General features: G+C 32.1%; 4 protein-coding genes across 5 annotated transcripts; 2 read left to right on the top strand and 2 right to left on the bottom strand.

The window, feature by feature from the left end:
- Window positions 1–23,701: 23,701 nt before the first annotated feature.
- LOC129950470 (uncharacterized) lies at window positions 23,702–24,328 on the top strand. Its single transcript, XM_056062409.1, has one exon. The coding sequence runs from the start codon at window positions 23,702–23,704 to the stop codon at window positions 24,326–24,328; it is 627 nt and encodes a 208-aa protein (XP_055918384.1).
- A 102,629-nt stretch (window positions 24,329–126,957) lies between these two features.
- On the bottom strand, window positions 126,958–278,692 carry LOC129951932 (uncharacterized). Of its 2 annotated transcripts, none has more exons than XM_056064299.1 (8): window positions 278,129–278,692; window positions 271,441–271,653; window positions 267,000–267,175; window positions 230,632–230,704; window positions 225,055–225,782; window positions 193,724–194,309; window positions 132,066–132,233; window positions 126,958–127,105 (listed from the first exon to the last, which is right to left on the bottom strand). In XM_056064299.1, exons 2-7 carry the CDS (start codon window positions 271,514–271,516, stop codon window positions 132,067–132,069), a joined length of 1,806 nt encoding a protein of 601 aa, XP_055920274.1. In that variant the 5' UTR covers window positions 271,517–271,653; window positions 278,129–278,692; the 3' UTR covers window positions 126,958–127,105; window position 132,066. The 2 variants fall into 2 exon arrangements, with proteins under 2 accessions (XP_055920274.1, XP_055920275.1); XM_056064300.1 differs by having other exon boundaries at window positions 271,441–271,638.
- On the top strand, window positions 255,726–258,604 carry LOC129951933 (uncharacterized). The gene is made up of 2 exons (XM_056064301.1): window positions 255,726–257,880; window positions 258,040–258,604. Exons 1-2 carry the CDS (start codon window positions 257,307–257,309, stop codon window positions 258,246–258,248), a joined length of 783 nt encoding a protein of 260 aa, XP_055920276.1. The 5' UTR covers window positions 255,726–257,306; the 3' UTR covers window positions 258,249–258,604.
- Window positions 278,693–283,390: 4,698 nt separating the features above from the next.
- Window positions 283,391–286,155, bottom strand: LOC129951051 (thymidylate kinase). The gene is made up of 4 exons (XM_056063051.1): window positions 285,952–286,155; window positions 284,009–284,257; window positions 283,836–283,953; window positions 283,391–283,614 (listed from the first exon to the last, which is right to left on the bottom strand). Exons 1-4 carry the CDS (start codon window positions 286,106–286,108, stop codon window positions 283,425–283,427), a joined length of 714 nt encoding a protein of 237 aa, XP_055919026.1. The 5' UTR covers window positions 286,109–286,155; the 3' UTR covers window positions 283,391–283,424.
- Between the last annotated feature and the right edge of the window lie 2,203 nt (window positions 286,156–288,358).

Here is a 288,358-nt window from a genome sequence, read left to right as displayed (position 1 = left end):
TTTCGATTCAAATATCTTAAAATAATTTTATTTCACAGAAAATATTGTTTTCGATATTCAGTAATTTTTATATAAAAATCCAACAGTCCGTTTTTTCATAAAAAATAAAATCTACATAAAATAGTACGCAAATTTGGTAAAAATTGATACGAGTACATAAAGACAAACTTTTAATCAAGACAAATCGACAGACGGGATGTGAAGTTATCAGTGTGGGTCGCATCCCACCTCTTTTTTTAAAATATCCATTTGCTTCCTATACAAAAATAAAAAAAAGAAACATTCTTCTTTTAAAAGAAGACCTTCATTCAAGGTATTCAAGTATCTATTCATTCTCAACTACTTTTACGGGCTGATTCACAGAAAAAACGTAGCTTTAAACAAATTAAAATTATATATATGATGGCCCTGAAATAATTATATGAACTTTTATGTTTAAATAAATATAAAGAAAAAAGTTTTTCCATACCATAACTTGCACTTCCAGTTCTTGCTTTTACCATTTTCAAGTATGTGATTTCAAAAGAACAGAAAAGAGGCATTGAAATTGCTATGAAAGTCCGCTCTGAACATTTAAACTCGCAAACTATTGTCAATGAGAACTGGAGTTTTGAAGAAGGCTCAAAATGTTAGCAATTAGTATGCGTTAGTTTTTATGTTCTAGAGGTTATTTAGGACACACACAGCACAGTATAGACACTGTCACGTTAAAGCCTCTCTTTTTTTGGACTATAAGAGGGTTAGCCTCGCGTCCGGGTATAGTTATAGCCATTTTCTGCAGATAATTCACATGACTGACACTGCGCTGTCGTTAAATTTAAGTTAAAACTATGCTAGCTGGTTTTAATTAAAACTGTCTTTTCACAGAATGCACTATATAGTCGTACCTATACCTATGTACATAAACGGAGGAATAATGCCAGTGCCAGAGTATTCTTAATAAACTTGAACCTTTACGAATTCGTCCTACATAATGAAGTGTTTTTTTTAGCTCCAATTTTGAATTCCAGTTAAAAAAAAAAGAGGGTTTGTGTTCTTTTTGTCAGCCCTTACGACGAAGTGCAAGCTCCCACGTATCTATGATGTTCGTGCGGAAATGGCCCGTAATTTTTCAACATAACAATAAAGAACATACGTAGAGTAAGAGGGTGAGAATGATGGTTTGAAGTGTGGGAGGAATTTCTTTTCAAACATCCATATTGAAGGTGAAAACATGTTAATTTGATGTTTTTCGCAGTAAAGCTTTAAACTTAATGATGTGGGCGTTGTTGGGCTTGGCTGGGCTGGATTTTGTGTTTCCTTGCTTAAAATTAAATTTACCTTTAATTAAAAACAAAATAATCGTATATCTTCATCTGTTATGAATGTATGTTTGCGTGAGCTTTCAAAGGCATTATCGCAGATTACACTTTAGATCTGGACGAATTGAGGGATTTTAAAGTTTTTTTTTAATTTTTATATCCCTACTATAATTATACTGTAGGTATTTACCTACATATACATATTCGTATTTAATTGAAAGTCCTTTGAAGATAATAACCTAAGATGGTTGGTATATCTATATAATAATGTTTTTGTTTGCTTTGGGTAAATTGGATTGTGATGTGATGGAGATTTATATTTTGTCATTTTAAACTAAATTTGTGTTCGAGAGATTAGCAAATTGTATATCTACGTCCCATAAGTCGGTACTTATACCTAGTGCAAAATTCCTTTGTATACAATTAGATTAGTTGAATTAAGCTTTGAATGTTTGAAGCTTATATCAACCTAGTAGTTAAAATGTAAATTTAAACATTTTCTCCTTAGTCAAGATAGACTAAGTTGTTTTTTATAATTTGTGTATCGTTATAAAGGGTGATTTTTCAGCTTTTATCTTTTGACATTACTGTTTTAAACAGCTGACCCACTTTTTCACTGTCAAACATCTTCAGTTTGTTCTAGAAATTTAACCAAAATCGTCTTACAAACGAACAATGCTTGCAAATTATTGAATTTTATTATCAAAATGCATGCTCTGTTAAAAAAGTTCATCGCGAAAGCTGCTACGGGTTATTTACGTTGTTGGACATTAAACCACCAACATGCTTACATAGAGTGTGAACTGAAGAAAATATCGCAGCTGTATCGGCTAGTATTAATAATGACCATCAATTATCGATTCGTCGCCAATGTTCACAGCAATTGGGCTTCTGTTACTCAACAACGTGGACAACTTTGCGGACGGATTTAGGTGTCATGCCTTTCAAAATACAGCTGGTGCAATAATTGAAGCCGAACGACCTTTTTTACCGAAAAATTGTGTTCAGCGACGAAGCTCATTTTTTGCTCAATGGATACGTAAACAAGCAGAGCTGTTCATTTTGGAGTAAATATCAGCCAGAAGCATTGCAAGAGCTACTAATGCATCCAGAAAAAGTCCCAATTTGGCTATTTATGTGCTGGTGGCATCATTGGACCGTACTTTTTCAAAGTTGATGCGAATCTTAACGTTACTTTGAATGGTGAGCGCTACCGTGAGATGATAGCCAACTTTTTTTGTCCAAAATACAAGCACTTGACTTGCATGAAATGTGGTTTCAAGAAGATGGTGCATTGAAGCATTTGTTCGTGAGATACCGGCCCAAATGTTGGAGAAAGTATGCCAAAATTGGATTAAGCCGATAGACCATTTGAGGCGCAGTCAAGCTCAACATTTACATGAAATAATCTTCAAACATTAAATTATATGAAACGTACTATCGATTTAAATAAAGATTTCATGTATTTTCTAAATTTGATTTGTTTTTTTGAAGAACTTTCCTATAGCTTTTAAAAAATCACCCTTTATATGTTTGGAGTTTGAATTTTTAATATCAAAACAAAAAGGTACAATAAACTAGGTGTACCTTCTGTGCATACAATATTGTATTTTACCATGGTTAACTTAAGATATATATCTACATAATATACTTATGCTATACTACAACAAACGTTCAATCATAAAGTTAGCAATGATAGAATAATAATTGATTTATTTGAAGTATTTTTAAGTAAACAGGAACCATTTCGAATCTTCTAAATTCCACAAAATTCCTCCAAAATATTGCTCCAGAGTGTTCTTGATGTTTCCAGCATTGTTCGAAACTTTAAGACCTCAATGTTTTTCATATCAAGAAGTAATGACGCTTTTTATATTCTAAGTCTCACTTTTTATTATTTTGAGGACTCTTAATCACTGTTCCAAAAGCTTTAGGCTGTGAAATGTGTATTTTTGTATTTGATTTGTACTCATCTTAGGAACATTATTGATAATAAAGCTAGAAAAATGCATCAAGACTAGTAAACTTATCAATAACAGCTTGTTCCCATTTTAAAGACATGATAGAAACCGTTTTAATTTTTATTTGAATAAAATGTATATCCCATTGAGCAAGTTCAAAACTAAAACTAAAAAGAGAATGGGATGCGACCCACACTGATAACTTCCCATCCCGTCTGTCGATTTGTCTTGCTTAAAAGTTTGTCTATACGTACTCGTATGAATTTTTAACAAATTTGCTTACTATTTTATGTAGATTTTATTTTTTATGAAGAAACGGAGCGTTGGATTTTTATATAAAAATATGAATATCGAAAACAATATTTTCTGTGAAATAAAATAAGTTTCAAGCTAATATTTCAAATTTTTGAAAAGCTATTTGAGTCGAAAGTAAATTTTTACGAAGTTTTAGTATTGTTTTTTTTTTAGAGTTTTATTTTTTGTAAAAAAAACTGTCAATTCGATTTCTTAAAAATTTTACCAAATGTTGAAAACAATATTTCTTATGAGATAAAATTTATTTGAAGCCAATATTTAAAATTTTTAAAAAGATATTTGAGTCGAAAATCAATTTTTACCAACTTTTATAAATTTTTTTTAAGTTTTTATTTTTTGTAAAAAAACTGTCAATTCGATTTTTCTCAACATTTTGAAAACAATATTTCTTATAAGATAAAATAAGCTTGAAGCCTAAATTTCAAGTTTTTGAAAAGATATTTGAATTGATATTCAATTTTTACAAACTTTGAGTAATGTTTTTTTTAGATTTTTATTTTTTTATAAAAAAAACTGTCAATTAGATTTTTCTCAAAATTTTATCAGATGTCAAAAACATTATTCTTCGTTGCACAAAATTGTTTTAGAGATGAAATTATATTTCAGTCGTAAAATTTTGGAGGTGACAAATTTTTTTTTTCAGTTTTATTGATTTAAAAAAAAACCGTTATAGTAATTTTTTTCAAAAAAAATATACCTGTTTGGTATCATGTTACAAAATATTATATAAAATTTAATTCAAGTTTCTAGCGTTTTTGGTTCGTAAGATATTTAGGGTTAACCAAAATGTTCACCTTTTTTCAAACTGCTATGGTAAAAAAAACCACCCACGCAATTTTCTTGAGAGCCCTTTCTGCATCTTTCTGCCTTATTATCTGTATAACAAAATTTATTTGAAATCGATATCTCTCTGGTTCTTGAGCTATGGACGACGAAAAAAACGTCGCGAACGTACGGAAGTACGGACGTACAAACGTACGTACACACGCACGCACAGACATCTTTCTTTTATTTCGACTCTAGGGACCTTGAAACGATTACAATAACTTCCTATGGGAAGTTAAAAATTAGTTAACTCCAGTCGAGTACTTAATCTTACAGAAAACAGTATTCTTCAACAGCAGGAAATAAAAAGTCGGTTACCATATGACCATAACGCTCCGAACTAACGGTGTCGTTTAATAGTAATTTTCGAAGAAGTAAGGTCCTATCACACCTCCGGACCAAAAAGTGCTCAAAACCGTGACTTTTTGTGGATGTAATGGCCTCTCTTCAATTACTTAAGTGTTTTCAGAACCCCAAGTTTGACGATTCTGTTTATTAACTTACCCACCGAGTGCGAAATGTGCTTCGTCGCCGAAGAAATGTTCGAGGTATCTACGACGTTGTGAATGGTCAACTGGTTTCAGTTGTTGTATGAGCTGGACTTTTTATGGATCGAAGTGTAGATCCAAGTACAAAATACGCCGTTATGTGCCGTAACACAGACCTTATCCTTGAAAACGACGAGGAATCAACACATTGGGCTCTTCAGCAACACTATTTCTAGCGATATTTTCAGTGGTACGAGCAAAACATTACACTACATTTCACACTACTCAGCACATAAATGCACAGAATAGCGAACACAGCACCTTGAGCGACTAGACTATATGCAAGGTGATAACAACACCAGACATTAATACAAGACAGAGGGACAGAAAAGAAAGAACAACAGAAAGAAAGAACACATAAAAACAGCACACTGTAGGTTTTGAGACTGTCCTCCATCTGTCTACTAACCACGCTCACTGATGCTTGATTTCAGTGATCGATGTGAACCGAAGCTTTATCAGTGACTAGGCCGATGCCAATGATGCTTAGGCCTTACAATATCAGTAACCAATCCAGTCTCTTCAAATTTCTTCACAATTTTGCCAATTTCTTGCGTAGTTTTACGATTATGTAAACCATAATCTCCTCTTAAAGCACGATATGTGGCTATGGCAGAATCACCATTTTAATAGTAGGTTTTAATTTGTATGCGTAGTGCGATAGTTAAGCGATCCATTTTCGTAAATATCAGAGTTTCAACTGAGTTTTACAGATGTTGAATTCCATATTTTGAAACCACAGAATAAATAAGAGAGAGATATCCGGCCGACTAAAAAAAGCATCCCTTCGAAAGTCGAGAAATGTTGAAATTTTCAATTATACCAACCTGACCGATTACAATAATTTCAGATGTTAAGAACCATTTGCTTTCGTACTTCCGTCAAGAATTTGTCTTGGACCCACTTTTTAATCATCAGAAGATAAATAGCTAGGATTTTAAACTATATATACGACAGTTGTTGACAATATGTAGACCAAAATGTCAAAAAACCTCCTTTGACAATCTTCCGTAGCAAATAAAGATTTGGCACGTCAACAAAAAAATAAAAGTGCCAATGTTTGTTATATGGTTTCCCAACTCTATATACATATAATAAATCGATAAACGAATGTTCAAGACCCCAAATTTTTTTGTATTTAAAGCCGCTAAAGAGCGAAGGTCATTATTTCCAGAAAGAATCTATCAAGCCAAAAAATGTAGGAAGTTTTTTACCCTAAAAGTTGTATTCAATATGGGATAACTTACTCATTTGGTTTTTACTCAAACTAATGTAAGAGTCTGGTTCACAACTTCAAGAAATATTTTCAAGAAGGTTTCTTTATTCCTGATTTCGTAAAAGTATTTTTTTACTTGCGACATATAGGAACTATATGGCAAGTTTTGCATTCGTTCAAAATTTCGAACTCGAGATTTTAATTAAACATGATATTACGATGGTAGCGAAGTCGAAAAAAGTGGGTCCCGCAATTCTGACTGGTCTGTTTTGTCTGTCTGTCCACGCTCCTACAGCCTAAACCATTGGGTTGATTGAGTTCAAACTCGGAAGTTTAGGTTTTGAGCAGATTCGCGTTAGGCGTTTTTTTTCATATTTTTTAAGATCAAAACCAAACATTTTTTTAATAAGAAAAACTTATTTTTGTATTGCTCCGAAAAGGTACTGCTGATACAACCGTTATTTTGCTTTTTAATTTTCTCAGCAACTTATTAACTGATTTCAATCATTTTTTTTTGTGAATAAGCTCTTATATTGCCTCAATAATATTTGATTCTCAAAAATGCAATTTTTTATTGTTTCGATTTTTAAAAAATGTTAAATTTTTATTCTTCAAAATCTATATCTCAAAAACCGTTCAACATATATTTTACGAAATTCAAACGTTCTGCGTATATTTACAATCACTAAACTAAACTGCATACCAAAAATATCTTTAGAACAAAATTGAAAAAATTTATATATAAAAAATTAATTTAAAAAAAAACCGCTCTAACTATTTACAAAAAAAAAATTTGAAAAATCAGGTTTTTTTTTTAAATTTTTGAAAACAAACTTGTTTTTCGAATGAAATTTTGAATCTTAAAATAGTATAAAATGTATTTTCTATTGAAATCACTTTTTCAAAGTACGAATACACATTATACCTGTATAGGTGTTACGTACAACCTCTACAACTACTGCTTATGCGTCACTTCATAACCAAAATCCAAAACGTACAAGAGCCTGACTTTAACCAACACATGAATAGCAATTTCTTGTACTACAACAAAAAAAATAAACTGAACGTAATAACCCCATGTTTGCGCTAAGAACTTGTAGGAAAGAAGGAATGTGATTAGATTGTAGTAAATACCTTCTAACTTCTAATAACATTCCCTCATTATCATCATAAACATGGCAGAGCACACCAATGAACTATTCTTTTTTCGTTTAGACACCTGCCTAACTACACAACCAATAGGCGATCGCTATAAAATTTAAACATACATGTTCTTTCTCTTTCTTATCTTCAGATAATTTACTTTACATCCTGGTCCTTCTAATATGAAATTAAAAAAGCTTTGAACGAACTAGTTGAATACACAAACAATTGTTTTCTTTAAGTTTGCTTTCAAGTATTTTTTATTTCCGGGATGAAATGTCCTACGATAAGTTCTTGGGACAAATCACAAATTTTTTGACAAATCAAATGTCATTTATATATTTGTAGGGAAACTTATTTTACAGGTATATTTTTAAATCTTATATAGGTACTTTTTAAAACAGATTCTTTTTATACAGGAGCAAGTTCGTGCGACCTAATCGTGCATTTTATTTACTAATTTTCCCTGCGAAACGAAATGATTTTTTAACTTCTTCTTTAAAATTGTCTTCTTTACTATTAAGATGACTATGACCAAAAACAAAGAATTATCAACATCGGTTGACAGCATCTTAATTTTTGGATTGTTTCTTCAGTAAAAGAATTTTTTTGAAAAAGTCTCTCTTGGCTACAAAGATTTCACACTAAAATATCCTATTGGCCTGTGTTATATTAGTGTATAGTTTTAAAATTGGACATATACATTTTGACCCTTTTAGTAAAGTAGAACATACCCTGATTTTATTTCTTCACTATAAATCTCCCTATCTAGGAAAGGCTCCACTTCTCCATATTAAATTGAACATGTACAGCTTAATGTGAGAAAGTCACCTTTAAAAATTCAAAAATCAACCTTGAGACTGCAAGAAATTTCCTCTTTGGAAATTATTTTAAATTTGAAAAAACATAAACCACTCCAGACCGGATATTTTAAAATACACATAAGAGAATTTCTGCGGCAGTATGGAATGCATTTCAAAACCATTTAAGCGGATCCACTCTAGGATAAAAGAATACGCTTTTCATTTAAAGGTCATATGAATAGCTTCATACTCATAGTGGAATTCTGCTTTAGACATTCTTTACGAAGAAAAAATCGTCCAACTACCTTTGCGGAAATCTCTAAAATTGTTCATTTTAATCTTCGTCCTTCCCACAGAGCACAGCAAGGTGCTTTAATAACAGAGCCTTGGAGGTGAATAATGTTGTATTGATGTTTTTTCCTGATTTTGTGGCTGTGAATGGTGATATCGTTGACGAAAAAAGCTACTGACAGTTTGAAAACAATTAAGACGTCAATTTTGTGGCTCTAATATAGGTTTAAGTTGTTTCTGACTACTCTTGGTAATATAGTCATGAAATCAAATAATGTCTATCTGAATCAAGAATGCAAATATTGGCGTTGTTTTGTTCGACTCTTTATTCTGTCTTCCTTCTTCTATTTTAATTTATTATAGATTGTCCTCTGACTCTTAAAGGTATATACCTACCTACATTTTGCACGTTACGTATCAATGGCTTCCAACGGTGCTTGGACCGTTTTGGAATGGCGAGACGAGGTGCAGTGCAGGCAAATAGAGGAATTTCTAATAGAGGGAATACGGAAAAGAATATGGTGTTGATGGGGCCGATAGGGAATTTCTAATTTGATTGACACGTATTGAAAGGCAACAGAACCATTTATCTTTGTTAAGTTAAAATCCCAAGAGCCTTATATATGGGTAAATAAATAATTTATTGCATCACTCAGTTAGAATATAGTACCGACACTTTGGATTGAATCAGATTGCAAAAAAAATTTACAGAAAATGTAGGAAAGTGGTTAGTGGTATTAATTTGAATAAAAGAAGTTACAAAACTCTATATTCGATTTAGCCAAAAAAAAGTATTTTTGGGTCTGTCATTCAGAATGGAATTTTCCAAGGTTAAATATATCAATATACATTTGATTTAAAACCTTTAAAAAAGTTTGACGAATTCAAATATTTTTGGATACAGCAGTAATAGATAATTTTGTTAGGAGCATGCACCCACTTTTCTGTAAGATATGGTCGGAAGGAAGAATGCCCGATGAATGAAACCTTAGTATTGTTTGCTCGATTCTGAAAATAGGAAGCCCTCTAAGCTGCACCAACAATAGAGGCATCAGTCTACTTAACATCACTTACACAATCTTCCCTGCCGTAATATGTGAACGTCTAAAGCCCTTCGTCAACAACCTAGGCCCTTACCAGTGAGGTTTTAGACCAGGAAAGTCCAGAGTCGATCAAATATTCAAATTACGGTAGATCCTCAAAAGAACCCAAAACCATCAAATCGACACTCACTTCATATGATAAAATCATGTCTAGTTTTGATATTCCTGCTTAACTCGTTCGTTTGTGCAGGATGACAATGGAGAATTCACGCCGCTCTCCATTAAGGTTAGAAACAACTTAATAGAACCTTTCGATGTCAAAAAGGTTTAAGCAAAAATGGGTTTTACGGTTAATGAGGGCAAAACAAAGTACATGATGTCGTCAAGCAAGTACTTACAATACCGACCAGTGTGCAATTTTGCCAATCTCTTCATTCATTGGAACTTTTTTCATTGTGCGTTTAAATTGTTTTTATTTTTATAAAAACGATTATATATCTAATAATATGTTATTTGCACAATATTTTGCTAACCTGAGCTTAAAAAAAGTGTAACGTATACATTAAGAACGAATAATAAACTTGGTAAGATAGTGCACTCTACTTGTATTAAGTTTTAAAAGTCATTATTTAAACAATTAAAGTGATTTTTTAAATTTTATTGCATTCGTTTTAAAACATAGTAATATGAATGTACAGTTTATTCAATTTTTTTTTTATTTTAAAGACAGAATCTAATGAACAAAACGAATTTTAAAAGATTTCAAATATGTATAAAGACAGAATCTAATGAACAAAACGAATTTTAAAAGATTTCAAATATGTATAAAGACAGAATCTAATGAACAAAACGAATTTTAAAAGATTTCAAATATGTATAAAAGTTTCGTAATTTAATAATTTTTAATTTTAAATACATTTATAAGACTATTCATCTTCTCCATCTGAGCTTGATGTTTCCGAATCATCTATTTTTAGTAATGCAATACATTCTGGAGCTCGTAGACTTCTTTTTTTACTAAGCTTTATACTTCGGCTTGATAGGTAAGGATCAGAGGAAAGTCAAACTTTGTTTATTACATCACGGTTTGCCGTGAAGATTTTCGGCTAAAATGCTCTTGAAAACGCCTATATTCTTTATTACTTGCTTCTTGGGCTTCTTCAGACAACTGCTCAAGAGGTAAAATGCAAGCCTCAATAATATCCTTTGAGTTAATAATAACGTTTATTGTAGCTGAATTTATATAAATTTTTTTCGTATAACTAGATTGCACAATTTACAGAGAAATGGTATTTTCTACCTTACTACTGAAAAACTTATAACATTTATACAATAATAATATCACAGATACAAGAAGTTTTTAGAAGGAAAAGCTACATGAAAAACCTTCATTTAATTTAAAAATAAGTATATTTCCGTAAGAAGAGAGAAATGGGTTCGTGTGAATCACAAAAAAAAAAAAAAAGATGTTGTTTACATATCAGAAAAACAAAAAATAAAAACATAATTATGTTTATCACAGTTATGTATATAAATAATTTAAAATAATAAATAAATAAATAAATAAATGACAAAAATAATTATTTAAGCAAATAAATAAATAACAATAATAAATAATTAAACAAATAAAAAACTAAATAAATAAATAAATAAATAACAAAAAAATAAATAATTAAACAAATAAATAAATAACAATAATAAATAATTAAAAAAATAACAAAAATAAATAAATAGATAAACACGAAAAAAAGTAGATAAATAAATAAATAAATAAATAAATATATAAATAAATAAATAAATAAATAAATAAATAAATAAATAAATAAATAAATAAATGAATAAATAAATAAATAAATAAATAAAAAACATAAATAATAAACAAGCAAATAGAAAAATTACAACACCTTAATTAGATAAATTTAATATTAAGTTGTTGTCAGAACAACTGCACAATATTTTATATCGATCGTATAATTTTGAGATTCGAAATGCAACTTTTTCAATTTTTGCTTCTTGGTGCAGATCCTCCGTAGAATAATGCCAGGGATGATTGAGCATCATTTTTAAAATTTTATTTTGCATAATTTGCAGCCTTTTAATATGACTTTTAGCACATGTTCCCCATACAGGAGAACCATATAGCATTATACTTTGAAATATTACTTTGTATAATAACAATTTGTTTTCAACACTCAATTTGGATTTACGATTTATAAATGGATATAAAGTTTTTATCGCCATATTAAGTTTATTTAGTGTTTCTTGAATATGCAAACTAAATGTCAACGTTTTGTCCAGGTGCACCCCAAGATACTTAGCGCTCGATTTCCATTCAGTTTGAACCCCATTCAACTGAAGCCTATTGCTTGGAAGGAAACAGGCTTTCCTTTTTCTAGTGAAAAAGAGGGCCTGTGTCTTGGAAGCGTTTAATTTTATTTTCCAATCATTGCAATATGATTGCACTGAGAATAAAGCAGATTGCAGATTTGTTTCGATTAAGGAACCAATTGCATCTGTTGCATAAATGCAGGTATCATCCGCGAAAATTGCAGTTTTACAGTTATGGGGTTTCGGAAAATCATGTGTGTATATAATATACAATAAGGGCCCAAGAACGGATCCTTGAGGTACACCTGCAACAATTTCAATTACATCGGAATACCAATTATTAACGGAGACTTTGAAAGTGCGTTTTGTAAGGAAGGATAAAATCATTTTTACAAGATATATTGGAAAATTTAAAATAAGAAGTTTGTGAATGAGTCCCTCGTGCCAAACGGAGTCAAATGCTTTTTCGACATCAAGAAAGACCATTCCCGTACTTTTTCCTATAGTAAGGTTGTGTTTAATATCTTTCGTTATTCTGTCAACCTGTTGCACAGTACTATGATGTCTCCTAAAACCAAACTGTTCCTGTGGCAGGATATCAAACTGTTCCACATGTTGTAATAGTTTGCTTTTTATTAATTTTTCCAAGCACTTACTTAAAGAGCTTAATAAACTAATTGGCCTGTAGCTAGAAGGCAGGCAAGAATTTTTGCCCGGCTTAAAGATTGGGATTACTTTTGCCGTTTTCCAAGTATTTGGAAAGTATCCTATTTTATAACATGCATTGAAAAGCACAGTTAAAAATTGTATACCTTTTTTAGGAAGATTTTTTAGAAATAAATTTTTTAACCCATCAAATCCTGGTGATTTGGTATTTTTAAGACTTCGTAATATATCTTTTAAATCATCAGTGGATATAATATCATCGGTAAAATCAATAGTACTAGTATTAAGCCTTTGTATTGATTGCGAGACGTTGTTTTCAATATAACTGTTTATAGTTATATCGCTTGCAACTAAGTGGTTAGCACAGAATTCGGTTGCTAAAGCACCTGCTTTTTCTTCGTTTGAAAGCAATATTGTATTACCTATCTTAAAGGATGGAATGTGAAATTTTTTCTTCTTAACAACTTTTATAATATTCCAAAAGGGTTTACTCCCTTTATCTAAGCCTTGAAGCTTATGGTTCCAAGATTGATTTCGGAAATCGGCAAGCAATATTTTTATAATTTCGTTAAAGGTTTTCATTTCAGAGAAGTAAAATTGATCTCTTGACCTCATCCATAAAGTTCTATATTTATTTCTAATTTTTATGGTTTCTACTATTTGAGGTGGTAATGCGTTACCATTGTTCCGGAGATTAATTTTTTTTGGAACAGATTGCTCAAAGCTTTCAAGTACAGAGTTCGTGAAAGCACTCACAGACTCATCAATTTGAACAAAATGTATGTCATTAGAATTAATGACCGGTATATCTCTTAGTTTTTGTCGCAAAATGCTTTTAAATCTGTTCCAATTTGTGTTTTTAAAGTCATAGACAACATTACATGTCTCTACAGGGGTAGAATTAATTCCTATAAGAACTGGCAAGTGATTTGAACTAAGATCATTTACAACGTTGGGTTGGGTAAAAAGCTCGGGCGTGTTAGTTAGGAAAAAATCCAGAGTGGAGGGATTAGTTCGATTATTCGGGGGAATGCAGGTGGGGTGAGGTGGGTATAAAATGTTAAACGGATGCCTTGAATTTAAATCTGACAAAATATTGCCCCAAGCATTTGCCCTACTACAACCCCAATTCCTATGTCTACAGTTGAAATCTCCACCAATAAGAAAAATATCATTTATCGTTATAAATTTACGGAGATCATTTTTAAAATCATACTTTTTGCTTTGCGAAGAAGAGCGACCGGGAAAATAAATTGAATAAATTTTAATCGAACGTCCATTTTCAAATGGTACTTCAATTCCAATGTTTTCAATAAGTTTTGTTTTAATAACAGGTAACAATTTATGTTTTATAGTTCTTTTTACAACTACGGCAACACCGCCCCCATTTCTCTCTTCTCTGTCTAAACGATAACAAATATACTCTTTATTTGAAATATTAACATTGCTATCTAACCAAGTTTCACTGAGTAGACTAACGTCAATGTTATGTTTGCTTAGAAAAGCAAAATATTCAATTGTTTTAAATCGAATGCTTCTAGCATTCCAACAGTTTATATTAAAGTTTATACTCATCATTATTTACTAGAATAAAGATACTTAACAGCTAATTGTGCAATCGTGTTGAATTGCTCGGCCTTGGTATTGCATCGACCGAGTAAAAGTATCATTTCTGCAGTAAGAGAGTTAATCTCTTCCATGGAGAAGAGTACATTTGTCCCTGTACTCTCAGTAAAGACGGTTTTTGGAGAGTTTGACCAAGCATTATAACCTGTGTTGTTGGCGTTTGAAACATTTTCTACAGCTGCACCTTCAGTTGAGTTTGGCACCTTGGACCTCTTGTGTGGCGAAATTGCAGGAAAATCGTTCATGTCAGTTATAAACGATTGATGTTGCCGCTGCTGCGGCATTGTGTGCATTGTTCTTGCAAAAGTCGGCTTGTTGTTGTGATGTGCTTTATTACGCGATGATAGTTTGTCTCTGATTTTACAAAAACTTTGTCGGCTCATGCAGATAGGGTCATTGGCTTTATGCGTTTCGTTACAATTTGCACATTTGATAGATATAGAGTTACAATCATTAGTTGCGTGATTTTGAGAACAGTTGGCACAATGAGTCTTAACGTGGCAGTTTTTTTCACCATGACCAAACATTTGGCAATTATAACATTGCGTCATTTTGTTTCGTTGCCTTCGGGCGAAGTCCCATTTAACTTCGGTTCTAAATACTGAACGAAATTGTTTTTTTAGTTCATTTAATTTTATTGAACCACACTCAAGGTTGATAAGATAGAAAATATCAATGAAATTATCATAATTTTTTTTTAGCAATTTGATACTTAGACATTTAAGACCACGTGACACTAGTTCTTGTTGAAGTTCGTCGACTTTAACTTCATGTAAGCCATATAGCATAACTTTAAAAGATCTTACTGCTGGCAGATCGTGAGTAAAAAATTGCCAATTTTTTACTTTAAGTATAGCACACAGTTTAGCATGAGTATCAAGATCTTCGCAGTTAACTTTGATGCCAATCGACATTCTTTTTATACTGTATAGATCACTTTTTAGTTCACGAAACAAAGCATGGACATTTTCACTAGTTTGATGCAAGACACAGACCGAGGGAATTTTTGATTTTTTTTTAGATTCAGTTGGTGGAACAACAACTTCATCCACTTCGATGTCGATATCAGTATCGGGATGCGTTTGCAGAGGTATCCAACGGTTATGCTCTACAGAGCTTAGTTTTTGATTCTTTTTAAGCGAAGACATGGTGTCTTCACCATTTGGAGAATGAGATCTCTTGGAAATTTTGATTAAGTTTTTATATACCGCACAGAATGAACAAAAACGTGTGACGCTTTCAGGTAGCCGATTGGTACTCCATATCCTTTGAGTGCATAAGGATTTTATGTATAGAAGGTGGCATGTAATACCAGGAATAGTTTTGAAGATAGATATCGTTTGTTTCGTAAGCGTATAATCCAAACTGTTCAGCATCAATTCCACATTCCGACGATATCACTTCAAGCAAAACACGAAAGTGATTGATTGATCAAGATTCATTATTTTTGCTGTTAGTTCAGGATTTAAAAAAAAATTTCCTGGCAGTGTTTCCATCAATTTGCATCGGCATATCAATTAAAAGTCCCATCCGTGCCCGAAATTGGCACGGATGGGACTTTTAATGTCATTTGGCACTAAAATTTCCACTTATTTTTTAGAGGTGAACAGATTGAGCTGGAAGAGATAGATAGAACTTGCTTCGTTTACTGGTTCAGTTTAAACTTCGTGGGTATTATTGGTAAAATTGGTTCAATTTTGAAATGGATTATGGAGCGCTGCACAAACGTTGATGATTTTGATAGCTTTCGCAGGTGCATAGTGCAATTCCCTTGCACCAAAAAGACATCTCCATCTGTATTTAAGAACACCGTTGGTTCTTCCAATTGTGTTTCGGCAACGTAAGTGGACTTCGTCGTTAAATTTGTATTGAGGTGAACCACTCTATGGTGTTCTATACGCAGTCAAAAGCCAAGGCTCTAAGGGCTACCCGGCATTTCCTACAACAAATACAACTAATTGAGGTTTGTGTTCAAAAATAACTTTATATAATTACCCAGCAGCCAAACATTTTTGATATCCTGCAAATGGTCACCTTCTATCTTTGATCTCAGCTCACTCACATTCCAACCAAAGGAATCATGACAAGCTCCTGGATGGGTGCATCAACGAAACGAATTCTGAGAGCATTGTCACATATTCATTCTTTTTTTTAAATTATTATTTAAGAACATCATTACATAAATAAAACTTACGAGCAAAACATTTAAACTAAATGATCTTTTCCTGTTGTAAAACATATGTTTATTGACTGCCGGTGAAATGATGTTAACATGGATCAATACATCCAATGGGTGGCGTACGAATGGTCGACAAAAAAAAAGTCGACTGGCCAACTGAAAACTTTACAGACTCTTAAAATGTCGACTGAAGTTTGATCGACAAAAAAAAAAAGTTGCCCATTAAAATGTCGACTATAAAAAATGTCGACTGAAAAGTTGTCGGTTAAAATGTCGACTGTTGTAAAGAAAAAAACGAGAAACTCTCTCTTTAATGTGGAAACTCAATTTTATTTTTAATTCAATGATATACTATACACATCGGTTCATAAAAAAATACAAATTAATAATTTCTTTAAACAAAACTTTAAACATGCGGCGCCGCATGCATGTGAACATCATTCACTTTGTCACTGTCGACCTTTTACTAGTCGATATTTTCAAAATCGACATTATAAGAGTCGGCATTTTGTTCGGTCGGTATTTTTATCAATCGACTTTTCGACAATCGACATTATAATGGTCGACTTTTTTAAATCAACATTTTAAAAATCGGTAAATCGTACCCAACCCACATCCAATAACACCTGGTAGGTTGTGTTTTCCATAAAATGTTTGGGCAATTTCACGCCCTTCATCTATATTGAGAACTTCTGATAGTACCAGACTAAAAATGCTTTGCGATAACCCAATTTCATAGTCCTTACCGACTCTTTTTTGATAGCCAACTTCCGCAAAAAATCGCAAACAAGCGGCAAGCTTAACAATGGGTTGTATAGCAAATTTTTGTTCCGTTGTAAGCTTTGTTCTTGGTTAGTTCTCGCTACTCCGAAGGACTACTGTTGGAAAACTTGTTAAGTTTATACTTGCGATCAAAATCTCTAAGTAATCAAGTTTTGACTATTATGTATAAAGAAAATATTTTTCAATAAAATATTTCTTCTGTCATTTACTATCGTTATAATCAAGTCGTTTTAATATAACTCTGTTAAAAGGTTATGGGCCCAGGACAATAGCAAGATTCAAGGAATATATACATATACTGGAGAAAAATGTCTGTACAACAGAATTTGGGAATCCATCAAATGGAGAAGCTAACTGGTTCTGAAAATTGGTCAACATGGAGTTTTGCCATGAAAACCCAACTAGAACTTGAAGATTCATGGAAATGTATCGAGAATGTTCCTGGCGTTGAGTTGGATCTTTCTAAGGACAAGATTGCTCGTTGCAAAATGATTCTGGCTATCGACAAGAGTCTTTATGTCCATGTTAAGAATGCAACAACTTCCAAAGAAGTTTGGACTGCTTTGCAAAATCTTTTTCAAGACTCTGGTCTGGACAGGCGCATAGGTTTACTTCAAAAACTATGCTCAGTGGTCCTGGTAGAATGTTCCTCTATAGAAGATTACGTAAGCCAAATCGTTTCGACCGCACAGAAGTTGAATGAAATATGATTTCCAGTAAATGATGAATGGGTTTGTAGCTTATTATTGAAAGGTCTTCCTGATGAATATAGGCCGATGATCATGAGCATTGGTTGCAGTGGAAAAGTAATTTCAGCAGATTCCATCAAAATGAAATTGCTGCAAGGCGTTAAATATAATTCCAAATCATCCAATAGTGTTCTTTTGTCAAAAAGAGAAAGTTTTCCCAATTCACACAAGAAATGGAAGCCTAAATATGACAAGAAAGGGAAATATCGTTGCTTTAACTGTGGTGGGGTCGGACACTACGCTTCAGATTGTCTATCAAAGTTTAAAGGACAAGATTTGAAGTCAGAAAAAGGTGACTCAATGTTTGCAGCGTTCATGCAGAGTTCAAACAGCATGAATGGTCTTTTGATAGTGGTGCCAGCGATCACATGACATCTGATCCTGATTTTTTCAAGCAACTCAAGCCATTTCAAGGTCAAATTAAGACAGCAAATAACATGTTAATGAATGCTGTTAGTAAGGGCGGCATTTCGTTGACTGTTTTAACTTCTAAAGGAAGACGTGATGTTGTTGTTCATGATGCTCTTTATGTCCCGGAATTAAAAGTCAACTTACTATTCATAAAGAAGATTGTGGATCATGACAATGTTGTCAACTTCGACAAAGATGGATGTCGTGTCATGAGTTCTTCAAATAAAGTCATTGCAAATGGTAAATCTGAAAACGGTCTTTACAAGTTGGATACTGCTCCATATAAAAATGCAAATTTTGCAAGAAATAACCTGGACAATGTTTGGCATCGAAGGTTTGGTCACTTGGGACAAGAAAATTTGAAATTACTTGCTCGAGGCTTAGTTAATGGTATTGCTTTGAATCAAGATTCTCAGTCGACATGTTTGTCATGTGCAGAAGGCAAGCAGCATCGGACAAGTTTTCCATCAGAAGGGTCAAGGTCATCAAAAGTATTTCAGATAATCCATTCAGACGTGTGTGGTCCAATGGAGGCGAAATCTATAAAGGGAAGTATATATTTTGTTACTTTCATAGATGATTTCACTCGGAAGGTATTTGTTTACTTTATGAAGACGAAAGATGCTGTGTTGAACTGTTTTCGTGAATTCAAAGCCGAAGTCGAAAACCAACTAGAATCCAGAATTAAAATTTCACGAACGGACAATGGTACAGAATTCATAAACAAAGCTATGCAACTAGAGTTGAAGAAGTCTGGGATTGTTCATCAAACAACCGTTCCCTATGCTCCAGAACAGAACGGTTTGGCAGAAAGGATGAACAGAACTCTTATAGAGAAGGCTCGAGCTATGTTGTGTGATGCTAAAATGCCTAAATGTTTTTGGGCTGAAGCAGTTAATTGTGCAAGTTATATTGTCAACCGTTCACCGCATAGAAAGCTTAAAAAAACTCCAGAAGAGTTATGGAACAATCGCAAACCGGATGTTAGTTCTTTTCGAATTTTTGGTTGCACAGCGATGTCGGCACGAGTACGATAACTTTGGCGCCGAGATATAATAACGGTTTTTGGTAGAGGGGCTTAATACAAGCATTTTTTACTATGGGAGGGGGGGGGTCTATCTCCCCCCGTTTAGGCGGTAGGGGCAATTTAAAAAAACATGTACTTTAAATGGAAAAAAAATAATTAAAAAATAACGGTAATACTTACAATTAAGTATTATACCTTTTTTTAAAGCCAACACTTGTGTCTAGTAGCTTGTTTTTAAATCAAGTCAAAACTATGCATAGTTTGCGAAAAACACTGTTTTAAACTCAAAATTTGGTAAAAAAAAAAGTTAAAAATATGGTTTAGAGTGTAATATTTCAAAACTTTTAGATTATCTACAATTTTTTTTTTAGAATACATTGCCCTTATTTATTTTTGATCGAAAACTGAAAACTAGATGATTTTATGTCTTTTAGTTTTTGAGAAAATTGAAAATAACCACAACTACTATTTTAATTTAATTCTTTTTTTTTGCTTCAAAAATCTTATTTTGATAGTAACAATGGTAGATGCAAGTTTGGTTGTATGCAACAGTGGGATTTGGGGTGGGTGCAAGTTGGAGTGCGTGCAAAGTGAGGAGGGAGCAAGGTTCGGTGAGTGCAAGATGAGGTGCATTCAAAGTTTTTTTTGCATTTAAATAAGCTGAATTAAAAAATAATTGATATTATATACATAAACATATGTACAGTACATATATGTCATGTCCATTTCAATCTCTTTTTTTCTAAATATACCGTTAGGTACTTGACAAAAACTTTAACATTTAATATATTTGAGCATAAAAATGTATTGCATTATAAAAAAATTTGCATTACCTTTACAACAACACAACGGAAGCAAATTCTCGTAGTTTCTTAACATGCACATATGTTTATGTCATACATAAATATGCATATAACTATGTACACACATATAATGCAGCCATAGTAAAAAGTATGTACCTATATAGTTAGATCATAAATAACAAGAGGAAGCATTTGATGTTTAACCGTTTTTTTTAACAAGTTTGGTGCAGGTTATTGTTTACCAAAGCCATTCTCCATTTAACGTTTGAATAAGTCGGATTCAATTTTTAAAAATGGCGGCTAAACATCCACTTCTTCACCCAAAATTAAATAATTTTTCGATTTTTTGTTCGTTTGGGGATTTGGTATCAACAAACGAAAAAAGTTTCGCGTTTTTGGAAGAAATCGGGTTAATTCCCTCCAAAACGTCTACTCCACCTCTGTGTTGTTATATTTTAATGACCGTGGAAAATTCAAAAAGATCAAAGTTCGGTTGGTTTTGGCGATGTTCAAAAAAGGGCTCAAAAAGAAAAGGTGACAAAACTTGTAGAAATACAATCAACCCATCAATAGGAACATTTTTCCATGGCCCTCAATGTCGGCTAGAGATAAATGAAGTGCTTGCTATAATTATCTCTTTTGTGATTAAAATGCCTGTAAACATGGTTTTCCAGGTAATTAATTAAATCTTAAGCTACAATTTAAGGATTTTGTTTTAAATATTTTCGTAAATTCTCAAATTAGCAATTAATCGCTTGGCGAAATCACGACAGTAAAGATAAATTAAGTAAGTCTACCATCATAGATTACTATAATTATTGTCGGGAAATAGCCGAAATAATATCCTCCCATATTGATATTAATATTGGCGGTGAAGAAAAAACGGTTCAAATCGATGAAACATTTTTAACGAAAAGAAAATACCACAAAGGCCGTGTCACAGAACAGATGACAATTGCAGTGTTGGGGCTATATTGCAAAGAAGATAAAGTCGGACGTTTCTTTAAAGTCAATTCCAAATGTAGGAAAGATTTGTGGCCTTATATTCATAAATATGTTAACCCCAATACAAGTCGTATCTGTACCGACAGCGCACGCCAATACATAGGTGTTGAAAAATTATTCTCCAGTTCTACTAGTCATGGCGTAACAAACCACAGCAAAGGCGAACATGTCGACAAAGCCGATAAGACTAACACAATAAACGATCTAGAAAATCAAAATAAACTTCTGAAAAAAACAATTTTATGCCGCAAAACCACACTCCACATCCATCAATATATGGCACTTTTCTTTTATAGAAAATATTGCCTTGAAAAAAAATATAAAGACGATTTGGGATCCCAAATAATGGAATTCTTACTAGATATGAAAAAAGTATACCCATGTTTGGTTAATGGACAAGAAAGTGTAGGTCTGCAACTAAAGCACTTCGACCCTCCCGACGTTTGCAGTGAACACCTAGAAGATGTGTTACCGCCAAAACAACCACGGCTCTTGACCATCAATGACGAACTTAACGAACTCCACAGTGACACTAGTACGGACGATGAATTCATTGACGAGACTTACATACCTTCAACACATTGAAAATTAACGTGACTATTTTTCAATAACTCCTGACTTACTTAAAAACTAACTGACTGGGACGCGGAATGCAATGCAATTCTACCTCCTCGTGGTGCATTCTGGGTTATGCTAAATGAATTGCTTTACTTGACTCACAAAATGACCTAATCTTTAACAATTATCCTGAAAGTAAATACCAAAAAAACTCTTTAAAAAGTAGTTTTAAAAACCCCAAAACCAAAATAAAACAACAATCACATATGTAGGTATATACGAAATTTCTAATGCAAACAGTAAGATGCCTAACCCCCCTGCTTGGGCTCACTATAGGATTTGGGGTGGGTGCGAGTTAGGGTGGGTGCAAGGTGGAGAGGGTGAAAGGTTCCGTGAGTGCATGCAAAATTTCATATGCATCTAAATAAACTGGATATAAAAAAAGTAATTTAATTGAAATATTTTGTTTTGGTAATTTTCAATTTTCTCAAAAACTAGAAGACATAGAAACATCTAGTTTTCAGTTTTCGTTAAAAAATAAATAAGGGCAATGTATTCTAAAAAAAAAAATTGTAGATAATCTAAAAGTTTCGAAATATTACACTCTAAACCATATTTTTAACTTTTTTTTTGACCAAATTTTGAGTTTAAAACAGTGTTTTTCGCAAACTATGCATAGTTTTGACTTGATTTAAAAACAAGCTACTAGACACAAGTGTTGGCTTTAAAAAAAGGTATAATACTTAATTGTAAGTATTACCGTTATTTTTTAATTATTTTTTTCCATTTAAAGTACATGTTTTTTTAAATTGCCCCTACCGCCTAAACGGGGGGAGATAGACCCCCCCCCCCCTCCCATAGTAAAAAATGCTTGTATTAAGCCCCTCTACCAAAAACCGTTATTATATCTCGGCGCCAAAGTTATCGTACTCTCCCCGCGATGTCTCACATTCCCAAACAAAAACAACGAAAGCTGGATTCAAAATCCAAAAAATGCATTTTTGTGGGATATTCGAATACTTCCAAAGGTTTCCGTCTGTACAGCCTACAAAAGAAAGATGTTTTCATCAGCCGTGATGCTGTATTTCACGAGGATAACTTTCACTACAAAATTCAAAATGAAAACACCAATGAAGTTCCAAAGTATACAGCTGTAGTGGGGGTACATCTACTAGAGAAACAAGAAAATCTTGTCATAGAAAACGACTACGAGTCATGTTCATCAAATCCAGAATTTGAAGAGGGGGATAACGAAGAAGATCCATCAGTGGCAACGTCGTCATCAGAAACTCACGATCTTGTTTCAACGTTGAGCGTGCAATTTGATGTTGGTAGTCAGCAGATAGATGTAGATAATCCAAACCTACGAGAAGCTGGAAAATCTGCTCTCTCACGCCGAAGCGAAAGAATCTCAAAATTACCAAGAGTAGTTTACAATGCTGAGACTGTCAACATCTTGGAAGAACCCAAAGACATGGAAGATATGTTATCCAGAGATGAGAAAGAAAAATGGATAGAAGCGATGCAGAGTGAGATGAAATCATTTGGGGAAAATGATACCTGGAAATGTGTCGACAAGCCTGCTGGAGCCAACATTATCAAGACGAAATGGGTATTCAAGAAGAAGCTAGATGAGATGGATAATGTACAATACAAGGCTCGATTGGTGGTAAAAGGTTTTACACAGAAAAAAGGTATTGACTATGAAGAAACCTGTTGTGAGATACTCTTCTATCCGGCATTTAATAGCATTGTCAGTAAAGTATGATTTGCGAATTGAACAGATGGATGCTATTACTGCTTTTCTCCAAGGTGAGTTAACTGAAGATATCTATGTTGAGAAACCGAAGGGGTTTTTGATGGGAAGAGAAGGTCAAGTGATGAAACTGAACAAAGCTGTTTATGGACTTAAGCAATCAAGTTAAGTTTGGAACACCAAATTGGATCGAGTCCTACAAAAACTTGAATTAAAGCGTTCGCAAGTTGATCCTTGCATATACTTCCATAGAAAGGATAAGGCCATGACGTTTCTAGCAATCTATGTTGATGATATCCTAATTTTCACTAACGAAACATTATTTTATGAAAATCTGAAACTAAATTTGATGAAAGAGTTCAAAATGAAGTTTTTGGGAACCGCGAAGAATTGTTTAGGAATTCAGATTTCACGTGACAAAGATGGAATTTATCTAGATCAAGAAAAATATATATCTGAGATGCTGATGAAATTTAACATGGATGAGTCAAATCCTGTAGCAACTCCTATGGATATAAACATAAAACTGTCAAAAGAGATGTCACCTAAATCTTCAGAAGAAGAAAAAGAAATGGCTAAGATTCCTTATCAGCAAGCAATTGGAAGCTTATTATTCGCAGCACAGTGCACTGGACCGGATATTTGCTTTACAGTCAACAAATTAAGCAAATTCAACAACTGTCCTGGCAAAGAACATTGGACTGCTGTCAAGAGACTCTTTAGATATCTGAAAGGGACAAAATCGGCCAAACTGAAATTTTCAAGAAATGGAAATCCTGAATTTCAAATATATTCTGATTCAGATTGGGCAAGCGATTGTGACGATAGAAGATCTGTCATAGGATACGTATGTATCTTACAGGGAGGTGCCGTGTCTTGGGCGACAAAACATCAGCCAACTGTTGCATTATCCACAACAGAAGACGAATATATGGCACTTTCGGCCTCAACTCAAGAAGCAATGTGGATTCGCGGCCTCGAGTTGAACTGAACCATAATTTTAACAACTCGGTCATGAATATATATGGCGACAACAAAAGTGCAGTTCATCTGGCGTCGACAAGCAAGTACTTATCAAGATCCAAACACATTGATGTTAGACATCACTTTATTCGTGAGAAGAAGAACATGAACATTATCTCTTTCATTGGAATTGGAACTGAATCAATAGTTGCAGATTATTTTACTAAGCCAGTTTCTACCGAAAAACATAATTTCTGTTCTAATAACATGGGTTTACGTTTGAGGTAAATTTTGTTCGAATGGAGGTGTTGGAAAACTTGTTAAGTTTATACTTGCGAGCAAAATCTCTAAGTAATCAAGTTTTGACTATTATGTATAAAGAAAATATTTTTCAATAAAATATTTCTTCTGTCATTTACTATCGTTATAATCAAGTCGTTTTATTATAACTCTGTTAAAAATTACAATGATCCCTTTAATGCCTTCGAATGGCTTGTTCTTCCATCCTTTCTTCTTTCTCCAAAACCATTCGCAGTGTAATGCTTATCATTATTTTTTTCTTCTATATTCTCTTTTTATTGTAAATTATTAATTTTTTTATTAATCGTTGACGGTGTCAAAACAAAAATACACTTCACTAGGGTTGTTCGTTTTCTATACACGAATACTCACATACCAAAAAACGAACAAAGAAATTTTGAATAAATAGATCTGCGAAAATAGATTTTTAAGTGGCAAGAAATTGATTGGGGTGATTTTAAAAGTGTTTTGTCTTACGCAGAGTTCAGAAGTTTAACAGGAAACTGCGGCACTACATAAATTTGATTGCGTTTTTATGTTCAACAAGAAATTTAGGCTCAGACTTCATTCTCTGATTTAATCAAGGATGGGGAAATTAATTGCGAACTCAGTTTGCTGTACATTTTTCGAGTGAATAATTTTCCGGCCGAAACTCACAATAAGGCTGATTTTGTGCCTATTTTATCGACTTTATCTAGCCTTTTTGATGTTGGTGGCTCTTTGAGGAGAACCATTTCAAAGTTTTTTTTTAATAAATTAGCCGCATTCCTTTTACCAACTGACCTTATACTGATTTCGCCCGCAAGTGCGATTTTACTTGGAATTTTTGAGCTAACCAATTCTTGGACTTCACGTTTTTGCACTTTTAAAGTGCATTCTTCGAATGCATTCTTCGAATGGTTTTCAGGTCTTAATTTTTTCCAATTGATCTGGTTGAAGGAAAATTTTCAACGAATATTTCTGATAGCTTCGCTTCCTTATTCAACCATACCTCATTTGCATTTGCAAATGATTCAATATTACGCCCACTTCGATCCCACCTTTTCAGTATTTTTCTACTTAATGAGTTAACGTTTGTAGCACTCGGGTGATATTTTTGATTGCGATTCTCTTTTGTAGAGGCTCTCCATATATGAAATACTGCTGAATTCTTCATTTTGCTACATAGGTCAATGAAAAAAAAAATTGTATGGGGTCAGCAAACAGAAGCAACAAGAGTGAATGATTTCTAACACAGAATATAATAACGGACATTTTAAGCACAATAAATCGACAGATACATAAGGATACAATTTTAAAACCCTTCACAAAGTTAAGAAACACAAAAAAAATCACTTTTAAACCTATTTCTTACACGATTTTTATTTTTTTATTTGTTAGTGCACAAACGAATTTCTTACCCAGAAAATGTCTTACAATATCTACAAAATAAATAAAATAATTTAAAAAAGCACATTTAATAATTTACTTCACCACGCCTTTATCAACTTGACACGAGAAAAACAATAGACTTTAATTGTTTTTTTCGCTTGTGTATCTATTTTTTTTGCCAAGTTCAAGCTGGAGATTTTACCTTTCATACGATATCAATTTTGTTGCATTCGCAAGACTTTTATTTTTCCGCTAGATTGGCAAAATTACACTCTGTTTGAACCCTTGGTCATCGACAGACGTACAGCTTAAAAGAACAGTGAAACATGAAATTTGATGAAAATTTACAATGTCCCTATTAATTTGGCAACCCACTGTAACTTTGAGGTAGTCAAGGATTTAGTCCACCTAGGCTCCGCTACTAACGCAGAAAATAACACCAGCGCTGAGATCAAGCGAAGAATAACCCTTGCTAACCGCTGTTTCTTTGGGCTAAGAAAGCCCTCTCTCGAGGGGCCAAAATGTCGATATGTAATACCCTCATCATCCCCGTCCTGCTAAACGGTGCAGAAGCATGGACTATGACAAAAGCGGATGAAAGCACCTTGGGTTGTTTTGGAGAAAAGTTCTTCGTGTGATCTACGGTCCCGTATGCAAAAAAGGAGAGTGGAGGAGAATATGGAACGACGAGCTGTACAGCGACGTAGACTTAGCCCGAAGGGTAAAATTCCAACGACTAAGATGGCTGGGTCACGTAAAGCGCATGAAAACCAACGACGGATTGGAAAGTGACCTCAACCAACTTGGAGCGCGAAACTGAAGACATCGAGCTAGCGACCGAGCTGGAGAAGTTTGTTGGGTGAGGCCCGAGTTCACAAAGGATTGTAGCGCTATCTTAATTTAGTAAGTAAGCCATGATCATTTATGAATATAAAATGTATGAATACATTTGGTGATTTATTTAATTTAAATCTGTGATTGTGTTAAAGCTGAGTTCCAAATGTTTTAGAAATATTTATTATTCATATATAATTTTTTTTTAAATTAATCATTCATTTATATGTAGATCTTATCTGTATCTTTGACTCATTCAAAGAATAACATCAACAAATAAAAATCAATAGCCTTCATTCTTAAAAAGATTCAATAATTGTTTGTTGCATTCCAAATTTGCAATGAAAATGCTCATAACTTCCTTAACTTCGTTGTAATATTTAAGGACAATGATTGTTGTGAAAGCTCAAGTCCAAAATAAAGTAATTTTTAAATTATACACAGTTGAGATCTCGCTTTTAAGTTGAGGAAAAAAAGACCAATCTTTTATCAAAAGTTGCATCAATTTTAAGGTTACTTATATAAAGTAAAATATAAGAAAATAACTGCAAATTAATAGTGTGAACACATGATTTTTGTTAAAACAAAATTTAAAGTTAAAATTCGTCTAATGCATATTGCCATGTGAACAAGTCCTTACAGTAGCATTAACTCAATAACATTTAACGAGCTCCACTCGAAACTTTACGGTGTACTGTATATATGTATATGTATATCGATTATCGATCCCTCCATTTCTCCCACAAAAAAGAAGAAAGAAATCGCACATCACACTCAAACGGAAAAACGATTTGTTATCTTATCTCCCATTCTCCCAGCCCAGCTCATACCTGTAAGAAAGTCAACCGAGAGAGAGAGAGAGAGAGCGCGAAACAAGTGGATTAACTTTAAGCTATCAGCAGCTTAACAATTGGAGTGATCGAAACAGCTCGATTTGTTTTAACAAGATTAAACAAGTTTCATATCAGTATTCAGTCTCTCGTTAATTTGTATCGTGATCGGTTGGTTTGTACACAATTTTTTTTTAGTGTTAATTTTTAATAATTCGTACAAAATTAAATAAATAATTTAAAAAAAAAATTTCGTATAGTGTAAAAATTAATATTTTTCTAATAAACTATTTGATTTCAAGTGTAGTTTATAGTTTTGAAATTCTAGTGAGTGAAATCTAATTATTTAATTCTTAGAGCATCGCTGATCATCGTAGTGTCGGCATTATAGTGGGAAAAAAATCTACAGAAATTATCAGCATACTTTTTGGCGGTAAGATTTAAACAGTTATTTTTGAGAGGGTAGTTAGTAAGTTACTATGTATATTATCAATTAATTTGTGAATTCGAAATTCAAACGCAAATCGTAAATGTTTTTTTTTTCATTTCAGTTTTATAATCACTGGTCATAATTTAATTATTCAATTTGATGAAAAAGGTTCTTTAGAATGAGCAAACGAAATATTGCTTATCGAGTGCACGAACCATAGAGCACAAAGGTATGTACATATATATTTTAACTTTTTTGACGGGAATTTTGAAAATTACTTTCAGTATTTCGATTTAAAAAAAATTCAGTTAAATTTCAGTAAAACATATTTAAAGTTCAGTTCTAGGTAAGTTGAGTGATATCTTTTCCACACCAATTATATAATTTTTGTTTGATATTTGAATTTTAAATGCAGTTAATAATTTGTGTAAACTTGTCGTATTGTAATTAAAACTATTATTGTTACATATGTGCCATAAAATCTTGCACTATATTTTTATTGTTATTTGGTTTCGATTAGGTGGCTTAAGCTTAGTTTTATACAACATGCACCTAACTAAGGATAAAGCTAGGCTTGTCTTTTTTCTGTAAAATAACACAATAATATTATATTAAACGTTCAGTTCTAATTTCAATTTGTAATTTGTATTCTTCATCAAAAAACGACAATTTAAGGGCCTATTATGGATCACAACTCAACTTAGTTGAGTTGTAATCAAGACAACTCAATTTGAAGACAACTGCAAAAAAAAATCGTATTATGTAAGACAACTTTTTTCAGTTGAGTAGACCAAATACGTTGCCTACTTTTATGTGCTTGTTTTGTGTCAAAATCAGCTGTGTAAAGTAAAATACTTAGGAATTTTTAATTCAGTGCAAAATTTTATAAAAAAGACAAAATAATAGGAAATGAAGAGTTCTAATGATTTGTTTCTTGGAAATTCGGAAGAAGAAAATGCTCTAAATGTTGCGCTGATGAGAAAAAATATTCGAGATCACTCAAATTCTTTGACGAGTGTTGATTTTAATGTCTTCGTTTTGTTTCAGATTTATAAGTTATTTTAGACTCAACAAAGACGCATTTTTTTATGTGCTAAATGAAATCAAAGATCATTTGAAACAACCACAGCGTTCCTCCGCAATCCCAAAAATTCTCAAACTCTGCACTGCCCTACGTTTCACGGCAGAAGGAAGTTACCAAAAGTGCAGTGTTAATGATTTTAATTTAGGCCTTGCTCAGCCAACAGTTTCGGTAGTGTTAAAAAAGTGCTAGACGTAGTAGAAGAACGCATCTGTCCACAATGGATTAAGGCTCGTATGACAAATGATGAGATGAATTTATCAAAAATTCATTTTTACTAGAAAACCAGATTTCCTGGAGTAATAGGATGCATCGATGGAACTCATGTTCGAATCATAGCACCAAAAAATGGTGGTCTTGATGGTGGTCCAATGCTATTCAGTTGAACAGCTATATTTTCCCATTCTTCGTCTTGGGTTCTTTTTGTGGAACCGAATTGTCCCTTGCCTCTGGCCAGCTCAGGTTTCTGCTGCAGAACCTCAATCAACCTCTCGAATTCGGCAGGTTTAGTTATTTTTAATCTAAAAAATTATTTTCTTACAGATGTTTATATTACTATTTGTAAAACTTACATTTTTTTCTCCATTTTCTTAAAAAAATTGGTTTTCAATGAACTGTTGATGCCTACAGTTATTTTTTTGTACACACAAATGCACTACACAACTAGTAAATATCAGTTGCTGAATTTTGACAACAATCACAACTGAGAGACAACTCAACTGGCTTACATAATACCACAAACACACTTAAAAAGTCAACCATTTTTTAGTTGACTACTGGTTGACTTGTGACAGTCAACTAGTTGTGATCGGTAATAGCGATTGCCAGATTACAACTCAACTTTGTTCTTAGTTGTCTTACATAATAGGTCCCTTAATCTAATTCTTCAACAACTGCTGGAGGACATAATTTTTCCGAGCATATAATGATTTTACGTTTCAGGGTCAGTCTATAGGGCGGCTTAAAGATCTAATTTTTGTCCCTCCTTGATTTAAATGAGGCTCTTAAGCGCACAATTTCTGGTCTAAGTTTATCACTTTTAGAAATTGAGTATTTGAAGTATCGTATCAGAGAAGGAAAGTTTTATAATTCAATCGATAATTTTTGGGTAGAATCTGGCACTTATTGATTTAGTTACAGTTCAAAGTATTATTTTAAGGGGTACAAAGATCGATCGATCTGGAGTAAACTATTATCAGCCTCCTATAAATCAGCCTTTACATTAAATAAACAAATTTAAAATTATGTAGTCTTTGCATTGATTAAAAAAGACACTGACGAGAACTAACTAACATATGTACAAATGGACATATACACAAAAAAAGACATAATTAATAAGTACATTGTAATAATTCTATAAATCAAATCATATATTCGACTGATAATAAGGCCACATTTTTTAAAGTTCCCTGAATTTAAATCATTGCTGGACAATCGCCTACTGTGCTCATAGTCCCTGCATCCTTCTTACGAAGCATCCTACACTCCCTGTGCTCAGCGCCTTTGATCTCAATGTTCCCTAAATTCAAAGCTATCTCTTTTCGTACAAATTTTATCAATTTTTATACTAAAAGACACTTTTTTAAGTATTTGTCTTGCAATTTCTCATGGGGTTTTTTCCTCTGTTTTGATAAAATTATTATTGACAAAACTAACTAACTGTAAAACATTGAATGATAATTTGTAAATGCATAATTAGGCTTTCAACTTATTTTACTTCTCTATCTACTATCTGCGCTAGTATAATGAAGGCAAGGATAAGCTCGTTAACAAATTAAAAGAATTCGTTAAGGATTCTTCAGAAATTCGTTACAAAATATACAAACTCGTTCAATGTTTCGATAAAAGGGGAACAGAAATTCATTATGAACTTTCTGATATTTGTACGAGCCTGCCACGAAGACAACAATTTTGAAGAAGCTATAAGAAGCAAAATATAAACTCGTTTATAAATAAAAAAAAAGCATTCGTTAAGAATCCTGCTATAATAAAAAAAAAGAGGCTGGGATGCGACCCACACTGATAACTTCCCATCCCGTCTGTCGATGTCTTGCTTAAAAGTTTGTCTTTATGTACTCGTATCAATTTTTACCAAATTTGCGTACTCTTTTTGTAGATTTTATTTTTTATATGAAAAAACGGACTGTTGGATTTTTATATTAAAATTACTGAATATCGAAAACAATATTTTTTGTGAAATAAAATAAGTTTCAAGCCAATATTTTTAAGTTTTGAAAAGCTATTTGAGCCGAAAGTAAATTTTTACCAAGTTTTAGTATTGTTTTTATTTTAGAGTTTTATTTTTTGTAAAAAAAAACTGTCAATTCGATTTTTTAAAAATTTTACCAACAATATTTCTTGTGAGATAAAATTACTTTTAAGCCAATACTAAAAATTTTTAAAGAGATATTTGAGTCGAAAATAAATTTTTACCAACTTTTATACATTTTTTTTAGGTTTTTATTTTTTGTAAAAAAACTGTCAATTCGATTTTTTCAAACTTTAATTGAATGTTGACAGCAAGATTTTTTGAAAGATAAAAGTAAATTAAAGCCAATATCTCAAAGTTTTGAAAAGATATTTGAGTCGAAAATCAATTTTTACCAACTTTTATAAATTATTTTTTTTAGGTTTTTATTTTTTGTAAAAAAACTATCAATTCGATTTTTTTCAAACTTTAATTGTATGTTGACAACAAGATTTTTTGAAAGATAAAAGATAATTAAAGCCAATATCTCAAAGTTTTGAAAAGATATTTGAGTCGAAAATCAATTTTTACCAACTTTTATAAATTTTTTGTTTAGGTTTTTATTTTTTTGTAAAAAAAACTGTCAATTCGATTTTTCTCAAAATTTTTCAGAATGTTGAAAACAATATTTCTTATAAGATAAAATAAAATTGAAGCCTTAATTTCAAGTTTTTGAAAAGATATTTAAATCGATATTCAATTTTTACGAACTTTGAGTAATGTTTTTTTTTAGATTTTTATTTTTTATAAAAAAACTGTCAATTAGATTTTTCTCAAAATTTCATCAGATGTCAAAAACATTATTTTTCGTTGCACAAAATTGTTTTAGAGATAAAATCATATTTCAGTCGTAAAATTTTGGAGGTGACAAATTTTTTTTTTCAGTTTTATTGATTAAAAAAAAAAACCGTTATATTGATTTTTTTCAAAAAATATACCTGTTTGGTATTACGTTACAATCTATTATATAAAATTTAATTCAAGTCTCTAGCGTTTTTGGTTCGTAAGATATTTAGGGTTAACCAAAATTTTCACCATTTTTTCAAACTGCTATAGTAAAAAAACCACCCACGCAATTTTCTTGAGAGCCCTTTCTTCATCTTTCTGCCTTATTATCTGTATAACAAAATTTATTTGAAGTCGATATCTCTCCTGGTTCTTGAGCTATGGACAACGAAAAAAACGTCGCGAACGTACGGACGTACGGACGTACGGACGTACGGACGTACAAACGTACGTACACACGCACGCACAGACATCTTTCTAAAAATCTTTTATTTCGACTCTAGGGACCTTGAAACGTCGAGAAATGTCAAAATTTTCAATTTGACAAATCGGACCCATTACAATAACTTCCTATGGGAAGTTAAAAAGAGGCTGGGATGCGACCCACACTGATAACTTCCCATCCCGTCTGTCGATTTGTCTTGCTTAAAAGTTTGTCTATATGTGCTAGTATCGATTTTACCAAATTTGCATACTATTTTTTATAGATTTTATTTTTTATGAAAAAACGGACAGTTGGGTTTTTATATAAAAATCACTGAATATTGAAAACAAAATTTTCTGTTAAATTAAAATAAGTTTGAAGCCATTATTTTGAATTTTTGAAAAGCTATTTGAGTCGAAAGTAAATGTTTACCAAGTTTTAGTATTGTTTTTTTTTAGAGTTTTATTTTTTGTAAAAAACCGTATATTCGATTTTCTTCAAAATTCTATCGAATGTTGAAAACAATATTTTCTATAAGATAAAATTAGTTTGAAGCCAATATTTTATAGATTTGAAAAGATATTTGAGTCGAAAATCAATTTTTACCAACTTTTGTTAATTTTTTTTTAGGTATTTAATTTTTTGTACAAAAACTATCAATTCGATTTTTTTCAAAATTTTACTAAATGTTAACAACAATATTTTTTGAAAGATAAAAGTAGTTAAAAGCCAATATCTACAATTTTTGAAAAGATATTTGAGTCGAAAATCAATTTTTACCACCTTTAAAAATTTTTTTTAAGGTTTTTATTTTTTGTTAAAAAAACTGTCAATTCGATAGGTCTCAACATCTTTCAGAATGCTTAAAACAATATTTCTTATAAGATAAAATAAGTTTGAAGTCTAACTTTCAAGTTTTTGAAAAGATATTTTAATCCCTATTCAATTTTTACCAACTTTTGTTAATTTTTGTTCGGTTTTTAATTTTTTATAAAAAAAACTGTCAATTCGATTTTGTTCAAAATTTTACTGAATGTTGACAACAATATTTTTTGAAAGATAAAAGTAAATTTAAGCCAATATCTCAAAGTTTTGAAAAGATATTTGAGTCGAAAATCAATTTTTACCAACTTTTATTAATTTTTTTTAGGTTTTTATTTTTTTTAAAAAAAACTGTAAATTCGATTTTTCTCAAAATTTTACTGAATGTTGAAAACAATATTTCTTATAAGATAAAATAAGCTTGAAGCCTTTATTTTAAATTTTTGAAAAGATATTTGAATCGATATTTAATTTTTACGAACTTTGAGTAATGTTTTTTTTAGATTTTTATTTTTTTTAAAAAAAACTGTCAATTCCATTTTTCTCAAAATTTTATCACATTTTTAAAACATTATTCTCCGTTGCTCAAAATTTTTTTGGAGATGACACCATATGTTGGTCGTTAAATTTAGGAGGTGACAAATTTTTTTTTTCAGTTTTTTTGATTTAGAAAAAAAAACCGTTAGATAGATTTTTTTCAAAAAATATATTTCTTTGAGATCACGTTACAGTCTATTATATAAAATTTAATTCAAGTCTCTAGCGTTTTTGGTTCATAAGATATTAAGGGTTAACCAAAATTTTCACCTTTTTTTTAAACTGCTATGGTAAAAAAACCACCCACGCAATTTTTTTGAGAGCCCTTTCTGCATCTTTCTGCCTTATTATCTGTATAACAAAATTTATTTGAAGTCGTTATCTCTTCTGGTTCTTGAGCTATGGACGACGAAAAAAACGTCGCGAACGTACGGACGTACGGACGTACGGACGTACAGACGTACGGACGTACGGACGTACGGACGTACGAACGTACGTACACACGCACGCACAGACATCTTTCTAAAAATCTTTTATTTCGACTCTAGGGACCTTGAAACGTCGAGAAATGTCAAAATTTTCAATTTGACAAATCGGAACCATTACAATAACTTCCTATGGGAAGTTAATAAAAATAAAAACAAATTGTGCGAAGTAAATTTGTTGAAAGTTAATTTATGTTAAGCAATACATCATTCCAATAAACCCGTTTCCTTCAAAGGCCATTTATAATTTTCTGATTTTTATATTTACTACACTTTTTCTGAAAATCAAGATAAAATAACAACAAAATCTACCTTTTTTCAAGGACTTTCCTTAATTAATATTCCCTACTAAGAGAAGTTTTCAAAGTTAAGCCACATTCAATTTGTTTCACACATTCATTGAAAACTACCTTTTTGACAAGAAACTGTACGGTTTACCGACAGAATAATCAAACCAATATTGCAAAGGTTGCAACTTTTTAAAATAACTTAAATTTAGAAGAAAAAAAACAATACTGTGCAAAGCCATATAGACATTACTGCATTCTAGAGGCTTCCTCAAGGAAATTGATGTAGTTATTGCATTAACTTGAAAAAAAAAATCACTCACGAGTACGAACTACTGACTTTTGAGTTTATGTACAGAAAAAAGACACTTTTTTCAATAACATCTACTGATTTTATAAATCAAATCACATATTTCACTGATAATAAGGCCACATTTTTTAAAGTTCCCTGAATTTAAATCATTGCTGGACAATCGCCTACTGTGCTCATAGTCCCTGCATCCTTCTTACGAAGCATCCTACACTCCCTGTACTCAGCGCCTTTGATCCCAATGTTCCCTAAATTCAAAGCTATCTCATTTCGTACAAATTTTATCAATTTTTATATAAGAAGGCACTTTTTCAAGTATTTGTCTAGCAATTTCACAAGAGGTTCTTTTCTCTGTTTTGATAAAATTATTACAGACAAAACTAACTAACTGTAAAGCATTGAATGATAAATTGTTAATGCATAACTTGGCTTTCAACTTAGTTTACTACTATAAATCTCGTATTATTAATCTTCGTATTATCAAGGGAAGGATAACCATTAAAAAGGGAAATAAGCTCATTAACAAATTAAAAGAATTCGTTTACAATTCTTCAGAAATTCGTTGCACAACATACAAACTCGTTCAGAGTTTCGATAAAAGGGACACAGAAATCCGTTAAGAATTTTATAATATTTATACAGGCAAAATATAAGCTCGTTTCAAAATTACAAAAAGCATTCGTTAAGAATCCTGCTATGGTATGCTACACATGACAAACTCGTTCAGAGTTTCAAGTTATTCGGGACAAATAAAAGTATGGGTAGTAATTTTGTTGAAAGTTATTTAATGTTAAGCAATGCATCATTCCAATAACCCCGTTTCCTTCAAAGGCCATTTATAATTTTCTGGTTTTAATATTTGATACACCTTTTCTAAAATCCAAGATAAAATAACGACCAAATCTACCTTTTTTCAGGACTTTCCCTAATTAATATTCCCTACTAAGAGAAGTTTTAAAAATGGATTCACATTCAATTTGCTTCACACATTCGTTGATAACTGACTTTTTGACAAAAAAAACTATACAGTTTACCGAACGGAGCAAACAAACTAATAGTGCAAAAGTTACACTATCTACATATCTTTCTATCCTCTTTGATCCAATACATCCAAGTATTTCCATATCAAAGTGTAAGTTATTTAACTAATCAAAAAAATTGTACACAAAAAGTTAAAATACATAATTGAAATCATCAGTGAAATTAATATTGTTAATATTGGGGTACCTTAAGGTTATATACTGGGTCCAATTCTCTCTTCGGTCTATATCAACTCGCTATTTAGATTGAATTTTAAATAAGGTAGATGATGTAGGGTGTCCCTAATGAGCGGAAAGTGCTTTAGACCTAATGAGTGATTTTTATTGAGATCTTAACCTAGTGGAAAGGTGGTTTGCAGAACACTATTTGATTATAATTTCAAAAACAAAATTTATGATCTTGAGGTCATCCTATAATTTTTCCAATACTAAATTTTACCCAACGTTTTAAACTTCAAAATTGTAACTATACTGTAGGTTGCCTTCTTGATACTTTTTCTATAGTAGTTTTATTATCTGTGATATTTTTTTTTTTGGTCGAGTGTATTAATGAATTCAAACATTTTGGGCTCGGGAGAGATTTGAGGATGAGTTTTTATTTTCACTCTGAAAGTTTGAACAAGTGTTTTCGGGGTGCTGTTAGACACTTATTTTATTTGCGATCGATTTGTTCTTATTTTCTCCTGAAAAAAATTTACTGTGGAATTTTTTAGTCTAAGCTTCAATATGGTATTGCTTGTTGAGGTGGTCACATCTTGTAGTATTTTAAATAAACTTTCACAGTAAATAAGGTCATTAAAAAATACTTTAATATTTATTTAACAAGTAAAAGTTTGGCTTTTTACCCTAAATTATGAAAGTTTAGAATCTCTACTCTATGGCATTTTGATTTGAATTTGCTTGATTTTTTTACTACTTTTTTCCTTAATTTTCTTTTTCAATTTTGTCTGTTCAAATATGTATTTTAATTTTTTATAATGTGATAATAATTCTTCTTCATCTTAATTTCGACATCTGTGAATTATAATGGGTTTATTTATAATTTTGTATTTGGGTCACCCCATCCACTTATTATTATTATTGTTTATATCATACATTTGAAATGAAATTTGACATACAAAATGTCTTTAAATTTGTCTATAATAATTTAAGTTATCAAACTATTCTTTGAATCTGAATTTTATAAGAAATAAAAATGTATCTATTTAAAAAATCTAAAACTAGGTTTTCCGCAAAACCCAACCTATCAATAGCTTAAATAAATGTTATCAAGTAAATTCTCTAATGACGTACTTTCTCCCAAGCTAATTTCACTCAACACTTCACTTTACGCCAATTAGTTCTTTATTTTTTTGTTACAAAAAAAAAACAAAATCATCTAAAATATTCCCCAATTCCCATTGCTAGTGTCGGAATTAAAAGCCCATTTTATTTCTTCAGACACAAGATTATGATTGTTTGACAGGAAAAGTAATATCATGTAAAGTAACATACCTACGGTTCCAACCGATTTTATACCAAAATAGCTTGTAGGAACATAAATAAAAATATATATAAAAATAACGTTGCCATAGATGGCGAACGGGCGGGTTATTAAATAACCTAATGGGAATGCCGAAGAGTGATGACTTCAATTCTTCTTCCTTTCACGTTAGCGATGTCGTTGTCGGTATACTCAGTTGTTGTCTTTTCTTACGACATACCAACGACGAAGACGAGCGACGACAACGACGATATGAAAATGAACATGGAGTTTTTACTTGGATTTGTTTTTTTTCTTCCGTATAATGCATGTCTCAGTACCCAGCCATCATCCAAGGACATAACGGATAAGGGATTCTTTGGTGTTTCCTTTTTTTTTTCTTTATATCACGTCATATGGCGATAAATTTCTTGGGAGATGCGGTAGCTTATTTTGTATAAATGACATACACATATAGTAAGATACTTTTCGTTAAGCCAACAGGTTGGAAATAAAACTAAAATAACAGAAAACATTTTATGAGCTTTTTTTGACATATTTAGACCATGAACGTGCTCATCATACAAGCGTATACAAAAATATGGTTACTTGCTTTTCATGAAATTGATTGGGTTCCGTATCCGTATACTACACTCGTTATATATGTATCCTTACATAAAAGATTTATTCCTTTACTGCCTTTTATGTAAAACGGTAGAAAAGATTGTGGCATATTATAAAAACATAAATGCTTAAGAAATTATTTTTGAATGGTCTTAAAATAATTCAGAAAGGTTTTCAGCATATAAAACAGTTTATCTCCTTCCAAATTATTGGAATCCCAACCCGTAAAACTCCTTTGTTGAGAAAAAAGGTCCACTTAGATTAAAAAAACTCTAATAACATCTTAAATCATGGTCTTTTGTAATTTAAACTTCGGCGCAGGGATTAAAGGACAACCTTTGCCGAATAATGTGCGTGTATCAAAATATAGTGGCTATAGAATAAGTGGATTCCAAACATTACCTATGGGGTAGCTCCTATATACATATATTTAAGTATGGAAAGGATGAAGTATCTAGACTCTTGTCTGCTTTAAATGTAACTTTTTTAATAAATTGAAAAATATTATTAAACCTATTTACAAATTTCAAAAAACTTTCAAAAATTTGACTACCACAAAAGCTTTAATTTCCTCAAAATGTATCATCAACTTTATGAGTTTTTATCGTTTTTAGTCACATTTCAGTACCTAACTTACTAAAGCTTAAGGTGACGCTACAGTCTCGTGTGAACTAGGACCTCACCCAACAAACTTTTCGAATCCTAGCTAGATGTCTCCTGTTCACACTCAAAGTTGGGTGAAATCACTTTCCACTTGTGCACGCCACCTGATCCGTTATTGATCCGTTACATCGCTGTACAGCGCGTATAGATCGTCTCGTTATCTTCTTCTCCACTCATCTTCAATGCAAACGGGACCGTAGATCACTCGAAAACTTTTTTTCTTGAAACGACCGAAGGTGCTTTCATCCTATTTTGTCATAGTTCAAGCTTTTGCACCTTAAAGCACGACGACGGCACTTTAGTTGCTCCAGAGAGGGTTTTTCTACAAAAAAGTTTCAATAGAGACGTCGGTCGTCGGTGTTGTAACCCAATTTCCGCCTCTCTTGCTTGGGCAGACTTTGACACCTCTCGTGTTGACGCGGAGCTCTGCACTATTCTTTAAATCACATGGCAGCGCATCACCTTGTCATAAGACTTTTCTGACATACAAATGTTCGGTTATGTTTTTTCCAATCTTGATGTAGGAGCTTGAATTCTTTATGGTCCTCCTGCATAGATGGCCAAGTTTTTCAGGGATGCCAAATCTAGACACAGCTCTACACAGTTCATCCCTGAAGATGTCATAAGCGGCCTTGAAATCTATGAGAAGATTGTCCTAGGTTGTTTTTCCAGGATCTGTCTTGATGTGAAGATTTAATTGACTGTGGACTTTCCTGCTAAAAAGCCACTATGCGATGTTAAGAAGACTTATTCCTCTATAGTTGGTGCAATTTAAAGGGTCTCCTTTTTTCAGTATCAAGCAAGCAATGCTGAGGTTCCATTCATCAGACATGCTTTCTTCCGACCATATCTTACAGATGAGTTGGTACATGCTCCTAACCAAATTATCTCCAGCTGTTTTGAATATCTTAGCATTCAATCTATCTGCTTCAGTGGCTTTGTAAGTTAATATATAGCTGTTTCATTGATCTTTACTTCGTCTAAGTCGGGAATAAGGGATTGTTGGCTAAATGGATCATCTTGCCTGATTGTGAAAATCGGTTCGTCGTCGCCGCTATACAGTCTGCAGAAGTGTTCCTTCCATATCCTCAGCATTGACTTTGATTCCACTTTTGTCTTTACAGCCTTCTATTCTAGGTTTATGGACTTCAAAATTCATTTCTGTTCCTGAACTTCTAAACATCTTCGACTTACGTTCTGAGAAGTCAGTGTTTCTGTCTCCTCTTCTCCACATAGAGCTCGTGAGCAGGTCTCGTCCTTGTATGCAGAGTCGCTTTCATTTCAATAATAATATACATTTTAATAACTTCCCTAAGGAAATTATTATAATCGAATTGATTTTGGAACTGAACATTTTGATAAATCTTAAAGTTTAAGCAGAACGTGTCCTTAACATTTATAAACACAAAACTATCAAACCTCAAGCAGAGTTACTGAAAAACTCAAATTTTTAAAAATTAATGGTGCTCGTATTTTACAGTGACACATGAATGTGTAAAATTTTATGTAAATGGTCTTAAATTTTTGTTTTAATTCTTGGGATAGTTGACAATACATTTATTTGTAAATCTTGCTAAAAAAAAAACACAACAACAAGGAGATGCAAAGTTTAAAGAGGCTTCTTAGAAAAGCATGTTCTTTGATCATTTATAATTACAAACATAACTTCTAAAACTCAATTTTAGACCCTCAATTTAAAATTAAAAAAAAAAAACAAGCAATATCCTTGCGACAAAGGATCAAAAATGTTAATTAGTGTAAAAGAAAAATTGTCCTAATGGCTATTCCAACCACAAATTGTTTCTTTTTTCCTTCAGTTTTGTTAGGCTGCTAGATAGTATACATATCTTTTAATTTCAATGAAAAATCAAAAGGTTTTATTCAAAAGGCCGAAAATTCATCGCATCATAAGATTTTACTTTTTAGTTGTCAAAAGTTTATCTTGCGACACGAAAGAGAAAAAGACTAAGTGTTAAATTAAATTACTCTCTGACACATTAAACTTTGTGCGAAAGGTTAAAGAATGGTGTTTTCTATAATGTTTTCTTTTTTTTTTTGTTCATTCAATCTTCATCTGCAATGTCAGCATAGTCAAATTCAACAAAAAACATTTTTACTATATAGGAAATGAGAAACTAACTTTGTTAACTCACCACCCATCTCCCCACCTTTGGCACCATCACCATCCATAGGACCATCATCCACTTTTCATGCCCAAAGCCCAAAATCAACCATTCAAAGGACTCTTATGTACAGAGACGATATTAATTCCTCGAACAACTTTTAGTTAAATTAGTAAAGTAGTTGGAAAAGTGATTTTGATGACCTTTTACTTTAAGGACTTTGAGCTAGCTACATCTATACGTTAATAATGGCTTTAGTTCGGCATGACACTTTTGTACCTTTTTTCATTTTTGAAATGTTTCAAAGAATCTTATAGTTGAGAGCTTTGCTTTTGGGCTCAGGTGATTGATTGATATCTTTTATGATTTATGAATGATGAAAAGGCTATAAGTTTGAATGTCTTCATTGCTGTTTTATAAGGATATCTTTTATTATTGCTTTGATATGTATATTGTATATAGAAGAAAATTGGTCTGGTAAAGTGATTTATGCCTCGAATTTCTATTAAACAAGCTTACTTGGCAGGTGTTATGTTGCTTTATCATTGGTCAATCAATAAGGGAAGATGAGTTTACCTTCCATGCAATCTTCGAAATTAATATGACGTTTTATTCCTAACTTTTGTACATGATAGAGTCGCTTTTTGTTTTAATACTTTCCTCATCGTTGGTATACAATTTCGTTCTAAAAATAAATTCATACAAGTAAAACAAAGCAGTTAGAAATGTAATAACTTTTAAACAATAATATCACACCAAGTGGACACCAACTTCTGGATGAAAATATGTTTTTATGTCCGGTGCTTAAAGACCGGATGTTATTAGTCTGCTGAAAAATTACGTACTAGCTGACCCGGCACACGTTGTTTTGTCATATAAATAATTCCTAGAGAATAATTTGCTAAAAATAAATATCTTATTGTAAGTGTATAAGCATGTGCTATATAAGTGGGAGAGGTATAGAGCACTGTAAACGGTGACAAAATATTAAAATAACAAATAATCAAACACATTTTTTTCATTTGTTAAAATTAATTCTTTAAAATTGTATACAATACTACAAAAAAAAAAATATCAGTCCCTTACTGCAACAAAGTGTAGAATTTTTTTTGTGATCCCAACTTTTCTCAATACAAAATTGCCGGAAATCCAACCTTCAATTGTAAATTATGCGGTGGCATGCCTGGTAAATCCAAAGATTTCAAAAAACTCAGTTGGATAATTTACAGCTTCGGTAGCATCGCAAACTGTATCAATAGATTTCTATATGACACCAAGTCTTCCGGTAGTAAATGTATCTTGGGATTAAATTCGTTCTCATCGAAATATTTTGCTGCTAAAATTGTTCTTTCTGTCGGCCACTCATGATTTGTATATTGTTTGTGTACAGCGTTAATCTGTTATTAGACACCCACTTTCCAGGTAGTTCTAACATACTCAACAACTTAACATCAGAGTCTCAAGCTTCTACAAGCGATTTAGTTGATCTAATAACGCGGGAAAAACTGCAATGAGCCATAGACAGCTTTGATCCATATAAATCTCCAGGGCCAGATGGAATCATTCCGGCCGAACTACAAAAATGCTCAGACATGATTATTCCACCATTGGAAATCATTCTGACAAGCTGTGTAAGGTTGAGATATATTCCCAAAGCCTGGAGAATGGCAAAAGTAGTCTTCATTCCCAAAGCAGGGAAACCCTCACACGTTAACCCTAAAGATCTACGACCAATCAGCCTATCATCCTTCCTTCTTAAAACCTTGGAAAGATTGATTAAAATTTATATCAGACATAATTTAAAACCATGTCTCATTTCCACAGCTCAACACGCTTACTCTAAGGGAAAATTAGTAGAATCAGCACTTCACTCGCTGGTACGTACTATTGAACATTCCCTCGAATACAAAGAATATAACCTGGTAGCGTTCCAAGATATTGAAGGAGCTTTCAATAACGTCAGTTAACAGGCGATCACAACAGCAATGGATAAGCTGAAATTAGAGAAGTCACTCATAGATCTTATAAGTCTCATGCTCAAAAGCAGGACAATAATTTCTAACATGAGAAGTTTTACTACCACCAGATCGGTGAATCGAGGCACTCCCCAAGGTGGAGTCCTTTCGCCTCTTTTATGGAACATGGTAGTAAACGACTTACTTACAGCATTGGAAACAGAGGGTTTCAAGGTGATTGACTACGCTGACGACGTTGCGATATCCGTATCTGGGAAGCACCCCCAAGTTCTCTCGGAACTCCTACAAAATGCCCTAAACAGGCTAAATAAATGGGCTAAGCAATGTGGATTGGACATCAACCCACACAAAACAGAATTAATACTCTTTTCGAGAAGATATAAAATTCCTCAGATTAGCCCACCCAAGATTAAAGGAATACCATTAAGCTTTTCCGACCAAGCTAAATATTTGGCCTCATTTTAGACAAAAAACTAAGTTGGAAGGCAAATATTGATGAAAGAGTCAAAAAGGCTACTGTAGCGCTTTTTACTTGTAAAAAGGCCATAGGATAAAAATGGGGCTTCTCCCCAAAAATAACCCACTGGCTATACACTCCGGTAATCAGGCCGATACTCATTTATGGAGCCGTCGTATGGTGGACCGCACTGGACAAGATGGTAAATCTACATAAACTCATTAAAGTCCAGCGGTCAGCAGGTATGTGCAACACAGGAGCACTTCGCACAACACCAACCGCAGCACTGGAAGTGCTTTTAAACCTAACACCACTTGACATCTTCTCTAAAAAGGTGGCTGCCAACTCATGTGTAAGGCTTAGAGCCACCTCTCAATGGACCAGTAACAATACTGGACATACAACTATTGTAGACAATTTCAGATCAATCCCAGATCGCTTAGACTATACCACCCCAAAAATGGTATTTGGTAAAAGATTCCATGTGTCCATCCCTTCAAGATCCTCCTGGGAAGAAGAGGGACCCCTGGAAGACGATGCGGTACACTTCTATACTGACGGTTCAAAGACCGATCACGGAGTTGGAAGTGGTATCTTTTCAGAACAACTGAATCTCAGTCTATCCTATAGACTTCCCAATCAATGTAGTGTATTCCAGGCAGAAGTAATGGCGATTAAAGAAGCACTATCCTGGCTCAAAGAAAACGTTATATCTTGTAAGGGTATATGAATCTCGGACAGCCAAGCCGCTCTTAAATCTCTCGCGTCTGTCTCCACAAACTCTCGAACAGTCCACGATTGTCTATCATCTCTGAAGGAGATGACGGAACAGTTTAACATTCACCTCATTTGGGTGCCGGGCCACAGAGACATTCCGGGAAATTGCAAAGCCGATGAGCTCGCCAAAAACGGAACACTTCTGCCTTATGTTAGACAAAAACATAACATAGGAACACCACTTGCTACATGCAAATATCTTCTCAAGCAATATGCTCTAGAAACAACAAATGCTAGATGGTCACAAAGTACCACCTGCCTAGCAACCAAGCAAATATGGCCAAGTATTGACTTAAAACGGTCAAAAGGCTTGATATCACTGAGCAGACAAAGTATAAGCTCTACAACTGGAGTAATAACGGGACACTGCCTCATAGGTAGACATGCTCTGAGCCTGGGGGCTACACAAATGACTTCTGTAGAAGCTGCATGGACGAGGAGGAAGAGGAAACAGTCCCACACCTTCTATGTACATGTCCAGCACTCTCCATTAGAAGGAATTACTTTCTCGGTAATCCCCTCTTCGATAATACCAGTGAACCGGCAACGATTGACACAAAACGTCTCTCTAACTTTATTAAAAGTACAAAATGGTTTGTTTAAATTCATTACTCTCCCATGAGTAACCTCATTAGTGGTATCACAATAGACCCTTGAGGTCTACGTGTGTCAATGATATCTGGACAGCCACTCCAACCTAACCTAACCTTGTGTACAGCGGGAAATATTTGGTGAATAAGGACATCTTGTGAATCAATAATCTTGCAGAAATCGACCGGTAATTTTATGCATCCAGTTTCATCTGTAGTATCTTTTCCGTCGCCTATATCTAACAGTTGTTTTGTGAATGTTTCAGCAGATGGATCTTGAAGCATTTCAACACTCATATTTACTTTCAGTTGTACTTTTTCAACATTATGTCACAGTGGCAAACATTTTAAGGAGGGGAGTCTTTGTCTGAAATCATCTGAAAGCAGTAACAGAGTGCCGCCAAATAGTCTTTCAATGTCCTGTCCAACGCCTCAATCGAATGTTTGTGTGTGCCATAGTGCATTCGTCCCAGATGATAATTTTACACTGTTTCACTGAATGAGCTGTTCTTCTTCCATCCAATAAAGTTGCCGCAATGCCAGAAGATGCAACAGCCAGTGCGATATCATTACTTGATCGCATTTTAGCAAGAATTGGCGAAATAAGGAATGTTTTGCCAGTACCACCTGGTGCATCAAAAAAAAATCACCTTGTCCCGCCGCAACTGCTAGCATGACGTGGTCATAAATGTTTCTTTGTTCTTCATTCATTAGTTACACATTGCGAGCAACAATCGCTGCCCTTTCTACAATATTGTATTGCATTTTAGTTTACGATTCAATTCAGTGGCTATTAAATCAGATGCATTTGGATTTGGTGAATGCATACCGAAATGACTGAGAGGTAAGTTGGCAACGATAACGCAAAGATCCTCAATAGCAATCAATTCTTCATTGTACACAGCGTCACTAAATATTATCTTAAGATCGTTGCACCTTGTTGATGCAATTAAACCATAGCACTTAGGAATACAAAAAAAAAGATAAAAACCTATTCTCAGATCTACCGAATTTATATGCAAAATTTCATTGAAATTGGTTAAGCCATTTCGGAGGAGTATGGCAACTAACACTGTGACAGGAACATTTTATATATTAGATTTTAATGCTTTATCTGAATCACCACTTCCATTGGACAAATGTTTATTTTTATACTAATGAATTTTGTATTAAGTGATAATAAAATTTCTAAATTTTTTAATTTACTATACATAAAAGGATTTAAAATTTGTTTAATTCGGATATCGATAAAATCATTCTAAGTAATTTTTTTTCGAGATGTAGAAATCTTAACTGTTTTAAAGCTGGACGCAGATAAAATAAAATGCAGATGAAGTAAAATATGTCTTCCCTCATGTAGGGAGATTTCCTCACAGCTTAAATCATCGCCAAAGTAATTTTTAGATGAAAGGATGTGAATGTTTAATGATGTAAGAATCTGCTTTAGTAGGTTTGATGTTTTAAAAATTACATTAAAAATTTACTCCGTAGATTATAACATTTGCCATTTTTGTATTTTATTTGACAGTCTTGAAGCTATGCTGCAGGTTATTTTTTTTAGTAAACTACTTTTCAAAATGCCTTCTCTTTGCCAAATTCATCTATTCCCCAGACTTGGACAATACCTATAGCTCAACACTTTCAAACATTTTGTACTTGACTGATATTGTGACATTTGCATTGCTTAAAATCTTGCCCCACGTCATGTTGCTTAAGTTTTGTGATATCCAGGTATTTCTCTTGAAGTGAAAAATAGAATTTATTTTAACTCCCAGGAAACTTGAATTCTTTAACAACGTCGTTAGCAGTGAGGAAGATTTAATCGTCTGCTGCTATCATTGATGAACTGTAGCATACTATTCCACAATAGTCAATAAACTTTTCTATTTCACTATGCCTAACTGCAAGCATTTGTTATTTACTTATGTCAATGTACATAGAAATCTTTGTTTAAAATTATGATTGGGCCTTATGATCGAATGATTGAACCGAAAGTTATTCTTTTTTAGTTCTCGTTATCGATGTAAAGCTTTGTCAGATTATTAAATAAATATCCTTCAAGCGAAACAAGTCGTTCTTTATTAATTCGTCTTACAAAATCCCCTACAGAACTATTATGGAAAATCATAATTTTCGAATTCACAATAATCGGAAAGTCGGTTTATCGTTAGTTGCATGCTTTCAGGTGATGTAGCTGTTGTCTATTAACATTCGATCAGCGATTTGAATGATACTGGTTTGAAAGAACCTATATCATTTATGAATAATGGACATAGCAGTACACTTAGCAGACATACCGACTTTACTCCAGAGTCGGCGGTTAACCATTTCAAGTAGTATCATTTATGAATAATGGACATAGCAGTACACTTAGCAGACATACCGACTTTACTCCAGAGTCGGCGTTTAACCATTTCAAAGTCTGATCCATCCCAAACTAATACTTTTGTATCCTTTGTACAATTCTTCCAAAAGCTGAATAATGAATAATGAAGAACAAGTACACCTTTCTTTCTTAACTAGAAAACCTTAATTATTGTTAGAATTCTATTCTATTCCACCAATTTTTTCAGTCAACTTAGAAGAACGCAACAGAAAATGTTTGCTATCGTATTCACAAAAGATATTCAAGGTAATTTTCGAAATTTTTCGAGTCACTTTCCTGTAAATTGGGAATAGAACTAATTTTTAAGAAAAATCAAACGAATCAGGAACTGAAGCTGTTATAAGTATGTCATCAAAAAGTTAAGTTAAAGACGGTCTTTTTTGAGGAACTCTTATGGTACTCCATCTTCACCAGGTGTTTTTTCATATTTGGCTTTGTTGATGACAACTTGTATTTCATGTAAGGCTATCTTAGAATCTATTGTTGAGTCGATGCAGCTTATGAAAATTACAGGCTTGATTTGTTCAGAAGCAACTCTTTGAAAAGTTAAGATAGATCGTCTGCAGAGATATTAGCACCTATTATAAATTTGGAACCATTTAATTCGGTAGCCATTTTCCGAAATCCTTTTATGTTTTTGGTTAATCCTAGAAAGTAAGCTTACGTTTTGTTTAAAAATTTTGTAAATTTTAAAGTTTGGGTAATTTTCAAAATACTCGTAACTTGAAGAACTTTAATCAGATTAGGAAACACCAACTGTCATACATTTAATTTGAACACCAACAATACCGCTTTCTCTGGTAGTGGTACTATTTTGTATGGGTATCCATCACTTCGAGAGCTACCAATTGTTAACACAGTTGTTAAGCTAAATCGTAAAGAGTAGCATCATAACTTCGGAAAACTTTCTGAAATCATGCCTGGCCTTATTATTTCTTAAGTCTCTCAATATTGATGAGCTCTGAAACTTCTTCAGAAGTATCGTTCTTAGATTTGTCAGTATTTAAGTCTTTATTGTACAGGAATAGAAAGTTGTCATTATACTTTTATTTATCGTAGGTGCTAACCACTAGAAATTAAATTTGAACCACATTATAGCCAGTTTATCATTTTCCAGAAAGTACACAATTTTGTACCAAATCGAATCTATACACATGAACAAAAAAGCAATAAAATAATAACTCTGATCAGACCAGAGTCTATTATCCCTTCCAACTGTGAAAGTGATTGAAAATCACTCGCCAAATGGCATCCATTTAATATATAAAGAACCGTTATTTTATCCTAATGGTCCACAGATAATAACCCACTACCACACACCAACATAAAACCAAATCGAAATGCAACTTAAATCGAATGAGTTTTTCTCACGTTCAAGCAATTTGAAGTTTGATATATATTTTTATAATTGAAGAAAGCTTTTCAAATTGTCGGTTGGTCGGTTGCTCAACGAGTGTTCGGCATCGGCCATGCTATTGGCATTTTCTTCTCCTTTAGTCTCAGTCAGGACCATATTATACCTCCAAGATATAAATACATACATACATATCCATCTCAAATCTTAAGATCATATATGTCTAAAATGAACCTAAGAAGGAACTGCTGACAGAAAAGAAACTTTCAGCAAAAACTTCATCTTAAAATCCAATTATTTTCCAGCAGCTTTCATTGCCAGCGGATTTTCCTTTTCCTTTCCCATGCTACATTACATCAAACTTAAGTATGTGCCAAAGAAATCCAAACACACACTCCAAAAAAACAAGACTTAACTAATTCAATTCACGTTACATGCACCAAGCATCGTAAATCCAGACGACGACGACGAGAGTGAGGTTGAGGCTAAGGCTGTGGATAGGTGTGGGTGTTTGTAAGGGTGAGGGTGAGTTACCCCGGAAAACTCATCTCCTTTCTTCATTACAACTTGTTGCGGATAGGTACGAGAATGGCCTTTAGCGTTTTTGTTGCCCCGATAAAGCTGCTAAAGTTTTAAACGAAAAAAACACCTTTGCTTGATTTCGAGACAGAAATAAATACAATGAACAAACAAGGATATTTTTGAAAGTTGAAGACATTTCGTATAAGAATCACGTAAAACAACAAGACAAAAAAAAAAAACAATAAGTCCCTCTCGCAGTCTTTCAGTATGGATTTCGATGTCAAGTTTCAATTCCTTTTTTATTTTTAGCTTTGTCGTCTTTTTAACTTATATTTAATACACATTGAGGTCGATAAATTTAAAGAGGATTATCTTGTTTTGTATCTTATCTTAGGATAGGACAAGAGAAGATTTGTATGGTACTGTACATACTCCATATAATAGAACTTTTGTGTCCCTTTTGTTTGAGTCATCTTTTAGTTAGTTGAACGTGTCGATAGTTACTTTATGGTAGTATTGCCAAAGGCACTTTTTATCCTTTTTCCTGCTTGTTCCTTTGAAAGCATTTCAATTTCAAGTCATTTATGTTGTTGTCCTTAAACACACCATACATACAGTTAAGTTAGAAGTGTACTACGAGTTGAGTATATTGCCTAATTTTAAAAGGTTTCTTTTTTGTTAAAACGAAAAAGCATTTTGGCTTAAAGGAAATGGTGTTATATGTATATCTTTTTTGTGTCTTTTACTTTGTTTGTATTGTGAAACTTGTTAACCAAGCTAAGCGACAACGTTCAAAGAAGTGCAACAAAGAAAAAGTGCACTTTTGTAAGCATTGGGTTGGGATGGAAAGTAAGTTTATTATTTGAAAATTCTTAGCCGAATGTTGGTGGTACCCAGAACTTGAGTTGAGTATGTCTGACAAGAAAGTCTTTGGTTTTAAGGGACATTTTGTCTTGCACATTACATGTTTTAATTATTTCGATGTATTTTAGATGGCACAATAAGTTCTATCATATTTATATGCACATTTTAGGTAGATAGATGTTCATCTGTACTTAGTCTTATGGTTACACCTTTTAGGCAAATTTCTTAAAAAATGAGAACATTTAAATTGAATGTTTCTTTCTATCAGTAAACACACTGCGAGTATAAGAAGCTTGTGATTATTAAAAAGAAATACCGATGAACTTTGGTTTTGATTGGAAAACATTGACACATTCGCATAATGGGACTTAAAAAAGGATCTATGTGCTTAACAGTTCGTCTAAAATTGGGATAAGCATTTTTAGAAAAATGTATACTACTACCTAATAGTAATTTTTTTTAGGATTAGAAACGTTTTTCTTTGTATTTCCGTCAATGGTCAACCTGATATTATGACAAACAAAATTGAAGTGCAAACCTTGGGTTTTCCAATAACAAGTTTCATTTTGATACTTAGAATCGAGTAATTTTTTAAAGATATCACAAATCGACCGTTTTGCCTACGGTTAAAGTACAATATCCATATTAACATATATCCATTCTGTACATCACTGACTTGTCCGTCACAAAAACTCAAAATTCCCTATCATTTTCAGTGGTTATCCATTTTGCGGTTTCAAGAGTACACATAAATAAAACACGTATAAAATATTTTTTTCATGATATTTCTTTTTATCATGAATCTTGAACGTAGATATTATGCTTAAAGTAGTACATCATTTGAATGACCACCCCGCGAATTTTGCAAGCATAGATTCTTTTGAGGCAGTTTTCGACCACTTTTTGACACATATTGGGCGGTTTTTAAGTGCTCAACAGTTAAGCGTCAATTTGCATAAACACGGTCTTTCGCATGGCAAAGTCTTGTTGAAAGCATATAATCTCCAAGTCTTTCTTCAATAACAGGGAAAAAAGTCTGTTATCACATGATCAAAACGATCCGAATTGACGGTGACAGTCGTTCCATCTTCATTTTCGAAGAAGTAAGGTCCAATCACAACTCCATACCAAACAGTGACTTTTGTTGATGTAATGTCCTCTCTTCAATTGCTTGAGGATTCTCAGAACTCAAAATACCACCGAGTGAAAAATGAGCTTAAAATAATTAAATTTTGTTCGGCAACAGTTCGTTAAGAACTAGGGCCTAGTGACTTACGCTCTCAACCATTCATGTGTGCAAGCACTGTTGTCAGGGATGGAGAGAACCTACAGTTTTAAGCCAAATCCTGAAATTATTTTTAGATGGCACAGGCATGGATCGAACCCAAGACCTCTGGCATGACAGTCCAACGCACTAACCATCATGCTAGGGGTACTAATATAATGATAAATGTGCTTGGTCGCTGAAAAAAATATTGTTCGAAAAATCGCCGTCCACCGGTTGTTCAAGCATTCATTCGACGTTTATCCACGGCGTTGTGAGCTGTACTTATACGGATCTAGGTGTAGATCCAAATGCAAAATATGTCATATTTGCCGTAATACAGTCCTTATTCCTGAGAAGTAGAACATCGAGGAATCGACACATTCGGGTCTTTGACAACACTTTCACTTACAGCAGCGATATTTTCAGTGAAACGATCAAGACGATGATGCACAGGCCTTACAATATCTGTAACCAATACAGCCTCTTAAAATGTCTTCACAATTGCTTGCGGAGTTGGACGATTATGTAAACCAAAATCTCCTCTTTAAGTACCATTTTTGTTGCAGGCCTTTACAACTTGTATGTGTTGTGCGATATTTAAGCGATCCACTTTTATAAATGTCAGACTTTCATCTGGATAAAAATTTAGTATGAAAGATGTCGAATTCCAGCCCTATACTTTTGAAACTGAAAATGGATAACCCGTTACTTAAGGTTTACGAAATGTAACCAAAAATTTAAAATGGGAATTTTATCAATTTAAATTTTTGAAGAAAATAGCATGAGAAACAAATTTCAATATTTGAAAGGTTATTCAGGTTAGGTTAGGTTATAGTGGCTGTCCAAGATGGAAACGGACACACTAAGGCCAGTTTAATGGCCCATTGTGATACCACATGAATCTTGAGTCTTCCTCCTAAGCTCAATGGAACCAGCAGTCCCTTTCGAAACGTGAGAGGCTGATTATAACGATATAATTTAGATCGTTAAAGAAAAATTCTCCTATGTAATTCTTGCGTTTTCGAGTTAGAGCAGGGCATGTGCAGAGAAGATGAAGAACCGTTTCTTCCTCTTCATCGTCCAAACAGCTTCTGCAAAAGTCATTTAAGAATTCTAGTAGTCTCGTGGCGTGCTTTCCTATTAGACAGTGTCCGGTTATGACACCTATTATCGAGCTTATATGCGATCTGCTTAGAGAGAGAGAGCAAGCACCTTGAACGTTTTAAATCCAATGTTGGCCAGATGCTTTTTGTGGCTTGACATGTGGTGATGGTGTTCCACCTGGTACTTGCCCTCCTCACAGCGTCTTGCATTAGCAGTAGTTTACAAGTAGCGATTGGTATGTCAGGACTTGCCAAATGTGGTAGGATGGGCTGTACTGTACCGTTCCTGGCGAGCTCATCTGCTTTACAATTACCTGGAATGTCTCTATGGCCCGGCACCCAGCAAAGTGAATATTAAAATGCTGCACCATCTCCATTAGAGATGATCGACAGTTATGGACTGTTATAGGGTTTGTAGAGACAGAGTCTAGAGATTTGATAGCGGCCTGGCTATCGGGTAAAATACGGATATCAGATGTTGATATCACGTTTTTTTTTTGAGCCAAGACAAGACTTCTTTTATCGCCAAAAGTTCCGCCTGGAACACGCTACAATGATTGGGAAGGCGGAATGAGAGACTTAATTTCAGTCGTTCAGAGTACACACCTCCACCAACCCCTTCTTTGGTTTTTTACCCATCTGTGTAAAAATGGATTGACTCATCCTCCAAGAATGTCCTATCCTCATAAACAGATCTGGGAACTTAGTGTGACGCCATTATCCTTATCCTTAATTTAATGAAAAAGTGATAGTTGTTTTTTTATTAAAAAACTTACAAATCTTGTAAAACGAACTAAATTTTTCGAGTCGAAAAACAATTTTAACCAACCAAACGAAAACCCGTACTTCGGTTTTTCTCAAAACTTTGCCAGATGTCAAAAACGTTGATCTTTGTTGCATACAATTATTTTAAAGTCAAAACATTTTTTTTTTTTTCGTAAAATATTTGGTGGCAAAATTTTTTATTTCAGTTTTTGATTTATAAAAAAACACCGTTTATTGATTTTTTTAAGTTATACTTATATAGTTTCTTGTCACATTGTATAATATTAATTTTTATTGAAGTCATATTGGTTCGTTTAACATTTTGGGTCAACTAAAATGTTTACATTTTCTTTTAGTTTTAAAAATCAACACTAACTCAATTTTTGTTGCGATATATAGGAACTACATAATGTATATAGCATGTTTTGGATTCGTAAAAAATTTGTAACTCGAGATTTTAATCAAAAATGACATTTCAATGGTAGAGAAGCCGAAAAAACTAGGTCCTCCGATTCCTTCCTTCTGTCTGTTTGCATGGCCCATACAGTCTTGATTGACTTCTAATTTAGAAAATAATGGTTTGAGCAGATTCGCAATAGAAGTTTTTTCTAATTTTTTGTTCATGACTAAAAATAACAGTAGTCCCTATACAAATATTTATTGTCAAAAATCAAAAATTCTGTTTTACTGTTTAATACTATTTATTTCATGATCAAAAATGTCCTTATTTTTATTTTTGATTTAAAAAAAATATCCTTTTTTTTGGAAATTTGATACTTTGAAAATGTGTCAGAATTTAGATTAACAAATTTAAATGTAAAACGTATATTATTAAGCTCTAAATAACTGCATACCAAAAATACTTGTTGATTGATTGAAAAAGTGTATATACAGGGTGTCCCATAAGTAATCGTCCAAACTGTATATGATGAATGGTCAAGTCATTAACTACCAGAATTTGGTAACTTGTTTATACCGGTAACGGTTGTTTTAATGAAGTTTTCAAAAACACCTACTTTCAGTCGGTTTTTCAACTACCCTGTCCGCAAATGATATCTGTTTTTACTACATGTGATTATTTTACAATTCTGAATAAACATTCAATACTTGTGCATTTAAAAATTAAAATTTTCGGCACTATTTCGTAAAATATTGACAGTTAAAATCATCATTTTATCAAACTTAATTTTTTACATCGAACTTTAAAATAGTTTTATTAAAAAAAAATGATATTACACAATAATGGTTCATGTTCTTAAAAACTTGCTTAATTTAAGTTATAAGCATTTCAATTTAATAAGTCATGATTTAAAAAACGAACATCAAAAGAAAAAAATGTGTTTCTGTTAAAATTTGTTATTAGAGACATCTTTTTTCTAATTTATTGGATAATATGCACAATTTTCACAATTGGCAAGAAGAAAATCCACATTTAATACGAGAAGGAAGATCTCACTACAAATTTAAATTAATTTGGGTTGTGGAATTTTAAATGAGCAAATCAAATAGGACCCTTTGAATTGCCCGACACACTAAATAGTGAAAATTATTTAGAATTTTTGGAAAACAGAATCTGTTTATTATTAGATGGTATTCCTCTCACCTTTCTCCAGATCATGTGGTTTTAGCAAGATGGATGTCCAACCCATTATGGAAGAAATGTCAGAAGTTTTTTTGACAGAACTTTCTCCGAGCGATGGATCGGTCGTGTTGGAACAATAACATGGCCCCCTAGGTCACCGGACTTGAATCGAATAGATATTCTCATAGGGGTTGCCTAAAAGAGAAAGTTTTTGCCCAGCCCATACGCAGTGTCACTGAACTTTGGCAGAAAATTGAAACTGCGGCTGAGGTAATAAGACGCTTAGGACATGCCAGACGTTTAAAACGTCAGTTTTTAAAACGTTGTCGGTTATATTTAAATGCAGAAGGAGGGCATTTCGAACAATTGCTTTAAGAAAAATATGCGTAGAGATATACCTTTTTTTAACTTCCGAATAAAATTAAACACATTCCTAGCTTTAATGATCATGCTATTCCAAAATTCTGGCTTCTTACAAAATTCAAATCCTGTTTTCAAAATGAAACAAATAGTTTCCTAAATTGCATTCAAAACATTTCTGTGTACGAATAATGTTGTCAGGAATGGAGGCAACCTTCGGTTTTAAGCCGAATTCGAACATCTAGTTTGAAAAAGCACTTTTCATGTCTAGAATTACACTTTGAGGATGATTTGTTAATTCCCCGCGAAAGCGAAAGGAAGTTACCGTGAATAAAAATAGGTGACTTAGGTAAGGGATTGAACCCAGACCACGGGTACTACAAAAGTTCATTGCAAAAGTGATGTTTATAAATTGTTGGGTGATCCCTATAAGAAAGCACTTGGCTAAAAAAACACTTTGCAAATACCAAATAGAAATACGAATCTTTTACATACATTTTTAGTTATTTTCTTAAATTATATCTTCTTTATGATATACTTACATAAAGTACAGTAGAACAAACAGCCATAGTATTTCTGTTTCAAATAATAAAAGCGTTAGTACAAGAATTATACGTAGTAGTAGTCGTTAAGAAGCGCTGCTCGATAAGGAAAAAGATCGCGATTGTTGCTTGTACTAAACTAAACAAAAAAATTAGTTTGGAGGTACTCTACTAATGTAATACAAAACTCTAACAGAAACCCATCTTTTCCTTTTTATATTTGTTTGTTTTTTTTTTTTTTTTAAATCGTCAATTATTAAATTAAAATGCTTATAACTTTTGAACCAAAGCTAGCTTTGTAATGTTTTATATTTTTATGAAAAGCTAAAAAATCAAGCAAGCTTTTGAAAACAATAACCAGTATTATGTAATATGAGTTTTTTAATAAAACTTATTTAAAGTTCGATGTAAAAGCTTAAGTTTGATAAAAATGTGATTTCAACTATTGAAATTTTACAAACTAGTGCCGAAAATTAAAATTTTTAAATGCACAAATTTTGAATTTTTATTCAGAATTGTAACATATTAACGTTAAGTAAAAACAAACACTATATGGGACAGGGTGATTGAAAAAATGACTAAAAGTAGGTGTTTTTGAAAATTTCATTAAAACAACCGTAGAGACAAAGCAAATCGCGGGTACAAAATTTTTGAAAACAAACTTTTTTTTACAGTAAATTTTTAATTCTTAAAATACAGGAAATATTTTTAAAAAGCCTGTTTGGATACATGAGCCTGTTCCTACGACCTAGTCCTGCATTTTATTTTGATAATGCTTTCTGTATTTTTCTGTATTATTATCTGCATAAAAGTTTTTTTTTTTTTTGTAACAGCTTTAAACTTCTACTAGTCCTCGGACCCTATGTAATATAGTTTTCATATTTCCAAGCTCCACTTGAAAAAGTATCTACAATATCCTACCTTAATTCAAAAAAACGCCACAAAGGTATTAAAAAGGAATAACAGAATTTTAATTGCTTAAAAGGCATTCTAAAATATTTAAGGGCTTTTTTTTCAAAACCCGCGCACTATGGTTTAGTTTCCCACAATTCATACTAGAAAGAATACCAGATACCTTTCTTGGTGTACATGCTGTTTAATTGTCCATTACTTGAGCAGCGTACGTATACTATATGCAATTGTTTCCTCTCCCAGGGGCCATTAAATGTTTTTTTTTTTTAAATTCGAATGGCAAAAAGTTTATCCCGGCATCTCTAAAAAACCTGATGCGTATAGAATAACCCCTGCATCTACATATATCTAGATACCTAAACAAAAAGATACACCAGCAAAAATGTGCATCTATTCTATATAACTGCGCTTAGGCATTAAGAGATATATACCTTCATACATACCTATAGCTTTACCCGGACCCATCAGGACTTAAAGACTCTTAGATACGTTTGGAAATGGCCTTGGTACTGCAACCACGGATGTTGTTGTTATCCTTGCTGTTGATGTCTGTTGTAATGAATTTTTTTTTCTCCCTCGCCGCTCGCCTTCAGCCGCCAAATTGTTTATTTTTTTTTTTCTTTTTCGTTTTCACTGCGAGTTTAATATTGGCTTCTCATGGTGCTGGCTCGACCATTCTAAAGTGCTGATGATGCATCGTCATAGTCCGCTTTTTCAGCATCATGATATAACTGGTCTAGTTGTAGCTAGCGAGCTGGTGGCAACATACTAAGGCTAGCCATACAGTTAAAAAATGTTTGGATTTCGGATTTCTTCCTTCGCCAAAATAAAAACAAGCTTTAATTAAATATCAAGACATTTTTGACTTCAGTGCTCAATGCAATTCATAAAACAAGATTTATCTGTCTTTTAGATATGTGTTTCTGCGTTTGGTATTTATAAGTATGATGCCACTAACTCCTTATTATCCTCTTTGATGTGCTTTTAAACGTTCGACTTCCATTAGCATTGCTGGTGCAACTGCAACAGCTCCTGATGCTTCGCGTTCCCTATTGAGGATGTTGGTGGTTTTTCGTCATTTTCATGGTGAAACTCGTGATGTTGATCTTAACTCTTCGCATCCAGTTGGCACGGTACCTAAAGTACCTATAGTCTAGTCCCAGAGATATAGAATCTTCCGGAAGGCTAGCATTTCCTATATTTACTCGTAGGAAAAGTTGTTGGCTGGTTGCGTAGTTTTGTTTTTTTTTTCGTTGGCAAATGTTTTGCTTTCAACTAGAGTAGGTACTTTTATAGCTTTGATTAGAGTCACCATCATCGCATAGTGGGATACAGAACAATAAAACTTGGAATCAAAGATATGCTTAAAATGAAAAACGTTTGTTTTAAAATTTAGGAATGTTTCAATATTTAACTAGTTGAACACAAATAATACGAGTGCGTAACAGCGACTGTAGGTGTTACTACAATAGGTTCAAAAATGTTGGAATACGTTCAAATTCGCAATGTTAATACATGTTGGCAAACTTTAAACTTTTGGAAGTAACATTTTAACATTTCGGTATTTAAATACATATTTCCCTGATGAAAATAAGTTTCTAGATCTTTCCAAAAAATTGATTAAGTGTAGTCGAAGTATTTCACTCAAAATAGACATAAAATTCACTAAACTTAAGAACAATACGCATTTGAATTAAAATTAATACAGACACTGAGGATATTTTTAGATCATGAGATGTATTACAAAATAAAAATCGTAATTTAATTGTACTACGAGAAAGTATTTTCAAGTCATGGCAAATGTAGAAAATACCTTTGATTACTTTTTTAATTTACATATTTCTTGAAAATTCTTAAAAATGCGGCCAATTCGTTTAAGAAGTTCTAAGATAACTTAACAACTCAATCGAGTAATTCTTGGTTTACCCTTGGAACTAAATTTTAAATATATTTTGACCTTGAGCATTTCTACACATCTTATCATATCTGTATAGTACTCGGTTTAAAACCATTTTTAAGTTCTAGGAATTTTGGATTTCAGATGATTGGAAGTAAATTCTAACGTGTTTTTCGCTATTTTTGTAAAACCACGTAGCTAGTTCTGACTCAAAATTCTGACGTTATAATAACTAAATTTAAAACATTTCTCAGTTTTCGTTGCAGGCGGCATTTATAAACTTCCCTTACTTTACTTTCGACTCAAAAAGCTATTCAAAAATTAAAAGTATTGTCTTCAAACTTTTCTTATTTCACATAAAATATTGTTTTAGATATTCTACTTACTTAAGGTGGCGCTACAGTCCGGGCGGACCTGGGCCTCAACCAACATGCGTCTCCAGCCAGCTTGGTCCCTAGCTAGCTGTCTCCAGTTTCGCACGGCGCCAAGTTGGTTGAGGTCCTCTCCCACCTGGGTGCGCCACTTGAGTCGCGGTATTCCTCTACTGCGCCGTCCCTCGGGATTGGATTCGAAGGCCTTCCGGGCTGGAGCGTTGATGTCCACTAGGTCAGTGTCGCTGTACAGCCCGTACAGTTCGTCGTTATATCTTCTCCTCCATTCTCCATCTATGCGTACGGGACCAAAAATCACCCGAAAAATTTTTCTCTCGAAGCATCCTAAGACGCTCTCATCTTTCTTTGACAGGGTCCAGGCCTCAGCGCCATAAATGAGAACCGGGATGATGAGTGTCTTATAGATGGTGATTTTACATGCTCGAGAGAGGACTTTACTTCTCAATTGCCTTCTAAGTCCAAAGAAGCAGCGATTTGCAAGAGTTATTCTTCGTTTGATTTCAGCGCTGGTGTCGTTGTCTGCATTAATAGCGGTGCCTGGGTAGACAAAGTTCTTAACTACCTCAAAGTTATAGCTGTCCATAGTGACGTTTTGTCCAAGACGTCGTCGTTCAGTGTTCTTTTTTGATGACTTATACTTGGTTTTGCCCTCATTGACCACTAAACCCATCTTCTTCGCTTCCGTCGCAATGCTCAAAAACGCTCCACTGACATCACGCTTTGATCTTCCAATTATGTCAATATCATCTGCGTATCCGAGTAATTGGATGGACCTTTGGAAGATTGTGCCTCTAGTGTTGACGGTTGAGTTTTGCACAATTCTTTCCAGAACGATGTTGAAGAAGTCGCATGACAGTGCATCGCCCTATCTAAAACCATTTTTGACATCAAATGCATCGGTAAGATTTTTTCCGACCTTGATAGAGCAGCGTGCATTCTCTATCGTCATTCTGCACAAACGGATAAGTTTGACAGGGATGCCAAAACTAGACATTGCTCGGTAGAGCTCTTCCCTATAGATGCTGTGATACGCGGCTTTAAAATCGATAAAGAGATGGTGGGTATCGGTTTGAAGCTCCTGGGTTTTTTCCAAGATCTGCCGTAGTGTGAATATTTGGTCGGTAGTGGACTTTCCTGGTCTGAAGCCACACTGATAAGGACCAATCAGGTTGTTGACGAATGGCTTCAGACGTTCACATAATACGGCAGAGAGGATCTTATGCGCAATGTTATTACGGAGACTGATGCCTCTGTAGTTGGCGCAGTTTAAAGGGTCTTCTTTCTTATGTATCGGGCACACTATGCTGAGATTCCACTCATCGGGCATGCTTTCTTCCGACTAAATTTTGCAGATGAGTTGGTGCATGATCCCTACCAAGTCATCGCCTGCTGCTTTGAATAGTTCGTCAGCGATGCCTTCAGCTCCAGCAGCTTTGTTTGACTTAACTTTAGATATAGCTATCTTCACTTCGTCAAAGACGGGTAGGCGGAATTATTGATCTGCATCGCCGAGGTTGAGTGGTTCTATCTCCCTTACAGCGGAATTCTGTTCGTCAACGCCGTTATATAATTTGGAGAAGTGATCTTTCCATATTCTCATCATCGCGTCAACTGCGGTTCTACTACGATGTTCCCCTGATCGTCTTTACAGGCTTCGGTTCGTGGCTGGTACCCTTGGGAGGTTTTTTTTACCTTTTGGTAAAATTTACGAACCTCATTCCTGTTGTGACATCCCTCTATCTCCTCGATCGCACGCTACTCAAGCTCTCTTTTTTTCCGTCTAAGAAGCCGGTGTTCCTCTCTCCTCTTCTGCTTGTAGAGCTCGCGAGCAGTGAAACCTAGCACTTCAGATGCGGCATCTCTGATGGGTACTAGGCAGTGTTGCCACTGGTTTTCAATGATTAATGCAGGAAGCATAGGACTCTTTAAGAGGTTATTAGAGACTCGATCGGAAAAGGACATGGCAGTCTCTTGCGATTGTAGCCGTCTAACGTCGAATCTTCTCAGAGTATTTCCTTGTTTTGGCTTGGATCGGGATATCCGTAGCCGTACCTTGGCTACAACGAGGTAGTGGTCCGAGTCAATGTTGGCCTCTCGGAATGTTCGGATATCCTGGATACTGGAGAAGTGTCGTGCGTCGATCGCAATGTGGTCAATCTGGTTGACGGTTGGTTGATCAGGAGATTTCCATGTCCCCTTGTGGATATTAAGATGCGTGAACTGCGTACAAGCTACCAGAACATCTCGCCCCGCAGTGAAATCGACCAGCCTGAATCCGTTGTCGGAGGTAGTGTCGTGCAGGCTGTATCTCCCGATTATGCCACCAAAGATGTCTTCTCTTCCTAGCTTGGCATTAAAATCGATATAATCTGTTTTCGATATTCAGTTATTTAAAAAAAAAATCCAACAGGCCGTTTTTTTTTTCATAAAAAAAATAAATTCTTCAAAAAATACATAACGCAAATTTGGTAAAAATTGATGTTCGGTTCTTGATATCTCTTAAATTAATTTCATTCATCGAATTTGTAAAAATTTAATGCTATTAAAATTCTAATGTTACTTAAATTGGTAAAAATTTCGACTAAAAATCTAACAAAACTAGATTTTCAAACTAAACTATTTCTTTATGTGAAAAATATTGTTAATAATTTCAAAGTTTTTAAGAATAATTCAACTGACAACTGTTTTAAACCCTACATGAAAACCCTCAAACTTTTAGGCAAGACAAATTAACAGACGGGATGGGAAGCTATCAGTGTTGGTCGCATCCCAGCCTCTTTTATATCTATGGATCCAAATTATTTTCCAGAATTTTTTGTTTACTAGCCCACTATGAATAGCATCGAAGTATAGTAGGTCTAGGTAGTATACGATAAGTCCATACTTAGCTATCTAGCAACCTAGCTACTATGCTGAAGCCGATTGTTATGGGGTTTTTTGTTTGCCAACTTCACTTTTCCAATTTAAATTTGCATCATCACCTACAGATATAAGATCGCCTGTATAAAAAGTAGGAAAGTAGTTTCGTATAGAGGAGACGCAGCGCAGCTTTGGTATAGCTTTTGGGCATAGGTTCTATAAAACTAATATACAATTATTTAGATCTCAGGTACACCAAGAGAAATTTTCGTTTTTGATCAAAGATTTGCATTTTGTATTTGCTTCACTTAAAAACATTTTGTGTGCAGCTAGAACTGAATTTTATAATGGATATAATTTTGTGTGCAAAAATAGTTTGGTGCCAGTAAATAGGTCAGGTTATATTTTATTGTTTTTATATATTCTGCAAGAATTACAAAAAAAAAATTCAATTCGAATGGTGTACTAGAATAAGATTATATTTTATAACCCATCATAAGTAATATATTTTTTACAGTTTTTTTCTCAGAACAAATTTTAGCTTGTGGAAAGTTTGCCTATGGACATATTTATTACACAATCGCAAAATGGTGGAGAGAAAGTAAAAAGGTATCCTAAATGGATGAATTGGTGTTGACGGTTCAATAATGTCTGAGAATCGTCTATGTCTTAAGGACAATTAAGCAATTTTAAAGGGTTGTTAAAACGCTTCAACCGTTCCATTAAAAGTCTTGTCTTTAAATTTCGAAAAATTACAGCTTCAAGAGTGAGTCGAATTTCTCTTCTACGTGATCCAAATTATCGCTTCTCTTTTCGGGTATCAGGCGAACATCTTAAGAATTGTGAGCAATACACAGCTATCACAAATTGTTGTTAGATTAAACCAACCAAGAATACCCCAATACATCAAGTACCTACATAAGGTGCTAAAATGGAACCAACATAAGCCATTGTTGAGCAAGTGACCCCAGCGCTGAGTGACTATTGGAAGTTTTGAATAATTATAAAGTGTATAAAGTGACAAACCGCAGGGTAGTAAAATCATTTTATCATTCCTAATAAAACATTCAATCAATTTGGGTTATCACTTTGAACACAAATAGCCAAAAGACCTGAACTAGCACAAAATTATCTACCTGAGTAACAAGTATAAATGCTAGACGTCTTATTGTGGCATTTTATGTAAGGCAAAATTAGTTTTTTCAATGGATCTTCTGCAGCTAAAGCAAGAGAGGGTCATCCTTCCTATTGGCGGTAACCGTTTCAGGACCACTTTTAATTTGATAGTCACAAACTTTATAACATACGGTTTTGTATGATTCGAGCGATTTTGTGATATTAGCCGACGAAGAGATTCTGAGATTATATAGAAATTTAAAATTAATAAGAAGCTTGGAATATTTAACGTCATTACTAGTCTTCTGCGTTGTTAAACTAGAGAAGCTACAACCGCTAGAATAATTATACGAATATAGAACAGGATGCTAAGATATCAATGCACACATAAGATCTCTTATTAACGCCAATGTTCTTTGAAGAAATGAACAAGCTTACAAGTATGCAAGCTGAAGATGCAAGCCCAGACCAAAACGTCCACCCATAAAAATTGAATAAAATGGTGTAATGACTATGACGAAAATTACTGATTCGAACATAAAACTTACCTTGCATCCGTATGTATGAAGAAATTAAAAAATTTAAACATACTTCCCGTCACTGCATGTCTGCCGATTTTTCTAAAACTTGAGCCAATTATTAATAATAATATATTGTATGAAATAAGAAAGTTTTAATATTCTTCTAATACTTGAGTAGAAAACATTTCTTATTTCGTGTTTTTTTTTGCAACCGAATTTGCAGATAATAATATAAGTCTGATTTCAAAACCTGTTTCTGTTAACGAAATTTTTAGTGGAGACAACATTTTTACCAATTTTTGTACCATTGCTTGAAATTCTTTATTTCTTGTATTATTAATTTCATATTGGATTTTTCTAATACCATTATCTTCTGTCAACAACAGTAAAGTTTAGGAATGCAGTCATTTTTAAGTCAATACCTTCATTAATTCACGAGATATCAAGAATCGAATAGGAATGTTTTCTATTTTTTTTCCTATTTTTTTATCAGATTCTAATTTGTACGAAAAAACTGACCGTTGAATTTTTATAAATAAAAATTATACAGTAAAAAACACCCACTTGTAATTGGATACATTTCAATGAAGAAGATTGGGTTTCTTTCTTTAAATATTAATATTTTATTTTATTTTATTTAAATTCTTTATTCGCACAGAAAATACTAAAACTTCTTATAACCTCTCTTCAACGGTCGAATCTAGAATGCGTTCAATCCTTCTTTTTTCTTCTTTTTCTTATTCCCTCTTTTCGCGGTCAAGCTTCTTTTCTTTTTTCAATGTTGGCCGCCCTCCGAAGTAAAGGTGAAGTCGGTTGATCTTGTGTAACCTGGAGTTAAGGTCCATCTCACACTTCGATATATTACAACTATTACAACTCGGCCAATCTGACAAAGTGATTGTCCGCAATCACATTTTGGCATAATTTTAAATTTACACTGGAGTGTGCTCATTGTCGTCAGAGGCCACATCCCCCGACTTCCCCACTGGTGTTACCTATTTTTTCAATCGCACAGCCTCGACGACACCGTCATATGGTAACTGGGTCAATTGACACTTGTCAATATCTCTTATCACATACCGATCATGTGGTAAGACTTTATGTATGACGTATGGTCCCCGATATTTTTGAATAAATTTCTTATTTGTTCCTACAGTAGTGTCAATATGCCTCATAACTACGAAATCGCCCACATTATGTCTTAGCCAGTACACTGTGCTTCAGAAATTGCTTTTCATTATGTTCTTGTGACCTCTTAATAGAATCTGATGCCTGACTTCGAATTATCTCCAAATCACGTTTGACCTCATTCCGTGGATTGTCATTTAGGTATTCCGTAAGTTCATATACTATCTTACCACGTTGTTCTACCCCAAAAAGTAGCATACTAGGAGATTCTTTAGTCGAGCCATGAGTAGTATTGTTGATTGCATATTCAATTTCAGATAGTTTGTTTGACCAGTCAGCATGATTTACAGGTTCACTTACTTTACTCAACATAGCTTTAATCAGACGGTTTACGCGTTCTACTTGACCGTTAGCCTAAGGAGAAGCTTCAGCCACCTTTACATGATCGATATTATTTTTCAACAAGTAACTTGAGAAATCTAGAGAGGTAAACAAGGACCTCGATCTGTAATAGTGCGCCGCACAGTGGTGCGAGAGCGGAAAAAAGTCTTTTTAAGAAGTTATATTTATCCTTTTAAATTTTATGTTTAAGTACTCTTATATAACCCGAGCGTATGATTTAAAAGTATTTTTCAACATATATATTGTATGTTCTGATTTACAAGCCCTCAAAGTTGAAAAATAATTTTACTCAAATCGCGAACCGTATTTTCAACAAATTTTGAGATGTTTTTTTCCGAAGTTCCTTTAAATAAATTCTCTAGCTTCTTAAATAATTTAATTGGTCTATTTTCGATTATCTAAAATAAAAAAAAAATGATTATTTATAAAAGATACCTTCTATAAGTAGTCTGAAGCTTAAGTACTAGGAAAAAATGTGTTTTTTTTAAACTTTTTGATTTCAAAAAAAAGCTCCAAAAGACTCCAAGAAAGTAAGTATGCCAGCATATGCTCCATGCATTTATGTAAAAGCACAGAAAAAATCAGCTGCAGATACTTGCAGATGTGGAAGTTATGATCAAAAATGTTTCACTGAATCGGATTTCAAAAAACTGCGTTTTGACGGTGGTGTTTACCAAAAAGTTTGATTTCTTCGTTATTAATTGTCAGAATGAACTGGTTAAGCCCATTATTTTAAGAAAAATGTCAAACTTTATTTTAAAAATAAAACAAAATTAATACATTGACACAGGTCTGAGAATTTCGATTTTTGCGAAACCATTTATTTCTGCCCGGAAAATTTTTTCAACTTTGAACTCAATTTTCTTGGAAAGAACACACGAAAAGCAATATAGTTTTATGATATTTTAAATTATATGATAGAGCTTAAAAATAAAATAAAATAAAGAAAAGGATTAGGGATAATCCTTTATTTTTTTAGTTTTTTGCTAAAAGTAGGGCAGGTAGAAATAAAAAAGGTGTTATTTTTAAAGCTTTATTGCTTTGTTTTTATTGTGTATTGCGTAATTTTGTATTACCTGTCTTATTAGAATAAAATCTCTTACTTAAATCTATATATATAAAGGATTAAATTAAAAAAAGTCAGTATTGAGTTATTGACCATTTGTGCAAGGTGTTTAAGAAAAATGTTTACTCTGATCAATCAATAAGTGAAAGTGAAGTGAAATATAATAACAAATATACATATAGTGAATAGTGAATTCAATACATTAAAATGCATTCAATCGAAATTCCTTATTCGGTGTTGTGTAGTGAACTTATCACTAATGGACATGATGTTCAAAATCTTCTACCATATTTTGAAAGGGAATACCCCAACTTAATTTCTGAGCAAATAGAAACTGTGCTGTCAGAATTAAATAAACGTTTTGTGCCTCATTTTTTGAGTCGATGGAACGCAGTTCATAGAAAAAAAGTCATTTTGAAAAAAAATACACTCATTGGCTCGAAGGAGTTTTCGAAGTAGAACTAACCCAAAGTGTATTGGCCGAAACGTCAACTAATATGGGAAGACCACGAAAGAGTTTTAACGAATGCTGTGATCGAGCTAAAAGGTATAAGAGGGACGAAATTAGAAATATATTTCCTCAAGAAGAGATAAACTATGCAGCAACATCAGAGAGCTTTTCCTGCTCACAATTTGATGCGGATAAGGCTCTTGCATTATTTATACAAGCAGAATTGTCGAGGAAGCCCAAGAATGCCGAAATAAGGATTATAAAGCCTACCGCAGGTTTCATTCGAGAAAATGCAGCCGAATTGCGACGAATGAAGATGTGATGCATCACATACTCATATCCTCAGATCCAATAATAACAGGTTTAAGGCCACAGGCAAAAAAGAAAATACTTCCAATCAGCGCAGACGCTAAAAATCTCATTTTAGCGTCATAAAATTACTACTTCATAATTGTTTTTTATTTATTTTTTGTATGTATTTATCTATTTATTTATTTAATTTTATAATATACATAGTTAGTAATAATATTTTGTTCAAAATAAAAAGTTAAGATTTTACTAAAAAAAAACTTTTATTTAAATATAACATCAAAAGCCTCAAATTTTAGAAAAATGTCAATAACTTTTTTTCTAATAATTTTTTCTTGACCAAATTTTGACCAAGCATGTATAAGACTAATCTTAAAATGATTTAAAAATTTCATTAAAATTCGTTTAATAGTTCAGATTTTACAAAAATTTTTCCGCTCTCCCATACAAAAATCAAAAACCCTCAAATTTTAGAAAAATGTCAATAACTTTTTTTCTAATAATTTTTCTCGACGAAATTTTGACCAAGCATGTATAAGACTAATCTTAACATGTGTTTAAAATTTCATTAAAATTCGTTTAGAAGTTCAGATTTTACAGACTTTTTTCCGCTCTCCCATACAAAAATCAAAAACCCTCAAATTTTAGAAAAATGCCAATAACTTTTTTTCTAATAATTTTTTCTTGACCACATTTTGACCAAGCATGTATAAGACTAATCTTAAAATGATTTAAAAATTTCATTAAAATTCGTTAAATAGTTCAGATTTTACAAAAATTTTTCCGCTCTCCCATACAAAAATCAAAAACCCTCAAATTTTAGAAAAATTCCAATAACTTTGTTTATAATTTTTTTTTTCAACCAAATTTTGACCAAATATGTTTAAGACTAATCTTAACATGTATGCTAAATTTTATTTAAATCCGTTGAACCGTTCAGATTTTACAGACTTTTTTCCGCTCTCCCATACAAACCGAACCACTGTGCGCCGCGCCGTGGTCATCTATAATAGGTGAAATACCTATCTAATGATGCACACTTCCCTCGTGCTGGTGGAGTTGACGGGGTACAAACGTACAAACTTTGTAAAAGCATCGATGACAACTAAAATAAGTTTTCATTTGGAAATCAGAGAAGGCAATAGTCCAAAATGATCCAAATAAATGGTGTCATACGGAACGGGGTTCTTGGGAATTCTATACAGATTATGATCATTAGTCCGAGCGGGTGCAGAATACATTATACACTTGATGCAATTTTTTTTTAAATTTGTCAATTTTATTTCTCATACCCGGGAACCAATAATTTTTTCTTATCTGATTATAGCATTTATCTACTCCCAAGTGCCCAATTTTTTCTTGGATCATTCTTATGACATTATCTTCCATTTCACTTTGCACATAAAGCATCAGGCCATTATCCGAGTGCGACTTGCGAAAAACAAGACCATCTTGCAATTCGTATTTCCCTAATTTTCAAATCTCGATTTTGAGCCACTTGGATATAAAAATCTACCTCGTCTCCATCTATAGCTGCGACAACATGACACCGACTCAGCGCGTCTACGTGGCCCATTGATGTACCACTCCTATGTTGAATGAAGTAATTGTAATTCTCAAGCTCAAGAGCGCATCTAGCAATTCTCGGATTTACATGATTTTTGTTTAAAGTGGGTGTCAGAGAATTGCAATCTGTTACAATTTTGAAGGGAATTCCTTCTAAATACACCCGGAACCTTCGAAACGAATATATAATCGCAAGCGTCTCAAGCTCAAAACTATGAAATTTTGAATCGGAGTCTGTTGTCGTTTTCGAAAAATATGCCACTGGATGAAACTTCCCATCTAATTGGCGCTGCATAAGAGCTGAACCAAAACCGTGACTACTACTACTCGGTTTTTTTCTTTGGGTTATATATTGCTAATACTGGAGCGGACCTTAATTTACTTCGTAACTCTTCAAACGCATGTAAGCATTCATCAGTGAACTCATATCTAACGTCTTTACGCAATAGTGTTAATAGTGGTTTCGCTATTCTGGAAAAGGAGGGTACAAACTATTTCATCATATCCAAATTTACACTCACTTAAGTGTAGGCTCGAGACCTCTTTCATAGAGCCTTCTTAAAACTTCTCTAACTATTTCAATGTGTGAGTTGAAATCAGATGTGGCAATAGCAATATCATCTAAATATATAACTATTTTCCTTGCTTCAATTAGATCTTGAAATATCTGATGTACAAATCGCTGAAAATTAGCAGGAGCATTTTTTAATCCAAATGGCATCTGCAAGTACTCATATTGACCATCTGGTGGTACGAAAGATGTATATTGTACTGAGTCCTCTTCCATAGCAACCTGATTGAATCCATCTTTCAAGTCAATTTAAGTGAACCACTCTTGCCTTCCATATGCTCAACACAATTTTCGATTAATGGGAGGGAAAATTATACCTAATAGTCTTTTTATTTAATGGCCGATTTTTCTTAGTTAAAACAACCGCGGACGCATAAGGTGACTGACTGTAGCGAATTATATTTCTTTTTTCTAACATATCTTGAATTTTCTTACGTACTTCAGAACGCTCATACACTGACAATGGTCTAGGTGAACAATGAAATGGAGTGTCATCAGTTAGACGAATCTTCATTTTGTAATTATGACACTTGCGTTCTATGTCAGAAGGATTTTAATAAACACTATCAATAACTGCTTTAAGAGCATCAACCGCGGACAAATATCTATATCTGATTCCGAGGGATCAATATCGATTGCCAACATATGCATGGCAAAATCATCATCACAGCGCTCCAGGCACAACATCACTCATCAAACTCTTTATTCACCGTGTCATCGAAGGCTGGACTCTTAACAACCACTGAAGTCATCGGATCACTGCTGCCACTAACTACTTTATTCAAATCGATCAAATCAATAGCACCAGAACATGAATGTTTATCAAATGAGTTTTTATTTATTTCAAAGTTGTTATCGTTACTGTTCTTAAATTCTATCTTAACTTGTCTTAATTGAATATTAAATATTTTCAGAAAATCGCGTCCGAGAATTAAAGGCAACATCATTAGTTTGTCTGGAAGAACAAAAACAGGGGTGGAATCGGCTAAGGTGATTTTTGATTGTCACCTTTGTGATCATAAAAAGTGATCAAACTAATTTTTGCGTCTGTGTAAGGTGATCACCAAATTTTGTTTAGAATTTGGTATCACTTTAAAAGAAATTCACTGAATTTTGTTACAATTTCAAAGGTAATATTCAAAAACCGATCTGAAGCTATCCGGATTATTATGTAATTATAAGTTTTGATGTAGCAAGTAGCCACGATGATGTTCTGCCTGCACAATAGTCAGCATTTAACTTTCCTGAATGAGCACTCTGTCTCCATACAAAGCTGTCGTGAGCACTCCCGCCATATTTTGCATTTATTGCCAGAATTTTTCTGTTCTCGTTACAGATCTAGGCAACAAAAATTAATGAAACAAAAAATTGACTTACGTTCATAGCGTTTACCCTATGTCTTCCTTTTCTATTGAAATACATATGCTCATTTTCCGAAGGTCGGAGAACCATAATATGACTCCCATCAATGCAGCCGATTACTAGGAAACAAATAATAATATAAAAACAAAATCCTGACTATAGGAATTTGATATTTTTCGTAGAAGAACATTTTTGTTGCTTCTGAAGCTCTTTCATTAAATTTGATTGTAAGTGGGCACAATATCCTCTCCATTTGTTTTAAGGTCAAAGAAATAACCTCACAAACAGTACTTTGGCTGAACAGCTGAACAGTCAGCGCCAACTTGCCTTTGGTAGCCACCACCTCCAAGAAAATTTAAAGTCACGGCTAATCGAAGAATAGGGGGAATGTGTGTTGACCGCATTCCAGCTGACAAATCCAGAAGCGGTAGGATATCTACAAATGTTTCCTGGCTGGGGTGTTATGCCACCCCTGTTGTGGTGTATGTATATTTTAAATGTGTTGTGGTCGGAAGGTTAACCCTAGAAAGATAATCATATTTTTTAGTGCGTGAAAGATAGTCATACGTCTTAGAGACTTATGGCACTTATTAAGCGCGTTTAAAGATGACAATTGATTTTTCATCATTATTTCGTATTTTAATTCATTTTATTTGGGGTATTTTAAGTAAAATGAATCAATAATTAAGTACAAAAGAAGTAAAATTTGTGCAAAATTTATAAAAAATCTGAACCACCTTTGAAAACAGAACGAACAAAATTCTTTATTTTTTAAAGAAACCTTTGAGTTGACTTTGAGTCTTAATATTTAGTAAATTAGTTCATTGAGGGGTAAGCTAACTATAAAAAATAGTTTTAGTAATTTTTGAGAAAAAAAGTTTTTTCCCCATATGTTTTTGTTCAGTGCACAAAAGTTTCATAAAAGATAATCATACGTCTCCCAGACGTATAACATAGTCATTACTGGCCCTAATGCATCTTCAGCGTGAATTTTAGGATGCACCATGCAAGCTCTGACTTAGTCCTGAGCAAATATAAAAAACTAATGTAATACGGTTTGTAATTCAAAAGATATAACAATTTTTCCCCGCGCCATACGTCCCGCAGACGTAGATTATCTTTCTAGGGTTAAGAATCTATTTAATTCAGAATATTAATTATAAATTAAAAAATAAAAACAAGTTATAATAAATAGGTATTTATATGTGAACAAATATATAGCACATATGCGTACTTACTTTGGACTTGGAAGATCAAGAATGTTTATTTTATTGCGGAGGTTAATCCTCAAGAGCCGGACATTTCTATTATGATTAATATTTTCATTTTCAGCATTTTCAGAATGTAAAATCAAAGGCACAAACACATTCATATTGTCTTGAAATTTCAGCAACTAAAAATAAAAATCAATTTCGAATGAAAGTGACAACTAAAGAGCTATCACCAGAAAAAGTCACCAAATCGTGATTGTCACCGGTGACTATCACCTTACACAGACCGAATTTGTTGATTGTGACTGTCACCTATCACAAATCACCTTACCCGATTCCACCCCAGGTATCTTGATATGTCTGTTCCGAAATTTATTATATATTTGTATAATACCATAAGAACAAATTTTTGAACTTCCGATTCCAAAATACTTTGTTGGTTTTGGTTTGTCAAACACTTTAATATTGCTCGGAATGATAGAACGTCGTATCAGGCTAATTGCGCTACCGGTATCAAATAGAGAAAAAACATTCATGAATTTAGTGCACCGATTTTGATCTCTAGAAAAGGCAACACTCACCATCTGTTTAACGTCTATGGAACCAGACACTTCATTCCCACTATTGGGGCCGGCCAACATTCGGGAGACAGCGGCGACAATCCTCTGGTGTTGTCGTTGGGCCTTAGGGCAAGTGTATTGCATGTGGCCAACCTCGTTGCAGTTAAAACATGCATTGGCTGGTCTCGGTGGGTTGGGGCAATTGCTTTTGTAGTGCCCAAACTTGCTGCAGTTAACACCTGACATAGGAAAGGGTTGCTGGCCTTGCAACAGCTGCTGCAGTCTGAGACTTTGGTCTGTTGCGGCCAGAATCAGTTGTTGTGACTGCGGATAATTTTGTCTGCGGCTTAATTGAACGCTTGTGTTCGTATCGGTCCAATCTAGACAGCAGCTCACCATATGACTTACAATCGTTTATGAGCGTTATGTTGGTGCTGCTATCGTTAAATCCATCGATGATAAACGCCTTCGCAGCGATGGATTTCATTGCTATGACGAACTCTAGGCAGGACTCTTCCTGTTGGATTTTTCGACATTCCAGCTGCCGATTAACATCGCGATAGGAAATTTGTCGTCCAAACGTCTCGATCAGCGCTGCTTTCAATTCGCCGTAGTTGACGACACCCAGAGTGTTCAGGAAATCCCTCGCGGTCTCCTTCAGCAGCCGGCCGGCGCACCCCCGGACATCTCATCGGAAGTGAACGAACGTGTTGTAGTATATTGCTCATATTCATTAAACCACTTACGTATGTTATAATTATTTTTGCCAGTGAAGGGGTTCAGCACATGTTCCAACTGGTCAATATTCACACGAGGGCTGGAGGTGTTGGCGTTTGAACACGATCTCATCGCGTCTATTTGTTGTTGTAAGGATGCTATTTCGTGTTCCAATCTCAGCACCCTAATTTTTACCTCCAATCGCCGTATATGCTCGTCGTCACATGGTGTCACGGCATCTGCATCCTCGTCTGGTCGCTGCACATCATCAGCGGGTTCATCGACTTCGAGAGTGAGACTCTCCTGACCAGCCAAATCTTGATACAGCGCCCGTAACTGCGCAAGTGAAGCGGTTGGTGGAAATTCCACATTTGCTGCACTCAGGGCAGCCATTATGGCTTGTCTGGTGGGTTTCTGCTGCGGCATTACTATTCCCCTGATAACCCCACACCTGGGATGTAATTGGATATATTTCAATGAAGAAGATTGGGTTTCCTTCTTAAAATATTAATATTTTATTTTATTTAAATTCTTTATTCGCACAGAAAATACTAAAACTTCTTATAACCTCTCTTCAACGGTCGTATCTAGAATGCGTCCAATCCTTCTTTTTTCTTCTTTTTCTTATTCCCTCTTTTCGCGGTCAAGCTTCTTTTCTTTTTTCAATGTTGGCCGCCCTCCGAAGTAAAGGTGAAGTCGGTTGATCTTGTGTAACCTGGAGTTAAGGTCCATCTCACACTTCGATATATTACAACTATTACACACGCAATATTTTTGAAAGTCCTTTCTGCATCTTTTACCTGTATAGCAAAACTCGATATCTCAACTGAGCTATGGACGAGGAAAAAAACTTCCCAAACGGAGACATCTCTCTAAAAATCTTGAATTTAAACTCAATTTTTCAATTAGACAAACATAGGTTTTCTCCGACGATGCAAGAAGTTTGTTTACCCTTCTGATCTGGCTATAATTTATAGAGCTTTCATTCGTCGAAAACTTACGTACTTGAGTCTTCTGAATAGAATTGAAAAACGAGCTCTTAAAATGATTGGAGATTGTTCTCTTACCAAGATATTTGCTTCTCTTGAACACGGCCGCAAGGTCTCATGCCTATCATTGTTTTATCGTTATTTTTATAAACAATGTTCTATTGAAATAGCCAGTTGCATTTCTCCCCTTAAACAATTCAACCGAAATACCCGTACTGCTAGAAATGCTTATCAGTTTACTGTTGAGCCCAATTTCGGACGTACTGTTAAGTACAGGAGTTCTTTCTTTACCCGCACAACACGAATGGTGAATGCTTTACGAGGCTAAATATTTTTCATTTATTAGTGCGCGCACAATATACAAAAATAAATTCGGACTTTCTATAATCAATTCAAAATGCTAAAAAAAAGAAAGGTGTAAGCACTTAGTGGGAACACTTTAACTTTTAAGTAAAAACAAAGAAATCTGTTATAGTATCAGTCTGTATTTTTTTGTGAGTTTTGAGTTCAATTTTTAACTGATTTAATGTGTATTATGAACTAATTTGTAATGAACTAAATATATGATTTCTTGTAAGACACCGAATTTCATAATCCAAAAAAAAGATTTGAATCCTTTTTCCAAAAACCGAAATGACCCATCAATTTCCAATAAACTGCTTTTACCTTCACTTACATTTAACAAGGATGCTTTCCTTCCTAATAACTTTCTTTTTAACCATACCTACATCATTTAAAAGATGTGCCAGTTTCAGGTTGTGTTTTGTTCGCCGTAATTTTACATTTTTGTCCTTTTCAATTCTCAACTAATGACGACAATGTGAAATATGAAGTACGTTATTGTAGTACTGTTTCTGTGTCTTGAGAGCGGAAAAAAGAACATTATCTTGTGCATTTTTTACGCCCGCTTTTGCCAGATCCAGACTTCCTTATCTATTATATGCCGATTCTTCTGTCTGTCTGTCTGTCTATCTGTCTGGCTGTGTTTGTGTTTGTTTTTGTTTTATTTTTTTTTACAACTACTCTAATATTCTTTGTTTGTACTCAACTCACTATATGTATTTATATACTCATATGTTTTGAGACTCTTGGCAGCCCTTGTAATCCAGTTTTGATCCAATTTCTCGTTATTTTTCAATTTTGTTTTTTTACTAAAAGCTTTGCCAAAAGGATATAACAAAGAGATATTTTACTATATACTTACTCAATGTGAATGTAGCACTGCACTATACTTTAGGATAGCTGAGCTGTATACTCTTCGCAATGAAAGTCGCATCTGCTTTGTGAAAATGAATCTCAAACTTGGGAAAAAAGGAGTAGTTTGAAGTGGAAATGGGTATCTTTTTGTGTGTAGTTACACAGTACATCCTAGATTTTCATTTTATTTTTGTTCTTCTTAGTTTGTGAACATTTGGCATGATGTCATCATTTCCTGGAAAAGGATACACTGTCTTGGTTTAGTTTTTTTTTTGTAATTATATTCTACTATTTCCAGTGTAAGGTTTTATATTTTTCATGTTCTTGAATTTTTCATTTTGTCTTCTGGATGTTTTTTTTTTCGTATTTCACTTTTAATTCACACAACTGAAAACTTTTAGTCTAGTATCGTGTGTTTAATAAATAATTTCACTGGAAGGAAAATCAGATACTTTACTTATGTTTAACTTATAGTTAAATTAGTAAAGGAATCTAAACAAAGTTTCAAAATGATTTTTATAGTTGTTTCTTAAATTAAATTATTTATAGTTTTCCCTTAAGCCGAGTTTTTAGTCTAAAATTTTGTAAAGAAATTTCGCATTAAATCCGAACTGAATTTTAAAAATGTTTGCATAATTTTAATTTATCGTTTCTTATTTTCAATTCAAGCTTATAGGAATCTAAACACATTGTTCCTTGAGAAATTTTTGAGTGTTCGTGTGTATATTTTTACCTTCCGCTGTCCACATCTCAGAATGAAAATACCTACATCGAATCTAAGGTCCAACAAAGCTTCTGATGCTAAAAGCATCGTTGAAGAATTATTTAGCAGGCGCCAACTCATCTGCAAAATATGGTCGTAAGAAAGCATGCCTGCGGAGTGGAATTTCAGCAAAAGGTTGTAGACAAGGTTCTGGACAGAATTTTGCAAAAAACAATCGTCTAGGGACAATGTTCCAAAGGTCCGTCCACTTACTTGAATACACCGATGATATGGACATAATTGGAAGATCAAAGGGTGGTATTCTTATTTATGGCGATAAGGTATTGACCTTGTCAAGGCAAGGTTAGAACGTTTTTGGATTCTTTAATTTTTTATCCGATTTTTGGTCCCACTTGCATAGATGGAGAGTTGAGAAGAAGATACAACGATGAACTGTACGGGTAGAAAAGAATAAAAGTCCTATGACTTAGATGGATGAGTCATGTAGATCGAATAGACATTAACGCTCCAGCCCAGTTGGTTTTTGAATCCAATACAGAGGAATCTGGTAGTAAAAAAAGACCGCGATTCAGGTGGCGAACGCAGGTGGTACAGGACCTTAACAGCCAACTTGGCGAGTAAACTAGAGACAGCTAGCTAGTGACCGAGCTGGCTGGAGACGCATGTTGGTTAAGGCCCAGGTCTGTCGTGTTTTTTAATCTGGAAATTGTTTTTTCGAAGTTGGTCCTTTTGACAGCTGTCACTTCATTTATGCTCAGTTTGTTTGAAATTTTTAACTAAAATATACTTACTCCAAATTAATGGGGAACTACTTTATTCAAATAAAGTCAAAACTTATTATTAACTTCAAATAGAAAGTTATTGTAATGGGTCCGATATGTCAAATTGAAAATTTTCACATTTCTTGACGTTTCAAGGTCCATAAAGTCGAAATAAGAGATTTTTAATAAGATATCTGCATGTGCACATACGTATTACGTACGTAATAGATTCTAACTAAGTTTTACTTATAAGAAATATTGTTTTCAACATTAAGACTAATTTTGAGAAAAATCAAATTAACAGTTTTCTTACAAAAAATAAAAACCTAAAAAAATGTATAAAAGTTGGTAAAAATTGATTTTTGACTCAAATATCTTTTCAAAATTTGTAGATATTGGCTTCAAACCACTTTTATCTTTCAAAAAATATTGTTGTTAACATTCGGTAAAATTTGGAAAAAAATCGAATTGACAGTTTTTGTACAACAAATTCAAAACCTAAAAAAATTTAACAAAAGTTGGTAAAAATTGATTTCGATTAAAATATCTTTTTAAAAATTTAAAATATTGGCTTCAAACTAATTTTATCTTATAACAAATATTGTTTTTAACATTCGCTAAAATTTTGAAAAAAATCGAATTGACAGTTTTCTTACAAAAAATTAAAAACCGACAAAAAATTAACAAAAGTTTTTAAAAAATGATTTTCGACTCAAATAACTTTTCAAAAATTTGAGATAATAGCTTCTTTCTAATTTTGCTTAAAAAAATTTTTGTTTTCACCATTCGGGCACATTTTGAGAAAAATTGAATTCGCAGTTTTTTTACAAAAAATAGAAACCCAACAAAAATGTATAAAAGTTGGTAAAAATTGATTTTTGACTCAAATATCTTTTCAAAAATTGTAGATATTGGCTTCAAACTACTTTTATCTTTCAAAAAATATTATTATTAACATTAAGAAAAATTTTGAAAAAAATCGAACTGACAGTTTTTGTAAAACAAATTAAAAACCTAAAAAAATTTAACAAAAGTTAGTAAAAATTGATTTTCGATTAAAATATCTTTTTAAAAATTTAAAATATTGGCTTCAAACTAATTTTATCTTATAAGAAATATTGTTTTTAACATTCGATAAAACTTTGAAAAAAATCGAATTGACAGTTTTTTTATAAAAATAAAAAACTAAAAAAAAAATAAAAGTTGGTAAAAGTTGATTTTCGACTCAAATATCTTTTCACAACTTTGAGATTAGGCTTTAATTTACTTTAATCCTTCAAAACATATTGCTGTCAACATTCAGTAAAATTTTGAAAATAATCGAATTGACAGTTTTTCTTACAAAAAATTAAAAACCGAAAAAAAATTAACAAAAGTTGGTATAAAATTATTTTTGACTCAAATATCTTTTCAAAAATTTGAGATATAAGCTTCAACCCAATTTAAACTTATAAAAAATATTGTTTTTAACATTAGGACAAATTTTGAGAAAAATCGAATTGACAGTTTTTTTGCAAAAAATAAAAAACCAAAAAAAAATGTATAAAAGTTGGTAAGAATTGATTTTCGACTCAAATATCTTTTAAAAACTTTAAGATATTGGCTTTAATTTACTTTTATCTTTCAAAAAATATTGCTGTCAACATTCAGTAAAATTTTGAAAAAAAATCGAATTGACAGTTTTTGTACAACAAATTAAAAACCAACTTTTCAAAAATTTGAGATAATAGGATCTTTCTAATTTTTCTTATAAGAAATATTGTTTTCAACATTCGGGCACATTTTGAGAAAAATTGAATTCACTGTTTTTTTACAAAAAATAAAAACCTAAAAAAATGTATAAAAGTTGGTAAAAATTGATTTTTGACTCAAATATCTTTTCAAAAATTGTAGATATTGGCTTTAAACAACTTGTATCTTTCAAAAAATATTGTTGTCAACATTCAGTAAAATGTTGAGAAAAATCGAATTTACAGTTTTTTTACAAAAAATAAAACTCTAAAAAAAAGCAATACTAAAATTTACTTTCGGCTCAAATAGCTTTTCAAAAATTAAAAATATTGGCTTCAAACTTATTTTATTTCACAGAAAATATTGTTTTCGATATTCAGTAATTTTTATATAAAAATCCAACAGTCCGGTTTTTTACAAAAAATAGTACGCAAATTTGGTAAAAATTGATACGAGTACATATAGACAAACTTTTAAGCAAGACAAATCGACAGACGGGATTGGAAGTTATCAGTGTGGGTCGCATCCCAGCCTCTTTTTTACTTTTAATTTCAAGTTTAAATAAATTGCAATTTTAATTAATACTTACAATATAATTGTGTTATAATTTAACTTTCTTAACTGTTTCCTTTGGAACAAAAATTTATTTTCCATTATATTCTTAAATTGATTAAAGTCTAGCCTTTTAGTAATAATCGCAGAGGTCAACTTAACCGTAAATGCAATGGCCAAATTTCATTGCGGGGAAACCGCCTTGGTGATGACAGTAAGGCCTACATCAGGTTATTATGAAAAAGGTAGGCTTTAAATTAATTAACTCCTGTCGATCTAATTATATAACGGTATTAAAAATATATAAAAAGAATGCGTTATACTTTTCAAATTTGTTTCCTTTTCGTTTTGAGAAGATTTAAGCCTGCATTAAAATGTTATCTGCTTTTACATAATGCACATTTTAGAAGTTACATACAACAAAAATGTTATTATATGACTTCTATGTCCTATAACTTCCAAATTGTTCAAGACAAAACTATATTACTTGGTCTTTTTAGTGAGTGAGTGAAGTAAGAACCTTGACTTTTTTCACTTCTAGCATGTATGAAACAATCCACTGTGCGACATAACAAAACGTATGGAAGGAAACTATTGGTGAGCGATAAAAAATGTTTCAGTTCTTCCAATAATAAGGATAATTTTCGTCAACAGTCAATAAAAGCTTTAAATGCTATTAATTAAGTGGCTTTGAGCTAAAAATATTTGTAAATATTGACTTGCTCTTGCAGTCCTTGTTCACAATGCCCTTGGCTTACATATGTGTTTAAATTTTTATTTTAACAGCATTATTGTTTCTAAAAACAGAAAATATCTTAGTATCATCATAACCTCGTTTTTGAAAGTTTAATTTTTTGACAAACTGATTTTGAGTTAAATTTTAATGTATCGCACCCATACTACGTTCTCGACATCATTTAAATTTTTAAAACCATTTCATTAAACATGTCAAGTAGTTGTGTAACATGATATCCATGTACAAAACATAACATCTCCTCTAATTACTCTGTTCACTTAATGTTTGCTTAGGTACTTGTCTTATATTTCTCCCATTTTCCACACATATTCCACCATTCACCATTATAACCCAGACGAAAAACCCAACTCAACTTAACTCAACCCATCATCATCAACGCATATCGCTTGAATTTGAATCCTCCCGGGGATAACGGAAATATTATGTTGGCACAAAAAAAAATAAAAGAGCGGAAAAATTAAAATTTTCCATTAGTACGAACGAAGAAAATTTAACCACGAAGTGAGACAGTTATGTTCAAACTTAAGATGCGACATTCCCTAATGATTTATTTTCTTCACTTTAACAAGGAGTTTCCTAAACTCCCCCATCAGTAAGTACTTGGAAAAGTTTTTTTCTTTTATTTTTTTGATAGAGTTGCCTTGTTTTTAATGGTAAATGGCGCATATAAGCACATGGAAAAGTATTTATACTCAAGTGAATATAAAACTGTCAAAAATTGTATTTTTTTGCATGCATAAACTCTACTAGCTAATGAAAAACTTTAAGAAGGTTCGCGTCTGTTAAAAATTAAACCTTATGCCTAAAATGTAAGACTGTGAGATGAAGAAGAAGAACAATTTATTCAGTGTCGTCAGTCTTAATGCTGTTATTTGAAAATGAAGGTTTTAAGGCCAAATCGATTTGTGTTCTTTCATTTCAACAAAAAATCTCTCAAGGCTTCTGAGAGTTTTTCAAAGTATTCTAATAGTTTGGTCTAGAAAATAGAGATGGTTAACGCCTTAATGGCGTTAGCTATGACATATAATTTTAATTAATTTTCCTTATAATTTTAAATGTCTGTGTATTGGAATTAATTAATTCTCTTGCTTGATTTTTTATCATTTCTGCACTCCACAAAAGTGACATTTTTCATCATTCATGTCTTTACAAAAAGTCCACGGAAAGAAATGAGTGGCCTTTAAGTTTGACACTTTAAGAAATATTAAAGCATATTTTGTTAACTACCTAAAAAGATGTGAGACTTTTATGCTAATGGACGTCTTACGCTGCCTGCAGACGAAAATCTGACTACTGTAGCCGAAAGATTGAGACTCTATTCGCAAATATTAACTTGCCATCGATTTTAAAAGCTCAACATTTCACGTTCTTGCTTGAGGAGATTTCTGTACAAATATGTTGGATTATTTGTTTCAATAAAAGGTATCCATTGAATTTTCTCTTCCTAGTTTAAACCTTAGAGAAGTCGAAATGAAAAACAGTTTTCGGACAAAAATCGTCTTTTCTGACGTGGTGCATTTTTATATAGGCGGCTACGACAACAAACAAAATTGGTGAATCTGGAGCTCGGAAAAAGCATTACAATGAAAAGAAAGCGTATCGGGCAATAATGGGCTATTCAAATCAATGTCAACCGACTCTACAGTTACTAATTAATTTAACTCCACGTTCTTTTCTTTATATGTTTTAAAAACGTTAACAAGTCGTTTGTGTGCTTAATTAATTTAGTAAAGCCTTTGACAAGTTGTGTCACATTAAATTAATTATAAATCTAAATAATCAAGGTTTTAAAAACAACTTCTGAATTTGGATTTCATCGTATTTAAAAAATAGAATTTAGAATGTTGTATTTCTTAATGAGTATTTTTATTAATTTGTTGTAAATTCTGGCGTCCCTCAGAGAAGCCATTTAGGTCCAATTTTATTTAAATGGTTTCGATCATGCAAAACTCTACCGTCCTTATTTATGCTGATGACGTTGAGCTTAAGTATTAAATCAACTTCTGACTGTTTACTTTTGCAAGAAGACTTGATAATATTTAGGGAGCGATGCAGTAAAAATTTTCAAGTTTTAAATGTTTAAAAGTGTAAAACTATACCCTTGATACAATTTTAGTAAAATCTCTGTGTTCTCTGGTTTAGGGGTTGTTCTTGATCCCAAGTTAACTTTAAATGAGCATTTAAACTACACAATTGAGAAAGCTAATAGGATCATGTGATATATAAAGAGTATCGGTGGTGACTTAGGTGGCCCACGCATACTTAAGTTTTTCTTTGCTTCTTTTGTAATATATATACTTCAATAAAATTGTGTTGTAGGGTCATCATACGTCCACTGACTCTCAAAGACTCGCTTAAATAAATTTAAAATGAATAAACCCTCTAACACTCATAACTTACTATGATTTTATCAATTCAATTGATTTCAATATTTAAAAAGAGGCTGGAATGCGACCCACACTGATAACTTCCCATCCCGTCTGTCGATTTGTCTTGCTTAAAAGTTTGACTAAATGTACTCGTATCAATTTTTACCAAATTTGCGTATTATTTTTTGTAGAATTTTTTTTATGAAAAACGGACTGTTGGATATTTATATAAAAATTACTGATTATCGAAAACAGTATTTTCTGTGAAATAAAATAAGTTTGAAGCCAATATTTTTAATTTTTGAAAAGCTATTTAAATCGAAAGTACATTTTTACCAAGTATTTGAATTGTTTTTTTAGAGTTTTATTTTTTGTAAAAAAAACTGTCAAATCGATTTTTTTCAAAATTTTACCGAATATTGAAAACAATATTTCTTATAAGAAAAAATTATTTTGAAGCCAATATATATATATATATATATTTCAAATATTTGAAAAGATATTTGAGTCAAAAATCAATTTTCACCAACTTATGGTAAATTTTTTTTAGGTTTTTAATTTTTTGTACAAAAACTATCAACTCTTTTTTTTTCAAAATTTTACTGAATGTTGACAACAATATTTGTTGAAAGATAAAAGTTGTTAAAAGCCAATATCTACAATTTTTGGAAAGACATTTGAGTCGAAAATCAATTTTTACCAACTTTTATACATTGATATTGATATTGAATTTGATATTTCTCAAAATTTGGAATAATGTTGAAAACAATTTCTTATAAGTAAAAATTAATTAGAAGCTATTATCTCAAAGTTTTGAAAAGATATTTGAGTCGAAAATCAATTTTTACCAACTTTTATAAATTTTTTTTTTAGGTTTTTATTTTTTCTTAAAAAACTGTAAATTCGATCTTTTCAAACTTTAACTGAATGTTGAAAATAATATTTTTTGAAAGATTAAAGCAAATCAAAGCCAATATCTCAAAGTTTTGAAAAGATATTTGAGTCGAAAATCAATTTTTGAGAACTTTTATAATTTTTTTTTCAGGTTTTTATTTTTTGTAAAAAAAACTGTCAAATCGATTTTTCTCAAAATTTATCAAAATGTTGAAAACAATATTCCTAATAAGATAAAATAAGTTTAAAGCCTAAATTACAAGTGTTTGAAAAGATATTTGAATCGATATTCAATTTTTACCAACTTTGAGTAATGTTTTTTTAGATTTTTATTTTTTATAAAAAAAACTGTCAATTAGATTTTTCTCAAAATTTTATCAGATATCAAAAACATTATTTTTTGTTGCACAAAATTGTTTTGGAGATGAAATCATGTTTCAGTCTTAAAATTTTGGAGGTGACAAACTTTTGTTTTCAGTTTTATTGATTTATAAAAAAACTGTTATATTGATTTTTTCAAAAAATATACCTGTTTTGTATCAAGTTACACTATATTTATAAAATTTAATTCAAGTCTGTAGCGTTTTTGGTTCGTAAGATATTTAGGGTTAACCAAAATTTTCACCTTTTTTTCAAACTGCTATGGTAAAAAAAACACCCACGCAATTTTGTTGAGAGCCCATTTTACATCTTTCTGCCTTATTATCTGTATAACAAAATTTATTTGAAGTCGATATCTCTTATGGTTCTTGAGCTATGGAGGACGAAAAAAACGTCGCGAACGTACGGACGTACGAACGTACGTACACACGCACACACAGACATCTTTCTAAAAATCTTTTTTTTCGATTTTAGGGACCTTGAAACGTCGAGAAATGTCAAAATTTTTAATTTGACAAATCGGACCCATTACAATAACTTCCTATGGGAAGTTAATAAATTTAACTTTTGTATATAAAGTCTGCAAATAACCTAAAATGCATTAAATTTAAAACTGTAATTAATAATGATGTTGAGTATTACGTAAAGAATTGAAATAGATTAATAATTGCCATAATCGATCTTCTACACCGCAAATTGTGTTATCATTAGTTTTGACCATGTAATTTTTCAACCTAAGGCCTGTGATTTCATCTATTTCTGCTTATTTGTGGAAAACCTAAAAAAAAAGGGGGCAATGGCAACAATTCCAAAACAAATCAAGAACTTAGCCCAATCCGTTTCAATAAATACAAAAAATACCCAAAACCTAGCTAGAAAAATCGTAATATTAAAGTAATACAAAAGAGGCGTCGCTATTAATTTGCATATAACAATTTTTAGAAAACAGGGGCAGTTAAATTTGCCCTAGAGTATATACATGTATGAGTTCCATAAAGCGTTCGATGAACTCCCTTAGTCGAGGGAAATATATTTTAAGGAATATTTAGCTGATATCTGCATGTATGTATATTGTATAGGTTTTTATATGTTTTTATATATTTTTCAACATAACTTCCATAGCTCGGTATGAATCACAAATTGCAATGCAAGTCAATAACGGTATATATGACATGGCTGGTGGTTACGTTACGAGACGGATACCATGAAGCTTCAACAAAAACACAAGTTGACTACTTAAAATTGAAACTGAAAATAATGATGGATATTTTTATATTTTAAAAAAAAAAGGATATCATTACCACAAGGATATTTGTGCATAGTTTGAAAAATTTCGTTTCTACGATATATGTATAGTTTTTTTTTTTTTTTTAAAGGAGGGTCTGTTATGGGAATATTATAAAATTGGAAATAATTTAAAACTAAATTTTATACTGTGTTGGGGGTTCTTATCAAGTCTAAACTGACTAAAATTCAGCCAAATAAAGTTGGTCAGTAAAAAACAGAAACATAAACACATAATATTGAGGTACTTTAGTTTGTGCTATATCTGACATGACTTGGTGGATTATAATAAGTTCCTTTATATGATACTCTGGGTTAAGATTATACACTTCGTTGAGGATTAAGAAGGAGAGACAAAAACCTTTTTGGTTAAATTCCATTAAGGAAGATGCAATTACGAGAGTATATACCGACTAAAGGTTGAATAAAGAACTGTACATATATGCGGACTCCTGAAGATAAAAGCTTCGGTCTTGAACATCATACACCCGATTCGGTATATCAAATAGAAAGTGCTTCGTTGCAAAAAGAAAAAAACGAACATTGTTGTTTTTTTGGATTCCTTCTTTGGTTGTGGGTCGGAGGAAATTTGCGCGCCCTTTAACTGAAGTAGACTTATATTTCCTACCTACATAGTTCTACATCTGTATGAACATTGAACAACCCCAAACTAATAGTAAAAGCCAAAAAGTTTAAGTGCAAGTTAAAAAGATACACATTAAAGACAATGTAGGGCATATCGCCGCAGAAAAAAGAAACATAAAACAGGAAACAAAACTAAGACTAGGACAAAAAATCCTCATAAATTTAAATATGTTCTTCTTCTGGTGGTAAAAGTTTAAATTCATGTTATAGGAGAAGTTTTGAAATAGTTTTTAATATCAAACTGCACTTTTTACAGTATGATATAAACTATCTCTATCTACCATCAAAATTCAGAGCATCCCTTAGTGTTGTAAGGGAATGTTGAAGCATATTGAATTCTACAAAAAATGACAATATTTAGGGAAATTTTGAATAAGGATAGCAGCTATCACTGTGTCGTTCGTTGATGATGAAAATGTGGAGAATGGAGAACTTTGGGCGGATAATTAAAATTTCGTTGGTAAAGGTAATTTTATGAATATGGTTAGAAATATTTTGATTTAATTATGTAGATTACTTTGTATAGAGTATATTTTCATATTTTAATAAATTTCAAAACTAGAAAATATGAGTATATTCAAAAAGAGCAATAATAAGCATAGATAAACACACAAATGAGACGAATTTAAATAACGTAGTGGATTGAAATAAAGGTGGTTATTAGTTAAATTAGTTTTAAACTCAATTTATATACTGAAAAAAATGAACAGTGTAAACATAATTTATTAAAGTATCTAATTGAATTTTGGTTAGCCTTGGGTCAGGTTAATGTTTGAATAATAATTGTACAAATTATTTGCAATAAGCACAAAAAATAACGGATTTCCTTGGAAAGTTTTTATTGTGAATTTGACATTTTCCTAAAAAACTCATCTTTTATTGAATTTTTAGTTCATATACTCAATATTTCATAGTTTTGTAATATTGATTCTCTTCATATTTTTTGAGGATTATTTTTTAATAAGCACATTTTTAGTACCACAATTAACCATGAATAAAAAATTTCTTCCTCAGATTTATGTGGCTTTTTATGGAATTTTAATTATAAATTAATAAAGCCCATTTAAATTGAAACTGAAACATGTTGTATAAGCAAAAATAGTACGCATACGCCTGAGTGTCTATTTTATTTATTTTCTTTTAAAACTACTTTAAAAAAGATCGTAATATCAAAATAAATATGAGAAATGTTTACTTGCTTTTCATATGTATTGTATATCTATACATAAACCTATGTACAATTTCAAGAAACATTAAATTATTATTAGTTTTAATGTCCACGTGATTTATTCCAGAGAGCCCCACAAAGAGATAAGTTTTGTCACACTAAATTTTAGGGAGTCATAAATGTATCCCTTAGAATGGTCATCAGACCATCATTAAAGAAATCATATCCCTTCGATCATTAAAAAGTTAAGACTGGACAATTTCATTTTACAAAAATGTTGCAACAAATTATATTTATGGCATATCTAACTAATGGGGCAACGACACCAATAAACACTTTACATCACTAATAAAAGTAACAGTAAACAGAATAATAAAATTACATAATACGTATAACAATTCACTCCTGATGACCTTTTTAAGTTTTATGACTTTGAACTCGTTTGGTTTTATGATGCTATGTAGGTATTATTTTGTTATAAGTAAAGAAATCTTGAATACACACTCATGATTTGTATTCCTATGTACATAATTTTGAAATAAAATGTTGAGATAATGCGTGGTTTATGTTTTTAAACTACAATATCAATAAACGGGTGTGTTAGAAAGTTAATTTACGTATGTATGATATAGTTCATACAACCACTAAAAATAACGAAATATAAAAAAAAAATTAATGAAACTTTAATTTTTCAAGTTTTATGTTTGAAAATCGTTAGAACAGTTTTTTTAATCAAAAACATTGCATTGTTTATCATCAAATATTATTAAAACAATAACAATAAAAGATTGTGTAGAAAAAAAATTATTGAAATCGGTTCTGTAGTTCTTAAAAACAAAATAACGGTTCTATGGTTTTATATTTTTGTATTGCTACAGAAGGGTACCAGTACAAAAATATAATTTTGTTCCGAAAAAGCCAAGTTAAGTTTGAATTCCTCAATACTACAATGAATAGGAAAGAAGGAGGTAGTAAAGTATTTCACATTCACGTAGTTCGGCTGAAAACGAATGTCTGTATTTGACAATACGTTTGAATGACATAAATGATCCAATGATAGAATTATAACCAATAAATCTAACTGCTATACGCTCAATTCTGTCTTAGACGCCAAAGTAAGTTAAAGGAGCAATAGGCCAGAGATGCCAGTTACACTCAAGCTTCGGACATATATAAGTCTTGTAGATAACAGCTAGATCAGAAGGGGGGATAAACTTCTTACATCACTTTAGAAAATATAAACATCTTACTGCATTTTTGGCTAATCATGAATACGTCTCCTTGATGCATGTGGTATTCATGGATAGTGGAATGGAGGATATATCTCGCTTTCATAAACCAACCCAGCATTGGGTTTTCGAAGCATTAATTTTCTCCCGTTTTTGAATTGAAGAATGGTGTTTAGATCGGAATTTAATGAGTTTATAATACTTTGTCATTGCAATCCAAATATTCTGAAAACGAATATGAAAATCTAAGAGTATACTATCCTCAGCGAATTAGATTAAAGGTTACAAACATCATTAATGAAAACAATAAAAAGCGCTGTAGATAATACAGAGCCCTGGGTCACACCAGCAATTATGATGCGGTTTTCAAACTTGATGCATGAAAACCAAAAGCAAATTTTCGATAAGAGAGCCTGTTGCCATACATTATCAAATGCTTCTGAAATATCAAGTTGTAACACACCAACATGATCACCACACACTATTTATACCAATGTAATGTTCTTGCCTTCTGCTAAACAAAATATAACAAAATAACACACACAAGTGGCAACTGGAAACCAATACAATTTTACCATGGCACTATACTGAATTTTGAACTTTAGTTCACTTTCAGTATCGTGCAGCAATGTTATAGGTAGTTGCCAAAATTAGTACATTCCACTCTCATGATTAATAGCATTGTTATTACATATTATATTGAAGTTGAGCTAGTCCAGCATCATATAATTATCGCCTATTCAAACAAGAGTTCGAATACTTTTTTCAAAAAATTCTGCTTTTACTCTTATTTTTTGATTCATAGGGGCGAACGGTCGATTCCCCACTGTCCCTTAGACTTTTATAAGGTCACACAATGCGATCGCGGATTGAATTTAAATTGCCATTCCTTATACTTGCTATTGTTTGTTTGCACTTGCCATTTTTGGTTTGACTGATTGTTCCACAACAACCCACCGATGACAAGAGCACCGTCATAAAGTGCAATAATCTTTCTTTCCCCAAAACGATGCAAAAATTTGATCCACTGTTCGATGAGATGAAGCATGAGATCAGCATTGGACCTATTGCTGCAAAAGCCGTTCTGTCCGTTATTATGAAGCTTTCGGTCTTCGAGGTATTTCTTAAACTAATAATCAATCAACGTTTACTTGGCCTTAAAAAGAAGGGACGTAAATGCCTTTATTGGCGATGGGCTAGGAAAATGCTGTTTTCCATACGCTCGGAACGAGACCTGAATATGACAGATTAAAGTTTGCTCAGTGGTTTTCCAGTGTTAAAAAACACCTCTTCAGAACAATAGCAAAGATAATATCTGGACTAGCGGCTTTATGTGTCTCTAAGACCTTTTGCCACAGTTCGTGTGCGAAAAAAATATGGTCCCGTAGAATCACTAACTCGCTTAAATACTTACTCGCAACGTTAAATTGGTGGCGAACTGCTTAGCAAAGAGATTGGCTTTCTCTTAAGAGCTAACAAATGGAGTGCCATTGACATTGGTCGATGCTAATGCTCCACAGTTGATTCAAGACTTTAAAGTTGGCATTGATTTTTTTGTTATTTTAAATACTTTTTTCTTAGGGAGATATATGTTTACTAACGTTTGTAAATTCGAACATCCGCATAACCGTATACTGTAGTCAAAACTAGTTCATTTTTTCTAGGAAAATAAATAACGAAAAAATAGGAACAATATTTTGCATATAATAAAATATGTTACATTTTAATATCTGTTTTTGTTCCCGAAATCTTATATTGAATGAAAGTATCGACTTCAGAATTAATATATTCTATTTAAAATTTTGTTGTTAAAGTAAGATAATTTTCTTAAAAAAACTCCAATAAAAACCATCACCAATTGCTCTTTGTTCAAATTTATTTTATGACATCTTCTTGACGTTGTATTAAAAATCTGTCCATATCTAATTTAATAAAGGAACTTACAGTAGAAACATCTATAACACATTACGAATATTTTACTCTTTATCTTTAGCAACTTATCCCTAGTATGTATTAGGAGACTTTCACTATTAAGTCTCGATGTGAATTTCTCCCATTTTTATTTTGCTTTATTTGCTAGAACATTGTTAATGAAAAAAAAGCGATAAAGTATTGACAGACACGAAACCTTATGACGGTGATCAAGAGATACAAAAGTTTTAGTTAAACAACGATCACCTATCATTTAAAGAGCTGCTTTTGAATTATGTCCAAATGACTCAAATGAGTTATTGAAACACACCTGTCTAAATATGGGAATTGTACTCGAGCTTCCGACGCATATAGGCTTTATAAATTAAAGCCAGATCAGAAGGGGTAACAAACTTATTTCATCGACGGAAGAACCAAAACACTTTGCAAGATTTTTTGAGACTTTTAAAAGACTATATTAATAAATTTTATTCCAGATGATACCTCTATCTAATTTATGATTGATTGACTAATTCAGATTATTCAACGATTTTGTGTGCGCCTGAAGTTAAATTTTACTTAAGGAAAACGAAATAAATATAAGATCTAATATTAAACCGTTAAATTTTCCCAAATATAATCTACAATACTTAAATAACATAATTATGCCCATTTCTGTTTTCAACGGAAACATCAGCAAAAAATATCTCTTTTTTAAGCTTTGTAAATTTCCTTAAATAAATTTTACAAACCAAATTGACTTTCTCACTTTTCATGTTTCTTTGTATTTAAAAAAGGCCGTTAAATTATAATAACCTTCTATAAAAATGAACAATAAAATACCGCAAAGGAGAATAAAAATGTCTTTTATAATTAAAAATCCACATTAATGACATTACAAAATTAATTCAAAGCACTCTCCTTTGGAAGAATATAAACTTATTAAATATACAAATATATAAACATTGCAGACATAAGGGTGGATTTTAATAATGGATAAAACTAATTTAACATTATGTGGATATTTTTTATCTCAAGCAATCCGTATACGCTATAGCCAAAGTCAAAACAACATCATTAAAAGTTTATATCAATTATAAAAGTCACACCAAATTATTAAGATAATAGAAATAAGTTTGTTTTATGTATATCCTCGTTCTTTCCTACAAATTGTAATTTGATCAGACTTTTTCTTGTCAAAAAACACATCGTAAAAAACAAAATCTCTATTCTGGGGTGTGATTTACGACTTTCAACAGGCATATTGCATTTTATAGGGTCATTAAACCTGAAAAAACGCAGGAAGTAGCTTACCTCATTTTGAGTGCTTCAAATACAGGTCGAAATAAACCAAGGAAAGAGGCTGGGATGCAACCCACACTGATAACTTCCCATCCGGTCTGTCTGATTCTCTTGCTTAAAAGGTTTGTAGGATTTCTATTTTGTTTAAAAAAGAAGTCAGCTGAATTATTGTAACAAGTGTTTATTTTAACAACAATATTTTCCATATGATGAAATAGTTGGATTTCAAAATCTACTTTTGTTAACGAGATTATCAGCCGAAAATATTTTTTTTTTTGCATTTTTAGTAGCGTTTCTTAATCTGACTGTTGGATTTTTATAAAAAGAAAGAGGCTGGGATGCGACCCACACTGATAACTTTTCATCCCGTCTGTCGATTTGTCTTGCTTAAAAGTTTGTCTATATGTACTAGTATCAATTTTTACCAATTTGCGTACTATTTTTTGTAGATTTTATTTTTTCTGACAAAACGGACTGTTGGATTTTTATATAAAAATTACTGAATATCGAAAACAATATTTTTTGTGAAATAAGATAAGTTTGAAGCCAATATTTTTAATTTTTGAAAAGCTATTTGAGTCCAAAGTAAATTTTTACCAAGTTTTAGGTGTTTCAAAATCTCATCGTCACCTCCTCGTGGTGCCCGCTGGATAACCAACTAACGAAGAGCGTTGGATCCATTGATTCCATGAGCTGAGTCACCTAAGTTATCTTTTCAGGAACTAGGAGCAAAAGAACAGAAATACCCCTCTGAATGCATCAGCTCACTATTAAATCCAAGAGCGTCTGACACATATTGTGCGGCACACTGGTCAGCGTCTGTACCCTGTGGGGCGGCTGAATGCAAACTATGGATAAAAGTAACTGACCTATTTATAGTACGAACACTGAGTTAACAAAATTATGGCAATGAACAAAACGAAGATTAAATACCCCAGGTGGCACACCAGTGAAACTGTTAAATCCACTCTTTTACGAGGTTGGTCCTATGGATTTTGGGGAGGACCAATTATTGCTTACAAATATTGAGAGACGGAGTTCAAAGATGCAAAGAACTCCCCCAAACAAATTTACTTCAGGGGTTATATCATCGACAACCTCAAACAATACTATAGATGTTAAAAACATCAGCGAAAAAGAAACCAAGATCAATGAAGAGATCGACATCACTGATTAACAGAGTTCCAACAATGTCAAAGAGAAAAACCAATCAAACTCAAAGAACTATTTTGAAGAATGGCAAATTGCAATAGCGGCAAGAAAACAACTTGAAGTTCTAGTTCAAAGTCTTCAGCTGCAAGTGAAAAAACTCGAAGAGAAAGTTTCCTTGCTTGACAAGAAAGATTCAGAGTCCACGATTCAAAATATATTGAACCTGAATATCAAACTGATAAGAAGAGCTCTTGTTTGAAACTGAGAAAAAGAAAAATAAGCATACCACAAAGAAACGTAAACGTAGTCCCGAGACTAGTTCAAGAAATCAGAAAAGCTCTAAGACCGAAAATAAAAAACAGTTGATTACAGGAACTTAAGTGGTAGCTGTTGCTTAATCAATATCTCACGCTAAAGGCAGCAAACAAATTACACCAACACCAATTATGATCTCAGGATTTGGAATTTTTGGAGATCTTAAGAAAATAATAGAAAAATGTACTAAAAAAGCTTGCAAATACACATCGTACAACAAAGACAACTGGAAAGTCACAGTCGAAGAAGCTGACGAGTATAGATCTGTCACTGAAGAACTGAACAAACACCAAATACAATGGCACTCATATGAGAACAAAGCTACAAGGTAAATAAAAGTAGTAGCCAGAGGTCTTCATTCCTCGTGCTCTCCCGGGGAAGTAGTAAAAGATCTTGTACAAAAAGGCTTCCAAGCCCTTGATGCAGTCAATCTATTTAAGAATGAGACAATTAAAAACTCCTCTGGAGAATCAATGACAAGTAAGAGGTTGCTGCCTTTATTCATGCTTACTTTTGACTGCAAACAAAGTCTCGAGGAGATTTATAAAATAAGATCAAAATTGAACCACTCCGAAAATCTAAAGTTGTTCCAGTGCAAACGTTGCCAAGCTTTTGGTCATACCCAAAAATACTGCAACCGAGAGTTTGCTTGTGTAAAGTGCGAAGGAAAACATGCAACTAAAAATTATCCTAAGAGCAAAGATCAGAAAGCAAAATGTGTGAACTGCAAGGGTAATCACCCGGCAAGCTATAGAGGCTGCCCAGTTTCCAAAAAATTCCAAGAGTTAGGAAGCAAAAGTACATCTGCTAGAGACATACCCAGAAACACAGTAAATAACGATTTAACTGCTGAAAACAATACTAAGAAGGAACCGCCTAAAAAGGATGTTCAAAGTAAAAGCGATGAAAAGAAAGCCTATTCTCAGATTGTTAAAAATGTGCGGAGGAATGAAGAGACTTCCATAAAAGAAATGCTACAACTTATTCTTAAAAGAATTGATAAACAGGATTTGAATATTAAACTGCTAAGCGAAAAAGTCGCTCTTAAAAAAAAATGATGGACAGCACACTTAAAATCGCTACATGGAATGCAAACGGTCTTATACAACGTTCATCCAAATTAAAAATATATTTTTAGATCTAGAACATATTGATATTTGCCTGGTGTCCGAAACTCATTTCTCCAATGGGGCAAGAGGTGGATCGGCGATTCTTATAAAAGAAAGCTTAAAACATTATGAAGTAGCCAAGTTTACTATAGTGGAAATATGCAAGTAACAACTATTAGTATTGGTATGAAAAAGAAAGAGTTTAAGATAGCAGCTATATATTGCCCACCAAGGCGCTCCCCGACAGAAGATGACTATACAGATCTATTTAATCTTCTTGGGCATAACTGTCTTGTTGGCGGAGACTTCAATGCGAAACACACCCATTGGGGTTCAAGGCTTATATCAACAAAAGGCAAAAGACTTTTCCAAGCAGACCGTAAATACAATTGCGAATTCTATTCCTCCAGGTCGCCAACTTACTGCCCTTCCGATACTTACAAAATACCAGACCTTATTGACTTTTTCATAGCTAAAGGAATCAAACGAAATCACATTAGTGTCGAAGGTAATTATGACCTGTCATCAGATCATACTCCAGTGATTCTATCTTTAAGTGAATCGGAAGTACTAGAAAATAGTAATCCAAAGCTTGTAAATAAGAAAACAAACTGGAATGATTTTAGAGAAAGGCTTTTAAGTTTTATAAATTTAAGATCTCCCTTGGATACAATCGAGCAAATTGACCATGAAGTGAAACAATTTATTGCTGATGTGCAACAGGCCGCTGAAGAAAGTACTCCAACATTTTTTAATAGAAGACAAAATGAAATAAAATATCCTTTAGAGATAAGAGAGTTGATAATAGAGAAAAGAAGAGCTCGAAGAAAATGGCAAAATAGTAGATTTCCAGATGATAAAACTACGTTTAACCGTATAAGCAACAATCTTAAAAAAACAAATTTACAAATTCAAAAATGATTCACTCAGTACATTCCTAAGGAATTTAACGACTGATGCTTCAACCGATTTTTCGCTATGGAAAGCAGCCAAGCGCCTGAAAAGACCGCAGTTACAAAACTCGCCCTTGAAATCTCAAGATGGGAAATGGATCGGTAACCCGAAAGAAAAAGCTAACCTTTTCGCTGCACATCTTGCGAATGTTTTTAAGCCATACTCATCGAACGCGGCTGAAAATAACTTACAGTTTGTTGATAAGATAGATGAAAGTGAAATACCAATTTTAAGACTTAAAGAAATAAAAAGTATGTGTTTACATCAACTACCAAATAAAAAATCACCAAGTTACGATCTAATTACTGCTCAGGTTATGAAAGAAATGCCATTGAAAGCCTTCATAAAACTCCAATATATAATAAATGCATGCCTTAAGCACCGGTATGTCCCGCACCATTGGAAAATTGCTGAAGTAATTGTCATACCAAAGCAAGGTAAACCACCTACAGAAGTGACGGCTTACAGACCAATATCTCTTATACCAATTATGGCAAAAGTTTTTGAAAAACTGCTTTTGAAGAGATTTGGCAAAATCATAGAAGAAAGAAGGTTAATCCCAAACCATCAGTTTGGCTTTAGAAATAAACATTCCACGATAGACCAAGTTCATAGAATATCGGATGTAATAGAAAAAGCAATAGAAGAAAAACAAGTATGTTCAGCAATTTTCTTAGATGTTGCTCAAGCTTTTGACAAGGTTTGGCATGAGGGACTTGAGTACAAACTGCAAAGGGATCTTCCCAGGCAGTACTTTGAAATATTAAAATCGTACATCTCAGACCGATTGTTTTGAGGAAGGTAAGATGAAGAATACTCGGAATTGAAGAAAATAGAAGCCAGTATACCACAAGGAAGTGTCCTAGGTCCTACCCTGTATTTACTAAACACAAGGGATATTCCAGTTGGTAATCACACCATAATGGCTACTTTTGCAGATAATACCGCAATTTTGGTAACCGACAAATGTGTCTCTAAGGCAGCAGTAAAACTACAAAATGCCGTCGACACACTGAGAGCTTGGACCGCAAAATTGCGTATCAAACTCAATGAAACAAAATCTTCACATATAAACTTTACAAATAAAAAGATAAACAATATTCCAATAATCATTATAATAATCAAGCTGTACCTTACGCCAATACGGCCAAATGGAATGACTTTGGATGCAAAGCTTAAGTGGAAAGAGCACATCTAAAACAAAAGAGAAGAACTAAACTTGAAATATAGAAAAATGTACTGGTTGCTTGGTAAAAACTCTGATTTATCAATCCAAAACAAAATAATGCTGTATAATCAAGTACTAAAGCCTGTTTGGACCTATGGAATCCAATTATGGGGCTGTACAAAGAAAGCAAATACCGAAATCATCCAAAAATTCCAAAACAAAGTCCTTCGTGGAATAGTTAATGCACCTTGGTACATAAGAAATACCGATCTACATCGTGACTTACAAATAGAAATGGTTACAAAAGTTGTTGAAAAATACGCTGTATCGCACAACCAGAGACTGCAAAGTCATACTAATTCTGAAATATAGTCCGTCTTGAATATAAGAAACCATGTTCGGAAATTAAGAAGAACCAAGCCTCATGAGCTTATGGTCTAAAAAAACATGGGAAAGTATTTAAAGTTTAAACTTCCCCCAAAGTGATTGTACAAAATTAAGAAAGAAAAATCGGAAGTCGATCATTCAAGATTGGTCCTGATGAAGAGGTGGTCTTAGTGGTTAAAAGTCCCACACTACTTGGTGTCGAATACTGCCAAGTGTCTTTTGAAGATTTCCTCCTATCAAAAAAAAACAAGTTTTAGTATTAATTATTATATAATATTTTTTGTAAGATAAAAGTAAATCCAAGCCAATGTCTCAAAGTTTTGAAAAGATATTTGAGTCGAAAATCAATTTGTAACATCTTTTATTCATTTTTTTTTAGGTTTTTATTTAAAAAAAAAAAAACTATCAATTTGATTTTTCTCAAAATTTCGTATTTTAGTCGTAAATTTTGGAGGTGACAAATCTTTTTTTTTTCAGTTTTTTGATTTATAAAAAAAAACGTTAAATATTGTTAATTGAATTCAAGTCTCTAGGGTTTTTGGTTCGTAAGATATTTAGGGTTAACCAAAATCTTCATCTTGTTTTGAAACTGCTATGGTAAAAAACCCACCCACGCAATTTTCTTGAAAGCTTTTTCTGCATGTTTCTGCCTTATTATCTGTATAAAGAAATTAATTTGAAGTCGATATCTTTTCTGGTTCTTGAGCTATGGACAACGAAAAAAACGTCACGGACTTACGAACGTACGTACACACGCACGCACAGACATCTTTCTAAAAATCTTTTATTTCGACTCTAGGGACCTTAAAACGTCGAGATATGTCAAAATTTTCAATTTGACAAATCGGACCCATTACAATAACTTCCTATGGGAAGTTAATAAAGCTAACCAAAGAAAAAAGCTTTGAACAAACTAGTTGAATACACAAACAATTGTTTTCGTTAAATATGCTTACAAGTATTTTTCAATTCCGGAATGAGTTTTCCTAGGATGAGTTGTGTCTTGGAATGAATCACACGTGTTTAGACAAATAAATGGCATTTATATCTTTGAAGACAAACTTATGTAACAGGTATATTTTTAAACCTTATATGGGTACTTTTTTAAACAGACTCTTTGCATATAGGAGCAAGTTCGTGCGACCCAGTCCCATTTTATTTAAATTGCTATGGTAAAAAAACACCTGCTCATTAGATAGCTTACGCATTAAAAAATTTATTTGAAGATATCTCAACTGGTTCTGGAGCTATGGATGACGAAAAAACGTAGCGAACACGTACACACGCACGCACAGACATCTTTTTAAAAATCTTTTATTTAAAATCTAGGGACCTTGAAAAGTGGATAAATGTCAACATTTTTAATTTAACAAATTGTACCGAATAACTTTCTATGGGAATTTAAAAAGTCCAAAAGTGTTAAGGAAATCTGATTTAAAGCAATTGCGATTGTTGGTTAACTTGGTTAACTTTTGTTAAAACCTTTATAATTGACAGATCAAGCCTACAACAACTTTCATAATTAGCAAAACATATTTTTTTATCTTTGCTAATAGGCCGACTAAAACACATCAGTCAAGGACTTCATGCTGTGCAAAAGTATTGATCTACTAAAACAAATGAGTTGAGTAATCTAGCTTAGCAATTTCAACAAACAGTACCCAAAATGTTATATCTCCCATTTACCCAAAAATCCCACGTAGTTATCTGTTCTATCAATTATATATTCGTTTTTTTTTTTTCTAAAATATTGGTCTCATCTCAAGCAACAATTTTGAACTTACAAACAATTTACAAAACCATTTTAGACTAATAGGCATCGCAGTTAAAAATGTTTGTATAATTAATTTTATTTGGGTTGCGATTGTTGTCAAATTTCAACCCGACAATATAACAAATTATAAATTGTTGAAGGCGGACGACTTACATAGGTTGTTTGGAAATTTGCCCAAAGGGTTCTTCAGTAATCGTGTCACGGTGTTCATTTGTATATATGTGTATGTATAACCGGCCAACCGATATAATACAAATCCCTATAAATTCTGTCAACCCATATCAGATTAGATATATTTTCTTATCCTAAACCTCGGCAATCATCTTGGTGTTCCTTCAAAAATATTTTTGCATTTTTATTCTTTGTATTTGTCCTTGAAAGTCTTTTCGTCCTTATTATGGTTGATTTTATACACCCAAACAAATGTCAGATTTCCTTACAACACAACTCAAAAAAAGAAAAGAAAACAAGAAATAAAGGAACACTGAACTTCCGAAGAAGGGGGAATCATTTAGAAAATGTTCGGCGTGCCTTAGACAGAATAAAGCAGAAGCAAAGAAAAAAGAAGAGGTTTTATGCTTTATAGTTTTTTGATGCGTTGTTGTTTAGTAGGTTGTGGTTACCACTTTGGAAAGTTGGCTTTATTTAGAATTAAGTGGTCATTAATTTCAGTATTTATTTAGACATAAATTTACAAATTTAGTTTTGATTGCAATGTTTTATTTTATTCCGCCGACTTTATAAACTATGTCTGGCTTACTCGGAATTCTGTTTAGACTTGGAATTCTATAAGAATTGGAAACGGATTTTAAAACTTCCATTCAATGGCAATGCACACGGGTTTTGAGTAAAAAAAAACTGATGATTATTCTTATAAACGTAGAGTAAATGGAATATACACACTAGACGTTGTCTTACTCGCGCTGGCAATTTGTATCGATTATTATTAAATTCGTGAATGTAAAAACCAAATTTTTGCGTAAAATAAAACAATAAGTGCACTTTAATAGAAATTTATTTATTTCTTTTTGAAATTTAACTTATTTTTGGTGAAATACGAAAAACTAAAACTTTTTATAAATTGGCGCAAATCTCTCATCTGGTTTTTGCTCTTTTTTTCTTATATACATCGTACACTTGTAATTTGACATTATTTACATAAACAACACCGATATGTCTCCGAAAGCGAAACGAAACTCTTTCTCCTCGCGTACACCTGCTACTCCAAACAACTCAAAAAATGAACAATACCGCTCTCCCGTTCGCAAAATCGCTCAAACACAACTCAATGACAACGATTCAATGTGGGAAAAAATGGAAAAATGCCTTAAAAAACAGAGTGAGTCCATTACCGATTTTCTTTCGGGAAAAATTGTAGAATCCGAGCAAAATATAAAAGATCAGCTTACACGCGACTTAAACGAGCTTAAAGAAAATATAAATGCACTAAGCAATCGAGTGACTTCTCTCGAATCGTCGCAGATAAACAATTCCTCTGAATTCGCCGCGATAAAAACGGATATAAACTCACTCAAATCATCTCTCTCACAAATAAAAACAAACTCAGCTCATACACCAGAAATAATTTCAATACGCAACGAATTACTTTCTACTAAAGATGAATTAAATGCTGTTAATCACTTATTGAATCAACAAGAAAACCATATGATCGCCTGTGATGCTTTTTTATTCGGAGTTCCGTACGTTGTCGATGAAAATTTAAGAAATATTTTCAATTTATTATGCCACTCTATTGATATTAAACCTCCCTCACTTCGTAATATTTATCGTACACGCACAAAAAACAATACACCTAACTCAGCAATAATGATCAAATTTAATACACCGTATGACAAAAATTTTGTGCTGCGAACTATCGCTAATTATAAAAAATCTAATAACAAGCAACTTTCCCTGGATAACATTGGATTGTCCACTTATCGCGATGAGGGAAGAAATCAAATTTATCTACGTGAGAGCTTAACAAAATACAACAAAAACTTATTGGAGCAGGCTCTATGCTTAAAGAAAAACAAATCCATTGCTTCAGCGTATACATTGCGTGGTATTGTTTATATTAAATGTAAGCTCAGTGATGCTGCTGTTCCAGTTGATTCTATGATGACATTAGAAAAAATTGCCAGACCAAAAGATGTCGAAAATAACATTGCTCAATAAATCAATTATAAATATATTATTATTATCATTATTATTTTTATTTTTATTACTATTATTATTCATCTTTATTTGCATACCTACATTCTCTTTTGTTGTTCGTTTGTAATATTATACACATTCGAGTACATTTATACAAAATATATAAACAATTGATATTGACAAGTATCTACTGTTGATTTCTATAATACTTTATTGTATTATTTGCTTTGCTTTCATCACTTGAAATTAAATTGAATAAGAATTTTACTATGCATGATATTGGTGGAATGCGTTCAATGGTAAGGGTTTTGTGTAACCAAAAGGAAGGGCTAAGGGTGTGTCATATAAATGCACAAAGCCTATTGCCTAAGATTGATGAGTTTCGAGATGTTTTTGAGGGTTCTGGTGTCGAGGTAGTTTGTGTCTCAGAAACTTGGCTATCTGAAAGCATAAATGATAATATGTGCTCATTGAAAGGCTATCAAAAGCCGTTTAGATATGACAGAGCTAACCGCGGAGGGGGTGTTGCAATATTTGTTCGTTGTGACATACAATGTAAACTCCGTTGCAGCTCAGAACAAGGAAGTGAAATTGAATATCTGTTTATAGAAATTGCAGGCGCTCAAAGTAAAATTCTGGTTGGGTCGGTTTATAGACCAAACAATAATATAAATTTTCTGCCGCTTATGACATTACTCGAAGTTCTGACTCTATCATGTCCTGATATATTAATATGTGGCGACTTTAATAGTAATTTGCTAACCCAAAACGATCTGCTGGATAGCTTACACACCTTCAGTTTACACCCCGTTAACTCTATCCTACCTACTCATTTTTCTAATACAAGTTCTACTCTTTTAGACCTATTCTGGGTGAGTGATTTAAGAAAGGTTATACATTACGATCAATTATTTGCCCCAGCCTTTTCTAGACATGATTTAATCTACTTAACTTATGACTTTGACTTACAGGTCGTTACTCAAAGTTTCCAATTTAGGGATTTTCGAAATATTGATATTGAAGCGTTAGAGGTAAATGCTAGAAACATAAATTGGGATACCATCTTTAACCTGCCCTCGTCAGATCTTCAAGTCGATTTTCTCAACAAAAATGTTAAGAGGTTATATGATAACTTTGTTCAGGTACGATCAAAAGTCGTAGAAGCGGCAAATCAACCTTGGTTAACGTTGTATATCCGTTCCCTTATGATAAAGCGCGATCTTGCATATAAGGTTTGGGTACGATATCGACTATTAGAACTAAGGCGCACTTACTGCTCGCTACGTAACAAGGTGGTAACCGAAATAAGAAATGCCAAAAGGCGTAGTTTTTCAAATTACCTAAGCCATTCACAAGGAGGTCGAAAATTATGGGCAAGTCTGCGAAACTTTGGTTTATGCAAGAGTAAATTGTGCCTCAGCTCTGAAATAGATAAAAATATGCTGAACGAAAGATTTGTTAGTTCTTCTGTTGAAACCTCAAGTGCTTCAAATTCTCATTACCATGAAGTTGCTGGGCCTGCGTCAATAGAACCAATTGCCATCTCTGGTTTCGGTTTTTCCTCCGTCGAATCTGCCGATGTTGTTGAATCAATTCTCTCAATTAAATCAAAAGCCGTTGGCATTGACGATATACATCCATCATTTCTCAAAATTTTACTGCCTATTCTTCTACCATACTTAACCCATATTTTTAACTTCATCATCATGTCTGGTCACTATCCTATGCAATGGAAGCTAGCAAAAATCTTACCTATACCAAAGAATTCCAAAGGGATAGAGTTCAGGCCAATTGCTATTTTGTCCTTTTTGTCTAAAGTCTTTGAAAGACTCATTCAAAAACAATTAAATAATTTTCTTAATGCCAACAATCTAATTACTCCTATGCAATCTGGTTTCCGGAAGAAACATAGTTGTATCACTGCCCTAATCAATGTTATTGAAGACTTGAGGATGTCAATGGATAAAGATCATGTGTCATTTTTAGTCCTCTTAGACTTTTCGAAAGCTTTCGATTCAGTTGACCACACATTATTACGCAGTAAACTTATTAATGAATTTAATTTTTCTTCTGCGGCAGCAAACTTAATTTTTTCATACCTTACAGGTAGATCACAAGCTGTGGAAATAAATGGATCGCTATCAAATTTCCTTCCGAATTTAAATGGTGTTCCGCAAGGCTCCATTCTTGGTCCATTGTTGTTTTCAATGTACATTAATTCAATTCCAAACTCAATGAAATTTTGTTCCTTAGCTTTGTACGCCGATGATGTGCAGCTTTACTTAAATTGTCCTCTCGGTTTAATTGAACACTACATTGAATGCTTAAATGAGGATCTTGAAAGGATTCAGAATTGGTCCACAGCAAATAGGCTTCAACTTAATCCTTTAAAGACTAAATGTATAGTTATTTCCCGAACACCTCTTGATCTGTCTTATTTTCCTCGTATTGTCATGAACCATATCCCGATAGAATTCGTTGAGACGGCCAAAAATTTAGGAATAATATTTAATCGTTTTTTAACATGGGACAACCACATTAACACCATAGTTGGTAAGACTTATGGAGCCCTGCGTCCATTGTTTGCGGCCCAGCATTATACTCCCATAAAAACGCGTCTTTTACTTGCCAAAACCTTAATAATACCAATTCTTACTTATGGATGCGAAATTTTTTCTTCTTGTAGTTACCAAAGTAAACGAAAACTTACAGTTGCATTCAACAATACTGCCCGCTATATTTTTGGACTTCGAAGATATGATCACATCTCAGAAATTTCAAATCATATTCTAAACATGTCATTTGAAAACATGCTCAATTTTCGGACATTGACCTTGCTTGCTGATATCCTACTTTCACAGACATCTCGCTATCTCTTCGACAGAATACGACGAACTTCATCTGTCAGATCATTACAACTTATCAACCCACGTTACTCTTCTCTTACTTCTGAACGTCAATTTTATGTTAATAGCATTCGGCTTTGGAATGCCTTGCCAAGATCAATAAGGGAAATACGTGATGCTGTCAAGGCAAAACTCGAAATCAAAAAATATTTGTCAAGATCGTAATTTTATACATACATATATCTAATTAGTTGAAATGAAAAGAACAACAAATGAATCATTTAACTCAAATTTGTAAATATGTATGTACATACATATATGTATATAATTTTGTGTACTATTTTATAACGATTAAAAACTATTGTTTCAATTAAAATTTAATACTTTCAATTCAAATTTAATACTTTTGTAAAAAGCCCTCTGCAATGTAGTACCTTTTATACATAGTTCCATATTTTTGTTTAATACTACACTTATCACTAGCTTATAAGATATCTTATCTTAATGTGTATAAGTTTTCGAAATTGAAATAAATAAATAAATAAATAAATAAATAAGAAAGTCAAAATAACTAAGTCTGATTAGCTTGCTGCCTCTAAATCGTTTTGATTTGAAAGACAAGGAAAGAAAATATAGTAAACGATAAAGAAACTCGGTTTCATGCTGAGTTTTTTGATGTTAACATAATCGTTAAAGGGTTGCTTAAACGTAAGTTACGAAAGCAATCTACAAGCAATAGACATGTGCATTCAAGAGAACAACAAGCGTCCACAGGTTTTTCTCAAAACCCACCTCTGTCTATCAACTCCTACTCTCACCTCCTTGCGGTGAACATCGGGTGCCTAGTACCTCAACTGGAGATTGGGTTCCAACCCCAGTGGAAAGTTGTTGGGGGCAGCAAACGAGAGAGGGGGGGGAGAGCTGTTTCCACTAAGGCACCTCTCCTTATCCAGGCAGCAGCGGACGAATTCTCGAGATAGAATCAACGGTGGCGTCTACAGTTCCAGTAAGGTTGAACTACTTAGTGAACAACTTATAGGGCTTCTTCGACATATTCGGAGCCCAGGCCTGTAAGGAGCGGTTTATCCGGCTCCCCTTCCTTGGAGTTATACTAAGGATCTGGCCCTCCAGGTTGGGGGTTGTGCCGTCGGGGTGACTTCCTGGCCACGTAAAAACATCATAGTTTCGAAGCACTTACAAGCCTCGGATACGGACGGATTCACTGTTGACAACCCACGCAAACGAAATAAGGACAACGAACTTCGGATATGTACGTGGAATGTTAGGTCTCTTAACAGACCACGTGCAGCCGAACAATAAGCGGAAGCCCTAAACTGCTGCAAGGCAGATATTACAGCCATTCAAGAAGTGCGATGGGATAGACCTGCAAACGAAAACTAAAAGACTGCGATATCTACTACGGCGACTGCTACCGAGAACAAAGACAGTGCTCTGGCTATGACATTAAAATTTTCTTAGGAGATTTGAATGCCAAGCTAGGAAGAGAACACATCTTTGGTGGGATAATCGGGAGATACAGTCTGCATGACACCACCTCCGACAACGGATTCAGGCTGGTCGATTTCGCTGCGGGGCGAGACGTTCTGGTAGCTTGTACGCAGTTCACGCATCTTAATATTCACAAGGGGACATGGAAATCTCCTGATCAATCAACCGTCAACCAGATTGACCACATTGCGATCAACGCACGACACTTCACCAGTATCCAGGATATCCGAACATTCCGAGAGCCCAACATTGATTCGGACCACTACCTCGTTGTAGCCAAGGTAAGGCTACGGATATCCCGATCCAAGTCAAAACAAGGAAGTACTGTGAGAAGATTCGACGTTAGACGGCTACAATCGCAAGAGACTGCCATGTCTTTTTCCGATCGAGTCTCTAATAACCTCTTAAGGAGTCCTATGCGTCCTGCATTAAGCATTGAAAACCAGTGGCAACACAGCCTAGTACCCATCAGAAATGCCGCATCTAAAGTGCTGGGTTTTACTGCTCGCGAGCTCTACGAGCAGAAAAGAAGAGAGGAACACCGGCTTCTTAGACGGAAAAAAAGAGAGCTTGAGTAGCGCGCTATCGAGGAGATAGAGGGATGTCACAACAGGAATGAGGTTCGTAAATTTTACCAAAAGGTAAAAAAAACCTCCCAACGGTACCAGCTACGAACCGAAGCCTGTAAAGACGATCAGGGGAACATCGTAGTAGAACCGCAGTCGATGCTGAGAATATGGAAAGATCACTTCTCCAAATTATATAACGGCGATGACGAACCGAATTCCGCTGTAAGGGAGATAGAACCACTCAACCTCGGCGACGCAGATCAACAATTCCGCCTTCCCGACCTTGACAAAGTGAAGATAGCTATATCTAAAGTTAAGTCAAACAAAGCTGCTGGAGCTGAAGGCATCGCTGCCGAACTATTCAAAGCAGCAGGCGATGACTTGGTACGGAGCATGCACCAACTCATCTGCAAAATATGGTCGGAAGAAAGCATGCCCGATGAGTGGAATCTCAGCATAGTGTGCCCGATACATAAGAAAGGATACCCTCTAAACAGCGCCAACTACAGAGGCATCAGTCTCCTTAACATTGCGGATAAGATCCTCTCTGCCGTATTATGTGAACATCTAAAGCCATTCGTCAACAACCTGATTGGTCCTTATCAGTGTGGCTGCAGACCAGGAAAGTCGACTACCGACCAAATATTCACACTACGGCAGATCTTGGAAAAAACCCAGGAGCTTCAAATCGATACCCACCATCTCTTTATCGATTTTAAAGCCGCGTATGACAGCATCTACAGGGAAGAGCTCTACCGAGCAATGTCTAGTTTTGGTATCCCTGTCAAACATATCCGTTTGTGCACAATGACGATGGAGAATGCACGCTGCTCTATCAAGGTCGGAAAAGATCTTACAGATGCATTTGATCTCAAAAAAGGTTTCAGACAAGGCGATGCACTGCCATGCGACTTCTTCAACATCGTTCTGGAAAGAATTGTGCAAAACTCAACCGTCAACACTAGAGGTACAATCTTAAAAAGGTCCATCCAATTACTCGGACACGCAGATGATATTGACATAATTGGAAGATCAAAGCGTGATGTTAATGGAGCGTTTTTGAGCATTGCGACGGAAGCGAAGAAGATGGGTTTAGTGGTCAATGAGGGCAAGACCAAGCATATGCTGTCATCAAAAAAGGACACTGAACAACGACGTCTTGGACAAAACGTCACAATTTACAGCTATAACTTTGAGGTAGTTAAGGAATTTGTCTACCTAGGCACCGCTATTAATGCAGACAACGACACCAGTGCTCAAATCAAACGAAGAGTAACTCTTGCAAATCGCTGCTTCTTTGGACTTAAAAGGCAATTAAGAAGTATAGTCCTCTCTCGAGCATGTAAAATCACCATCTATAAGACACTCATCATCCCGGTTCTCATCTATGGCGCTGATGCCTGGACCCCGTCAAAGAAAGATGAGAACGTCTTAGGATGCTTCGAGAGGAAAATTCTTCGGGCGATTTTTGGTCCCGTACGCATAGATGGAGAATGGAGGAGAAGATATAACGACGAATTGTTCGGGCTATACAGCGACACTGACCTAGTCAGCGGAATTAAAGTCCAACGGCTTAGATGGCTAGGTCATGTAGAGGGGATGGACATCAACGCTCCAGCCCAGAAGGTCTTCGAATCCAATCCCGAGGGACGGCGCAGTAGAGGAAGACCGCGACTCAGGTGGTGCACCCAGGTGGGAGAGGACCTCAACCAACTTGGCGTGCGAAACTGGAGAGAGCTAGCTAGGGACCGAGCTAGCTGGAGACGCTTGTTGGTTGAGGCCCAGATCCGCCTCGGACTAGATAGATGTAAAAGATTCTTTTGACCTTGCTTAACTAAATTTTTAGAATGTTCAGAAGATTCTTAGTAAGATCATTTGAGGTTTGTAAAAGAGAACAAGATGCAAGGAAGAAATCTGATGTTAATGAGGATTGCGGATGAGTTGGGCTAAAAGGGAGATATAAAATCAAGTCGGAGATATGGACCATTATTATACCAATTTTATACAATGTTGTCATTTGAATTTCTTACTTTGTCTTCCCTGGCGACTGAGCCTTAACCTAATCTCTCACGCGGCCCCAAAGAAATAAAATGAAAGACAGGGTCACATGCAAAGAGCCTGTTTAAAAAAAACACCTGTGAAAGATTTAAAATTATACCTTTAAAATAAGTTTGTCTTCAAAGATATAAATGCCATCTGATTTGTCAAAAAAAACACACGATTCATCCCAAGACTCAACTCATCCTAGGACGACTCATCCCAAAAATGAATTGGTATTTACAATAGTTAATGTTATAAAAATACATAAATATGTACCAAATGCTTTAATTTGGATAAAATGTAGTAATATAATAAAAGTTTTGTCAAAGTAATTCGCTGTTTCGGACTCACGCACAGGATTTCATATGATGAGATGGCAAGGGGTTACATAAAAGACAAAACTATTTTAAGATTTAAAATTTTACCTAAAAAATAAGTTTATCTTCGAAAATGTAGATGCCATTTTATAAATCAAAAAATCCTTAATTTTTAATTTTTTTTTTTTGAAAATCGTTAGAGCGGTTTTTATTAAATTAATTTTGTATAAATAAAATTTTTCAATTTTGTTCTAAAAATATTTTTCGTATGTAGTTGTTTAGTAATTGTAAATATACGCCTTACATTTGGATTTCGTAAAAAAATGTTGAAGCGTTTTTGCCATATAGAATTTTGAAAAAAAAATTCAATATTTTTTTAAATATCCAAACATTAAAAAATTGCATTTTTGATAGTCAAATATTGTTAAGGCAATATAAAAGCTTATTCAAAAACAATTATTGAAATTTGTTCATAAGTTGCTGAGAAAATTTATAAAACAACATAACGGTTCTATAAGCGTTACCTTTCCTGAATAATGCAAAAATATGTTTTTCTTATTAAAAGAATCCAAGTTAAAAAATAAAATTTTAGAGAAAATTAAAAAAAAAATCTATTGCTTTGTTTTTGGGAAAATTCGAATTTTCGTTTTTGGCCAAAAAAAAATGTATGATCTTAAAAAAAGATGAAAGAAAACGCCTAACGCGAATCTGCTCTAAACCTTGACTTCCAAATTTGAACTCAATCGACCCAATGGTTTAGGCTGCAGGAGCGTGGTCAGACAGACAAAACAGAACGGACGGAAAAGCGGGACTCACTTTTTTTCGAATTCCCTCCCATCGTAATATCATGTTTGATTAAAATCTCGAGTTCAAAACTTTGCACGAATGCAAAACTTGCCATATTTATATAGTTCCTATATGTCGCAAGTAAAAAGTCTATAATATCATTTCTTTTAAAAATAACACAATCAAATTGCCAAATTGCAAGTTGTTTCGTTGCTTTGTGGTATAAAGCGCCAAGCTGCAAACAGTACAATTCTACTTATTTAAATAGCATCCGAGGTTAATATCGACCTGATTGAAGACAATGCGTTTTAGGCCTCAATCAGATTTCAATTGTTCAAATCACTAAATTGTCCCTCCAGCTCAAACTTTTTCACTAGTTTCATTATTAGTGATCGAGAATGTGCTTTATGCTAAACCAAAAGTATTGGTAGTTGTAAAATGTTTACCATTTGAAACGTGTAATGTTCTAATTTTGATAACGCTTTCATTTGTACTTTTCAAATTCCAAAGATGAGAGACTTAAAATTGACAACTGTCCATATATCGTTCTATTCAAAGTTATTGATTTATCCCTGCTGAAAAATTCAATGTCTTATGTGTACAAATAAACTCTTGTCTTAGAAACGTACAAATATGAAAATAGTAAAAGTAAAACGGCAACCATGAAATGTGGCGACCCGGTTATTGAAATAATGTCCTTGACTTTAAAAGGCAGATCGTCCTTCTATTCGTCGTTGTCGTTCATGGAAAAAAAGGGTCACAAATGCGTTAGGACGCGTTATCTCTCTCATCATTCAGCTGGTGTTATGCTTGTAATATTCTAAGTTTTTATTTTCTTTTTTTTTGATTAGATTGTATTTGTTTAACGATGTGAAAATTAATTTATTTAAAGAGACATAAATTTCATTTGCGATTTTTCGGATTTATGTTCCATGTTTGACGTTGGGTAAAGAACCCGGAGATAGAATGAAGATAGAGAGAATAAGTAGTTATAATAATTTGCCTCGTTTTGGACGGATTGCAATTTTGAGAAGGATTAAGTTGACATAAAAAATTCATGAACTGTTACACGATCAAACAAGAGGATAAAAAGAGAACCAACTGTCAAACGAAATTGAAATTGGACATTTTAAGCTATTCCTATAGAAATATTTGAATTTTTTTTTTTTTTTTTTTTAAATCTGTCAGTTGGATTTTGAATAAGAAAATGCAAAAATTAACAAATGTCTTGTACGTTTGTGGTTCTCGTAGATATTTTACTACATCTTTTCAAAAACTATCAATTGAATGTTTTTAGTATTTATCAATGTTAAAAACAATTTTGAGTTTACAATGAAAATAAAATGCTGAATTTAATATCATCAACACTTCCAGTCCGATAAATTGTTGCAAAATTAATATTTAAGACAAAAACAAAAATAAATTTAAACATTGCCAATTCACCCGTAGCATGATGGTTATTGCGATGGACTGTCATGCGAGAGGTCTAGGGTTCGATCCCTGCCTATGCCACCTAAAGATTTTTCACGGGTACTGCCTCTTGCGAGGAATTGACAAATTCTCCAAGAGTAATTCTTGTCATGAAAAGTGCTTTCTCAAATTTGCCGTTCGGATTCGGCCTTAAATTATAGGTCCCTTCCATTCCTGACAACAGTACTCGCACACAGGAATGGTTGAGAGTTGTCAGTCACTAGACCCTAGTTCTCAAACGGACTGTTGCGCCACCCAATTTATCTTTTTTTTATTGCCAATTCAAAACTATAGCGGCGAAGAGTTGACAAGGCAAGTCGAATAAGATTGCAACATGCAGCAATTCAGTGTTGAGCTCAGCTAAGGATAACTCACCCAGCAATTATGAAATTTAATTGAATTAACCACTCAACCATTAATAAAAATGATGTGAAATTTAATTTCCTTAAAAAGAGTTTCGAAGAAGAGAGTCAAAGAACGCCAGTATTAGTTTTTATAAAGAAAATAATTAAATTATAAACTTTTGAAGCAAAATTGAACGGTTAAACATTTTTCTGGAATAAAAGAGGAAATTTCATTTATTTGTCAATTGCTTAAAAACCTGTTTACTACCAACACTTATTTATACAAATACATCATAAATTTAAAGCTTAATTACAATTATTTTTAAAATCAACTACATATGTATATAATTGCAAGCAAGTCTTTTTTAATATATCTCTCATATTAAAAAGTTCAAGAAAACGCGTAATTGGTTTATTCAATTTAATTAGTTCTTCGAGAAAAAATATAAAATAGTTCTTATCTATTTGGAACTGCACGGGTTGGAGCATATTAATGCCTTATTCTTAATATATTATTCCCACAAAAAGGACATCAAAAAGCACAACAATACTCAAGATTTGGTAACACCTTAAGAATTAAATAAAATGTATAAGCATCTTTAAAATCCCTCGAATTCCGTTTTAAAAACCCTAGCATAAAATTTCCTTTTATGACTCTTAATTGATTAACATGATAGGAATGATAATCGTTTTAAATATGAGATGGTGATTTCGTTGCTCGTTGAAGAAAAACTTTCACATCGTCCTGATACATTAATCACTTACTGTACTTCAATAGCGATGGTAAATCAATACTAAAAAAGAGGCCGGGATGCGACCCACACTGATAACTTCCCATCCCGTCTGTCGATTTGTCTTGCTTAAAAGTTTGTCTTTATGTATCAATGTTTACCAAATTTGCGTACGATTTTGTAGATTTTATTTTTTTATGAAAAAACAACTATTGAATTTTTATAAAAAGAATTACTGAATATTGAAAACAATATTTTCTGTGAAATAAAATAAGTTCGAAGCCAATATTTGTAATTTTTGAAAAGCTATTTGAGCCGAAAGCAAATTTTTACCAAGATTTAGTATTGTTTTTTTTTAGAGTTTTATTTTTTGCAAAAAAACTGTCAATTTGATTTTTCAAAAAAATTTGTCTTTATGTTGAAAATAATATTTCTTATAAGTTAAAATGAGTTGGAAAATATAATCTCAAATTTTTGAAAAGATATTTGAGTCAAAAAGCATTTTTTACTAACTTTTGTTACACTTTTGTTTAGGTTTTTAATTTTTTGTAAAAAAAACTGTCAATTTGATTTTTTTTTTAAATTTACTAAATGTTGACAACAATATTTTTTGAAAGAAAAAAGTAGTTTATGACAATATATTTGAGTCGAAAGTCTATTTTTACCAACATCTATTTTTTTTAGGATTTTATTTTTTGTAAAAAAAACTGTCAATTCGATTTCTCTCAAAATGTTTGCTAATGTTGAAAAAAATATTTCTTGTAAGTTAAAATTTGTTGAAAAGATATTTGACTCAAAAATCAATTTTTACAAAATTTTGTTGAATTTTTGTATAGGTTTTCAATTTTTTTTTAAAAAAAAACTGTCAATTCGATTTTCTTTAAATTTTACTGAATAATGACAACAATATTTTAGTAGTTTTAAGCCAATATCTCAAAGTTTGGAAAACATATTTGAGTCGAAATTCAATTTCTACCAACTTTGAGTACTTTTTTTTAGGTTTTTATTTTTCATAAAAAAATGTCAATTAGATTTTTCTCAAAATTTTATCAGATGTCAAAAACATCATTCTTCGTTGCACAAAATTGTTTTAGGGATTATATCATATTTTATTCGTAAAATTTTTTATTTGACAAATTTTCTTTATCAGTTTTTAAATTATAAAAAAAAAGTTTATTGAATATTTGTCGAAAAATATACCGGTTATGTATCACGTTACAATTTATGATATAAAATTTAATTCAAGTCTCTAGCGACATTGGTTCATGAGATATTTAGGGTTAAATAAAATGTTCACTTTTTTTATGGTAAAAAAACCACTCTTGCAATTTTCTTGAGAGCCCTTTTTTCATCTTTCTGCCCTGTTATCTGTATAACAAAATTTGTTTGAAGTCGATAGCGCTTCTGGGTCTTGAGCTATGGAAGAAGAAAAAATCATCACGAAAGTACGGACGTACGGTAGTGCACTAATTTGATAAAAACTAATGTTTTAAGAAATGCTACTTAAATTGGTAAAAATTAGTTTTCGACTAAAAATCTCGTTAAAAAAATAGATTTTGAAATCAAACTATTTCATCATTTGCAAAATATTGTTAATATTTTTAACTTCCCATAAAAAGTTATTGTAATGGGTCCGATTTGTCATATTGAAAATTTTGACATTTCTCGACGTTTTAAGGTCCCTAGAGTCGAATTAAAAGATTTATAGAAAGATGTCTGTGCGTGCGTGTGTACGTACGTTCGTACGTTCGCGACGTGTTTTTCGTCGTCCACAGCTCAAGAACCAGAAGAGATATCAACTTCAAAAAAATTGCGTAGGTGGTTTTTTTTACCATAGCAGTTTGAAAAAAGGTAAACATTTTTCTAACCTCTAAATATCTTACGAACCAAAAACGCTAGAGACTTGAATTAAATTTTATTAAATACTTGTAACGTGATATCAAAGAAATATATTTTTTGAAAAAAATCCATTTAACGGTTTTTTCTATAAATCAAACAAACTGAAAAAAAAAATTGTCACCTCCAAAATTTTACGACTAAAATATGATTTTATCTAAAAACAATTTTGTACAACAAAGAATAATATTTTAGACGTCTGATAAAATTTTGAGAAAAATCGGATTGACAGTTTTTTTTATAAAAAATAAAAATCTAAAAAAAAATAATAAAAATTGGTAAAAATGTATTTTCGACTTAAATATCTTTTTAAAACTTGTAGATATTGGCTTTAAACTACTTTTATCTTTCAAAAAATATTGTTGTCAACATTCGGTAAAATTATGAAAAATCGAATTGACAGTTTTTTTACAAAAAAATTAAAAACCGAAAGAAATTAACAAAAGTAAAAAATGATTTTCGAATCAAATATCTTTTCAAAAATTTGAAATATTGGCTTCAAACTGATTTTATCATATAAGAAATATTGTTTCCAACATTCGATAAATAAAAAAAAAACGAATTGACACTTTTCTTACAAAAAATAAAACTCTAAAAAAACAATACTAAAACTTGGTAAAAATTTACTTTCGACTCAAATTTTTTAACTACAATAACTTAATACAAAAATTGACTTTAAACTTATTTTATTTCACATAAAATACTGTTTTCAATATTCAGTAATTTTTATATAAAAATCCAACAGTCCGTTTTTTTCATAATTTTTCAGACGGGATGGGAAGTTATAAGTGTGGGTCGCATCCCATCCTCTTTTTAAAGTAAGAACAAAAGCCATTCAGATTACAGTTGGGTCTGTCTAATCAAATATATTTATGCTTTTGAAACACTGGTAAGGCATGATCTACCCATTGGTCTTAAAATTTAAGTTCATGAAATTGAATTACTTTTTAAAAACTAAAATTTTTAATTTAAATTATTTACAAACTTTCACAAAAACCCCCAATATTTGAAGCAAAGAAATATAAAAATAATTTTTGAAAAAATTGATGCGTCCCTATTCATTTGAAGCGATGAACAAAATTCAACTTTTCCTCTTTCCTCATCTACTTTTTACTTTAAAACACAGACTTTTTCAATAGTTTCTCAACTTTCACAACTTGCTTTTTTGAAATCCCTACAAAAAGGTTTTCCTCAGGCTTTCAACATGCCTGGAAGTCAGCTTTCTTTTTCCAATACCCAAGTTCTTTCGGCCAATCAGATAGCGTGGATTTCGGTCACGTTTCAATAGACTGACCTAACGCAGATGAGACCCCACTGCCCATTCTTATTTATGCTTTAAATCCCAGCATTATGCTGTGAAATTTATTAAAATAACTGGACTCTAATAAGGTTTTCAGTTGGTAGCAATATTAAATAGCATAGTTACTTAAGCTTTTTTTTTAAATATGTAATGAGTTGTTCTTATTTTGAGAAAACTGTCGAAAATGTTTTTGTTGTAGAAAGCCAAAAACTGATTCTTTTTGATGGGATAGCACAGAAAGGAAATAACTCCCCAAATGTTTAATTTCTCACAAACAACTTGTAAATGGGGTAGTGACTAGCAAAATGACATTTTGAAAACACCTGTGCGTCAATTCGTTCCTGAATTCTAGCGTTGCAAATTTTGGATGTTTTGGAAATTTAAATGGACCTTATAACCACAATATGACACGAAGTCTGAAAGCATCTTCCGAAAATTGAATTTTTAGACTTGTTAAACCGATCTCCCTCTTGTGAAATCAAAAGAAGTAGTTGTTGGGAATTGAATATAAAAGTATAACTCTTTCAACTTTGATCCTGAATAGAGCAGAATACTAAGGAACATATTTATAATGATGATTGATTTAAAAAAAAATTATGTTACTCCTATTTATTTTTTTCCCTCATTCAGATAAATTGTCTTCATGAATTGTTATAAAACACAACAAATAAATAGAACAATTCTAGATTTTAAGTATAAAAGAATATCTAAAAATACTCTTTTCAACATACATATAATTTTATCATTCGTTTATCAAACAACACTTGACAAAAAAGATATTCCAACATAATAGACATCTTGTTAAGTAAATTGAAGACAGTTAACACCCTTCTAGCATCATAAAAAACTTTGAAAACTAGAAGCATAGAGAAACTCTTGTCCATTAGGAATCCATTAGTAATGCATAAAGTGATTTATCAAATTTCGTATTGAATCGATGTGAAATTAGTGTTTGTTCCTAGGCACCATATATATTTCTGAATGATTTATGATCGGTTGTCAATTTGGATTCTGATAGATGAAACAAAATATAGTTTTATATAATATACATATTTTACCTTTTCAATGACTATATGCAGGTAAACCCAGGATTCTTATACGGGAACAACAATTCTAAAATCTATTTTCTCTTAAGTTAGAAATTCAATGTAATTATATTCAATAGAAGAGACGAATTTAAAAAAAAAAAACATTGAATAAATCTTATTTTATATATTTATTCGTTTTTATACAAAAATAGATTTCGCTTAAAATATTTCGAAAAGAATTAAAATTAATGCAAGAGACGATATAAAGAGCAATTCAATAATAATTACACTGAATTAAAATATAAACAAGTACAACAATCATTCATCTATGTACATATGTACAGATACGGGGTTGTAAAATATTGTTCATTTTATATTATTCCGCTTTTACGATATAATTCTGCCATTACGTTGCTTACTTCACTCGATGACGGCAAATTAAGTTGATTAAAACTTTTCACAGGGCTTAAATGCTTGGGCTGAAATGGTAGACTTTTGATATGAAATGAAAACTCGGCGCACAAACCAATGAACTTTAAATTGATTTAATAACAACAGAGCCAAAAAAGTTTTAAATCGAAAAGGAATACTTTTTCCATCTTTTTATATTATTTTTATATTATAAAGAGTCAAAAACAGAGAAACAGTTTTTGCCCTTATCTGACTTTTGATGAATAAGAAAGAGTTCAGTATACAAAATTACTTAAAATAATAATTATTTATAAATTTAATTTAAAAAGAAGTTCTCTTGGTTTATTTTGTCTTTTTCTTTTTTATTCGGCATAACTGTGCTGGTCACATTTTATTAGATTGTCAATTATTTAAATGAGGGAAATTCTTAGAAAAAAAAATAAACATGTTACTTGCATCTAACGGTCTTTCGTTTTCATATTAGAGACTTTTCCCGGTGAACACATATTATTTCAAACTCTCATGATATAGAGTGTTCATAAAAAAAGCAGTGCTCTTGATTTTATAAGTAAAAAGTGTTAGAAAATTCAATTTTTTTTATTTTTCGATAAGTAAATATTTCAATAAATAGTACCCGTGACATGATGTGCGTTGGACTGTCATGCAAGGGGTCTTGGGTTCAATCCCTGCCTGTGCCACCTTAATTAAACAAAAAAAAAATAATAATAATTTTCGCGGGTACTGCTTGCGAGGAATTGACAAAGCCTTCAGGAGTAATTCTTGTCATGAAAAAGTGCGTTCTCAAATTAGCCGTTCGGATTCGGCCTTAAATTGTAGGTCCCTTCCATTCCTGACAACAGTACTCGCACACAGGAATGGTTGAGAGTTGTAAGTCACTAGGCCCTGGTTCACAACGGACTGTTGCAACACCCAATATATGTATGTATGTAAATATTTCACTATTTAAAATTTTAAGTATTTGTAACATATAAGCATATAAAAAATTAATAAATATCAGCTCAAAAATAAACAATGGGACGATCAAGACACTGCACCAAAGAAATTCGAAAACTTATTCGAAAACTGCGTTTGAAGGGAAAAACCTACCAAAATATTCAAGACATTCTAAGCAAAATAAACCGAAAACGGGAGGGCCAAAAATGATGAATACCAAACGAACTGACAGACAAATTGTTCAGCTAGCAAAACAGAACTTTTCCATAGGCTCTAGAAAAATAAGAAATGGACTTCAGCTCTCTGTTACCGCTGCCACAATACGAAGTAGTCTTTTATAAGCGAAGTTACAAGCCCGAAGTCCACGCAAGGTACCATTCTTGACGAAAAGGCATGTGGCAAAGAGAATGGAGTTTGTTAAAGCACATAGAGATTGGGTAAAAGAGAAATGCAAGAATGTTCTGTGGAGCGATGAAAGAAAAGTCGTTCTTTTTGGGTCCAAGGGTCGTCGAGAATATGTGAGAAGACCCCAAAATGCAGCAAATGATCCACGGTACACTATAAAAACAGAGAAGCATGGTGGAGGAAAAATTATGATATGGGCTTGTTTTTCATACTACGTTGTCGGGCCTATTTATCCCATCGGGGGTATAATTGATGCAACCGAGTATGTGAAAATTATCGATTAGGTTATGTTACCCTATGCTGAACTAAAAATGCAGTTGGTTTGGGTATACCAACAAGACTATGACCTAAAGCATACGTCAAAATTGCAAAATCATGGTTTGCGCAGAAGAAGTTATCCGTTATGGAGTGGCCCGCTCAATCCCCCGACCTCAAACAAATCGAAAATTGGTGGAGGGATGTTAAGAACGCAATTCATAAAGCAAAACCAAATAATTCGAAATAATTGTGGGAAGCAGTGCGTGATTCGTGTTACTCAATACCAATCGAGCGGTGCCAGGTTTAAGTGGACTCGATGCCACGTAGATGCGAAGCAGTCATAAAAAACAATGGTTATGCAACAAAATACTAATTGTAAGCTAACATTATTTGTATACTTTGTATACTAAATCCAGTACTTAGTCATGCACTGCTATTTTTATGAACAGCCATATATTAAAAAAATGGTTTTTACTGTGACAAAGCTAACGGTAAAAAATCGATACTTACTTATTTTCTGTTAATATGAATACAAATTTAAGATATTAAGATGGTATTAGAAGTTTAATGAAATATTTTATAACGTTGATATTGAAGGCCTTTTTGTTTTATTTGGAGAGCACTGCTATTTTTATGAACATAACTGTATACATATATGTATTAACATATATCGATACAAAATTTTTAGTAAAAAATTTGCTGTCACTTTCGAAAAATAGAAATAAACAATTTTTTTTCAAAAATCAAAATACTATTTAATAATTGAAAAACACTAAAAAGTCGAGTCTAAAAATATACTTAAGTTTTGAAGAACATTTTAAAAATAAATTCTACTATACTATTTTTTAGTCAAGTATTCTTTGGACAGAAAGAGTCGTTTCCGTAAATCCTGTAGATCCAATATTTTGTGTAGGTGTTTATAATGTAGGCCTAATAAATAATCCAGGTTTAAGACTTTGAGGTGTGAACGTATCATGTAAAACAATCGACAGCGAAAAACGATAGCCTTTTCAAGTAAATTTTCTTCATTTTGGATATAAACTTCCACCCCGTACAATTTCACTTTCTATCTTATTTTTGAATTAATCTTCTCACTCCAGAGTTATAGTAACCACACACAACTTAAGGATTAAATTGTAATTAATTCATTTGCCTTAAAATCGTAGAACAATATTATATCGAAATAATTCAGGGTAAAACATACAAATAAGGGAAAAAAGCGCAAAAATTTAGTTTTTTTTAGTTCTTATTATTGGTCACTTTGCGTTAACCACTTTAGGTTGGAAATTGAGATTATTAATTAGGCCAAAATCATGAGCAAGTAACCAAAAAACAGAAATGCCGGATTTAACGCAAGGTCGCCCTTTATTCAAATGACAAATTTACTTGACAAGAATAATATTTTCAGAAAGATTTTAAGTTTCTGAGGCCAAATGTGATCACTTCTTCGAAAAAAAGAACAAAGTCTGAAATTTTAAATGCAAAATTGCGATTTCTTCGTCGCTTGTGCTGCACAATCTCGTTGAAAATAAACATCGTCCATTCCAGTATCTTTCAATATTAGCCATAGGCCATACAATATCATTAGTCAAAAAGGGCATCGACTGACTTTTCAACGTGGCCTACAAGATGAAAATGTTCTCGACGCATTTCTACATTTGAAGATACGACGTTGCTGGTGATCAATCCACTGAACTTTAAATAACTTAAGACTTTAGTCTTTATAGAAAAAACAGTGTAAAAGAATTTTTAAAACACCTAAAAATTTTAGAAACTTGTGAATTTAATACAAACAAATCAGATTGCTTTCCATTTAAAACTATTTACATCTGTAACGCTTTCTCAACCAATTTCCGTGAGTCATTTGTTAATAGCTTTGAATTGGTCGATGAAGTATATTTTCATAAACTTCACTCCTTTTCGCAAAATAGCTGAAATCACGTCCATGTGCTACAGAGTAAGGTTCTAGATCTTTTATCCGTGTTGAATGATGACTGCTTAGCCGGCCCCGGTGGTATTGCACCGATAATATTAAAAAAGTGTATAAATGCTTAAGTTCAACGTCTTACGTTCATATTCCATATTCATATTTTTTCTAAAAACAGACAAATTTTCCAGTATTTGGAAGAAATCATGTCCTTCACCAAAAATCTTAACTTGATTACAGATAATATGAGATAAAATTTAGAAAATTTCATTCAAAATTTTTTGTTGCCCGATCTGGTGTTTCACAGGGAAGCCATCTTGGCCAATTTCTATTGATCATGTCTATGCCGCTCGAGTAAAGTTCTCATTTTATTGATATTGATAGTTTCACATTTTGGTGTGGGAAAAATAGCCATGCCCTAAACTCTTTAAATGCCAGACGATAACTTTTACTTAAAAACGAGTTGGTATTGTATTTAACTATTGTATATCACAGCAAAAACTGTAGCGTCTTCAGGGTAAAAGATTTAGGTGATTAAGGTGTTCCTGAGGAACAGAAATGGTAAGTAGTGCGAATATATTTTATGCAAATTTGTTGGTGGTTTGATTTGTGGAAAATAAATCGTTTTGTGCGTGTTTTATGAAGCTCGTCTGTAGACGGTCAAGTGGCTTAGTGGAAAAAAAGTTCGTTGCTAGTTTCACCTCCGTGTTGTTTTGTCATAGAAAAGACTTGTACATTTTCTGAAAAGGGGGCTTGGCTTATTGTTTTTTTGTTCTTTTTTAGAAAATACGACATAATTTTGCACGATACCCTAAACATTGGAGCAACCGTAAAATTTTGTTATAAGGTTGTCGCAATTTTTACACATCCCTTCAACTAATGGTATATTTGAGAGCTCGTAGCATTTTTAGTCTTGGAACTGTTAGAGTGAATCGGATTTCTAAATGCAAGTTTCCAACAGACACGAAGAATGTCATCAAGCCATTTGAGAGTCTTATTCGGTCGGTAAGCCATCGAAAATTGCCCGATACAATTGAAAACAAAAATCAGCTGGCAACTTTTTAACCCAACACGAAAACCTAAAAATTTTTAAGGAAGACAATTCGACAGAAAAATTTCTGAAAAATACCTGAAGTGTAAAAAAAAACTTGAATTGAGTTTTCGGCAATATACTCCAATATTAGCAGTTGTTCTGGATTGCCACACATGGTGTTTATACTTCAAATCACTAAGCTGTCCTCCTTACACCTAAAATTTGTCCATAAGTTTCACAACTTGCCGGTGCTCTATTTTTTCGAAATACAACTGAAAAATGGTGACAATTTTTTAGTGAATTTTTAAAATTTCAGTGCGTTTTTGAAGCGTGTTCTGATCCGCTTTTAGTAGTTTCTTAGATTTTTTTGATAACATTAAAAAAAATTCTTTTTTATTAACAAATATTTTTCTTCAAACGAGGACATAATAATACAGATTACCAAAATTGCATAGCCACATCTCAGGGTGGAATTGCAAGTTGGCTTGGGTGTTTTTAAGTAGAATTTTGTTAATTTGTACATATTATGGAATCCTATTGACAGTGAAATTACTCTGCATTTTTAAACTATCAAAAGAATCGAACATTATTCCAACTCCGGTTTCAAAATTGAGTTTTATTTCTTTTTAATTCTGTTTGTTTAAAGTTTTGTAAAATCAAAATTCAATAATATAAAAATTTCGGAAATGCAAGCGAAGCACTCTAGAATTATTCTGTTCTGTATTTTAACAAATACAGCATAGCTAATGAACTCTTTATTGCTTTAGAAATCGATTGGGAAATAAAACCAAAAACAGCGCACTTTCCTTTTGAAAAATTTAATGAAAAACTGTTCATGTCACTCAAAACCTATTGCAAATAGCATCAGGTTAAAATGTACCTATGTGTACATAGTGCTTATATGCTCATACATATGTATGTATATGTATATAAATTTGTGGAATGTTGTGTAAGCGTTCAGGTACTTGATATACAAGTGTCCCTTTGCGCCCAACTGCAGGAAACAGGAAGTCCTTGTTTTTATTATTTTGCAAATACATGTACATACAAATCTGATTCAAATTCATTTTATCTCAAAACACTCCACCAAAAAACAACATACTCCCCAAAATAAAATCTTTCTCTATTTGAAATCCATTAGCTTTAGAGTAGGTATTGGATTTTTGCACAAACTGTCACACGAAAAGAATTTACAAAATACAAAATAAAAATTGGTAGATTGAAAATTTAAAATTGGACTACATTCCTTACACAAATATCCTATACCTTCAATTTACGCATACTAACATATTTCAATACACACTACAACCGTATAGATATTTATATGTTTTCTTTTCCATGATTTTCTCTTCTAATTGTTGTTGTGTTTGCTGTTAATAAATTGCATTTAATCCAATTAGAAGTTTTCTCATCAAAAAGACCGTTTCAATTTCAAAGTGACAGAACAATTTACAGAATAGTAGCAACGCCAACGTTCTTATACGCTGCTGGCAGCTGATTCTAATATTGGAATATATACATATACTTTTTTTTTAATTAAAACATAAAATTATACAATTTCCTTTTCCTCAACCTCCTACTTCTCCGCCGGCCACCCGTTAGAAATAAAAATCCTTAGCTTTTTAAAATAAAATGTTTCCTTTCAAAATCCATTTTAGTTTCTTTTTTCTTTCTTACAAATCTCCGGTTTGGTGTAGTATGCGAGGGTAGAAGAAAGAACAAATCCGCCAGAGGTCGTTTTGAATAAAAATATAGGTTAAATCGTTGGGAAATGGAAAAGGGTCAGCTGAATAATGCATTTTATGATTAAAACGCATCAAAAGCTGCGGCTGTGACTGTGGCTCTTTCTGATGACGATGAAGACGATGATGGCGGTATAGAAAGAAGGAAATCTAAAGCGGATCATAATTTTGATTTTCCTGCAAGGTACCTATTTAAAAGAGAAATTATATTACTTTGAGTCTCTATAGTAGTTTTATTAAGCACTTTAGGTAGGTATATCGATTTTAATTAAATTAACTTAATTCAAGCAAGCAAGGGAAGCTTCCTTAATCTGGTACAATTAAGTTCTTCAATTAAGTTAAAACTACAAAGATGGGGAGGTTGCAAAAGCGAAGGATAATGGCTTAAGGGTCTATTCAGGGGATATCTGCGAGGGATTTAAATGGACATTATTTAAAAATTGAGGTAATCTTTGAAAAGAGAGACATATTACACAAGGGTTGTTATTTGTAAAGCTTAGTTGACGATATATTTGAATCACTAAACACACACATTCAAATCTCGAGGCGATAACATGTGATAAACAAAACAAATAAATATGTATCTACAATCGATCTTACTACAAGTGCTACGATGATGTTTACTTACTAGTATAAAGGGTTTTTAATTAAAGGCAGGTCCATTTTAAAATTAAAAAAGAGGCTGGGATGCGACCCACACTAATAACTTCCCATCCCGTCTGTCGATTTATCTTGCTTAAAAGTTCGTCTTTATGTACTCGTATCAATTTTTACCAAATTTGCGTACTCTTTTTGTAGATTTTATTTTTTATATGAAAAAACGGACTGTTGGATTTTTATATAAAAATTACTGAATATCGAAAACAATATTTTCTGTGAAATAAAATAAGTTTCAAGTCAATATTTTTAAGTTTTGAAAAGCTATTTGAGTCGAAAGTAAATTTTTACGAAGTTTTAGTATTGTTTTTATTTTAGAGTTTTATTTTTTGTAAAAAAAACTGTCAATTTGATTTTTTAAAAATTTTACCAACAATATTTCTTATGAGATAAAATTACTTTAAAGCCAATACTTAAAATTTTTAAAGAGATATTTGAGTCGAAAATCAATTTTTCCAACTTTTATACATTTTTTTAGGTTTTTATTTTTTGTAAAAAAACTGTCAATTCGATTTTTCTCAAAATTTTATCAGATTGCAAAAACATTATTCTCCGTTGTTTAAAATTGTTTTGGAGATGAAATCATATTTTAGTCGTTAAATTTAGGAGGTGACAAATTTTTTTTTCAGTTTTTTTGATTTAGAAAAAAAAACAGTTAAATGGATTTTTTTTCAAAAAACATACATCTTTGAGATCACGTTACAGTTTATTATATAAAATTTAATTCAAGTCTCTAGCGTTTTTGGTTCGTAAGATATTTAGGGTTAACCAAAATTTTAACATTTTTTTTAAACTGCTATGGTAAAAAAACCACCCACGCAATTTTTTTGAGAGCCCTTTCTGCATCTTTCTGACTTATTATCTATATAACACAATTTATTTAAAGTCGCTATCTCTTCTGGTTCTTGAGCTATGGACAACGAAAAAAACGTCGCGAACGTACGGACGTACGGGCGTACAGACGTACGGACGTACGAACGTACGTACACACGCACGCACAGACATCTTTCTAAAAATCTTTTATTTCGACTCTAGGGACCTTTAAACGTCGAGAAATGTCAACATTTTTAATTTGACGATTCGGACCCATTACAATAACTTCCTATGGGAAGTTAATAAAACAAAATGTAAATGGCATATCAATAAGGTTTTATCCCTATTCGATAGCCCTATCAATGACCTTATAGATGTGAAATATAACACCGTTTAAATGGAAGCGTGGCTTAGCGGGATAGCGCGTATTCGAAATTTCCAGTTTTTGTGACTTTGGCGCAAACTGAATTTGACCAATAGCAACTATTATCTTGTATTTTAAGAGTGCGGTGATTTGCGGGTTATTAATATAGTCCTACAATTTAAGAATGCCCAACAAGAAAAATGTCTAAAGTGAGCTCCATCCTTTTAAAACTATGTGTCTTCAGTGTCCATACCATCTAATTTAGACCACAAGAAGTTAGTGATGATGGCATAATTTTTAAAAAAGTTCAGACCGATACTTCAAAATCCACACCAAGCAGTAAGTTTATTTGGATGCATTTGCAAGTCTTGAATCTCGCGGGGATTGGTTTCGTCCCAGATCCGACAACTTCAACTTCAAACTGCTCCAAAATCTAATTAGCGAACACTCGACGCAACGCATTGTGGTCAGATCGTGAGTGAGTTGGATTTTTTACAGTTCCATTGTGGTCTGCCACAGGCCAAGTTCTTATGAGCGACCCGGAATCAACTACCTAAAGGATTTTGTGGTACACTTACAAACAGCATCGATGTTTTTGGAATCTTTTGCGGCAACTAGTTTGTACGTTTTATAATCACATTTTTCTTTATAGTTTTTAGTTTCTTTAGAAGAAATGATGCAGTTTTAGAATAATGTTTCTTCTTTGTTTTGATTTTGCGGACTTATCAGATAATACTTTCAATATACAACAGCTATTTGAGGGTTTTAAGACTTATTTATTAGAATCCCGCATTCATTGAATCTTGATAAGTTGGAAATAGTAATTTTACGCAATGGTGGAAGAGCAGCGTGTGAAAAATTATAACAATATAACTCTAAAACAAATATGTGTAATCAATCCAAATGTGTTGGCGTAGTGTAAAATTACAATATTGAAATTGAAATAAGCGTCTAACAAAAAGATTGGGTTAATCTAAATACGTCCAACACTCAACAAAATTTGTGCTCAAGTTACGAGATACCACGAACTGAAACAAGTCGAACAATTTCACCATTTTTTCATGAAGAAAGATGATTTTTACCGACCGATAAAACGGTTAACTATGGTCTGCATATCGAAACAGGTTTCCTTAAGGTTTTTCTTACATTCCTGCAGCTAAATTTTTCTAATATAAATTGCAATGGTAGATTATCCAAAATTGTACTGAAAGCCATTATAAACAAAACATCTTCTGTGCTAAGGATCAGTTGAATCTTTTTCACCAATTTTCGTTGGATTATTCCTTTGACATAAAAATGTTCTTGAATGGTCTAGCTAACATAACATTTTTTTTTTGAAAGCGAAAGAAAAACACTAGACTGCTAATGCAAGACAGTCTCAATTTCAAGAAGTAAAACTCGATGTACTGGGACATATTGAACTACTTCGATAACTCCAAGGTGTAAGATTTTATTATTTTCAAAGCACGCTGCTGGCTCCTTCATATCATTCCAAGAGCCTTTACAAGAAAAACAGGGGTGGAATCGGCTAAGGTGATTGTTGATAAATGACAATCAAAATGATCGAATTTGATCTACATAAGCTGATAGTCAAATTTATACCTAAAAAGCTATCTCAAAAAAATGTGATAGTCGTTTTCAAACAAATTTGTTTATTCCGAATAGAGCTACCAGACGCTTACACAAACGACTGGAAAATTTTCTTAGTTCACTTTGTTTCTTTTAAAAAACACATTCCTGTGACCGACAAAGCTTACGACATTCGAAAAAACAAGAAAATTAAGAATTTTATTCAAAATCAGCCAATTTGTAACTTTTATTTAGATATTTTATAAGAATCAATTTAAAATTGCACCAAGGCAACAACGAATTTTGACAATTTGAATCTGAAATTGTTCAATCGAATTGAATTGAGTTGAATCATCTTACACAGACGGAATGAAAATGATAGTCAATTTGACTATCAAAAAATTGATAATCAACAATCACCTTAGCCGATTCCACCTCAAATGAAATATGTACATATACAATCTGAACTTCTCAGCTTTTGAGCGTTCTTAATGCCTACTGTTAAACAACTTAAATATCTTCTTAAAATCTGCAAAAAAATATCGCAACCTTATTATAAATTAATTTTCATAACTTATGTAACTTAATGGAATCTCTAAGCTTGTTGCTGATTTTTTAAATTTTCCTTTTTTTTAGCCCGACAGGCAACTGAACAATATTGTCAAAACTAATTTTAAACCAGAGGGTGGAATCGGCTAATATGATAGTTGACTATCACTTTTTTGATAGTCAAATTGACTATCATTTTCGTTCCGTCTGTGTAAGATGATTGAACTCAATTCAATTCGGTTGAACAATTTCAGGTTCAAATTGTCCAAATTCATTGTTGCCTTGGTGAAATTTTGAATTGGTTCTCATAAAATTTTCTTAGTTCGCTTTGTTTCGTTAAAAAAAAAAACACATTGCTGTGATGGACAAAGCTTGCGACATTCAAAACAAAAAAACAAGAAAAGTAAGAATTTTATTCAAACAGAGCGAATTTGATTCTTTTATTATTTAAATATCTAAATTCTTAAATTCTATTTAGATATCTAAATAATAAAAGAATCAAATTCGCTCTGTTTGAATAAAATTCTTGCTTTTCTTGCTCTTTTCGTCGTTTGTGTAAGCGTCTGGTAGCTCTCTTCGGAATAAACACATTTGTTTTTTGCTGTGACAGGTTTTTAGGTATCAATTTGACTATCACCTTACCTAAGCCGATTCCACCCCAGAATTCCTCAATTGTCCATAAAATATTTTTGAAAACAAAATTAAATATCTATCCGGGGTAGTTGTCATAAGTCACACATTTAAAATTTCCTTTTTTCCCGTCACGATAAATTTTTAAATGAATTTTTCATGGAAATTATTTCCACGACTTTCCTATCGTGCGCAATGCATCATTAAACCAATTATCCTTCAAAAAACAAACAGTCAAATAAACTAGACAATGAGTCTTCATATATACCGTACAATCGTTTTAATTAATAAAAACAATACCCTTGCTCACTATATGTGACAATTACAACGGTTCTGATTGCATTCCACAATATACTAAAATATTCTTAATTGTATTAAAAATGCCATATTTTATTAATGCCCCAAACGAACTTTTTGGTACTTGATTTGTATTTATTGTTTTCTATACATAAAACTAAACTATATTTTTTAAACTAACAAATACAATAAAAATAATAATAATAATAGTAATAATAATAATAATAAAAGATCCTTAAATGTAAGGTTATGTGGAGTGTATAATATAATGCTAACATTGTTTTCCCATCAAAAAATATGTAAAACACAATTTATTGCACATGACATTTTGTTTCATATTTAATTACTTTATAAAAGTTATAATGCCTCTTTTTTTAGCTCGTTTTGATAACAATAGATTTAATACGTATATAATAATAATAATAATTAAAGTTGTATGTTGACTTCGGGCTGTTGCTCTCAATGCATCCATCACTCATGCTTATCCTGCATATCCTTGCCTTGCATTTTTAAATGTAGGTTTATAAACTTCTCTTATCTCGTCCTTTCTCCTTCCTCACTGTCTGATATAATATGTATATAAATTCAAATTGATTTCTTTTTTTTTTGAAGTTTTAATTAAATTTTATCTCGAGTAATAATGCATCGATTTTAAGTGCTATTCAGTGATTGATAAATTATAGTAAATTATTGATTATTAAATTAAAATTCCGGTCACTTATCATTCAATTAATTTAATATTTTTCTTCGCGTTTGTATGATTTAATTTTGGATTCACTTTGATAAGCACTTAATTTTGTTTTATTGAAATGAAAACACGAGTATTTTTATTCGTATCAGCTAAATAATTAAACTTTTTTTTTTGAATGAAAACACAAATAGTTTTCCATTTTGTTTGTATTCATTATATACAATCATACAATTATTATTATTAAAGTAAAATTATTCTTAAATTTGAGCGTATATTTTGTTGTTATTTGTCAATAGTTCTTTTTTTATATTATACTTAAATAATTATTATAATATATATTTCTTGTATATCCTAAATGTTTTCTTTTTTAAATAACCTACATTTACTTTTTATTTGAAATTTCAGCTTTATGGTTGGGAATATGATTGAATTGTTTTAAGTTTTCATCATCGTTATGGCTATTAAATTCCTTGTTCAATAAGAAATACGGGTATTGCACGATTTTTTCACCACATATCTGAAAAGAAAAGTAAAATTATTTTAGTTAGAAAAGAAACACTGAATAAGAAGAAATAATGACATGGTTTAGTTATCGTCACGTCCTTGTTTTTTAATTTGTTATTTTAAACTACCTAGGTAACTGTACAATGGAGATAAACCCTATTAATTATTATTATCTACTACGGAGGCAGGTCTTTATATTTCCGGCCTTGGTAAGATGCATCTTAGTAGAATTTTGACACATCCCTGAAAAGTTCTACATTTTTGATAATAACTAAAATCAGTGGAATAGAACGAAATTTATTAACAACATGTTGAAAGTTTTGTCTTCATGTTCGTTAAGTGATTTTTACGACTTTCGATGTGCCTTTTTAAAACAGGAATGCATCTTAAATCCACGTTTGTTTTTGAAGCCCCACACTATAGCATTCTAAATGCCCTTCGCTTACGCTCAGCTAGAAATTTCAATAAGGTCGTTCAAAATCACTTTTTCTTCTAAAAACAATTAACGCTGAAGGCACCTGGAGAAGATGGTATCTTGTACGTCCGTATTTTCGCGATGTTTTTTTATAAAAAATTAAAATCTACCAAAAACAGCAGAATTTTGTACAGAACTGAAGTTCCATAATCTTTCCTTTCCACAAAAGATAGGAGACTTGAACAATGTTGAAAATTACAACGGACTCTCCCTTATTGCAAAATTATTCTTTGGAAAACTTGTGAACAGAAAATATCCTCTCGGACGTTCAGAAAGGTTTTCAGAAAAATTAATCGACGACTAATCAAATTTTACGATTACATTCCTAGTTAAAGCGTTCCAAGCGAGAAAGAATAAAGTGCATGCCTTCCATTTTAATTAAATTTAGAACTCCGTTCGAATTTATAAATCGATAGTCTGAAATGAGAGGCAATAGGTAGGTTAACAAGGAAGGGATATAGGATTGAGGATAGGTTAGGAGGATTCAAGGCTCATTTCTTATAAGCTATCGAAATTCTTACAAGTTATACAAAATCGTTTTCAGAGACAATATCAGCTGTATGGTATGGTTCTAATTTGAATCCGATGCCGTAGTAAAATGGACATTGTGTTACGCGGGTCAAGTTTCAAGTCAATATTAAAGGAAACAATTTTTAAAAAAGCTTTTCAACTTGCCTTTGAAAATACCGATCTACCCAGTGAAACAGGGCTTCTTAAATTATATAGATACCCACTTAAGATGCAGGGTGATTTCGTCTTGAAAGTCCTCACTATTTATTAAGGATAATTGCCTTGCCCAAAAAAAGTATGTTATATGAGTTGAGGAATGAACATAGGAATCACTTGTGATGAAATTGTCTCGATTGACGAATGTAATCTAAAGCTTTGGACGTATTCAAGTCTGAAACTCATAAAATAAACGCTGGTGTGGCCCAGGGCTCCGTTTTGTCTCCGACCCTCTTCCTCATTTTTATAAATGATCTCCTGTCTGCTACTTCTAATCCAATACATTGTTTCGCTAACGATAGCACTCTTAGCTTTTCATATTCGTTTCCAGACTCACAACCCTCCTCTTCGGATGTGGAACTGCAACGGCAAAATATGATTAGCTCATTAAATTCCGACCTAAACAGCATTGTACAATGGGGAATAAAAAATCGTGTGGAATTTAATGCTTCGAAAACGCAATGCTGTCTTGCATCGTTAAAGCGAGATAAACCGTCTTTGCCACTATCTATGAGTGGCACTTGCATCAACGAAACAGAAAATCTTGACATCCTCGGAATGTGCATCAGCAACCACCTATTGTGGAGCGATCACATACGCGATGTTGCCAAAAATGTCGCAAGATGTCTAGGTTTTTTGAGACGTTGCAAGAAATTTTTCCTCCGCCTGATCTGGCTACAATCTACAAAACCTATATACGTCCGAAACTTGAATATAACTCTCATCTCTGGGCTGGTGCTCCAGTAACTTATTTAAGCCTCTTCGACAGTATTCAAAAAAGAGCTTTTAAAATGATTGGTGACATTGACATCATCAACTCCTTTACATCACTTGAACATCGACGCAAGGTTTCTTGCCTCACCCTTTTTTACCGTTATTTTAACGGACTATGCTTTAGTGAAATAGCCAGTTGCATTCCTCCCCTTAAACAATTTAACCGTAATACCCGCGCTTCTAGGAATGCCCATCAGTTTACCCTTGAGCCCAACTTCGGACGTACTATGAAGTACAGAGATTCTTTTTTTAGCCGTACTACGTGAATGTGGAACGCCTTGCCACGCTCTATCTTTCCCTGTCATTGCAATGTTCAGAAATTTAAAACCAATGTACACCGACACCTCCTATCCAACCCTTCACTCTTTTCCTAATGCTCACACTGTGTCTTTGGCATATAAAAGGTATAAAAAACCCTTTTAGTGTTTGCTAATTATAAAAAAAAAAAAAAAATTGTTTTAGAAAAACTAATTTCCTGACTTTTATAGTTACAGAGAAATATCTCCAATTTTTAAAATAAGTAAAGGACGTATTTTCACTGCTTTGCATACTTTGGAAAGAGAATTTTGTCGATGCAGGAAACTGACATTAACAACTATTTGACAGTTATTTCAACATATAGAATGATACTCATAATAGAATGTATGTGAATATTTTTTGAAAACTATTATATTAAAAAAAAAGAAAAATTTGTGTAAAATAAATTTTGCTAAGCGAGCTGACGGCAAGGCCATAGCTTTAAATTCATATCGTTGTAACGCATAACTGTTATTGTTAAATTATGTTAGTGACTTACAAAACGTAAGATAGCCGTAGGCGTGAAATAAGGCCAAGTGAAATAAGACCAACTTTCAAAACTTGCACTTATTGCCCTTAACAAAAGGGAAATAAGGCCAATTTGCATCAGTTGGTCATATTGCACTCTAACAACGTGAAATAAGGCCAAACTGTTTTTAGAAATAAAACCAACTTATTATTTCGGTGAGGTATATAAGGAGCTTTATTTCAATTTATATAAGTGTAATAAAACCACTTTTTTAAAAATTGGCCTCATTACACTTTACAAAAGAGAAAATAATACAATTCTTGACATTTGACCTTTTTTCACGGCACCAACACAGCCTGTATCAACATTAGTTTTATTAACATCAATCCTTAAAAAAGACTGGCTTGTTGGAAGACAAAGTTAAAGAAATTCAATTAAGGTGGCTCAAAACCTCGTACTATATGTTCATAGATAATGAATCATTCAGTCTATACCAATAATACTGAAACTGAACAGCAGTTGATTTAAAAAGCATTTCCAGAATAGCCAAATAAAACAAAAGTTGTTTCTGAAACGGAATTTTTAAAGACACAGTGCATTCAATTGATTCGTCACACATTTTAAATGGTTTGTTTTCTTGAAAAACAAAACCAATTTTATTCAGAGGTTTGACAATAATTTTGCAGCCATTTACTTTAAACCCTATTAACTAAATTGGTAGTTACTCGTATTCATTGTCTCACCATACCGCCGCGCCGATAACTATCATCTTAATAGAACACTTAAGCTCTCATTCCATTAATGACACACCGTACCTTTAATAAGAAACAATCATCTACTTAAATCTATTGTTAACAAAAATCTTAAAACATAATCCCTACTTAAACACAAATAATTAATGAAGAACACAATTTTTTGTATGAGTTTATTCAGATTTATCTTTGTAGCCGGGTGAATTTTGGAGGGGAGTCAAAATTCCTTTAAAATAATTATCAATTAATTCGAAAGAAATTTTTGAAGGGTGGGTCGGGGATGGTGTTTACATCTCATTGAAGGCGTTCGAAGAAATCATTAAAAATTACTGCGGCTGGGATTAACACTGACTATTTTTAGAAAAAAAGAAATTTGAAAAAACAAAAACAATTTGTTAAAAAAGCTCATCATTATAAATTTTCGCTCTTCTCTTTTGAAAGATAATCCATACTTTTCTTCATAATACTCGTCTCGTATAAACGTATAATGATTGTCACTTTTGAAAGGAGTTTTGAAGAAGAGTTTTTTTTATGCATACATAATTAAATCAGAAAGAAATGGTTTTAAGAAATTGTTAAACATGAAACAATCTCAGAATCCATACATTATACGAGGATGTCAAAAAGATGACAGCAAATGATCAATTGCAGAAGGAGCTTAACACAAAGGCAACAACAAAATGATTTTGTTTCATCATCATAATTCTCCTTTTGAGATTTTACGATATCATGTAAATCGGATTTTGTTTTACGAAAAATCCATTAAAAGTCTCACTGAGGCTTCTTATCTCATATTCATGGCCGTATTAAAAATTGAATAGGTACAAAAAAATAATAAACTGAAAACGAACGGAAATGACGAAAGGACGCGGACACAAAACCACATGCGAATAAAGTTACTTCTTCCTCTTCATGAGGATTGCTTTTGATTGAAAACTCGCCGCAGCACTTTAAACTGTTGCAGAGGAATTCGGAATTCCTAATGGAGTCCTTGCAGGTCTTTATATTTGGAATGTTAATTTTTGCGACATGCATTACAACAAAAAATAACAAAGAACAAAAAAAAAAGAACTTTTCCTTGAAATAATTTTAAAACTCTTTATGATTATGAATTTTAAAATGAATTCTAAACGAAATTCCCAGGATCTACATCGGCTAACCGAAAATATGTATATTAACATACACCTCATTTTAGATTCTGCATGCGCTGCACTGCACATGCAAAGTGTATTCTGTAATCCTTTTGTGATTTATTCATTCAAATAAATGCATTTTATTTGTATGCAAATCTATAGTTGTCAGGGCTTTAGGAGCTTTTGCTGGAGCCCATCAGGAGTTTTGTATACCTTCCCTACACTACGTCCTGGGTAACAAGGTACTTACTAAAATTTTATACTTTCATAGCACGAAGTAGGTATAGTGTAAGTTTATATGCATGCATATATAAAAAGAAAACCTATATTATTATTTGTTTACCTACCTTAATATCCTGTTGCGTCAAATAAATCAGGAAGGACTAAGGGTGGGCAATTATGCGGACTGCACGTAACACGAGGTGTATCGTCTGTGGTGGTACCTTCTATGCAAACACACTGAAGGCAATTTCCGGTATCCTGCGGTAGAATGGCACCAATCTTGTAGGATGCACCTGTAAACACAAAAAGAGAAGATGGTTTTAAAATAAGAATAAAGGTTGGCGATATAAACGACATTGTTTCTATATACTCGTATATTATTGTTTATACATTTTAAAATTTGTTAAGTGCCTTCCAGAAGTGAACAACATGGGGAACATTTGAGTGAGGAATTGCTTAGATTTTATTGGTTCGGATATTCGTACAATATAATGCTGAGAGAAATTTAATGAACAAAAGCACTTAAACTCTTTTTATTAAATTTTATTTAACAGTTCTTACACAATTTATCTTATTTTTAAAAAAACAAATGTTTTCAATTTCAAAAATTGAATAAAATATTTGTCTACATATCTCTTTTAACATACACTGTACATATCGTACCTGACTCAAACATTGTAACTAGTAGGAAATGAGCTATAGTTTCTTGAAGACTTTATTGCTCATTTAACACAAGTTGCCATTTTTGAGGTAGGTCACTTTCATTTTAAGGGTGCGTTGTGTTCGAAAAAGTTTGTTTTTTTATCTCTGATCTCTTATGTGGCGCTGAGTTCCATCTTTAGTCCAGTAACTACACATATCATATTATGCGTTAAATCCGTTAGTTCAGAATTTTTGGTTAGTCGTTTATGATGTTGTATTTTGAAAAGTTTCGGGCAAATAAATATGGAGACAGGGTTAGGCATTCAGTTGGAAAATTCAGTTAGCTTGAATATTGTATTTAGGTGGAGAAGTAAAAGCTAAAGTTTAGGTTTTTGATGTGACTCACAACTCTCAATTATTCCTGTGTTCGAGTCATGTTGTCAGGGGTGGAGGGGACCTATGGTACCGATACCGAATCGATAATCTAAGAAAGCACTTGTCATGGCCCGATTTGTTGATTTTAAAATGTTGTTTTATGGTCCTTAGAATCTGAACAAAAGATTTTTAGAGAGATGTCAGTGTGTGCATGTGTAGGTAGTATCGTACGGTTGTGCCTCCGTTTGTTCGAGAAGTTTTTTCGTGGTCCATATTGCATGAACCAGTAGAGCTATCGACTTCAAATAATAACACAGAAACATGCAGAAAGGGCTCTTAAAAAATTGAGTGGTAAGTTATTTTTTGCCATAGAAATTAAATCAAAGGTGCAAATATTCGTTAACCCAAAATAGCTCACGAACCAATAACGCCAGCGACTTGAATTAGATTTTGTATTATTTAAATTGACGTGATACCAAACTGATAAAAAAACAAACAAAACAAACAAAAAACTGAAAAAAAATAATTGTCATCTCGAATATTTTACGAACAAACAACGATTTCATCTCCAAAATAATTGTATCTAACTAAGAATAACTTTTTCGACATATGGCATAATTCTGAAAAAATCTAATTGACAGTTTTTTTTACAAAAAATAAAAACCTAAAAAAAAATGTATAAAAGTTTGTAAAAATTGATTTTCGACTCAAATATCTTTTTAAAACTTTGAGATATTGGCTTTAATTTACTTTTATCTTTCAAAACATCTTGTTGTCAACATTAAATCAAAGTTTGAAAAAAATCGATTTGGCAGTTTTTGTACAAAAAATTAAAAACCGAAAAAAAAATTAACAAAAGTTTGTAAAAAATGATTTTCGACGCAAATATCTTTTAAAAAACTTTGAGATAATAGGTTTTAACTAATTTTTTCTTATAAGAAATATTGTTTTCAACTTAAGGACAAATTTTGAGAAAAATCGAATTAACAGTTTTTTTACAAAAAATAAAAACCTGAAAAAAAATGTATAAAAGTTGGTAAAAATTGATTTTCGACTCAAATATCTCTTCAAAAATTTTAAATATTGGCTTCAAACTAATTTTATTTTATAAGAAATATTGTTTTCAACATTTGGTAAAATTTTTAAAAAATTCGAACTGACAGTTCTTTTACAAAAAACTCTAAAAAAAAACAATACTAAAACTTGGTAAAAATTTACTTTCGGCTCAAATAGCTTTCCAAAAATTAAAAATATTGGCTTCAAACTTATTTTATTTCAGAGAAAATATTTTTTTCAATATTCAGTAATAAATAAAAAATAAAATCTACAAAAAATAGTGCTCAAATTTGGTAAAAATACATATAGACAAACTTTTAAGCAAGACAAATCGACAGACGGGATAGGAAGTTATCAGTGTGGGTCGCATCCCAGCCTCTTTTTGAAAAGCTATTTGAGCTGAAAGTAAATTTTAACCAAATGTTATTATTGCTTTTTCTTAGAGTTTTATTTTTTGTACAAAAACTGTCAATTCGAATTTTTTAAAAATTTTACCAAATGTTGAAAACAATATTTTTTATAAGATAAAATTTGAGTCGAAAATAAATGTTTACCAACTTTTATAAATTTTTTTTTTAAATTTTTATTTTTTGTAAAAAAACTGTCAATTAGATTTTTCTCAAAATGTGTCCTAATGTTTGAAAACAATATTTCTTATAAGAAAAAATTAGTAAGAAGCTATTATCTCAAAGTTTTGAAAAGATATTTGAGTCGAAAATCATTTTTTACCAACTTTTGTTATTTTTTTTTCGATTTTTAATTTTTTGTAAAAAAACTGTCAATTCGATTTTTTTCAAACTTTTGAAAGATAAAAGTAAATTAAAGCCAATATCTTAAAGTTTTAAAAAGATATTTGAGTCGAAAATCAATTTTTACCAACTTTTATAAATTTTTTTTTGGTTTTTATTTTTTGTAAAAAAAACTGTCTGTTCGATTTTTCTAAAATTTTATCAGATGTCAAAAACATTGTTCTTCATTGCACAAAATCGTTTTAGAGATGAAATCATATTTCAGTCGTAAAATTTTGGAGGTGACAAATTTTTTTTTCAGTTTTATTGATTTATAAAAAAACCGTTATATTGATTTTTTTCAAAAAATATACCTGTTTGGTATCACGTTACAATATATTATATAAAAATCAATTCAAGTCTCTAGCCTTTTTGGTTCATAAGATATTTAGGTATAACCAAAATTTGTACCTTTTTTTCAAACTGCTTTGGTTAAAAAACCACTCACGCAATTTTCTTGAGAGCTCTTTCTGCATCTTTCTGCCTTATTATCTGTATAACTTATTTATTTGAGGACAAAAAAACGTCGCGAACGTACGGACATCCGAACGTATGTACATACGCACGCACAGACAACTTTCTAAAAATCTTTTATTTCAAATATAGGGATCTTCAAACGTCGGGAAATGTCAAAATTTTCAATTTCACAAATCGGGCCCATTACAATAACTTCCTATGGGAAGTTAAAAATTCAACTGACAACTTTATAAAAAAAACTTGAAATCCTACAAAAACATCAAAAGATTGATAAGAAATAGTTTTTGACTCAAGTAATAGCAGAACAAGGAAACATATTGACTTCAAATTATTTATCTCACACAAAAACTTGTTATGAATATTTTGTTAAGGTTTTAAACAAGACAAATCGACAGACGGTATGGGAAGTTATAAGTCTGGGTTGCATCCCACCTTCTTTTTGCTTTTGTTGGCCCAATCTTCTTACTGCAGAGTTATGTATGTGAATACCCAATATATTAATTTGTCTAATTTTGTTGGTATAGTATTAATTCGTCGATTTCTTGTTGATAACGTATTTAAGCTATTTTTTTGACAACTAAAAACCATTAAATTTACAGACAAAATTTAAGGCTCAAATTGCAGTAAATGAACTTGGAAAAAAATGTTCCTGGTTTTTGAGATTTTTAGACATCTTGCATTTTCTTGAAGTATGGTCAAAATTTAGTAAATTTAAGTGACCAGTTAAAAAGAAGTACATATGCCTTTAACAGTTAAAGAATTGTATGAGACCTTATAATCAATTAATTGTAATATCAATTAAGTTCACCAAAGAACTAAAAGTCCGAAAATCTCTACACAACATAAATTTACATATTTTAAAATTTACATTTAAAATTTTAATTTTAAAATCTTCATTTATTTTTCTTGATTCATTGCATCCCTTTCAAAGTACAGTTAACTTTCCCTCCAGATGCAATGTACGTGTTCCAACTTTAAAAAAACATTGCAAAATCTTCTTCTGGCATAGCCTTATATTTTATCATTTCGTGAAGTAGACGATACCAGAGTCTCATGGATTGGTTGATTTTTGATCGTAATAACGATAGCAGCCTAAATTATCACTCGATATGGTTTTCAATAATTCTTCCAATATTTCAGCCAGATCAAAAAAGTCTCGGAGTGTCAGCAACGATTTTGATTTTGTTGATGTGTAGCTCATCAACTGTTAGTGATTGCATTGGTCAACAATTTTAATTTGTACCATTCAAATAAAATTCTTATCGATAAAACCGGTGGTCTTCTGTGACATTTTCAATATTTCAGCGCTATAAAATTCATTCTGCTGACAAAATTCAATCGAACAGCATTGTTGAATAATATAAGACATTATAAAAAATGAAAAATAGATTTTTGCTGTTTAATGTCTAAAAGATGTATCTAACTAAGAATAACTTTTTCGACATATGGCATAATTCTGAAAAAATCTAATTGACAGTTTTTTTTACAAAAAATAAAAACCTAAAAAAAAATGTATAAAAGTTTGTAAAAATTGATTTTCGACTCAAATATCTTTTTAAAACTTTGAGATATTGGCTTTAATTTACTTTTATCTTTCAAAACATCTTGTTGTCAACATTAAATCAAAGTTTGAAAAAAATCGATTTGGCAGTTTTTGTACAAAAAATTAAAAACCGAAAAAAAAATTAACAAAAGTTTGTAAAAAATGATTTTCGACGCAAATATCTTTTAAAAAACTTTGAGATAATAGGTTTTAACTAATTTTTTCTTATAAGAAATATTGTTTTCAACTTAAGGACAAATTTTGAGAAAAATCGAATTAACAGTTTTTTTACAAAAAATAAAAACCTGAAAAAAAATGTATAAAAGTTGGTAAAAATTGATTTTCGACTCAAATATCTCTTCAAAAATTTTAAATATTGGCTTCAAACTAATTTTATTTTATAAGAAATATTGTTTTCAACATTTGGTAAAATTTTTAAAAAATTCGAACTGACAGTTCTTTTACAAAAAACTCTAAAAAAAAACAATACTAAAACTTGGTAAAAATTTACTTTCGGCTCAAATAGCTTTCCAAAAATTAAAAATATTGGCTTCAAACTTATTTTATTTCAGAGAAAATATTTTTTTCAATATTCAGTAATAAATAAAAAATAAAATCTACAAAAAATAGTGCTCAAATTTGGTAAAAATACATATAGACAAACTTTTAAGCAAGACAAATCGACAGACGGGATAGGAAGTTATCAGTGTGGGTCGCATCCCAGCCTCTTTTTGAAAAGCTATTTGAGCTGAAAGTAAATTTTAACCAAATGTTATTATTGCTTTTTCTTAGAGTTTTATTTTTTGTACAAAAACTGTCAATTCGAATTTTTTAAAAATTTTACCAAATGTTGAAAACAATATTTTTTATAAGATAAAATTTGAGTCGAAAATAAATGTTTACCAACTTTTATAAATTTTTTTTTTAAATTTTTATTTTTTGTAAAAAAACTGTCAATTAGATTTTTCTCAAAATGTGTCCTAATGTTTGAAAACAATATTTCTTATAAGAAAAAATTAGTAAGAAGCTATTATCTCAAAGTTTTGAAAAGATATTTGAGTCGAAAATCATTTTTTACCAACTTTTGTTATTTTTTTTTCGATTTTTAATTTTTTGTAAAAAAACTGTCAATTCGATTTTTTTCAAACTTTTGAAAGATAAAAGTAAATTAAAGCCAATATCTTAAAGTTTTAAAAAGATATTTGAGTCGAAAATCAATTTTTACCAACTTTTATAAATTTTTTTTTGGTTTTTATTTTTTGTAAAAAAAACTGTCTGTTCGATTTTTCTAAAATTTTATCAGATGTCAAAAACATTGTTCTTCATTGCACAAAATCGTTTTAGAGATGAAATCATATTTCAGTCGTAAAATTTTGGAGGTGACAAATTTTTTTTTCAGTTTTATTGATTTATAAAAAAACCGTTATATTGATTTTTTTCAAAAAATATACCTGTTTGGTATCACGTTACAATATATTATATAAAAATCAATTCAAGTCTCTAGCCTTTTTGGTTCATAAGATATTTAGGTATAACCAAAATTTGTACCTTTTTTTCAAACTGCTTTGGTTAAAAAACCACTCACGCAATTTTCTTGAGAGCTCTTTCTGCATCTTTCTGCCTTATTATCTGTATAACTTATTTATTTGAGGACAAAAAAACGTCGCGAACGTACGGACATCCGAACGTATGTACATACGCACGCACAGACAACTTTCTAAAAATCTTTTATTTCAAATATAGGGATCTTCAAACGTCGGGAAATGTCAAAATTTTCAATTTCACAAATCGGGCCCATTACAATAACTTCCTATGGGAAGTTAAAAATTCAACTGACAACTTTATAAAAAAAACTTGAAATCCTACAAAAACATCAAAAGATTGATAAGAAATAGTTTTTGACTCAAGTAATAGCAGAACAAGGAAACATATTGACTTCAAATTATTTATCTCACACAAAAACTTGTTATGAATATTTTGTTAAGGTTTTAAACAAGACAAATCGACAGACGGTATGGGAAGTTATAAGTCTGGGTTGCATCCCACCTTCTTTTTGCTTTTGTTGGCCCAATCTTCTTACTGCAGAGTTATGTATGTGAATACCCAATATATTAATTTGTCTAATTTTGTTGGTATAGTATTAATTCGTCGATTTCTTGTTGATAACGTATTTAAGCTATTTTTTTGACAACTAAAAACCATTAAATTTACAGACAAAATTTAAGGCTCAAATTGCAGTAAATGAACTTGGAAAAAAATGTTCCTGGTTTTTGAGATTTTTAGACATCTTGCATTTTCTTGAAGTATGGTCAAAATTTAGTAAATTTAAGTGACCAGTTAAAAAGAAGTACATATGCCTTTAACAGTTAAAGAATTGTATGAGACCTTATAATCAATTAATTGTAATATCAATTAAGTTCACCAAAGAACTAAAAGTCCGAAAATCTCTACACAACATAAATTTACATATTTTAAAATTTACATTTAAAATTTTAATTTTAAAATCTTCATTTATTTTTCTTGATTCATTGCATCCCTTTCAAAGTACAGTTAACTTTCCCTCCAGATGCAATGTACGTGTTCCAACTTTAAAAAAACATTGCAAAATCTTCTTCTGGCATAGCCTTATATTTTATCATTTCGTGAAGTAGACGATACCAGAGTCTCATGGATTGGTTGATTTTTGATCGTAATAACGATAGCAGCCTAAATTATCACTCGATATGGTTTTCAATAATTCTTCCAATATTTCAGCCAGATCAAAAAAGTCTCGGAGTGTCAGCAACGATTTTGATTTTGTTGATGTGTAGCTCATCAACTGTTAGTGATTGCATTGGTCAACAATTTTAATTTGTACCATTCAAATAAAATTCTTATCGATAAAACCGGTGGTCTTCTGTGACATTTTCAATATTTCAGCGCTATAAAATTCATTCTGCTGACAAAATTCAATCGAACAGCATTGTTGAATAATATAAGACATTATAAAAAATGAAAAATAGATTTTTGCTGTTTAATGTCTAAAAGATGTAATCGTGTTTCAAACACTAATGATTTTGGTGCAAGTTTTAAGCTTTGATTACATTTTCAATAGCTTGAAAAAGAACTGCCTTAATTGTTTGAATCGGCTTTATCCGCGTTGCATTGAAGGGTTAACTCTTCAAGTTGTATATGTTGATATTCATAGGGATCATGACGAAATCTAGAATGCCAAAAATCTCGAATGCCGAAAATCTCGAAAATAAAAAAAAATTATCTAGAACGCTAAAATCTCGAATCCAGAAAAATCCAGAATTAACAAAAATCTCGAAAGACTCTATCTAGAAAAAAATCTCGAAAAAAAATATAAATTCGAGATTTTTTTTTTGTATTTTTAACAGTTAAAAGTCAATAAAACACAAATACATCAATTTACAAAATATTTTATTTTCTGAGCAAGAAAAAAAATTTTTGCAAACAATAAGAAGGTTGCATTTGTGTAGCAATGTGCAATTGTATGATTAATAACTTTACTTGTCAACTTTAAGTTTGTTATGAAGCAGTAAGTTATCCAGAATGTAACTTTCGCGCGAATTTTAAACATTGCCTCAAAAATTCAAACACACATTCTGGATTTTTGCATTCTAGATTTTTTTTTCTAGATTTTGGCATTTCGAGATTTTATTTTCTAGATTTTTGTTTTCGAGATTTTTTCCATTCTAGATTTTTGTTTTCGAGATTTTCATATTCGAGATTTTTACTTTCTAGATAATTAATTTCTAGATATCGTGGTAGACCCATATTCATAGCATTCTTACTTTTTATTGTCATAAACTCAGGAAATAGGCGTGCCCGATTATAAGTTTAAAGGACTTAAAATCAGTTCTAAGAACACATTCATATTATATCATAAATGCCAAATCCTGCGTGAATGCCTTTCAAAAAATTTTAAAAGTCTGTAACCAAATCCACAAAATTTCTTTGACACGTGTTAATACTTACATAATGTGAGTAATGGTATGAGAAACAAATTAATTTCATTAAATCGTCTTAATATTTTACCGCTAAGATGGTGATTTTATGTTATTAGGAATTTTTAATGGTAGCCTATAAATTTAGCAGAGAAATTTCCAAATTCCCAAAATTGCCCACATTTAGGGCCTATACTTCATTTTGAAACAACTTCATGTCACTTAGATAAATGTCAGATTTGCATCAAAAATCCAAAGTGTTTTGTTTATCTCAAGTCTTCGTGTGTGATATGGTGATGGTGCTGATGGTGATGGGTGATGCCAGGTCCTTGATGATTTATTATCAAGCTTCCTACATCAACCTGAAGATAAATGGCTACCATACGCTTCCTTGTTAACGATATAATTAATGTTTATTTACAATAAAAAAAGACCAATTAGCTCATGGTTCAACAGGCAATTTTTAAATCGTTCATGCATCCATTTTGTTGAATGGAAGAAGTTTTCACAATAATGTACATTTTTGTAGGTACAAAGAGCCTTGAATACATGGTAAATACATGTATGTATGTACAGATATGAAGCTTGTAATTAAGTAGATAGATACATTTTTGGTTGTGCCGGAAACATCTGTTAAATTAAGCAATTAATCTTCGTTGGTCGAGTGTGAAGTGAATGTTGCGTATATACTTACCAAAGTAACATGTGTTAGCCACAATTTCATGGGCGTATTACATATTTCAATAAAGAAGAGATGTTATAATAGTATGTGTACATACATACTACGTACATACTACATACATACATGAATTGAGAATTTATTTAATTGAAATTCAAGGAAGAAAGAATATTATAAATATTTGGGTGAAAAGGTCATTAAGCAAACCTACAGCTTATAAACTTGTAAACAATTTACATGTTTTGCCCTTTTTTTGGGAAATTGATTTGTGTGGCTTTCACTGTAATAGGTTAAAAAACACTTGATGTTCCTTTACACAATTAAGTTATTATTAATAGATACATTTCTGTTTTGACCAACATTTTGTAAATAAGAATTTAACATATTTAGGTCAAATTGAAGAACTAGCAACATTTTATTGGACTGATTGTATTGACTTTTGACCTCAATAGTGTAAACACTCAATATCGTTTGCAACGCATTGATGATAAAAGTGTAGAAAAATGTTGACTTCGGAAAGGCATAGTAACTTGATGCTAGCCTTGAAATAACCCTTCTTTTGAGTAAACTTGCTAGGCTGATAAAAAAATATATTTACGAAAGACTGTGATATATACTAATTGAAATATAATACATAATTTTTTGAAAAATGATATATCAACATCAAACAAATTAAATAGGGGAAAGCAAATAATTACATTGATTTAATGATAAAAAGCAACTTCATATAAACCCATTTTAATGAGAAGCTTGTAAAAACTAAGAGCGCAATAAGCGGTACTTGGAAAAAATGCATTGCAAGCAAACTTGTTTTCCATAACGTAAGATAAAAAAGTATTCACTTCAGTAGCCGAATCTTTTATATAATACAGCTAGACGCCCTGGTAGCTTTTAAGTATTGTATTTTACATTTATTTATAGTTCAATAAATAATAATAATAATTAATTATAATACTGCTTGCGGCTCAAACTTGGGCATATGAAAAATATGAAAGTATTGAAAAATTACTATGTCAAAACTATGTTTTCAACCACCTAAAAACACGCCAAATTGTGCGGTCGTCATTGAAACTCTCTCCGCTCCTTATTAAAACGCTTAAGTTATATATATTGACTATCTTTTGAGAGTATTTAACATGTCTATTTAAATATTACTAAAAGTTAAAGCTCTGTATATTATTCAGAAAGAGAGGCTTTGGTTCGATAAACTAAGGAACTGGCTGGATATCGTGATATGAATTTTACTCTCATCGTGCAGCCAAAAATACATCTCATCACCAAATTAGTCGAAAAATAATGACTTGAACGTATCCATCAGCCGAGTTCATCTTTAGAGAGCCACATAATAGGTTCTTCAACAAAATCTTTGTGAAAGAAATTATTTTTAAAATTTAAAACTACCAACAATATTTTTCATATAAAGAAATAGTTAAGTTTGAAAATCTAGTTTTGTTAAATAGATTTTTAGTCGAAAACAAATAAATTTTTAGTAATTTTAGTAGCATTTCTCAAATTTATACAAATTGGGTGAATGAAATTATTTTGAGAGATATCAAGAACCAAATTATTTTGAGAGATGTCAAGAACCGAAAATCAATTTTTAACAAATGTGCGTACTATTTTTTGTATATTTTATTTTTATTTATATGAAAAAACGGACTGTTGGATTTTTATTAAAAAGAAAACTACTAAATTTCGAAAACAATATTTTCCGTGAAGTGAAAAAGTTTGAAAACAATATTTTGAATTTTTGAAAAGCTTTAGTATTGTTCACCTAGTTTTAATATTATTTTTTTTTTAAGATTTATTTTTTGTAAAAAAAAACTGTCAATTCGATTTTTTTCAAAACGTAACTGAATATTGACAACAATATTTTTTAGAAGATAAAAGTAAATTAAAGCCAATATCTCAAAGTTTTGACAAGATATTTGAGTAAAAATCAATTTTTAACATCTTTTATTAAATTTTTTGTTAGGTTTTTATTTCTTGTAAAAAACTGTCAATTCGATTTTTCTCAAAAGTTAAAATTAGTTTGAAGAAAATATCTCAAAGTGTTGAAAGAATATTTACGTCGAAAAAACAATTTTTACCAACTTTTTTTAATTTTTTTTTTTGGTTTTTTTATTATTTCATTACTGTCAATTCGATTTTTCTAAAAATTGTTCAGAATATTGAAAATAATATTTTTTTAATATAAAATTAGTTGGAAGCCGTAATTTCAAATTGTTGAGAAGATATTTGAGTCGAAAATCACTTTTTACTAAGTTTTGTTAAATTTTCTTTTAAGTTTTTATTTTTTGTAAGAAACCTGTTAATTCGATTTTGTCAAAATTTGACTGAATGTTGACAACAATAGTTTTTAAAAGATGAAAGTAGTTTAAAGCCAATATATCAAAGTTTTCAAAAAATGTTTGAGTCGAAAATCAATTTTTACCAACTCTTATTCATTTTTTTGTTTAGGTTTTTATTATTTGTAAAAAAAAACTGTCAATTTGATTTTTCTCAAAATGTAACCAGATATTTAAAACGTTATTTTTCGTTGAAAAAATAGTTTTGGAGATAAACTCAGTTTTTGTTCGTAAAATTTTCGAGGTGAAACATTTTGTTTTCAGTCTTTTTTTTTATTTATAAAAAATCGTTTAATGGATTTTTTTTTCAAAAAATATACTTGTTTGGTATATACTTTTTTGGTATACTATATAAAATTTAATTCAAGTCTCTAGCGTTTTTGGTTCGTAAGATATTATTGGTTAACCAAAATGTTCACCTTTTTTAAAACTTCTATGGCAAAAAAAACTACCCACGCAATTTCCTTGAAATCCTTTCTGCATTATTATCTGTATAACAAAATTTATTTGAAGTCGATATCTCTTCTGGTTCTTGAGCTACGGCCGAAGAAAAAAATGTCGCGAACGAACGGTAGTACGGACGTACGAACGTATGTGCACACGAACGCAGAATTACTTTTCTAAGAATCTTTTATGTCTTTTATTTCGACTCTAGGGACCTTGAAACGTCGAAAAATGTCAAAATTTTCAATACAAGAATTCGGACCCATTACAATAACTTCCTATGGGAAATTAATAAAATAAGCTATATTTATGTTGAGAAGAAAATTAGTAAGATTGAACTTCATGCTGCACCAAGACGATCTTCCAATAATTTGCACGTTTTGAAAAATGTCGGTTAAACAAGACAATATCCATTTCATCGAAAAGTGCCCAATGCTAAAAGAAGTGAAGTGAGAAGAACCTTTCTTCGCAGTGATGTATCAATCGATGTAGAGCTCTTCTTAACTGCGATAGCGATGTAACATAACTTCTATACCGTCAAATTATGTTAATCGGCCAGACCGCAAAGCCATGCTTAAAAGATTTATGTATCTTAATAATTGTTAATTGATATTTTGAAAAAATAGAAAAAGAACCCTGCTAGGACCACATTCTGAATTTAAACAACACTATCTAAATCTTAACGTCTGCTGACGACCAACAAAAATTAAATAGTCATCATGCTGATTAAATAACAGATCATGTGATAAATTTTTGTACTAATATATATCATGTGGAAATTGAAGAACAAGAAGCTATAAATTATAATAAATGCCTTAAAATAAGACCCAAGAAAATAAGACCAAATTTCAAAAACCTACCTTAATACAAATTACAAAAGGCCAACCGGGCCTTCTGAAGTTCCTTTTTAAATCATAGGTTATTTCGACACTGACAGATGTTTCGAAATTTTAACAGAACATCAGGATCATTCTTCCGCAGAAAATCAATCGCTTTATGCTTGAAAAAAGCTTATTTGTTGTGTAGTACGAGCAGTGCATATTTTAAAAGGAAGAGTTGGATACAGATTTTGAGACTCAATTTTTGAGCTCGCAAGACCCATACCTCATTTTCGTCACACGAATCCAATTACTTGGATGTTTGAGAGTTTTGTAAAGTGCAGTTTTCATCGGACCATTTTCCTTAGAAATTATAGACTGAGAAAAATGTTGAAAATATGAAAACCATGTCAATAGATTTCTTTTCAACTGAAACTGAAGATTTGGATTTGGAAGATTTTTGGTTTTAACAAGAGTTCGATTGTTTGGCAAACATTAAACACCCAAATCGTATGTTATCAGCCATATTGGCGATGTCAACTGGCCACTTTGATTTTTTTTTTACAAGAAACCGAGAATTAAGGATTTTATTGCAATAACCCGGAAACGATTTCAGCACCTGAGACCAATGTCATTCAACAAATTCGTGAAAGCCCTAAAAAGATCTTAGAACATTGGAGGGATAAAATAAGCTCCTCCGAAGCCGTAGCCACTTGGTAATGGAAATGTTTCCTCTCTGAAACGATTAATTGTAAAAGATGGTAATTCAATTATGTGGAATGAATCACATAAACCTTAGAAAGCTTTTAATTTTAAATTTAAGACAGCTTCGATATAAAATTATTCTTGAGACAATTGTCAAACACTTCTTTATCGGCCAAACCATACCTCATATAAAAGAAAAAAATATTGAAAGTGAATATTGTACATCTTCACTTTCTCTCTCTTCTACTATGTACAAAAAGATCCTCTGGGGCATATAAAGTCTCCTTCAAGTCGTTTACAAAATCTTCAGGTCAACTGTCAAACAAATTTCATCATAAAACTACTTTACAGAAATCTTTACAAAATATCCTATTTCCTTACTTGAGACGAGGCACCAGCACAAAATACGCAAGCATATAAAGTGGCCTTTACAAATATTAAACTCGACTTGAAAAGAACTAGACTGAATGAAAAGACCATCACAGAGAAAAAAATAAAACTTGAAAGTCATCGGTGTTCTTATGATTTCATTAATAAGTCAAGATGTGAGCCAACATAGGTCAACAAGTTGTTTCAGTCCCTTTTTTCCATCTTGTCCCACATGTGAAAAATATGTTGTTTTTTTTTGTATTCACAAAAAGAAAATCAAGATTGTGATGTTGTGTAATCCAATGAGTATAGTTTCGTCACGTGTCACAAGTCACAAGCAAAACCATAGGTATACCTTCTTGTATACCCTACCGAACCGACCGACTTAAAGCAGTGCACGTAGCTGTATATAAATTTCCTTCATTCCTTGAGAGGAAAAGTCATTCGAAATGCCAAAGGATCATAATCATTTATTTGCACATCTCGTGTGCAACATGCAGATTAAAATATCGTAAAGCCGGGTATTTTTTCGATGCTTTTGTAAATGTTAAGAGCGTTGCTACTTTGACAGGCTGAAGATGTCAATAAATGCTTGATGAGTGCAGTGCTTGATGGTTTCTGAAGAAGATGGTTGACCTAGTTCTTTTTGTTTTTAATACATGTCATTCATGTAAGAGATTAACAGATTTGTATGTTAACACAATAAATGAAAGGACTTTAAATGTTTAAGTTTTTTTTATTTTAATTTGAGTAAAAATGATAGCAACAGTTTTAGATAAGAAAATGATGTTCAAGATTTACGGCAAAGCTTTGCCATCCACAAAAAAACAGCTGACATTAATCAGATCCTATTTTAAATTCTGCAAAGAAAGGACTTGACAGAGTCTATGCGAAATACAACAATCAAATACATTTATGATTCGTTTTTTAGTAAATGTTATCGTCTGGCATTTTGAAGGGGAAAGGCTATTATTCTTAAACTAAAATTTAAAACTATCAGCCTCTAATAGTATTTTATCATGGGTGGACTTTATTATTTTGAAAATCTTCATGTCATCAGCAAAAGTGGGACCTTTATTTAAAGCATAAACATGACTGGGAAAAACACAGGATTGAGCAACAAAAGGTTCTGAAAGACAATGACAAAGTTTTAAACGATTGAATAATTTTTAAGATTTCACTAAGCTATAAAGGTTATTTAGCTAATTTTAAACGATTTTACCACACGACTATCTTTTAACATTTTTCTAAAGTTAAAACCACGGAATGGCTATCTTAATTTTTAGCAGATTGCTAAATGCATTTGACAACTGTACATTAGTCTTATAAGAGCATTAAGTTTAATGGTCCTGTCTAAAGTTGGGAATTTCAAATAATAAGTCTGGTTAAGCATGTTTGCTTTGTTTAATTTCACATACTGTCACTTTTCAGACATGTTCGGATGCCCATTTTTATAAAAGGGAGTCAATTTACTAGTTAGCCAAATGAAAAGGTGGTTGTTTAAGATTTGGATCAATTTCTTAATGTTTACTTGGTAGGATCTATTCAAAAAGAATGGAAAACCAAGAACTGTAAGTTTAAATAAAATAATTTCTTGGTTTAATTGGTCAAAAGCTTTAAAGAAGTCAAGTTCATAACATTGTTCTATAGCGTTTAAAAAATTTGTTTGAGAATGTGAGAAGATTTGTAGGTGTTGATCGAGCAACTTGTTCAAAGAGTTTAGGAATGCAAGAAAGTTTTGCAATGGGCCTGTAATTTGTTATGTCCGCCTTGTCACCTTTCTTGAATATTGATTTAAGAAATTACTTATTCCATATCCTGGGAAATGTTAATCTTTTTAGGGAATATTTGATTATAAACGTAAGGGGTCCAAATCAAGCACTTCTACACTTTTTAAATTTATTTTTTCATTAAGTTGACAAGTTTTCATGCGTGTTAAAGAGGTGCTCATATCAGTCTAAAATTCATTAAAGAGTTCAATATAAAAAATATAAAGTTAATTGGAGACGAGTTTCGAGGTCAGTTTTATTCTGCCTTTTTTCTTTTATTTCGTTGTGTATGCAGTTCTTTTATATAACAAGGATGCCTACAGTTTGTATATCTCGGTGTCTTTAAAGATACATTTTTACCAAACAATTATTTAGGATTTTATTCAATTTTAAAACTGCTTCGACAATATTAAAAAATGCGAATGTATCAGCAATTTTATAAATAAAAAGACGCTGTAATGCGACCCACACTGATAACTTCCCATCCCGTCTGTCGATTTGTCTCGCTCAAAAGTTTGTCTATATGTACTCGTATCAATTTTTACCAAATTTGCGTGCTATTTTTTGTAGATTTTATTTTTTATAAAAAAACGGACTGTTCGATTTTTATATAAAAATTACTGAATATTGAAAACAATGTTTTCTGTGAAATAAAATAAGTTTGAAGCCAATATTTTTAATTTTTGAAAAGCTATTTGAGCCGAAAGTAAATTTTTTATATTGTTCTTATTTTAGAGTTTTTTTTTTGTAAAAAAAACCGTCAATTCGATTTTTTTAAAAATTTTACCAAATGTTGAAAACAATATTTTTTATAAGATAAAATTAGTTTGAAGCCAATATTTAAAATTTTTGAAGAGATATTTGAGTCGAAATCAATTTTTACCAACTTTTGATAATTTTTTTTCGGTTTTTAATTTTTTGTAAAAAAACTGTCATTTCGATTTTTTTCAAACTTTAACTGAATGTTGAAAACAATATTTTTTGAAAGCTAAAAGTAAATTAAAGCCAATATCTCAAAGTTTTGAAAAGATATTTGAGTCGAAAATCAATTTTTACCAACTTTTATTAATATTTTTTCGATTTTTCTCAACGATTTTTCTCAACATTTTTCAAAATGTTGAAAACAATATTTCTTATAAGATAAAATAAGCTTGAAGCCTAAATTTCAAGTTTTTGAAAATATTTTTGAATCGAAATTCAATTTTTACGAACTTTGAGCAATGTTTTTTTTAGATTTTTATTTTTTATAAAAAAAAACTGTCAATTCGATTTTTCTCAAAATTTTATCAGATGTCAAAATCATTATTTTTCGTTGCACAAAATTGTTTAAGAGATGAAATCATATTTCAGTCGTATAATTTTGGAGGTGACAAATTTTTTTTTCAGTTTTTTTGATTTATAAAAAAAACCGTTATATTGTTTTTTTTTTTTTAATATACCTGTTTGGTATCACGTTGCAATATATTATATAAAATTTAATTCAAATCTCTAGCGATTTTGGCTCGTAAGATATTTAGGGTTAACCAAAATGTTCACCTTTTTTTCAAACTGCTATGGTAAAAAACCACCCACGCAATTTTCTTGAAAGCCCTTTCTCCATTTTTCTGCCTTATTATCTGTATAACAAAATTTATTTGAAGTCGATAACTCCTCTGGTTCTCGAGCTATGGAGGACGAAAAAAACGTCGCGAACGTACGGACATCTTTCTAAAAATCTTTTATTTCGACTCTATTGACCTTGAAACGTCGAGAAATGTCAAAATTTTCAATTTGACAAATCGGACCCATTACAATAACTTCCTATCAAAAGTTAATAAAATCTTTAGAAAACAACTGGAAATTAGCTGTTCTGAAGTCAAAATTATACAAGCAATCAAAGAAATTACTGTGTTTAGAAATGTGATTACTTGGGTAAAAAAAAGCAAAATTGGCTGATATTTATCAATATTAGATTCCTGATCTTGATTCTAAAACAAGAGAACTAAGCGTCAAAAGAAAACAATAAATCGAGAATACGGTTTTTAAATTTTTCAAACAGTAACAGCCAATTAGTTGACAAAGTTCTAAAATGAATTTAAAACTCGATAATATAACTCTGGGCTTTACTTACAATTTGCTTTTAATAATATTTATAACTACAGCGTTTCTTCACTTTCTATAATTTAACTAGAACTTAGTGTACATTTATTATTGAGTTTTAATTACTTAAATTAGGTACGGTTTAATAAAACAAAGTTCTAACGATTAATAAACTACTTTTATAGCACCCGGTAGTATTATTTGACATACATTTCTGGCATTCTATTTGTCAGTTTTGATTTAGTGAAAAACAATTCAGTCATTGATTTCAGTTTATTAAATTAATTTTCAATTTAAATAACCTTTCTTTTACTTGTATTTTTTTAAAAGTGTTTTGCTTATTTAGTTTTAATACATTTTCTAAGTGCTCGGTGTGGCAAGACCTATGGCATTATTGATTTGCATAATTTCTGCAGTTAGAAAGTGTTTTAACGTAACGAAAATTAAAACGTGGTCTTTGGACCTTATGCCTTTCTTGGAAAGTTCAGAATTTAAGTTACCGTGGCAAGGGTAAAGGGGTCGTCCGTTAATGGATTTTACTCTGCAATATAATTGTAATTGAAACTTGTATATCGTTTTTCAACAGAAAGTATAGCTAAATGAACACTTAAATGGATATGTCAATGTCTTCAAAGGCGGCGGATTTACTTCTTTAAACAAACAAAATGTCTACATATATATTTTTTTTTATTTATTGCACTTTTGATATTTGAAGTTGTTTCTTGACAAACTGTCCATATTTTTATGTACCCTTGCGTATAGTCTTATAGTTCTAAAGTTGTGAGCTGGAATTGTCTAAGTCAATAAATGTATTTTCAAAAAATGTATCATTACCAACACATCAAAAAAATTCGATGACTTCAAATTTAATATTACCTGATCAGAAAGTCATTCTAATAATTAAGAACATTGCTTAACCGAGTTCTTTTATCTTAGACCCTCAAATTTGAAGGTCTAATCTATCGAATTTTTATCTCGGACTGAGATTTAGATCAGAGTTCTAACGATCGAGAACTTGACGAGGAAATGAGTGAACTCAAACAAGTTTCAATTTTTCAATAAACCGAGTTTTAGAGACTTGAAATTTGTTAAGGAATTGGAAGCAAGAAGAAGTTTATCTAAAAAAGGTAGTTGCAATTGTGAAGAAGAATTCATGCTTCGATGGAATTTTAACATACTAAAGTTTTCGTTCCATACTGCGGAGGCAATGGCAAATGTAAAATCTTCTTAATGCACCAGAAGTTGACAATCTTAAATACAAAAACGCTTACAATGGATTTGTGAGTCTGTGATTTGTTTGAAAAAATATAGTGGCACTACAAGTCCTAGTCCATGGCCTTCTGACTGACAAACCTCTTGAATTCGTGTGATGTCAAAAATGGGGGAACTAAGAGTTTTATGCCGAATAAAATCCTGTACGTCTGTGAACCTCAATCCTTATATACTTCCGTAATACAAATTTTACCCATAAAATTATCTATCGGCTCAAATAGGAAGTGCAAACATTTTTCCGTATGAGATTGTTCACTGTTGATCATTTGTCATCAAAGTCTTAAAAAAGAAAAGCAAAGCCTTTCATGAATTGATGTGCTGCATCATGATTAATCATTTCCTTAAGTGACTATTTTATAAAATGACATTGCAGATGCGATTTCAAAAACTGGCATGGAAAATAGAGCTCCCTCATGATGTGCACCTAATATTTATTATGCTGCCACGCACTGAAAGACATATCCAATGATATTTCGTAATCATAATTTGCAGTAGCTCCTAACCCACTAGTTCTCTTTCGCAATATATCCTGACAGTCTAACATCAATAGAATATTTTATGTTATTTACAATCCAAAACAACTTTGATGGTTGTCTATCACTGTCAACCTTAGAATAAGTTGAAATAAGTCTCAATTAATTTGTTATTGTAAATTTGAAATTTTAATCCGTTGCAAAAACATTTTTTAAATCAACATCATTCGGTCCCTAAATTGGCTTCAATAGCAAAGTTAAATAAAAACTCAATTTATATAGCCTTATTTGAACTGTACAAAAACAAGACACAAAAATATAAAGTAGGAAAACCACAAGTTGTATGCTTATATCAAGCGGCATATGCCTTTGTGGATCTAAATAAAAAGTTTGTTTTATTTTTGTTTCAGAAATTATAAAAACCATTCGAATATGTGGCAGCATATAGCTGAAGGGTATACGGCGCGGCGGCGGGGCGTTGTGTGTCCTCATTCAAAAACGATTTGTTCCTTGTGCCCTGGCACACACATCAAATTCATATAACAATACGTATTTTGGAGTTAAAAGTTTCAAAAAGTCTCATTTAAAAAAAAGAAAGAAGGAAACACAATCACTTTTGTGTCGAATTCAAATATTTATGCACAGAAAATGACTTTATATCATGTTTTCACACAAATTTAAATAAAAACAACTTCTACTTTGAGCGGATATTGAATCTGCTGGTACATGTTTTCTTTATTTCATTTTTGAGTTTTCTGTTTTATAAACAATTGGGTCGCGTCGTCGTTGCTTAAACTCTATGTTCAAGAAGTGAAGTCAGCTGAATGTAAGGGTTGAAAAGTTTGATATATAAGGCTTAAGGCATAAAGGACTTTAAGCTGTTTGTTTCATGCCAGAAAAGTATTGTTTTGTAGTTAGAATCTTATTAGCGCCATCTATTTGAAATTCAGAAGGGATATTCAATTTTAAATTTGTTGATGTAAAACATAACCAAACACAAAACCAACAAACAACAGTCTCTATTCTCGTTATGGACTATTTACCTTTTACTTTAAAATGTCAAAAATAAACGTTTTCTGGTGTCACATATTTTGACATCGTAAAATCGAATAGATCACAAAACATTCACCCTTTTGTTGTAGAAAATCAATTTGGTAAGCCGGAATACTTTTGTTGAATACCATTTTTATGATTTGTTTTATATTTTTTTCCACCTGTTATTTTTTCGAAATGATAGCTCGAAATGCGAACCGTATTCCGTATATTTACTTCCGGCTGTAAAAATAACAAGGCATATCATTTTTTTATGTAGATAAAAGGTTTTCTCAAGTAATATAATTTAACGATTTGTGGAATTGAGAATCCAGCCTTAACTTGTTATATTGCGATTTTATTTCTCATAATTTGATTTACTTCACAAACAACCTACTAAGTGAATTTTGTTTTCTTTTCACAATAAAATTGAGATTTGTATTTGAAAAAGTTATTATAATTATTTTCATGGTACACTCTGTCTATTTTATTGCTTTTCAGAAAAAGTATTTACAAAGGACACAACACAAAGAACGCTAGGATTTTTAAGGGAACGCTGGGTTTTTTTTCGAAGGATATTTGGCTTGAACTTTGAATGACATATTTTTATAAAGAATTGAAGATTATAAATATTTTCGTTTGCATAGTGTTACAAACTTATTCACTACATTAATTAAGCTAAATGAAAATTAAAATAAAATTTAAAAGTTTTAAACAAGCAGCATTTTGAGAATAATAAAGAAACAATGTATTTAATACTTTTAGGAAAACAAAATTATCGACTCAAACACAATTTAAACTTCAAGTTACGTATTTTACAATTTAAAAAATTAAAAATAATTTAACTTTTTAGACAAAAACAAATTAAGCTTGGTTAATAATGACTTTTTAAATAACTTGTATTCGTACGGTTTTTATCAGGATTTTATCCAAATCCTACTGACACGAAAAATTGAGATACTTTTATCTTCATTGATAGCGCACAATTGTATTGTATTTTAAACACAAGCATGTCATTAGGTAGGTAGAAATGGCGATCTCAAGGCAATCTAGCTTCATAGCGATTATGTTATCTTACATGCCTCCCTTATTGCCATCAGTTTAGTCTGAAAAACGCTAGCAAAGTCAGGAATCCTAAAGGATTGATCTACATTTAGGGACTCAGAAAAAATACCAGAACCAACTCCGCACTCCATCTTTGAGCCGTCAGTAAAGATGGTTGTGTCGAAACCTATCGACACGATGTCATCCTCCCAATCTTCTCTCGATGGGAAAATAACCTTAAAACCCTTCCTATGGCTCAAAGTAGGAGTGGAGTAGTCAGTGTCTACCGAGATAATATCTGAGGGAATCAATTTCGTTGTGTTGCTGTGACCATAAGGTTTTGACAACCAGCTGTTTGATTCCTTCAGCCTAATAGCGCTGCAGGAAACTATGTATTTAATTAAAATGTCGATTGGTATAAGATCCAAAATAACGTTTAAAGGGCCCGTTGGGCAAGTACGCATGGCCACTGTGGTTCCCACGCAAGCTGTTCTCTGAACCTTCTTTAGCTTATTAATATTATAGGCTTTGCTAAGAGCAGGCCACCACACAATCGAACCATATGTTAAGATTGGACGTACTACGGCTGTGTACGTCCATAAAATCATCTTCGACGGAAGTCCCCACTTTTTGCCGAAAGTTTTGCTACAGACGTAGAAGGCAACACAGGCCTTCTAACCCGTACTTCAATATTTAGTTTCCAGTTTAGTTTAGGGTCGAGTATAACTCCCAAATATTTTGCACTGGAAATGCATGATAGGATTTGACCATTGAGTCGAGGTAGCGTGAAGGGCGGTACTTTAGTTTGGGTGGTAAAGAGCAACAGTTCAGTTTTACTTTGGTTAACTCCTAGTCCACACCTCGTGGCCCAATTGCTAACTTTCTTCAAAGCTGACTCCGTGATTTTACTAATCACAGAGGTGTACTTACCTGACACCAATAGTAGCACCAAATCATCCGCATAAGCTGCCGCCTTCACTCCACATCTCTTTAATTTAACGAGAATTGTATCCATGACCAGAAGCCCTAGAAGAGCCGAAAGGACACCACCCTGGGGTGTTCCCCTACTCACGTGTTTTGTTGCGATTGTATTGCCTAGAGTGGCTCGAATCTTCCTACCACTAAGCATGGAAATAATCCATTCTCGAATGAAGTCTTCTACACCGAACTTAACGAGCGATTCTTCTATGGATTCGGTAAAGACGTTGTTAAAAGCACCTTCTATGTTTAGGAAGGTGGCAAGAGTAAATTCTTTATAATGGATTGTTTGTTCTACAGCACCCACTACCTCATGGAGGGCAGTCTCCGTAGATTTGCCCTGCTAGCATTCTGATAAGCATGCTGAGAGCTTTCGAGAGGTCGTTCAACTAGGATTTCTCTAATATGGTATTCAAGAATGCGCTCCATGGTTTTAAGCACAAAAGATGTTAAGCTTATTGGTCTGAAATCCTTCGCGGATTCGTGACCTCGCCTACCCACTTTGACCTGTCTCCACGACATGGGCACATGTTTGAGAAGGAGACATCCTTTGAAAATTTGTTCTAGCCATGGAGCTGCCACATCATGCAACTTTTGAAGCATAACTGGCAGTATGCCATCCATGCCTGGGGATTTATATGGAGAAAAAGTATTGATGGCCCACAAAATATTTTCTCAGATCATAACGGAATTGACTTGCTCCACATGAACTACGTTTAGTTCTGTGGTTTCAGGCGATTCGGGGTTATCACTTTCGCAACCCGGAAAGTGCGTCTTCATCAGTAGCTCAAGAGATTCGGCTGAAGAGGCTGTCCAGGTTCCATCAGGCTTTTTTAGAAATGAAGGATTACAATGTTCCTTCGATAAAACTTTGCGGAGTCCTTTATGTCTTCGATTGATTTACAGTATTCTCTCCAGCCTTGTCTTTTGGCTGATGACAGGGCTTGCTTGTAAATTTTGAGAGAGTCTTTATACGGTTGGTAAAACTTATGTTTGTTGCAGACATTGAAAATTGTACTCGTACATTTTCCTAAGACTGGACAGTTCTTCATTGCACCAAGAAAGAAGGGTTTTACGGCTATATTTAACTGGGCAAGAGACTCTAAAAGCTTTACTTATAGAAGTTTCAAAGGTTTTCACCTTTGATTCAAGGTCTCCTATCGATTCAGTGAGATTCGGTAAGTCATGTCATTAATTACTGCTAAGGTTTTAAATACAAACAATCAATAAGTAATGGGCAGGTTCAGACGACAGAAGTGACTTGAGAGTAAGACAAGTTTCTAGTATCGGACTAACCAGCTGCAAAAAAATTGCCTTCTATTTAAGGCAACTTTATTAGTAAGTTGTTTGCAAAGTTAGTCAAGAAAAATCTCCCTAACAATAAAGTCAATTCCACTTATATTAAATTGATAGCTAATCATGATTTTTAAACAACTGAAAGCGTAACTTTTTCGCTGTAATTTATTTATTATTATTTATTCTGTTTTATTTTATATGTTTTATGTAATAGCGTTAATTTTTAAAATTAAAAAGGAATAAGTAATATTTGTGCATTTTACAAAATACAAGTTGAGAAAAACTTTAGCTTGCCTGAGAAGTTTTTTTTTGTAGACAAAAATGCTTTCCGTAGTTTTTGCACTATCAGCTGAAAGCAGAGGTTAGTGCAGTAAATTTCCATAAGTGTTCGTACCCCCCCCCCCTTTACTTTTTTCTCATTAAAAGTTTAATACATTTTTGTATGGGAGAACCTTTAAAGTGTATTAAAAAATTGTTAAAACCTATTTTTATTTTTTGAAAAATAGTTATATTTGAGAATGTTAAAAAAATATTAAGTGCAGGCGCTTTTCGATTCTGCTTAACAGATATTATAAGTGTTACTTTTGCATTTTGTACTACTCGATCTACACATTAAACAAAGGGTGTTTTTTAGAAGTTTAGTATTCTGAAAGTAATAAAACGAGTACAATTTAATGTTTTGGCAAAGAATATAGTTTTCTTTTATTTTTTTATTGATAGGGGGGCAAGTGCCTGCCGCCGCGCCGTTCTGTCCAAATACATTTAAGCCGATATGCCTGATTTTCAACCTTTTATTTCGTTAAATGGCGTCAATTGTCTAAAATGATATTTAATGCCACGCCACGGTTTACGGTTTTGTTAGTCTAAGAAATAAAATTTGAGGAAAATAAATATAAGGGGAAAATGTAATTTTATGAAAAAGATGGAAACAGCCAAACAAGCTCAAGAAAACACATAAACTTTTGCTGATTTTAACACACTATTTAAACAGTATTACTACTATTTTAAAATTGATGATTTAAAAAATTTGTATTTAGTTCTGATATTATCCTTAAAATTAATTACTACGCATCATCTTGATAAAAAAGAAAAACTTAATTTTAAAAATAATTGCACACATTTTTATTAAAAGCTTGCGAAGAAATTTAAAAAACTTTTTACATGGTGGAGAATTTTTTAAACTTTTAAGATTTGTAAGTTCTCTTTCTCTGAAAAATTTAAATTATTATTCACTTGTTGAATACAATTTTTTTGAAAATTATTGTTTAGAAATCTATAGAGAGTATAGATTAATCAGAAATGTTAAAAATTAAGATATTAGTAATGAAGATGTTCAAAAACATATTAAAAAAAACATGATTGTGGAATATTTTTACACATAGAAAACTTTCCGGTTTAATTGTTTGTCTTTCTTATAGTGGAACATAATGAAAGAATTTTCTTAGAAATCAATTTCTTCGAATACACTTTCAAATTCTACTATAAGTGGAATTTTGCATACAAATGGCTTATAAAGACGGATAATTTTGTAAATTTTTTATGATGTATTAATGTTTATGAATAAAAATTAAAATGCTTAAAAAAGTTTGAAATGCCTAAATTTTTTCTTCTGAATAAAAAAAAGGATTTGTTTGAATAAATAAGAACTCTAGAACCACGACACGATATAATAATTTCAGAATTTTTATGAATACAAAATCTAAGTTTGACTTTTTCATTGGTACCAACAAAATACCAATGAGTCTATTTTATTTGTCATTTAAAACAATTTCCATATAACATACAAGTTTGAAGGTTCTATTCTGTTCCTAAGTCTAAAAAAAATATTCAATTAACAAAAAGCCTTTCTTACACATCAAGTCACAATTTTCTCTCAAATTAGCTTGTGTTTTTATCTTCAAAAATTTTATCATATTAATACATGGTTTTTATTGCATTATCTTATTACCTTAGTAACAACCTGTCATTACTTTTAATGAGGTCCCCATTAAATTGCGGTATGAATATTCTGTATAACATTCATATTCACAAACGATATTATGATATTCACACTCCTAATGCTAATTTCTTAATTGAACAGATGTTACAAAGAATAAGAAAGACCACAAACGAAAATGTATTTTCTAACACATTACATATAATTTGTAGGAAACAATCATACTTTTGGGGCCACAAAACATCCATTTTGTATTCAATTTTATAAATTCAAGACATCTCCTTTAACTACACACATCATACGAGGACGAGTATGCAGCATAAACATTTATTTCATCTACGAATATGCCAAAAGTCCTCCACTCACTCCCACAATCAGGATACAAATAGGAGCAAAAGTAGAACACATATTTTCCTCAAATGAATTCCTGTCATTCTTGCCAAATGTTTGGGTAATTAAAACCTTGTCCGCTGAACCATAAGCAATTATAACATGAAATGTTTTTTTAAAACTATAAATTGCTTGACATTTTCTATTTCCATTTCTATTCAAATGGAAAATGTTAATTAATCATTTTAAATTTGGTCCTGTCAACCTAAACGAATTGTGGAAACAGCTTGATGGAATTTATACAACCGTACTATACCTAACCTATCATTTCTGATTGAGTCTAATTTAAAAAAAAAAAATCTAATTAAATCCCCAAATTCAGCAGAAAAGCGTAGGGTTTTAGGTACATATATAGGTTAAATATTACGTAGTTCCAAAAGTTCAAAAAGTTACTAAAAGGCATTTGTTAAACTTTAAAGTTTTTGAAATATATGTACCTTCACCCTACATTCAAAATATAGGTACCTAGTTAACTTGAAAAATATTTAGTTTTTTCTACAATAAATATAAGTTATGTTAGGTTAGGTTAGTACCTCACCACCCAGTCGCAATAAACGTTAAACGTTGCTTTGTAAATTTTAATACAAAAAGAGGCTGGGATGCGACCCACACTGATAACTTCCCATCCCGTCTGTCGATTTGTTTTGCTTAAAAGTTTGTCTATATGTACTCGTATCAATTTTTATCAAATTTGCGTACTATTTTTGGTAGATTTTATTTTTTATGAAAACACGGACTGTTGGATTTTCATATAAAAATCACTGAATATCGAAAGCAATATTTTCTGTAAAATAAATAAGTTTGAAGCCAATATTTTTAATTTTTGAAAAGCAATTTGAGTCGAAAGTAATTTTTTACCAAGTTTTAGTGTTGTTTTTTTTAGAGTTTTATTTTTTGTAAAAAAACCGTCAATTCGATTTTCTTCAAAATTCTATCGAATGTTGAAAACAATATTTTTTATAAGATAAAATTAGTTTGAAGCCAATATTTTATAGTTTTGAAAAGATATTTGAGTCGAATATCAATTTTTACCAACTTTTGTTAAATTTTTTTTTTTGGTATTTAATTTTTTGTACAAAAACTATCAATTCGATTTTTTTCAAAATTTTACTAAATGTTAACAACAATATTTTTTGAAAGATAAAAGTAGTTAAAAGCCAATATCTACAATTTTTGAAAAGATATTTGAGTCGAAAATCAATTTTTACGAACTTTTATAATTTTTTTTTAAGGTTTTTATTTTTTGTAAAAAAACTGTCAATTCGATTTTTCTCAACATCTTTCAGAATGCTTAAAACAATATTTCTTATAAGATAAAATAAGTTTGAAGTCTAACTTTCAAGGTTTTGAAAAGATATTTGAATCCATATTCAATTTTTACCAACTTTTGTTAATTTTTGTTCGGTTTTTAATTTTTTATAAAAAAACTGTCAATTCGATTTTGTTCAAAATTTTACTGAATGTTGACAACAATATATTTTGAAAGATAAAAGTAAATTTAAGCCAATACCTCAAAGTTTTGAAAAGATATTTGAGTTGAAAATCAATTTTTACGAACTTTTACAATTTTTTTTTAATGTTTTTATTTTTTGTAAAAAAACTGTCAATTCGATTTTTCTCAACATCTTTCAGAATGCTTAGAACAATATTTCTTATAAGATAAAATAAGTTTGAAGCCTAAATTTTAAGTTTTTGAAAAGATATTTGAATCGATATTTAATTTTTACGAACTTTGAGTAATGTTTTTTTTAGATTTTTATTTTTTGTAAAAAAAACTGTCAATTCGATTTTTCTCAAAATTTTATCAGATTTCAAAAACATTATTCTCCGTTGCTCAAAATTGTTTTGGAGATGAAATCATATGTTAGTCGTTAAATTTAGGAGGTGACAAATTTTTTTTTTCAGTTTTTTTGAATTAGAAAAAAAAACCGTTAGATAGATTTTTTTCAAAAAATATATTTCTTTGAGATCACGTTAAGGTTTATTATATAAAATTAAATTCAAGTCTCTAGCGTTTTTTGTTCGTAAGATATTTAGGGTTAACCAAAATTTTCACTTTTTTTTTAAACTGCTATGGTAAAAAAACCACCCACGCAATTTTCTTGAGAGCCCTTTCTGCATCTTTCTGCCTTATTATCTGTATAACAAAATTTATTTGAAGTCGATATCTCTTCTGGTTCTTGAGCTATGGACGACGAAAAAAACGTCGCGAACGTACGGACGTACGGACGTACAGACGTACGGACGTACGGACGTACGGACGTACGAACGTACGTACACACGCACGCACAGACATCTTTCTAAAAATCTTTTATTTCGACTCTAGGGACCTTGAAACGTCGAGAAATGTCAAAATTTTCAATTTGACAAATCGGACCCATTACAATAACTTCCTATGGGAAGTTAAAAACATGAACTTTGAGAAATAATGCTTTAATGACTTTTGTTCTCCAACAGAAAAAAAAATTGTAACTTTTGAATTGAATAGAAAATGAGAAAACATAAATTCTGAAGCCGCAGTCGTGTGTTTTTTAACTTTGTGAGTCCTTTTCGTGTTTTTTATTTTAATTTTTACTTGGATGGTTGACGAAAACGTTTATTTTTTAAATTTTTGCGGAGCATATCCCTACTAACTTGTAACGTGATATACATACGTCATAGGTATATAAAAGCAAGTTTTAGATTCAGAAAAGAAAACTAAGGCTGAGATTAAGAATCAAACGAATTCTTAGGAAGTGATTTTACCTTGTGTACTGTGTTAAAGTAATTCCCTTTAATTACCAACAAGACTACGTTATGTATTGGATTCCTAGAAAACTGAAATGTATTCCAAAAAAACACTGCAATTAAATTTGATATACAATTTCTAAATGTTGTTAAAAAAATGTTATTTTTTAGATTATCACCAGTAAAGTTGATTCAAAATATTTTTAAAACTATAAAGACTAAAAATTGTGAATATTGGATTTAAAAAAAGTCATTACTCAATTTCTAATTGGGCAAGGAAACCAAATTATGTGGCGTTAAAAAAAGAGAAGAGAAGCTACATATTTTTAATATTAACATTTATTTCGAAAATGTTTGCGTTTCAAAAATAACTTCATACAGATGACGTTTTCTATATAAGCTTACTAACTTAAGGTTATGCTTTAGCCCTGTGTGAACTAGGGCCTTACAAAAAAAACTTCTCCATCTAGCTCGCTCCCTAGCTAAATGCCTCCAATTGCGCATTCCAAGTTGGGTGAGGTCATGCTACCGGTCTTTCCCTACAGCGCTGTCACGTGGGTGCGGATACGAAGGCTTTCGAAGCCGGAGAATTGGTTTCTATGCGCTGCAAGGGACCCAGCCATCTTAGTCATTAGACTTTTATCCCCTGGCTAAGTCTACGTCACTACGTACAGCCTTCGTCGTTCTATCTTCTGCTAAACTCACCTTCTATGCAAATGGGACTGTAGATCAAACGAAGAACTTTTCTCTCGAAATAACCCAAGGAGCTTTCATCCGCTTTTGTCATAGACCAAGCTTTTAGCTGTTCTGAGTCTCGTGGTTTAGTTTCATGCACTTTGGACCCACGGCAGCATACTAATAAATCAGGAGCAAGAAGGCTCTACGTTTTCTGCGATACGAAAAATTAATAGGTTGATAAACATTTTACTTTCATGATTTCGGCTTTGGTATGACACGTTCCACCGTGGAACCAGGTACGTTTTAGATTTTTTCTTAGACCGAATTTCGATAAGTAACCCTCGGCGAATGAGGGGGGTTCTCCTCACAACAGTGACAATGATTATATTTATTTCCGTCCTATTTTAGGATGCACGCTCTTTGGAACACCAGGCATCTATGGTGGTTCATTGTAAGACTAAAAAAAATGTAAATCGTTTCGACGCCACAATTATAAGTCTACGTATTTTTAAAATACTTTCTATTCGTAGGTTACATTCTGTAAATAGGGAATTCTCAAAGGCCTAGTGAAAAAATCCAATAAGGCTAAAAACTTGTTTAGCTGTGTCCATATTCGTGTGTATAATTTAACCTTAAAAAACACAAAATCAAATTGCCATCATTTAGTTAAATATTTAGGGACCAATTAATGTTTTGCTCTAAATCTTATTACCTAAGTCAGTATTACACCTCTACGCACCGCTTAAAAAACGTTGGTAAATATTTGAAACCTTTTTCCAAAGTAAATGGTGTGAGACCGAAACGAAGCGATTTTTGTAAAAAAGTATTGGCCAGAATAAAGCGCAACCAATGCGTCTACTGTTCCAACATTTCTTATTGCTATTGTTTAATGCTTATGGTCCCCACCATAAACAAAGGTTTCGAATGATAATTTTAAGATACAATTGATGCAGCAATTGAAGGTACACGACTGTTTAATTCGTTATCAGTCAAAGTTTGGAGGCTTTAGAGCTTGAGTTGGACAACGATTTTAGGTGAATAATCATCTTTTTGACAAAGTACATAACAACCGAACAGATCAGAAAGTCAATGCATCTACAGATTTCCAAAGGAAAAAACGTAAGCCGTGTTATCAGCCGTGTCTTAGCAATATTAATTTGCTGACTTTAAACCGTGATCTGGCCCTGTGAAATCGTGCAGGATAAATGTTTTGCCAATAATCTGGAAACGATTCGAGAACTTAACACCAATATCATCCAAGTAGCCATAATACATGCAGAAAAAATATTTTTTCCACTTTATTGCATTTTTTAAGAGAAAAATGTGTATGGTCCAACCTTTACCTTTGCAAATTACCATCCAAAGACTAAGACGAGAAGTAAGTTTGCTGCATTGCAATAAATGCACTCCTCGTAAAATTGTAGAAAAAAAACATTGTTGCTCGAAATCGTTGTCGAGGGCCGATTAGTTCTTTAAGCCGAAACTGGCCAACATGTTAAACACTGGCCGTTTTTATGTCATTGCGAATCATTTGAATTTGAAATAGTTCATAAACAAATCAGTGCAACATGTCATACCCCCGGTTTTCAAATATTGTTCCGAACCTTCAACTTTTTCACTGAATATCCATGTTTTCTGCAGAAAAAAAACCCTAGGACAATCCCTTATAGCAAGCTTATCTTTGTTTTAAAGTCATTTAAATGAGTAAGAATGCACAACCAAGCCGTAACAACAAAGCATACATTTGATGTAATAAGAGTATTCAAACAACATATAACTTAATCATAGGGCATGTTCCCTCTATCCCTGCTTTCAAAACAATTGGAGTGCAAAACTTTCACAAGCCCTCAACTCAACGTCATTTTAAAATAACTGATGCTATGCGAGTTGAAGTATTAAAAATAATTGTATATATTTAAGCACAAGAGAGGGGTGATTTACGAAAAACAAAAAATAATAATAAAGGATTGAAAAAGCAAAACGGGATATATTTGAAAGTCTGAAAGTCATAAACGAATAAATAGGAGTTACAAGTGGATCAAAAGTTTGAAGGGCTTTCAAAAGCACACACACCAAATCCTTTTGATTGGTGACAAATGAATTCTGTTTTTGAAAAATTTACTTTTTCTTTTTTTTTTCTTCATAAAGTGTTTTATTTATGTAGTGTTTGAAAATTATGTACATGAATTTAAGGCTTTAGGTAATTTTTTATTAAATATTAAAATTAAAGAAGACGAAAGGAATGCGTTTTTATTTGAGCTTAAGCTTCGTTTCAGACAAAAATACATTTTTTTTGGAATTGTGGAACGTGTAATCGTCTTGACAAAATAGAAAAGATGTAGAAGAATGTACCCTTTAGAAACGAATAATTAAAAATAGCACCATTGGTCTTTTAGTATAATAATGTGCTGATAAAATGGATAATCGATGAGCTGAGAGTGCAAAAAGAGCAAACAGAGCAGGATTTTAATGCCTCGGAGAAAAATGTAAAATCATTTATAGTGGCATTTGGGAAAGGTTAGGCTAGCGCTAGCGTTTATTTAGTAGATACAAATAGAGACAGTACCTGTGAAAAAAATTAGGTAGCACAGGCAGAGATCGAAGAAGACCTCCAGTATGACAGTCCAAAGCACTAACTATCATGCCACGGGTATTATCAGGGGTCATGGAAACGCTGATTAATTATCAGCTCAAGAAATATATCGAAGAACAAAAGCTTTTTAATGACCCACGGTAAGGCTTTTGCAGCAATAGATTCACTGGTTATATCATAGGTCATTATTATAAAAGCAATCGATAAGGGATGGCATCCGGCATTCTTACCGAAAATGCGTGCCCTCGGTTTTCATGAATCCCTCATTTATTGATTTAGTAATTACCTTTCGAATAATTCAATACTACTTGTATACAATGGTTTACCCCATGGCTTAGTTTTATCTCCAAAACTTTTTCTCATTTTTATTAATCATCTCCTGTCTGAAACTTCTAATCCAATTCGTTGTTTTGATGACGATAGTTTTGTTAAATTTTTGTTATAAGTTTTTAGACTTACATCCTTCCTCTTTGGATGTTGATCTCCCATGATAAAATATGATAAGCTTATTAAATTCCGACCTAAGCAGTAATGTTAAAAAGAGAATAAGAAACCGTGTGGCATTTAATGTTTCAAAAACCCAGTGTCTTGCCATTATCCAGGGATATGTCACATGCATTAATGAGATTGAACGTCTCGATGTTCTTGGTATGTGTATCACCAACTTTGTGGAACGATCACATACAGGAAGTAGCCAAAAATGCCACAAGATATTTAGGTTTTCTAAGGCGGTGGAGAAATGTTTCTTCCCTTCTGATCTGGCTAGTATAATATACGTCTAAAGCTTAAGTATAACTACTATCTCTGGGCTGGTGCTAATGCAACTTTCTTAAGTCTCTTGGTCAGTGTTGAACGTAAAGCATTTAAATTGAGTGGCGATTATATCGTTAGTATTTTTGCGTGCGTCGCGTAGCTTGAACATCGTCGTAAAGTTTCTTGTTTCTCGCACTTCTAGAAATGTTAATCAGTATACCCTTGAGCTCAACTTCGGTCGTAATGTCAAGTAAAGTGATTCGTTATTTAGCCGTACCAAGCGAGTTTGGAATGCCTTACCACAACCTGTCTTTCCCAGTCATTGCAATATTCGAGAATTCAAAACCAATGTGCACCGACATCTCCTTTCAACCCCTCTCCCCCTTGCCTAGTGCTCACACTGTGCCTCTGAATAATAAGGGTAGTACATTCGAGATGGGTCGGCAATATCTAGTAAAGTTATTTAGCTCAACAAACAAACATTTCAACATTTATTTTGAATAGAATAGTGCAATTGTTTTGTCCGTTAGTAATTACGAAATAATTTTTAATCCATTTTCAATTTATATCAGGTTTATGAAACATTAGCATAAACTTCGATAAGGATTCGCTTAAAGTCATTGTAGTAATCATTGCATTCCTTAGCTCAGTTTCACAATTTATTAAAATTAATCTTTGCAAGAAAACCAAAATGCTATCAAAACAACTCATCATTTTTGTACATTTTTAGTTAAAGTATAAATATTTTCAAAAGAAAAGTTCAAAACATAAACAGTTCCATCTTTCGTTCGTGCGTTCGTATATGTTGAAAATATCCATTATTCCACAATTTTGACATTTAATGTAAAGTCAAAATCACGCAATCTGCACAATTATACATTATCTTAACTGCCAAAGTTCTTTCAGTGTTGCAAGGTCAACTACAAAAATGGTAGTAAAAAGGATGTGCCAACATTTTAATTCCTATTTTTGCTTAAAATAGCATCAACGAGATCCTTTTTGCTCTAGTTTGTCCTATATTTTTGTAGCTTACAATATAAGCTTAAGCAACTAAACATACATATTAAATTTATTCATTTAACTCTTAAGAAGATATTAATACCAATATCAAATCTAAGAAGTCCAAGTAAAATTATGTAAATTCATTCAAATAGAAAATTTAAATGGTTCTCTCTGATATGAGCTGCACAATTTGAATTGTTCGAAACTAGAAGAACCGAATATGTAATCTGCTTGCTTTTCATATCATCATATCCCTTAACCATTTTCACGAACATGAACAATCTACGACTCTATGCGTTGTGTCGTCTGCGTCCTGAAAAATTAAACACGTACTTTGTGGACTCCTAACTATGTCATAATAAAAGCCTCATTTCAAAATGGGATTTTCCAAAAAACAGAAACGAAAACACCACCAACCAGAGCCATAACCATGTCCCAGCAGCAGCGCAGCACCAGCATGAGGTGTATAGGTAGGAAATATTATTTGTAGAACACAGAACATATAGTGCACGTTCACGTATAGACTGCTTTCGGTCTTTTTGTCATTGATGCTCACATATACGAGTATGTAAGGTATGATGCTGAGTTTTGGTAACGTCCGTTTTAATTAAAACGAGCTCGTTCTCATACCATGAACATCAGATGCTGCTAGTAACCTTAATTTCGTGACAATAGCAAAAGATTACACATACACATATATTCACTATTCAGTCACTGAAGCAAATTATCCTTAATTAAGCATGACATGGTTAAGGTCTCTTGCATCATAACAACGTCCGTCCTTCATTACATTATAACGTTTTAAAGTTACGTTGTCGTTACCTTGAATTTCTGTTTTACAAATTCAAATTTTTATTTGTCCCTTGCTCGCGGTCACATCTGCCATCTGGAAAATATCATATACCTGAAATCGCTTCAATCAAAGCATCTCAACTCAATCTCAACCAACATGCAAAACTCTCGCTATTTACAAAACGCATGAAATATTAATGCTTGGCGTGTTGCTTTATGTAAAACTGCTTTCAAGCCCCGATGATGGGAATGTGGCCTTGTGATTTATACAAAACAGAAACACAAAAACAAAAAGAACTTGCCATTCAAGTGAGAGTCCTCGTTAGTGATTTGAAATTCAAGAAAAAGTGAGATTTCAATGGAAGGGAACACCATCAAGCACAAAGTTATGGATTTGAAAAGTAAAAAATATACGAGTTCAACCGTCGTCGTCGTCGTCAGTACTCAATTTCGCCGGCCGACCGAAACACTATTAAATAAACATTTATATGGTCTGGAAGGTTTAAACTTTTATAGGTCAGGAGTTAAAAATATGGCTAAGCAAATCTGAATAATGATTTATTAAGAGATCATTAGGATAAAACACGTTGGTATGGAGAAATTTTTCGCTTGTTTAACTTATTGCTGCCAGTAAAAAAAGAACACAAAATGTGTTTTCTAAATATGAAGGTCCATCAAGATGACACCACCATAAACGACATTTAAAAATCTTATTTTGCACGCATAAGCGCTAAATGTGGAGTATTTTTTTAGTGTGTAACCCAGCGACAAAAATACTCTAGCACTAAATGATTCTAAATAAAACCTCGGGTGGTTTTAATTTTTTTTACTCGTAAAATACAATCAATTTCTGATGTTTATTATACAATTTTTTAGTTTTTTTTTTCAAAATTACAACCACTTTTATATTTTAAAATTAGGACAATTCTTTTGAGCTTAACATTTAAGAGCAGGAGAAAACAGTTTTCCTTAAAAATATAGTCGTTAGAAAATATAGATGAACTATTACTCTCACCTCTCCGAAGTGAACATCGGGTACCTAGTACCTCAACTAGAGATTAGGTTCCAACCCCAGAGGAAAGTTGTTAGGGGTAGAAAACGAGAGAGGAGGGGGAAAGTGTTTACACTAAGACACCTCTCCTTATTCAGACTGCAGCGGAGGAATTACAGAGATGGAATCAACGGTAGTAGACGCCAGTTCTATTTAGGTTGAACTACTCAGCTCAGGCCTGTAGGGAACATTTATGTCGGCTCTTACCCTTGGAGTAATATCAGGGACCTAATCTTTCAGTTTGAAGGTCGTGCATCAGGGAAATTTCCTGACCATGTAAAGAAAAACTTATTGCGAAGCACCAAAAAGCTCTGGATACGGGCGATTTTACTGTTAACAATCCACGCAAACGATTTAAGGACAACAAACTTCAATATCCACACGTAGAATGTTAAGTCAATTAATAGACCAAGTGTACCCGAGGAATTAGCAGAGGCCCTAGACTACAGATATCACCGCCATCCAAGAAATGCGATAGGATGTGCTGGGCAAAAAGGGGATGACAAATTATAAGACTTATTAAAAAATATGGTACTATTTGGATTTGGCATCGAGGCTAATTTAAGCAATATTAACGTAATTTGCGTACACGCATCCACTGAAGAGAAGGATTACCACACCAACGATATGTTCTTCGAGCTTTTGGACCAAGCTTATGAGCAGTGTCCTAACTACGATATTAAAATTGTCCTAGACGATATTAATGCCGAGCTAGAAAAGGAAGATATCTTTGGCGGAATAATCGGGAAAAAAGCATGCGACAATACTTTCGATGACGGATTCAGGCTCATCGAATTTGCTGAGGGGCGAAACGTCATACTAGCCAGTTCGTTCCACAAAGGAACTTAAGAGTTCTTCAGATCAACCTATCGTCAACCAAAATGACCATTTTGTGATCAACGCTAGACACTTCATCTCCATGGGTGTCGAACGGTTACAATCGCAAGAGATCGCCAAATCCTTCGAGAGCTGCGAACGACGAGCAAAAGAGGAGAGATGAAAACCGACTTCTCAGAAGGAAAAGAGAGAAAATGAGAAGCGTGCGTCGAAGATGTTGAGAGATTTACAAGCAGAAATGACGTTAGAAAGTTGGCTCCCTGAAATTACGCCATAGGAAATTACGCCAAAAACTGTTTTGGAAAAAAAGCCCAAACAATTTTGGCGTAAAAAAAATAGGAAAAAGCGCCCAAAAACAAAAAGGAAAATACGCCAAAAAGTGTGGAAATTACGCCAAACTTTTGGAAAAAGAGCCAAAATACTAAAATGGAAAAAACGCCAAAAAAATAAGAACTTTTGGGTGTAATTTCCAAATTAGTATTGGAAATTAAGCCTTTAAAGAATGAACAGAGCTTTTTCTGGATTAATTTCCAAAATTAATTTGGAATTAAAGCCCAAAAAGTCTATAAAAGAATCTGAACGTACGACGTAACATGGAGCGGCGCGGTGCAACCCGCGTGGCGCGGCGCCGCCCGCGTCGCGCCGCAACGGCGAACGCGACGCGTACGCGCTGCCTCCCCCGCCGTTGATTATATCATAGGTACTTGTGCATTTGTTTTGTAGAACACATTTTCTTATAACTTTGTTTATTTCAATTTGTCAATTTTAGTATAGGTATTAAATGTAAACCTGAAGGACATCTGCCACATTTTCCCGACAACACAGACATTGGTCAATGAAGTTCTTTGCTTTTACACACAATCCATCACTTTTTACTTTCATTTTAGCACCACAATTGTTAATAAATATAACAAATGTAAAGAACATCTTTTTTATACACACATTTTTTTTTTTGTGTATTTGTTTTTGTTCTGTTACAAAAGTTTGCTATTTTTTTGTTTACCACTTATAATTTCATAATCAAAACTTTCCATTTGTTCCATCGCTTTATCAAAATGCTCTTCTACTAACGGTATGGAAACAACAAACTATCAATCACTACTGATCACGTTAAAAAATTTAACAAAATATGCTCTTCAAAATTCGTGAAGAACATGTAAAATACTGTTATTTGCCGTTATATAATTTTGTATACCATTCATTCGACAAACATGTACTTTTTTGTTTTTGATTTGAAAGAATAAACGGTTAATTTTCTGGCTTTGATTAGGAAAAAAACGCCAAAAAGTTTGTTTTGTGGCGTTTTTTGCTTTAAGATTTGGAAAAAAAACTGAAAAGTTTATTTTTGGTCGTTTTTACCTTTTTTGTTTTTTCCAAACAAAAATTGTTTGGCCTTTTTTCATTATTCTAAAAGGAAAAAATGCCAAGAAATTTTCGGAAAAAATAGCCAAAAAATCCGGAATTAACACCAAACTCTTTGGGTTCTTTTTCCTAGGAAAAAAAGCCAAATAAATTGTATGGAGAATTTTTGGCGTTTTTTCCATTTTATTTTTTTGGCGTAATTTCCTATGGCGTAATTTCAGGGAGCCAGAAAGTTCTACGAGCAAATGAAACAAACTTCACAATTACAAGTGAGCATATGAAAAGGCTACTTTTACAGACTGTATAACGGCGACGATGACGAATCGAATTCTGATGTCAGGCAAAGTGATCCCAACAATTAACGAAAGCCAGCAATCCCCTTTTCCGTTGTTAAGGACTTTGTCTATACCTAGACTCCGCCATGAACACAGAACCAGCGCTGAGATTAAACGAAGAATTACTCTTTCTAACCGTTGTTTTTTTGTTTGGACTAAGAAAGTAATTGAATAGTAAAGCCATCTATCGAGCGATAAAATAGGACGTTCATCATTCACGACCTGATATATGATGCAGGAGCATGGACTATGACAAAAGCGGATGAAAGCAACTTGGGTCGTTTCGAGAGGAGAGTTTTACATGTGATCTACGATCTCATATGTATAAAAGGAAAAGAAAATAGACCGACGAGCTGTACGGGCTGTAAAGTCGAGGAATCCACACCCACGAACGGCGCAATAGAGGAAGATCGCGGATCAGGTGACGCGGACAAGTGTAAAGTGGTCTCACCCAGCGCGAAACTGAAGACATAAAGTGAGCAGGATAGTAAAAAATAAGTTTGGAATCGTTGTTATCATCAATAAGCTTTGAAACCGGAATAGAATATGCCAGACTGCCAGTTCCGTATTACAGAAGTCGAATTTACCTGGAAATTCTCTAGTTAGTAGTGCAGTTTTATCTAGCTTTCTCTCGTAAAGTTTCTATCGTAGGGAGTACGCTTATGGTTGTTCTGGAATGTCCGTAAGAAGGATGGGCTGTTTTTTCATACAGCAGCTTTCTCCTGACTTCTCCCATCGTTTTTTTAGATTGGACGAACACAATTTGGAATTTCGACTATTAGAGGCATAGAAAGTGTTTTGTTTTGTTGCTGCGGATGTCAGCATCCTGGTTGCAATTGATGCCAACAAATTCGGCTTCCCATGCTAAAAAAATGTCTTTGACGGAATTTAGTATGATTTTGATATTCTCAAGTGACTGACATTTATTAAACTCACATTAAGGGCCATTTCATATAATAAGATTATCTGTGAAGATAAGCTTTTTACCTGGTAGATCCTTAGTCAAAGATAAGCATTTTTGGATAGTTGTTAGTTTTGATATATGTACATAAAACTTACAGCCATTTCAGGAAATAGTCCTTGATAGATGTTTTTTTTTGTATCTTCATTGGATTTGAATTCCACTAACGAGTTCAAAGAAGTGAATCTTTGAATGACCCATTAGTGTAGAAAATCCGGTCTGCTTTGGTGCCAGCAATTATCTCATAATGGAGTGCTATATATTTTTGGGCAGGAGTTTTTTTTGTCTCTAATTTGTTAAAGTAGTATTACTTGGCAGCGTATTTGTTTTCCAAGTGGGTGGCGGATTATAATAAGAATAGAAACCGCTTATTAGGTGGCTTTGTAGACATTAACCTGGGACTATTAGAGAGGAAGTGATATTCTTAAAAGGATTTCCCAAAGCTATGCTCAAAAGATCAATTGATCTTTTTTATTCATGGTGCTCGAGTGATGATAGATAACCAGCTAATCTTCGAAATGCTGTTATAGGCGATTTAGAGGCTCTTGTTGCGTTACGAAGACATTGGTTGAGTGCAAAATCAATATTTTCGATTTTTTTTGGTTTTAATTCGCATATCGTTTTTCTGCAAATATGTGTAGCTTCAATTTTATTTGATGCGACAGAAGATCCTCTTTTTTATCACATTGCTGGGGTGCTGAATCAGTTATTTCCAAAAGTTGTTTCACATGGTTTTGTCGCTAGCGTATATTTAACACCCAATTTAAAACTTTAATTTGAAACGATCGTTTACTTAATTTTTTCTCACGAGAACCAAATCTCGCAGAGAATTAATTGAAAAATCCTCCAAAAGTTATTCTTGTCATGCAAGAATTAGCCGTTCTGATGGGATATATAAAAAAAAATGGAGGTCCTATTCATCCCTGACATTAGTCCCTCCAACACAGGAATGGTTGAGAGTTATAAGTCACTAGGCCCTAGATATCTATCAGATGTTGCTTCAACTAATTCAATTAATTAAACATAGACATTGAAATACACTTTTTAGTTTTGCATAGAATTCAACGCAAATCAAATCCTCGCGGATGCACGGAAATAAAGGAGGTCTTCTTCTGCTGTTGCTGATGTTTAACCCCTACAAAGTTGACTTAACCTCACCCATATCAAGAACAGACAAAAATGATAAATGTATGTTTGTATATGAAACAACAATTACACTCCAAGCAAATGTAAAAGAAAATTATTATAAATGAACCTCAAGAAGAAACTTAATCCAACCGACTTAAAATATAGTATAATACAATTTAATCAAATTACTAAAAGCACTATGAAATTAATCTACTCAACTCATGCAACTCAAAGCAAATCCGAATTACTTAAAGAAATATCTATATACATACATATATAGCAACTTACACTCTCTGCAAAAGTATCTTTTATTTTTACAAAATAGAAAAAAAAGTACACCAGAATATCCTTTTTCATGAGAACAAAACAAAAATATACATATATAAGGCCTTTGAGGGAAAGGGATAATTAGAGCTTATGTTTCTTTCCTCGACAACACGACGTCGAGCGACTGACGCGACGCACGACAACGACGGGGGTGATGAGTTCCTGATGGTTGGTGGTATTTTTATTGTGCTACTTTTTTCCTTGTAGAACTTATGTACGGCAGTTTTATATTCGGGTTTCATATTTTTTTAAGGAGTTTATATTCAAAATATAAATACAAATTAATTGGAAAAAGGACGTATATACGTTTTCGAAGAATAAAGAGTCCAAGATCTTTTCTTAAAAACACAAAAATAAATTAGTTAGCGAAACAGTATATTGAAAGCAAAAGCCTAGTGACTTAGAACTCTTAACCATTCCTGTGTGCGCGTAATGTTGTCAGGGATAGAGGGGACCTACAGTTTTTATAACGAATCCAAAAAGCTTATATTTGAGAAAGCACTTTCCATGACAAGAATTACTCTTGGAGGATTATCAAATCCTCGTAAGAGGCATTATACTCATAAACAAAAAAATAGAGATATCGACTCCGAATAAACAGATAAAAAGGCAAAAAGATGAAGAAAGGGCTCTCAAGCAAATTGCGTGGGTGTTTTTTTTAAACCATAACAGTTTAAAAAAGGCAACATTTTGGTTAACCCTAAATATCTTACGAACCAAAAAGCGAGAGACTTTAATTAAATTTGATATAATAAATTGTAACGTGATATCAAACATGTATATTTTTTGAAAAAAATCCAATTAACGGTTTTTTTTATAAAGCACAAAAATTGGAAAACATTTGTCATCTCCAAAATTTTACGAATAAAAATGATTTCATCTCTAAAACAATTTTGTGCAATGAAAAATAACGTTTTTACCATTTGGTAAAATTTTTAGAAAAATCAAATTGACAGCTTTTTTATAAAAAAAAATAACATTACTCTGAGTTGGTAAAAATTGAATTTCGGCTCAAATATCTTTTCAAAAACTCGAGATTATGGCTTCAATCTTATTTTATCTTATTAAAAATAAAAAATCAAATTGACATTTAAAAAAAAAAATAAAAACTTAAAAAAAAATTTAACAAAAGTTCGTTAAAATTGATTTTTGACACAAATATCTTTTCAAAAATTTGAGATTATGGCTTCCAACTAATTTAAGCTTGTAATTAATAGTGTTTTCAACATTCGGAAAAATTTTGAGAAAAATCGAATTGACAGTTTTTTTTACAAAAAAATAAAAACCTGAACAAAAAAATTAATAAAAGTTGGTAAAGAATAATTTTCGACTCAAATATCTCTTCAAAACTTTGTGATATGGGCTTCAAACTAATTTTGTCTTATAAGAAATATTGTTCGACTAAAAATCCCGTTAGCAAAAATGTCAAAATGTTTTAAAATCAGACTATTTCATCATTATAGATAGATAGATAGATAGATAAGTTCTTTATTTTTTCAATTTTTTTATAAGTACAATATTTCATGATAAAAGATATACAAAGCATGGCTATATAAGCCGTCTGCCGGGAAAAAAAACTAATTAAATAAACAACCAAGAAAAAAAAGTACAATTTGAGTAAAAAGAGAGAATATTTCACAAAATAAGTTTCATAGTTAAAAAAAGAAAATGTAAATATAAATATAAATATTAAAGAAAACAATTTTTTTTTTTAAATTATTAGTTTTATAATGTGACTTTTAGTTTAGTCAAAACAAAGAAAAAAAAGAAAACATTGAACCATATGAAATAATGTTCACCATTAAAGTATATTTTGATATATATATATAGTATAAAGCAAGCAATAACAGGTATTTATAAGTTTAATAAAAAATGTGACTTTTAGTTTAGTCAAAACAAAAAAATTAAGGAAAAAAGAAAAATATTGGTAATGGGCTTTTAGTTTAGCTAAAACAGATAATGGTTTGTAAGTGAGAAAAAAAAAAAGCAAAAAGATAGGAAAAGAACTGTATATTTCTCAAGTTTTTTTTTTTTTTTTTAATTTTAAGGACTTTTAATTTGGTTAAAAACAAAAAAAAAAGAAAGGAGAAGATACAATCACATTAACATCGTCTTACAACTCAAAACAAACTCAAACACTCGTTTCGATATTTTCGTGCATTTCTGTAGTCAATCTTCTCTTACTTTTGAAGAAAGTACGAAATTTCATCATTATACAAAATGTAGTTGGTGATTTTAAATTTTTAAGAATAATTCTGATAACTTTTTTAGCAAAACACGAAAACCTGTAAACCTTTTAAGCACGACAAATTGAAAGACGGGATGGGAAGTTATCAGTGTGGGTCGGATCCCACCCTCTTTTTTACTTTTTGCTTTCTTTTCATTTCTGTCTGACACAATTAATTATTAATAACCCATATTTATAGAATTGTTGAAATCATGGAATGTTTTCATATATACAGAGTCGTCCAAACATTAGTGTGTCTTGGTTTTCCAGATATGAAATCATACAAACAAAAATTCTAACGAAAATAAGTGACTTATTGTATTTTTGAAATAATGCACTACATCCCAATGTTCCCAAATGATTTTACCAGAAACACATGAACTAAATTTTCAAGTATATTGCAAAAAAAGTGTGGCTAAGCCCCATGCACTCCCATAAAATTGTTAACTCCGGTTCCGAATTCAGTTAGGAAAATAAAGAAGAATAAAGCAGTAAGAATATCAAAATGGGAGAGTATGTAAAGCATTCTACACTTTTAATGGGCTTCTGAAAAAAGAATCTCTGCACTTGACAGTACTTCCGAAATTGAACTCAAAGTTGAACTGATTGGCATTCCAAGAACTTCAAGTATTGCGGCTGAATCGACCCCTAAGATCGATAGAACAAGGAAAGATAGGAATATTGTGACGGTGTTCGTGCGATTTAAAAGTTTCATTTTCAAAGCTCCTTTTTGCCCAAATATGATACTTTTACTCAAGTTTTGGACAAATGAATACTTTCTAATTATTGTTGTCCGATCATTTCTGCGTAATCGTAGAAATCCTATAGCTCAACATTTAGCAGCACTTCTCAGCACACCAAATATCTATGTTTGTGTGTGTTTCTTAAAATATTAAATCCTTCCTTATTCTTGTTTTATTTTCACTAGAAAGAAAGATCAATTGTTTTTTTTTTCAAGAAATCAATTTCTTATAAACACCCCTTTAAATATACTCTTTGATAAATATTCTTTTTTATTTTCCTTCCAATACGCATGTTTACCGATATATGTATCCGTACATAGTTTAAATTAGACAAAAGAATCAAATGCTGAAAGGATAATCTACTTTCAACGTCTCCAGAACCCATCTGTTTATCAAGTTTCGGGTCTTATAACCTTTTCTTTTTATTAAAGTCCTATTATCGTACTACTATAAAACTATTACCTAAAAGTAATTTAATGTTGAGGAAGGCAATAAAATTGAAAGGGATTTGAACATAAGGGTTAAACGAGCATACAGGCTCATCCAATGTTTTCTTACAAGTTTTTTTTTTCTTGTGTTGTTGAAGATTTAATGTTTTTTCTTTCTTTATTTTTGTTCAAATTGAATTTTAAAGAAAAATATAAATTTAAAAAAGGGGCATAACTTTTCAAATACATTATTTTTGATTTTGTAAATACAGAATAAAATCGATTGGAATTATTGTTTGGTTTATAAATGTTTATTTTTTTTATAGAACTCTTTAAGTCTGAAGCATGAATATGGAGGTGAGAGTTTTTAATAAGGTTTTAAATAATAAACAGAGATATAAATTAAATTTAAGGATCAAAATCCAAAGCATTTTGTATTAAGCGTGGATTTATTTAACCAGGGATAGGTGACATAAGAGTTCGATAATTCTTTGGAACAACTTAAAGGTTAACAGGCTTAATTTTTGGAATTCAATTTGGGTAACATGAGGTTCCTTTAAAGTAATCAAAAAAACTATAACCAGGTTCTTGAAATGATTTTTGTACGATTAGCTTAAAAATGAAACAACTCATCAACGCTTTTTCTGGTAGTCGCGAGCTTCAAGGCGAAATTACCTATATATATCAGGGCATCATCAATAAGAGAAATATTAATTTTAATGCTTAGGGAATTTGAGAAGTACTCTGTAAGAGAAGGCCTAGGTCTAAACGGATGGAATGCACAATTAATCTCTTTAATCTTGCTTTTGAGTTCGGATTTGAGGCATTCAATTTAGGTCACATCACTAAACTGTTTGTAATGCCCGTGGCATTATACTTTGGACTGTCATGCTAGAGGTCTTGGCTTCGATCTCTGCCTGTGCTTCCTAATTTTTTTTCACAGGTACTGTCTCTTGCGAGGAATTGACAAATTCTCCAATAAAAATTCTTGTCATTAGGAGTGCTTTCTCAAATTAGCCGTTCGGATTTGGCTTAAAATTGTAGATCCCCTCCATTCCTGACAACATAACTCGCACAGAGGAATGTTTGAGAGTCGTAAGTTACTAGGCTCTAGTTCTCAACGGACTGTTGCGTTACCTAATTTATTTATTTACTTAATTGGGTTTGGACGATTTTGATATATTAGAAACCACAATCAAACAGCCTAGGATTTTAAATACTAGTTAACGTTTTATTCTAAATATGTAAGTGTTTTCCAATAAGTTGTTTCACATAAATATTTGAAAAAAAAGGCTGGGATGCGACCCACACTGATAACTTCCCATCCCGTCTGTCGATTTGTCTTGCCTAAAAGTTTGTTTATATGTACTAGTATCAATTTTACCAAATTTGCCTACTATTTTTTGTAGATTTTATTTTTTATGAAAAAACGGACTGTTGGATTTTTATATAAAAATCATTGAATATTGAAAACAATATTTTCTGTAAAATAAATAAGTTTGAAGCCAATATCTAAAATTTTTGAAAAGATATTTGAGTCGAAAATCAATTTTTACCAACTTTTGTTAAATTTTTTTAGGTTTTTAATTTTTTGTACAAAAACTATCAATTCGATTTTTTTCAAAATTTTACTGAATGTTAACAACAATATTTTTTGAAAGATAAAAGTAGATAAAAGACAATATCTACATTTTTTGAAAAGATGTTTGAGTCGAAAATCAATTTTTACCAACTTTTATACATTTTTTAGGTTTTTATTTTTTGTAAAAAAAACTGTCAATTCGATTTTTCTCAAAATTTTAGCGAATGTTGAAAACAATATTTGTTATAAGATAAAATAAGTTTTAAGCCTAAATTTCAAGTTTTTGAAAAGATATTTGAATCGATATTCAATTTTTACCAACTTTGAGTAATGTTTTTTTTAGATTTTTATTTTTTATAAAAAAAAAGTCAATTCGATTTTTCCCAAAATTTTATCAGATGTCAAAAACATTGTTCTCCGTTGCTCAAAATTGTTTTGAAGATGAAATTATATTTTAGTCGTTAAATTTTGGAGGTGACAAATTTTTTTTTCAGATTTTTTGATTTATAAAAAAAACCGTTAGATAGATTTTTTTCAAAAAATATACTTCTTTGAGATCACGTTACAGTTTATTATATAAAATTTAAATCAAGTCTCTAACGTTTTTGGTTCGTAAGACATTTAGGGTTAACCAAAAAAAAACCACCCACGCAATCTTTCTGCCTTATTATCTGTATAACAAAATTTATTTGGAGTCGATATCTCTTCTAGTTCTTGAGCTATGGACAACGAAAAAATATCGCGAACGTACGGACGTACGAACGTACGTACACACGAACGCACAGACATCTTTCTAAAAATCTTTTATTTCGACTCTATTGACCTTGAAACGTCGAGAAATGTCAAAATTTTCAATTTGACAAATCGGACCCATTACAATAACTTCCTATGGGAAGTTAATAAACAGTATTTTCAAGAGAAATCAATATTTGTTTACTTTTTTCTACAGCAATAGCCAAATGGTCGCTACGACTACGGTTCCAGCAACCTATTCTTTTTATGAAATTTTCCATGAGCAATTAACACATTGGAGTTTTACAAATTCAAAAAAGATTTTCGGAATATTGGTGGTTTGTCCCGGTGTTCTCACTTCGACACATCAGTTACCGAGTTTGAAAACATTTTTAATATGTAACTTTTGTTTGTGTTCAATAAAGAATACCTTGACGAAACGCCAATATAGCAGTTTTGAGGATGAAGAGACTTTTCAACAATGAGTCATGGATTTTCCGAGCTTGAAATGTGATGTGACATCACTGAAGAGTATGCTTTCGGATACATATCAAGGATCCAATCCAGTTTGTCTTGAGTTATTTTGTTCCTAATTTAAAAAATCGGATAGGAATCAGCGAACGAAAAACCTAGACTTTCGTCACCACTAAACGGGCTAACTAAGAAATACCATAAACTGTCATATCTGCTAACATACAACAATCGACTTCGGCCTATACTATGTACTTACCTTCTCTGTCACCTATAATTGGATTTCTTGTAATGTTAATTGTCCTTGAATTTATGATATGTATATAAATAATTGACTACGACGAAAGCTATAATTGTTTAATAAATTTAGCATTACATCGTTTGTAAATGTTCAGCCTATTAGAATTGTCACTAGCCTATATTTCGAATGTACCTTCATAAATAAATTAACACTTCCTTGATTAACAAAATCACAGATCTACTTACCCTACCTACCTGCCTATACCTTGTGTAGGTATATAAGTTGAAATCAATTCATAGCCAACACGTCTAATTTCAGCATTTATAATTGATAGCATTATTAACCCACTCACTGTTCCCACTTTATAAATAGCTCTGTAGTGGGAATGCCTTATCCCCATATCCACCCTTAGGGCAATTTTAATTAAGTGCTGCTGTTATGTTCTTCAGTTAATTATTCTGTTTAATTTGGTAGCCAAATTTAAACGTTCCTTATTCGCTTGTTTCTTGTACTTCGCTATTTAAAGTCACACGATACAATAAGCCTTCCTGCACCGCAAACAAAATCCGACTTTATTGTTAAGGAGTCCATGTGATATCCTTCCATCAGCAGCTCCTTTAAGAATGAACTTAAGTAAAGTACACCCATACAAATGTATAAAATATACATAAGTACGTACGTAACGGAGCCAAGTTGTTTGTACGAGGCAATAAAACAAAAGACAAAAACACCGTTACGTTTAAAGCTTTGAAATACTACAAAAAAAATGCTGTGTTTACTTTTGTAACGCACATTTACACACGCAAAGTTTAAAGAGGTGTTTGTGTTTATGCTGTGCTTCATTTAAATAAAATTCCCTCTTGGCATGGAATAAGGAATAAGGATACAATTCTTTAACTTTTTCTTTTACTTATATTTCATGCGCACCGTTAGTCGTTGTTTATTTTTTTTTACATGAATCTACAAATCAACAATAATTCGAGATTATTTGCATAAAAATAAAACCCTGATTTTGGAAAGATATCTGTGCGCTTTTACAGTGACCATGTTTTCGGAAGTGTTTTTTTATGGTAGGTTTTAATAAAATATATCATTGCGGTTGGTGTATGGATTTATGGAGAGGGACGTGAAGGGGTGGTCATTAGAAAGAACCGGAAGCTTTAAGCAGTTGTGTAGTAGAAAAAAACCACTAATGGTTTACTATTCAATGGGATTTTTACAACAACCGATAAGTAGGGGTGCTTTCATAAATGCATGGTTGCGAAAGTCTGACGAATGCATAGTTTTCATAAATGCAAATGATAAATGTCAGATGTTCATAAAAGCAAAAAGCAAATATTTGCAGCGCAAATGTGCAACTACGAAAACTCACATGCAATCTGAATTTCTTTCTCAATAAAAGAGACAGGTATATGGTAAAAACGATTTTCTTTGATTTATTATTGAAACTGTCAAATTCTTTTCCTTGAAAATTCAAATTTCAATTGAAAACAGTAAACGGCATCACAAACTTGGTCTGGCTCAATAAAGGTAATAGTTTGCTAAAAATTAAAAGATTGTTCTGAAAATTGAATTTTATTAAAGAATGGATGATAAAGTGTGGCAACATAAATATATTCAACTTATGTTGGAAACGAGGCTACAAATGGAAAAGGAGTCCCTTTTTTCTTTTTGATAAAATAAAACTGATTAATTGATGTCTCTTAAGATTCCTTTTCTTGAGAAAATCAATGCCATGGTTTCGATTAATCCGATTTTCACAATATTCACTTATTATTATTGAAAAAAACTTTTTGTTGTCCATTATTTATCAAATTTCAAAACTTGAAGTAAGTAAAACTTCAAATTCTGACAGTCTTTTGACATATGACGCAAATCATAAGAAAGTGTTCATAAATGTAGCTTAAAACACATGCGCAAGTATTTTGTGTGACGTTAGTCTAATTGGCAATTGATCGCATGCAAACAAAGCAACCATGCATTTATGAAAGCACCCTAGGTATGATTCACTTAATTAGTCTTTTTAGGTGCGTAGGTTAAAGAATACTGTTTTCAAAGTTTAGCATTATTATTTCGTTGTATGCTACATAGTATAACGTATATTTGGAAAAATATTATTGATTTTTTTGTTGAAAAATACAATTCCCAACTTTTTTAACAAAAAACTAAAACCAAACCAGCTCAAATATCTCAAAAATGTACCAACCTTTTTGCAGATAAAAAAGTTTGATAATTTGTCAAACTTTTGCAAAAATCGACAGCCGGTGACGTACAAATGCAGAAGGTGGGCCATCTAGTTGTCATGTTGCGTTTTTTTGAAAAGATGTTTTGGCTGAATTGAAACACTAAATTATTAGCTTACAAAGTCAAATTTACTCAACAATTGAAGGCCACGACCATATACTTTGTTTTTGCTTCGCTATTTGACAATTAAGGTAGATTAAATTGGATTTTGGGCGAAAAATCGTCTTTTCTGACGAGTGGTATTTTCAAATGCCAAAAAATGATTAAATTGTTGAAACTGGGGAATCAGAATTTAATTTTTGATAACCCGTCATCCTTTTACTTTTTTTTCTTCGAATGATGCTGCGAACAATGGTACGCTTTAGAGAACCATTTCAACCGAAAAGGTTTTCATATAATGGTTTTGAAGGTATGGATTTGGACCACCACTGCTTCATGTATGATGGTGAAATCCCACACTTTACAGCGCACCAAGTCATCAATGTTGTGCAATCACTTCAAAAACTTAAGACCAATATCATCCTAGAAATCCTTGAACTACAGCCCAAAACAATCTACAAGGTTTAGGAAAATTGAAGTGACACAATGCCACCTAGACCGCCATTGAGTGATTTTGTGTTCCATAATAATAACTTCGAAATTCTGTTGCATTTTAAAAAATAAACATGTCTTTGGCCCACTCTGTGTCCAACAGATAATAGTTGATAGGGTATATTTTTATGGATCTCCACTTAACTCATGGAGTTCAAGATTGGTGTTTTATAAATAACAGATTCCGAAACAAAAAAAAAAACAGGTCTTAAATAAGAGAAGTATACAAATATTTAAAAATCGATTTTGTATAGTTTGAATATCATTAAATGAGATAAAAAAGATGAGGCTCTCTGCTTCATTATTTTTACTTACTTATCAAAATACCAAACCAAACTTCTTCAGTTGTAGCATTGACAGTTGCTTTTTTTTTTAAATACTATAAGTCAGTCACAACCAATATTCTGGATATGATAATTAAGTTTATTATTATTATTAAATTCCCATACGAAAATATTTTAATGGGTCGAAAATAAATGTTTACCAAGTTTAAGTATTTTTAACTTCCCATAGGAAGTTATTGTAATGGGTCCGATTTGTCAAATTGAAAATTTTGACATTTCTCGACTTAGAAAGATGTCTGTGCGTGCGTGTGTACGTACGTTCGTACGTCCGTACGTCCGTACGTTCGCGACGTTTTTTTCGTTGTCCATAGCTCAAGAACCAGAAAAGATATCGACTCCAAATAAATTTTGTTATACAGATAATAAGGCAGAAAGATGCAGAAAGGGCTCTCAAGAAAATTGCGTGGGTGGTTTTTTTACCATAGCAGTTTTAAAAAAAGGTGCAAATTTTGGTTAACCCTAAATATCTTACGAACCAAAAACGTTAGAGACTTAAATTAAATTTTATAATTATAATAAAATGTAACGTGATCTCAAAAAAATATATTTTTTGAAAAAAATATATCTAACGGTTTTTTTTATAAATCAAAAAAACTGAAAAAAAAAAATTTTGTCACCTCCAAAATTTAACGACTAAAATATAATTTCATCTCCAAAAAAATTTTGAGCAACGGAGAACAATGTTTTTGAAATCTGATAAAATTTTGAAAAAAATCGAATTGACAGTTTTTTTTATAAAAAATAAAAATCTACAAAAAACATTACTCAAAGTTGGTAAAAATTGAATATCGATTCAAATATCTTTTCAAAAACTTGAAATTTACGCTTAAAACTTTTTTATCTTATAACAAATATTGTTTTAAACATTTGATAAAAATAAAAAAAAAAATAAAAACCTAAATAAAAATAATAAAAGTTGGTAAAAATTCATTTTCGACTATTCGAATATCTTTTCAAAACTTTTAGATATTGGCTTATATTCACTTTTATCTTTCAAAAACTATTGTTTTCAACGTGCAGTAAGATTTTGAAAAAAAAATCGAATTAATAGTTTTTTTACAAAAAATTAAAAACCGAAAAAAAATAACAAAAGTTGGTAAAAATTGAATATAGACTCAAATATCTTTTCAAAACTTTGAGATATTGGCTTTAATTTACTTTTATCTTTCAAAAAATATTGTTGTCAACATTCAGTAAAATTTTAAATAAAATCGAATTGACAGTTTTTTTTACAAAAAATTAAAAACCGGAAAAAAATTAATAAAAGTTGGTAAAAATTGATTTTCGACTCAAATATCTGTTCAAAACTTTGAAATATTGGCTTTAATTTACTTTTATCTTTTAAAAAATATTGTTGTCAACATTCAGGAAAACTTTGAATAAAATCCAATTAACAGTTTTTTTTACAAAAAATTAAAAACCGAAACAAAATTAATAAAAGTTGGTAAAAATTGATTTTCGACTCAAATATCTGTTCAAAACTTTGAAATATTGGCTTTAATTTACTTTTATCTTTCAAAAAATATTGTTGTCAACATTCAGTAAAATTTTGAATAAAATCGAATTGACAGTTTTTTTACAAAAAATTAAAAACCGAAAAAAAATTAATAAAAGTTGATAAAAATTGATTTTCGACTCAAACTTCAAACTTATTTATTTTACAGAAAATATTGTTTTCAATATTCAATAATTTTTATATAAAAATCCAACAGTCCATTATTTTTCATAAAAAATAAAATCTACAAAAAATATTACGCAAATTTGGTAAAATTGATACGAGTACATATAGGCAAACTTTTAAGCAAGACAAATCGACAGACTGGATGGGAAGTTATCAGTGTGGGTCGCATCACAGCCTCTTTTTTTTTTTAGGTTTGTATTAAAAAAAAAAAACTGTCAATTCGATTTTTCTCAAAATTTTTTCGAATGTTGAAAACAATATTTCTTACAAGTTTAAATTAGTTGAAAGCCATAATCTCAAATTTTTAAAAAGGTATTTGAGCCGAAAATTAATTTTTAATAACTTTGAGTATTGTTTTTTTTTTAGGTTTTTATGTTTTATAAAAAGAAACTATCAATTCGATTTTTCTCAAAATTTTATCAGATGTTAAAAACATTATTTTTCGTTCCACTGTTTTTTGGAGATAAAATCATTTTTCGTTCATAAAATGTTTGAGGTGATAAATATTTTTTTTTTTGTTTAAAAAAAATGCCCGTAATTGGAATTTTTTCAAAAATATATTTAATTGGTATCTCGTTACAATATATAATTTAAAATTTAATGCAAGTCTCTAGCGATATTTTGGTATGTGAGGTACTTAGGGTTAACCAAAAATTTTACCTTTTTTTTAAATTGTTATGGTAAAAAAAAACCAGCCAAGCAATTTTTTGAGAGTCCTATCTGTATCTTTCTGCATTATTATTTGTATAATAAAATTTATTTGAAGTAGATATCTCTACTGGTTCTTGGGCTATGGAAGACGAAAAAAAATCTTTGCGAACGTCGAAACGACGAACAAACGTACACACGCGCGCACGTAAGGATGCGCACGCATTAAATTCTTTTTTTTATTTAGATTTTAGGAACTTTAAAATGCGAAAAATGTCAATTCGACAAATCGGGCCTGTTACAATAACTTACTATGGGAAATTAAAAATTGAAAAACAGAATTATAAAACTAGAATTTTAACCCTCTCCCACTTCCTTCCCGAAACACAAAGAATATCTTTTGACAGTAAAAACTTAACCCAGCGTAACACTTTAAAACTGATGGATCAAATCTTAAACCAATTTTTAATCGTTAATTGCTTGTTTGTTCTTCCCGAACTGTGCTAGCTTATTGGTAAAATGATAGAGTGTATACTTTTGTTTCAGTTATCAAAAAAGAATAAGTCCATAATATTACATTTCGCAACCACAAAATCAAAAACGAGTTACTGTGCTTTGCTTAGATGGCAATACGCCTTAGTTCAAACCTCCAAACCTATTTAACTTTTTTTATATTAACACTTGAATTAATTCATGTGGCCAAGTCTATAGACCCACCAGCTATGCGTTAAAATGATTTTGTTGATTCCTGTATAAAATAAAATCACATCATCAACACCGTTTAGATAATGACGAAATTGTGGTTTACGTATACCTAATTTGTATTCTATAGATATGTATCCAACAACTGGATTCTGGATTTTGGATTCAGGATTCAGGATTCAGGATCCTGGAATGGGATGAGATGCCATTTAGTTTTCGGTGAAAAAAAGGATTAGCTGTGTGTTATTTGCACTTAAATAGTGGATGCTATAATACCACTTAATGGTTATTGGGTTTGGGATTTAATTAAGTGGAATTACGAATAGAATTATATGAGATGAGAATGTTCGATCACAGTATTATGTTGCATAAATGGGCTTATTTTATTTGAGTATTTGGATTAATATTATTAAGTGGTTTCGAATTGTACTACAGCGAGTTTGTTGAAGTTTATCTACTTGGAAAATTATTGAGTACCTTCCTATCTATACTTATATGTATATAATATATACCATAAAAATACCTTATAACTATTTTCTATTTCCGTTCTACATATCTCTATAATTATGTACTCATTTGTATAGAATAGAGTGTATTTTTTTGTAAAGCTAACATGAGTTTGATTTTCATAAGTAGGACGATTACGGCTGTACTTATCAGTTATTATATACCTTCTTCCGATTTTGGGATCATGGATAAAGTGGTGTTGATTTCATTCAAATTCTTAGGATTTATTTAGCTCAATTGATTAGAGGGAGGAATGTAAACGACTGTAATACTGCTAATAAAAGGTGTTGTTTTTTAGAAGTGTTGCTTACAAGAAGAAATAGAATGCATACGATCTTGGAGGACAGCTTCATTTTTGAAAAATGTTAACCAATGATTTCATCTGCCAATAGAACAGACCAAACAATGATTTCTTGAGGATGTAACGATCATGTTTCAACAATGGCTAAAGACCTTTAAGTTAATGTACAATAGATTTTCATCAAAAACGATTCCAAAAAAAAGAGGCTTGGATGCGACCCACGTTGATAACTTCCCACCCCGTCTGTCTATTTGTCTTGTTTAAAATTTTGTAGTTTTTCGTGTTGGGTTTAAAAAGATGTTAATTGAATTATTCTTAAACATTTTTAAATTACCAACAATATTTTTCATATAACGAAATAGTTTAGTTTGAAAATCTCGTTTAGTTAAATAGATTTTTGGTCGAAAAATTTTGTTTGCCAATTATAGTACCATTTCTTAAATTTTTACAAATTGGATGAATGAAATTAATTTTAGAGGTATCAAGAACCGAACTTAAGTTTTTAACAAATTTGGGTACTAAATTTTGTTGATTTTATTTTTTATGAAAAAACCGACTATCGAAAACAATATTTTTTGTGAAAAAAAAAAGAGTTTGAAGACAATATTTTTAATTTTTAAAAGCTTTTTGAGTCGTTATTAAATATGTATATACCAATTTTTAGTATTCTTTTTTTGTTAGGTTTTTGTTTTTGTAAGAAAACAGATTTTGCACAATATTTTACTGAATGTTGACAACTATTTTTTTAAAAGATAGAAGTAGTTTCAACCCAATGTCTTAAAAAGTAATTTGAGTGGAAAATCAATTTTTACAAATTTGTATTAATTTTTTTGTTCAGATTTTTATTTTTGTACCTAAACAAAACTGTTAATTCGATTATTCTCAAAATGTGTCTAAATGTTGAAAACAATATTTCTTATAAGTTAAAATTAATTGGAAGCCATAATCTTGAGTTTTTGAAGAGATATTTGAGTCGAAAATCAATTTTTAAGATTTTTTGTTAATTTTCTTTAACATTTTTTGTAAAAAAAACTGTCAAATCATTTTTTCTCAAAATTGTACTCACTATTGACAACAATAATTTTTAATAGATTAAAGAAGTTTAAAGCGAATATCTCAAAGTTTTGAAAAGATATTGGAGTCGAAAAGCAATTTTGACCAACTTTTATTATTTGTTTGCTTAGGTTTTTTTATTTTTTGTAAGAAAACTGTCAATTCGATTTTTCTCAAAACATTTAAGAATATTGACAACAATATTTTGTATAAGTTAAAATAAGTTGAAAGCCATAATTTTAAATTTTTGAAAAGATATTTTAGCCGAATTTCAATTTTTACCAACTTTGAGTAATGTTTTTTAGGGTTTTTATTTTTAATAAAAAAAAACTGTCCATTAGATTTTTCTCAAAATTTTACCAGATCTTGAAAACCTTATTTTCGTTGCACAAAATAACTTTTGAGATAAAATCATTTTGTATTCGTAAAATTTTCGAGGTGACAACATTTTTTTCAGTATTTTTAATTTATAAAAATTAAACGTTAATTGGATTTTTTTCAAAAAAATATACTTGTTTTGTATCACGTTACAATATATTTGATGAAGATAATTGTGAACCAACCTGTGTATATCTCTTTATGTCAACGCTCATGCTAATGCTAACTCAACTCAATGTCATTTAGTAGACCATTCAATGAATTCTCTTGCTTATATATTTTACTTTATACCTTTTGTTAATCACTTGCTAATAAACTCTCGAACAGAACACTTGACTTTTCATTTAAAGGCACAACAGGTTATGGGCCCAGGTTGTTCGCTAAGTAAAGTCAAGTATAGTGTTTTTTTTATGAAATCAAGTAGCGGTTTATTTTAATTTTGATTAAAGTTCGAATAGAAGTAAATTTGTAATTATGAGTTCGTCTCATTATCAAATTGAAAAGTTGGATGATCACAACTATGGTGGTTGGTCTGTCCAAATGAGAAGTGTGCTCATAATTTCTAATCTATGGAGTTATGTGAACTGTGGCACAGTGAAGCAGGAGGCTATGACTCCAGCTCAAGTCTCAAAATGGGATTCCAAAGATGGTAAAGCTCTTGCTAACATTATTTTAAATATAAAATCGTCTCAGGTAATCCACGTAAAACATTGTCTCACTTCGAAGTCTGCATGGGACAGTTTGAAGGCAGTACATCAACCACGTGGTCCCGCAAGAAAGATCACACTTTTTAAGCAATTGTTACACATGAAGCTAGGAGAAAAGGAAAGTATGCCTGAATATGTGAATCGATTTACAGACATTGTTGAAAAACTCTCTAAAATTGAGTTTGCAATTAATGACGAATTGCTTGTGATAATTTTGCTTTCAAGTCTAACAAAATGTTTGGAGAGCTTTGTTGTTGCCATGGAGGCTCGCGATACGCTAACAGATTTGAGTTCTCTGAAAGTAAAGCTTCTGGAGGAGGGAGATCGTCATTTAGACAAGGGAGAACTTGTCGGGAAAGATGATGTAGGTTTTGAGCAAGCGTACGCAGTGCGATCTAGTAGTAAACCGAAATTTGTCCACAAAAAGAGGATTTTCGGAAAATGTTATAACTGCGGGAAGAGGGGGCATTTCGCGTCAAAGTGTTCGGAGCCAAGAAAGTCCTATGAGCATAAGTCAGTTGCTTCTTTTTCCATGTTGTCGGCTTCTCATAACAACGTACTTGGACCAGAATACTGGTGTATCAATAGCGGTGCAACCTCACATATATGTTGCTATGAGTCTTTATTCATTACAATGCGCGAGTGCGATGAACAAATAAAATTAGCTGGTGATAATCATATAACGGCCAGTGGCGTTGGTACCGTTGTTCTCAAAACTGAATTTTGTGAGCTAAGATTAAATAACGTTCTTTTTGTTCCTGGTCTGAAAGCTAATTTTATTTCTGTTAGCAAAGCAATAGAAAATGGCTGCCTTATTAAGTTCACCAAAGATAGTGCCTTAATAAAAAAGAAAGATGAAACAATTTTAATTGCATACTTAGAGAATGATCTTTTTGTGTTTAAGTATCGTCAATCCAAGATTTTATATGCATGCAACTCGAATGTAAGTAATTTTAAGAAATGACATGATAGATACGGCCACCTTAACGTCAACAGCATGCGTAATGTATATTCAAAGAAGATGGTTAATGGGTTCTCACAAGGTAATGCCCCACAAAATTTTCAATGTAAGATTTGCATGAAAGGAAATATGTGTGCTAAGCCTTTTCCGAATGAGTCACTTACAAGGTCAAACGATATATTAGAACTCATTCATACAGATATTTGTGGGCCTATGAAGAGGGTTTCACTCGGAGGAGCACGATATTTCGTGACATTCATTGATGATAGATCACGCAAAATGTCCGTCTATTTTATGAAAGCAAAGAGTGAAGTTTTTGAGATTTTTCGAAAGTTCAAGTCTTTGGTAGAACGCGAAACTAGAAAGGTTATAAAAACTCTGAGAAGTGACAACGCCAGTGAGTACCGCAGCCAAGATTTCGCGAATTATTTGGAGAACTATGGAATAGGTCGACAGTTCTCTGTTGTTTACACTCCGCAACAAAATGGAGTTGCAGAAAGGGCCAACGGAACAATCGTAGAGATGGCGAGATGCATGCTCATTCAATCTGGGCTTGATGAATATATGTGGGCTGAGGCTGTGAACACGGCAGTGTACCTAAGAAATCGATGCCCAACGAAAATTCTAGAAGACGTCACTCCAAAAGAAGTGTGGACCCGCCGGAAGCCGAATGTTAGCCATTTGAGAACCTTTGGCTGTACTGCCATAGCCCTTAATAAAGCTAATTTTTTTCAAAATTTCAGCCCAAAGGTGAAGAATATTTGATGGTTGGTTACTCTGGAACTTCGAAGGCATATCGATTGTACGATAGAATAAGAAGGAAGGTTATTGAGCGAAGGGATGTGTCTTTTATTGAAACCGAACACACTCTTGGTAATATTGATGATTCTGGCGGCTTTTTATTACAAGCCGAACAGAAAGAAGAAGATGAAAATAGAGAAGTTCAATGCCAACAAGAAACCTCCAGTTCCATAAAAGCCAATAGATATCCAAAGCGAAAACGGTCGATTACCAGCAGTGACGAAGATGATAACAAAACGACGACGACGACGCCGACGACGATTGTTAGAGGTAGGCCGAAGATTATCAGAACCGGTAAGCGTGGAAGACCACGAAAGCAATTCAATGTTTTAAATAGTATTGAAACAACAAATAAGATTATCATTCCACAAACCATGTCCGAAGCCTTAGCTCTTCCCGAGTCTTTGATGTGGAAAAAAGCAGTAGCTGAGGAATATAAGAATCTCATATCCAACAATACATGGGATTTAGTTGAGCTTCCTGAAGGTCAAAAACCTATAGGCTGCCGATGGGTTTTTACGGTGAAGAATGATGAACATGGTACACTTCAAAGATTTAAGTCGCGGCTGGTAGCTAAACGATTCAGTCAGATTTTCGGAATCAATTATAAAGAAACTTTTTCACCAGTGATAAGATATTCCACAATTCGAATCATCCTTGCCTAAGCTGTTGAAAAGAAGCTTTTTCTCCACCAAATGGACGTGTCGTCTGCGTATTTGAATGGAAAACTTCAAGAAGACGTGTATATGGAACAACCGGAGTATTTTGGTAAACCGAAGAATCCCGAGAAGGTTTTGAAGCTCAGAAATGCTTTATATGGTTTAAAGCAATCAGGGAAAGCATGGAATGAAAAGCGCGATTCCATATTAAGAAAATCAGCTTATTTTGAATCTTTTACGGGAAACTGAAATGACAGAATGCAGACAAAATCAAACTCCGTTAGAGTCTGGGCAGCAGTTCGGATGTCAAGATGAAAACTGTAAGCCAGCTAACAGAGAACAATACCAGTCCACTATCGGGTCATTAACCTACTTGTCGATTTCAACACGGCCTGATATCATTCATTCGGTTAGCAAATTGTCACGTTTTAATTCGGATCCACACGAGGAACACTTTACAGCAGTCAAACACTTATTAAGGTACCTAAACTGCACTAACTACAAAGTGTATTATTATCCTACAGGTAAACAGCTCGAGGGGTTTGTTGATGCTGATTGGGGTGCTGACGTTGTTGACCGAAAGTCATACACTGGCTTTGTGTTTATGCTTGCTGGAGCTGCCATATCTTGGGAGTCCAAGAAGCAACAAACTTTGGCACTAAGCAGTACCGAGGCGGAGTACATGGTCTTATCCGCATCGGCTAAAGAAGCTGTTTATCTAAAGAGATTGGTATGTGAGCTTGGAGGGGGCGAGTTTGCTACATCGAAAATTGTTTTGAACGGTGATAACCTCAGTGCTCAACAGCTTGTGAAGAATCCTGTTCACCATCCTCGGAGCAAGCCCATCGATATTAAATATCACCATATAAGAGAGGTGTACAGCAACGGTGCCATCAACCTGAACTACATTCCAACCAATGACATGATAGCAGATGTCTTAACAAAAAATCTACAAACAGTGAAACATCATAGATTTTGTAAACTTTTAGGACTTATTTAGTTCAAGATTTTGTATGTACCTATGCATTTATTTTTATTATTAGAAGCAAATGTCAAAATGAAGTTAAAATTAATTTTGTAATTCGCGTTCAGGGAGAGTGTTGAAGATAATTGTGAACCAATCTATGTACGAGTATATCTGTTTATGTCAACGCTCATGCTAATGCTAACTTAACTCAATTTCATTTAGTAGACCATTCAATAAATTCGTAAGATATTTAGGGTTAACCGAAATGTTCACCTTTTTTAAACTGCTATGGTAAAAAAATTGCCTACGCAATTTTCTTGAGAGCCCTTTCTTCATCTTTCTGCCTTTTTATCCGTATAACAAAATTTATTTTAAGTCAATATCTCTTCTGGTTCTTGAGCTATGGACAACGAAAAAAAAGTCGCGAACGTACAGACGTACGATCGTACGTATACCCGATCGAACAGACATCTTTATAAAAATCTTTTATTTCTACTCTAGAGACCTTGAAACGTCGAGAAATGTCAAAAGTTTCTATTTGACAAATCGGACTTCCTATTGGAAGTTAACAAAACACCAATAACACTAGTTAATTAAATCGCGGTTGTCAAGTTGCAAAAATGTTTTTTCTAAGAATATTATACTTTGGTATCGAATATTTTATGGTCCATATCTGTTTTCCAAACTCTCTGTTCCTACTCGTACCTAAAGTTCTTACGTGAAATAAGACCAATGACATATAACAAAATTCAGTTCAATCATTATTTAATATTCGACTGCATTTAGTTTGGACCAAAAATTAAAATTCCCTCAAAATAAAAAAAAAGTTTCACTGATTCACTGATCACTTCTTAGCATTTCCTAAACATAAATTTTTTTATGAAGCCATTCAGTAGATATTTAACGCTTTTTAAGACCATGTTTTTCACATTTGTAGAAAAATAAATAACACATCCTGACCTATTTCAAATTTAGCTAATTAAACGTAAACGAAATGATTGTGATGTGATGTGAATTTATATTTTCTTCTCATCGAAAATTAATTAATAAATACCATTACAATAGAATCTGATGAGAAGTTTGTCGATAACGCATAAAAGATGTTAATGTTTCAATTAAAAATCCTCATTGCTTAGTTATATAAATATAAAATTAAATTGTTTGTCCCTAAAGAAACCCATGGCTTTTAAATAAATCTTTATTTATTAAATAAACTCTTTACTATACTCTTTTACTGCTGGCTTAATACCAATTAGTGTCAAATATTTAGAACCCAGCACTTACCCGTAATTGCTATAGTAAATAAGATTTATATTTTGATAGTACCCTGTATATACCAGTTAAGCTTTATCTATCCATCTATCTTTTAATCTCAATTTTTAAATCTAAAATGGCACCCTAGAAAGCACTTTAAAATAATTCATTTTCCATCACACTTCACACCCATAATAATGTCCAACGATAAACAGTGTGATTAACTGCTTCGCCACTCTCGGGTACTTTCAATTAGGCCAAACGTTTAACTGGATCATTAAGCCGTCCAAACACTGGCAATGGCACTAGTACTAGCACTGACAATGGCTATACACTATAATCCGCCTGCTCCACCCAAATACACGCAAAACACAACCCCGAGTGCACAAACAACAAACACACTCCCATGCGCATACATAAACATAGTTTGTGAAATTATTTATGCTGTTGTTACCAAAACAACCCTTTTTTATCACCACACCACACGACCCCATACCACATCAAATAACGCCCCCTGGACTATGGTTAAGTTTGCCAAAAACAACGACTTACCCATGACAATGCACTCCTGTGCTGGATTGACAGTCGTGCTGGGTGCCACTGTTATGTTCAAGACCGAATTGTTTGCGTTTGTTGTGCTTTGGAGACCGCCCTCCTCGTGTTTCGGCACCGACGACAACGACAACAACGACGAGGAGGAGGAGGAGGACGACGATGCATTCGCAATTGAGTCAGCTTCCAGGATAATTGGAGCATTGTGTGCACTGTGATGGCTGATGATTAGAGCCAGGTCCATTGCAGCGCTGGCATTGAACTCCGAACTAAAGTCGTTAAATGAGCTGCGAAAAGATGTTGCCCCAACGCCTTTTTGCTGTTCGTTGTTCTGCTGCTTAATGCTGATGCTGCTCTCCGAATTGAAAGATGACGGGAAGATAGTGTGGCTGCTATCATCATTGGGGCCATCACGAAGGATACCATCATGGTCGTCGACTTCTTGGAACTGTGCTGCTATTGTTGTTGTGCGGTTGTGGTGGACAAGTTGTGTTGGATGCCTTGTGTCGACCATGTTTAACATGCCTGCAGGATGGCCACTAATATATTGAATTTCGGTATTTGATTGGTCCTCCTTTGGGTGTTCCTTTAAAGAAAAGTAAATACATATATGTATGAAAATGGATTCAACTATTTATATGTACAGAAAATGTAGATTTTGTTAATTAAATTGCGGCTGCAACTGAGGGAGGGTGGGGTTTTTCTGCAAATAGTTTATGATTATTTTCCTTTGCTTAAATGGGTGGCAATTATTGGCATTGGAAACCGCAACATATACTTACATACATATTCTATGTAAAGAGTGAAGAAAATTTAATCAGAGCAAAAATATCTGAGTGGTTAAAACTTTTCTTAATTTGGGTTTTGGGGATCAGATCAGGAGATGAAGTTGAGTTATTGTTGGTTGTTAATTTTAACATATTAAATGCTTTGAAGATTTTTTGGTTGTGCACAACATTTTTGATAAATATTTCAACAATATACTAAAAATACGAATGACATTTGTCTAAAGCATCAATTTCAATGCATTGTAAAACAAAGTTATTAATAAGTTCACAGACAATTCTTAAGAACTATTGTGTACGTACGATCGTACGTCTGTACGCCCGTACCTTTGTACGTCTGTTCGTCCCTACGTCCGTACGTTCGCGACGTTTTTTCGTCGTCCATAGCTCAAGAACCAATAAAGATATCGACTTTAAATAAATGTTGTTATACAGATAATACGGCAAAAAGATGCAGAAAGCGCTCTCAAGAAAATTGCGTGGGTGGTTTTTTTTACCATAGTAGTTTCAAAAAAAGGTGAAACATGTGGTTTACCTTAAAATATCTCACGAACCAATAACGATAGAGGCTTGAATTAAATTTTATATTATATATCGTAACGTAATACCAAACAAATATATATTTGAAAAGAAAAACCAATCAACATGTTTTTTGTATAAATCTAAAAAATTTGAAAAAAATGTGTCCCCCTCAAAATTTTGCGAATAAAAACGAGTTCATATTCAAAATAATTTTGTGCATCGAAAAATAACGTAAAAATCAAATTAACAGTTCTTTTAGAACAATAAAAACCTAAACAAAATCATTACTCAAACTTGATAAAAATTGAATTTCGACTCAAATATCTTTTCAACAATTTGAGATAATGGCTTCCAACTAAATTCAACTTATAAGAAATATTGTTTTCAACATTCGGTAAAATTTTAAGAAAAACTGAATTGATAGTTTTTTTACAAAAAATAAAAACCTAAACAAAAAAATAATAAAAGTTGGTTTTCGTCTCAAATATCTATTCAAAACTTTGAGATATTGGCCTTAAACTACTTTCATCTTTTAAAAAATCTTGTTGTCAACATTCAGTAAAATTTTGAGAAAAATCTAACTCATAATTTCTTACAAAAAATAAAACCTAAAAATAAAAAAATAGAGGCTGGGATGCGACCCACACTGATAACTTCCCATACCGTCTGTCGATTTGTCTTGCTTAAAAGTTTGTCTATATGTACTCGTATCAATTTTTACCAAATTTGTGTACTATTTTTTGTAGATTTTATTTTTTATGAAAAAACGAATAGTTGGATTTTTATATAAAAATTACTGAATATCGAAAACAATATTTTCTGTGAACTAAAATAAGTTTGAAACCAATATTTTTAATTTTTGAAAAGTCATTTGAGTCGAAAGTAAATTTTTACCAAGTTTTAATATTGTTTTTTTTTGTAAAAAAAACTGTCAATTTGATTTTTTTCAAAATTTTACCGAATGTTATAAACAATATTTCTTATAAGATAAAATTAGTTTGAAGTCAATATTTCAAATTTTTGAAAAGATATTTTAGTCTATAATCAATTTTTACCAACTTTTGTTAAATTTTGTTCAGGCTTTTAATTTTTTTTTACAAAAACTGTCAATTCGATCTTTTTCAAAATTTTTCTTACAATATTTTTTGAAAGATACAAGTAGTTTAAAGCCAATATCTACAATTTTTTAAAAGATATTTGAGTCGAAAATCTATTTTTACCAACTGTTATACATTTTTTTTAGGTTTTTATTTTTTTGGAAAAAAAAACTGTCCATTCGATTTTAATTTTAATGTTGAAAACAATATTTCTTATAAGTAAAAATAAGTAAGAAGCTATTATCTCAAATTTTTGAAAAGATATTTGAGTCGAAAATCAATTTTTACCCAATTTTGTTAATTTTTTTTTCGGCTTTTAAGTTTTTCTAAAAAAACTATCGATTTGATTTTTTTTAATTTTACTGAATATTGAAAACAATAATTTTTGAAAGATAAAATCCAATTAAAGCTAATATCTCAAAGTTTTGAAAAAATATTTGAGTCGAAAATAAATTTTTACCAACTTTTATTATTTTTTTTAGGTTTTTATTTTTTGTAAAAAAAACTGTCGATTCGATTTTTCTCAACATTTTTCAGAATGTTGAAAACAATATTTCTTATAGGATAAATTAAGTTTGAAGTCTAAATTTCAAGTTTTTGAAAAGATATTTGAATCGATATTCAATTTTTACCAACTTTGAGTAATGTTTTTTTTTAGATTTTTATTTTTTATAAAAAAAAACTGTCAATTCTATTTTTCTCAAAATTTTATCAGACGTCAAAAACATTATTGTTCGTTGTACAAAATTTTTTTGGAGATGAAATCATATTTTAGTCGTAAAATTTTGGAGGTGAAACATTTTTTTTTAGTTTTTTTGATTTATAAAAAAAAACCGTTAAATGGATTTTTTTCAAAAAATATACTTCTTTGATATCACGTTACAATATATTATATAAAATTAAATTAAAGTCTCTAACGTTTTTGGTTCGTAAGATATTTAGGGTTAAGCAAAATTTTCACCTTTTTTTGAAACTGCTATGGTCAAAAAACCGCCCACAGACATCTTTCTAAAAATCTTTTATTTCGACTCTAGGGACCTTGAAACGTCGACAAATGTCAAAATTTGCAATTTGACAAATCGGGCCCATTACAATAATTTCCTATGGGAAGTTAAATATTAAAACTTAGCAAACATTTCGACTTAAATAGATTTTCAAAAATTAAAAATTTAAAAAAAATACAGAAAATATTGTTTTCAAAATTCAGTAGTTTTTTTTATAAAAATCCAACAGTCCGTTTTTTCAAAAGAAAATAAAATCTACAAAAAATAGTACGCAAATTTATTAAAAATTGATGTTCGGTTCTTGATATCTTTTAAATTAATTTCATTCATCCAATTTGTAAAAATTTTAAAAATGCTACTTAAATTTGTAAAAATTTGTTTTTGACTAAAAATCTTTTTAACAAAACTAGATTTTTAAACTAACTATTTCTTTATAAGAAAAATATTGTTGGTAATTTTATATTTTTTAAGAATAATTCACCTAACAACTTTTTAATCCAACCCTACAAACTTTTAAGCACGACAAATTATAAGACAGGATGGGAAATTATCAGTGTGGGTCGCATCCCAGCCTTACTTTTTGATTTTTCTCAAAAATTTACCGAATGTTGACAATAATATAGATAAAATAAGTTTTAAGCCATAATGTAAAATATTTGAAGAGATATTTGAGTCGGAAATCAATTTTTACCAACTTTGAGTTATGTTTCTTTTAGGTTTTTAGTTTTAATAAAACAAACTGTTGATTCCATTTTTTTCAACGTCAAAACGTCATTCATCTTTGCACAAAAGTATTTGGAGATCAAATTATTATATGTTCACAAATATTTTGTTTAGTTTTTTTGATTAATAAAAAAATTGTTAATTGGATTTTTTTTCAAAAAATATATTTGTTTTGTATCGTGTTACAATATAAAATATAAAATTTAATTCACGTCTTTAGAGTTATTGGTTCGTGAGGTATTTAGGGCTAACCAAAATGTTCGTTTTTTTTTAAACTGCTATGGTAAGAAAGCCACCCACGCAATTTGTTTGAGAATCCTTTGTGCATTTTTCTGCATTATTATCTGTATAACAAAATTTATTGGAAGGCAATATCTTTACTGGTTCTTGAGCTATGGACGACGAAAAAATTTCACGAACGTACGGACGTACAAACGTACGTACACACGCACATACATCTCTCTTAAAACCTTTTATTTCGACTCTATGGTCCTTATAACGTCGAGAGCAGGCATAATATTCACATTAACTAGAAAATTAATTCTAGGGATTTTAGCTTTGAGTTTTCGAAAAAATTTGATGAAAGTTGGCTGAAAAATAGCTTAAAAGTAAGTCAATATTGCTCGTAGGGCAAAATTATGCCAAGTCAATTTTGTTTTCATTAAAATTCGAGGTTTTATATATTTTAAACTATGTGCAGGAAAGTTATGAAAACTCTCTCAAAACTTTTCATTTTTCTAATTCTTTTTTCCTGTCAACTCATAATTTTTGTGGATATGCTTAAACAAATGTATATGTATAAGCTATATGCATGTCTATAAGTACCTTGTAGCCTTTTTCTCTAAAAACGAAATATCAAATCAAAATAGTTTTTAAACAAATTCAAAATGAATCTTATGAATGGACTTTCACTTTAAGAGTAGGTACATACACTTCAAAGTTCATATCAAAGTTTCAACAATAAAAAAAAAAAAAAACAAATTTGAAACACATGCTGTTGACTAAAACAAATTTTCAGAAATATTTCTAAAAGTTTTTGAATAGTCTCTGCTTTCATTTATGTTCTTGATGATGAAAACTTAAGTAATGTATTCATTTTGGAACTCTAAAACATTAAATGAAATTCTTTTTCTATGCCACATCATTTAAATGGTCTTTTAAGTTTCAAAATTTAAATTAAATATTCCGAATCATAAGTTTAGTTATTATTACTTTTGCTCAGTTCAGGTCTTTCATGTACAAAAAAACATAAACAACAAGATTCAACAAAAAAAAAATAAAACTTATCAAACAACTTTCAGCAATACTCGTATATGACTTTTTGAAAATTTGAATTAACTCATGCAGAAAGTACAACACATAAACATACATATAGATCAACACTCTTTTCCTATGCCATCATCAACCTTCTATACCATTCATGCTTCCGTCATAGTCAATAAGGCTTCAAAGCACTCCCTCTCTTATTGAGCGCCGCAATGAATAATTTATACAGCCTCTCGGGATTTTGACTAAACGATGATAAATGTTTGTGTACTTGCTTTCAATACACATCAATCAATTTAAAAACTTCCCAACCGCCACCACTGCCACCCACTTAATGGGTTACGCGTTATTTACATCCGAACCTTACAACCATCTCTGATATATAGCCTCATAACGAACAAATTCGGCTTACATACCATGAAGATAGAGCGGAGGACAATCCATTTAAATAAAAAACAAAACATATAGGCACAAAAACAGAAGCTCACATGCAGTAAATCGATTTCATGGTAAGTACTACAGGCACCTATGCCAACACTACAAGAGTAGGTGTATAGTAAAGATAGCTCTTTATGACCTTCACTTTACTCATATCATCATCCTCTTTGGTCACAAAACTGCCGGATAAATTGTTTTCCAACTGTCAGCATCGCTCTCATACCCTATCCTCTTATAAACACAAGTCTCATCCTCCATCATCACAACAACAACAACAAAATAGCCAAGCAGCCAAGCCAACACCAGCATCAACATCAACATCATTTTTCACCTGCAAGGCTCTTTTGGCACCTTCACCCTTAAATATATGAGTCAGGCTGAGGACTCATCCCCCAAATAAAGCAAAATAGCAAAGCAAAAAAAATAAATAAACACTTCATTGTTAGGCGCACACAAGAGCACCTCTTTTGCTATATCATCAGGAGTGTGCCCGAACCAGATGCCACTCTCGCAAGCTATTCATGACCTTTGCAAAAAACCATACAAGCCTTCTGGCATGCATGGTTTTGATATAATGTCCTATTGCCTCTTTCTTGATTCTTTAAAAATGCATATACTTACTTTACAACACTGTGGTGAAAAAATTTGACGTAAGGTTAATTGTGACCAAAATATGTTACACTGATTGTTACCAAGAGTTAAAACTTCCATATCGAAGCAAAAGCTTATTTTTTGGCGAATTAAAAAAAGCTTTAGTTAAATAAATTAGGTGGCGCAAACAGTCCGTAGAAAATTCGGGCCAAGTGACTTAAAACTCTCAACCATTTGTGTGTGCGAGTAATTTTTTTTTAGAATAGAGGGGACCTACAGTTTTTATGCCGAATCCAAATGGCTTATTTGAGAAAGAACTTTTCATGACAAGCATTACTCTTGGAGGGTAAGTCAATTCCTTTCAAATAGGCAGTACCCGTGAAAAAAACCTTTAGATCGCAAGGGTAATTCTAGCATGATAACCCTACGCCACTGGTATTATCTATATCAAAAATCGTCTTTTATCCAAAGCATTTTTAAAATAATGAAAAGCTAGTTTTATCTAGTCTCAGACTATTCTTGCAATTTATGCTTCAAAAGCCATGTTTTTTGGTATTCTAATAGCCCTGGGAGATTATTTTTTTTAATTTCGTAGAAATTCACCCGAATTTAAAACTTTTCGTATTACGTTAATGGATATGACTCGCTTGCTTTTATATGACTGCCGTCTTTTAAAATCCTGCTTATTCAAAATCTCTATCGTCTAGAATACCGCTATTTAAAATCCCGTCAAATACCGACAATCCCGTTTTTTTTGTACAAAATACGTCCATTAAACTCAATAACAATAGGAGTCGAAGGTTTGAATGTTAAATTCAAAGGCGTATTGGAATACCGCTTTATTAAATCCGATTAAAACTGTTTTTTTTTTTTGCGTCATGTAGCCTACAGTAAACAATTTAACTAAAACAATTATGAAAACAGTGTTCTTGAAAAAAATTGATTTGAGTTTGTTCTTTGCTTTGATTTAAAAGAATACTAGTTCTTAATTTTATATTATTATTAGTTGATATCTTATTTAATATAGGGTTACAATTAAATTAATTTAGAAAAATTCTTGTTTTTATTTATATTAATAAATAATATTTTTAAAGTTTCGATTTTGCATATAATTCTGATTGCAAAATCGGGATTATTAAAAACGGCATTATAAGAAACAGAATTACAAAAAATAGGATTATACAAAATCAGGATTATGAATAGCAGTATTGTAAAAAACGGAATTTCACGAAACGGGAATATAAAAACCGGGATATCGAAACCTATCCGTCGGAAACAAATTATGGTTTTCACACAATTTAGAATTTATAAAAAAATTGCAAAACTTAATAATTATTTTCATAAGAACTTTTCAGAGGAAAAGAGGAAAGTTTTAGGTTCTTAAGAGTTGCCACTATGATATTAATTTTCCTTTAAATTCCTGAACCTCATTTTCAATTCCATTTTATTTTCCTTTACTCACAAAAATAGTGTTTTTCCTTTCAAAACAAGCTTTCAAGATCTTAAAGTTCTTTTAGTTGAATTTGCCTTGCATGCCCTAGAACTGTGATTTAAACACAAATTTTAAGAATATAAATGTCCCAAAAATTGACACTTTCGTTACACTAACCGCTAGTTGAAAAACATAATAAACGTTTCACATCTTCTAATTTAATATAAAAGCTTTGAATCTCTTGAAAACTGAAGTGATTTACTTCCAAACTTATTTGTTTACCTAAATTTGTTTTTATAAAATTTTTAAAAAATGTTGTACTTAGGTAAATGCATCTCTTTCGTCGAATTCAAGAACCAAACATTTTTCTCTCTGAAACTTTAAAGTTTTGTTGACTCCTTCAGGATCATTATATTTTCAAAAGGTTCATGTAAAACATTCATTTTTTAGAATTTGTCTTCTAGCCTCAGCTCCAATCTACGAGTAGACCGATAACGTATTATTACGATAGTAAAAATAGACTCCCGAAGAATATCCGTAAAATTCTTCATCTCAGAGTCAGTTTTATTTTCCTACGAAAAAAATATCAAAGAAAAAATAAAAAAATAATTAAGAGATAGAAATTGCCTTTTATTATTTTTCAAAAAAGCTACGTTTAAATACAATTTTTAACTTCTCTGCGTGAAATCGATCAGGGGAACATCGTAGTAGAACCGCAGTCGATACTGAGAATATGGAAAGATCACTTCTCCAAATTATATAACGGCGATGACTAACCGAATTCCGCTGTAAGGGAGATAGAACCACTCAACCTCGGCGACGCAGATCAACAATTTCGCCTACCCAACCTTGACGAAGTGAAGATAGCTATATCTAAACTTAAGTCAAACAAAGCTGCTGGAGCTGACGGCATCGGCAGGCGATGACTTGGTACGGAGCATGCACCAACTCATCTGCAAAATATGGTCGGAAGAGAGTGCCCGATGATTGGAATGTCAGCATAGTGTGCCCGATACATAAGAAAGGAGACCCTCTAAACTGCGCCAACTACAGAGGCATCAGTCTCCTTAACATTGCGTATAAGATCCTCTCTGCCGTATTATTTGAACGGCTGAAGCCATTCGTCAACAACCTGTTTGGTCCTTATCAGTGTGGCTTCAGACCAGGAAAGTCCACTATCGACCAAATATTCACACTACGGTAGATCCTGGAAAAAACCCAGGAGCTTCAAATCGATGCCCACCATCTCTTTATCGATTTTAAAGCCGCGTATGACAGCATCTATAGGGAAGAGCTCTACAGAGCAATGTCTAGTTTTGGCATCCCTGTCAAACTTATCCGTTTGTGCAGAATGACGATGGAGAATGCACGCTTCTCTATCAAGGTCGGAAAAGATCTTACCGATGCATTTGATGTCAAAAAAGGTTTTAGACAAGGCGATGAACTGTCTTCTTCAACATCGTTCTGGAAAGAATTGAGCAAATCTCAACCGTCAACACTAGAGGCACAATCTTCCAAAGGTCCATTCAATTACTCGGATACGCAGATCATATTGACATAATTGGAAGATCAAATGGTGTTGTCAGTAAAGCGTTTTTGAGCATTTCGACGGAAGCGAAGAAGATGGGTTTAGTGGTCAATGAGGGCAAGACCAAGTATATGCTGTCATCAAAAAAGGACACTGAACAACAACGTTTTGACAAAACGTCGCCATAACTATAGCTATAACTTTGAGGTAGTTAAGGACTTTGTCTACCAGCGCTAAAATCAAACGAAGAATAACTCTTGCAAATCGCTGCTTCTTTGGACTAAGAAGGCAATTGAGAAGTAAAGTCCTCTCTCGAGCATCTAAAATCACCATCTATAAGACACTCATCATCCCGGTTCTCATTTATGGCGCTAAGACCTGGACCCTGTCAAAGAAAGATGAGAGCGTGTTAGGATGCTTCGAGAGAAAAATTCTTCGGGTGAGTTTTGGTCCCGTACGCATAGACGGCGAATGGAGCAGAAGATATTACTAAGATGGCTAGGTCATTTAGAGCGGATGGACATCAACGCTCCAGCCCGGAAGGTCTTCGAATCCAATCCCGAGGGACGGCGGCGCCGTAGAGGAAGACCACGACTCAGGTGGCGCACCCAGGTGGGAGAGGACCTCAACCAACTTGGCGTGCGAAACTGGAGACAGTTAACTAGGGACCGAACTGGCTGGAGACGCATTTTGGTTGGGCCCAGGTCCGCCCCGGACTGTAGCGCCACCTTAACTTTAACGCGTGAAATCTCTCCAAAAACCCTCCAAAATATTGTTATTTAGCTCTTAAATATGGTATCTATAGAAAAGTGTGATAATCTTGGAATGCTTTTCTACATTGGGAGTCGTCTAATTTAAATAGTTAAACCATATCTTCCTGGACAACAATGTTCTTAAATAATCTAATAATTAAATATGTGACTTTATCCTTTGAAATAATATTTCTTGAAATTTCAAGAGACTACATACCAAAGTTTAAAAAAATAAAACTGTTTTGCTTTTCCGTCTATTCGAACTAATACTTACAACATAAATCATTAGCTAGAATTTTCCAGCTAAAACTATTTAGCTCAATGGTGTCTAGCTTTAGCTAACTTCAACGTAAATAGTGAATCAAAAACCTTCTTCAGTAATACAGAAATTTATAAGGATAAGTGTTCTCTTTAAAAATCTCTTATCTAGAATTCATATGGTCAGTTTTTATTTACAGTGTAGGCTTATTATTAAATACATTTTCCGTAGATTTTCTACCATCGATGTTAAAATAGAGGGTTAAACTACTTAATTTTGATGTAAAAAAATAACAAAAAGGAAGTCTAAAGATTTAAACTTTAGGATCCTGGTTGCCAATTGGGATTACCCCTTCGATTAATAAGACATGGTCAGATAACTTTTTTTCAATGCTTCACGCTTCGACAAGCCTTGAAGAAAAGTTCGTCTCGTTTTTTATTAATGGCGTAGTTTTCACTTGTCAAATCTCAAAAAATATCAGCTTCAAATGTGACAGCTTCTCAAATAGTTGTTTTTTTCTAAATAAAACTCTATAATGAAAAACACTTTTACAAATAACTGTCAGAAATCGGAAAATTATTTAAGCATGGACGGGATGTAAAACATGGCAAGGATGTTTTCCACTAACAAGTCTTACAGTCACACTTCAAAAACAGGAAAAGGGATGTTAATGTACGAGTGTGGAGTACTTCTGAGCTAAACCATTACTTAAATTAACTTTGTTAAAATAAATATTAAAAATGTATTATTTTAAAAATGCTAATGTATTTTAAATAAAATTCAACAATCATTTTTATGAAGAATAACGATGCATCAGAGAATGTTTAATATGACGATTTTATTATGGAAAGCAGTTGCGTTTTTTTCGTAGAATTTACTTATACTCAAAGCATCCCTTATGAAACGCATTTATACCCTGGGGTTTAAGTTTTAGACTACTGAAAATCACCCATAAATCTATATTAATTAACACATAAGCCACAAGAGATTCCATCATATCATAATCCCCTTTTCAATGCACTGCCAATATGCCAAAAATTCATACAGCTTATGCAGTTGAGGGAATTTAAGTTAGTCTTAATAACGATAATCATAAAATAGTGTCTGTGCCATTAATGCATACCTGTACTGTAGAAAACATTATTTTAATTATAAATTACCATTAAAATAAAATATATTTTCAGTTTCTAAGAAAAAGGAAAGCATTTGTTGCACAAGACCAATTTACAAAAAAGAAATGAAAATAAAAACAAAACACATCAATAAACGAGAGTTTTCTTTCAAAAAATTATTAACACAAGTCTGCTCATAGCTAAATGACTTGAAGCGGAAAATATTCTTGTTGCTTTGCTTTTCTAATTTAAATATGGATTTTTCCATTAATTTTTTTCTTTTTTTCTTAAAATTTGTAGTGCTCTATGTATTTCAGCTAGTACCTTTTACACACATAGCTACCTATATTAATATCAAAGACGTAAAGGGATATCCAAGTTCTGATTCAAATGAAGGGGAAGGAAACCTTTATTTTTAGAAAGTTCAGTTCATATTTTGTTTGTTTTAATTTCATTTTTATTTATTTATTCATGGCATGATGGAGATTTTTTAAAGTAAAGTGAAAACTCAACACAAAAACACAAGTTAAAGCTTTGTCCAGTCTCCATTTGCATAATGAAAGGAATAGTGGTACAAAGGTGTTTTTTTCTTTCTTTTATATTTATATTTTTGTTAAGAAATAATATTCTGTAATTTGAACCTGAAGAAAAATTATTCATTCTTATTGGGGTGAAGAAGAAGAGGGGTAAAAAGGGTGAGGAAAAAGGTAAAACGAAAGTTTCTAATTTAACGTATTTGACTTTTATAAACAAAAATATATATAATTGAAATTTAACTACCTTTTTGGAAAATATTGACACATTTATGGAAATGAAGAAGAATTGTGTCAAATTTTTAAATAAACTTTAGTTTTCAAAAGTATACTCTGTTAGGTTTGAATAATAAATAATGTAGACTTGATTCAAAGTTTGGGAATTGGAATTAATGTTGTAACAGTTGTGTTTTACATTTCAATTGTAATATTTCTTAGTAAGCTTGAAATTTTTTTGAATTGATTTTACAATCTAAGAGTCTGGAATGCGACCCACACTGATAACTTCCCATTAGTGCCCCCTGAAAATTTTGAAATTGTGTAACAAGTAATTTTTCTTAATTTAAAGACATTGAAAGAAAAGAAGAAGAGAATTGGAGGTTTTTGTGTTTTCTGTCAGATATATGTATTTAAGAAGTTGCATGAAAAAACTTTTAAGTCAGAACCTATCTTTCTTGCTCTTAAGATATTAAACTTAATTTTCAGTACTTTTTAGTACGTTTTTGTTTTAAATTTGTATTTTACTGTCAATTGAGTTTTTCTAAAAATATAAAATATTAGTAACCAAATTTCGAATTTGGAGACAATATATTATTTCTTGTTACCAATATTTTTTAGTCAAAAATAATTCAAATTTTATAAGATTTTATATATAATTTGTGTATTGAATATTTAATATTTGTTCTCAAGATTATTAAAACGAAAATCAATTTTTAACAGTTTTTTGTAGGTTAAGTGGAAAATGTGGCGACAAATCGGACTGATTACAATTACCTTTAATGGGAAGTTTTAAACAAAAATTAAAAACTTAAAAAATTAACTTAAAGTAAGGAATAAAAGATTTCAAAATCTGCTTTTGTGAACACCATTCTTAGATCTTTATTTTTGAAACAAAAATCGTTATTCCAATTTTTGAGAATTTACAAGATGTCGACAATGTTATTCTTCGTTGCACAAGTTATTTTGAGGTAAAATCATTTTTTGCTCGTAAAATATTCGAAGTGGTTCGTCAAATATTTTGATACAAAATTTTACTGAAGTCTCTAACGTTAATGGTTCGTGGGTCAACCAAAAGTGTCCCCTTTTTTCTTGAAAGTCCCTTCTGAATCTTGCCTTTTTATTATATGTACAACAAAGTTTATTTGAATTTGATATCTAAACTGGTTCTTGAGTTATGGACTACGAAAAATAGTATCCCTAAGATATGTCCACTCACAGACATCCCTCTAAGAATCTTTGATTTAGATTCTATGAACCTTTAAAAGTCGAAAAACGTCAACATTTTCAATTCGATTATTACTTTTTTTCCGTAAATGACACAAAATGAATGTAGGGTTGTCATAAGGCTCCCTGAGCAGATATAAGAGTGTTTTACAAAGTACCAGTATTCGGCCACCGTTTTACAATAAAGATACTAGGTGGCCGAACACTTATTTTTCCTTATTTCGGCCCCTTTTCAAACAGAAGAAACCAGAAAGACAAATATAAGTCAATTTAAGTATAGGTTATTATGTTTTATAAAATATTTACCTATTGTAGTACATTTATTTATATACGTATTAAAATATTTAAAACATATTTCGGTATACTCAAGAAAGAAATATAGAAAATGAAATCATCAAGAGAACCGTACAGCCCCTTGCACGGAAAAAGATTTGACCGAAGCTTTATTCGAGATTAGGGTAAATAAAATTGTCATAAGAGAAGCTGTTAGGAGGTTTTCTATTCCTAGAAGTATAAGCCCTGCAAAAAAGGTCCAACTACTGTTCTGTCATTTCAAGTAGAGACCAAACTTGTTAATTGGCTTATAACTCTAGGAAAACTCCATTTAAAGAAAAAAAGCCAGAAAAGAAATGGTACTACACATTCTTAAAGCACCATCCTTCTTTAAGTATTCGTAGCCCTGAATCAATTTGAAAATCTCGGGCTGCAATAACTGAGCAGGATTTCCGAAAGTGGTTTCGAGAGCTCGAAGTTTGTTTAAGAAATGAAAACGTGGAGAAATCCTGCAAGATCAAAAACGAATGTTGAATAGCGATGAGACTGGTTTTAGTCTAGCTTCAAAAACGGGAAACTTTTACCAAGTCAAATCAAGAATTGAGAAAGAGACCCTGACAGTTCTCTTAACTTTTTCTGCATGTGGAAAAACGCTTCCTCCCATGGTCATTTTTCCTTATAAAAGGTCACCTGCAGGGTTGAAAACAATCGAAGCCGCACAAACTGATTGGGTTTTTGGGAAAACTGAAAGTGGTTGGATGCGAAACGAAACATTCCTCCAATTTGTAAAGGAGGGGCTCTACCCTTGGTTGATAGAACAAAAAATCAAACTACCAGTTTTATTTCTTGTCGATTGACATAAATCAAATATGTCCATAAAACTCAGCGATTTTTGCAGTTCAAACAAAATCATTTTATACGCTCTCCCTTCCAATACTACACGCATAATGCAAGCAGCCGATGTGGGTGCGCTTAAAGGCCTAAAATCGTTTTTTGAAACGTTGTGTGCGAATTCAGCAGGAACAATTCCAGGATTCTATAAAGAAAGATAACTTTTGTGAAGTTTTGGGCAGGGTCCTCCAGTGCAAAGACAGGACTACGATATTACAAAACGCGTTCAAAAAATGCGGGCTCTACTCATTTAATCCAACCGCTGTGGACTACTCCAAATGCGTTTAAAACACTTTGGAGATGGTTGGCCAGGCTGACAATGGCGCCGATGTTTCCAAACCATTTCCGATGAAAGTTATTTGGAAGCAATCAGAGAAGTAACTTCGATAAAAGATGCATTGAAAATGAACAATATTGATCAAAACATTTTTTTAAATATAATAAAACAAGCTCAACAAACGCAAAAGAGGGAGAATAACATGTTTAGTTCTGTGAATACGGTCAGCCTAGACTATGTTGATAATTAAGGCACTTACGAAGTTTATGTTAACGGCGAATTATTAAAAGTTCCTTCGGACCCAGATACGCTTGAAATTACATTACCATCTTGTGAATTTAAGCATCAGAAGTATTGACAGTACCTCGCCAAGTCGGCTTAGTTTCACAGGTAGCTTATATTTTCCATTTGATCTTGTAACATAATAAAGTACTTGTATAGTTCTAGAACAACCGAATTTAAACACTTTAATTGAAGAGGATAGGGATGAAATTACAGATTTAAATGCTACAGATGAAATTTTATTCCAACAAATTTGTTTCGAGGTTGTGGGAAAAGTTGGTAAGATTCTTAAATATTTTCAAGTTTAGATATAAGTTTTATTGTTTTTGCTTTTCAATAGATTCAACTTCAGAAAGAAAGACCCCATTTGGAAAACACGTGTTATATCCGAAGCCTATCCTTAAATCAGAGAGTAATATTCAAAACAGTGACAAACCACCGATGTCGATGTCATCTGTGGCTTGGAAAATGTTTCAAAAAAATAAAGAACACTTGAAGCTGCAAAAATCCGCAGAAATTAAGAAGCGGAAGCTTGATCGCCAGACGAAAAGGACAGAAAAAAAACAAAAACCAAAAAACATCCGTAAAAAAATGTCCCAAAATGCCAAGTCTACGATGAAGATGTCCTGAGGACAAGGGGAGGAAAAACCTCGGCTGTGACAACTGCTATTCGAGGTTTCATTAAAAATGTACTCCTTTATGAGCAATGCCTTTTGTGGATGCTAAAAAAGAGGATTTCATTTGTGCCACTTGCAATTTTTTTAAAATTCATTTCTAATATAAATAATAATGAAAAAATGTTGTTTTTTGTTGCAAGAGATGAACATAAAACTATTGAATTTGTAAGTAATTTTCCTTTTTATTGAAGGGGCCGAGTATAGGAATCAAGGTTGTCGAAATTAGGGTCTAAAAGGCCGAATATTGGAAAATATGAGTTTTTTTCATAAAAACTATAAATAATATTATTTTGCGGTAAAACATTATTGTTTTATATTTTAACAATACCTAATAAACTATTTAACAAATAAAAAGAAGACAAAAATTAACAATTTAAGGTTTAATGATAAGCTCTGTAGGAAAAATCGGTTAAGGAACCGTCCACTGGCAACTCTACTACGAGCAGTTCCTATATGTCTCAAGTAAAAACATAATAAGGTGTCTTAATACCAATTATTTCTCAAAGCACAAGCCTTTTTCACTTAAAAGAGTTAAAATCTCTTTAGTTCTCGAAATTCTCAATGTTCTTTTTTTATTTCTATCATTTTACTTTAATAAATAACAACCAATTAGGGTTTTTTTCTGAAATGATGTCAGACACTCTATGTATGTATGTACCTGAAGGTAGGTATTTAAACTGAAAATTTCATGCATGTAAACATCATTCACAATGACTTGAAATAAATCATATATCTTACCCGTTAACGTGCTTTATCAACTTGCCATTTAAAAATTTAAATTTAATTCCAAATAAAATAATTTTTTTATTAGATAATAATTAGTCCGAACAAGACACGAGATTTAAAAATATCAATTCAAATTTTCCATTCAAGCTTTTATTAGCAAATTAAAATAAAAGGCTTGTGACATAAAATTTGCAAAATCTCATCGATTCTTTATTTGAAACTTTAGATTCGTCCATGACATTTACTTTTTGAAGATAATTTCATTTAAATGATGACCGCGGCTGCGTCTTAGCTGGTCCATTCGGAAAGTCCAATTTTGGGTAACTTTTTCGAGCATTTCGGCCGGAATAGCCCGAATTTCTTCGGAAATGTTGTCTTCCAAAGCTGGAATAGTTGCTGGCTTATTTGTGTAGACTTAAGACTTGACGTAGCCTTACAAAAAATAGTCTAAGGGCGTCAAATCGCATGATCTTGGTGGCCAACTTACCGGTCCATTCCTTGAGATGAATTGTTCTCCGAAGTTTTCCCTCAAAATGGCCATAGAATCGCGGGCTGTGTGGTATGTAGCGCCATCTTGTTGAAACCACATGTCAACCAAGTTCAGTTCTTCCATTTTTGGCAACAAAAAGTTTGTTAGCATTGAACGATAGCGATCGCCATTCACCGTAACGTTGCGTCCAACAGCATCTTTGAAAAAATACGGTCCAATGATTCCACCAGCGTACAAACCACACCAATCAGTGCATTTTTCTGGATGCATGGGCAGTTCTTGAACGGCTTCTGGTTGCTCTTCACTCCAAATGCGGCAATTTTGCTTTTTTACGTAGCCATTCAACCAGAAATGAGCCTCATCGCTGAAAAAAATTTGTCGATATAAAAGCGGATTTTCTGCCAACTTTTCTAGGGCCCATTCACTGAAAATTCGACGTTGTGGCAGATCGTTCGGCTTCAGCTCTTGCACGAGCTGTATTTTATACGGTTTTACACCAAGATCTTTGCGTACAATCTTCCATGTGGCCGAATAACACAAACCCAATTGCTGCGAACGGCGACGAATCGACATTTCACGGTCTTCAGCAACACTCTCAGAAACAGACGCAATATTCTCTTTTGTACGCATTCGTGTGGTTGGTTTAATGTCCAATAAAGTAAACTGAGTGCGAAACTTGGTCACAATCGCATTAATTGTTTGCTCACTTGGTCGATTATGTAGACCATAAATCGGACGTAAAGCGCGAAACACATTTCGACCCGAACACTGATTTTGGTAATAAAATTCAATGATTTGCAAGCGTTGCTCGTTAGTAAGTCTATTCATGATGAAATGTCAAAGCATACTGAGCATCTTTCTCTTTGACACCATGTCTGGAATCCCGCGTGGTCTGTCAAATACTAATGCATGAAAATCCTAACCTCAAAAAAATCACCCTTTATCTCAATAGGATTTTTAGAAAATGGACCTGTTTTCTCACCGCAATATAAAACTTAAAAGGAGGCTGGGATGCGACCCACACTGATAACTTCCCATCCCGTCTGTCGATTTGTCTTGCTTAAAAGTTTGTCTGTATGTACTCGTATATTTTTTGTAGATTTTATTTTTTATGAAAAACCGGACTGTTGGATTTTTATATAAAAATTACTGAAAATTGAAAACAATATTTTCTGTGAAATAAAATAAGTTTGAAGCCAATATTTTTAATTTTTGAAAAGCTATTTGAGCCGAAAGTAAATTTTTACCAAGTTTTAGTATTGTTTTTTTTTCTTTAGTTTTATTTTTTGTAAAAAAAAACTGTCAATTCGAATTTTTTAGAAATTTTACCAAATGTTGAAAACAATATTTCTTATAATATGAAATTAGTTTGAACCCAATATTTAAAATTTTGAAGAGACATTTGAGTCGAAAATCAATTTTTACCAACTTTTATACATTTTTTTAAGGTTTTTATTTTTTGTAAAAAGACTGTTAATTTGATTTTTCTCAAAATTTGTCCTAATGTTAAAAACAATATTTCTTATAAGAAAAAATTAGTTACAAGCTATTATCTTAAAGTTTTTAAAAGATATTTGAGTCAAAAATCATTTTTAACCAACTTTTGTTAATTTTTTTTTTCGGTTTTTGAATTTTTTGTAAAAAAACTGACAATCAGTTTTTTATCAAACTTTGACTGAATGTTGACAACAAGATTTTTTGAAAGGTAAAAGTAAATTAAAGCCAATATCTCAAAGTTTTGAAAAGATATTTGAGTCGAAAATCAACTTTTATACATTAAGGTTTTTATGTTTTGTAAAAAAAACTGTCAATTTGATTCTGCTTAAAATTTGTCCTTATGTTGAAAACAATATTTCTTATAAGATAAAATAAGCTTGAAGCCTAAATTTCAAGTTTTTGAAAAGATATTTGAATCGATGTTCAATTTTTACGAACTTTGAGTAATGTTTTTTTTAGATTTTTATTTTTTATAAAAAAAAAACTGTCTATTCGATTTTTCTCAAAATTTTATCAGATGCCAAAAACATTATTTTTCGTTGCAATACATTGTTTTAGAGATGAAATCATATTTCAGTCGTAAAATTTTGGAGGTGACAATTTTTTTTTTTTTCAGTTTTATTGATTTATAAAAAAAACGTTATATTAATTTTTTTCAAAAAATATACCTGTTTGGTATCACGTTCTAATATATTATATCAAATTTAATTCAAGTCTCTAGCGTATTTTGTTCGTAAGATATTTGCGGTTAACCAAAATTTTCACCTTTTTCCAAACTGCTATGGTAAAAAAAAACACCCACGCAATTTTCTTGAGAGCCCTTTTTGCATATTTCTGCCTTATTATCTGTATAACAAAATTTATTTGAAGTCGATATCTTTTCTGGTTCTTAAGCTATGGAGGACTAAAAAAATGTCGCGAACGTACGTACACACGCACGCACAGACATCTTTCTAAAAATCTTTTATTTCGACTCTAGGGACCTTGAAACGTCGAGAAATGTCAAAATTTTCAATTTGACAAACCGGACCCATTACAATAACTTCCTATGGGAAGTTAATAAAGAAATGGGCCTTAAAATATTTTGTTAATACAAAGTAGCATGAACGAAGTATTATGATTGGTCCATCTGATACTTTTGATACTGTGTATAATCCTTGGCCTACATTTTTGTTAGAAAAAATGTATTTTTTTTCCTAAGATCACATCCCAAGAAAATATATTAACTATAGCTACGGCCTTGCAATGCACCGCAAGTCAAATTGAAGATTATATATTGCCCCAATTCAAACTTTTCAATCTGGCTATTATATAGTTAAAACTTATTAAAGAGTTTAAATTTGTCTTGAACAATACATCCTCTGCATCCTGTCAAAACTTTCTTAAATGATAACCCCATGGAAATTAATCATGATACCTTCTTTCTATATGTGCAAAGCTAAAGTTTAATCCACTTATCACCTCTAAGGAGGCAAATATGTATGTATATATTCCACATTTATGAATATAATATGCTAACAAGGTATGTTTTGGTCTCTACTGTGAGTATAGGTATATAGGTATCTTATGCATATCGAGTCTTCGAAACAACTTTAACATTAAAGCAGAAACTAAAATAACTTATAAACTTATGAATCTCCCCCAAAAGAACGGATTATCTTTTGTTAAATAAGCAATATCATCATATCACACAAGCTTTTAAGAAGTTATTTCATGACATTTCGAATGAGATCACGCATAGGTATGCTACGTAGGAACTTTTATGACCTTTTGTTTTCGTTCTTTTCTAATCCTCTTACGAGTGCGGTTTTACGGTGTAGTAACATACTAAACCCTGATGAAAATAAAAATACCACTCAAAAATTTCTTTAATATTTTTGTTAGTTTCTTTGAGGAGATGTTGTTATAACATTCATAAGAATATAATGTTTTTTCTTTTCTTCTCTAGTTCCTAAATACTTACGAAAATGTTTCAAAAAGTTAGTTCATAGTTTAACATGCCATCTGTAGAATAGAGATGCTATCTGAAAAGTTTTTGTATTTTTTTCTCGTTTCGTTTACGAGTAGCTTGAAAATATGTATTTTTTGTTCTGAAAAGACAGATAAAGATTATAACCATAACAACAAAATATAGCTGAGTTATGGGTTTATAGGAGAAAGCTTCAGAAGAAAAAAATAAATTGAATTTTCTAAGTATTTTCTTTTGGCCGGGAGAAAACCGTGGCATACTTTGTTAAAGGGGTGACTAAGCAGAATAAATCTAGCTACTTTTACTAGCCAGAAGCGATGAACTAAAAATACAGCTAAATTCCAAGAAAGGTGATGCTCATCTACTCATGTTTTCTTTTTTAAATAACCTTAAAATTGTTTTCATGAGAATTGCCCGAGACGAGATCCAGCGAAACTTTAATAAGCACAAAAAATCTCTATTTTGTCGTGGTCTTCAGTTAGCGCTTTTCAAGTTCATTTGAAGTTTCATCTCATTACCATTTATCAAACGATGAATTTTGTTCTGAATTCCCAAGGTTTTCGATAGAAAATTGCAATGGAATATTTTAAATGGAATATAGTAGTTGATTTTTTCAGAGGTACAATTGCTGCAATTAACAAACTACATTCACATAACTTATTCCTAGAACAATAAATGATTATTAATAAAATAAATTTGAAATAATAATTTAATATTTAATAATGTTTACAAATGGATATAAAAACTAGCGGATCAATGAAAAAATCGTCATACAAAAAAACTATTATTTCTTTGATTTAATAGTAATTTTTAAAAAGAGTCTGGGATGCGACCCATACTGATAAATTTCCATCCCGTCAATCGATTTTTCTTTTCTTAAAACATAACAACATTTTATGTGAGGTAAATAATTTGAAGTCAATTTCTTTTTTGATTTCTTTATGCTTGACTAAAAACCATTCCGTACCGATTGTTTGTTGTTTTTGTAGGTTTTTGTGTGTTTTTTTTTTAAGTTGTCAGTTGAATTAAAAATTTTAAAACATTAACTAAAAATTACCAACAACTTTAACGAGATTTTTAGTCGAAAGCCAATTTTTACCAATTTTAGTAGCATTTTTTGAATTTGTATTTCTTATATAAACAAATACGTAGTCGTGCCATAAGTTCTGTTACAAGCATTAAACGCCGTAAGAACAAAATTGTATAATATTTTCTATTAAATGTTGTTTCATTTATTTGGTCATAATAAACGGTGATTTTTTAAGAGCTTGAGAACTTTTTAAAAAAAAAAAAACGCATACAATTTGCAAAATCTCATCGATTCTTTATTTGAAACTTTAGATTCGTCCATGACATTTACTTTTTGAAGATAATTTCATTTAAATGTTGACCGCGGCTGCGTCTTGGGTGGTCCATTCGGAAAGTCCAATTTTGGGTAACTTTTTCGAGCATTTCGGCATAGCCCGAATTTCTTCGGAAATGTTGTCTTCCAAAGCTGGAATAGTTGCTGGCTTATTTGTGTAGACTTTAGACTTGACGTAGCCCCACAAAAAATAGTCTAAAGGCGTCAAATCGCATGATCTTGGTGGCCAACTTACCGGTCCATTCCTTGAGATGAATTGTTCTCCGAAGTTTTCCCTCAAAATGGCCATAGAATCGCGAGCTGTGTGGCATGTAGCGCCATCTTGTTGAAACCACATGTCAACCAAGTTCAGTTCTTCCATTTTTGGCAACAAAAAGTTTGTTATCATTGAACGATAGCGATCGCCATTCACCGTAACGTTGCGTCCAACAGCATCTTTGAAAAAATACGGTCCAATGATTCCACCAGCGTACAAACCACACCAAACAGTGCATTTTTCGGGATGCATGGGCAGTTCTTGAACGGCTTCTGGTTGCTCTTCACTCCAAATGCGGCAATTTTGCTTATTTACGTAGCCATTCAACCAGAAATTTGTCGATAAAAAAGCGGATTTTCTGCCAACTTTTCTAGGGCCCATTCACTGAAAATTCGACGTTGTGGCAGATCGTTCGGCTTTAGTTCTTGCACGAGCTGTATTTTATACGGTTTTACACCAAGATCTTTGCGTAAAATCTTCCATGTGGTCGAATAACACAAACCCAATTGCTGCGAACGGCGACGAATCGACATTTCACGGTCTTCAGCAACACTCTCAGAAACAGACGCAATATTATCTTCTGTACGCACTGTACGCATTCGTGTGGTTGGTTTAATGTCCAATAAAGTAAACTGAGTGCGAAACTTGGTCACAATCGCATTAATTGTTTGCTCACTTGGTCGATTATGTAGACCATAAATCGGACGTAAAGCGCGAAACACATTTCGAACCGAACACTGATTTTGGTAATAAAATTCAATGATTTGCAAGCGTTGCTCGTTAGTAAGTCTATTCATGATGAAATGTCAAAGCATACTGAGCATCTTTCTCTTTGACACCATGTCTGAAATCCCGAGTGATCTGTCAAATACTAATGCATGAAAATCCTAACCTCAAAAAAATCACCCTTTATTAGTTGGTATATACAAATTATTTCACCCAAAATTACCGTGCTCAGCTTCAATGCCATTCCTTAAACGTTGTGGCTATAGAACTTTTTTGGCACGCTCTGTTTCTATTGGTATTTTTGCCACTGCTTACTCTATCTTTAGAGTTAAAAAATTCCCGTAAGAAGTTTTTCAGACACGTTCTCCAATACTGACCACACGAATAGTTTAAGTTTAATATGATACTGCTTCATAAATTATACCGCTGTTTTTGTTTTAAACTTTTTCTTGCGTGACACAGGAAAAACCCTTAAATTTTTTGCACGATAAATTTTTAGAATCAAGGTGTTAACAAATTATGGCTAGACCATCGATAGCCCTTTTTGAGTTGATGCTCTTTAATCAGCATTCTGGTAAATATATCCAATTCTATGAATATTATCTTTCTATTTCGAAGGGATTTTCGTGGTATTCGTTCTCGTACTGCTACTATTAGCGTACAAATGTAAGGCAGTTATTGCAAATCTATTATTTTTAGCGTATCACTCCTTGGTAGCAGAAGGAAAACTGAAACCAATTTGGCATTTATGTATTTCTTACTAATATAAATATTTAGAAAAATAAGATAACCGTTTTATATCAAATAAATGTTTTGAGCAACAAGATCTTGAAGTTTTGTAACTGAATTTATGGCACGACTACGCACAAGCACAGAATGAAATAATTTTGAAGCCGATACTTTCATTTATTCACTATTTGTCAAGAGTAGAATATCAATTTTTACCAATTGCGTGTTGTATTTTTTGTAGATTTTAATTTTTATGAATATGTTTATTTTTGAAAAGCTATTTAGGTCGAAAATCAGTTTTTACAAACTGTTAGTAATTTTGTTTAGGATTTTATTTTTTCAAAACGGAAACGTCTTGACAAAAATTATTTTGGAAAAAGAAATTATTTTGTTTATGTTACAAATTCGAGGTGACCATTATTTTTTTTCATAATATATAAAATATTAAATTTAATTCAAGTCTCTTATTTTGGATTAACCAAAGTTTTTTTTTCTTTTTTGCATCTTTCCACATTATTATCTGTATAAACAAATTTATTTGAAATCGATATCTCTATTGGGTCCTTAGATACGGACGTACACACACACACGCAAAGACATCTCTCTAAAAATCATTTATTTAGATTTAAGGGACCTTGAAACGTCGATAAATGTTAAACTTTTCAATTCGACAATTACAATAACTTTCTATGGGAAGTTAAAAAAAATGTTTTGAAATGAAAAGCATTTTAATTTATTAGGATTATCATAAGATTAATTTAATTTCCAGGCAAACACTTATAAAAAAACATAAATAAGAATTATAATTAATTAATTTTCTTTCACTTTTTCAATGGAAAACTGAAATTCACTAATAAATTAAATGATTCAAAAAAGTGATATTTACTATCGCAGAGAGGAATTCCACTCATACTCATACTTTCTTCAGATTTCCCCCTTTTAGATTAAAGGCAGATCTCATTTGTAAGCACAACAACTTGGTGGTGGGACTTTCATGAGACGAAATTAATTTAATTTCATATTTTATGCAGCATTAAAGTTACTCTCTGAAATCTTATATAATTATCCATAAATCAAAATGTCGATAAAACTGTCAATTATAACAAGACAATTACAATCATCTATTTTTTGTTAATAACTAATTGAATCACATTTACCATCCCAGGTAGGCGAATTGATATTTCGAAGGCCTCAACATTTTCTGTTTGCTTACAAACAACAACATTTCTCATGGGTACATCTTTCTCGTTTTAACCATCAATTTCAGAATTGTTGTGATTTGCTTTGATGTGCAAATACTGTATGTGTCATAAAAATTTATTTAAAATACTGTAAATGAACTAATATTATTTTTTATAATGTAGAAAAGTGTGCAGTGCAGAATTTTAAAAACAAAACCCGCTACCCGCTCCTATTTTTCATCGCACAGTTCAAAAACGAATAAGAGAAATGCAGAATAATTTGATTATTAGAGAAAATTTTCAAAAATCTGAGAAACATATCTGGACAAGTTTCTTTAAATTGCCACAATCAGATGGCACAGGGTTTTTTCTGAAAGGGGTTTCATTTTAATATTAAAAAAGAGGCTGGGATGCGACTAAAACTTGTAACTTCCCATCACGTCTATCGATTTGTCTTACTTTAAAGTTTTTCTATATTTACTCGTATCAATTTTTATCAAATTTGCGTACCTACTATTTTTTTTAGATTTTATTTTTTTATGAAAAAACGGACTTTTGGATTTTTATATACAAATAACTAAATATTAACAACAATATTTTCTGTGAAATAGAATAAGTTTGAAGCCAATATTTTAAATTTTTGAAAACCTATTTGAGTTGAAAGTAAATTTTTACTATGTTTTAGTATTGTTTTTTTTAGAGTTTTATTTTTTGTAAGAAAACTGCCAATTCGATTTTTTTCAAAATTTTATCGAATGTTGAAAACAATATTTCTTATAAGATAAAATAAGTTTGAAGCCGATATTTCAAATTTTTGAAAAGATATTTGAGTCAAAAATCAATTTTAATAACTTTTGTTAATTTTTTTTTAGGTTTTTAATTTTTTGTAAAAAAAAAACTGTCAATTCGATTTTTCTCAACATTTTTCAGAATGTTGAAAACAATATTTCTTATAAAATAAAATAAGTTTGAAGCCTAAATTTCAAGTTTTTGAAAAGATATTTGAATCGATATTCAATTTTTACCAACTTTGAGTAATGTTGTTTTTATATTTTTATTTTTTATAAAAAAAACTGTCAATTCGACTTTTCTCAAAATTGTATGTTTTGGAGATGAAATCATATTTTAGTCGTAAAATTTGGGGGTGACAATTTTTTTTCATTTATTTTTTGGTTTATAAAAAAAAACGTTAAATTGTTTTTTTTTCATATACTTCTTTGATATCACGTTACAATATATTATATAAAATTTAATTCAAGTCTCTAGGGTTTTTGGTTCGCAAGATATTTAGGGTTACCCAAAATTTGCACTTTATAGCCAATTGTGATTAAATCTTCGAGAAAAACACGGGCAGTAAACCTTCTTTTGAAATTGCTATTCTTTACAATTAAACTTTCGTTCTTAATACTATTTTAATGTTCCAATTAAAATCTGGATAATTCTGATGCAATTAAATAACTCAATTAGCAAAGGTACAATTTTGCTTGATTTCTCGTCTAAGTCTTTGTGCAAAATACGGTTATTTCACTTGGAAAACGCCTAATTCCAAAAATGGACTAGAAATCGATAAAAGCAGAAATATTTTCAATTGTTCTTAAGTGATGATAATAGTTTTGTTTCTCATAAACTTTTGCCAACAGCTAACATTTTTCCACCAATTTGACTATTGCCAGCCGATAGGAACTCAAAGTTGTTACCCTTTTCGAACTTTGTCTTACAAATTTTTTGTAATTTATTCAGGCCAATGATTTTTTAGTAGCTGGTTTTACACCTAACTTACATTCCTCAAAATTTGGCCTCAACGCAAAAATAAGTTAGCCTTGAATTTAAGACCAAATTGGACTTATTTAACTTTTTCAAAGAACAATGGACATTTGCTAGCGGGCTATTTAAAATAAAACCCTTTTAAAAAAAACCGTTTCTAAAAAGACTTGCACTAACTCCTAATTTAAAAACGTTTAAATGCTTCGTTTACATAAAGATCTAAGCCCAAAACGGATAATTCATGCCATACAAACTTTAAAATACAGTTAAATGTTTGTTTAAGAATAAAAACATATTTAACACTCAACAGTTGATGGTATCTGAAAACTCACTGAATACTGCTTGCTTTGTGTCCTTCTGACTATGTCAATGATTCGAGACCTCAACCCCCAATAAATGCAAACTTATATTCAAAAGAAGTTTTATTCTCAACCCATATACACAAAGCATACTCCCAACGAATTGAAACTCGATTATTAAATGATGCTCCGTAATGTCTTAATACACCCTAAGTTTACCTATTTTCGTTTCATATCATTAATACCTACTTTACATTGCTTTGACCTCCTGCAAATGAGCCAAACGAGTCTTGATGACACTAAAAAGAAAACACAAATAAAACTACCTATTTAATTTTCCCCAACTGCTGAACCGCTAAAGGCCATCACATAGAACAAGTGCAAAAATAAATATCACACTGTAAAAATAGCTCCTAAAAAAACAATACAAAACAAAAAACAAATATCCTCCCTTAGTCGTAAAATAAAAAAAAAGCAAGAAAAGAAGCAGACAAATTGCTTTAGAGGTGGCAATCTAAAACATTCCATCCTAGGGGTCGTTTATTTTTTCTTAACTTTATACATTCGAATTTCCTTGTTCAACTAATTCGACCAATGAACAAAGAAATGATGGCATCTATCATTAAAAGTAGGTACAATGAACTAGAAGAAACAAAACACAGTCCAGAAAAAAAAGAAAACACATTAGGAAAAGCCCGCAGACAAAATGCTCATCATGAAAAACAAAAATTCTCCCCTAAAAACATAGTTTCCCGCTGAAGTTATAGCTGGACGTGCTTTTGATTTCATACCTAAAATCAAGCAAGGAAAAAAAATTCCATCTCTCAGCCAAGAGCAACAATTTCCCGTACATAATAAAAAAACAAAGAAAAAAACAATTCCTCTTGACAACGAATATCTTGAGAATTCAACAGTTTTCCCTTCACTCTTCTTCATCACACAAGAGAAGACTTTTCGTTGGTATTTAGCCTTCAGCCTCTGTTTTTATCAGACTCATAAATCTAGGACCAAATTTCCAAAAACAATAATAAAAGGAAATAAAGAAATTTATCTGACAATATCCTCGTAACTACGTCGCGCCTTGCCTTTGCTGCCTTCAAGGCTCCATTAGTTCGATCGGATCATTTTGGATATAGGAAGCAGGAATCCCAGTGATTTCTTTTCGCACGTTCAGGTTTCATTTAAAGTTGTCCGTAATTGAAAGGAGCTTTTTATTTGGACACGCAGACAGATTTAATCCATCCAACTATACACAAAACTCTTAGTCTAGAGGTACTCGAAACTAAAACTGGAAATCCAATTATTTTTTAGCCTCTCTTTTGATGGAATCACACACGTTAACAAAACTTTATTCGTTTTTCGTTTCATATACCACGAGCGATGTGTCAAAGTTATCATAGTACGTTCTTGGTAGGTATACATTTAATTTGTTTTTGAGCATTGAATGAATAATCCAATTTTTTATATCTAGCAAAATCAAGTGCAACGATTCCCTTATCATCGGAAGGCTATACGCAAACAAATCAGTTTTTACAAGGAAAAGGTAAAGTCTATGAACATTTCATAGATGAACATAATGGTCTTACGGCGCGCGGTGGAGAGATTTATTTTAAGGTCGTAAAGACTTTCTAAAAACTCCTCTGGATGTGGAGCGGAGTTAACAAAAATTAGATTTGGTCAGAGGAGGTGAGGTGCCTTTTATCGAAATAACTGAAAAAACGATAGCAATTCACCACAAAAAAAATCTTAACACTTTTTTTCGTGAAAGTGATAGATTTGAAGGAAAATGGTGCCAAGCAGTTAAATTTTTAGATTAGGTGTAATGAACATCGAACATTAAAAGACTACAAAATATTATAAGCATTTATTTTTACCATGCAAAATATTTCAATACGAAGTAATCTAAGTTTTCACGTTCTAAGCCATTGAGCCCAAAAAAATATCTTGGAAATATTTCATTTTATTCTTTGACAAGGTCAAATTGACTCAGAAATTGAGGGCCCACAACAATCAGCTTTCTTCTCGATTCTCAGCTTGAGCCTTAGAACATGTGATTTAAGCATTGATTATTCTTGACTTGGCGTATTTTTATTGCGGCAAATCCGTGCATCTGTGACACATCAAAAACCAATGTGGCATCATTAAACCTTAACAAAGGGGCTCAACAAAGTTATATTAAGGTGATTTTTTCACTTCAATTGAAGTTTAAGACGTCCGACCACTGCGATTATTCAGGCTGGTTGGTTCCACTCGGCCAGTACCTCAACTGATTGCCATTTTTACGATATTTAAAGGTAAACATTATATATAATTATTATATTAAATAAATTGTACTGTGGCGTATGCGTATTTTTTTTAATTCTTGCATATTACATAAATACAATTTAAAGTTTGTTTTCTATGCTCCTCTTAACCTTTGTAAAAATTCGGATGTAACTTTGACACTGTCGTTTGAGGTCTAAATACATACAATGAGGTCTATACAAAAAACAGAGGTTGGGATGCGATCCACACTGACAACTGCCCATTCCGTCTGTCGATTTGTCTTACTTAAAAGTTTGTGGGTTTTCGTGGTTTGTTAAAAAAGTTATCAGTTAAATTATTCTAAAAAATTTAAAAGTAACCAACAATATTTTGCATATGATGAAATATTTTTATTTCAAAATCTATTTTATTTAACGATATTTTGAGTCGTTAACCAATTTTGGTACCATTTCCTAAAAGTTTTTATTTCTTATAAAAACAAATACAAATTGGAGGAATGAAATTAATTTGAAATCAATACCTTCTCTTATTGTTCAAGTGATACCGAGAACCGAACATCATTTTTAACAAATGTTCGTATTTTTTTTAGATTTTATTTTCTTATGAAAATAAAGACTGTTGGATTTTTATCAAAAATTCACTCAATGTCGAAAACAATATTTTATGTAAGATAAAATAAGTTTCAAACCAATACTTTTAAGTTTCGAAAAGACATTTGAGTCGAAAATCAATTTTTACGAACTTTTAGAAATGTTTTTTTAGGTTTTTATTTTTGTTGAAAAACATTCATTTCGATTTTGCAAACAATGTTTCTTATAAGATAAAATTAGATCTAGTAAGCCCAAATTTCAAAGTTTTGAAAAGATATTCAAGCCCAAAATCAATTCCTACCTACTATTGTTAATTATTTTTTAAGTTTTTATTTGTATATAAAAAACTGTCACTTCAATTGAATGATACTCAATTTTGACAACAGTATTTCTTACAAGATTAAATAAATTGGAAGCCATAATCTCAAATTTTTGAAAAAAAAATATTTTAATCGAAATTCAATGTTTTTTATTAAAAATACTGGCAATTCGATTTTCTCAAAATTTTATCAAATATTAAAAACGTTATTCCTCGTTGCAAAAAAATGTTTTGGAAATAAAAACGTTTTTTATTCGTAATATTTTCGAGGTGACAAATTTGTTTGTCTGTTTTTTTGATTTATAAAAAACCGTCAATTAGAAATTTTAAACTAAAGTGTTTTATTAATTTGAAATAAGGAATTTAAACTTTCTCATTTATTTTGCATTTGGATTTTTAAACATCCTTTTTTTATTGATTTCAAACGTTTCCCTGTCAAAAATGAAATATAGTAATATCAATACCAAATAGGTATTCAAGCTTTATGTTCGTTTCTGAGAGGCGGGTGGTGCTTCAGTGACTCAAAATGTGTTACAAAAGGAAAGAAATAACTGAATTTTAAAAAAATGTTTATTTAAAATCATATGTGTTATTTAGTTAGTAAGTGTTAATTTTCTGACCTCACACTGCCGCAATTCTAACCAATAAGGGGATAAATGGTGCAAGGTGCTTGGTCTCTTGAAAGGTGTCCACGTAGCCTATTTTAGTCTCAGGCTATCAGGAAAATTTATTTGAAAAAAAATAATCAGAGCTACAATTTGTTCATTTTCACAACCTAAAAAACAGCTAAGAAAACTGAGAATAACTACAAAAAGTTTGAGACATACTTAAACTTATTTTTAAATAACTTCACTTGAAAACAACATTTGATTGAGGGAGTTCCAACACGGGTAAGATAGTTATAATATATTATAAACAATAAGATGATGAACCTTTCTTATTCAATACCATGTTCATTACCTGTGGCTAATACTGTATGTTACATATTTATAAAATATTTTAGTCTAGTTACTATAGGGAACTGACAACTGAAACTTATGGAGAACAGTTGCGCATAAACTTTACCTATCACTCTCCTGAACTTTCAAAACTACTATAGTTGGTACTTGTGTATAGAAAGCTTATAATTTGGTTCACTACCCCAACGCGAGTAAAATGGAGAATCTACCTATGAATATGCAACAGCAGCAGCACATCCTGCCTAAATCATCGAGGGAATATACAATGCATAGCACATTCAAACATTCATCAGGATATTAAAGATATACTTACGTTGAAAAATGGTTCCGTTGTTGCATCCAGCGTTGTTTTTGTTTTTGTTGTTGTTATTGTAGTTGAAATCCTGGCCGTTGTCTGTTGTATTGAATTTTTTTTGCTGCTCGTCTCTAGCCCCACCGCCGCCCCCGCTGGTGCTGTTGAATGACTTTTTGCTGCGAATTTCATTTCAGTTGTTATAGGTTCTGCCACTCCAACTGCTGATAATGATGCATCATCATCAGCATCGTCGTCGTCGTCAGCGTCAGTGTCGGCTTCGTCTTCACCATCATTTTCATTCCTACTATTGCTTTTGGCCACACCAAATCCATTAGCAGAGGTGTGGGCAACATCACCCACCCCAACCCTCATCGTCGTCGTCGTCGGTAGCAAGGACGATGTTGGTAGTTTCATGTGATGAGTTCCATGGTGGACTTCGTGCTGATGTTGATCTTCGGTCTTATAATCGTAGTACAATACCGAAGGCAGATTCTCCGGGAAGGTGAGGATTTTATTTCTTATTGCCGGATGCTGAAGTTGTTGGTGGTGGTTGTTGTTGTTGTTGTTGTGTTGCTCTTGCTGCCTGAGTTTGTAATCGAGTTTTTGCTTTTGTTTCAAGTGAAGTTGCTGCTGCTGTTGTTGTTGTTGGTGGTGGTCTTTGTGTATTCTTGCCATTGTTTTGGTCTTTTTGGGTTTTCCAAGTTTGGCACTTTTTTCCAATTTGAATTTTCTTCTTTTAAGATTACCTTCAAAGAGAAATACACAAAAGCAAAACAAAGAAAATACTTGAGTAAGTAAAATAAAATTTAATAATCCAAAAAAAAAAACAAGTAATAAAATATGAAGCAACGTTAAATTGACATTTAGGCTAGGTATAGTGGTTGTAATAGTTTTTGACTTAAAGTATGAAGGCTGTTACTTTGTTTTATTTATTTTTTCTATTAGGTACTCAAATTTTATTTCACATAGAAAATAAGTTTTACAACTTAAGTTAAACGAGTGAGACAAAGGACTTTAAATTATAGTGTGCTAGAAAAATCTACTGTATAAAAGCTACCTAGTACCTACCTATGTTGGTTATATTTATAAGTTTCTGCGAAAGCCACAAGGCATGAAAGTTTCAAGTTTACAAGTAGTTTTTAGGAAAAATCCTTTATTATTTTTTTTTTGCATAAACTGAATGGTTCTCTTCAAACACCACATTAAATTTAGTACAGTCCTATAAAAATGTGGTTGGAATGGTAGATCAATCACTTTGCAGATTTAAAATAATATAGATAAAGTTGCAGCACAAATAAATGGTTTAGTTCTAAGGCTTATGGAACAAAGGTATATTACCTTCAAACTTAGAAAATAGTTTAATAAGATATAGTTCTTAAGGAAATATGATACATTTTTAAATATCACATCAAAAGCTTAGTGACTCTTGAAGCTGTTAACAATTCTGTCATACCAAGAATGGAAGAGGCCAACAATTTTACGCAAAATATTAAAGCATAATTTAAGATGTTTTTTCGGCTTAAAACTGTTGCGCCACTTGATTTTTGCATTCAGTGTCAATTTTTTCATAAGGATTCTGGTTAGGAAGAAGGTCTAGTCCAAAAATAACGGTGTTGGTTTCGTAGGTATGTTTTTGTCGTTTTTGTAGTACGTCTGACAATGGGAAAGTTAGCACAACCTGGAAATTTGTTTGGCACACCATTCTTCGGTAATATTCCAATCCACCAAAATTTAGAAAAAATGTACTTTAGAAAAACCTGAAATACTTCAAAACGCTTATTCCAACGACTCTACGTACAACAATTTTGATTCGCGGCTCTACAAAAAAAGTTCGTTCACTGTCCTTAAGTTTATGCTATGATTTTCATTATGCACAACAACAAAAAGAAAATACCTTTATTTGGTATAAATGTTGATTTTGTGATGGTTATAGTAATAATACTCGTTTTTCAATTTTGTTATAAATTCGAATCTATTTCAAAACTTTCAAAAAGATCGCTCGATGAGAGTGGGGTATTTACGTTTCCACAGTTCTGCTAGATGGCGCTCGAGTGATAAACATGTGGTGACACTCTAACGACAGCCACGCTCCTTTTGGCGAATTCCAATATTCAACTTTTTATCTTCAAAGTGTACAAAAAACTGAACTAGAAAATTCCAAAGCAGAACACACTTTTAGTTCAAACTGTACAAGAAACCAAACTGCCAAAGTGTGCAGATAGAAACTGAAATTTGAAAATTCCTAACCATTCATACTTTTATTCTTTTTGAACTCGGTCTGGTTTTCTCATTTTCTGATGTCTCACCGAACAGATTCTTTAATTTGAAAATTAATATTCGTTTAACTTTACTTAATTGTTGAATTATTATTATTTTTATTAAAATTGTTAAACTAAACTCAGTGTTTCTTTTTTTCAGTTCACTTACTTTTGTGGTGACTTTCGCACTTTAGTTGGTGTTAATAAAAGACACCACAGACAACGATCAGGTGTTTTTTACAAGCCAAGAAAGACTTAAAATGGTTTCACGAAAGTGTTAATATGATGCTGATACGTTGTGTTACATATGTTGTCAATTTAATAAAGTTCGAGACGTGAAATACGAACTAAAGACATCTCACTTTCTCTGTGAAACCAACGAAGCCTATTTCGACTGTCCTGTCCTGTTGAATCAAGACAAGTCATGGGCTCCACATGTTGCTTGTAGTTATTGTTAAAGATGTTTGGAAGGTAAGCAATTTTTAATTGAGCTATGAATCGAATATAATAGATATATTAATTTTTATTTCCTTATTCTCAGTTTGGTATCGAAGTAAGAAAAGGTCTATGAAATTTGCAATACCAATGATCTGCAGAGAACTAAAAGACCATGTCACTGACTGCTACTTTTGCATTGTGAATCCGAGAAAAGACGTAGTGGTAAAAATGCCAAGTCTATCGAATATCGACACGACTAATCTGAGCCACCAAAAGAATTATCGCAGTAAAGTTAAAGTAGCTCATCTCTTAGTTCTAATAAAAGTAATTCCGATAAAACACCATTTTATTATTATAGATGATTTTAAGGACTTAATTATGATTTTAAATGTGCCAAAAAATAAAGCAGAGCTTTTAGGCTCTCGCTTAAAACAGTGGAACTTGCTTGATGATGTTAAGATCACGGATAGCGGACTAGATATGAAATATTCTCAACGTTTTTCAGGAAAGAAAAATGGACTTTGTTTTTGTAATGTAATAAAAGGTATGTTCGAAGCAATTGGCATTCATTGACAGCTTTTCAAAAAGTTTGAAAGCTGTACTATAATTCAACGGAAATAAATATCCGTCTCTTCCAATCGCTCTCTCAATGCATCTTAAAAATAATTATGTGTCGGAAAACAAAACGTTAAATGTGAGCCTATTGGTGTTGAAGCCGAAAAAGTACTTATACCGCCTTTGCATATTAAGTTAGAGCTGATGAAACAGTTTTGTAAAAAAAAAACTGGATGAAACTTCAGAAGCGTTTGGATACTTGAAAAAATTGTTTCCGAAGTTATAGGAAGCATAGGTGAAAGCTGGGGTTTTTGTTGGTTCGCAAATAAGACAGATTTTTGCCAGTGAAAAATTTCCAAGTTTGCTCAATCGTCACCAATAATCAAGTTTGAATAGTGCCTGGATTGTTAGGAAATATAACAAAGCTTAAAACTACGAAAAATAAGTTGAGGATATGCTGACAAATTTTAAGGTCATGGGCTGGAGAAAGTCATTAAAAGTGCATAATGCTGCATGCTCATTTAGATAAATTTAAAAACAACATGGGAGCTTATTCATAAGAGCAAAGAGAACGTTTTCATTAGGACATCATGAATTTTGAACAACGTTATCAAGGGCAATACAATGAAAACATGATGGGTGACTACTTGGGAGAAATAAGTTATGAACATAAAAGGAAAAGTAAAATATTATTTTTTACTTTTTTTAAGTTAATTCGATTTTCAATTAAAAATTAAAATCAGAGATTTTGAAAAGTTTAGTCCAATCAGTCTCCTAAACACAAAAGCAAACTTTTTCATGTTATATATTTATTTTTGTCTAGTTACCACCTAAAATATCAAAATTTAATGCTTATCCCGTCTAAGTCAAATTTCGTGTTGGCCCGTGATTGGCACTCTTAATATTTTCTGTTGGCCCTTGTACAGTATTTATTTTATTGTTTATTATTATTTATTTATGTAAAGACACAATAAAAGCCGCTATCAGCCAAATAACGTCAACGCCATATCATACAATTTTCCATACGGCTGGCGCTCTGAGCATTTGCGGCTGTATGTCGTCGATATATTCATAAATTCCATATTTAGGGCACCACTCCGCTGCGGCCGGCGGCGCGCTACCAACTCAAAAACTACACTTTAGGATGAACGATTTTCAATAAAAATTTTGACATATTCGGAGCGAAAAAGTAAACAATTCTGCCTTTTATTAATCTAGCCCTCGAGATGAACATAGGCTTCATCCACTAAAAATGATCTTTTGACGAATATTTTGATGTATTTTAAGGACTACTTAACTGCTGATAGATTTGCTTGAGTTTCAATTTTGAAACTCTAAAAGTCTTAAGATCAATAGTTTTTATGCAAAATACGGGTAATTTCGTTTGTGCACTGTTCATAGGGAAATACACATACGTGTATTTTTGTAAATTTTGCGTTCTTCAGAAGCAACATTTTTAGTTAATCTTAAGCGGCGCTCTTACTTTTGATTCCTTACACTTGCAAGACTAACCAAGAGATTATGTAATGTCAACGGATGACTTCTTCAAAAGTCATACCTGTCCAAATATTGTGTTATATGAAATGCAACCTTAAATTACATAATCCTTTACCATTAAGATATTATCTAAATAATTACTGAATTTTTTTTCTTATTACCTCAAAATTAACAACAATTAATATTAGTTATAAGTTTCAAGTAAACCGACTAGCATAAAAAAAAACATTCATCAATACTAAAACTTTTATTTCTTTTAAACTTCTAATTTATTTGTTTACATAATTAAATCTTTTGCCTAATTTGTTTTCAATTTAAAATATAAATAAAATCAATACTAAAACCAACCTCATAAAATGTGAGGTTTGAATAAATCTATTTATACATCTGTGTAGATACATAATCTAGGTACCCCAAGTAATTAAGTATGACTTTCAGCTCCTGGCCTCCTGATAATGCTTTCCTCGTCTTTTAATTAAGTTTCAATAATGAAATTTTTCAATTTTAACTTACTAAAATTGTTTACAAAAGTTTTTAACTTGATAGGTATGTCTCTGTATACCTATAACCTACCCTTGGATCAAATCTGAACTTATTACACAAGTATAATTTATCAATGGAGCTTAAATTGTACGCCATCTGCCAAAACAAATTTCAAGTACCTACTTTGAAATTAGGTATAGGTACCTATTACTCGTACTTGTTCAAGAAATAATAGAGGTATGTAAAACATGTGTGCTTGTTTTTAAAAATGTTTTTACTTATTGCTTTCGCTTAGTCGTGTGTATAAATATGTATATGTATGTATGTAAAACGTATTTACTAAATAATATTTATTGACTCTTACCGCATTTTTTCCACCAGCAGAAAATTTCACCATCCACACATAAACATACTTCACAAGGATCCTCTCGTGCGACCTGGAAAATGAAAAAGAAAAAGTAAATTTAAACAAATTAAGTTATCCATAAGCATAAGTGAATGTATATTTTATATATATGTATGGTTGTGTTGTGTGTGCACAAAACATATTATTTATGTTAGGATGACAAAGTTCTCTGAGGGTCTTAAAGCCGCCGCGCCGCTGCCACCGCGTGACGTTCCTTAGTGATTTATTTTTTGTGTCACTGCGGTATTCTACTCGTTGGTATATTTTCCCTAATCAGTATTTAAAAAAAAAGTTTTGAGGTTAAAAGTATGTCTGACAAGAAAAAAAATATTTGTATGGTTTTGCAATAGGATTTTTGCCTTAAATTAAAAAAAAAAAAAAGAGGCTGGGATGCGACCCACACTGATAACTTCCCATCCCGTCTGTCGATTTGTCTTGCTTAAAAGTTTGTCTGTATGTACTCGTATCAATTTTTACCAAATTTGGGCACTATTTTTTGTAGATTTTATTTTTTTATGAAAAAACGGACTGTTGGATTTTTATATTAAAATTACTGAATAGCGAAAACAATATTTTCTGTGAAATAAAATAAGTTTCAAGCCAATATTTTTAAGTTTTGAAAAGCTATTTGAGTCAATTCGATTTTTTAAAAATTTTACCAAATGTTGAAAACAATATTTCTTATGAGATAAAATTACTTTGAAGCCAATATTTAAAATCTTTGAAAAGATATTTGAGTCGAAAATCTATTTTTACCAACTTTTATACATTTTTTTAGGTTTTTATTTTTTGTAACAAAACTGTCAATTCGATTTTTTTTAAACTTTAACTGAATGTTGACAACAAGATTTTTTGAAAGATAAAAGTTAATTAAAGCCAATATCTCAATTTTTTGAAAAGATATTCGAGTCGAAAATCAATTTTTACCAACTTTTATAAATTTTTTTTTAGGTTTTTATTTTTTTGTAAAAAAACTGTCAATTCGATTTTTCTCAACACTTTTCAAAATGTTGAAAACAATATTTCTTATAAGATTAAATAAGCTTGAAGCCTTAATTTCAAGTTTTTGAAAAGATATTTGAATCGATATTCAATTTGTACCAACTTTTATACATTTTTTTAGGTTTTCATTTTTTGTAAAAAAAGCTGTCAATTAGATTCTTCTCAAAATTTGTCCTAATGTTGAAAACAATATTTCTTATAAGATAAAATAAGCTTGAAGCCTAAATTTCAAGTTTTTGAAAAGATATTTGAATCGATATTAAATTTTAACGAACTTTGAGTAATGTTTTTTTTAGATTTTTTTTTTTTATAAAAAAAACTGTCTATTCGATTTTTCTCAAAATTTTATCAGATGTCAAAAACATTATTCTTCGTTGCACAAAATTGTTTTAGAGATAAAATCATATTTCAGTCGTAAAATTTTGGAGGTGACAAATTTTTTTTTTCAGTTTTATTGATTTATAAAAAAAACCATTATATTGATTTTTTTCAAAAAATATAACTGTTTGGTATCACGTTCCAATATATTATATAAAATTTAATTTAAGTCTCTAGCGTGTTTTGTTCGTAAGATATTTAGGGTTAACCAAAATGTTCACATTTTTTTCAAACTGCTATGGTAAAAAAACCACATACACAATTTTTTTGAGAGCCCTTTCTGCATCTTTCTGCCTTATTATCTGTATAACAAAATTTATTTGAAGTCGATATCTTTTCTGGTTCTTGAGCTATGGAGGACGAAAAAACGTCGCGAACGTACGTACACACGCACGCACAGACATCTTTCTAAAAATCTTTTATTTCGACTCTAGGGACCTTGAAACGTCGAGAAATGTCAAAATTTTCAATTTGACAAATTGGACCCATTACAATAACTTCCTATGGGAAGTTAAAAAAGTATCCTGGGATTAAGAACTAAGAACGGAAACATTGAAGGATGCTGTTATGTTAAATATTTGAACAGTAAATAATATACATAAATATGACAACGATTTAGATGCACTGTTATGCCAGTTATGTGACCCTGAACTAATTGCCAACAAAGAGTAACTTTTACTTAACACTTATGTACTTACTTTTTCACAGTATGTATTAGTTCAAAATATGAGAGTTAAATCATGTGGAACTTAGTTCGTTTTGAACCATCTCCCCATGAACCAAAACCAAACTGACAGAACTGGTAACAATACCTACAATGTATATTTCTGTTTATTTTGAAAACGCCAGTAGTGCTTTTTATTTAAATTGGAAAACCTCGAATTTCCCACAGTATTTCCCAGCAGTGAGTAACAGTTGCAAAATGTCATCGCACATAAGCCAATCCGAAAAATTAATGTATTGGAAGTTAGTTCATACGAAAATAAGTTCCAAGAAACCAAAAAATAAGAGCGACAGGTTCATATGAGTTAGTTAAGATCAAAACATTTCAATGCTAATTCTACGACTTATTGTGCTCTGAATTAATGCTAGTGGCTTTGTGCTTGCATTAAGCTAAAGATAGGTTCTAGTACTAAATTTTTATATTTTTAATGAAAACCTTTTTATTTTGCTTTGCAAACATGCTACTCACATAATTTCTTAAGGCTTTGGAGCACAAAACGAATTTCAACACAGTATATTGTAACATTTAAGAATTTATAATCAATGTACACAGAAATCTCCTTTTTAACCCTCACTTCCTTTCCCAATGCTCACACTGTGTCTTCTCTTATATGCAGTTAGCTGAGACGCGGCGGCGTTTTAATTTAAAGTGGAACAAAATTATATAAAAATTATGTAAAAATTACACATGATAGCATACACAAAATTAGGTTGTGAGAGTAGAGAACTACCGAAAGGAATCTACAATTTATTTTGACGAAGACGAACGGCTAATTTGCCAATTCCTCACAAGAGGCAGTAACCAACAACATTCTTCTTGGCACAGGCAGAGTTTGAACCCAAGACCTCTGGAAAGACAGCCCAATGCACACGCCATCACATCGGGGATACTGATTCACACATAGTAAAATTAATTTTCATCCGAAATTTTTTGGTATTTTGAGATTGATCTGAAACCTCAAAATCTGCAAAACTAAAATCTTAAGTATGTACCTGACAGACCACTAATTAAAATTGAGAAGCACCTCCTAAAAATTGGGAACCAAAAAATGTAAACAGATGAAGAACTATATCAATTTTCCATGAAAAAATAACCAAAATGGTTTGAAGTTTTAAAAGCTTACTTTAGTAAAGTAAGGTGGTTATATCAAAAATCGTCAGCCTTATTCTACTACGCAAATGCACCGAATTTTTCGATTCACCTTAATATTTCAATAAATGCTGAATGATGTCAATGTAATATTGAAATTGTTAAAATAACTTAATTTAATTAATATTACCACAAAACAAAAAAAAATGTAGACGTAATTGTTTCTCAAAATAGGTCTGTACGACAAAGATTTAAACACTAAAATGTTGTTTGTTAACGTTACAATTTACTTAAAAATTGTAACCCTAGAACTAGGACCTTTCACTGTTATTATTATAAGCTTTAATCAATTTAATGATTAAATGTATTAATATTTATAATTGTATTACTCAAAGATTTAAAGCTAAGAAAAAATCTCTTTGTTGTTAAAATTTAAAAACTTCCAATATTAAAATTATTCAATTATAAATCTAAAATTTGATGAATTTAAAAATAAAATAGTTAGCTAAAAATTTTAAAGTTAATATACACATATAAATAAAGTTAATTTAAATATAAAGATGATATTGGTATAAGTCTCCACCAAGACTATCCATAGGGCTCTATTTTTGGCGTAGTTGTTCCAATTTGTTCTCTGGCCTCCATTTTGTTGTAATTTTTGTCCATATTTGGTCCTGAAGTCTATTTACAACTCCATTTCAGCCTTCTTCGTTTATAGTCCGTAAATAAGGATCTATAGGAACGGAAAGTCAAAGATAAAGGGTTTTCAATTGGCGCTGGTAGATTTTGGTGCCCCGTGGCAGATACTTTGTTTTGGTGACATCTGTCAAATTTATTATTCATTTGTTTATGCCAAGTCATCATGGTAAGTTGGGCGTATTGCGCCGCCATTTTACGGTAGACGAAGTGGCCCCTCATAGTCGACTCTTTGACGTTTGGAGGCCAAATTAGAAACGACCGGGTCAGCCAACACCCGTCAAGGGACTCAAGATCAGCCGAGAACATCGATGCGGTTCGCCAAAGTGTACAAAAACTTATCCTTTCGCAGACTTCAACTTGGTGAATTTTTTGTTCGTACTTGGCCCTACACCCGTACAAGATCCAACTGACTCCAAGAGCTCAAAGTTCATGACCATAGACAACGCCACGCCCGCCGTATGTTCGCTGACTGGGCTTCGAAGAGGACCCCAATTTTGGCCGAAAAATCATATTTAAAAATAATAATGCATCCTAAAAAAGTTAAATTTTGGTGCGGATTTTGAGCCGGGTGGCGTAATTGGTCCGTATTTGTTTGAAAACGACGTTAGTGTGCCGGTCACCGTCAACAATAAGCGCTACATAACAGTGATAACTAATTTCTTATGGCCCAAACTATATGGACCTAGCCGACATGTGGTTCCAGCAGGAAGCAGCGCGCCGCCGCGCCGGCCGCTACGTGCCACATAGCAAACGCCACGATTGATGAAATTTTGCATGAACGATTTGAGGGTAAGGTTATCTCTCGCAGGGTTAAAGTGAATTGTAGACCAAGGTCATGCGATTTGACCTCATTCTTGAAATCGCAGGTTTATGTAAATAAACCACAATCTACCGATGTTCTAAAGGTGAACATAAAACAGGCTCAAATTCAGCCGGATCTATGCGAATCATTGAAAATTGGACCTCCGTAAGAAGCCGAGACGCCCTTATTGAAAAACCCTTTACCTCATTGTGTCTCCACTTTGATCCAATTGTTGAATTTTTCCAGCTATTTGTGATGCATCTATTAATTTGTTTATTTTCTTGGACGTTAAATGATTTTAGTTTACCCAAATATATTTAATCTTCTAGTATTCAATTTTTTCTTCGTCCAACGTTATGTGGTCTTTGGTGTCATGACTTTATTTTTCGATGTGTTTATTTAAAATCCATAATTTTTACACAAGTTAGTTAGTTCCGTCAACATGTCTTGAATGTGTGTAGTTTTTGTAGAAATAAAAACTATATCGTTTCGTACGCAAATCCTAAATTGTTAAGAACTTGTCCATCCTTATTACATACTATGCATTCCAGTTAGTTTTGGAAAATGTCTTCCAGAACTGAACTAAACAAAGGCGGTGAAAGCGGATCTCCTTGTCTAACTCCTCTTGTTATATTAAATGTTCGTCCTATATTCCCTGTTTTTATTCGCGCTGTGCTTTATGTTTTGATTTTGTCAGGGAGGACAAAATGAATTCAAAAATCAAATAACCGGTAGTCTAAATTCATTGGCACACACCTCTACTCATACTTAAATTCCACATTATATAATTTGGTACATACTAGGTATTTACTTTTCCTGAGGTATTCAAAATTAATTTTCGTTTAAAATTTTCTAAAATAACAAGCAATAGAAATAGCTTTAAGGCAAATTTCAACATTATTTCTCTGATCAATTGAATGAAACTTATTTTCCTACTAACAAAATGGCAGTATCCACATTCTGCAACCGGATGTTAAAATTAACTTACTAAGAACTCAATTCAATGAACGTGTTGTATCGAGAAGTAGTCCCCAATCTTAAATGTATTGTGTTTTACTTAAAAAAAAATTGTCAAGCTCTTATTGAAACCTTATAAAAGTGTAAAAACGTGCCTTGGCAATTTTATTGTTATTTAAGTATTATTTAGAATTCAGATTTCGGCGGCCATGCTACCAATAGAATTTTTTTTAAATTAAGTCCTGAAGAGGAAATAAAGAAACTACGTTCATACAAACAAGAGTTCTATTTACCCCTACTTGATTCTTCAATTATATGGCAATCAGGACCCCTTTATTAAAGTATTCAATAAATATAAAATAATGTCTATTTCTAAGGTTCCAAAATGCAAAATATTTCAATTTGTTTTTTACCTTAAATAAGAGCCCTAGAAACAAACAGATTAAATAATTCTTCTCTAATTAGTACCTGCTTAAAATTAATTAAAAGCCAACATAACGTTCCACTGCGACTTTAGGTAAAAACAACAACTCAAGCATGCAAAAATTATTGTTGACTTAATTAGCTTCAATTCTTCAACATATTTGCAATAAAGTTAGCAATGCAATCGTATGCAAAAAACAGTCTACATATCAACTTTCAAAAGGCATCATTCCCCTTAGTTTAAACCACATTGTAAAGTTGTTATTATTCTTATTTCATAAATTAAGAATTTAAATTGTTCCCTAAAGGCACATTATAAAAAGTATATAATGTAAAAAAATTCAAATATGAAAACTCAAACGATAAACCATTTCCATAACAAACAGGAAGTGATGACATTATACCATATGCTCCTGAAACACAAAGATAAAACAAAAACAGGATATAGATACTCCATTTTTTTCTTTTGACTTAAGCTTGAGATGCATTTTACAAAAAGCTGATGAAACAGGATGCGGCAATAGAAATAATGGAAGCATAGCAATGACGACGAACGACGACGACGATGATAGCGGATCTGGTGTAAATGTATATGCATTGAGGTTGGTAAAATGTGGGGAATATGTTATTTTTTTCCAGTTAAGGACTCTCAACGACAAAACAAAAAAACACATAGATCTAAATAACAAGGGCTGCCAACAAACACGTACGAACAAAGAAATCCTTATAGATAACATATCTAGATATATGCACAGACAGTAAGACCGTAAAGTACTCAAAAAAACAGCAAGAGTAAAAGTAAAATATACTTATCCCAGAAAAAAGGGGAGAAAATGCTCTTTTTTTAGCATACCCAGCCTGGGGCCAGCCCAGTGTTGAATATGTAATTACGTTCAGTTTTATGATTTTCTTCTTTGTTGTTTTGGATACATATTTAAAAAAGAAGATTGCAAAAAGTACTCAAAATTAATACCCGCACAAAACATGTCTCAGTCCCCTTTGAAAATCCGTTGCAACAAAAGTTATTATTATAGAAGCATTACTAGGTAAAGGTTAGATAATGTATAAAGTTTCAGAGGTGAGCCAGATAGATACCTACATACGTACTGTCTGTTTTATGTATCTATTACAGCTACAGTGTAGCCAAGATAATTCATACAAAAGATACAGTCAAGCTAAATTTAATTTCAAAAGGACCAATTTGTCGGTATAGTGACTTGGAAGATCTGATTTCAAAGACTCGGTGCACGTATTGTTAACAGACAATTACTTAAAAAAAAATTAGTCTTTAAAACAATTTTGTTTTTATAGCATCCAAAGAAGAATCAGTTAATATTGAAGTAAAACTTTAAAATTCTCGATGTATTATTGGTTTCAAAAATTATTGATTTGTATATAAATAATGAAAGGAATAAAAAACATCAGCGTTAAACTTTTAACTTTTCTCATTATTAGTTTGCTATGGCAAGTGGCACCTTCAGCTAGAATTATATCGTCTAGCTTCATATCTTTAAAAGTCAATATCGAAAACATTATCTTTTTTATATGACGAATTTAAGAAGAAGTATGTAAGGAAATAAACAGAACTATCTGACAATGCCATATATGTACATATTTCGATCTACGTGAATCTTTCAATAAATTTGTCAATAATGCCAATTTTTATTAATTTTCAAATTCTAAGAAAAATCCATTTTTAACTTCCCATAGGAAGTTATTGTAATGGGTCCGATTTGTCAAATACAAAAATTTGACATTTCTCGACGTTTTAAGGTCCCTAGAGTCGAAATAAAAGATTTTTAGAAAGATGTCTGTGCGTGCGTGTGTACGTACGCTCGTACGTCCGTATGTCCATTCGTCCGGGCAGTACGCACAAATTTTGAGTTTAAAATATTTTTTTTCAATTTCAGTTTTGACTTGATTTAAAAACAAGCTAATAGACAAAAGTTTTGGCTTTAAAAAAGTATATAACTTAAAATAAAATGAGCATTACTAAAAGTTGGTAAATTTTTGATTCAAATATCTTTTCCAAAAATTAAAAATATCGGCTTCAAAATTATTGCAAACTTACTGTATGTTCCAGAAAATATTGTTTTCGATATTCAGATAATTTTTTATAAAAATCCAACAGTTCGTTTTTTAATAAAAAAAATAATACGCGCATTTTGTAAAAATATAGATATTCAGTTCTCGGAATCTCGTGAAAAGCAGAAGATATTGACTTCAAATTAATTTAATTCATCCAATTGGTATTTATTTATGTAAATAAGACATACAAACTTTTAAGAAATGATAATCTCTTTTACAAAAATAGATTTCGGAATCAAACTATTTCATTATGAGAAAAATATTGTTGGTAATTTTAAAATTTGTAAGAATAATTCAAATCGCAACTTAAAAAAAAACACGATGTGGGTCGTATCCCAGCCTATTTTTGAGATTTACTTTTGAAACCGGAAAATGGATAACCCTAGATAAGGAACTCATTATCCTAAGGGGCAAAATAGAGGCCGCATTAATTCTTCGATAACGCCTCTAACAACTCGAAATATTCAGCACTATCAGAAACTAAAATCAGGAATAATGCATGGGTAAGGGCAAGTTTATTCAGTGTACAGCAGCAGTTTAAATACTTTTGGTTCTTGATTCTAAAGGAGTAATTAAACTTTTTAACAATCTTTCAAAGGAAACAAACTTTCCTAAATCAAAGTGACACTTTTATGTTGTGAAAAATATCATGGCGCCACATATATACATTATTATCACGCCGTCATTTTAATCGACAGATTTTTAGCACAAAATTAGAAACTACAAAAATATTTCAAAAATGCTTAAACTAGTCAAATATCACAATAGAAAACAGCTGAAACTTAAATTTATTCTTGAAGTTATTAGCGTAATTGCTTACCTATTTTCATTCAAATTATATTTTCAAAAAAGTGACATCAAAACTTCACCTCTTCGTCAACACAACCGGGACCGATCGCGATACATGATTCACGACTTTTTTTTAATAATCGAACTTTTATTTGAATTCACTTTTTCACTGCACCATTAAAATAAATTTTCTATTTTGCTCTAACGAACTTAACACTAAAGAAACCAAATTCAAAATTTTAAATTAAACCGCCAATTAACATTACCAACACTACAGAACAAACAAACCGACGACGCACGACGACCGACGACGATGAACGAGCTACAGAATGAAGAAAAATGAAAATAGTTTAACATAAATATCAATTAATCGATATTTTTATTGCATTAACTTAAACTTATCAACTAACTTCACATTTTGTTTAAATTTTTTTGACCGCACATTGAAAATAAATATTTTTAAATAATTTTTTGGTTTCGAATTCGAGACAAACGCGAACACAAGAATTTCACAAACAGTTAAATACCGCCAAATACCAAAGATCTACGAAAAATGTTGAGAGATGAGAGGATATAAACTAAAATATGTCATGGCGGCCGAAGGCAGCGAAGAGAATCAATGGTCGTGTTCATTGGGTTCAAATGCATGGATTTCAAACTATTGGAATTATGTATGGTGAACTAAAACCCCGATTACAAGAGTGGATTGAGAAATCGAAACGAATCCAAATTTATATTTCTATCAACATTCCACATATATATATATATGGCTACGTTGGATCGAAAGCAGACTACAAGATTGAATTTAAATGAATTCGTAATAAAATCCACAATGAAAGTTGTTTCTAATTTTACAAAAGCCAGATAGACTTTAAACAAAAAATAACCAGAAAGGGTATATATTAGTTCAATTTATTGTAAACTAAGTATAATTACTTGTAATAAGCCAAATCGTCATTTGAAGAACTTGTTAAAGTATGGAATCAAGCTGTTTTCCAAGTTTTTCGGGCGTTAAACCAATTTAGTGTTGTGTTTTTGTCTGGTTTTTAACAAAACAAAACAGTCGATTGGATTTTGTTATAACCTTTTCTAAGCATCAACATTTTATAAGATGGATTAAGTTTTATAATTTTTCAAGAAATTTTAATCAGAAATTAAATTTTCAGTAACAGTTTTGTTTTAAGTTGTTACAAGTTTGTTCGTTTAGTTTTTGTTTTAAATTTGACCGGATATCAAAAAAATTATTCTTTGATGAATAAGATTATCCTAGAGATAATATCATGTTTTGTTAACTTCCCATAGGAAGTTATTGTAATGGGTCCGATTTGTCAAATTAAAAATTTTGACATTTCTCGACGTTTCAAGGTCAATAGAGTCGAAATAAAAGATTTTTAGAAAGATGTCTGTGCGTGCGTGTGTACGTACGTTCGTACGTCCGTACGTTCGCGACGTTTTTTTCGTCGTCCATAGCTCAAGAACCAGAAGAGATATCGACTTCAAATAAATTTTGTTATACAGATAATAAGGCAGAAAGATGCAGAAAGGGCTCTCAAGAAAATTGAGTGGGTGGTTTTTTTACCATAGCAGTTTAAAAAAAAAGGTGAAAATTTTGGTTAACCCTAAATATCTTACGAACCAAAAACGCTAGAGACTTGAATTAAATTTTATATAATAAACTGTAGCGTGATCTCAAAGAAGTACAAAAACTGAAAAAAAAATTTGTCACCTCCTAAATTTAACGACTAACATATGATTTCATCTCCAAAACAATTTTGAGCAACGGAGAATAATGTTTTTGAAATCTAATAAAATTTTGAGAAAAATCAAATTGACAGTTTTTTTTTTTAAATAAAAATCTAAAAAAACATTACTCAAAGTTCGTAAAAATTAAATATCGATTCAAATATCTTTTCAAAAACTTAAAGTTTAGGTTTCAAGCTTATTTTATCTTATAAGAAATATTGTTTTCAACATTCTGAAAAATGTTGAGAAAAATCGAATTGACAGTTTTTTTACAAAAAATAAAAATCTAAAAAAAAATTAATAAAAGTTGGTAAAAATTGATTTTCGACTCAAATATCTTTTCAAAACTTTGAGATATTGGTTTCAATTTACTTTTATCTTTCAAAAAATATTGTTGTCAACATTCAGTAAAATTTTGAACAAAATCGAATTGACAGTTTTTTTTATAAAAAATTAAAAACCGAACAAAAATTAACAAAAGTTGGTAAAAAATGATTTCGACTCAAATATCTTTTAAAAACTTTGAGATATTGGCTTTAATTTACTTTTATCTTTCAAAAAATATTGTTGCCAACATTTAGTCATAGTTTAAAAAAATCGAACTGACAGTTTTTTTATAAAAAAATAAAAACCGAAAAAAAAATTAACAAAAGTTGGTAAAAAATGATTTCGACTCAAATATCTTTTAAAAACTTAAAGATAATAGCTTATAATTAATTTTTTCTTATAAGAAATATTGTTTTCAACATTAGGACAAATTTTGAGAAAAATCGAATTGACAGCTTTTTTACAAAACATAAAAACCTAAAAAAAAATGTAAAAAAGTTGGTAAAAATTGACTTTCGACTCAAATATCTCTTCAAAAATTTTAAATATTGGCTTCAAACTTATTTTATTTCACAAAAAATATTGTTTTCAATATTCAGTAATTTTTATATAAAAATCCAACAGTCCGTTTTTTCATAAAAAATAAAATCTACAAAAAATAGTACACAAATTTGGTAAAAATGCATACGAGTACATATAGACAAACTTTTAAGCAAGACAAATCGACAGACGGGATGGGAAGTTATCAGCGTGGGTCGCATCCCAGCCTCTTTTTTATAATATAATTGAGGTGACAAATATTTTTAATTATCAGTTCTTCTTCAATATTTAATTTTTAATTATTTATTTGCACTTCCCAATTTCTTACGATGATTGTCCGATTTCAGTCAAATTTGTACACCCTGTGCAGTTTGATCCAACTTGAAAGATAGGACAGCTTACATCTCAATTTATGATCGCATTATTAAATTATTGCAGGTTATTTGTCTATTGTTTGACAGTCATAATTATCTGGAATGAGTAAGTATTCTATAGATGGCGCATTGCTAAATTTCCAAAAGTTTTGCATAAGCTACAAGAACTATGCCAGATTTAACAAAACTTTTCGGACAGACTTTACCAGTTACACCTTGCTCTACTTTCACGGATGAGATTAACGCATCATTATTTTGAATGTGTTGAAAAGGAAAAAAAATAATTGATTCAGAGTATCTTTCCGGATATACAGAGTAATTGCTTGAATCACAACTGGCTCAGTCATAGGGCTATTTTGGCAGCCAAAAATGGTAATGTTGACGAAATTAACTTCCAATTACAACAGGTGTTATACCAGGCGATCTTGTGTCTGTCTTTTAAATCAATCGTGTACATTTTTTTATTGAATGTTTAAATTCACTAGTTATACGTGAAATACCACCAAATAATCTTCGATTAAATATTGGTTCACCTAATTATTATTTTTATGCTTAATTTGAATCCACACTACACAGCTACACGTTGTGTCGTCAAAAATAACAATGGAAATATTACTGAACCATTCAAACTGGAAAAGGAAAAAGTGGTCCTGTTGCCACACGTATTCCAGTGATTTCTTCAGATTCTACCATAATCTTCAGAAGGTTACAGTTTCCAATTCATTTAGCTTTTGCTATGTCTAGAAATAAGCCTCAAGGTCAAACAATGCCCATTTGTGGTTTAGATTTGGAAAGTCCATGTTTTTCTCATGGATAGCTATATTTTGCTTGTTCGCGTGTAGGAAAACCTATCGAACCTATTTGTGTTAGTGAACAAGTTAACCAAAAATATTTTACACTGATTATTGCTAAATTAAATTGAAATTAAAAGTATTTATTATTCAAAATAATACATATTATTGTTTAAGGATTTTAAACTATTCGATCATTTATAAGTTTAACTGCCGCAAGTTATGCACTAAAAACTTTGTAATAAACTCATTTGTTACAAAGTTCAACACGAATTTAAATTAAATTCCTTTGCATTGATTTTTCCTTTACATCAACTTTGGGAAAATCCTTCCCCTTCAAATCCCAAACCAGTAAATTTGTATAATAGCTTTCACATTTCCATCTTCGTTCTTAAATAATAATTCGATTGTAATAAGTAGAAAATCAGTCATGAATGTCTCCATGTTTTTTTACAAATGACATCTATTAAAAAAAGCATGATTGTGTCCATGTCTGATGTTCTCCTACCGCTCCCCTTAAATAGTGTACAAGAATGTAATATCACAAAAAACGTTAGCCACAGCAACGCTTAGTTCGGTCAGCTAGTATGTAATATAAGATTTATTTAATTCAATATTGGTATTAGTTTGTGAACAGTCTTATAAAAGAATGCAATATTTTGCATTCAATTTAAAGTTTGCATTTATTTGAGATTAAGACACGCAATTTTTCAATCACCAAGTGACCTTAAAAATAACTGCAATCATTTTTTCTCCAATCACTTGACTGGATTTAATTTATTGTAATCATTTGAGAACTCATGCATTCTTTGCATTCACTTGAAGTCTTTTCATTGTACTGTAAAATATTTATAAACGAAATATTACCAACAATATTTTGCACATGATGAAATAAGTTCGATTTCAATATTGGTTTTTGTTCCCGATATTTATAGTCGAAGACCAATTTTATTAACATATTGAAACTTAATTTAATACTCTTAATTCTTTATATAAACAAATCCATCTATTTATTTAATAATGAAATAACGAGAATCGAACATCAATTTTTCTCCAATTTCCAAAAAATTACTTACATATTTCCAAAACAAATATTTTTATAAATAAAGTACTGATCGCAGAAAAAAAAATTCTGTTTTAAAAAATTTAAGATTATGGCTTAATACTTATTTTGTCTTATAAAATATTATATTGTTTTCAACATTTTAAAAATTGTTGAGAAAAATCGAATTGACAGAACAATAAAAATCTAAAAAAAAAATTCTAAAATTTACTAAAAATTAATTTTTGCCTCAAATATCTTTTAAAAATTTTCAGAAATTGGCTTCAAATAAATATTGTTTTCAACATTTGGAAAATGTTGAGAAAATGTTGAGTTCTCTATATTTCGTAAGCAATAGAAGATATTGATTATATTCGTCGACAAAAGAAGATAATGATTTAAACAAACCTCGAAAACCTACAAACAAACTAAGCAAAACAAATCGACAGACGGGAAGGAAAGTTATCAGTGTGGGTCACTTCCAGCCTTTTTTCTTCCTATAGTACAATGAAAGAAAGAATTTTTGAAAGCGAGTTCGCACAAAAAGATAATGTACGAGTACACAGCATGAGCCTTTATAGGCAACATTAAAGTTCAAAAATGAAACGTAATGCACATTTTGTACATACATATATCAAACTGATATATTGTCAAATTGTTTTTTTTTTTTTCAAACTAGAATTTTGTAATAAAATGGCTGCATACATTTTAGGTCATTCCTAAGCCAAAGCAATCATTTTCTCTTTGACAAACGTATTAGTATTTGGGAAAAAACTAAACGCTTTTGGAACGGCTCCTTGAAATAACTCCCAAGAATTAACCCCCAAGACAATTTTTTTTACAATATAAATCCCCCAAATTCGTAAATAGAAAAAATTCCCAAAAAAAACATGAAATAAGTCCCCAAAAAATAATGAACTAAAGCCCCAAGAAGGACTTAAATATTATGAAACTTTCAAAAATAGACCTTATTGCACTTTACACAAGCCAAAAACGCCAATTTTTAAAAGTTTGTAATATTGCACCTTGACAAAGTGAAATAAGGCCAAATTATGTTGAGAACTAAGACCACCTTGCCTTACTAAAGGGAAAAACCGAAAGTGCTTTCAGTAAGTTAAGCCTCCTCGAACATAACATAATCCTAGAGAATCTTAAAAAAAAAATCATGCAAATCGATTAAAGCATTTAAGCTCTACATTAAATTAAAGCCAAAACATTTTTTTTGGACTTCTCCATATCTGTATTTTGTATTTTAATTAAATCCTTGAACCTTTTTTCGCACAAAACCGATACACATAGATGCGATATTGATACTAGTGGTTAGATCTATAGGTTTCCGGTGTTTTTTGTTCCCAAGTAATGACTGCATGGCCTCGGATTTGTTAGCTAAGACTTTATTACTAAGTGTTTTCACATGAAAAGTACAATATACTATTTTTCCCGAAATAGAAATGTAGGTTGTGATAGTGTTGGAAGCGGATGAATCATCCTTTGTCTTACTGTATTCTTTTTTTATTTGAAATACAAAAAAAAAAACAATATACCAGTAGGATGATTTGCAGCAGCAAAATTACCCAAGCGGATAATGAAGGCACAAAGTGTAATATTTAAGTGAAAAACCCAAAAGTCAAAAAGATGCACATTCATGAACAATAATGTAGGGCAATAATAATTATAATGTTTTAGAGAGGAGTTTATGGCTGAACAAAAACGTTGCAATAAAAAGGAAGTTTACTGGTAATGTAATTTTTTGCAATGCAGAATTACAACTAAACTGGGTTCTTAATTATTTTTAATTGGCTCGATTTCTTTATAGCTGAATTTCTCGAATTCATTACATTTATTCTTCAAAATTTGCCGGGTCGATAACTTTGATGTTATCTCGAGGATTTTTCTTTTGAAGTTTGTCAAATTCAGTTTAGTTTTTCGATGAGTACAAAATTTACAAAAACTTTTAACAAAACTATCTTAAATTCTTTTCAAAAACGGCAGTTTAAAAACAATGTAAAAAGGCGTTTACTCTCTTATTTTATTCTTTCTATGTATAATATTGCCTTCATATTTTCCCGTTTCTGAAAACTGCACTGGTTTGAACAAAAACTCCAAAGAAAATAATGACGAAAAATGCACACGGTCTAAAATTATTAACATTTGTTGACTTTAATTTTACTAAGAGTTAGATTGACTACACATATAATTATTAGTTTATTAAAATTACCTTTATTTACTTAAATAGAAATTAATAGAACAATTTAATATTTTTGGTTCATTTCCTCATCACTACGATAATTTAGTAACTAATGTCAAAAACCATCATAATTTAACATGAGTTCAATTTTCGAAAATTAATTCAATCGATGAACTTCCACATCATTTACTTATAGCATCACTCTTAACGAGTTGGCCATATAATACGTATATATATACAACTAAACTCTATAAGGATATTCTCCCTTCCTTAGCCTCATAAAATTTCTTGGAAAATGAAACACATAAACATTTCCTTTATCTTCAATCAGAGTTGTACATTTGCTTTTTCATTGGAAATAATTACATATTTTACTTTGACCATATTTACTATTCGTATTCGTATAGTTCGGGATAGAAAACTCATGATAATGTTTAAAAAACAATATTTTTTTTCAATAAATTCGAACTTCATCTATCGTTTCATGTGCACCCTTAACGCCTTATTGAAGGGGAAATAAAATGGCGCGTGAAAACAAATTGTAAACAACTTATCATTTTATATTATATATTGTTTTTCGATGAGTTTTGTTAAGTTATACTTTAAACAATAAAATCTACCTCGACAAAAAAACATAAAATGTGAAAAAATTGGAATGAAAATGGTAAAAGGGTATTTTGCCAGACAGAAGCCAATATCAGCAGATTGCTTAGACAAAATTTTTGCACAATCTTCGTTTTACTTCCTCTTAATCATGAGAATCAACAAGAGCGAATGGTTGCAAAAATTGCATCCCATAAACGATTACAGATAAATCGATAATTTTTGTTTATCATGGAGCATAACATTTTAGAATTTGGTCGACAAGCAAGACGTTTTCGTTAAATGTGTCAGATCGTGAGTTTTTAATAAGGGCGGATTGATGTACACATCTGCTGGCAGCCATTTTGTTCCTTTTACATTCCATCAAAACATCTTTTTGATCAGTAACTAAAGATAAATCAACATTGCAACTTACACATGATAAAACTTTATTATTAAATTTGGTGTTCTCTAGTAGCAACATGAGCACTTGAGTCATTTTTATGGGATAGATGGTCGTCCTTTTAAGTCGAATAGTCCATCAGCGTACACTTATACTTCAGCGAAACGTAAGACTTACAGAAAATATCGCCTCTGCTCGTAATAGTGTGCAGCAGAACAGACCCTAGCATGGCAGTCTTGAGTCGTGATTTGGGGCTGCACCCAAATAAAATTCAATTGACCCAGTTTTGATAGGTAACTCATCTTTAGCGAGTGGGATGACTTTTAGATGCATGGGTACGTGAAGAAGCAAAATTTCCGGATTTAGGATTTGAGTGCCAATACATCCAAATAAAGGGCTAGAGGTGTCATCAGTCCATAGTTTCTCGAAAGTAATTCTGGCCAGTCCATTACCGTCAATGGCGATCACTATAGACCGATGATTACCAACTTCTTGTAGCCTGAATTGGATGATATGGGCACCGAGTTCATATGGTTTCAGCAGGATGTTGCTTCGTCCCTAAGTTTAGGTGAATGAACCGCATCATCTTCACGATTTTGTTTTAAATTTGCTAAAAATGAAAAAAATACTGAACAATTTATAAAAGTCGCCATAGCCTCCAAGTTCAGAGTCTCTGGTTTGAAAGATTGAACAAAGGCTTATACTTAATTTCAGCTTTAACTTTATAACGATGAATTTCTCAACAAAATTCTAAAATAAATTGGAACTTCGTTTTAATAATATTTATAAGTCGATCATTCCTTCACATCTTATCATATAAGTTTTAGTAATTTTTGATCTAGGTTGAATGGAACTGAATTCTAACGTATTGTTTGCTATTATAGTAGCAACTCTGACATTTTTCGGACAGTAATAAAAACACCTGTCGTTGGAGGGGAGATTTACATACATATTTAAAAATTTGGTTTTGATATTCTCAATTATTTCGAAATAAAAATTATGTTTTCGTGTACTATAAGATTTCTTTTAAGATGAGTGTTATTTTAAATTCTTCTTTTTTGATAAATGTACGCCTGTACTTAAATAAAGGTCAAATTCAAGTTTCGATATAATTTTTTTAACTGTTTCTTGAAAACGTGAACCGTTCATTCAGATATTAATGTCCTGCGAATTAAATGTATTGAAAAGTTTCAAGAGTGTATTAAGCCGATTTAGGCAAACGATTTAAATGCATATGTATTTAATTTTTACATTTATGATTCTATGACTGCCAGCGTTAAATAGTAGTGGAAATATAAAAAAAAATCAAATTTAATGAAACATAAGGAAAAAGGCTTGTTTATTATAATCAAAATTATCAAAAAATATATTCTATTAAAATTGTGTTTGACATTTAAAGTGTGTAGTGTATTTTTATAATTTGTGAACACACAGAAACAACTTGTCTTTTGCAACTCTATTTGCCAGACTATGAATCAAATGCTAAGGCATAAATCATTGCATGCACTAAAGGACACATTAAAAGGATAAGAAAGCTGTCGTTAAAGTTTTATGATGATTCACCCTTTCAATACCATCAACTCAGCTTTCTTATGACATCAAGAAATTGACATTTTATACCACTAGTAAAATGATCTTAGCTAAGAATAACGAATGAACCAGAAGTAGCTGATTCCATATATATTATATAACCTAGAACATCGGTATTACCAAGCCCTAGCTAGGTACCTAACCTAATACATTGTATCATCTCTCTGCGACGACGACAGGAGCTGTAATGTTTGTTAGTGTCGTGATTCTTTTAGTTTGTCCGCAACAGACATTCAAGATGATTTCAGACTTCGTTTTGTTTGAAATAGCTATGCATGTATTGTATATGTACATACATCTAGATCCTTTAAGAACTCAGTAAGGCATGAAACTAGCAAACGGATGGGCAAGATGATTGTGTAGTAGATGTGGGCAGTATAACTATTTATGAGATCATTCAATTTAAAAGAATTCTGGTATTGCTGATTTCTGATAAAAATGCCAATCTTGTTAACACTCCTTCCTTTTGCGAGGTGAAGGCAAACGAAAATGCTTACAACATATTATCCAATAAACATTAATTACAAAACCAAGTTCTGCACTAGACATTTGTCATTTGTATTTCATTCTTGTGAAAGCTTTTTCTATTTTATTCTGTGGAATTTTAGCTGTCTTTGCCTTTTGTCGTAAGCTCTTGAGATCTTTTATAAAAAGGAACACAACGCGCCATTATTTACAATGCTTAGCTGACAATAAGCAGCATTCAAGTGTGAATAATTTCATTTAGTTGAATGGATTTTTTTTATGGCGAAGTTAATGCCTGTAGAAGTGCAAGTGTGTGTTGGAAAATGCATCTTTCCCAACGATTGTCTGCCACTTTGCACACACAGTAAAATGAAAATGGATTTTCTCTTAAGGAAAGTGGACTTTCTCGATGGCAAACAATGTAGGACGTTGCGCATTAAATAATATCGAAGCAAAGAGAAAAGAAAAAGAAAACAAATTGCATATACTTCTAGATCTAATTTATGTTAGCGTCTTTATTATAGGTCAAGATTTAAACACCTACTCTATTTGGTGACTTTACAAGTGTATGAAAAATAGCTTTTTGATGGGTTGTTGTTTCTTAAATAAAAATAAATAAATAGTTTTTAGCTTAAAGCTATTAAATTTGCTTTTTTATTTTATTGGTATAACAATGTAATGTTTTTTGTTTAGTAGAAGCTTATATTTACGTCAATACTTTAAGTTAACACGAGCAGGCATTGACCCAGCATATAAAATGCCAACGAAGCACACGAGCTTCCGTCGAATAAAGTCAATGCGTTCCCACCGGGAAATCCGATTCCAGGTGAATGTTCGAGGTTGCATGGGAACTTCAATTGCAATATTAGAACTTGAATTGCAATATCAGCACTTAATATTATATTGATTAAGCTTGATAGAGAATTATATTCATTTTGGCATTCATTCTTAAAGTTACCGCAGAACAATAAAGTGCAACTTATATTCCTATTGAAATTCTCTTGTTTTATTTCCGAGCAGTTGGGCTCGAAGAAAATATTTTTTTAATAATAACCGTGGTTAAATCCTTTACTGGCGCCCGAGCAGGGACCCAACCGTCCCGTTTACAAAAACAAATATCTCTTACTCTCGAAATTATCCAATAAAAGAACTAATCTTTTTAAAGAAAAATTTTAACATTCATAACCAGAACAAATAAAATCATCAATATCTATTTAAACAAAAGATACTATAATTATAATTCCGTGTTAAATCAAGTTAAATCAAAGTGAATGGGATTTGATCTAAAGGACAATTTTTTACATTTATCACCAGAACAAATAAAATCATCAATAACTATTTAAACAAAACATACGGTAATTATAATTCCGTGTCAAAACAAGTTAAATCAAAGTGAATGTGATTTGATCTATAAAAAAGTAATTTTTATCACAAAATCGATTATGAAAATATAAAGCTGTTACCTTGATGTGCTAGAATATTTAATACGAGAATATACATATTTATAAAACGTTTAACCTGTGCTGTAATAATTAAAAATCAACTTTAAACCAAGGAAAAGATGCTGTAATTTTGTTGCTGGAATATTTAAGAATCAACTAACCAAGAAAGAGAAGCTGTAATTTTGTTGTGCTGGAATATTTAAAAATCAACTTTAAAACCAAGGAAAGGATGCTGTCGTTTTTTATGTAAGAATATTAAAACAAACAAAATTTAAATAAAAAAAAAAAACACATACTTATATATTCATATACTATATATTTAACTATAATTTTACAAATTTTCTAAAAAAACAAATTACAAAATTTCTTAAGAAATATATACCTACATATATAATATAAACCAAAGTTGTACAAGGGGAAGAGAAGATTTTAAAATAATAAAAAAAAAATAATAATATATAGTATTTTGATTACGATACAAATATCGCTTTTGGGGGAACTACTCTATTGAATTAGAATAATGGAAGAACTTCAAGTATCCATCACCCATCTTACAGGGGCAATGAACACTGTTCTTGACCAATTGAAAGGGTTCGAAACTAGGATTGTTGTTTTAGAACAGGTAGGCACACAAGAAACAATACAAAAAATACTAGAACAGTTAGGTTCTATTAAGGATAAAATAAAATCAGTTGAGGAAAATACACCTAGCGTCGTCGCTAGCTGTACTCAACCCGACTTGACCGTCGAGCCACTCCGTGGACCAAGCAATGAGAACGAGCTTAGAGAAATCTCTAAGCTCCCTGACCCAGTCAAAGAAATACAAGTTTTTGACGGTAATCCCGTTCAATATGTATCATGGGTGCATTGCGTGGAAACCGTGCTGAAGGACTACGAGATTGTTCGTAGTAAGCCTCTATACAGGGCCATCCTTCAGCATATACGCCAAAAAATTCGCGGTAAGGCTGACTCGGCCCTGGTGTCGTATAACGTCTTCGACAACGACTGGACGGAAATAAAAAAAATCCTTTCCCTCCATTACGCGGATAAAAGGGATATACGTACCCTTGAGCATCAGTTAAACCAACTGAAACAAGGCAGTCTGAGAATTGATGATTTCTACGCGAACGTAAATCATCAATTCTCGCTCATAATTAATAAAATTCGCACTGATACCTACTCGGTGGAGACTGCCAATGCTCTTATTGGGACGTACCGCGACAGGGCCCTAGATGTGTTCGTCAGGGGTCTTAGCGGAGATTTATCGAGACTTCTGATGATACAGAAGCCGAAATCTCTCCCGGAAGCCTACACTACGTGTCTCGATATGCAAAACATTAATCTGAGAAATAGTTCAGTGCATGTCCAGGCGCCTAACACCGTTTCTGCTCCAGTATCTTATGACTTTGGTGTGGAGAAGAAACCTTCACTGCCAACAAGAAACTTAAATAGATATCCTAACAGATTCGGTAACGGTAGGGGTGGATCTGCACAATTCACATTGGGGCCAAGCTATAACTCCAAATATTATCAACACCCAACAGGACCAAAGCCCCCAGTTAAAATGGAACTGGGGTCGGAACAAACAAGAAATGTCGATTATATGAATCGGCCCAGTAGCAGCAATCCATTTAAACGAGGAAGCAGTTCCGAAGGCTACCAGCGGAAGCAACAGCGTCTCAACCATATGGTTGCGGGCGCACCTGAAGCTGTAGAAGAATCAAGCTGTTCGAATACAACAACCCCCGCTGAGGAAAATTTTATGACAGAAGCCTCGTTTCCAGCGTACCATATATAGAGTATGGTACGCGGGACGGGAAAATTCTACACTTCCTTGTCGATACGGGTGCAAATAAAAATTTTATTAGACCAAACTTAGTACCTGTACCCCATCCTGTCAAAAACCCTTTTCATATCAGTAGTCCTGCGGGAAAGATCTTGGTAAAAAACAAAATCTCCGGTAAATTCTTTGCCTTTGTTGGCTGCGATTTAGAAGTAACCTTCTTTATCCTCCCAACTTTACAATCATTCGATGGAATAATCGGCGACGATACCCTTAAAGACCTTCGAGCGATTATAGATAGAGACAAAAATGAACTAATAATCAATTCAAAGATAAAAATCCCTCTAAAAAACAAAACTTCAGACATGGTCAATAATTTGACCATACTTAACAAAAGCGTGCCCGAATCATTTAAATTAAAACTTGAATCTATATGTACAAAATTTGAAGACCTTTTCGGTCCTGTTAAAAACGAGAAGATAAGAACAAATGTGAGAGCCGAAATTCGTACAAGTGTAGACGAACCAATTTATACTAAAAGTTATCCCTATCCTGCCGGTATGAGAGAAGAGGTGGAAAAGCAAATAAACGAACTCCTGGCCGAAAAAATTATTCGACCCTCCAAAAGTCCCTATAATTCTCCTATTTGGGTTGTGCCGAAGAAGGACAAACCAAACGGAGAAAAACAATACAGAATGGTGATAGATTTCAAACGCCTCAATGCCGTCACTGTTTCAGATACTTATCCTATCCCTGATATAAACAACACACTTGCCAGTCTTGGTGATGCTAAGTTTTTCACCACTTTAGACCTCACCTCGGGATTCCATCAGATTGCTATGCATGAGAAAGATATCCCTAAAACCGCCTTCTCCACGATGAATGGCAAGTTCGAGTTCCTTAGGCTACCATTCGGACTGAAAAATGCTCCAGCCATTTTTCAACGTATGATAGACGACGTTCTAAAGGAGCTGATTGGGAAGATCTGTTACGTCTACATTGACGATATTATTATTTACAGCAAGACGATGGAAGACCATCTTAAGGATATAGAGACCATCTTCTCAAAACTCCACGAAGCTGGTCTTAAGGTTAACTTGGAAAAGACTCATTTTCTAAACGATAGTGTTGAATTTTTAGGATTCTTGGTGACATCAGACGGCATCCTTCCTAACCCAGATAAAGTAAGGGCTATCGAAGCTATCCTTCCACCAAATACACTGAAGGAACTGAAGAGCTTTCTTGGCCTTACGTCTTACTATAGACGATTTATTCGAGACTACGCCAAAATTGCTAAACCTCTAACGAATATGACTCGTGGAGAACTATCACAAGTAAAAGCCAACCAATCCAAGAAAGTTGCCATTGAACTTAATGACGAAGGATTAAAAGCATTCCAAGTTTTAAAAAAACTTCTCACCTCAGCAGAAGTGTTAGCCTTCCCTGACTTCGACAAACCCTTTAATTTGACGACAGACGCCTCCGACTATGCTATTGGCGCCGTGGTGAACCTGGTAAGGATAGGCCAATTTCATTCATTTCTCGTTCGCTTAGTAGAACAGAAGAGGGCTATGCAACAAACGAGAAAGAGCTTCGTGCCATAGTTTGGGCACTGGACAATTTGAGGAATTACCTATACGGAGCTAAGAAGATCAGGATATACACTGATCACCAACCCCTGACCTACACCCTTAGTAACAGAAACTATAATGCGAAGCTCAAACGTTGGAAGGCCAGAATCGAGGAATATAACTACGAGTTGATTTACACACCTGGTAAATCAAACTTTGTGGCTGATGCTCTCTCGAGGCTTCCAACGCAAGTGAATAACCTTTCAAGTTCAAGCTCCTCTTCTTCTCGAACAGACACAGCTAACACACATACAAGTACAGAAACGGCATACGAGGGACAAAGTGACGTGACAGACAACATACTGACTGCAACTGCTGACGAAGGATTGCGTGAACTATCTCTATCTGAAACCGAAGAATCTTGTACCATGCATAGTGCTAACCAAGATGGTACAGATCTAATACCACATGTTGAAGTTCCACTTAATGTTTTTAGAAACCAGCTAGTTTTCAAAATCGCCCGCCTTGACATGTGTTCCCAAGAGGAACCACACCCTGGATTCTATCGCTATTACATCTCCTTTAAGAAATTAGATGAAGATAAATTAAGGGAGGCGTTAAGAGAAAATCTCAATCCAAATGTTATCAATGGTATAAAAATTCCCGAGGAATACCTCTGGATGTTACAAAATATATACCTAGAAAACTTTGAAAAATACAAAATAAGAGTAACACAAAGGCTAGTCGAAGACGTCGCTAACGAGGAGCGAAGGTTTTCTATAATTGAAAACGAGCACCGAAGGGCTCACCGAGCTCCACGGGAAAATAAGGAACAAATATTAGAAAAATATTATTTTCCCCAAATGATGGCGAGCATAAGGAAGTATGCTGCCTCGTGTGACATTTGCAACCGCAACAAGTACGATAGGCATCCAAATAACCCCGAATTGCAACCAACTCCTGTTCCAAGATATCCATGTGAAATAATTCATATGGATATAATGGAAATTCAGGATACAAAATTTATTACGGTTGTAGACAAGTTTTCAAAATTTTCAAAATTTTTTTATCTTAAAGATAGGTCCGCAATTACCATTAGGTCAAAGATCATAAAAATGGTACACTTTTTTACAGCTCCTCTCACTCTTGTCGCTGACAATGAGAAAGGGTTCCTTAGCCCTATTGTCCTTAATTTATTAAAAAATCTGGGAATACAACTGTATCTCACCCCATCACACAGAAGCGAGGTTAACGGCCAAATAGAATGGGTACATTCCACGGTTCTAGAAATATACAGGTGCCTCAGAGAGGAGTATAAGGATCTGAGTGTCAAAGAACTCGTGTACGTGGCCGTTGATCGCTATAATAACACCATACACTCTGTGACAAATAAGAAACCATCAGATGTATTCTTTAATAGGTCACAGAGGATTAACTATCAAAGCCTTTTAAACATACGTCAAAAGATTAATAACGACCTTAGGGGAATTATTAGGAAAAATATGGATGCTAGGAATGCTAGAAGAAATCTGAAGAGAGTGGTTCCCAAAAAGTATAAAAGAGGTGAAGTCGTTTATGTGGCTACAAAAGGCATTAAAAGTAAAAACAAGCCTTTATATAGAAAAGAAATTGTAGCCAAAGACAACAAGGTTACTGTAACGACAGAAAGTGGAAAAAAATCCATAAAGCTCACCTCAAAAACATTCGGTAAATAAAAAAAAAATTGATCTTCTTTGACCCCTTAAAAAAAAAAAAAAAAAAAAAAAAAAAAAAAAAAAAAGAAGAGTGGGCCCAGGCCTTGTATGAAAAATTAACAAATAAAAAAAACAAAATGTTCAAATATGCCTAGGAGTTAGCCTCACGAAACAAGGGGCCGGTTCACTAAAAAATTACTTAAACGTAATAATGGTGGTGTTGGCCCTCGTACCCTAGTAGGCTGTTTGAAAATTTAACCTTACAAGCCAAAGCGGAACAATACGAACCTTCCGATCCAGTGACTACCCCGAAAATTTAATGGAGAGCTAACTCATCAGGCGTCATAAATATGAAAAATCATTTATCATTACAAAAAGAAAGAAACTAATGTAAACAGAGTACAACATTAATTGAATTACAAAATTGTAATAAGACAATAATTGATTTGCATACGTGCAATTGTACATTCGTATACGTACAAAAATATATACTAAATTTATATTCTATAAATTAGATTTTAAGAAATTTTATAAAACTGTGCTTAATAAATATTGATTACATATACATTACAGATTAGTAGTTCTTTTCACTCCCATGCAGACCTTGCATATATTCGCTTACGAATCACCGGTGGTAACGATTAAAGAGACAAACGCCTGGATAGCAAACGGAGTTTTTAAACTCATACATGTAATCGACTTGAACAAATACGACACACTTGTACAGGAAACCGAACGACTTACGTTTAAACATTTAAAGGACGAAGAAATGCGGCATATTCTGAACTATCACATAACTCAGGTCAAACAAAGGATAAATGAATTAAGAGACACGAAAACGAGGCAGGTTAGGTCAGTGAATTGAATAGGAACTGCCTGGAAATGGATAGGTGGTTCTCCAGACGCAACTGACTGGGACAATCTTTTAAAAGAACAGACAAAGATCACAGAAAACAATAACCGACAATACGTTATCAACAGGAAATTGTTTGATAAGACTCAGGAAGTAACGGAGAAACTTAATAAACTAATCGAACGCTATAATAACGCTATTGAAAAAACAGAGACAGACAAACTCAGACATGACTTACTCGATAAGATACTTATTTTAAAAGAAGGAGTTAATGAGATAATAAGAGCCTGTCAAATGGCCAAGAACGGTATCGTCAATAGCAATCTTTTGGACTCAGAAGAAATTAATACCATAGTGAACGAACTCGAAACTCTACCTTACCAAAATGTTGTAGAAGCTGTCGAATACGGACGACCTTCTGTATATTGTAATGGTACATTGCTCCTTTACGTACTATCTATACCGAAAATTGACCCTAAGGTTCACCACCTAATCACCGTTCATGCAGCGATTAGAAACAACAAACAAGTTGACTTAGACTACTCCAGACTATTACTAAGCCATGACGCAACTTACGGATTAAATGAAGATTGTGATAACATAGGTAACACCTCGGTGTGTAACGAAAACATACTTAAAAAACTCCCAGAAAACTCTTGCATTTCTAGACTTCTTAAGGGTGGAAATGCATTATGCAACTACAAAACGACAAACGAAGAAATCATAGAAATGATCGGAGAAAATACAGTTTTCCTTACGAATTTTAATGGCTCTATTTTAAATAAAAACTCCTCTATTCCTTTAGAAGGTACCTACCTGATCCAGCTAGACAACGAGATGGTTCAAATAAAGGATAAGACGTATAACAGTAAGTCAGTTTTGAGTCCCCAAGCGCTTCCACCTGTCCTGGCAAACATAACAATCGACAGGATCAAACCAAATTTGGAATACGTGCATGATCTCAGCACCAAAAATATAGAACTAATTAATAACGTTAAAAAGAATCTTAACTCTTTTATGTTTACAGAAATCTGCTTACTCCTAACAGTCGTAGCTATCATCTTTCTACTCTGGAAAAAAATCTATGGGAAAGCTAACATCCCGGAGCTTCGCTTGTCGTTCCGTGGAAAACCAATACCAGCACTTCGACCTACCCTAGGGACCAATGACATCAAGGAAACAAAAGGTTGCTGCCCTCAATGTTCAACGGATGATCTGCGGGACGCAGATATTTGAAGGGGCGGCAGTTAACACGAGCAGGCATTGACCCAGCATATAAAATGCCAACGAAGCACACGAGCTTCCGTCGAATAAAGTCAATGCGTTCCCACCGGGAAATCCGATTCCAGGTGAATGTTCGAGGTTGCATGGGAACTTCAATTGCAATATTAGAACTTGAATTGCAATATCAGCACTTAATATTATATTGATTAAGCTTGATAGAGAATTATATTCATTTTGGCATTCATTCTTAAAGTTACCGCAGAACAATAAAGTGCAACTTATATTCCTATTGAAATTCTCTTGTTTTATTTCCGAGCAGTTGGGCTCGAAGAAAATATTTTTTTAATAATAACCGTGGTTAAATCCTTTACTTTTATGATATTGTTTAAAAACAATTATTGTTTGCTTATCGAGGTACACCTTTTCTTCAAATTATCTCAAAGAAAGAAGTCCTACGTTGTCACATAACATGATCTTGCGGTCAATTGACATCACGATCAAAACGTGAGATAACACAGATATTGAATTTGTCGCGCAAAAGAGCCTTTTTTTATTAGCAGTGTGGCAAGTGGCACCTTCCTGTTAAAACCAAATATTATCCACGTCTATATCTAGCTGACTGGCCTCATTTAGGAAAATATACGGACCGATGATGCCGCCAGCCCTAAATCGCACCAAACAGCCAATGTTTGTGAGTGCATTGGTTTTTCGTCAATCACTCTTGGATTATCATTTGCCCAAATGAGGCAATTCTGGCAATTGACGAATCCACTGATTTGACATCACTGACAATATTTTTTTCGAAAATTGACCATCAACTGTTGCCATTTCGTGCCACCATCCTAATCATTGACGACACTTGAAGTAGTCAAGAGTTCTTCAGTCAATTGCAAACGTGCAACGCAAGTTTTTAAGCATAATATTCATCAACAACAAGGATCAGGTGGTGCGCACAAATGGAAGGTTACCTCACGCAACTTGGAGCCCGAAACTGGAGACATCGAGCTAGATGTTGGGTACGGCCCTAGTTCACACAGAACTGTAGCGCCACCTTAAGTAAGTAAGTAAGCTTTATTTTAATTTCATATTAGAAGGACCAGGATGTAAAGTTAATTGTCTGAAGATAAGAAAGGGGAAGAACATGTGTGTTTAAATTGTAAAGTAATCGCCTGTTGGTTGTGTAGTTAGGCAGGTGTCCAAAACGAATAAAGAATAGTTCATTAGTGCGCTCAGCCATGTTTATGATGATAATGAAGGAGTGTTATTAGTAGGTAGAAGGTACTTACTACAGTCCAATCACATTCCTTCTTTGCTACACATTTTTAGGGCAAACATGGAGTTATTACGTTCAGTTTATTTTTTCGTTAAAGTACAAGAAATTAATATTCATGTGTTGTTTACAGTCAGGCTTATGTACGTTTTGGATTTTGGTTATGAAGTGACACGTAAGCAATAGTTGTAGAAGTTGTACGTAACACCTATACAGGTATAATTTGTATTCATACGTTGAAAAATTGATTCTAATAGAAAATACATTTTATGCTGTTTTAAAATTCAAAATTTTACCCGAAAAATAAGTTTGTTTTCAATTTTTTTTTTGAAAATCGTTAGAGCGGTTTTTTTTAAATTAATTTAAATTTTGTTCTAAAAATATTTTTGGTATGCAGTTGTTTAGTGATTGTAAATATACGCTTTATGTTTGAATTTCGTAAAAAAGTGCTGACCCATTTTTGAGATATATAATTTTTAAAAATAAAAATTCAATATTTTTTTTTAAATCCAAACAAAAACAAATTGCATTTTTGGTAATCAAATATTTATAAGTCAATATAAGATCTTATTCAAAAAAAAAATTATTGAAATCAGTGCATAAGTTGCTGAGAAAATGAAAAAACGAAATAACGGTTCTATGAGCGGAACCTTTCCTGGGCAATACAAAAATATGTTTTTCTTTTTAAAAGATGCCAAGTTAAAAAAAAAACTTTTAGAGAAAATTTAAAAAAAATGAATCGGTTTGTTTTTGAGAAAATTCGAATTTTCGTTTTTTTGACCAAAACAAATTTATGGGGGGCCACTGTTAGTTTTGATCTTTAAAAAAAATGAAAAAAAGGCTTAACGCGAATCTGCTCAAAACCTTAACTTCCAAGTTTGAACTCAACCGACCCAATGGTTTAGGCTGTAGGAGCGTGGACAGACAGACAAAACCAACCGGACAGAATCGCGGGACCCACTTTTTTCGACTTCTCTACCATCGTATTATCATGTTTGATTAAAATCTCGAGCTCGAAATTTTGCACGAACGCAAAACTTGCCATATAGTTCCTATACGTAGCAAGTAAAAATGTAAATCTGTTGATTAAGGAGAACTACAGGTTATCAATTAACAAGTACTGGGACCGTAAGATCCGGTCATTTGATTGCAGTGACCCTAGTATGTTCCCTAAAATCAACAAAATATTCAGAAAAAAGAACGATAATGACCTTCCGTGTCTGAAACTCCAAAGGACTGAAGACAGCGCAAATAGATCCAGAAGAAGCCATCTTTGACGATGACTTTTATATAATTGAAGATCCGAAGGAAAAAGTGGAGGCGGTGGGAGCTGCTTTCTAGCAAGTGTACAAGGTGAATGTTAGCACTCGCCCCAACCATGACCTGGAAAACAGAGCCCTACTTAATCAATTGTACCTTCGAAACGATATGACACAATGGCGATCTGAGAACCGCGGTTTCATGCGGTTCAATGACGATTCCTTGGCAAATGCCATAATCGCCGAGCAAACGTGACCAAGTCCCTTGTTAGTGACGAAGGTTGAGCTTCAACTCATCTTCAATTCAATAAAAAACGAAAAGTCAGCAGGTGTCGATGGTATATTCAACGTTGTACTAAGACATTTACCGATGGAGGCAATTGACATTTACACCACACTTTTCAATAATGCACTGAATAATGCATATTATCCAGTACATTAAAAGACCGCTGTGGTTCATCCTCTCCCGATAAAGGGAAAGGACAACACCAATCCGTTAAATCTTCGGTCGATAAGTCTTCTTCCCAGCATCTGCAAAGTTTTCGAAAAAATCATTAATAGGGCTCTGACTAAGTGGGCTAAGGACAACAAAATAATTCCGGATAAACAGTTCGGGTTAAAGGCGGGTCATGACACAATTCATGCTGCGTCAAATCTCGTTTCTGATATCCAATGGAATAAATCAAACCAACAATGCACAGGTGCTGTTATGGTTGATTTGGAAAAGGCCTTTGACACCGTATGTTTAGAGGGTCTTTACCTTAAACTGAGCAGGCTTGGCGTAAGCAAGCCATTGTTGTATATACTTTAAGATAAGCTTAACGGTAGAAAGTTTGTTGTCAAAAATGGCAATGTAACTTCTATTACAACATACTCAATTAAAAATGGTCTTCAACAGGGAGCGGTGAATTCGCCGACCTGATATGTAGTCTTACAAAGGCGTACAGAACGGCCCGAAAGGTTGAGGTTATTAGAATTCTCTTGCAGCATGATTTCAACAAGATTCAGCGATATTGCAACGACTGGAAACTAAAAATAAATGTCCAGAAGTCGGAGACAATTCTGTTCCGGACCACGTTGGCTATGGCCACGAGGGATACGTGCAAGAATTTGCGCAAGATGGTCACCGTTGATCTTCACGGGCAGCCATTAGCGAGCAAAAGTGTAGTGAAGTACCTCGGTATCTGGTTAGATCAGTATTTATATTTTGACAGACATATAAATGCTGCACTGACCAGAGCCAGAGGAGCCTTCGCTCTGACGAAACGGCTGTTTTTTAGCAGTCGACTTGAGACTTGAGTGAAGGTAATTTGCTACATGGCCCTCATACGGCCGATGGTAGTTTATGGTTGTCCTGTGTGGTTCAACGTTGCCCCTTCCCAGATGGTGAAGTTTCGGGTATTAGAGCGGCAGTGTTTACGACGCTGTACCGGCCTTTATCGAACAGCCGAATCTTCTTATGTGCATTACTATTCAAACGAGGTCCTATACAACGGGACTCGAATCAACAGAATTGGCAATTTCGTGATAAAACTCGTTCGAGGTCACATTGTAGAAGCTATGTCTTCGAATAACAATTTAATTTTTGGGGCGTTCTATCCGAACGAAGAGTATTTTGAGAGTGCACGCTTGAGAGGCTTCATTCCACCAGAGGCATTCCTCTTTTTAGATAGATGCGGTCTGATACAGGATAGATTGACAGTTCCACTAATTTACCAAGTCAGACGAAGAACCGTGGATAGGCGACTCCTGTACGATCCGGACTTCATGGCACAAAGCGGAGCAGAGCTCCTTCGGTTCAATAGGGCTGTGTCGGAACGGAACCGAACTGATAGGGTGAAGCAGGAGAACCAGTTTTGGTGGCTTCAATCGTCAGTTGATAGTGGGTAGTCGGGATAGGGTTTTAAGCTTTGGCCGGCTTACATACTTGTTTTATAGTTTTGAGGTTTAGTTTTAAGTAGAATAGGCATGGTGGCACAAAAACAAAATAAAAACAAAAAAAGTTAAAAAAAAAACATGGAATAAAAAAAAAAAAACAAAAAAAAAAACAACAAAATATGAAGAAAAAAAAAAATGTAAGATTTTTAGATTTGCTGCTGTGGTTGTTCTAGTTTTAAGTAGTTAATAATTATAGTATAAGGGTAGGTAGTTTAAGTTAGCTTTAAGTTTTATTTAACGACCCGATTTTAAGTAGCTTTAAGTAAAAATAAAAAAGGATATCGATATTAGATTTTTTTTTCAAATTTTCTAATAAATACAAAAATAAATAAAATATAAATTGATGTAAAATAGATCTTAGGGCTGAAAGCCATTAGTATTAAGTGTTATAGTTTAACTTAAAGGGTCTGTATGGGACCATTAAGTTAGTTGTAAGTTATGGATAATCAGGCTATGCATTTTTGTCTAGCTTGTAGATAGGTTTAAGAATGAATTGATAAAAATGAATTTAAAAAAAAAGAAATAATATTTTCTGCACTACGAGCATGCACTGGTGTTTTTACATATCCTACAGACACAGTTTACTCAAATTTTGCACTGTTTTTCCGATTGTAAACAATCCACATCGGCCCCAAATTACTTTACGAGTTTACTGATAATAAAAAACTAGGTAGTGCAATAGTCCGGTTAGAACTAGGGCCTATTCCTTACAGTTCTCAACCATTCCTGTGTGCGGATTTTGTTATGAGGCATGGAGTTGGCCTACAATTTTAAAGCGGATCCGAACTTCTACTTTGAGAAAGCACGTTTGATGACAATAATTACTCTTGGAGAATTTTTAAATTCCTCTCAATAGGCAGGAACCGTAAAATAAATTGTAGATGGGCCAGGTAGGGATTAAACCCAAGACTTCTGACATGGCAGTCCACCGCATTAACCATCACACCATGGGTACTACTGATACAGACATTTAAAGCTTATTTTCCAATGAATATAAATAATTATTTATAAAAAGTTAGAAAATACTCGCTCTGCACAAAGCAATAACACTTACTATTTTGTAATATCTCCTTATTAATTTGCTCTAGGAATAGGTATAATTGTTGGCATGTTTCTCATGCACTGGAATAATAAGCTTTTACTGATATGAACAATGTCTCTGTTCAATGTGTCTTTAAAAAAATAAAACTCTAAGTATCTAACCCATATCAGTTACATAAAACAAAACATTAATTCTCGACATTTATTTGTTCTCATCAGTCGTCAACACTTTGTGACATTTTGTTTATGGCGTTGACATACTTATAAAGTTCTTAAATTTAGAACACGCCTCTTAAAGTTATTTTTACACCAACTTTCATTGCAACTTATTGCTAAAATTACACACAAATTCGCTTCTACATACACACACAAACATATGTACATTTGTAACAAAAGAGAAGGGTGAATCATACACTGCGAACACTATAATACTTCTTAACACTTTATGTTCGTTCCTTTGATGACAAAAATCGAGAACATATTTCTCGTCATATATCCTTTTGGTGAATTAAATTGGATAACCAAGAAGATATGTTTTCGGAAAACCAACATACAATATGAATTTTATTATTTCTCTGAGCTACATAAATATATCCATATCCACCACCTAAAGAGTCTAAAACACACAGTATTTGTCGTATTGGGGTAATCTCTGCTGTTTTCATTTCGGAAGGGCTTGACATAAAAAAAATACACATACGAGTACATACATGTACAAACATATGTACATCATGCTTTAATACATGTACATTTATATATATATGTTTATATTTTAAATCTAAAAAAATATATAACAGCAAAAAATCATCCACAGTGGAATTCAAAACAAATAAATTGCAAACACAAAACAAAAAGTCCTTTTTTATTCCTTTTTATCCGCTTGATAGATTGCGCAGGAAAAACAAAAAATAACATAACCCAACAGCCATAGAAAGGACTCCACACCAAAATTCAAGACACGAGTTATACTATATTGAAACCCTGAAGATATGTCCTTTGCTCTTGCTGTTGCTCTTGCATAGCCGACAACTTCAACTGCAAACTGTAAGAAAGATAACTCTTTTGCGGTACTCGTACTCGTAATGCTGGTGGTTCTAGTGGGAAGGATTTTAAAATATCGAAGTGTAGGGTGAAAGATAAATGAATTGCACACGAGACACGACCCTTTTAGTTCTCTAAAACTCCTGCTTTACCACTTTTCCTTATTTCTATCTAGTTCGGGTTGTGTCAGTGCCAGATCCAGAACGATACGAATAGAATTGGAAAAAGCTAAAGAAATTGGAAATAACTCAGGTAGGTAGATAGCTATAGTTACCTGGTGTAAAGTCTTTACATAAGAGAAAATCAAATATTATGAAGAGAAAAAACAATGGGTTGAGTCTTGAGTGGGACCATCATGATAATATACCACAGAATAAGAAAAAAAAGAATTTGCACAACTGATGACGACGACACTGGAGCTTATTTTAGGTACCTATGGGGTTTTATTGTTAAAGTCAAAAACGTTTGAAAATATGTTCTTTTACAGGGATTTAAAAATATTTAGGGGGTGTCTGAGATAGCAGACATTAATGAATTACAGTATCAGTTCAGACGCTGCTAGTAGACTTTTTTCCATTACGGTCTTTCTTAATTAACGGTACTAAATGGTAGTATGAAAAAGAAGAAGTAATCGAAAAACTCTTTGTTTTATTGCTCTATAATTCAAGACACAGAGAAAATACACCCTGAGATGTCAGACACAGCTAAATTACAATTTGTGTAAATCACAGTTTACACAACTAAATTACAGTTTATGAAAATCACAGTTTAAGTAAGTTACTTCATCACAGTGTTGCTTAGACGTTTCTAAATTCCAACTAAAGATATCACTCAATAACTGAAAGATAAAAGAAATCGATAAAATAAATTTCAAGTTGAACTACATTCCGATACGATATCTAAGGCACTAAACTATATAGTCTAAGATTCAGGTCTTGACAAAATTATAGCCTGAGATGCCAGTCATTATTTATTAACAGTTCTTAATAACAGATAACACTTAAAATTGGACTTCAGACATGAAGAATAGTAAAGCGGTACAGCTGTATGTTTTACAACACACGACAGAAAGAGTACATGATAGATTATAATTTGCTATAAAGCCATAACAGCAGTCAAAACCATATGTGTTCCTTCAAAGTTGATTAACATTTTGGTTAAATTTTATAAAAAATTAAATTTGTTGAAAATGTTCTTAGAATATGGAAGAAGACTATAAGAAAAACAGCTATGAGCTTTCTTTTGGCCAACTTCATATTTGAAGATAAAGAAGAAAAACAGATTCTGACATCCTAGTTCCAGAATTAAATCGTCAGGTTTACTTACCTGAAATTCTCGTTAAACGTTGTTAGTTATAATATTCTTTTAATTTTTTTAGATCTCTAGCGATTCGAGAGTCTTGAAAAAGTTTAGCGATTTGCTGTAAGTTTTCTTTACCTGTCGTTCAAAACATTTAAAAGGTTTCCATCAGCCAGGCATACAAAATCACATTGTTTAAAATTTTTTTCCAAAATTGAGCCAAGAAAGTTTTATTTAAGTTTCAGATGAATTTGAAAGTTGATGGAACTTCCACAAATTATGTCGGGGTTCTCGATAAAAAGTAAATCAGAGTTCAAGTGCTAGGACATTCAGAATCAGAGTTTTTTAATTATAGCCTTCAGCCTAAGCACCAATAAGCTGAAGCCCTAGAGCAAATTAAACCATTCTTCCGCTAAAAGAATTTTCAACTACAGATTAGGCAGAGTATAGAGGGTCATTTAAAATACTGTAGTCATATTGGTTGCCAAGTGGAGGATCTTCAGGACTTCAATAAATGTCAGCTTGTTCCCAGTGAGCCAGTCTTTCAAGGCTCAGTTTGTCTCCACAAATTCCTTCGGAGTCATCAAGGAGACAAGCATATTGAAAACGGACTTAATGATAGGGACATCAAAGGGCAAACCACAAGAGGGAGCTGGAGATCCTAAGACTCCTATCAACAACGTCTTCTATCAAACTTCTCAATCTATCTCATGCAATAATTGAAAGAAACCATTTTTCGATGTCTATTTCTCTTATAATTTAATCTAGTTCCAATTGGAATGGTATGGCCAGCTTCCTTCTACTTTAATAAGTATTTCTATCAATATTGAAATTAATTTCAATTTTCAAATTGGAGCAGTCACCTTTAAACATAACATATGTATGTACATAATTTAATATTGATACATAACTTACCCTTTGGCCGTGGGTGTATTTGTTGGTGGCCGAATAACATGGCGCTGCCCGCTCTTGGGGGTGATTATGTTGATTTTTCAATTGTTGCGAAAGAAGTCTAGGATCGTATTTGACTTCCGATTGTGCTGTATCCATGTCGTATGAGAATTCATGGTCATCAAAATACTCCATTGGTACTAGAAAATAGTAAACCAAAAAGATAAATATTACATAATTTCTATTTCTATTAATTATTATATAATTATTTCGAAATTTACATACAATAACTTTTTTTCATGAAAATGATTAAATTTTAAATTCCAAACTTATTTTTGATGCTAAACTATTGTAGTGAAAACACTTAATTTAAAAAAGCGTTTCATGAAAATCTGCGTTCAAATCAAAATGCGATTCGTGTACTTCGTAATTTTTTGGGAAGTATAATGAGGTCCACTTCCACCTCAGTGAATTCGTTAACAAGGAAAAATGCCTCATTTTTCATAAGGGAACCCACTAATGATTGCTGAAAATGCAATTACAAAAAGTTATTGGTTTGGTGTGATTTATGGACTGCCGGAGGGCAACGTCATGGGGCCTTTGTTCTTCGAAAATGAGGTCACCCAAGCCGTCACTTTTAGAAATTGAGGATATGGAGCTGGAAGATATGTGGCTTCACAGAACGGTTACCGTATTAACTCACTTTCATGGAGACCTCAATTAGCCGCCACGATCATGTGATTTGATACAGATGGAGTTATTTTTTGTGGATATCAAAAACAAAGAGTACACGTCAATAAGTCAACAAGAATTCAAGAGGTAAAAAATAAAATGATTCGGAAAATTAACGATATTGAACCTAATTTTGGCACAGCATGACTCATAGATAAAATTAACCATATTTTGAATCTTTGAGTGTATTTCGTTTGGATTTATTTCAAGTCACAGAAGATCACTTCATATAATTTCCTTCGGTTCTCAAATTCAATTTGAATTCTATCCCAAAATTGGCAAAAGTTAAACTGAACGAAACGATGCGATTTCAATAGACTAAGGTACGTGTCATCCCAAGTATTCCCGAATCCGACTATAATGCGGTGCCCAATGAAACATACAAAATAGCCTACCTGCTCCTATACCATAAATCCTGTAGGGCTGGCTGTAGGACTCACATCAATGTTTAACTTTAATCATTCCAGAATACGGATGTGTCGTCTAGGCCATTGTTGTCCTTCCAAAGGGATACTTTGGATGCTTTACGAGACTACTGCGACAATTCACAACCCACTATACCAGAGTGTGTGTTATTGTCTTTTATTTGGTATCGTATTCAATAGGTAAGGTAAACCGTAGATACCGACTTTTATTGATTCAGTTTCGATTCCTTGGGCGCATATATTTGAACACATAATTTAGAAACCTTTATAGCTATATACTAAAATGTACGTGTGTATTGGCTGCTGGCCTATAGCTGTGTATCATCAGTGTGTACTTTCTCAATTTGTTAACTAAAACCTATTTCTTTTTATTTTTGGAATATAAAGTAGAACCAAAAATAGAATTGGCAAAGTACATGTTATTTGATGGAAATAGAAATGTATACAGAAATATAAATGCATAAGCACGTTGACGACCAACAATGATGCTTGAATAAATCTTTTGATGAAATGTTATATTGAATATTTAGAAAGGGTCTTATGAAGATTTAAATATTATTGTTATTATTTTCTTGGATTTAGAGAATCAGTGTAATATTTATGCATGTGTGTTATGTCCTTAATGCAAACAGATATTTGCCATACATTTGCTTCTTATTCGGTACAGTTTTTCTTTTTTGACAAGGTTAAAAGACAATATTAAATGAGGCTTGAAGACTTTGAATTTGCATATACGTTTAGTTTTAGTGATCGTAGTCGTAAGATACGTAGATAGATTACTTCATATTTAAAAGTTTGCGAATGCCTGAAAACAATTCATAATTTGAACTTTATCAATTTAAATTTACATGTTTTTTTAGAAGACGTTTAGAAATTAAATGAGTTCTTGATGTGGTGTGCCCTAGGCATTCGTTTTGTCTCCTACACACTTCCTTTTATTCATAAACGATCTGTTTTTTGCCACTTCTAATCCGTTAAACGGTACCGGCAGTACCCTCAGCTTTTTATATGTGATTCTAGAACAAAATCCTTGCCCTTCGGAAGTGTTATTAACTTTAAGAATGATGTGAACCAGTATCCAATATTTAATCCTTCCCCATTTTCCTAAAGTTCACACTGTGTTAAAACTTTACACATGTAAAGGGTACTTAATGAAAATGAGAAGACATAAATAAGATTAAAGGAAGAAAAGAAGACTGGAGTGTTGTATTTAAAGATAAAATATTTAAGGCTCTTGCAATCTGCTGACTTATATTCTAGATACGCTTCCTTTCCAGAAGATTTGAATTATTTTGTATTTAACTAGTAATAAGTTCTCTTAAAACATTATAGGTGGAACAGTTAAAAGTAAAGATGCGCTCCTATAAGTTGTGAAAAGCTAGTTCCACCACACTAAAGAAGATGATAAGAATAACCATCAAAGTTTGTGGCTTTGTAACAATAACGACTAATGTTAAAGATCGTTTTTTAATACAAAACTTATGGGTAATATTCTGATATAAAAAAATCTAGAAACGTTTTACATTAAAAAAAGAAAACGATATCAGCTGCAGCGACTACGGTTGACCCATACCATTTTCATTAACTTTACCATGGTTAACCAGCACATTTTTTTCTGCCCTGGGTAACCTTACAAATTGTATCTTTAAATTCTCCAATAAAATAGTGTAAAGTATTAAATCACAAGTTATCGGTGATTTATTCTTATATTATAGTTTTACGATTGCAACCGTCTTCTTCTTTCAAATAAATATCGTCCAAATATCTTCCCGAACACATACATATGTATATGTAGATACCATTCATTGCGTTAGTGCCAGTCTCCGTAACAGTTGATGCAGCCTCATTTTTTTTTAAATAAATACGTTAGGTTGGGGCAGGACACGCTTTACTAACCATTCTTGGATTTTTCAAAAGCCCAAAATGCAACTTCTTGTTCTTGTGTTAATTTTTAAAACTTAAGGACCTTGGTCTTTATGCATAATGTAGTGAAGTTTCGGATGTGGAATGCCTAAATCCTCAGTTTGATGAAGAATCGATAAAACTTGGTACGGGCTAAATATTCTCATTTGTTCTTGAGACACACAAATGTTTTGTATTCTTGACATGTTAACTTGTCTCAACAGCTCAATTTTTTCTAAAAGCTTCACTTTTGCGATCCAGAAGGTGCTTGACGAAGACAGCCCAAAAGAGATTTAGTTTTACGAACCGTGATAGTGACTGTCAAATTTCAAGAAATGAGAACTTCAAAAACAAAACCTGTCCAAATAGCGGCTATTTATTGGGGATAAAGTCTTTTTGCTCAAAACCATAACACCCAAATTCAAAACGTCATAGCTCAAAAAAAAAAAAAAAAAAAAAAAAACAATTATATAAACATTTTGTTATGGTACGATTTGGGCAATATTACTACCATTGGGCATTAAGAACTTTTGTTGGTTTTTGAATTTCCAAATAAAAAGAAACGTTCGGTTTTATTTCCTAATAAAATAACTCCAAGATAATATCGCCCAAAAATGGCTCTATCTTAACTTACTGTTTATCCACGTCTCATAGTCCAACCAACAAAAAAATTGTGTGCGCTATGATATATCTAAATTTGGGCCTACCGAGACTGAAAGTTGGTTTGTGTGATATAACAATAAAAGGTTTTTCAATAAAAGCGGGTAGATGTTAAAAATGAATTAAATCGCATGTATGCTATTAAATTTGGAATATGACAACATTCAAATGCCCGCCTCGGCTTCTTACGGTGGCACGCATCCAAGTGGTTCAATTTTCAAAATCCTCTTCTAAACGATTTGAATCTCAGGGAACAAACGGCGTTGTCTATGGTCATGAACTTTGAGCTCCAGGGTCATTTGGATCTTGTAATAGGTGCAATGTATGCGAAATTTGTGTTAACGATCACTCATGTTGATAATAAAGTTTTATCATGATGATTAAGCTTAAACAACTGACTAATAAACATCGCCAATTGAAAAGCCCTTTATATTGTTATATCAAACAAACCTTTTGAACCCAAAATTTTACTCTAAAAAAATATTATTTATTTTTTCGACATTTTTGCAATTTAGTTTTAGACGTTTAAAGTCCTTGAAGATACGACCTAATGTTTACCACGGCCTTCTGTGACACCATAAAGGTTTACAAATTTAATGAATAGTAAGAAAAAAAATAATTGCTAAAATTCTATATACACCTTTTGATAAAATGAAGAATTCAAATACTTTAACAGAATAATAAATGATAAAAAACCTCTCGCAAATATTATCCTTAAATACCAACACACGCAAATTAATACATACCGGCATGAGTGACATATCCAAAAAGGCATGACGTCGAACACATCCAAATGCAGATATTCCTTAACAATTTCAACATTTCGTTGTCCTTTATGAATTGCTTAAGAAAGTATCCTGTTTGTTGTTGTTGTTGATTTTGAATTTATTTATCTTGAATTTTAATTAAGCGCATTTGTTATTGCTGGATTCACTTGTTTTGAGCTAAAGAAAGATTCACTGAAATAAAACACAAGCCACACACATAGCGCATGCTATAGCACAGAAATGCAGTTGTTTTTGTATTGCAATATAAGAAAACACAACAATACCATACCATTAGAACGTGCAAAAACTTTGGCATTTTGTTCGTTTAGTTTCAATACAAAAGTCAGCTTGAAGGACCGGCAGAAAATGAATACAATCTATTTTATTATTATCCTGCCATACAATATAATGCTGGGATGGACTAAATGGATGAAGGGATTTAGAGAGACAAGAACGAGAAATGAATTAGGCTGAAAGCTTGTATCAAAAAGGACCAAATGAAAAGAGGAAAACTTCAGTGGAACTGAAACTAAAATTGAAACGAGACGAAAACTTCCCAGCCATATTGCAATCCACTAAAACAATCAAATCAAAGATGAAGAGTCTGTACGATTTTATGTTCTGATGTTCATGTTGCTTAGTGGTTTATTTTGTTTTATACCTAGATATGAATATAAAGGGTATTTCGTTTTCTTCTTAAGATTGTCATTAAAAGACACATAAAAAGTTAATATATTACTTTACTTTCTTTTCTTATGGGGCTTTTAAAACAAAATGGATATAAGTTTGTCTTGAAGCAACAAAGTCACGTCGAGTCATCGTCGTCGTCGACATGTTAAGAAAACTTAATATGAATATACATGGCTTCTGTAGAACTCTAGAGCATAGCTAGGGTATTCAAAAAGTTACCTTTAACTAATTTAACTGATTTTTGTATTCTATTTTAAAAGTTTTTTATTTATTATGTTATTTATTGAAGTGATTCTTGATTGCTTAATGTTGTTTTGTTTGCCGTTACTTCCAAGTTATAAGCTTAAAAAAAATCACCATACGGCTTCAGGGTTTGAACCAACTCAGCTTATAAATAGAATAATCGGAACAATTTTGATTGAATTCTTATCTTTGTCAAAGTTCAGAGCTCTTATGTCTTAAAAATCAAGCAACGAGCAAACAAAAGGTAAATGCTATGAGTTACAAAAAAAATACGATGTTGACTTATAGAAAAGGCACCCTTTATTGAAAGGGAAAGAAAAAAGAAATAAAGTTTTCATCAACATTGTCATACTTCTCAATAGAAACAATTACCATGATGGAGATAAATAAAAAATATATAAAACAATGAAATATATATGAGGTTTGATTAATTCGTATCGTAGTCGCAGACCTGAATTTTGTTTTTAAAGAAAAAATCATAATTCATACGAACGTGGTTTTAGTAAATATAAAATTTTTTGTAACATTTTGTGAAACTATAAACATATTAACTGAGTATTATAAATTGAATAACATTTTTAAATAGTGCAAATAAAATAAAATTAAAATTACTTGAGTGAAAAATTGGAACAAAAATAAATTAATTGTGCGTACAAAAAATTGATAGACAATTCAAAAATGTCGTCGATGGAAACTAAAAGAAACGCTCGGTTTAACTTGAACTTAAAATAAAAAAAAAATGTGATGTGTTTTATAGCCCATTCAAAGCATTTAAGTAATATATTTATTTGTTGCTTATTTTTTAAAATATTTATATTTATCTAAGGCGTTAAGGCGTTTCGTCCGAATGACTTAATTTACGTAATCTCTTCTCTCCTCTAGTCAATCACTATAGTGTTGTCCAGGAGTCATTAGACTCTGTCTACATACATTTACAAACTACCCTATCGCAGAAATGGAATCCCTTGTTGGGTGCCGGGTTTTATCTAAGACAGAATAAAACAACTTTACTTTTTTATGAAAAAAACTAAAATTACCTAGGTACCTGTAATGTAAACTTTAATATTACACATACAAAAATCAAACGACATAAGTCACTACTCTACCAACTGTCTGTCAATAAAACAAATCTGGTCAAAGCTTAATGCTAAACGTTTTGAACGATCATTTCTTTTTGATGCAAAATTTATAATTTACTAGTTAGCAATTTGCTAAATATTTAGAAATTTAGTAAGGGACTCCAAAACTTAAATTTTTTTTTTTCGTTTTGCCAACTAGTAGCGAAACAAAGCAAATACCCTTAAACGGACCTATTAATTGGAATTTCCAACTGTTAACTTAGCCATTTCGTCCACTGCTCTTATAAGAATAATTGTTCAGATTTCATATGGATTTAGCAAATTCCTAGAAGTTAAAGTAGCTATTTCGTGAATTTAACTTTAGCAAATTTTTAAGATATAGTATCATGTTAAAATCGTTTAAAATGAGCTTAGTAAATTGCTAAAAATTGCGATAACATTTTACCAAATCGATTAAAATGTTTCACCATTCTTTTTAAAGCTGCATTGATAAAGATAAGTCGGAGACAGTTCCCTACGTCCTTATAGCACATCACAAAGCCCAATCACAAAGTCGAGACTCCACTTAGGAGAATTTTAATACAATCATCCTAGTAATCTAATCAACTGTCATGGATCACAGGATCCATGTGGTGACGAATCATAGTGCTTAATTCATCTTGAAAAATCCCGACCATTAAAGATAAAAGGGCTGGGCTTGAAAAAAGTTCTCAAAATTATTTAACTGTCTTTCTCTAAGCCAAAGTTAAAAATAGTCAAAACATGTAATAAAACCACTAATTGCTGAAACACAAACACCCTTCAGCTTCGGCTTCGCCTGACGTTTACGAGTTCAACAATGCAATGCATGCTATCACAATGAAGCTTCAATCTCACGTTTCATTTGACAATCGTAATTAAATAACGTACGTAATGTGACTCCAAAAGGAAGCTCTAGTTCTAATTAGCTGAACATTTGCTTTGTCTGACAGCTCAACAGCTGTAAAAAAAAGTCAACAAACAAAATACATTTGCTTGGAGGGATTCCCATTTGTCATTATAGGCTGTGTAAGCTACTTCTACGATAAATTTAATTTTTTTCGATTTCAAAACTAAAGTTTTTTTTATTTACAGAAAAAATAGCAGCTGCTAATGACAGAAGTGCCATTTTAGAAATGTCATATTTGAAGTTTCATTTAAAGCAACCTCAAAGCAGGCCCAACGTAACGCAGACGAAGCCGAATCTTGTTTGTGTTTCAGCCATAAAAGTCTTTAAGTCCACGTTTTGTAAACGGAATTCTTAGTATCATTTTGAGTTTTACAAAAGTCTACAACTTAGTAGCGATGTTTTCCAAATTCATTGTCCAGTTGCTTAAAAAAATAAAAACTGATTTATTTTGTGTTGATTTAAGTTTATTTCTCAAAAAGAAATCAGTCCCGTTATAATTTGTATCCTTATGGAAAATAAGTTAACATTTTATGTTTGTATGTTTTTCAAAAAAAAAAAAACCTTTTACATACAAGAGTCGAAAAAAAATTCATAAGCCGGATATGATTGAGGACTTAACATAAAATAGCTTTCTATGTTCCCTACATATTTCTTTATACCTTTGTGGTCATCTTTCTTCCCAACAAAAAAAGTCGAAAGGAAGGTATATATATTTAAGGTTCAAGGGACTGAAAGTTTCTTTTCGATGATGGTAAAGTGTCAAGGGAACAAGTGAAATAAATAAATTTCAGAAGTTTTTATAAGAAAAAAATTATAACAAGAAAGCAAAAAATTCACAGAAAATAAAAATAAGAGAAAAATGTATACACACATAGGAATGTAAAAAATATCAACACGTCAATAAAAGGAGATTTTAGGGATAAAACTTAATTTTAATTCACGAAAATGTATTTTTATAGGTCTATGACCTTGCCGCTGTTCTTTATTATTTTATTTTACTCCTGAATTTTGACAGACAAGTTTGGGTGTTCTCCTAGTGAGACAGTATATGATATGCACAAAAAGGGGATGGACAGGGATCTTGTGTTAATAGATCTGTTTCATATGCCAAACACTTTTAAGCTAATCACTGTATGTTTTAGCTCTTACAATGTTGTCAGATCTGTCAGTGGTTTGACAATAGATAGAAATGAACTGACGAAAGAAAATTGGGTACAATTTAATAACAAATTGTCTGTTTTTAATGTTGTCAGATTTTCACCAAAGTCTAATAGTTTCACTGTCGAATGGTTAACTGATTCAACAATGCACTCGGACAGGGAAAGTATTATAAAGGGTGTTATTTTAAACGTGTGGTTTTAAGGAAGAGATAAGACGCATGCATGTAACACCTAAGGCTTTTAAGTAATTCGTCTTAAACGTCGTCATCTGACAACTTATGACAATAATCCATAATAATATGGCAATATATATTGCCACACAAAATTCTAAGTTCACACAATCTTAAGACATTTTAGACAATTTCTTAGCATAGATTGTAGCATACGAAATTTTTATCATAGCCAGGTCTATACATAGAGCATTTAAACATCAAAACTCAATTTTTTCCTATACGCTTACTGATTCTGCTTTATGAATAAAAATGTGTCTAGATTAAAACTATTCCATCTTTTTTTAGCCAATATATTTATATTTTATTTTGGATTACAGAGCTTAAGAAGGCGGCTCTCAAACAATATAAATCCTTCTCATAACTATTTATGAATTCTGACTGACAAGTTTTGGTGTTTTCCTAGTAATATAGTATATGATATGCACAAAGAGGGGATGGACAGGGATTTTGTGTTAATAGATGTAGTTTGGAATCCCAAACATTTTTTACCTAATCACTGTAGGTTTTAGATCTTACAATGTTTTCAGAACTGTCAGTGGTCTGACAATAGATACAAATGAACTGACAAAAACCAATTGGGTACTGTTTAATACAAAAAATGTCTGTTTACACTGTTGCCAGATTTTCACCAAACTCTAATAGTTTCACTGTCAAATGGTTAACTGATTCAACAATGCACTCGGACAGGGAACGTATTATAAAGGGTGTTATTTTTAACGTCTGGTTTTAAGGAAGAGATAAGACGCATATAATTTAATGTTATGTCCAAGAATTAAGCTCTATTATAAGGGCACGAGCTTACAATTATGTTTTAAAATGATATGAGACGAGTTGCCACAGCGCTCACATGTGCTCACTAAAATTTTCTTTCGATATTGCTTAGTTGCCTTTTGACGCCCAAATATTTTGGTAATATTATGAAATGGCAAACTTAACTGAGTACAAATGAAATGACATCTGTCAAAAATACCAACGTCGATAAAAGTATTGCCAGATAGAGGTCTGCATGCATGTGACACCTAAGGCTTTTAAATTATTCGTCTTAAACGTCGTCATCTGACAACTTATGACAGTAATCCATATTTCTTAGCATAGATTGTAGCATACGAAATTTTGATCATAGCCAGGTCTATACATAGAGCATTTAAACCTCAAAACTCAATTTTTTCCTATACGCTTACCGATTCTGCTTTATGAATAAAAATTTGTCTAGATTAAAACTATTCCATCTTTTTTTAGCCAATATATTTATATTTTATTTTGGATTACAGAGCTTAAGAAGGCGGCTCTCAAACAATATAAATCCTTCTTACAACTATTTAATTTTTAAAATACTTATTTATGTTTAAAAGAATAAAACACATATTTTATTTAAAGTGGCAATAACATGAAAACTCTAATTTATTACAAGAAATTTAAATTCCAATATGCCACTAGTATTGAAAAGAGAAAAATGTGTGTTACAACTGAGCGCATCCGAAGTGACGGGGGACATGTTTTTAATGGACTACCGGCTTTGACGACAGTAAAACAACTTTACTTCTGTTTCACTTCAAAATTGTATGTTTTAAAAAAAATATTCTCATTTGTTCAACCTACATATCTCTGAAGGTAACGTTGACACAATCTTTTTGCTGGCAGACATATCCAAAACTTACAGTTTATAATACATTTAAAAATTCATAAAGCTTTATTTGGAACTTTTAAGCAATCACTAAAAAAATATTTTTCTTAAATTCAATGATATTTTTGTTATTTAAATTATTATTTATTTGTTACCATTGTATAAACCCATTTCTGCGTTCGAAATGAATACAAAATAAAATAAAAAAAAGAGTAACAAGCTTACGCCACAGACTGTGTTATTCCAAATGAATGATTTTTTTAAATTAAAAAAACATACATACTGATGGGTTTGAGTTATAGATATGTATTGTATAGGTATAAATTCTATACTGGCATCCTTGGACGAAGAAAGGGAAATAGTCTACAAAAATATTTTTACACCAACATGCGAGGATAACGTTTACGGTTTTACGACGATGAATCCTTGCCTGTTGTTCCATTCAATATATGTATGTTTGTATGCACGTACAAAAAGAAACAAAAACGTCTCTCTTTATTTTAAAACCAAAAGAACAGAGAATAGGAAGAAAAACATTTCTAGGGCTTTGGTGGGGTCTTTGGGAGATTGATGCTATTGAAAAACTGTCTAGCTACAGACACGACTCGGTCAAAGCCTTTGCACGAGATAACAGTAGCTGGCTGGTATGTGGGCCTGGACACAAACAAATCAACATAACACACTGTATTCAAGTACTTTACTGTACTCACATAACATTATTCACTTGTACAAATGGGCAACAGGAAAAAAATTAATCAATTTTATTCAATTTCACTTTGATTGACGGCGAGAGCCCTATGGAATATTTAAAACTAGGACAAAACAACAAGTGTTTCCCAAGAGCTACGCTGGACCGATCCGATGTACAATATAGGTACTGGTGAATTTGATTAAATTCTTGCGCCACTCCAAATTAATTCAATGGCCATCAGGGGCCGGAAGCGTTTTTGTAAAACTTCAACTGGTGTATTGAATATATTTCCACCGAAAAATCCATAGACCGAGCGAATTAAAATCAACCGATGACAATTTGTGTCCTTTTGTTGGAACTCGGAAGCACAATAACAACACACCAAAGTTAAAAATACCGACCGAATGCAAGCAATGTATCTAAATACATACTCGTAAGCTCTTAACTTTAATGCTCAACGAAGAAGGATTATATCAATATTCCCGATAGCAACGGTATATGCAGCCCAAAGGACTGGGATACTGAATGACGGTGTCAGTTTTTTTTTTTTTGTTATTTTATTCTTATCCCTGTTTTGACGACCGAAACAGGAGCAACTTTAACAACGGCACAGTGTCAACTGCTGGCTACAAGTTGAATTTATTTCCTATGTGCCAAAATCTATGTTCACCTGAGAGTTAAAAATGTTTGTGATGAATCTGCAGAATTTGTACGAATTTTGTTCTTGGGATAAGACATAAAATGTAGTGTGGATGTGAATGTGGATGCTGTATCATGGGAAAAAGCATGCGCCAGATTCACTCATTGAGAAACAAAAATGTTACGTATACGCCTCAGGATCGCATTTAGCACATTTTAAAATAATAAGTCGGGACTCACATTTTTTAAATTTTTTTTACATAAAACACGGTAGTCGAACCTTTTTTAGAAGAAACATTCAGGTATGATTACATTTTGTTAGTAAACACTTGAAGTCTCCGGCAGGATTTTTCAGTTCTAAGTTATACCGAATTAAGTTAACCTTACGATTTGATAAATGTGCAACTATATTTCAAAAAGATGTTTTCATAAAACTAAATAACAAATCAGATCAAAATTATAAATGATGTAAAGTAAACGCGTATTTAAATTTTGCCACACGATACAAAAAATGGGATAAAGTCTTTTGAATTATAGAGAGACAGGATAAAGGAAATTCTTTTAAATTGTTCCGTATTTGCATTTGTGTTTCTGTTAGTTATAAAATTGATAAGATGTAAGTGGCAGTTGTTTAAGTGAGCCGAGAAACTCGGAATTCGGGCAAGAGGAATCAGAGGACTACCCATTTTTGGGCACGCCTTAAAAATATTTATGCTGAAATTGTGTTGAAACGTTAATTTTATTAAAAAAATAATACATTTTTTGCTAGTTTCCATTTTAATAAATTCGAAAAAATACTCGTATATATGCCAAAACCCAGAAAGTTGGAGTTTAAAAGAAAAGTTTGATATTTTTTCCTAGGAAAATAAAACATAATTCAATATTTAATAATAATTTACATGAGTCTATTATTATCATCATTTTTAGTCTGCTTACTGGTATATTGGAGCTGATGCTAGCTCGTAAAACCACTGCGTAAGCTTTTAGATCTATCTTATTCTTCTGGGCTCGTTCCGAGTAGTTGGAGAACTGCATTTGTTCAGCCAATCCCAAAAAAAAGGCGAATCTTCTTCTCCCACAAATTATCGACCAATAGCACTAACGTCCCTTCTTTCCAAAGTCATGGAAACGCTTATTAAATATCTTAAGCAACGGAAGCTCCTTTGTGACCGTCAATACAGGTCCACTGGTGATCATGGTTCATCTCACCGAACAGTGGAACAAATCTTTACATCGTTTTGATAAAGTTTGGCATCTTGCTCTTTTATCTAAAATGAGTGTTTTTGGTATTGACGAATTTCTTCTTTGTTGGATTAGAAATTTTCTTTTAAACCGTGTGTCGTGTATCGTTAAAGCGATATATACCCTCTTTTCCACTATTCATGAGTTGCACTTGCATCAACGAAACTGAAAATCTCGACATCCTCGGAATGTGCCTTAACAACCACCTTTTGTTTAGTGATCACATACGCGATGTCGCCAAAAATGCCGCAAGATGTCTAAGTTTTTTTGAGAAGATGCGAGAAATTTATCTCCCCGTCTGATTTGGCTACAATCTACAAAACCTATATAATGTACGTCCGATACTTGAATATAACTCTCATCTTTAGGCTGGTGCTCCAGTAACTTATTTAAGCCTCTTGGACAGTATTCAAAGAAGAGTTTTTAAAATGATTGGTGACATTAACATCATCAACTCGTTTACGTCACTTAAACATCAACGAAAAGTTTCTTGTCTCACCCTTTTTTACCGTTATTGTAATGGACTATGCTCTAGTGAAATAGCTAGTTGCATTCCTACCATCAAAAAATTTAACCGTAAGACCCGCGCTTTAAGGAATGCCCATTAATTAATTAGTTTTCATATTAAATTCATAGATATGAAGCGTACCTTAAGTATTTTTACGTTTGCTGTTTTGGACATTTATATTATTTCATTTTTAAATCTTAATTTTACAGTATCCAAATCAATTTCACTTCTTCAATTTTTAGATGGAATTGAAGACGACTTTCAGGTATTTAAAGGCAACTTTAATTCATGTTTTGATATAATACTGCTTTGTCAAAATATAACATCAAATTGACAATTTCTCATTTAAGGTTTCTTCCAAAGAAACTGAATATTTCCTCATTAATTCAAAAAATACTTATTAAAATAATTTAAAGCATTACTAAAGTTTTTCAAAATTTTAAATTTTTTTGATTATTGCATTTAAGATTAATTGAAATATTAAAGTTGTTTTTGACAGACAAACCGTTTTCGGATATCGTTAAATTACTAAACAATATCTAGACGAATTTTTTGCTTCAACCACTAAACTGTACGAGCCTTATGGCTAGTAAGAACCCTTAAAAGAAGCAAAACAATACTTTTTTAAAGAATTAAGCTGTCTCGAATACGAATCTCACCTTAAATTGTAACTAAATATAACCTAAGATTTTTAAAATATGAACCTTGAAAAATGCTAAGATCAGACAAAAATGATTTCTTTAAGGCTTAATTGAACCTCAAAATATTCCTTGAAAATAGATTGTATGATGATTTTGCAAAGAAGAAATCCTTTTCCTAGGTTAGGTAAGGTTGTATCTTACTTAGATTCTAAGAATTCTCATTAGTTTTTACAAAACTTACCTTTAAGCCGTTTTTCCCTTATCTGTTGAAAACTATTTTAGCAAAAATTTTTGTAAGACAGCTTAAATCTAAGAACTTAATAAGATTTTTCAAAAATTTTGTAAAATAAAATAAACATTTCAACTGAATATTAAAGAAATGATTTAAGGATTTGGAAACCTCTCAAAACCTACTTCATGAATTAAGACAGCCTCAAATACATTTTTTTCCAAATTTAAAAAAGTAATAATCTCAAAACCCCTGCCGAAACGTTGGGAAAGTTAATGTAACTTAATTGGTTCATTGCAAAAATTACAGTGACTGAAAAAGCCGACGGAAAACTATACTTCCACTAATCACAATTATTACACAAATTGGTCAACAAATAAACTCAATTAATCTCAAAAACTTGAAGTTGAAAAGGAATTTTGAAGTCGGATTTAAATAAAGGCTATCAAAACCCATTGAAAAACAGTAAATCCATTGCCAAGCACAAAACCTTGCTCTAAATTGCAAATAAAAAGGGCATACCTCAAAATGTACTCATAATATGTGAATTTTTTTGTTCAGTGTATTTTGTACTTACTTTATTTTGAATACCACGGACGAATTCAACCACTTGGTTGAAAAACATAATAATCTGTAGATTTTGGACGTTTTTTTAAATTAAAAAAGTTTTTTTTTTTAAATTTTATGGATCGTCTGACAAATTAAAAAAATATAAATCATTTTCTGCATCTCAAGTAAATAATTTATTGTTATTAATGATAATAAACAAAAAGAGCTAGCTAAGAAAAACAATTTCATTTATCATGAATCCTTTTTTCAATACAATATAATACTTTCCTTATTCGTTTTCAGACTCCTTCTTCTTTGGATGTGGAACTACAATGATAAAATATGATAAGCTCCTTAAATTCCAACCTAAGCAGCACTGTACAATGGGAAATAAAAAATCGTGTGGAAAACCCAATGCGGTCTTGTATCGTTAAAGCGAGATATACCCCTAATGCGTAAATGAAACTGAACATCTCGACATTTTCGATTTGTGTCTCATTGACTTTGTGAAACGATCACAAACGCGATGTCGCGCTAAAATGTAAAGGTGGGATGCATTTGATTGATGTCAAAAGAGTTTTTAGACAAGGCGGATACACACCTATTTTGGAAAAAATTGTACAGAACTCATTCATCATCATTAGAGGCGCAATCTTTCAAAGGTCTGTCCTATTAAGCGAAAACGCCTATGATATTGACATAGTTTGAAGATCAAAGCGTGTCAGTGGTCCGTTTTAAAGAGTTGCGACTTATGCAGACAAGACGGGTTTAGTATTCAATAAGGGCAAGACCAAGCTTATGCTGTCATAAAGAAAAGACATTAAACGACTATGCACGTTTTGGACACCATGGGCAGCTATAACTTTGAGGTATTTAAGGACTATTTCAACCTAAGCACCGCTACGAAGAATAACTCGCTACTCTTTAGATTTAGAAGGCAATTGAGTAACAAGTCCACTCTCGAGCTACCAAATTCTCCCTCTATAAGACACTAAATATCCCAGTTATCATTTATGGTGCTGATGCTTGGACCTTGTCAGGGCAAAATAAATTCTGATGAAAAAAACCTTATCTGATATTTGGACACAGTCCGTACCGTAAGATGGGATAGTAGTTTAATATTCTGGGGCCTGGGGACATACGGGGACATTACAAACAATTAGAAAGCTGATACACTTATCCAATACCATATTTACCCATTTTAACACGTATGCCAAGATTTGATAAGATAATCAAAATCTGGTGGATAAAATAACCCCGAATCACATTTGGTTGCATTTACCATTGAAAAAATTTGATGCTGTGAATTTAGTACTCAGCAAACGCTTCGAAAGCTAATATCCTTCCCATTAAGAAATTATGTGAAGCAAAAGATTGCTTAAACATCTGATGGTCTCAACAATAAAACCCAAATATAGCTTAAAAAATTCTTAATGTATTGTAAATGCATTTTATATAAATCCACTATAAGCTCAGACTATTTCAATATTTATATATACTTCAGACATCACTTCCACAGTAGTTTCAATGGCTTATTGCCAACTTCAGCTATCAGGTTTTCAGATTCTTTTGATACCAGGTCATGTATACTATTAGCATCCTGCTGGGCACTCACTTCCGTCCAGTAACTTTTTTCTGCTTCATAGATTTGGTTAAATACGTTCGATACACTTTTCTGGAATTCCTTCTTTTCGTATCTGAAACGAGGATGGTATTTAAATAAACCGAAGGATGATAGGCAAAATAGGCGCCCAAAGGGGAATATAGTGTTTAATTTTTAAAGTTTCCTTTTTCTTTAGGACTGCAAATGTTTTTGAAAAAGAAGTGCAGTTTCACTTTATAAGTTTAAACATTTGACATTTTTTCCCTTTTGGGAAAATGTCTCCGGCGCCTATATCTAGAAGTTACTGATACCTACCTTTCCTCCCCAAAATTGCTCCTACTAGTTAAAGCGTCAATATCAGCTTTCAAATAGAAAACTATATCCGGTTGAATAAGTCCTTTTTCTGGAGCTTGACACCAATCGAAGCTTAGACCTTAAAAGTACAGACATTACATATTAATTCCTACAAAATTCAAGTTAAAAATTACCCTTGGCAGTGCTATAGGCAACTCCGGAGTATGAATACCTATCAACGACCAAAGTGGTTCCAGAGTTAAGAAGTTGTTTCATTTCGTTTTGAATTTCCCAACGGTTGATGGCAAACAGCAGGTGAATACTCTCATCGGGCATTTCTTGTTTGTTTGTTAAATAATCATTGATCAACTTGCCACTGACTGACTGTCTGTCAGGGAATGCCATACGTTTAACGGGAACATTCTGCGATTTTAAGTATGTTTCTAAAAATATAAAAACAAGAACATATTAGTAATAAATTTAATTATATAACAATAATTCGTATTTTATTGAAGATCAAAATTATAACATTGGTACTTGTCAGAGATTTGGATTCTAAACCCTGTTTTTGCTTTTGTTTTCAAAGTTTCAGTCTCTGCTGATATACATAGCTTGTAATTTAAAAATTATAAACAACACAAAAGAGAACATACTATTACATAGAATAGAAACTTTTTGATAAGGCAGAAATTAAACTAATGGACAGGTTCAGGCGACATAAGGGACTTGAAAGTAAGGCAAGTTTATAGTATCTAATTAGTCAGATGCCACAAAATATCCTTCCAATTAAAGCAACTTTAATCGAAAATTGAAGGAAATTTGGTCAAGAAAAATCTCCCTATGTTTTGTTTTTGCATTCAACTGAAATCTGAACTTTATTACTCTATGATTTATTTATTTTCTGCATACCTTCATTTGATGATTTCTATAAAAGGGTTCCTTGTCGATTTAGAAAAGAAATATGTAACATTACAAACTACAAATCGTAATGGACATGTAGCTTGCCGGAGGAGTGTTTCGTAGACAATAATTTTGTTGGTCCTTTTTGTGCTATAAACTTTTAGTAGAGGTTTTCGAAGTAAAGTTCTGAATTTGAAATTCATGACACTTGAAAAATTAGCTTGTTGCTTTAGTCAAAATTTACGTTCAAAGAATGAAGTTGTCTGCAAATGAAGTCCTATATGTTGCCTAACCCTGCCTACTGACAGCTGCTCGAAATCTTGGCAGAAATTCTGAATCAAATTTGTGCAACGAAGTCCTTGGTCAACATTGGGATATAATGAAAACTTATTATCAAAGTGGCGCCACAAGACCAAAAATAATACATTTTTGAAAAATGTATTTTTTTGTTTCATTATCATTTTATATTTGGACCAAATGATTAACCCACTGTTTATGTTCTACGGAAGTTTGTGCAAAAAGTTTGAGATTGGTATAGGATAGTCCACAAAAATCATGGTCCTCATCGCCGTTGTGACGTACAGTACGCACAGCAGATAATGAGGCTGCTTTTGCCGAGGATGTTATCGATATCAACAGTTCAACATTTCACGCAGTAGACTGAGGAGAACCCTGCATAAATATCAAGGGTTATACTTTTATAAATATTCGAATATTGGGTCAAAAAATCGTCTTTCTGCTAAGCAACAGTTAAGTTTATGAACATAATTCCTGCATCTTATTATTGTCGTTATTGTCGAGAAGCTAATGAATTTTTAGTGATAGTTTTCTGAAAAAAGTCTTACAACTACGATTCGGCCTTTTGTCCATCAATATCCCAAACTATGTAAGAGCCATTTTTTTGTAAAAACATTACTTAGGTTAAAGTTGGTCAGTGAGTATCATATGCATTTGTAGGGCCCATACAATTTATATAAAAAAATATTGTTATTAAAGACTGAATAGGTTTCTTTTAATCGATTTGATGGACACCATCTTTTTCAATTTCAACATCCCATTTTCTTTTCAAATATGCTCAAAACCTAATAAGAAGTAAAATACATATTTATACAAATCCTCAAATGTCAGCTGAATTTTTAAGAACTTATTAAATAAATTGTGAAATAGTTTTAAGATTATTTTGCCGGTATTTAGAACCACCGCTTAAAATTTTTATTTTTATAGAGTCTGCATTTACCAAGCATGGAACTTTGAGTTGATTTCCCAGATCGGTCGCACCCTTCAAAAACTATGAGAGCACCACGTTTTGTTGAACCATTTGATAGCGACATATTGATATTATAAATTATTCTACTTTTTATTAAATACTTTCTAAGAACTTCCCGCGAAAACATAAGTTTTTACAATAATAAACAACTCAATTGTCATTTTCATTTTGTTGTTGTTTTGTGACATTTCCAAGTGAAAATCAAAATCTTTGCAACTTGACGGCACTGCCAGCTGCAACAGAAACTAATCCTATTTTGTCGGAGTCAAAAAGAACATACATTAGGGGGAGTGCACATTCTAAAATGCCATTGACAAAAGTGGTTTGATTGACTGGATTTTGAAAATGAGAGACTTTATTAAATAAGTTTGATGGCTATTAAATATTATAATATTTTGCTGATTTGACAAGCATATTTTAAAAAAATTAGGAAAACTTAACTTCAAAAGAGGATTGTAAGAAGTAAAGCGATGTTATAGGGATAGTTTTAAAATTTCTTCATCTTTTAAATTGCGCATGATATTCTCGGTTTAATATTCTACCAGTCAAGGTTCAAATGAAAAGTGATGTTTGACATAATATTTGGCAAATGTAGACGATAATAGTGTTAATCTTTTAATTATTCATCAAACTATTTTCGTCAAAGAATTTGAGGATGTAAGCCCCTTTATTGTAAAAAATGTTGTATTTCAGCATATTTACCATTTCGACTTCCTTCAGGTGCCAGTTAAAGCTATCATCACCCAGGTTCAGGTAACATATCGTATACAATCGACTGCTTTCCTTAAACGAAAGTTTATAAATTAACTTCACTAAGAATTAACTTCGTTTTCGAAACATTCATGGTATTGGAAAACCTTCGAGTGTACCTTAATTACAAAAAAAAAAATGTTATTTTTATAAAACTATTTGGTTTTATAAGCCAAAAATTCATTATGATTTGTATTTTGTATGAAAGTGAAAAAGCACTCATTAAGTTCCAATTTGATAAGTAAACTTTTAATACAAAGCTTAAAATTACTTGATTGCAATTTAGATTTGTCCTTACATTCCAGTAAACTTAAAAAAAAAAGTTGTCTCGATTGGAATGCAAAATTTTTTGTCAGCTGACCAATCACTATAACTATAATAACTTTCAACTCTCTTAAGTCATCTGAACTGGGGAATTAGTTTTCATCATGAACACAATTAATTGGAGTTTTAAATGTTGTATTTCAGCATATTTACCATTTCGACTTCCTTCAGGTGCCAGTTAAAGCTATCATCACCCAGGTTCAGGGAACATATCGTATACAATCGACTGCTTTCTTTAAACGAAAAATTATAAATTAACTTCACTGAGAATTAACTTCGTTTTCGAAACATTCATGGTATAGGAAAACCTTCGAGTGTACCTTAATTACAAAAAAAAAAAGATTGTTATTTTTATAAACTATTTGGTTTTATAAGCCAAAAATTCATTATTATTTGTATTTTGTATGAAAGTGAAAAAGCACTCATTAAATTCCAATTTGAAAAGTAAACTTTTAATACAAAGCTTAAAATTACTTGATTGCAATTTAGATTTGTCCTTACATTCCAGTCAACTTTAAAAAAAAATTGTCTTGATTGGAATGCAAAATATTTTGTCAGCTGATCACTATAACTATAATAACTTTCAACTCTCTTAAGTCATCTGAACTGGGGATTTAGTTTTCATCATGAACACAATTAATTGGAGTTTTCTCGACAGGTTGGTTATATGACAATAGTTTTGAAAATGAGAGAAATCTGTTATTAGAATTGTATATACACAAAGAACGTATCATCTTTTTGGTGACATATTTAAATCATCTCAGAGTTATCAGTAACAATGTTTTGCGATGAACAACTTTCTGGCACTCCAAACAATCCACAGTAACCTTAAGTTGCTGGAAACTTTGTTGTATAATGAGTGCCCTCCATTTTAATGATCCGGTTATTGTTTTCATCATTGCACAAAATTTCTCTTCAGATACAAAACCTGTTAACCAATTTATATTTGTTATGTTTGGTATCAATTTAAATAAATACCCGTAAATTGTTGAATACAAAAATACTTTATTTAGTTTATGGCTTTTGTTTCAATCACTTTAATTTTTCCAAATATTTGCCATTTCTGTTTTCTGACATAAATGTGTCATTTGTCAGAAAAATGGAATTTAAATGATTGGTTTTAGTCATAGATTTGGACTGCTAGTCAATTCTCATCTCATATAAAATCTTTTCCTTTTGTAGGTTTGGTAAACCAAAATATAACTAATTCTATTGTTTCTTTGGCTGAATTATCTATTTTGTTTCCAAAAACCTAAAGCAGGATATACACGACTGAGCCAGATGGCTTAAGTCCATTTGAACC

The sequence above is a fragment of the Eupeodes corollae genome, chromosome 3, assembly GCF_945859685.1.
Source record: "Eupeodes corollae chromosome 3, idEupCoro1.1, whole genome shotgun sequence".
In the NCBI taxonomy this organism is placed as follows: Eukaryota; Metazoa; Arthropoda; class Insecta; order Diptera; family Syrphidae; genus Eupeodes; species Eupeodes corollae.
Note: the sequence above shows the minus strand (reverse complement) of the source record. Positions and strands in the feature narration are given on the sequence as shown.

What these genes read in the sequence shown, in the direction of transcription:
- LOC129950470 (XM_056062409.1), top strand. Translation starts at nt 23,702, where the DNA reads ATGAAGTTTTTGGGAACCGCGAAGAATTGTTTAGGAATTCAGATTTCA.
- LOC129951933 (XM_056064301.1), top strand. Translation starts at nt 257,307, where the DNA reads ATGGCCAAGAACGGTATCGTCAATAGCAATCTTTTGGACTCAGAAGAA. An exon ending in AAAGGATAAGACGTATAACA is followed by an intron (nt 257,881 to 258,039) that starts GTAAGTCAGTTT and finishes TTATGTTTACAG; the next exon opens with AAATCTGCTTACTCCTAACA.
- LOC129951051 (XM_056063051.1), bottom strand. Translation starts at nt 286,108, where the DNA reads ATGTTTTCGCGGGAAGTTCTTAGAAAGTATTTAATAAAAAGTAGAATA. An exon ending in TGCCTATAGCACTGCCAAGG is followed by an intron (nt 283,954 to 284,008) that starts GTAATTTTTAAC and finishes TGTACTTTTAAG; the next exon opens with GTCTAAGCTTCGATTGGTGT. An exon ending in AGCAATTTTGGGGAGGAAAG is followed by an intron (nt 283,615 to 283,835) that starts GTAGGTATCAGT and finishes TCCTCGTTTCAG; the next exon opens with ATACGAAAAGAAGGAATTCC.
- LOC129951932 (XM_056064299.1), bottom strand. Translation starts at nt 271,516, where the DNA reads ATGTTGAAATTGTTAAGGAATATCTGCATTTGGATGTGTTCGACGTCA. An exon ending in CTGCTGGTGGAAAAAATGCG is followed by an intron (nt 225,783 to 230,631) that starts GTAAGAGTCAAT and finishes TTCTCTTTGAAG; the next exon opens with GTAATCTTAAAAGAAGAAAA. An exon ending in ACAGGAGTGCATTGTCATGG is followed by an intron (nt 132,234 to 193,723) that starts GTAAGTCGTTGT and finishes TTGTGTTTACAG; the next exon opens with GTGCATCCTACAAGATTGGT.